General features: G+C 41.5%; 1 protein-coding gene across 1 annotated transcript; it reads right to left on the reverse strand.

The window, feature by feature from the left end:
* Nucleotides 1-1,721: 1,721 nt before the first annotated feature.
* On the reverse strand, nucleotides 1,722-224,795 carry cemip (cell migration inducing hyaluronidase 1). Its single transcript, XM_028576118.1, has 29 exons — nucleotides 224,667-224,795; nucleotides 118,778-118,965; nucleotides 103,309-103,446; nucleotides 101,954-102,092; nucleotides 100,031-100,267; nucleotides 95,211-95,390; nucleotides 90,291-90,361; nucleotides 90,007-90,102; nucleotides 89,115-89,236; nucleotides 83,712-83,859; nucleotides 76,625-76,816; nucleotides 66,787-66,956; nucleotides 63,010-63,219; nucleotides 60,227-60,432; nucleotides 47,166-47,235; nucleotides 42,000-42,128; nucleotides 34,346-34,431; nucleotides 33,218-33,349; nucleotides 31,097-31,132; nucleotides 25,220-25,375; nucleotides 21,441-21,621; nucleotides 20,641-20,856; nucleotides 18,283-18,494; nucleotides 12,649-12,834; nucleotides 10,967-11,162; nucleotides 8,707-8,793; nucleotides 4,489-4,646; nucleotides 3,674-3,774; nucleotides 1,722-2,841 (listed from the first exon to the last, which is right to left on the reverse strand). The coding sequence occupies exons 2-29, from the start codon at nucleotides 118,860-118,862 to the stop codon at nucleotides 2,714-2,716; spliced, it is 4,068 nt and encodes a 1,355-aa protein (XP_028431919.1). The 5' UTR covers nucleotides 118,863-118,965; nucleotides 224,667-224,795; the 3' UTR covers nucleotides 1,722-2,713.
* Nucleotides 224,796-284,630: the final 59,835 nt, after the last annotated feature.

Below are 284,630 nucleotides of genomic sequence, written 5' to 3' on the forward strand. Positions count from 1 at the left end.
ACAAGACAGACCATGTACAAAATATTGAAAGTTCAACGGTCTTTAGCCCTGGTTTCTCTGCCAAAGCTTTACTTGGTGTACCTTGAGCCAATTTGTATGCCATTATTGGCGTGTTATCAAGACGCATACTCGCTTTTTAGCGTGGCCTCCATTGACTTACATTACCTTGCGATTGCGTGTGAATTTACACTGTTGCGAGTAGTATAAAAGGGAGAAAATCCGCGTAGGGAGGTTGGTTCGGGTGGTGGATGGGTCAAACACAGGACTTTCACCCAGGAGACCGGGGATCGTGTCCCGCGTGTCACGTTTCCTAAACTCAACCGTCGCTTTCTTCTTTTACTCAAGCCAACCCCGTTCTTCTTTTCCTAAACCCAACCCTGTTCTTCTTTTCCTAAACCCAACCCTGTTCTTCTTTTCCTAAACCCAACTGGTTCTTCTTTTCCTAAACCCGACCCGCGTGTCATGTTTCCTAAACTCAACCGTTGCTTTCTTCTTTTACTAAATCCAACCCCGTTCTCCTTTTCCTAAACCCACTAAAAAGTGTTTATAATGTGCGCTGGTGTCTGCGTCGAGCGGGAATGTGTGTGTGTTGGTAGTGGGTGATAGAGCAAGGGAGAAAGTGAGAGAGTGACGGCGATTAGCGTCGGAGCAAGTAGTGTCTCTAGAGTCATAGTGATAGTAAATAAAGTGTCTTCCCTGTGCTTTCTGACCACGGTGGGAAATCTGTAGCAGGAAAAGTTAACCCTATCCTTGATTTCCTGTTGTTTATGGAGGAGAACCAGGAAATGAGTCGGAGGGGGGGGGGGGACTTCAACGCTATCAAGCCACGGCCAAGCGACGTGCGTCGCCACGACGTGTAGTTACATTTTTCGAGAGGTGCATTTCAGGCTACGGTGTAGGGTCCTGGCGTAGGTTTGTGTCTCCACGTACCTACTGTACGTACGTAGCAACGGCATCGATTTTTACGCAGAAGTATAAATCACGCTTAAAATGCAACTTTTGGAGAAATGCAACCTGACGTCACGCTGCGGCGGCCAATCACGTAACCGGCAATCAGACTTTGTCGAAAACAATAATGGTAAATATATAGTCTACTTGTAAAAAAAACAAAAAACAAAAGGGATGTCACAGAAATTGTCATTAAAGGGACAGTTCACCCCGAAATCAAAAATACACATTTAGGCTGGCAACATACTGGATGCGTGGCGTGTCAGCTGCGTGGCGTGTCCGTTTTTATTTCGGCTGCCATGTTAACAGGTTAGAGCTTACACACTTCCTGCGTAACACGCACATCTCAGGCGCGGCTCGAGCTGCGCCGAAAACGCGTGCATGCAAGAAATATAACCAACGCCTATTTTTCACGCGACACGCAAGCGTGTCGGAAGCGTTTCCAGGCAAAATAGAATAGGAATAGATGTTTATATGTCATTTTGACACAAATACATATTAATAAATGACATGTTGTTTGAAAGTCTCTAGGTTTTGACATAAATGCAGATACAAATGTAATAAAAAAAAACAATTTTCAAATATTGCACCTGTCAATACAGAACGAAATATTCTGTAGCCTATTTTGCCGTCAATACTGCTGACGTTGTCTTTGCTGTAATCAAATCAGTATATAACTATGTTTATCATGAATTATACTAATGCTTGAGTGCAGTAAATCAATGGGAAACATGCATGTTTACAGACAAGGCTAGCAGCAGCAGCAGCGCCGCGTCAGACACGTTTCTGCTGTGTCAAGAGAAAAATCCACGCAGCTGACACGCAACAGAAACGCCACGCTCACACCATGCATCCAGTCTGTCGCTGGCCTTATCCTTATACTTGTGCTATTTATCAGTCTAGAGCAGGGGTCTTCAATGTTTTTTAAGCCAAGGACCCCTTATCTGAGAGAGAGAGACGGAGCAGGGACCCCCTACTACATATGTTGTTTGTATAAAATTTAGTTTCATATTAAACTGGGCCTACAGTAATGTGTATGGCGGCCTAAAGCCTTTATACATGCTGTACCTTTTTAGTGTACAGAATACTAAGCTATTAAATAATTGTCACCATGATTTGATAAATCATGATTTAATGTTAAACATACATGTGGCACAGTGAATCCTTAGAATGAACTGTATCTGTGGATCTTAGTGACTACTTTACCTATAGGCTAGTAAGCCTATCATTAATGTTTTTTTTTTCACAAATTGGCTGATTTATATTTGCTAATAATATGTTGGACTTATGTTAAGACCCCTAGGGGTCCCAGCCTCCCTGTTGAAGACCTCTGATCTAGACTGATCAGTATCACTACGGGTAAGAGAAAAATATGTATTGAACTGAAGTGACACTCTCACACTGCTGCAGGGTAGCCCGACTACCTGATCTAATCTGAACGCAGCCTTAAACCCTCTACTGATGACCTACACAGAGAGAGTTCAATGTGGGCAGTGATGGCTCTCGGAGAGGGTCTTCCCTTTTTTCCAACACACCAAATCCATCATTCTTTTCCCCAGCCAAACCTAGAGAAAACTCCACTGATCCTGGACAATGGCTTGGAGCAGCTGACTCTGCAGTGCCGGCAGTGTGTACTGTATGTGTACGTGTGTGTCATTGCATTTTTTTGTCGGGGTGGGGTGGGGGGTGGGGTAATGTGTGTCAGTATCTCAGGGGTTACATAGTCTCTTGGCTGTCCTCCCCACTCTGCCTGCCTGCCTCTCTCTCATAGCTTCATCTTGTGGACCACAGGGACAGGCAGGACCTGGTGGATCTTGGCCCGGTCGGCGTCCACCTCCAGGTGGATCCAGTCAGGGTGGAAGGAGCCCTTGAAGCCCACAAATGCCATCTTATCTGCAGGGAGACCACATCGCATTAAAGTTATTGAAATAATCAGAGCACCAGGATGTTTTTCAGCCTCACATTCACTTCTGAACAGCTCCCAGGGGGCTGTGATTCATAATGCTTTTATGACACCAAGTAAAGTCATAAGGCTGGTTAATGTAAGAATGTTGCTAATTTTTCAATAGTTTTCCAATTTAAACTTTCATTAACATTTGTGACTCATGTCAACTCAAGTCAACTTTTTTTATACAACACATATTCAAATGCAAATGATCTAACATTTTGTGCTTTACATACAAAAGACATTTATAATAAAACAAATGCAAAAACAATCAGTGAAGAGTAATGCCAAGATATACAAGACACACAACGCGCGCGCGCGCGCGCACACACACACACACACACACACACACACACACACACACACACACACACACACACACACACACACACACACACACACACACACACACACACACACACACACACACACACACACACACACACACACACGTGCACACACACACACGCATATGCTGAAATTAGCCATAGACTGTAATTTTTCTTTTTGATCTTCCTATGTAGTTTATATTTACATATTACCCTAATGTCTAATCGTTGATCAGAGATATGTAGTTGCAACCTGATTGTTGTGTGTTGCCTATGTTGTTTTCCATTCTATCACTTTTGGTTGTGCCATTTTTGTTAGATGAGTAAATTTTTTTTAACAGCTCCATCCAGTGCATTTCTGTTGAAAATGCAGTGTGTTTTGTCCAATGCATTCCAAGAACAGTATACCCACTGTGAGTGCATTGATCTCAGCAGACCTAGAGTTAGTTACCTTTCAATTTAATGCTTTTGTCGGCTCCAAGTCTTTCCAGGACTTTAGTCCAGGATCCTCTGGTAATCAGACGGCCCTTAGACGTAATGAGGACGATGGAACTACAGACAGAGTGAGAGACAGTGCATCATTTTAGTATTCACATGTAGCTGAAAGTAGCTGCATGTGTCTCTTAAGCTGTGTGTTATACTGGAGCCTGAGACTATAGTCTGTCATTGGAATGATCATGAATGCATTTGGCTCAGTGTTTTAACACCTCGTGGCAATTCAATTTAGTTCTTTTGTAGGCCCACACTTCCAAAAACCAAAAAAAAGGAAAAAAGTTGTCACAACATGATGGTAAATCACAATGAAGTATCTTAAACAGATTGGTAGAGCAAACAGATTTTAAGTAGGGCTGTCAAAATGAGCACATAATATATTAATAGTTAACTCCATTCTGTGATTCGGGCCGCTCCATAGTTTGGCAAATCAGAAAGCGTTGCAGCTGTAACGTTGTGGATGGCTAGCAGAAACAAAGCTCCTTGACCAGAAATGGATAAAAAAAAGGGTCTCCTTTCAATGGCAGGTTAATTTCCGAAGCCCTTCCAGATGGCTCTCTTACACTTACAACACCTCTGAGTTGATTTGAATGCACTGTAAGTAGGCGAACATAAAGAACATTCAGAACAGATAAAAAAAAATCTGTGATTCATTTGCGAGTAACCGCAAGTTAACTATAGACAATCATGCGATTAATCACGATTAAATATTTTAAATATCAATTGACATCCCTAGTTTTTAGTGTAGTTGGACAGGAAATGAGCAGTGTTTACCCGTCTCTCAGTCCACTGACGTAGTTGTCGATCTGTGCAGGGATGCCCTGTAAGATGGAGTTCCTGAAGCCTTTGTTCTCCACCACCTTCCCATCCTGTCCGTCAATCACTGTCAGCTGCACCCCGTCTTCTGGTTGGTACAACTTCCTGCCGTTCACCTGTCACAACAGAGCCGGCCAATCACACTACAGTTCTGGGATCTATAAAATGCCGGCACTGAACACTGCAATACTGTCACTAATTCAGCAGCATTGAAATCAAATAACACAGGCCATATATAACATGTCAGAAAAAACTAGAATCACTTTATATAGCACTTTTAAGACAAAATGGGGTTCAATTTTCTTTATCAAAATAGAAGACTAAGGCAGTATTCCTCAAAGTCAATTCAAATCAATTGTATTCATAATGTCAAATCATAACCGTCTCAAAGAGTGGTCCACTGGTGGTCCGTGATTAGATTTGGTCATTTAAAAGTCTAAAATGTGTTTTCTCTGTGAATAATTCCAAAGCCCAAATCGTGAGTAGCATAGATGTGGTGTTTTCAATATTAAATAAACTGGTATGTAAATTCAAACTAATATTAAAATTTTTTGCAATCACTTTGCTACTAATTTCAGAACCTTGACGTCATTTTTCAAAACTCTAGACACAAAACTCAAAACGGTCATCACTTGTAACACAGGCTGTCCAATGTTCAAAACACTGCATTGTGCATTCATATCTTTAAATAAATCTTGCACTTGCACAATCATTGGTTCAAAAATCTAATTGATTGTGAAATACCATTGAAACGTTACTTTAGATCACCCACACACAAGCTACCCATAGTTTCACTGTGTCATTGTTCGTACAATTATTAAATATTGTAGTACAAAATAGGTGATACATGTTTCATTATGGTACATGTAAATACATTCCTGTAAAAGTACTGCAGCAGTAGAAAAAATACTACAGACACAGTGGAATCATTGAACAAAACCTGAAATGTATTGATGAAAAACAATGCAGTACGATCACAACATAGCTTTATTTGAATCAAAGCAAAATAATTAGCTACAAAATAGAAAAGAAAAGACAGTAGTGTAAAATGTCAAATGCAGTGTTCCTCAACTTACTTGTACTGTAAAAAGCAAAACAAAGAACTCTCTTAACTCTGTCTAGTGGATTTTGCCACAGGTCCTCATCTACATTGCAATTAGCCAAACATCTTGGAAAAAGCCTTCGGGCATGGCGAACAATTTGGTACGAGTATATATGTATGTACACTACTGGTCAAAAGTTTTAGAACACCCCAATCTTTCTAGTTTTTTATTGAAATTTTAGCAGTTCAAGTTCAATGAATAGCTTGAAATGGTACACAGGTTAAGTGGTGAACTGCATGAGGTTAAAAAAAAAGTAAGGTTACCCAAACCTGAAAAATAATGTACATTTCAGTATTTTACACAAAGGACTTTTTCAGAGAACAAGAAATGGGTAAACAACATAAAGATGTTCTGCAGCAATGGAGGTTGATCAAGCTTTGAAAGTTGGTGCTACCAATTCCCACAGGTGTTCCAACTTGTCTGGATTACTTACAACCCCCTCTGTTTGTATAAAAGTATTGTTGGAACACACTGTGGTACCGTACCCTCGTGAGCATTATTTGAACAATATTGTACTGCAGAAAGTAGTGTGTTGCTATAAAAATGGCGGGAAAAAGGCAATTAACAATAGAAGAGAGACAGACCATCATAACATTTAAGAATGTTGGTCTTTCCTACAGAGAAATCGCAAAGAAAGTCAAGGTGTCAGTGAGTACAGTATTCTTCACCATCAAAAGGCACTTAGAAACTGGGGGAAACTCTGACAGGAAGAGGTCTGGCAGACCCAAAGCCACAACTGAATCAAAAGACAAGTTTCTGAGAGGACAACAGCTTCAAGCACAGCTTAATAGTGGTCGTAATAAGCAAGTCTCAGTTTCAACAGTAAAGAGAAGACTTTGAGCTGCAGGTTTGATAGGTCGAGTTGCAGCAAGAAAGCCATTGCTAAGACGTCAGAATAAGAAAAAGAGGCTTGCCTGGGCCAAGAAACATCGTCAATGGACTACTGAAGACTGGAAAAAGGTGCTATGGACCGATGAATCAAAATTTGAAATCTTCGGTTCATCACGCAGGATTTTTGTACGCCCTTGAGTAGGCGAAAGGATGGTTCCTCAGTGTGTGACATCAACTGTCAAACATGGAGGAGGATGCGTGATGGTGTGGATCCAGGGTCAGTGATTTGTACAGAGTGAATCTGATGAATCTCGTTATCTTGAAACTTTCATGATCTAAATAAACATGGAATATTGTTTGTCTGTTTCCATACAACTATACATTATGAGTAATGCAACACTAACGTATCATTTTGAGCAGTTGTATCGATGAAATGAACAGACAATCATCTGAAATGTAATGTGTGAATTTTTTTTTTTTAAATAGTAGTACTTTGATGTTAAGTTGTTTCATATTGAACAGGTGGTCTTTGTTAAATGAACAAATGATCTTAGGTTTATGTGTATTGTATCCAAGCAATTGAAACAAGTGTTAGAGTTTTGAAAAAATGTGTATTTTGATCATTGGTTGTGAGTTTTCTGTCTAGAGTTTTGAAAAATGACGTCAAGGTTCTGAAATTAGTGCCAAAGTAATTGTAAAAATCTGTATTTGATTTGGCTGTTTTTTCCGCGTTGTCAGACATCAGCTATAAAGCCGACCGTTTTGCAACACTGCCTCCAGTTTATGTCACAAATGATCACCGTGACCTTTGGAGAAAATGCGGAGGAATAAAATTCACGGTCGCTGCATTCTCAGCATAAGCAGCAACATTCTTCCCAATGAGATACCAACAGAGACAATGAGGGAGTCAGCTATTTGTAAAAACTGTCATTTAGTTTGGCTGTAATTTGTAATACTCTATTAAAGTAGGAGGCCTGTTGTTTTTGGGGATATTTTGCAGTTAGGTGGTCTGTGAATTTTTTTTATTGGGTAAGTGGTCCTCGGTCTGGTCTGGTTTGTGCAGATGCTAAGCTGATCTCTGGAGATCCTTTCCACAGTCTTTATATAGTAGCATGAACCATGAGCACTGGTCAAACTCAGCCAACAGATGGGCTCCTCGTGTTTAGGAATTCTGTAATGGACATATCCCCTGCATCCCCTCCCAAAATCTATGCCTACGGTATCACGTGACTGCGGTGGTCCGTTACCGCCTCTCTAACTTAATCCTTGTCATGATTGATGTCAGACCTGCCCTGTTTGGTCATGCATCATGATGTAGCAGCTGTCTTAGCCCAAACAGGGGGCTGGAGTTGAGATATATGCACCTGCTGGACAAAGCCATGATCAGGGACGGAGCCACATGCTGTAAACATTCGGGGCTGAAAAACATCAATCAACATCACGTATTGTGTTTTTTTTTAAATTTTGTGGAAGCATTTTTCAGTCAAAGGTGAAACAACACAGATATGATGGGTTATAGTGGGATCTGCCATGCCTGCCCCATTAACTTCAATAGAACTGACACCAAAGTCTGGCACCAATAAAAGCCCTAATGACATATAGTCTATATCCACGACGTTCCGCTCCAGTGCCGCTAAAAATTCCACCAGATTTCCGTCTTTTCGGCCGGATGTCCGTCACCTTCCTCTTTTATTTTGTGTTGGCGTTCTAAATTCCGGTGGACTTATGAGGACTATGGTTAACTGCTCCTCAGATCTCCTGCTCAGCAGGGTAAATCCAGACAGCTAGCTAGAATATCTGTCTGTCAATATGAGTTTTCTGTTGCACGACTAAAACTACTTTTGAACGTACACATGTTCCACCAAAACAAGTTCCTTCCCGAGTCTATTTTGCAGAGGCACTGTGGCTCCGTCCGGAGCTTATCGCCACCCAAGACGATTGTGATTTCAAAGAAATGCCAATAAACCAGAGCACGTTTTACTCCCATCCCGGAATGCTGTGTGGACTAGCCAGACCTTCCTGTGGAGTAAGGTCTGGCAAAGTGAGACTAAATGACGTATAACTGTACAACTCATCTGTGTAGAATCGAAACGTGTATTGTGTCTCTGAATGATACTTTCTCAATACTGGATACTAATTTCTGTTCAGTAACCCACAACCAGTGGTCTAAGTCTAATCTGTTGAACCACAGTGACAATAAGTCTACACCTTGTATTCTACTGTGTGTATGCCACACAGATACCTCAGTGAAGGCAAAGTCCTCCTTAATGTGGAAGAACCGAGTGTTGTAGGACTCCAGTCTGACCTCCAGGAAGTGTTCTGCTGAGTGCTAAGAGGAAACAAGCAAATAAACACAGATGGAATGAATACACAATATTTGGCATTGCACAGAAGTAATTTAAAGTCAGTTTTCACTCACCGATTGTGGTGAGTGAAAACTGACTTTAAATTGCTGAGCTACAGAGCACAACAAATAACATTAAAGAATCGCAGCTGCAAAATGTCACTTTGACATAAGAAAGTTATTATATTTCTAATGACTGCTGTGGGTTAATTAATTTCAGCAGCAGTAAAAGTGAACAGGATAGAGCCAAGAAAGAGGCGGAAAGTCGACAAAGAGTGTGAATAAGGATAGAATAAATGGGGCATTCATTTGATGGAATATTTTTCTTAGAAATAACGTACATGCCTACAAAGTTTAAAACATGAGTGCATTTATGTATACAAGCTGAGTTAGAGATATTAAAAACACACCTTGTGAAAATATACAAACCTAGTAAATGTATTCAGTATGAACATATCTGAAAATTATCTTCAACTGATGCTTGCTTTTGGGGGGAATTATTGGATCTTTGTAAATTATGGTCTAGACGTACTCTTCTGTAAAGTGTCTTCAGGTAAGTCTTGATATGATTTCATATTATAAATAAAATTGAATTGAATTGAATTGACAGCCAATCAAAATCCATCGGAATTTAAAACATGGCATGACAGACAACACTGCATAGAGAAGGTGTATTTGTTCCACACATGTAGTCAATGGCATGTAGTTAAAGTAAGTAGTAAGTAAAGTAATTTGTTCAGGCAGCAATTACGACCTATATTTACATTTCTAGTGGCGGAGACCTCTAGTAGCCGTAGTATGAATGATGGGGGCAAAACAGGAAGTAAGGTGAGGAAGTAGAAGAGGGCCAAATTTCCATGTAAGTGGGAATTCACACCAAGAAAAGTGATCCGGCGATTTTCCGCAGGGTTGTGCAGCGGAGTGTCAAAGAAACGGCCCATTTGTGTAACGTCCTGTTGTGTTCTAAACCTCCCCGCCCCCCCCACAAAACTTTCTTGTGGCAGCGATAGAGGCAGTGATTTTTCCTGTATGGGACTCTCACACCGTCTCAAACCATAGCTTAAAACACACCAAGTCTGATCTCATCTCCGGTTACATGATTGGCCACCGCAGCGTGACGTGGGGTTGGATTTCTCCAAAAGTTGAGTCGGTCTCAAACTTAAAATTTTTTTAAGTGTCCCCCCTAAACGCACCACCCCCATTCAAAATTAACGGAAAAACCTGCGTTTTTGCTTCTGCGTTTTTACGGACCATCGGACAGCCGACTCAGGCAGTGTGAACGCAGCCTAAGAAGGCAGGTTGGGGGGGTGGATGGGTCAAACAAACACAGGACCTTCACCCAGGAGACCCAAGGGGGTAAGCAAGCCTCCACAAAGCATACCTCCTATGGAGACATTTTCATGCCATCAAGCCATCACCTGCTGTTAGCATCCCATTGACTTCCAGTCACTTTGACAGCGAATAACTTCACATCTGAAGCGTTTAAAGACTCTATTTGTCCATTGTTTATTTCTAAACGACAATGTATAAAAGGCTCCATTACCTTGTATCTCACGTTATGGCTCCGTAGCAGGCGTTTTTTTTAAAATAGGCTAACGACTGTGTCATTACCACGTGACTTTCTGTCGCATAGTAGACAAATTACCATACAGGCAGGTGAAGCTTGCAGGCAGTTTCGACTTATATTAGCTGTTTAAGTTTAATTACTGTTAACTGGCATTTTAGTTAGAAATAATGAGTCTGTGCCTATGTTATCTCCTAACATATACCTACGCTCTCCGTCTTTGCAAGATTGGGAATGACTGAGATTTCTCTTGGCACAGCTACCAGAAGACTTTTAGACAGGTTGCACACTTCACATCAAAGTCGTCAAGCTCAGTTGGAGGCTGCGCAGTAACGCTCAGCCTTCACCGGAAAAGTCCTTCTAATAGACTTCACCCGTCTCCGTGGAAATCTACAGCGTCGCCTTGTCCATTAATTTTACTGTCTATGAGGAGACCGGAACAAACGGAGCTTCGTCAAACTCTGCGTCACATGCATAACCCGGAAGTGACTATACTTACAGCGTGAACAGTGTCACTACAACAGCTATGAAGAGAATAATGCCCGGTTTGAACATTTTTAAAATACATTTAATGTCCTTCCCCACTGGCCTTACATTAGGTATCTTTCTGGGCATGGATACGTCCACCACAGGCATCTCGGAGTGCAGTGGGTAGGCTTGGGCCATGCAGTCGCTGGGGGGACTGCCTTTAGGGATGACGGCTGTGATCTTCACCCTCTCACAGCCCTTGGCAGAGCAGAAGGCAAACTCTTCCCTGTCGTTATGGGCCTTCACCTTCAGGAAGAGCAGCCTGCAACACACAGTACATGTTAGACACCATACACACATACACATTCAGTACTTTGCGCATATCATTCACCAAAGACAAAGAAAATGGAGGCCCTATCATATAATTATAACTTCTCTCAAAATTATGACTTGCTATGTAATTACAAGCAAATATCTCATAATTAGATGAAAACTATGTCATAATTATGAGATTGTTCCGTTATTCTGAGATGCTGATCTCCTGGGCCCAGTTCTGCTATGCCTTGCACTGCTACTACTATTATTATTTGTCATTTTATAATGTTTACTGTTACTGTAATTGCAACTGTTCATATCATTCCATGATTCATTTATGAGTCATATTTCTGCATTTATTGTAGTATTAGGTATTATTCTCTCTCTCTCTCTCTCTGGGAATTGTTGGGTCTCTGTAAATTATAGTGTGGTCTAGACTTACTCTAAATATGTAAAGAGTCCTGAGAAACTTCTTTTGTGATTTGACACTATAAATAAAATTGAATTGAAACTGAATTGAACTGACGACCAAAGGAAGTGCAGTGTCTGAAATATGAAATTGTTTGGATGAGTGGTTCTGGAGAAAGTTGTAAGTAGCAATACCACAGGCCAACAATCTGCTCGTTCCCAACAGGCATGTAAAACAGGCTCTACAGTAGTGTAACTTAAACAGCAATTATGTGCACGTTGTCATCAGAGAGTTTATGTATCACACACTAAGAGTGACAACACGATAGGCATATCAATAAGTATGTCAACATTGAGCAGACATTGTTTGGGCGAAAACACACTTTGATGGATGTAGCTGTCGCCGTGGTCCTGCTAAGCGCCCTGCTACGCCCTGCAGTGCCCTGTAGTGCCATGAACTACTACAACTACTATTTCTAGTCATAGTTCCATTATCTTTATTGTGACTATTATTGCTACTGTTTTTCCTCGCCACTGTCGCACTAAATGCTTGCTCTTGGGGGAATAACTGGAATTGTTGGATCTTTGTAAATTACAGAGTGTGGTCTAGACCTACTCTATCTGTAAAGTGTCTTGAGATATCTCGTTATGATTTGATACTATGAATAAAATTTGATTGAATTGAATTGATCATCTCAAAGTCAACTGGTCCCTTCAGGAGCAGATGAACCAGTACGGGATGCTTCATGGATACAAAGTCATGCATCTAAAATGCTAACAAGTTCTAATCTATTTAAATACTTTATAATAATTTAGTAACAGCTATCAAAATAAAAGCATTCACTAAAGTAACATTTGCAGTGGCAGTATAGCTGAAATTCTTATTGACAAAATACAATGGGTCACAGAATACGGTGTATTACCGGTTGTCGTAGTTGTTTTTCTGTGCTCCCTTCCGTTTTGATCTCTTCTTTGCTCTTTATATTTTATATTTTAGTGTGTGTGTGTTTGTGTGTGTGCGTGCGTGTGTGTGAGTGTCTGTGTGTGTATGTATGTGTGTGTGTGTGTGTGTGAGCGTGTCTGACCCGGTGTCTTCCTCCCAGTAGTAGTATCCTCTGGCCAGGTGTGAGTGCTGGATCTTGTCCCTCTGCGAGGTCCGGGTGAAGACACCGGTTTTGCGGGTCTGCTTGGTCAGGCGGTTGTGGATGTCGGAGATGACAGTGAAAGTGGTGCCTTGTGGGTAGCAGAGGCCCACGTTGATCCAGTCGTTTCTGAAAGACAACAAACAGAACAATGCCGATACCTTAATCTCACAGCCGACGCTGTTCTCACATCCACAGTAACAACACACAGGATTATTTTCCACCTTTATCTAATCAGGTGAAGTCATTGATTATCAAAATATGACGCCCAAAATTATGTTCCAAAATAAGGTGAATCAGGATCAAACAGAACCATTCAAAATGATGAAAATTCAAATCTAAACTGCCCTAGAGTCAACAATTCATTAACAAGACAGGGGATTTAAAAGACCATCATGTATTTAGCTCAACAGCTTTTTACTGCTACAAGCTCCTTCATCAAAGCTTCAAATGAGCAGCAGGAAGCTGCATTTTAATATATCATACTATAGGAGGCAGGGAATAATGGCCCAATTAAAACACATAGCAGCTGTTGTCTTAAATCATGTAATAAAAACAAGTTATATTTCAGCTCTTTCTGCAGAGAAACAGCCTCACTTGCAGTACTCCTCTGTGAACTGTAGATGGGGCTGTTGGTGTATTTTTATTTAACCTTTATTTATACAGGTAATGTCAAATACACACAGCGTCTCATTCTCAAGAGAGACCTGTTGGGAACAATACACAACATCAGTTACAGACAGACAAACAGATTACAATAGTATATGCAAGATTTACCAAATAGTAACAATATTTAAATGAAAGTGCCAAGTAGACTTAGCCCACTGAGGTCCTAGGGCACTCATGTTCTTGAATTCTCCTTTTTAGGGTTTTTGCATATAACCTGATCCCCATGTGTTTCATATGAAAATGTTCAGAACAAACTTAGCTTTTTGTATAGTGAAGCCCAAAATTGTTCCAGAGCAATGTATAAAGAGATAATTTGGCACTAAAGCAGAAATATTTCTCAAATCTCTTGTGAAAACACACTCCATTGTTTTGGTGCTTGAAATGAGTACAAAAGTAGCGTAATATATGAATAAAATAGGAAATGAACGTCTAAAATGAAATTTTGTAATGTCACTTTTTGAGTAGGAGTGTTTTCAAACATTGATTGGACTCGCCGGTGCGTCTTTTGTCCTCGGATGGTTAACCCTCCTGTTGTCCTTGAGTCAAATTTGACCCGTTTTCAAAAGTTTCTATTTCAGAATATCGGTTTCTTTGAACCAAATAGCATAACCCAAAATAACATGGATGGTTCCATACAACGCTCTTTGCAAGTAAAATGAATGATCACTACTTTCAATTTTGAGTGTTTTCTTCAAATTTATAGTATCTGTTGTCTTGACAACAAGTGCATGTTAAACGGGAAGACAAGGGTTGAACACTAAAATACTAAAAACAAGAACAAGATTTCAAAGATGTTTTTTCCAGTGCCCTTAAAATGAATTTAAAATCCCTAGTGGGAACAAGCTGGAAGCTTTACATTCTACTGCAGTTTATTCCAGGTTAAGGGGGCAGAAAAAGAAAAAACCTTTTTGCCAAGCTCTGAACTCTCCTCTCTGCTTCTCTTCATAGTCGTCAGATTCATCTACCAACCCTTATAAGCTGGCTCAGGTTTTCCTTGGAATAGCTCTGTTCTAGTTTTAGACTTCCTATGACACACTGAGCTCCTCTCTCATCTCTTTCCATCTGTGTGCACTCATGTCCCAGAAATGCTTATTACTAACTTAGCTCTGGGGAGCTTATTCCCCAGAATCCTTGTGTTTTCTCGCCTCGCAGTTTTCCTTGGATTAGTGTGGTAGGCTACAGCTGCAACCATGATTTAGGTGAATCATGGTTGCAGCTGTAGCCGTGGTCCTGCTCAGCGCCCTGCTACGCCCTGCTGACATGTAACTGGATAAATATGTTGGCAGCAACCCAAGGATGGATTTGTAGATGAAGTTATACCAGTGCAAAAGTCTATGTATGGATAATGATGACCAATTGAGCAGTGCAGTTGAGTTGAGAGTACAGAGTGCACAGTACACCATACAGTGTATGCACCATCGATGGAAACATCCTGTTTGGGCTCTAAACTGTCAGGGTGAACTCAGGCCATGGGGAAAAGCTTACATGCTTGAAGTGACAGCCAGATTTTATGCAGTTTAAATAGCTAAAGGCCACACTGTAACCACCGTCTGAAGGGAGCAGCGGTGGAAGAAGTAATCAGATCCTTTACTTAAGTAAAAGTACCAACACCACACTGTAAAAATACTCTATTACAAGTAAAAGTCCTGCATTGAAAATGTTACTTGAGTAAAAGTATGTAAGTATCATCAGGAAAGTGTACTTAAAGTATTAAAAGTGAACATATATATATATATATATATATATATATATATATATATATATATATATATATATATATATATAAAAAAAAAAATATATATATATATATTAAAAAAAAAAAATCCTTCATCCCCACTGCCATCACCACACTGAACAGCCATACATAGACAACATCCCAGCAGCTCCATTCAGGCATCTTTTTGACACTATTTGTGCATTTTGTACGTTTGTACGGTGAACGTTTTTACACTGTTTCTATATGTGTCTTTATGTTCTTATATGTATTTTATGTCATTTGAGCCTGCCCTGTCAAAGACAAATTTCTGTAACTCCTGACAGACAATACAGCTTTTCTTATCTTTCTTAAAAGTATTCAATGCAGAAAAATCCTCACATATTAGAAACTGTAAACGATCCAAACAGTTCTGTATTTAATGGTCTAATCATTTCAGCTGGACTCTGAGTAAATGTACTTAGTAACATTCCTCCACTGGAAGGGAAGAACACAAAGTGAGGCTCTCCCCATTTCTGTGGTGAATCTTGGTCAATAGCAGCAGTGAAGGAATGATCACTTTACTTCACTCACCATGATGTCATTTACAGAGTGTGGAGGGATCAGTGTGTTAACCCTGTCAGCCAACATCCAGTGTCATCATTCACAACATGTTTTGATGTTTAACCGTAACGTCACTGTGTCCGTGTTCGGACGCCGTTCGCAGCTATTGGCCATATCCGCACACCTCCGGTCTGACGCAGTTTGCGGTCTTTTCGCTGTGCTTTTCCTGAGCGATCGCCCCCCGGAGTGCAAATAGAATTAATCTACATGTCTAAGAATCTATGTGTGAATTTTACATGTCTAATTAGTGTGCAAAAGTGACTTTGATGAGAGAAAGCAGTAAGAACCCTTGGGACTTTACATTCAAAGTGGAAATTTGGGAGCTTTTACTGCATCATTTGGAGTTGGTGAAGCACATCTTCTAGTGTGAAGAACAGAAGTACGGTCCTGGATGTGTTGACAGCATTGATGTTCATTTCCGCGACCGAAATGAACACATTTTCAGCCCTGAAAAACCAGCAGCGCCCAGTGAGTGTTTACAGCGGGGAGATGGGGGGGGGTCCGAGTATGGCCAAGGGTAGCACACGGCTAATTCACCGGTGTTAGCTACCTGTTGCATTACTCTTGTAAAATCAACACTAAAGCAAATAGTTAAAACTATATACCGTGAGAAAGCTAAGAAGTTATATTTTAGTTTGACATCCTTAAATACCTCATATTACGCTCATTTTCAGGTTCATAATTGAATTTAGAGGTTGTACCAGAATAGTTTTACGTAGTTTAATTTTCCAAAAACACCATATTTTTGTCATATTGTACATTGCTCTTTTCACCCTGTGTGTTGAGCTCTCTGTTTTAGCTATCGAGTGAGGCATCTCACTTCTGTTCCATCTTTGTTGGGAGTCATATATGCGCAGTGCCTAGGTAAGGACTACTAGCCAGTCAAAAGCAGAGTAGGGCGGGGCCTGACAAGCAAGCTAGTGTGATCCAAAACAAACCAGCTTCAGCCAATAACCATGGCTAACATGCACAAACAAGATATATAACATGAAGGAAAGGGATAAAGTAAAATAGCATAATATGAGCATTTTCAATGAACTGAAAACATAACAAGATGTTTATATTCATATTTGAACAGATAATGTGATAGAAGGTTAGCCAAAAAGTGTGTGGACACAGTTCTGTTAATGTCGTCCCTCTGTCTAAAATTCTTTCTATAGCTGGATGCAGTGTTGTTTGTGTCTGTGAACGGAATGCTCTCTCAGTTTAACTTCGTTCAATAGGGTGCCAGATTTCTATAAAGCCTTCCAGGCGAAAACCCGGCTAAAACACACCGTAAACAGGCCTTAATATGTCGCGGAAAAAACACCCAATCTGGCAACACCAGCCACCAGTGTCGCACCGCCGCATGCGTCATCAAAACAAAAAGCAGCATGGAGGTGACGAAGCAGCAAGAAGGCGTCATATGATCATTTAAATAAGTTTTATGACAAGGTCGGTGAGGATTGGAAAAATCTTACATTTCTGTGCAAACTTTGCCCGCCGGCTTTCAAAAAGAAAATCTGCACTTCAGTCACATCCACAGCAAACTTGAAACGGCACATTGAACTGAAGCAACATATGGAAAAAAAGAACTATGAAGTAGTTCATTTTTGGAACTGTGAACTTTGTGAATTATGAACTATGAACTGAACTAGTTCATTTTAAAATTTGTGAACTGAACTTTGAACTAGTTCATGTAGAAAGTGAACTTTCCCAACACTGGCTGGATGGCGGTTCACACTTCCTGAAGGGTTAGGTCATCAGGATGGATACAACATTCTGGAACCAACCGTCTACATTGCGCAGTGATTGGCCAGGTGTGTGGAGGTGTGAGCGAAAGCATGGTCTGAACATTGCCCCACCTTCAGGTGTGGCCTTTCAGAACAGGTATAAAGACTTGTGTATTTAGAAGATGGTTGACACTGTACAAACCTGAGCATGTGAGCTGAGCAACTGGTGAGTGACAGAGTTAGTGTGTTAGTGTTAGAGTGTCGCCTTCTCTCCCCCACTCAAATGTCTCTCCGGTCAGGGTTGACATGTAACTAAGTACATTTACTCCAGTACTGTACTTAAGTACAAATGTTGACGTACTTTTCATGCCACTTTTTTACTTCTAATCTGCTGCATTTCAGAGAGAAATATTGTACTTTTTACTCCACTACATTCATCTGACCGCTTTAGTTATTAGTTATTTTACACATTAAACGTCCCATGGCATGAAAATTTCACTTTATGAGGTTTTTTTAACATTAATATGTGTTCCCCTAGCCTGCCTATGGTCCCCCTGTGGCTAGAAATGGCGATAGGTGTAAACCAAGCCCTGGGTATCTTGCTTTGCCTCTCGCCTCCTCAATAGCATTTAAAGCTACAAACACAGAAATGGCACGTCCTAAGGAAAGCTCATTGTGGGACTGGCTCGCAGTGGCTGTAATGCTGCACCAAGGCTGAATTTCGGGAGATCTGAATACTTCTTCCACCGCTGGCTCCTGTACTGGATGTTAATTTAGTCCATGAATGATTCTCACCTCTTTAAAACAACCCAGACCACAGTACTTGCAGTAAACATGAGTTGTGTGTGTAGGCTGTGTGCGGCTCATGTGTGCACTGACTTGTTGAAGTTGATGAGCCAGATGGTGACCTCGGCCGGCGCCGCCTGGTCCCAGTGGATGGTGTAGCCTTTGGCCAGTGTGATCACCGGCTGGAACTGTTGATAGTGCTTCTTCTTCCCCAGGGCGCCCTCCAGTGTCAGGGGCCGGTCCGGGTACTCGTCCTTCACTATGTGCATGTTCAGGTTGGCAGGGTTACGGGTCTGGATGTAGATCTGAAGAAAACCCACAACAGAGTTAGAAGGCTGATTCAAATATTTGGACAAAATAAAAAGTCTTATCCAATATCAATATCATTTTTTTTTAACCTGGACCACATTTTCCTATGTTTTTGTGTCTAAGTGACTGATGGTAACAACAGTCTTTGACATTGGTCCAGTATTAAACAAGACCGCTGCAGTCGGCAGTCAGCGAAACAAGCTACTTTGTACAATGGTACAAAGGCAATTGCGCAGCTGGTATTTACCTTCACAAAAGAGCTAATTTTGCCACTGACAGACTCAGATTAATATTCTAAGGGTCTGACAACATTGTGGAAAGGATTTCTAAGGAGGTCGACCTTTCTGTTAAAGAGTAAGATCCTTTTTTTAACAAAAACATATGTACTACCGGCAATACGTCATTCAAGGGAAGGACTCATCACCACACCCCTTTCTGGGGGAAAACAATGCTGCGTTCCCCATAGACGACAACAGCGTAAAACATAGAGGAAATGTAAATTGCTCCAAACTTTTACTTTAAACAAACCGTTTTAAATTAATAACTATGCCGAAAAGTTCCTGAATAGTTTGTTGCACCAACAATACATCCAAAAACCCTGGTCTTCGATTTGTCCTCTTGCCATGTCCTAAAATATAAAAGATCCTGATAGATGGGCTTTGGCTCCAGGCTATAGACCAGAATGGCATCGGCAAGGGTCTGTCAGAAACGCGCGTCACATCAGTAGAGAAACAGGAAAATGCTGAAAAAGCTGTTGTGTTAATCAAGACTTTCACACTGATATATGAGGCTCATAAGAAACGTGAATATTCTCAGTCGGTGTGGTAAATGATGCTGGTGACAGTTACTACTGATGGATAGCTAACGTTAACTTTAGTGGGAAGCTGCTAACAGTTTAGCAGCATCAGACTGTCGTCTCCAACTAAATCAGAGCTTATAGATTGAACAGTTGGTTATTAATAACAGGTTGATTAATTACAGACGACACTAACAATAGTGATTTAATCAGATATGTATTTCTACATAAGCAGTATGCAGCCACTGTTGGGTCATTGATCTACTGACACAGAGGGTGAGGGGACATGACGGCGATCGACCTTAGTTTATTAAGGTATTGTGAACGCTTAGGTTCAGGCAAAGTCACACAATAAACAGACATGTGTATAGAACAAACCATCTGTTTAACAAGAAAAAAATGTTTGACATTTGTCAAAATTATAATCCAAACACATGTCAAATTGCATTGACTTCTATGGGATTGTCTGTTTTCTATCCCCCTAAAGGGGGCGCGGCCTTGAGTTTTTGTGAAGTACCCGTATGTGCCGGTAGTACGTATCTGTGAAATAGTGTTCGCTAAAGCCACCAGACTCCATGTAAATAAACATTAATTTTAGTATCATTAAATACACTTCATTCAAAGTCGACAGAAACAAAATAAAACTATGAAAAGTTGTTTTGGGTTGTCTTTCTACTTTTACAACCATCACAACTCTAGTTTTGGTTGAAATAAACACATAGTTTACCGATTTACATATGAAAATATGTTGGATCTACATACATTAAAAGTACAGTTTTTTTAAATGGAGTCTGGTGGGTTAAGCGCTAGTGCTGTTTCTTGTTAAACAAAAATGTCTTAAAGAGGTTTTCAAAAACAGGCCTATATTCATATTGATCATTTCCATAATGTTGTCAGACACTTAATAATAATCTGTGCCTGTCAGCAGCAAAAACAGAACTTTTAGTGGACGAAAATTGATGATGCACATTTGCCCCATAGGGTTACATTGCAGCCCGGTCTGTGGCTACTGCTCACAACCTTTTTGCTGAATACTAGACCAATTTCAAAGATTGTTGTTCCCATCAGTCACTTACACACAAAAACATAGGAAAATAGGGTCCAGGTTGAAAAAAAAAAATGCAATTACCCTTTAAACGGTCCCTGGACTCAATTGGCATGGACCAAGCACCTAATGTTCAACATCCATGGTATAGGTGTTTCGACCAATTGATCAATTTAGCTGTTCAGACTTGGACATCATTCTCCCAACTTTTAACCCTTTTTCCTGATTGGTAATTTTACAGCAACGTTCGGAATTGTTACAGCTCTAGCTGAGTGTTTGTGATGATGGATGTGTGAACCACCTGTGCATAGCGGCCGCTGCAGATAGCAGCCTTCCAGTCGGGTACATCAATGCAGTCGGGGTGCCGGAGCAGCCAGTTGTCCTCTTTGACCAGGAAGGCTCCGGGATACTCGCTGACCGAGCCGTCAATGTCGTGGAAGATGGTCGTCTTGTCCCCGTCCATCTGCATCTTATTAAACCAGGGCCCCGGCTCCCCGAAGAACACCCGAGACGTGAGCTACAGTAGAGAGAGGGAGTCAGCTGTTCAGAGTGGCTATTTTACTCCATGATCATATCCAAAACTTTTACGTTGGTAAATTTAATGATTACTTTCATTGCATTTTGGGTGTTTTATTCAATTCTATAGCACTTGAAAAAAAAGGATAAAATGGTTTCAAAACAGTATCCTGACTAAACTTTGACACGTACCAAAAAAGTATTGAATTTGGTGCTGAAACATTAAACATCGTTAAAGCTCTCTGTTTTCAATTCAAATTTCCTCTAAACAATTGTCTTAATCTGATTTTAATTTATGCAGTTTACTGTAAATGGGACATCTGGTGGTGAGGACAGCTCACCAAATTGCTAAAACCAAATTTCAGTGATTTACATTCAAATTTAATGTTGATTATTTTCAGATTTGTTTTTCCAGTGTAGACTTTCTCCAGTCCACTTCCCCATACCCCCAAATTGCAAACAATTTGATTTAAATCCCTCCTGTAAATGTACACTGCTAAAATATTCAGTTTCACTGGGAAGTACAGAAGCTACAGACGCTTAAACTTCAGATGTTTTGTGAATTTCACACAGAAGCTGACTCACAGGTACGTGGTCAAAGATTATGTCAGTGACGTTGTTGTTGGGGCAGCTCTGCCACGAGTTGTTGAGCCTGAAACCAAAGGCACTGGTGTGGCGTCCATCCAACGCTGTGTATTTCCGGAATGTACAGTTCTGCATGTTGATGGGCCCATCATAGATCTGCATGCCCCGGATAGGAAAATCTCTGCAGGGAAACAGAGATACACACACACACACACACACACACACACACACACACACACACACACACACACACACACACACACCATCAGCAACTTGGATGTTGATGTTGATATGTGCAGTGTACAGTAAGTAGATGTTTCATGCTTTAACACCAGGGTTCAAGTCCCATCTTATACTATTATTATTTACCTGAACATTACACAGCCACACAGACAGAGATTCCATGCTTTATAGTTAGATACAATTATTAATTAGAACAACTTTAAAGGGTAATGAGAACAGGCAGCTGAGAACCGGGCTGCAATGTAAACATTGTCAATTTCCATCCACTAAAAGTGCTGTTTTATCCACAGACAGGCTCAGATTATTATTCTAAGTGTCTGACAACATTATGGAAAGGATCCCTATGGAGACAGACCTTTTTGTTAAAGAGTAAGATATTAAACAAGGATAAATGTTCTGCCCTCGTCTTAAAATAGTCATAAATCAAAACAATACTTCCTTGTTTACTGCTGCAATGAGACGCTTGGTTACATTGTAACCTTGGTTCTCTGAGTAAAGACTATCTTCCCAGATATTTCTCAATTTAAGTTTTTTTTTAAAATAGTGTTAAAATCTCGTCTCGTTCTCGTGAACCCAATCTCGTGTCTCATCTCGTTTCATGAGCTTGTGCCAATGGTGTGCCCAAGTTCAGCTGGTTGCATCAAAGAAGCATAGTTGAGATGAGTTGTCTTTTTTTCCCACACAGTAAAGGAATCTGTGATAATACTGTAGTTGAGACATTCCCTCTGTGCTTTGCCATCTGTGCCGGGGCTGGACTGATTTCTAGCATACCATGTCTGGCTCTCACACATACCAGTCTTTATTAAAGTGCTACTCCACCTCAAATCTATCTTTGGGGTATTAAACACTTTGGCTTGAAATGTGGGTGTCAACTGTACTCACTTGGCTCCTTGAGGATAAACAGCATCTGTGGTCAGTGTGAGTTCATGTCAGTTCTAAAGGATCGACAGTGGTAAGACGTTTTCATGACAGAGAAATGTCCTGTCCTACCATTCCATCTCCTCCGCTGTCCACCCATACAGTAGATGCTCAGTATGTTCCAATTCACAGTTTACATAGAGCACGACTAAGGCTGGGTACCCAATTCCATACTAGGCTGGTTTTGAGTCTTATGTACATGTACATGATTCTGTCACTAACCAGGTTTCTGACCATCTGCAGTAGGGCTAAACGATTTGGGAAAAAAATTGAATTGCAATTTTTCTGCCAGATATTGCGATTTCGATTCAATTTGCGATTATTAAAAAATAAATAAAAAGTATAGCTAAAGTTCAATATTTACTGTATAACAGATAAAACATGTCATGGAGCATTATAACATGAGACACCATGAAAACAGCTCTATATTCTTATGCAAGGACGAGAACATAGATATGAATTCCCAGCAATGAGTGTTTTTCTTTTAATAAGCATGGAACATTGAACAGACACAGAAAATGTATCACAAAAGCTAAAGTTATGATAAAAAAAATTCCAATAAGAAGTATCACTACTTTTCTGTAAACTGAAATTTCTGATACGCCTCTGCATATTGCACCTTCTACCATCATGTTAAAGAGCTCATATAATGCTCATTTTCAGGTTCATAAATGTATTTAGAAATTATACCAGAATAGGTTTACGTGGTTTAATTTTCCAAAAACACCATATTTTTGGTAAAATATTAATAAAAATAAATGAAAATTATTCTAGCATTTATCTTATAAAAACAGTAAATATAATAATAAAAAGAAGAATCAAAAATGTTAAACTAAATGTTACACCAAACATTCAACTAAATATTCACATTTGATTAATTTTGATGTGGGATTTGTTTTAGAACTCTATTAATATATTTGTTATTGCATTTTTCTTATTTACAGTTTTTTTTTCCGTTTGCTAAACAACAGTGGTCACAACTGAAGCAACATGTGCAAAACTCTAACTATAGTCTGCATTACCAACAGTCACCTGAGCTAAACAGTTCACATCACCTGCAAAACTCATTCCTAACAACTAGTGCTGTCAGTTAAACGTGTTATTAAAGCCATTAACGCAAACCCATTTTAACGGTGTACATTTTAGATTAACGTTCTTTTTGGCGAAGCAAACTTTGTAGTTTTTTTCACATGCTGTTGCAACAACTAGTAACGTTAGAAAAGCAACACCACACCGGATCTAGCTAGACCGGAAACAAAACAATAGGCACGCTGCACACACTTGTTTCGGCCAAAGAGTAGTACACACCTGCCAACTAGTCACTTTTCGCCTTTTTGAATGGGAAAATGTCATCCATGTGAATTGTGTAGATCCAAAGAGTTTTTATTTGGGGGGGAGGGGGAGGAGGGGGTCCGAGACCAGGTGCTAATACGGCACCGGTGCCTTAATGATAGGGCTGGGCGATATGGAGAAAATCAAATATCACGATATTTTTGACCAAATACCTCGATATCGATACCGCAACGATATTGTAGTATGTATGATATTGGTGCTTTCACAAAATATTTACACAATGAGATCTTATATATTCATCAGTAATGTGGATATAATGACTAAGTGGGTAAAGGCAAATATTAGAACAATTACAACAGTCTGGTAAGATCAGAAAATGACCTAACTTTACGGTAATGCAGACTTTAAAACCAGTAAAAGACACCACTTATGCCATATTATGATATTACGACATCCAAAATCTAAGACGATATCTAGTCTCATATCACGATATCGATAAAATATCGATATATTGCCCAGTTCTACTTAACGACCGTTTTCTACCAGACCAAATAGCAACGCAGATTTTGGTGTCACTGAAATCCCTAGGCTTCTCTCTGTCGCTCCAAAAACGGACGTTAGAGGGAACTGAAACATTGCCGCACTGGACGCTAGTTAACCCTACACTTAGCAGCAGGTAACGTTAGCCTACCGTTAGCTAGCAGCTGGAGTAAACACGGTTAAAATGCTGACAGCTAGCTAAACGGTGTACAGTGTGACTGTAATACCACTGGAGAGGATTCTAATACCAAACTGTAGCTGGCGTTGTCTGAAAAACACAGACTCTGCCTCGCCAGCCTCGTGGTGCATTCAAAGTTATTGTAAAATACCCTTTTCCCATCCAGTGGTTGTTTTTGTTGTTTTGTGCTCCTTTTTTTTTTTTTAGATCAACTTTTTATTTTTTTATATTTTTGAACATCCAGAACAGACAAGTGAACAAGGTGCTCCTTTTTTAAATATATATATATATATATATATATATATATATATATATATACATACACACATATAATTTGTCTGCCATTTGTAAAAAAGTGCTGTAAGTGGTTGTATATAAATGCAGTCCATTTACTATTTGTCTTCTCCATTGGATCACGGTTAATGAAAGACGAGAACAGCAATACAATGCATCCTTTGCATTACCAGCGTCAGTTCGTTTTTTTTCCATTTCAGTGTGTCGATGATCATTATATCATTTATCATATTATGGGCGGGGCTTTCATTTGATGAGAGCAGAGTCTGTGGGCTGTCAAACCAAAACAACATACTAAAACAGTGTCACTTACATGCCACGTGGCAGGGTCCTGCCAGTGAGGTCAGAACCCCCGGGGCCCCAGATCCTGTTGTCAGGGAGAGGCATCCCGCGATTGTCACTTTCACCAACAAACAGCGAGTTCTTCACCTGCTGACGCGAGCCGTCATCATCTGGAAACGTGCCTCCACTGCACATACACAGACAGGGAGAGAGTCAAGATTCAAGATTAACTTTATTGTCCCACAAGGTGTCCCTGTTCTGGCTGTTATCTGCAGCTAGAGAGTTAAGTGTGATTTATGGTTCTGCGGAGGCTCCGCGCAGAGCTTTCGCCGTAGCCTACGTAAGTGGCCTGAAGTTTATATTTGTGCGTTGGTGTGTGCGTCGATCTCTTCAAGAGAATAGCAGGGTCGGTGTGTCTGTGTGCGTGGGGAGTGTGTGGTAGAGCGAGTGAGAGAGTGACGGGGATTAGCTTCGGAGCGAGTACCGGCTCTAGAGTCATGGTGAGAGAAGCAAAATGTCCCCCCTGTGCTTTCTGACCACGGTGGGAAATCTGTAGCAGCAAAAGTTAACCCTCTCCTTGATTTCATGTTGTTTATGGAGAGGAAGAACCAGGAAATGCAACGTGCAAACTGATTTGGTTTTTCTTTCTTGAGTAAAAATAGCTCTAACATCTGAGGCCAAGTAAATATGAATCACCTAATATTAGGGCTGTCAATCGATTAAAAAAAATTAACTAATTAATTGCACAATTTGCTGTAATTAATCGCGATTAATCGCTTTTTTAAATTGAGACTGAAGCTTGTAATAATGGATATTTAAATGCTAAATCACTTAACTTTGCAAATATGAAGAAAAAAACAAACAAGGAAAGGTTCTGCTAAGTTCAGAATGTTTAATATCTTTCAGAACAACAGCAGCAACAATTTGGCTTATTTAGTCCTGCTGAAGGCTGCTCAAACGGCTAGAAACTGTCTGACTTGAGAGCAGATTTTTGTCACCGTCCCCGGCTGCTGTCGCCTGCTCTCGTCTACTTTACAGGCGAGGCGCAGTTCATCTCCAACGAGCCGAGAGTTCAGTTCATCTCCAACGAGCCTATGTTCAGTCGCCGGCAGGGCAGTCGGGACTCACCCGGAAATGGCAAGTGGAATGAGTGTGACTAGAGTCTCTCAAAATCGGACGAAAATCTTCTAAACTGACCTTTGTTGAGCTGAAATGAAGACAGATTCAGCAACTGCATGGCCTATTTCTCGCTTAAAATGTTTTCAGAAACATGTTTCAGTGAACTATTTTAGTACAATATGAGATCGTATTCTGAACGGCCGCCATGACAGTCTGGCTCTCAATATCCGGAGAAAACAAACCCATGTGACGCGTTCGTCCAATCAGCTGCCGGTTTTCATTTCTTGGGCCATAATACAGAGTAGCGCGCCGCCTGCTCTTATGTAGACGTATTACGTTTCTCAGCCACCACATGAAGTAAACAAACACAGCTGCGTTAATTTCGTTAATTTTTTTTAACGAGTTAAATATTAAAAAATTAACGCAAAAATTAACGCGTTAATTTTGACAGCCCTACTTAATATACAAAATACAGGTGGGTATATGTATGTATGCATGTATGTATGTATGCATGTATGTCTGTATGTATGTATGTACGTATGTATGTATGTATGTATGTATGTACATACTGTATGTACGTATTGTATGTATGTATGTGTGTAAATGTGTATGTGTGTCATCTCCATAATTCAGTGATGTGAATGATTAAACCACATGAGTAAAGACGACCTGCTTTTCTGTTTTCACAGTTCCAGATAGAGAGGTAAATATACTGAGAATAAAAAGCAGTGTTGATGAGTTAACAGAGGCTGAGGTGCTATAAAGCCACAAAAGCCATTCTAGTTATGACTGTGCTGTCAGACTTTATGGAGGCCAAAGATAAAAAATAAATACAGACATACTGCACATAAGGAAGACAAAGTCATCCATTCTGTCAGTGGATACGCAGCACATCAACACCTGTTTAATTCATTTCTGTATAGCATGTGTGTGTGTGTTTTGTGTTACTTTCATTCTAACATCACTTAAAGAGAGCATCAGTGGTCATGGTAACAGTATAGATGATGCACTGAATAAGCAAAAACAATAAAAAGCCTGTAATATGTCATTTTAAGAAGCACTTAGTACTTAGCACTTAGGAAATAGTCCATGGTCTATGACCAGAGCATCGTTCAAGCTTAGGAAATTATGTAAGATGGATTTTACAATTATTTTAACATTACTGTGAGAGGTTTTAGGCAAAACAAGGCCCAGAGTACTTTATTCATTTTAAAAGTTACAACCTTTCACCATGTAGCATCTTATGAGGTTTCAAACTCATTCTCAAAGATTAATTAAGATGTCACTGCTTCCTCGTTTCACTTCTGACTTAATACCCCTGTTTCTCAAACGCCATGTAAACACCTTACCCCAGCTAAAATCAGAGTTCCAATACCCCAGTTAACATACCTAGAGTAACCGTGGTATTCGTGTATGCATATGCATTAACCTGGGTAAGCTCAGGTTACGCGTCTGCACATGCTCCATAGGTTCTAACGGCCCCTCCCCACTCAGCTGCCATGGTTTCTGACCCGGAAATAGAAGAGATCAGTAGGAAACAACAGCGCCAAAAACAACAGAAACAACACGAGCTATGGCAAGTTCCAAATGTACAGTGCTGAAAAGTCTGCCATGTTTGCCGCGCTTTCCTCGTTGTTCTGATTTTGCAACACATTCTCACTTCCTTCGCATAAAATATGGACGCTTAGGCATGTGCCTTCGGCGTTGTTATCAAAGGGCTTATTGTTGCTAAAAGTCTTCTTTAGCGTCATATCTAAGCGCGCTTGGATGGGACTCTTGGCCTCACTTTTTGACACTCTGGGTCGGGACGTGCGTTTAACTGACATGCAGCCCAAGAATGGGACAGTTAGGTTTAGAAAAAGATGGTGGGTAGATTTATAAAATGTACGTTTCAGTGACAACGCGGGAAACGAACCCCGGTCCTGGGTGAAAGTCCTGTGTTACTCCCGTCTAGGGCTGGGTACCAAATTCAATACTTTTTAGGCAACGACTGTATTGCCTCTGAATTACAGAGTATCGAAAAATGCCTCGTCATTCAATACCCAATTTCAGTACCTAAGGAGTAAATCTGATCAGCGTCAGTGAGCCAATCAGCATGCAGCATTCTTTTACCAAGATCTAATAATGTTTGTGATTGGCTGTCGAACATTACACGTCGTGAACACGCTGGAATAACTCTACGTTACACAGAGACGGGATCTCGTAGTAAGAGCTGAAAAACAAAACGTTTTGTGCCGTAATGTTTTAATTTAGTTTTGTTTTATAAAATTTGTACCGAAAAAAATATAGTTTAGGAACCAGTATTGGTATTGGCCCCTGTATCGAACATTTTTGAACCATACCCAGCCCTACTCCCATCACATCCCGTTTCTACCTGCTCATGTTTACATGGAGAACTGGCATAACCCAGGGTAAGAACATACCCCGGTTACTGCTGTGCATGGAAACGCTGTTTAAACAGACTAAAGAGGGCAGTTCATAACCATGTGTGAAGTCCAGTACCTGCAGATGGACGTCAGGTCAGATACCTGTCACCTGTTCATGATCTCAGGCCAAAAGTCCCAGAGACAAGATGATTGACACTGCAAAAGATTATTATTGTAGGGGCAGAAAGTTCCACATTAGGATGTCCCTAAATTAAAAGTAGACTGATAAAACATATTTTTTGTGATAATCAAGTAGATGATAAATCACACGCTGTATATTGCTCCAGTGGTAGTTCTATATTCTTTCCTCAGCAGTTGCTGAATGTGAAAATGAGAAAGCTGAAAGCTGAAACCATTTTGAATAATGAGCATTACAGTATTTTGCAGTGTTCCTTTGTGTGTGTTGCAGTGTGGGGCGGAACAGTTAGTCCATCTACCAACCAGTTACACTGCATTTTAGCTGAAGCTTAAACTATTAAGCTATTAGTTAGATAGCTTCAGCTAGATGCCCTATATACATTAGATCTTCTCCCTATGTAACGTTTATCTGTATTGTGTTCAATAAATGTCTTTTAGAAGTTTGGCTGAACCAACACGTCAAATGCAAAGTGAGGAAGAACAGCAGCCTTGATCGCCCCCCTTGTGTCTGCATTGCCAGTTATTTACTGTATGTACTTTGTGTACTTACTACCGTATTTTCCGGACTATAAGTCGCACTTTTTTTCCTACTTTGGCTGGTCCTGCGACTTATAGTTAGGTGCGACTTATATATCAAAATATATATAATTTAACATGTTATTACATGTTAATTCATACTGAAAACATTACCGTCTACAGCCGCGAGAGGGCGCTCTAGGCTTGTGACAACTAGAATGCTCCTCCTAAAGACAACTGAGAAAGAAAAGAGATAACAAACTGCAGGTAGGAAAATATGCAGCCGAAAACGGTAATCGAGCAGCAGAAAGAGAGTCTGAAATGAGGGAGAAACTTATGAGGGAGACTGGCGAAAAGGTGACTCTTACTGCAATGAAGAAAACAAAGAAAGCTAATCGGCTAATCGTGGGCTGAAAGCAAGACGGCCAGAGCTGGAGGAACGAGTCGGGAGGGGCTCGTTCACGGTGCAGTTACGTCTCCACGCCTTTTAATACATCCATGCTCCACGCCCTGGTAGCTAATTGTTCTGTGTGCTATTGTATAGTTCAATAACTGTTAATGTGTTACGTTAACATACCGGACACCTACCGTATTCAGCGTATTGTTCTGTGTGCTATTGTGTAGTTTAATAACTCTTGTATTTATAATCTAAATAAATGCGACTTATAGTCCGGTGCGACTTATATATGTTTTTTTCCTCTTCATTACGCATTTTTTGACTGATACGACTTATACTCCGGAGCGACTTATAGTCCGAAAAATACGGTACTTAGTATTCCTTGCTGCTATTCATATCATGCTCAGCAATGCAAAAATAAACCTCAAACACTATTCAGTCAGTCCTCCCTCAAGCAGGAGGGTTTTCCAGTTCTCTTGTTTCTCCGTTATCTCAGATTCCAACAGTGGCTGGAAAAAGAGCAGCTGCAGGCTACCGCTAAGCTAACTTTACCCTGTGTCTTTAGCTGCAGGCAACCGCTAAGCTAATGTTATCCTGTATCTTTAGCTGCAGGCTACCAGCCAGTAAGATAATGTTACCCTGTTTCTTTAGCTGCATGCTACCAGCCAGTAAGCTAAGGTTACCCTGTGTCTTTAGCTGAATGCTACAAGCTGGTAAGCTAATGTTACCCCGTGTCTTTAGCTGCATGATACAAGCCGGTAAGCTAATGTTACCCTGTGTCTTTAGCTGCATGTTACCAGACTCTTATCTACGCTGTGTCTGTTTCTTTTTTTCTTTGACCATTTTCGATACAATTTCCGAAACACACTTATTACTGGCACGCAGCCCCCCGACCATCAGTGGCCTGCTTTACGCCATCATTTTGCCAAAGCTCTGTTCACCATGTACACACTGAAACACCAAGATTCATACACTTTGGAGAGAGAAACACTGTTTTGATGGAGGGTTTAAACGGAGAGACATATTTGGTGTGGACGTACTGTATGCACCCGTAGGCACCCTACTTTGTGAAGTCAGTAGGAAACTTCTCACCAATTCCCACCTCTGTGACCATCGCACCCCTAAATTACTTTTCACACGGCATCAAAGCGCTCCGTTTCCCAATGCGTCCTAAACAGACTCCTTATAAGGTGTTTTCCAATTACTCTTACAGACACAGAGAGAGAGAGAGAGAGGGAGAGAGGGACCTCCCATTATTTCTATTCATCCTATAAATATGAAAAGTGTGTGTGTGTGTGGGGGGGGGTCTTACCTCGCCAGAGTGAGGCCAATGCCATTATCAGCAAATCTAAACAAGAAAGAGAGAATATAAGAATATTATCACTGTGAGCACAGCAGAAGTCCGAGATCTCCAGGGAACACACGCACATGCGCACGCGCGCGCGCGCACACACACACACACACAGTTTTTTCCCCGATTGCTATCAAGCAATATTAAAACCACTTTTTCAAAACTCTTCATACAGTCTGCATTACCACCTTGCATCTTGGCCAAACAGTTAATCTCACCTCCAAAACTCAGAATAACTTTGCACTTTGACTGTAATAAAGTATATGGAATAAGAATGAATCCAAAATTTTGCTTCAATATCTTTTATGTTTTCCATATAGTCCAGATATGTGATTTACTTTACTACAAAAAAATAATTTCTGAAATCCCAGAGCTCCAATAATAATTACAAAAAAACATCACCAACATGTAGGCTGAAGTATATTGACTCGTGGGGCCCTATTTTAACAATCTAAGAACACGGCTTGAAGCGCCTGGCGCAGGTGTGTTAAGGGCACATAAGAGTCCACTTTTGCTAGTTTAACAGCGGAAAAAAGGGTCTGTGCGCCAGGCACATGGTTCAAAAGGGTTGTACCTAGTGTCTTAATTAATCAATTTTGGGTGTAACATGCAGTGAACAGATCAGAGTGTCATCTCCCATTCCCTTTAAAAGCCAGGCGCCTTTGTAGCTTGGCGCATTGCTATTATGATGGCTGATTTGCTAAGCAGAAAGGAGAGATTTTCAGGAGAAGAAACTGATCTGCTTGAGCGTGAAGTGAAAGCACGTGAGCAGATCATATCGTAACACTATTTCACGTTGTAATATTTTTAATCTTTTGCATGTTTGTGTGCTACTGCACATCCCTGTGTGTGTGTGTGTAACAAGCATAGTGTGCATGCGCTGTGCACGAGCCTAGGCACATTTTAGCAATGCGCTGTTAAAATAACAATGAAATTCTGCCTTTGACGTTTTTGTTGGTCACTTCCCGCTGCCTCAAGATAGCAATACGCCAAGAATGCACCTGAAGATAGATAGATAGAAAACAGATAGGGCCCTACTGTTCAGCACTGTGAAAAGTAGGGCCCATTAAATGAACATCACATCTCATGTCTTCTCTTTCAGCTGAAATAAGCTGTTTGGAATGATTATTACTTCATTTTATTGTAAAGATTCTGCTAGATTTGTTTTATGTTTTCAATATGGTTACTGCAGAAATGCCTAAAATCTTCCATCATTATGTTTCTAATGTATCTTTACAGTAACAAATGTGAAAAACAGTGTTAGCACTTGAACAATGTGCTGCAGATATATCGATATATGTGCTCGTTTATTGATTCTGGAAAATGTGGTCATTGAATGCATTTTGTGTGAGAGCAATGAATCCAAAAAATTATCCACAGTTTGGTCCACATAGACTTCTGTGTGAAGAGTGACTTCAGTTTGACCAATGCATGTTAGCAATCAAAACAAAAACTGTATTTGTATCCAATTTCAGAAATTGTTATTCCCATCAGTCACTTACACACAAAAACATAGGAAAAAAGGGTCCAGGTTGAAAAGTTACCCAACAAACAACAAAACAAAACTGTCGGCGGGTCCACATGATACAAGACCTACGCGATCGCGCCCCTCCTCCACACATTTAGTAGTAGCCAAGGAGGACACGGAGGATTAAAAAAACATGATGGACTCTTCAGAAGAGGTCATTATCTTCACTCGAGTTTCTACACGCGAAAGTCGCCGGACGCCACAATCTTCTGAACATAGCCATACTAAGAAATACAGAGAGAGTTGTGTGGAGCTTAATTAGCTTTCTAGCAACTCATTTGGCAATGGCTTGAATGTAACGGACGTTCATTAATATCAAAAATGGTGAGTGGTGGTGCAGTAAAAACAAAAGGAGAAAGACTAACTACCACAGTTCACACTTGGGTGTTTTTGGACTGGGTAAAGGAGTGTGTGTACAGCTGACTCGCTGCCATGGTTTCTGACCAGTGGCCTTCATCAAATGCTCAGCACTGCACAGCGTGAGAGCACTTGCCAATGGTGTGCCCAAGTGCCCAAAAAACTGTAATATCAATATCACTATATGGGGTACTCACTGGCAGTCGTCCAGCCAGACATCCCCTCCTCTCAGCCAGGCTCCGTGGTCCTGGTTCTTATAGGCCACGAAATGGTGGATCAGAGCGGGGACTCTGGGTTTGAAGGGGTCAGCATCCTCGTGGGGGCCATACCTAAACAATTCAACACCACAGACATGGAGAGTGGAGAAAGACAGGGTTTAGTTCATGATTTAGTGGTATTAAATGTATGTGCAGTATATGCAGGGCTGCAGCCTGTGGCGTACAGAAGAGTACAAAATCTCTTACTGTATTTCAACTTTTGTATATTTGTCTGTCTAGAGAGACATAGTTACAACCAAGCTAACTGGGCTGAGAGGACTCATCCAGTCACATTGTTATAGTTGATGACAGTCAACATCCCACACAGCAACACCCAGTATGTGATCCAATGTGTTATTTGAGTTGGAGCTTTTTTCTCCTTTTCTTTTCAGTATTTTAGTTTCTTTTTATTTTAAATGGATTATGCATTGAAGAGTGCCCAGATTAAGCCCCTCTGAGGGTTTTTTTGCATCTCTCCATCACATCTTTTATTGATTATGTGTATATTAATCTGTAGTATTTGTATATGTGTAAACCAATAAACTAAAGAGCTAAAACTAAGAGCTCTCCAAATTTCATTGTATGTGACCATGTACAATGACAATAAAGGCTATCTATCTATCTACAGTATCTATCTATCTATCTATCTATCTATCTGTTTACTCTGAGCAGGACAGAATAACAGAGCAGTCAGGATCTCTTTCCATTACCAGTCGCTCTGTGAGAAATTTTCCTTGCAGGGATTTTTCACACTTTGAAGAGCATCCCTGAACTGAATAGGGAGTGGTGTGTGTATGTAGGGTGTATTCATATTGAAGCGATGAGGTCAGGATGACACATTGGTCCGATCACACTCACCACATGGGACCAACTGTTACACAGAATTGCTGTTCAACATTTCTACGTCTTTTATACCAAACACCAACATTTGCTAGGTAAAGCACATCAACAGGAAACATGAGCATTACAGAGTGCACATCCATCATGCTGAAGTATACTGGGTGTGACGGGACTTCAGCTTGTCATGCAGGGTGTTTTGTGACTGGGTGGGGGGTGGGGGATCCTAACCTGGCTCCAATCAGAGACAGGAAGGGTCTCTTGTCCTTGTCATTTGCCTGGGTGGTCTTTACTCCGTTATCAAGGATCATTCCAGCCTGGAACAGAGAGAAGAGAAACTACGTGGTCAAACGGTAGAAGACACCGAACACTGCATGAAGTAATGTTGGAAGTAAGTTGTCTATGTGATAGACACACACAGGTTGATTAATTAAAGCTTTACTGCGTAACTTTATTTATATTAATGAACGTCTGTTACATTCAAGCCATTGACAAATGAGTTGCTACAAAGCTAATTAAGACAATCAGCTCCACACAACTTTCTCTTTATTTCTCAGTATGGCTATGTTCAGAAGATTGTGTCATCTGGTGATGTCTGTGGATTGCACAGTAATAGCATTACTGAAGCCTAGCTGTAGCCTCGCGCTGTCTCCTTGGAATTCAGTTGTAGCAAGAAAAGGTAAACAGTAGTGTGCAGATCGAAGTGTAGTGTGTGAAGAGCGGAGGTGTTCACAAGGGAAGAAGCTTGGAGTAACGTAACTATGGAGAATATAGCAGATATACAACACACGGAAGAGCCTTTTGAGTTTGATCGTCCATATTTATTCGAACCCGAGTATACAGACGAAGAACTAGCCTCACAAGAGTTGGAAAGAACGAGACAGACAGAGAGGGGTTACAGGCAGATGAAGCAGATGCTCTAAGCTCAAGCTAAAGCTAGCCTTCTGTAACGCTATTACTGTGCAAGCCACAGACTTCACTTATCCCGTTTCCATGTAGTTACATAGTCACTGATATGGTCAAAACCACTATAGTGCTCAACCTATTTTTGAGGGGGAAATAAACTAAACTTTTTCGCTGTGAAGGCATATCTGTCCTCTGGAGGACATCCACCAGACCACCGGGTGCTCGGGGGATTTTTGTCAGCTGCGGGAGGCGAGGAAGGCGGGGACGAAGGCTGCTTGCCCGGCTAAGGGAACTACCACACAGATCGACACTGACAAGCCTCCTACTCACCAACACTAAATCGATCACACACAAAATGGATGAGCTACATACACAAGGAACTGCTGCGTGATGATTTTCACCAAAGCCTGGCTGAACACAAAATAACAAAATATGGCTGGTGCAGCACAGATGTCTTCTTACTTAATAGTTTTATTTCTTAAGGTGCATAACAGTGACTAACGTTTCGATGTAGGGTTACATCTTCATCAGAGTCCTTGGAGAGAATGGGCAATGAAGCCCTTAATAAGAATCATCAACAGGTGTGATAGTGCGTTGGCTACCTGAAGATACACCCATCTTAACCAAGGTGTTACACTTATTAACCCGACAACTGCCGTTTTAGCTCAGTGGAGGCTTGTACACGTAGCTGCAGCAACTCCAGTTTACTAGGACCGATCCAGGTTGGGTTTTTTATAGAAAAAAAACCTAAAGTACCCACATAGCTATAGCGATCAAGATTAACGTAGAAATTGGCCGGAATTCTCCTTTAAGGACTTGCGGGAACGTTTAGACACAAGTCAGACTGTGTTGGTTCATGTCTTCTATTAGGCTGCAACAAAATATTTTCTCCATTTGAAATAATTATGAATGTAATATTCACTCTTCCAACTCCAGCTGCACTCTAGTTATTATCAGTTCTATTCAATGACTGACCTTTCAGATGAGCGCAAACAATTATTTTAGTGTAATTTCCTCCCTTCAGGCGAAGAGTAGTGAAGCATTTTATTTTAAGTTTATTGGCTTCTTCCCCCAATAAATCAGGTTCAGTAGCAAAGGACATGAACTTTTCTTCTGTGGTCCTTTCTAGACACATGTTGAACAGCCCTGCATCAGGCCTTAATTAGCAGTAGAGCAGCAAGATTAAATTAGCTGCAGCTGCTCTTATTTAGATCATCAGTCTTATCTGCTGCTAACTGCTGTGGTCCTGACAGTAGCTGTGTTTGAAATCGTTCCCTATCACGGACATAGTGCACTATATAGTGTGTTTGCCATTTTGTAGTGGTGTTCCAATTCTCCATGGTTAATTTTATTCACTATATAGTCCACTATAAAATACCCACAATGCACAGCTAATTTGAGCGTACATAAGATCAAAGATCCTCTATACTAAAGCATTTCAGGCAGTGCCAATGGTATGAACTGGTACACACTTCCTGTCTCCTAAAGGGGCGTGGCCTCGTTTGAAAGTGTACTGAACGTCTTGTGGATGGATGAAAAGTTACATTTGTATAATCTATTAATATTTTCTTTTGCCAACGTTAGATATATACAGAGCTAAAAGACATATTCAGCACACGGAGATTAGCTTATGTGTGTTGCCAAACAATGTTAATTTTCTCCTGATGTGTCCGTCTGAAAAATGCCATGTTAGTGTCAGAATGTTCTGGAGATACTATATGTGGCTTGTGAAGAATGGGTCCAATATTTACTTTGGTGACTATGTCATAATCTGTTTCTACATTCACTTCTCCCGTTGGAATCAACACACTCAGGACCTGCTGCCAGTCATTTTCAATGGAAGCTGGCTACAAGGAGCGGCAAATCTGTCGGCGTTGCGTTTTGGGCGTTTTGAGCATTTTATAAACAATAAAGTATGTCAACTCTATGGTAATGAGCTATGACGCGGTTCAGCCGCAAGCAGCGGAATATAGAGAGCCGAAGTCCCGCCCTTCTACTTCCGGTCCATGGGACCTTAATTCGGAAAAAATATGAACGAGAGTCAATGGAGAGATAATAATTATTTTTTGATCCCGTTTGAATTGAGCCATGGATTACAAATATGATGTTCGTCAATTTAAAACATTATTTTTTAACTGAAGAAAGTCTCAGTTTATTGTTAAACTGTTGAAGTATAATACTGTGAAAATACGTAATTAGAAAAACTACACACTTCATGGAAGACATTTCGCTGAAGCTACGATGTTTTTGTGTGTCGCACCGGGGATGTAACGTTACTCTAATGAGCAGAGGATTTCTCTTGTTCTTTTGCTTATCTGCTGAAAACACTTCACTGGATAAAAAGTTAAGATAACGTTACATGTGCTGTGGAACAGAGCTAAGCTAGCTAGCTAGCTAGCGAGCAAGCCGAGCATCAAGCTAGGTGAGGTAGGTTGTGTGAGATGGGAGATGTAGTCCACTGAGCAATTTCACAAAAAACTAAGTGGTCATATGACAAACCTACGGCTAACTGAGACTTTCTTCGGTTGAAAAATTATCTTTTAAATTGACGGGATCAAAAAATAATTTGCTTCTCCCCGTTCACTACCGTTCATATTTTTTCTGAGTTCAGGTCCCATGAGGTCCACCGGAAGGGGCGTGACTTCGGCTCTCTATAGACGTCCTTTGCGCTGGCTGATTCTGGAGAAACATACGATGTAAACTTTCGTTCCTACCAAAACATTAGTTCCGAGAAAATGGAGGAAAAGCTCATAATCGCCGTTGCTGGGTTCCCTATCATTTATGATATGACGTTGTTTGCGTATAGGGACCAGTTAACGTTACCTGCTGGTCACATCGTCTCTAAACAGTCCGCTCACAATGAAGTCCTGCACGGGTCAACAGCTGGCGGCTGCTCGTTCTGCCTGCATTCTGCTGCGGTTCAACGGCTAACGAGCGAGCTAACTGCTAACAGACACCGCTGCGACCATCAAACAATACAAATTCTGTCATTATATATGTCATTTATAAAAGGTTTCTAGTGTCAATTATTGGCCGTGCAGTGGGTGCTTGTGCTTTTTCTTCAATCGTGTGTTGAACATGATGGAAGAATGCTGTCAAAGCGTCAAAAAGCTTCCCCGTACTTTTTGACAAGCGTCCTTGACAGGGCGGCCAGAGCTTCTTTGCAGCTTAAGTCGGCGGCGGTGTGTACGTACAGTAAAGAGGCGTGGCAGCAGCAGAGCCCACGTGACACAGAGACAGGAAACTAATCAGAGTTGGGACGTCTCGGTTCTAAACCGTCTCTGATAGGATGTACCCTACATTTTACTCCCGTATTCCACAATGCAACGCTGTCGTGTTTTCTCGGAAGAGAAGAAGAAGCAGAAGCACCTGTTGAAGCTGAAAAGGAAAAATGGAGCAGGCTTTCGTTTCTAAACAGTGGAAATGTAACATTCAACATACATAATATACAACCTTTTACTCATATACTGACGCTGATGATGATGTTTAGAATTTCAGTGTAGTGTCCGAAATCTCGTTAGGTCATTCTCTATATAGTTCACTATTTAATAAACACCATGTAGGGAATAGTGAACGGTTTCCAGCACTGCAAGAGTCTGTAGTAGATTTAACATTTCTTTTTCTACTTTATGACATAATGTCAATACTTTTGTAAATTATTATGGTTTACTGACTTACAGAACCTTTTAGCTTAGGTTGTACTGATTTTAGGGATATGAAGCATTTGGAGATATTACAAGAAATGACATCACAATAAGCAAAACTACCAATCTAGGCATAGGCTGGCAGACCATTTCTATTAAAGAGTTAAAAGGGTTAATAGAAGGCAGGATGACACATCCCATTTTGAGGCAACTGGGATACATTACGGACTTTAAATCAAGGATATAATGCACCAAATCAATTTTGTCTCAAATCTCACTGGAAACATTCGATGCGACTTCCATCCAAGCACCAAAGCTAACAAACGGGCTAGCTCTAGTTGTTTCAGAGCTCTTAAAGCGCTATACTCTAACTTTTCCTGACGGAAATTACAAACTATTCTAAATGATAAAAAAAAAAGACCATCCTCAGCCAGTTTGCAAAAATGAAGAGAAACAGTGTGTTGCTGCTGTGAACGGCCAGCCTGCAGCCTGACACAACCTCTCCTCTCCCTGAACATCCTGGGGTGGCAGCCTGACATGAGTTATGCTCCCATTAGGATGATCCAAATTAAAAGTGAAAAAGGAAAAGAAAGAGTGAGATGGTAGGGGAAAGAACTCACTGTTGGGCGCGGAGAGAAAGCAGGGAAATAACAATAACACTTCCTCTCCAGCAGCGCCTCATAAATCTCTCTCTGCTCGAGTGTTGCTGTGCTGCGCTCCGTGCCTCGGGCGCCCTGTGCTCTCCTCTGGCTCGCTTTCTTCTCTTTCTCTTGTCTGTGCTCGATTTTGTTATTCTCACCCTTCGCCCATTGCTTGTCCTCTATTTGTTACTTAACATGTCACATCCCAAACTCTTTTTGTCTCTCCTTGGCTGCTAGTGATATTGTGCTTTTACAGTAGTAGAGCTGTCAAAATTACCCCGATAATAGTCTCGCATTGCCAGACCTTACTCCACAGCGCTGCAAAGGAAGGTCTGGCTAGTCCACACAGCATTCTGGGACGGGAGAAAATCTTGCTCTGGTTTATTGGCATTTCTTTAAACCAATCAAAACCGTCTTGGGCGGCGCTAAAACTCAGATTGGACAGGTAGTATAGCTAGCTGTCTGGATTTACCCTGCAGAGATCTGAGGAGCAGTTAACCACAGTCCTCATAAATCCACCGGAGTTTACAACGCCAACACAAAGAAAGAGGACGGTAACAGACATCCGGCCGAAATGAGGGACATCCGGAGGAATTTCTGGTGGCACTGGACCATCCCGGTAATGAAACGTTGTCGATATAGACCACTGCGATAACAACGCCTTAAAACGTTTTTTAATGCGTGATGAACGCACGCGTTCTGTGATTCGGGGCTTGGGGGTCTCTGTTGTTTGGGAAATCAGGAATTGATGCAGCAGTAACGTTGTGGATGGCTGGCAGAAACAAAGCTCCTTGAGCAGAAATGAATAAAGAAAAGGGTATTTTTAATGGCAAGTTGTGTTTCAAAACCCTTCCAGATGGTTCTCTCCACAAGACTAAAGTTATCTGCATGTACTGTCGATGTGAACTGAGTTACTGAGTTTAGGTTAGCAGCGACTGCTGGGGGCTAAGTTACAGCAGCTATCGTAAATGATCAAGTCTCCCTGGTGCAGAGCCTCGCCTCCAACACTGCAAATAAACTACAGTTATTATCATTATAGACATATATGTCTAAAGGAGGCAGGAACCATCACTGAGGGAGAAACCATTACTAACTGCTAAGCTAACCGAACTCTGAATAGCGTGTAAACAACTGTGGGATTAGCGATGAAGTCGCTGAAAGATGGAGATCGGTATGAGTGCTTGAGTGAGCTAGTGTAGGTTAAAATGCAAAGCAGATAATCAGCTGTTGCAATGAAGAATCCGACAAAATTAACTGTATCGAGCTACCGAAGCGAGACGCTATCAGCTTACTGCAGCACGTCAGCCAATCAGGAGGCAGGACAGCCAAGTCATTGTAGCCAGTTTCATTGATAATAGTGGAATCTGCTGATTTGAAAATATAAGCGACCGCCCAAGCCTAGCAGCCAAGCCCTCTCACCCAGGCCTATAAAGGACCAGAGCGAGGATTCTCACTACAGGCAACACTGTTTGGTATGGGAACACTAGTCTATATCCACTACGTTCCACTTCTGGGATTGCCGGGATTCCGGGAAATTCCACCGGATTTCACTCATTTAGGCCGGATATCCGTTCCGTTGGACTTCCTTTATGTTGCCGTTCTAAACTCCGGTGGATTTATGAGGACTATAGTAACTGCTCCTCAGATCTTTGCAGGGTAAATCCAGACAGCAAGCAAGACTGTCTGTCCAATCTGAGTTTTCTGTTGCACGACTAAAGAGAGACACATTATATAAAAAACTGAGCGTCAAACACTTAATTTCCTGTATTCTGGGGATTTTTTATGCAACAATTTGTCTAGCACAAGTAGACACAGTTCCTGTTTATAAATCTCGACATGTCTGAGCCTACTTGAGGTTTCGATGGTATGGTCCACTGTAGGGGTGTCTGAAATCATTATTATAGGCATATAAAAATATATTCACAGGTAAGAAGAATATATATATATTCATGTTTTGAGCCCCTTGAACAGTTATTTTTCCCTCTTTTGCGGTGTGAGTTCTTTCATATTTTTTGAGGAGGACAAATCTACAACTTCTAAATATTGGGGGGTAGGGGGGGGGCATATCCCCTGCATCCCCTCTGAAATCGTGCGTGGTTCAGTGTTCATAAAATGCAATTGTAGTTTGAACACTTTTATATTGGCACATCTGGCTAGTAGTAATACTGCGTTCCATTTGTACTCGGAAGTCGGATTTTCCGAGGTCAAAGTCGGAGACATGCCCCCTGACCTTGGATTTTCCAAGTTTGGAACTCAGACAACCCCCGAGTAACCTGAAATAAAAATCCAACATGGCTGCTCCGTGCATCAACAGTAATGAAAACTGTAGTAATATACGGTTGATTAGCAATTCTGTCTTATTTGTGTCTCACTAAATCACAGTCGTACACACAGTCCTGTCCAACTTCTATCTGTGGACATGTTGCTACACTGTTTGTATGTACACACACACTAAAAACAGCGTAATGTGTTGCTATAAACTCGCAATGCTAACGATGGCTAAACTTGCTAGAGCTAATGAAAACAATGAAAATCCGACTTGTAAATGGAACGCATTCAACTCGGGTGTGACGTCATTCCCAGCTTCGCCTTCCGAGTTCCGAGGTAAAAGGAACGCACTATAAAGGTGCAGGCTAGGTGCAGGCTAGTCCCAGACCCCCCCTCCTTCCCAGCACAGTCCGTCCTCCGACTCACCCTGTAGTTGGAATGGGCTCTGTTGTTGGTGAACTGGCCCATAGGTGTGTGTTCAGTGTGTCCGGGGGAGTACAGTCCCTCTGAGGGGCCCGTGGGCACATGGTGGAAGATGAACCAGAAACCTGTCTCCTGAGGGATCACACACAAACACACACAGGCTGTCAACACTTAAGTTACTATAAATGTAGAACAGCAAAGTTCTAGAGAGATTTTTGTACACTCCCACACACATATAGTATTGACTATATGACATGTAATAAGAAAGGAATATAACAATAGTCACTTGATTGATTAATTGATCTGCGATAGTTTTTTTGAATTTTGAGGAGGTGTTCGGTTAAAGGGTTGTATGGTTGTTTATTGAAAAACAATAGATTGAAAACACTTTGATAAGGGTATGGACATTTAAAAAAGCAGCCGGACCCGAAAAGCATTTTGCTCCTTCCGACTCCACACGTGTCAAACTCAAGGGCCGCAGATTTAGATCCGGCCCTCATATCAGTTTAGGTTCACAATAGATTTTGGCCCACCTAGTTGTGTGCCAACCCAAAAACACAGGAAAGTGTTTTTCAAACTGCAGTTACGTGACTCTCAAAGCAGAATTTGGCATATTTGCAGACTGTTAGTGTCATGGGGTTACCTCATGCCTTCATTTAAGCCAGTGGTAGCATTGGTCCTAGCATGCTAAGCTAACCCGAGCATGAGCTTTAGCATATGACTGGTAGCATTAGCATTACCATTAGCATGTGGGCTAGCATCAAAGGACACATGGCTTGTCAATTCATGTTATTTCCTTTCAATGTATTTAAGTACTAGTCGAAAGAGTAGAAAGCATGATTTGATAAATACGACACATACACAGTTCATTTCAAGGCATTTATTTTAGGTTAGTGGATTTACCCAAGGTCATCAAAATGTTTCATTCACCTGTTCTCAAGTTCAAGCAGGGTGCTGGGTCGAAGCAGCAAACAGGGAGTGACAGAGTCCGGAGTAATTTGTAGGGGGGAGGACCTGGAACAGTCCAAGTGTAAGCAAGTACAGAGGGGGGGGTACTGGAGTGTCTATGTTATCTGTTTTTGAGAAGCTTGTTCAGCATAACATTTAATTGCTGGTTTTATAGTTGGTATCTTGTGTGTTGATGTAGCCAGAAATGTTGTGGAATGTTGAGGTAACATGATGAGGTTGATTGATTTCCAATTAACTTTGGTTTGTCTTGTAGGAGGAGCTTCAGGTATAAAGGAAGGAGGCAGAGGCTCCTCGGGGGAGAACAGTTTTGGCCTGGAAGGGTGCAGGTCCAATAGTCCAATAGTCCAATAATCCAATAATCCAATAGTCCAATAGTCCAATAGTCCAATAGTCCAATAGTCCAATAGTCCAATAGTCCAATAGTCAGGGCCTGATTTAGGCTTTTGTTTTGTTTTGTTTAATATTTGTTTAGTATGATAATTTAAATAGTTTGTACTTAGTTTCTTTGTTGTTTGTTATTTTTGATATATTTTTGTAATAATTCATCCATGCACTACTGCACTTTCCCCATGAGTGGGGGAGAAATAAAACAAAGCACCCGGTGAAGAACTCCTGAGTCCATGTCTCCTCCTTCCACCATGGGGCTAAACCTTACAGTAAGACTCAGAAATTGCCCCCGAAAGCCGAGTTTTCATATTCCGGCGGTGAAACAGGTTGTTGTAAAAAATGTGATCATTATTTAGCTTGATTTGTTAAATTCTATAATGGCTAAGGAACTTTTTTGCGGACTTTTGTAGGGCTTTATGTTGACAAAAATGGCACAAAAAAGCGACATGCAGTAATACAGTCAAATATATTTTAATTTTCCTATGAAACAAAAGCATGTCAATAAACTATACATGTTTGTGGCACTTGATGTGACGTGAAATACATTGTGGGCATTTCCCAATATGTGTTCTTCTATTGACTTGTGTTCTTGTGTCCCTGTGAAACGTCATCTCGTGTTGCCAAAGTACTGTCCCAATACACAAGTTCCCATTTCGCCAAGAACAGATAAAATTCCCGGAAGTATTCTTTACACGCCCATTTACCGAGGATACATCAGTTGGTAACTACCCAACATTCATTTCAGCATTCAATGATTGTTCAATGATTTCCAGTACATACAAGCGTGGCCAAAAGTTTTGAGTGACACAAATATTAGTTTTCACAAAGTTTGCTGCTAAACTACTTTTAGATCTTTTTTTCAGTGGTTTCTGTGATGTACTGAAATATAATTACAAGCACTTTATACGTTTCAAAGGCTTTTATTGACAATTACATGACATTCATGCAAAGAGTCAGTATTTGCAGTGTTGGCCCTTCTTTTTCAGGACCTCTGCAATTCGACTGGGCATGCTCTCAATCAACTTCTGGGCCAAATCCTGACTGATAGCAACCCATTCTTTCATAATCACTTCTTGGAGTTTGTTGTTGGATTGTTGGAAGAAGTTGCTGTTGGAGGGTGTTTTGGTAAATGTAAATGGACTGTTCTTATACCATTCTTTATTCATGGCTGTGTTTTTGGGCAAAATTGTAAGAGAGCCCACTCCCTTGGATGAGAAGCAACCCCACACATGAATGGTCTCAGGATGCTTTACTGTTGGCATGACACAGGACTGATGGTAGTGCTCACCTTTTCTTCTCCGGACAAGCCTTTTTCCAGATGCCCCAAACAATCGGAAACAGGCTTCATCGGAGAATATGACTTTGCCCCAGTCCTCAGCAATCCATTCACCATACTTTCTGCAGAAGATCAATCTGTCCCTGATGTTTTTTTTGGAGAGAAGTGGCTTCTTTGCTGCCCTTCTTGACACAGGGCATCCTCCAAAAGTCTTCGCCTCACTGTGCGTACAGATGCGCTCACACCTGCCTGCTGCCATTCCTGAGCAAGCTCTTCACTGGTGGCACTCCGATCCCGCAGCTGAATCTTCTTTAGGAGACGATCCTGGCGCTTGCTGGACTTTCTTGGACGCCCTGAAGCCTTCTTAACAAGAATTGAACCTCTTTTCTTGAAGTTCTTGATAATCCTATAAATTGTTGATTTAGGTGCAATCTTAGTAGCCACAATATCCTTGCCTGTGAAGCCATTTTTATGCAACGCAATGATGGCTGCAAGTGTTTCTTTGCAGGTCACCATGGTTGACAATGGAAGAACAATGATTTCAAGCATCACCCTCCTTTTAACACGTCAAGTCTGCCATTCTAACCTAATCAGCCTGACATAATGATCTCCAGTCTTGTGCTCGTCAACATTCTCACCTGAGTCAACAAGACGATTACTGAAATGATCTCAGCAGGTCCTTTAATGACAGCAATGAAATGCATTGGAATTTTCATGGCAAAGAAGGACTATGCAATTCATCTGATCACTGTTCATAACATTCTGGAGTATATGCAAATTGCTATTATAAAAACTTAAGCAGCAACTTTTCCAATTTCCAATATTTATGTAATTCTCAAAACTTTTGGCCACGACTGTAGACAGCCCAAAAACAATTTTCGCCATCTTATTCATCACTAAATTCACTTCTGAGAGATTTTAGGGGAGAAATGAAAGGTTTCGATTTAGAACATAGGCAGTCTTGCGAAAATCTTTGCCGAATTGACAATTTGCTCCAAAGTTTTCTGAGTTTTCGGAGCTCCATAAATTGACGCGGCCGCCAGCTTGCGCCTGCCGGGACCACTAGCTCGGCGCTCGGAGAGTCACACTCTGAGACCCCGCTGTAGAACCCCAGAGGTCTTTTAGACCGGTTCCGTAAATAAGAGGCTTTTATTTCGCCGTTGACGGATCGTTTGTTTAAATATCACAACACATGTCCATAAGATTAACGGGAACCTGTGTTAACTGTCTTTTTGGAGTTAAACTCAACACACACATGCCAAACACACACACACCACACACCCACCACACAGCAAGCAGAGGAGAGATATACCATATATGTATATTATTAGTCTATGAGATATACCTGTTTCTTTTCGGGAGACTTGTTTAAATTATGCCATAGGCTATAGCCTACATTATATTTTGTATTTAGTTCATATTTTTGGTGTATTTGTTTTCTGATTTATTAGAAGTAGAGTTTGAACAGTTGTACATAAAGTGGTAACATGCTATGACATGTTATGTAGACTAAAGGGGAGACACCAACCTTTATAATTTGAATTTCTAATTTCCATCTCCCTGGGCATATACAGTGCACTACAATAATATAGAAATGATAATTCCACATAATACTAATAGGAACACATAGGACACACCAGTGCATATGCCTGTTTATTTTTTTAATTTAAACTGACTTAAACTTATACACTTATAATAGGGATCGCGTTCCACTCTTTTGAATAAGTAAAGGGTGTTTGAGCTAAACCATGAACAATAAAATTAAGGCTCAATTATTTTTATTTTTCAATATTATTGCAATAGTTGTAGCATTATGAGGTTTTCTTGTCCGGGGATTGTTTTAATACAAAGTGGTTATATTGTGGTTTTTATATCTAGCTGTTATTTTGGAGCTCTGCAGGTGGCCTCTGTATTGGGGGTGTTGAGCAATAACAGGAAGAACGCATCGTCTCAAACTGTTAACAGCGTTTTCTGTGCTTGTGAACTTGCGAGTTTATTCTTCCAAGAACAACCAGCAAGAACGTTCTCCCCAAGAACACAAGTCCGTACTTTGCATTCTTGGTATTGAGAAACGCCCTGTGTCTTGGATTTTAAGTTTTTTGTTTAGTTTTTTTTATGTTTTTCGAAATGAAACTTTTCATTCACACACACACACACACACACACACACACACACACACACACACACACACACACACACACACACACACACACACACACACAACTACATCCTCAGCTATGCCACTCTGCATGTCAGCCTGTCTGTTTTCAGTTGTTCTTCGCAGCTATGCAAATGAGAAAAGTTATTACATTGGCGAGGAAAAATGAGACTCCATATTCCGCCTGACGTATCCTTGTAAGATCCCAGAAGTACCATTATAATTGGCACTCTATCATAGGGAACGTGCGGCAGAGCCTGCGTTTGTTCTCAAGTTAATAGGAGTACACAGCCATTAATCTGACCTGGCAATGCGATAATGAGACAGACCTCCACCTGGAGAGACATGGGGGGAGGGGGAGGGGAAGTGAGAAACTCACCTCTGAGCCCGCAGCAGCACAGTTGATGAGGTTGTTATTGGGGTTGGCGATCCAGAAAGTTGAAGTGGCGCTGCGTAGATGGAGAGTGTTGGGGAAGGAAAAAGAGAAAAGGAGTTTGGTTATTGGATTTTACACAAATAATTTGAACCAGCAATGTAGTGGAAAATAAAGAAAAGGGTGAAGGCTGACCCTGAAAACACAGAAACTGAGGGAGGGAAAATAACTTGTAAGTTTTTCACTGACAACAGTGCTGTCTAGTACACAAATGGACCATGTATCATGTTATGTCATCTAGGGAGGATAGCTGTTCTTGATATCAAATCTAAACAGTTTTCATTTCATTGCTTTTCCTTATTACTGCTACCTCAGATCATTTACTTTTTGTATGAATTCAGTCCAGTAAAGTGCAATCAAGTAAATTAATGTATCTTTTTTTAAATATTATATATATATATATTATTTAGATACACTGATGTCACATGACAAATTAGTTGTTGATCAAAATCTAAAAGGAAAAGTAAATGAAATTATCATTTTTAAAGATGTTATGTCTTTTTCCAAACTCTAATATTTTTCAGTACACACACAAAAAATTACTGTCCTGTGTCTTTAACTTTGTAGCCCATATCAACACTTTATTGCACAGAAAAATTGAACTACTTCAATTTCTTTCCTTTTTTTATTTCAAATTTCTCTTCAGCTTGTGATTGGTCAAGAGAAAGCTTTTGAGTGTCCGTACAATACACAGTGGTTCCATGATAATAAATCCCTGTACGTATGCGGGATTACAGTCTGTAGTGACAGCTACTGTACAGCCCTAGGGCCAGCAAAAAGGAGATCTGGGCGCTGGTAAGATGGAGGGAAGTTTAACATAGTTCATTTACACATACTACCAACATTATTTTGATACAGAGTTGGTTGAAAAATGGCAAATTATCCCCTTATTAAGGATATATGGGCATCATTTTGATTTTAAACAATTCTGATTCCAATCCGATTCTTCCTTTTGATTGCGGTTCTTATTGATTCTGGATTCCGATTGTTTTAAGGGGTGGAGTTGAAAAGGGTCACATGCTTTCATCCACATTACTGCAAACACAACAAGCAGCAGGCCGCTACAGAAACCAACAATTTAAATGAAATGAAATTTGGATCTGATGATCGGATTCAAAACCAAACTTTCCAAACGATTCTAATAAAGAAACGATTCCATTGGAATTGTAATTATTGAAACGACTTCCAAGTTGGAACCACTTCTCAATGCCCAATCCTGGATGTACGCTCCTCTACCCATCAGCCCCTGCAGCAGCTCAGTTTGGAGGAGAAAGGAATTAGCTCTGGTGTAATCAAGGTCCGAGCCAGCCCTAAACAAAGTTCAGTCCCTCAGGCTGGGTATCATCTGTTCTCTGTCAGACAGGATGAGAGGGAGGACCGTCTAACACAGACAGAGGAGAGAGCGACACATTTGTCTCTTTTAGAGGAGCGATGTTTGTTTGATCGGTTGACAGTAATGATGTACAAATGATTGCTGCAATAGAAAAAGCCTGTTGTCAGACTGAAAGTGATGATTTTACCCATAGACTGTAAAAAATAGGACGAAAGCTTCTGGGTCTGAAAAGTGCCTTAATCCTGCAATCTATCTAACATCCAGCTCGGGGCGACTCCAGTGGCTCCAAAAAGAAGTCTGTTTCAATAGAAGCGTACAAGAAAATGAGCCTACTTCTCACTTCATTTATTACCTCAGTAAACATTTTCATAATGAGTTCATGGCCGCAATGTTACTTCCAAGTCTTCTTCAATACAGCATGGTGTTCATTTAGTAAATTATGGACCCTTGTATTTTGAGATATATATAAGATATGTATTTTTGAATAAAGCAGGGGATGCTTTAGGACCTGTCAATCAGGACAGAAGCTTAACAATGCTAACCATGCTAACACTGTGGATATTAAAATAGACCGTAACTTATTTTTAGGTGTTTTCGTCTTAAACTTTGACCCTCTCACTGTGTTTTCACTTCATCAAAGTTTATTGGAACATTTTAGTCGCCTAAAAATCTCTTGTTCAGTGTTCTGCCAACCAAGCTAGCGCTAGCGTTAACTGAAAACTTAAGGGAAAATCTGCTGTTATCTGTACTGCCGTATATAGAGATGAACAATTTAGCTTTTAGCTTAGAACAGCGCCATTGCAACCATAAACAACACTGGCTTGGCTTGTTGAAGTGTCGTTGGTCAAGACACTGAACCCTGAATTGCTCCCGATGCTGTGCCGTCGGTGTGTGAATCGAAGTCGCTTTGGATAAAAACGTCAGCTAAATAAAACATAGTGTAATCTAATATCCGAAAGCAGTATCCTTACTAGGGGTCGACGGATATTGTTTTTTCAGGGCCGATTAACATTTAAAAATGTTACAAACTCCAACACAAAAGTTTGTTTAAATGCGTTTAGCAATTATTTAATAAAACTGAAACTTTAAACATAATACACTCATTTTCATGAATTTATAAAACCCCCCTGGATGCCCCGGACAGTAGGTAATAAGTGGACATGTCCGGGCAAAAGAGGACGTTTGGTCACCCTAATTTTACCACAACGAAAATTAAGATTAGGCACCAAAACGATTAGTTAAGATTAGGAAAAAGATTGGGGTTTGGATTAAAACACTCATAAGGAACACGCATTTCCTGGGTGAAAGTCTTTAGTTTCCCTCGGGAAGTGAACTCTGCTCCCTGGCTTGAAAGTCCTGTGTTTTAACGCCCACCAAACCTCCACGACCACCTCCCTACACGGGCCAGCCTCGTTCTTACACAGCGGCCGTCAATGTGGTGCAAACAGCATAAAAAAACGTGGAATGCTTACGAATTACAGTGCTTAACTTTACGTAGCTTTTTGAACAAATGGTTCATGAGAACAGGCTAAACATTTTGAGAGGGGTATGCCTTGGTGGAGGTCTGCGCTCTCCAAGTCCCCTTCTAGTTGAGGACTGCTTTGATTTAATAAATTAAACAACATAATTGTTCTGATTTTCCTATGTTTTTGTGTCTAAGTGACAGATGGGAACAACAATCTTTGAAATTGGTCCGGTAATTAACAAGATCGCTGCAGTCGGCAGTGCCAAAGCAAGCTACAATATAAGTTAATAAGGCAATTGTCACACAGACGACGAGCGACGTGTGCTCAGAATAAGTTATGGATTTGAAAGTTATCTTCCGTTAAATCATGTAGATGTCCATAAATTGTGTGCAAGGTTGAATTAATATAAATTGCAGGCTTGTAAATACAAATACAGGAAGTGAACCAAAAACAAAGCATTTACTAGCCTGTAGTTATAACCTTTCACACAATTTAAGGACTTTTGTATGATTTAAGGGATGATAACTTTCTGATCCATAACTTATTGTGACCACACATCGCTGGTCGTCTGTGTGACATCATCAGTTTGTGTGACATAATCATCTTTCTCTCTTTCTCTCTCTCTCCCATTCACTCACTGTCTGTCAGCTAATCATATTGTTTGCTTTCTTCTAAAATATTAGAAACACTAAAGCAGAACCAGAAAACCCAAGACGTTATAAATGTTGTGTTGCTCCATTATTTCTGAGACCAGAAGTGTCGGCGAGTTTCAGATATTCTGTCCAATAAACAAGCAACCGTTTCGATCGTGTGACATTTGTTTGCAGTCTTTGGTTCCTTTGACAAAGTGCGGTGTGAAGGCCAACCCAACCAAATGAAAAATGCAACAATGTTGCAGCTTCACCCCCAAATCGCACCGAGTCCACCGAACTATAGGTGTGAAAGCGCCCTGACTCTAGTGCACTTGGAAGATAACCGAGACCCCTGCTTTCAAGCGGACCAGAGTTTGGTTGTTTGATCTGCACCAGAGTTCAAATGAGCTTTCACACCGCCCCAAACCAACCGGACTATCAGACCAAACGCTCCAGTGTTCGGTTAAAACAGAACCAAACTGCTCAGGAGTGAAAGCCACCTAAGTATGTCAGTTATTGTTGGATTTATTTTTGAACTTACATTCGTATAGGACCTTTTCTTCCAGCACAGACATTTCTCCTACATTTATATTTTTCATAAATGTGCAAATTCTTGTGTGTTTCTCAGAAAACCCACTTTCATACATGCATCAGGCAAAATAAGAAAATCATTATAGTTCCATTTTCAGGTATGTCAGAAAAAGCAGCTTAGGGTAATGAATATGAATAGAAATAGCAGACATGCAGTTTAGCTCCACAGCAGATTAGCACATGGCAGCACTACACCTTAAACCTCCCCCCCCCCGCTCTCTTTCTTTGCTTTTGTATAGGTCTTTGTTCTCCTCTGCCTTTCTCCTAAACCCTTCCAAACTGTTGTTGCAGGTTCACCCACTTGTAATAGCATGATGGTATATCCTTATATATATCCTATATTTTAACTTAACAGCCAGAATTTTACTGAATGTCACATAAAGATAGAAATTCTGTTTTTTTATGCAGAATCAAGTATAACCAACCCGGTCTCACGTCGCGTCAGTCGCGGGGAGAACTGAGCAGCCCCGCCCGCTGCAGAGACCCGACAGAATTGAAACTGGAGCTGCTTCAGCGACTTTAGAGTGAAAAAAACGTTCCAGCGTACATTGATGTTAAAATGTATACAGGTTGGCATGTATACGGTCTGAAATGTTTTGCTGTACGTTTTGTTGGTAACTTGTCCAAACCTCTTCTTTCGCGCGAAAGGGAAACACATACGGGCACCTGACGGGCATGAGGCTACATTGCACATGCGTTGAACCGTACGGCACACATACACTCCGAACCGAGACAAGCGGACCGACCGGTTCGGATGTTTTTTCATGAACCGTACCACCCCTATTAGATAGCATTAGCAAACAAATCCAAGCCATGCAAAACGAGCTGAAAATGGACTTGGAAAACAAAGACATCGCTACCCAAATGAAAAATGAGCTGACAGAATTCAAGGAGGACATTAACCAGAAACTGGCAAAAAATAAACGCAGACGTAGGGGAGCAAAATGATAAGATAGATGCCGTTCCGACTTGCACTGAAGAAGTCGAGCTGTGGAGCACTGATGCAAAATGTGCACTGCAGGACATAATAAAAGAACAGAAAATATTGATGGATAAACTAGAAGACCTCGAATGGAGATCCAGACGGAACAACATGCGAGTATACGGCATTCCAGAAGAAGCACAGTTGATAAGCAGCGTTTATGAACCAAAGGTTGCAAGACGAGCTTCAATGGAAACAGACCTCCAGATTCAACGCGCCCATAGAGCCCTGACACTGAAGCCAAAGACAGGACAGGACAATTATAATCAACTTTCTGTCCTTTTACATAAAAGAGAAGGTATGGAAAAGGGCATGGGAAAAGAAAACATTCAAACTCTGGGAAAGTAGGATTTATTTTGACCACGACTACTCTGAGAGGATGCTGAAAGAAGATCTTAAAGGGGGAAGGCATTCGCTTCCAGACGCCCCTCAGCAACATCCGTATCCACTGGGCTACTGGAATGAAGATTACAGCCGCACGGAGGAGGCAGCCAGCGATATGCGGAGAAGAGGATATGAAGTAGAAGACGCCCCCGATACCAGAGGCACTTTAGTCTATGACGGGACCCAGTCACCTGCTCTGGCCTGTCTAAGTATAAACGTGACGAACAGATATTTAAGTGTAACAGATATTTAAGTGTAACACGGGTCAAAAAGAAACTGTTAGGATTAAATATGATTTGACCTGAGGGGATACAGATAACTTAGACCTAGTATTGGCAGATCAACTCCTTATGGGTTACATCTTACTACTAGCTGGGGGCCCTTCTTTTGTGGAAGGCATTTCAACATATACAGGTTGGTGACCTCTCTTTTTGGAGGTTGCCTCTTCTGTTTATAGTTAAGTTAGGATGTTTTTTGTTGTTTAAAATGTGGTTAAGTGGTTATTACACTGTTAGCCTGAGTGGGAGACATTACAATGTGGACAGACCAAAAACCAAATACCAAACAAAAAGGTATTAAACTTATGTCACTAAATGTTAATGGCTTGGGAAACCCAGTCAAAAGAGCTAAAATTGTGTGTGTGTGTGTGTGTGTGTGTGTGTGTGTGTGTGTGTGTGTGTGTGTGTGTGTGTTTGACTGTGTGTGAAAGGAAACATGTCCACTGAGGGAATAAATGCTTAAAAACAACTTACTGCCGTGTCCTGTTGTTTTCTCTGAAGGAGATGACTTGGATGGATAATTTATTTTTCATTATTTTGTCAAATGCAAACACGCGCAGGCACGCAGTGACACACACACACACACACACACACACACACATGCGTTAAATAAGCAAAACGCTCAGGCCGAGCACATTCATCAGGCACAGATTAAATGACAGTTTCTTCCTCCTCATGCAGCCCACATGCTTCCTGTTCCTGCATATTTTCGACTAAAATGTATTGTTGTTTTAAATTCAACACATACACATCTCAACAATTAATGGGGGAAGAGACAGAAGGAGCCCGAGGGAGTGCACAAAGATGACTGGAAATTAATCATAAATCTTACAGGGGTCAGGGAGGGGGGGCACTGTTAGTGCAATCATGTTTGATTAAATTCGAATTTTTAAACCTCAGTAATACACTGGGATTTGGATAGCTTTACAGAATACAATGATCCAGACAAATTGGACAAAAAGTCTCATTAGGAGTACAGAGCATTGTGTTTTACCTGGCTGTTATAATTGGATAAATTAGGAGAGGACAGCGGAAAGAAGGAGGAAAAAAAGAAAGAAAAATGGAGGGTTAGAAACAGCATATCCTTCCAGCATGATGGAGAGCAGGTGGATGACTCCATATCAGTGGGAGCAAGCGCCATTATGCATCCCTAAACTTGGCTGTTATGCTCTGCTGCTGAAGGCAAAGGCAGTGTGGCGAGATAAAAAAAAAAAAAGTAATGTGAACTGGATTAAACCGCTTTATATTCTGAGCTGCATCTTCATGCTTCAAATATAATGGCTCTCTAACAGCGGGGGGGTGGGGTGGGCAGGGGGGAGATACAGGCTGCCTCTGCTGACAGACACATAGCTACAGTCCTTTTAGTACAAAATCCCCACTTCGGGCCCTATATTTGTGCTTTTGCAATGGCCAGCGCAAGCAGCGCTCCGACAGTTTTGTATTTTCCTGACGTTGAAATTCTGTGTGGTATTTTAATGCCCATGTGGGAGGAGAGGTGTGAACAGGTGAACAAGGTTCATTCAAGCCTCTGGCTGCAGAGTTCACGCCGTGCCGCTCTGCATCATCCAGATATGAAAAAAATTTGATTTCATGAGGAAGCGTCCTTCCATTTCTTATTATTAGTAATAACCTGTGATCGCAGCTGTTTCAACGTCATTCAGCCCCTTTGCATGCACTGCTGCACATACATGGCAGGTGGACTTGGAGTCCGTGCACCCATTTTTTGCACTTATTTCTCCACTGCAGTTCCACAAAGAAACACATATGACGCCTGTGTGACACCAGGCAAGTATTATCCTGCGTTTAGTCTACATCCACGACTTTCCGCTTCCCGGGATTGCTCCGTTGCCGCCAGAAATTCCGCCGTATGTCCTTCTTTTCGGCTGGATGCCTGTTACCTTCCTCTTTTTTTGTGTTGGCGTTCTAAACTCCATTGGATTTATGAGGACTATGGTTAACTGCGCCTCAGATCTCTGCAGGGTAAATCCAGACAGCTAGCTAGACTATCTGTCCAATCTGAGTTTTCTGTTGAACGACTAAAACAACTTTTGATGGTCCACCAAAACAAGTTCCTTCCCGAGGCTATTTTGCAGAGGTGCCGTTGCTCCGTCCGGTGCTTAGCACCAGGACGATTGTGATTGGTTTCAAGTAATGACAATAAACTTGAAACCAATCACAATTTTTTCTCAAAAATCTGATAAAAGATCAGTTCCTGTTTGCTCTGTAACCATGGATGATGTACAGATGAAAATCCCTAGATTACTTTACTTATTAGAACTCAAGACTGTCCGTACTGGTTCAGTTTACATGCGTTGTTGTGCAGGATGCACATTTACTGGTGTCTTAGTTGTTTTCCACAGCAACCTGATGTTTACATCCATATTAGCACCTTTTGAGTCACATATCTTTTTCAATTTAATATTTTATTGATATGTGTGATCACAAAGTATGTAACAAATCATTTGCTGACCTTTAAAATGTTGGCGGATAATTGAAAATGCCATTTATCATTTTGATGGATGAAAAATAATTCCAGGTGCTTGATACTAACTTCACAAAACTAGAAAGATTGTAACAACATGGAACTGTGAGTGTGTGTGTTTTTGTTTGTAGTTGTTTGCAGTATTAAAAGTAAAAGTACTCAATGCAGACAAATAATCAAATTTTAGAAACTGGAAAGGATCCAAACAGTTGCGTGTTTAATGGTCTATTCATTTCAGCTGGACTTGTAGGCCGTTATATCGTTGGCTAGTTTCATTTATAATAAAACATCAGATTTTATAAACTACATTTGTTTTTTGTGCAAAATCTTAATGTGTAAAGTAACTACACTGTAAAATATTACAGACCCATTTAGTGATGTCCACTTATTTCTTATTATTAACTGAACAAGCTTATACAAGTTGTGGATTTTGAACTCAACTTTATGAGTTTTTGAAAGTTAAACTTTCTTTTTGTAAATTTTTTGTCAGATATGTATGTGTTGATTGAACTTGGGTATGTAAGTTACGAACACAATAAATAAATAAATTAATTAATTATACACCGCAGATAAGTGATGTAGCCTATTCAAATTTCTACTAATATATAACACGTGTTGTGGCAAACAAGAAAGCACTCGTGCCACTGGCGGAGGGAGTACCTGTCAACGGCTTGTGAATTGTGAATTTGGAATTTCACTCTTGAAAAATTATTTTTTTAGCCCAACCCCGATCTGCATACTGCAGTCATGTGCAATTGGTTCATTGGCTGGTCAATTCCCATGATGCAAGGCGGTAAATAGAGTTGTGTGTAAAATTTGCTGAAAAGTTTGCAGTTTGTTCGAAATACAAAAGTAACTTTATGAATTCCGTTTATGAAACGTGTCTGCTTAGAATGTAGTGTTTTGTTGCCTGGTAATTATCATTGTTCAAAACAATATAACCTTTCTTTTCATGCTAGTCCCTACTTTTACTTCAATACATTTCAGAGGGAAATATTGTACTTTTTACTAGACTACCTTTATTTGATTTATCTACAAAACATGAAAATATACAATTGCAGCTGAAAAGATGATTTCATTAGTTCATTGACAGGAAAATGGCACTAAGAATAGCACTTTTTTGATCATGTGAGTCATTTTTCATGCGAAAACATTTCATGGTACCATGTTCATCTGACGTCGAGCCAAAACCAAAGGCTAACCCTAACCCTAACATTAACCCTAACCCTAAAACATTTCTTTTAAACTTAGGCCATCTCTGGTGGCAGTTATTCTCTCCTGAGCAAGCCATTACATGGCGAAATGTAGAGAGCTCTACTTTTAAGTTCTTTTACAGCCTTTTCATGGCATCTTTTTAATGTGGATTTTACCCCTTTTTTAAAGCAGTGATTGCTTTTAATCTCACAGGAGGATTTTAACCTGCAACAGGTCATTTTAATTAATGGAGGATTGTTTTAACAAGCCAGCCAGCCAGGAAACCTGAAGGGTGAGTCAGCTGAACTTATTGTGTGTGCAAACTGAAGACTACAAAACTCACCACCTATAGAGGATGGCTTTTTATCAACTTTTAGTGCATCTTTTTTATCCTCTTTTAATAATTGGAGACTGTGTGGACCCAGGGGGTACCCAAAGAGGGCAACGGCCTAAGCACCCACAAGGCCTCTGAAACTGTGAGTTTTACGTTATTTTAACCTCACTGTAACCTTTTACTCCACAGCTTTAAGGTGCCTACCTTCCTTTTACTTTTCTCTTAACTTTCTTAATCCTCCTCTCCTTTTATTCCTCTGTATTTTCCTTTACTGAAGGTTTATTGGGCCTACGTGAACAGGCTTTTCATTTTTATTTTACTTTTAACCGTTTTTATCTACAGATTGGTCTTTCTTCTTTCTTTCTTTTTCCCAGCATAGTTCCTTGGATTAGGATGGCACCAAGATCTCGGTTGCGGCTGTCGCCGTGGTCCTGCTTCACTACACCCTGCTACGCTCTGCGGGTCCTGCTGATCCCTGTTGGATCCTGCTACATCCGGCTATACCCTGCTGTGCCACGCTACATCTTGTAACGCCCTGCAGTGCCCTGCTATTACGTGAACTACTATGACTACCATTTGTTCCATTATCTTTAATGTGACTATTATTGCCACTGTTCATTACACCCCCAACCGGCACCGTCAGACACCGCCTACCAAGAGCCTGGGTCTGTCCGAGTTTTCTTCCTAAAAGGGAGTTTTTCCTCAACACTGTCGCACTGTTGCACTAAATGCTTGCTCTTGGGGGAATTACTGGAATTGTTGGGACTTTTTAAATTCTAGAGTGCGGTCTAGACCTACTCTATCTGTAAAGTGTCGAGATAACTCTTGTTATGATTTGATACTATAAATAAAATTGAATTGAAATTGAATTGAATTATCTGCGGGCCTGGTCGGCCATTTTACATGTTCTGTGGAGGTGTTTTTGTCATCTGGTCCTGCAGTTTTGTGGCAACTATGCTAATAGCATTACAAAACACTTTCACACCGCTGGCGTTGGACCCAGAGGGTTGGGCTGAGAGGGTGGCAAACCATCGATCCTCTTCTGCCCTTCCCCTGGGGGTCAACAGCAAGCCTCCAAACATTACAGTCCACCATAATTGCCTCCACACCAAAACATATTTCTAACTTCTACACTTCCACTCAGAAATCATGAATAAAACACTACACATAGGCACCTTCCCACAGGGAATGATGAGACAAATTAATAGGCTTGCATCTTTCATCAAACCCTCTTCACCTAACTATAATACATTAGAACTGGTTAAACTCAACACAGACAGATGGATGCACAATAACATGAGCATACTTAGGGATCATTGCCATGGTCATTGCCACACAACTGCAGGACCTTCCACCATTCACACAGGCATCTTTTAATAAAGCTATTCAGTGGGGGAGAGCGAGATACAGGAGGAAACTTTGATTGATTTGCATCAGACGAGCCATGACAAACAAACACCACATTTATTATTGCTTCACCATTCCATCAAATGGAAATATTCAAGAAGTTGTGTGCATCATTATCAAGTCCAGCCTGATTTATTTTGGATCTTTGGAAATTTTGGCCTCTCAACCTGGCAGATGCATGAAGTTCAGAGTTCTTTATTGTCCCTCAAGGAGAAATTTGATTAGCAGTTGGAGGTACGAAAAAAAAAGTGTCCCTGAGAAGACCTAAAGTGACACTACTAAAAACTGTGCATTCAAGAATTGTGCAAGTTACAGATTTAAAGGTCCCATGATATGGTGGTTTTTGGATGCTTTTATATAGACCTTAGTTGTCCCCTAATACTGTACTGAAGTCTCTTTCCCGAAATTCAGCCTTGGTGCAGAATTACAGCCACTAGAGCGAGTCCCACAATGAGCTTTCCTTAGTATGTGCCATTTCTGTGTCTGTAGCTATTGAGAAGGAGAGACAGAGGGGCAAGGTGGAGGGTGGGGATGTGGCCTTGACCAACTGCCACTTTTCTCATTTGAAAGCCATGATGTCTCTCTCTCATGGGTGGGCCAATTTTCTCTGGGCGGGCAAAGCAGAGAAAGGGGAGGTAACCTAAGATTCCAGATTGGCCCGTCTGAGCTTTCAATTTCTCAAAGGCAGAGCAGGATACACAGGGCTCGGTTTACACCTATCGCCATTTCTAGCCACTTGGGGACCATAGGCAGGCTGGGGGAACGCATATTAATGTTAAAAAATCTCATAAAGTGAAATTTTCATGCCATGGGACCTTTAAGTGAAATCAAAGGTAGATAGGCTGTTTAAAAGATTTGGTTGTACTCTTTATAACATTTAAATCGATTTATAACCGATTCATGATACATCGTTACATCCCTGCCCAGGAAATATAATAAAACTATCCAAAATGTCCTGGAACGCAGACATTTAACAGGCAGGACTGATTTTCATATCAGTAGAGTGAGTCTGTTCTGATACTGTGATGAAGCTGATGCTATGCTGCCAATTCAAGAGCTCTAATTAGCAGTGACGTTTCACTTAGAAGCACAATTAGGTATATTATTTATATTATGTCATAAATGTTGATGCCACTTCAGATTTAGTCTGATGGGAATTATTTCAGATTAAATGGCAGAGTCAGTCCTATCATAACATTAATGGGTATATGTCATATTGATTCAGCTGGAAATGTCAGGAGAGAACAGCATGGTGCCTTTGCTCTCTGATATCCTGCCTTATTCATATTGTAGCCTGACAAACAGTTTATTCCATCTTTGCCAGCAGAGGTAAATTAAAACCAGCATTACAACAAAATATTATTATAATATCGGAAGAATCTTAATTTGTGTTTTGTCTTATAATGATGACTCTATCCTCTTATGTCTCCTGTTCTTTGTTACCAAGTACTATGATGATGTAGTCAGATGTGTAGATGCTGAAGTGTGGAATTCAGCTTCAAAACAAGGTTGTAACTCATTTATTAAAGCAGGTTTACAGCTACAGTCAACAGCAGCCCCTGCTCTTTCAGTTCACTATCTGGTGATTTGTACTCGCACTGAAGTCGCCCATAAATAGACTCACACGGACTCACAAGGAACAAAATAAAATTTGTACCCGATTGTTGCTCTAGGGAGGCTATTCTCAGCCCAGAGGGCAGAGGAATGAATTCCTCCAAGAGCGGGTAGTCAGAGCTTGACAAGCTTGACCGTGCCTTCTGCAAAACTTGTCTGTCAAAGATCTTTGTCAGAGAGAGCTGCTGTATGCCTATTATCTTGCTAGGCCTCTGTATCAATTTTGGACGCACGTTTTGTATTGTAAGTTTCCCATAGAATGAAATCAAATTGAAGGCTCCTAAGTACAGTTTATGCGTGTGTGTCTTACCTGCAGTCCTGCCGTGGGTTGGCCACGTATCCTGGATAGGCTCCGTCAGTGATGTCACGGCACATTTTGCTGTCTCTGTCGGAAGGCAGCAGGGTCCCGGCTCGCACCATCAGGCCCAGACAGTGGTCGAACGTGTTCCTCTCTTCTGGACCATCCTCCGTGAAGTAACAGTGACCCAGCGTGTCATAGCCCACCACATCCTTTACCTGGGAGGGAATAGACACGTTGAATGTCACTGATAACAGTCTGACGGTACGTCACACTAGTGAAAAGCTTTCGTCATATATCTGACTGGAGAAATAATGAACAGCAAAGAGCGCCATTGGCTGTGAAACTATCAACTTTCCAAAGCCTAATTCCTCATCTTTGCGCCACTTTCTGTTAAATGCACCATTATTTAACATGTGGGGCAGAGGGTTCCTATTGGGTTTGCACAAACTGAGGAAATAGACTCCAAATGCGTAAATCCAAATGAGGCATAACGTATAAAATCACGTGAACAGTCTTTAGATTTGAATGTGTTATTAATTTTGGCCTTTTAAAATAGAAATAACACAGTAGGCTCTAACCAAATAATACAGTACAAAATAATAACTAGAACTGCAAGCAGTTATGACGGGGTTCAAGTCTCCTCGGCGCGAGTCGCCCCCGACGACCCAGGGAGCATGCGAAAGCGGAACCCAAAGTGGAACCCAAAGTGTAAAGGTGGGGAGGCAAATGTCAGTAAATATCGAGAGGTCTGAGCTGCAAGGTTTGTGGTACATTGCCATTGCAAATATCCCATTAACATTGATTGAGTAAAAGGGCCAAAACTCGTCTACGTTGACTATAGCCCCTCCTAATGACCTAATTCACCAAATTTGGTACAGAGCCTCAGAGCAGCATGCCAAACAAGCATTACAAATTTCATGTTGATAGCAGTTACTACGGCAGAGAAATTGCAAATGTTCCATTTACATGCATTGAGTTATTGGCCAAAACACATAAATGTTGTAATGGATATTTACATTGAACAACAAGCGCCTGGAAGTACGGGGGCGGTTACGGAAACCAAAACTTGCGCATGTTAAATTTGGAACTGATGATTTCATTGGATTCAAAACAAAATTTTCAAAACAATTCCATTGGAATTGTAGTTTTTGAAACGATTCCAAGTTGGAACCGGTTCTCGATGTCCAATCCTAGTTTTCTAAGGCTACATTTACATTGCTATGTTTTGGATTTCAAGCAGAGTTTTTAGCCAAAAGCAATCTCCGTGCACACAAGTGTTTTTAGCTCCAGTAGAAGACCTAATCTCTGTTGAAACTAACACGGCCAAACCAAAGTATCTCATCAACGTTCACGTCTACTGGGCATAAACTGAGGCAGCATGTATACTCCGCCCGCTGCTGGCAGTTGCCATGGTAATGCTAGTAGCTTAGTCTCAGAGAACGAGACATCATGACCAATAAGACCCAATCAGGAGGAGAAACGATGGCGTCAGTGTCGGTGTTGCCAAAGGTCTCCGTGTGCAGCCGTTGAGACTGCAATACAACCCCGCAGATTCCAAACCAAAAAACAGGTCAGAAGTGTTTCCAAATGTGGAGGCAATTCGAATCCGACCTGCTGTCTCTTGCTGCGTGTCATCCCCCATCTCACTCTATAATAAAGGGAAAAGCCCCAAAAAAATAATCTTGGCGTTTCCAAATGTCTCGGAAACGCCAGAGCAGGTGGAATGAGAGGGGGAAACGTAGCAAAAGATATTCCTTTTAAGCCAAAACGTAGCAATGTAAATGTAGATTAAGAGGCCCCCTGCAAACATTCTCTCCGAGAGCATTTGCTGAAAAACAAAATGATGCTTCAGAGTGTTTGGCTCCATAGAGTCCTTGCTTGGCTTGCATGAACCTCTCCCCTCTGGCAGGAGGCTGCGCTCCATCAGTCCATCAGGACCAAAACCTCACGCCACAAAAACAGTTTCTTCCCCTCTACATTCAGCCTCATTAACAAGGCCCCGGACGCCCACCCTTAGCAACTACACGTTCCATTAATGCACATCCTGCACTGTTATCCCTGACCACTGCACAACTATTACATAGTATATATCATCTGATCAATATTTAGGCACACCCTGCACAAAACCACTAAGCATTCTTTTCTTATTCTGAACTTACTGCTGATCTGAAATGATAGCAAACATGTTCTGCAAGGCTCCCAGTAATCCACCAATATACTTCAGTAGTATTTTTTAACATTTGATGTAATTTTTATTTATATATTTTCAGCTGAGTAGGCTTTGATGGAAAAGACTTTTTTGTAGATACTGGCTGTATCATCTCATCATACTTTATGTCAAATTGGATAATAAAAGAAAGTTATATGGCAGTCATTGTTTGTGTTTTTTGTTCACAAAGAGTTTAACCCAAGCCAGGCCGTACAACAAAATCATATCACATCCATATAGGGATAGTAATATACAGCAGTTAAAACATAATCAAATATATGACACACTGGTATCAGATTGGTACTCGGTATCAGCCGATATGCTAGTTCAGGTACCGGAGTCGTTATCAGGAAGCAAAAGTCACCGGACGAGACAATCTTCTGAACATAGCCATACTGAGAAATTTGTGGAGCTGATAGTCTTAATTAGCTTTGTAGCAACTCATTTGGCTATGGCTTGAAGGTAACAGACAATTATTATTATAAAAAAAAAGTTTTAACTACAGATCGGTCTTACAAATACATCAAGTAGAAACAGAATAAAAAAACAACTAAACTCTAGTAGGTATTGTACATAAACTGACCAGCAGTCCGTTGGAGCTGTGGATGGTTACGCAGCGGGAGAAGGAGTGGTGGATGGACAGGCCGCTGACAGCGGTGGGGGGGTCATAGCCTCCCCTCTCGTCCACGTCTCCGTTCATATGGAAGTGGACTGGGTAGTGTCCCATGGTCTGCTGGCCCATGTGCTGCAGCTCCAGCCCAGATATATGAACGGCCCTGAAGCCTCGCTCCACCTGAGAGAGACAGCAGAGACATTTCACACGCCATCACTCAAACATAACACGGATAGAACGGGAAGCATTGGCCCCAGCATAAACAAAAAGCAAATAATGGGATTGAAATGCAATGACATAATGGCTTTTTTAGGCGTTTGGGAATTTAGATTAGATATACTTTATTGATTCCAAATGAAAAAAATCAAAGTAAAAGAAGAGAAGGGAGGGATGAAGACAAAATGAGTAATACTAAAAAGGAAGGAGTGGCAAAAATAAGAAGCGAAAGAGCAAGGGTGAGAAAGAGAGAGAGCCGGGCGGAAAAAGTGACAGACATGCAAGTTTGAAGAGGGAGGGAGCAAGAGAAAGAAATATTTTGGGAGGAAGACTGAAAAGAAGAACAGAAGTACTGAAAAAACGAGTGATGACAAGGGGGAGGATGGTGGGGAGGGATAAAACAAAAGATGGGAAGGAGGGAGGATGGCAAAGATAGAATGAAGATGAAGAAAGGAAACAAGAAAAGAATGGAAAGATACAGTATGAGAATGGAGAGCGGAAGCGAGCATGAAGGGAAAGAGGTATTGAGGAGAAAGGAAAGAAGGAGAGTCGGAGGGAGGATGAAGGGAGGGAGGAAAAGAAAGGTGTAAGAGGGGAGGACTGCAAAAAGAAGACGAGGGAGGTTAGAGTCCACAGGTGGAGAAAGTCAGGAAGGAAGGATGGAACAATGTGACGCAGAGAGGAAGAAAGCAGGACAATAAAAAGTAAAAAAATACATTTTATTCAAGTAAAATGTTACTTAAATAAAAGGTTAAAAAAAAAGTTTAAAAAATCTACTCTGAGTAAACGTTACTGCGTTCAATTTTTGAAAAAAGGGGGTAGGGGTCTATGGGCTGGGCGGGGCCAGCGGGAAAACACTACTGGAAATATTCAGTGGGCCACGCAGATCAAGGAAGTAAACCCTGAAGCTTAGACAATTTTTTGGCAAATGGGCCAGGCGAGCAACTCTATTAAATCGAATAGGCGCCATTTTGTGATCCGGTATCCAGTTACAGTTTTTCTCCATCGCTTTGGCACAATTGTATGAATTGGATATATGTATTTTTTCTTATCTCATTATTATTGAATTGTTTTATCATTGTTTCATGACATTCATGCCAATAAAGCATTTTGAATTGAAATGAAAAACGATACAACAAAGATGAAGAAATGAAAAGATAGAATAGAGGAAAAAGGGATGAATTAGAGAAAGAAAGTATGTAGTAGGTAGTTAACATGACAAGGGAGTGGATCTGGAGAATGCTGTATAACAGACATTAGAGAGCAGAGTGACTCAGAGCAGAGCACACTGCTGCTGGTTCCACTGGGAACTGCAGCTGAAAGATTACAGCGCTTGAGAAAAAGCTACAACCCCCTGCTGTTTATGAAAGCATTCAAACAACAGAAGCAGAAACAAAGGGTGCTCCTTTCAGCTCGTGACCAGCTGATATCAGTGGAGATATGAGCTTTTAACGCAACAGTAATAGCACAACTGTCAAGAGGGGAGTATGCTCTGAGGCGCTCATTCTGAAGGGCTTCAATGTGTGTGTGTGTGTGTGTGTGTGTGTGTGTTGCTCCTACGTGCTGTACACACACCCATGCATGAGAAATATGTGACATGAGCCTGTGATGGAAATTTATAATAGGATATGATAGCTTGCCCTGGGGAAGGAGGGATCCCTCTCTCTCTCGCTCTCTCTCCCTCTCCCTTTCGCCCTCTCTCTTTCCCTCCCTCCCTCTCTCTCCCTCTCTCTCTCCCTCCCTCCCTTCTTCCCTCTCCCCCTCTCACCCTCCCTCCCTCTCCCCCTCTGTGTTCTTCTGTATTTTCCTGTGAAGTTTCCTCCTGTTGACAGCCCGTCAGGCTGGGATGTCCAGCATGGGTTTTGTTGACCATCTTTACCTACTCTGCTCTGATTTCACTTTTAATCGTACATCAAAGCATAATTGTCATCGGCCCAATGTGGAAATATGTGTGTGAATGTGAATGGCCAGGTGGGGCTTTGCACATCCAGGGCACGTACAATCCTTTCATCTTGTATACAACAAATATTTTAGTGTTGGCTTTGTTTTTTTCCCCATTATGCACTCTGATTATGGAGGGTTAAAGGGGTGATAGAATGATTATATAGGGTATTTCACACTGTTCCTTATGGTCTCCTAATGGGGTATGTAACATTGGTTGGGCTGAAAATGGCCTGGTTGATATTTTATTGGCCCTTATGCATCCCTGTGTTTTGGCCCTGTTTGTAACGAGAGCTTTTCTTCCAAATATGGTATGCTCATAAATATTTAGATGAACTGCGCTGAGCGAATCACACACATTAGAGACGCGCGCTGATTGGTTGAGCGAATCCCCATACACACATTACAGAAGCGACAGAATCTCATATTCCAAACACTGCAATGTTTCATTATTTCCCCAATCGTTTGTTTAAATAACTCAACACACATATCCATTATAAGATTACTGGAACCTGCGGTAAGAGATTGCAGGCGTAACAAGCTCGCTGACCGCGCTCTCAGTCACACACCGGCCATTTAGCAGGAAGAGAGAGGCGAGCTGTAGGCCTTGGAGCTCTGTCAGGGCAGCGGCGTTTGGTAGTCCAGTCACCCAGAAATGGGTGAGTTTGCGCGGGTATGGAGAACCGCGGGCTGCCGGCCGTGATGGAGCTCAATCAAGCTCACAGCTGGCCGGGGTCTGTGAAGTAGGACAGGCAGGGCGGCGATGTAGCAACCCGGGCCGCACCGGCCGCTGAACTCCGACACACAGTTGGACAAAATTTGTATTAGCCATCCATTTTCGTAAAACGGCCCATATTTGAGCTTTACGTAGTTGATTTCTCGCATAAAAAAAGTTTCAGAAGTGAATTTTGTAATGGAATAGCAGAGTTCTGCACAACCTAGATTCAGAAGACTACCTGATCTCAGGTCAGTTGTGTAGCCTATGTAAATGTTGGGACGTGACCGTTCTCTTAATACACCCATGGGCGTGACAAAGGTACAGGTCTTGGGATGCTAACGTAAGCTTCCAGATTTGTTGATATTCGCCCGCTTTCAGCAACAGTTTCAAAATATGAGATTGTGATTAAAAAAAAGCCGGGAAAGCTTCAAAAACATTGGAGAAAAGTTAAAAAAGTTGTAATTTTAAATTTTGACCCAGAAAAACTAAAAGTTGCATGGTTGACTGGAAGACAACACAAGAGTTAATGTTGTTAAAAGCACCACATCAGTGAATGTATTAACAATCTAACGTCTAATGCAGTGTTTCTCAAATGGGGGTACGTGTACCCCTAGGGGTACTTTTGAGGACTGCAGGGGGTACGTGAGATATTTAACAAAATGTTTAATGTCTGTTGTCCAGAACATTGCTCCTCTTTATGTAGAATTATTTTTTTCCTACCAAAAATGTGACATTTGTGTTGCCTTCTTTGGACCTAATCTTTCCTTCCTTCCTATACTGTCTTTCTACTTTTTACAAGTTTCTCGCTTTTTTCTTCTTATGTCACTGTTTTTGAAGTTTTTGTAAATGACAAGGTTAGGACACCAGTGTACCTTCAAATGTCCGCCGAAAGTGTCAAAGTCGAAGAATTTGCAGGCCTCGTTGCCATAGCAGCCGGGGTCCATCTCTCCACGGAGCAAGATGTTACGGCTCAGCAGGCCCACCTCCGCCCTCATGTCCACCCCGTCCACTTCCTCCCCCATGTGGGTGAACTGGGCCTTACCTGCACACACACACACACACACACACACACACACACACACACACACACACACACACACACACACACACACACACACTCAACATTTAAATATTACAACTAATTCCTCATAGAGTTTAAACTGCTGTGTGGATCTGCTGACAGAGCTGTTAGAAGCTTCACTCTTTCTACCAAACGGTCCATTCAACAGAGCTGAGCACAGTGTAAACAGATGTCCATTCTCACCAGAGACTGAGAAAAGTACTTTTTTTATTGTTTGTTTGCTGTGTGTGTATGTGTGTGGCTGAACAGATGTTTCAGATAATTGCAATAGAGGAAATTACAGTGAAACTCTTAGTTTGTAGCACCATTTTTTTTCTATTTTAAAGGAGAATGGGCAGGCAGCACTTATAATTATGGTGAACAGAAAGAGGTACTCATATACTCATTGATGCAACACGTGCACACACACACACACACACACACACACACACACACACACACACACACACACACACACACACACGCGCTGTAACTCCACTACTTTGTGTTGCTGACATTGTGTTTGTTTCAATGTTTTAGAATATCTTCATATTTTAGTACAATTTCAAACTTTGATTTATGTAGAGCAGTGTGTTTTTTGTGTGTGTGTGTTTAATAGAGCGAGAGAGAGAGGATTTCATCCTAAATTGACCAAAATTAGAAACCCAACAACTCCTTCCAGCCAACCCACAGCAGCCAACCTGCAGTACGATCCCACTAGTCTCGCTTTGCCAGACCTTCCTCCACGGCGCTGCAAAAGAGGGTCTGGCTAGTCCACACAGCATTCCGGGATGGGAGAAAAAGGTGCTCTGTTTTATTTCTTTAACCCTACCACAAAAATATTAAAATAAAATATTTCCTCCGGCACCGGAGTAGAACGCCAAGGATGTAGACTAAGATCCCACAAACCTGCACTGTAAAATGCTGCAGATACAGGCACCACCAAACAAGTCTAGTGGCTCACAAGAGCTGTGATGCTTCATTTGTGATCTGGTGTCACAAAAAGCACATTAACAAATAACTAAGTAATATTTAAGACCGCAAATCGAACCCATATTATGAATGCTGACAGACAGGTAGAGACAGGACCAAACCGAGGCGGGTTGTGCAGAAATACCACTGTGGGTTGGCAATGTCAAAAATGACACAGCAGTTTTGACAGCTTCTGATTGATTCATTCAGAACGTTTTTTTTGTTTAACCACAATTAATTGCTATCATTAGCTATGGTCCTAAGGCGTATGACTGGTAATTGTTGGTTTTGTTCAGATTTTCCAAATTGTAATTATATAAGTGATTATTGGTCGGACTATATAGTATGTTTGAAGTATTATTTCAATTGTTAGTTGTTGGCACAAAAATGACAAGGGAGGGATACAGTTAAAAAAAATATTTTCTTTTTTTTATTATAATAAATTATAACTTCTGCGTTTGTGTTATTACATTTTCTGGGTCACATGACAGTGATATATAACCAAAAGAAATGATTCAAAACTTTCATTTGTTTTAAAAAGTAATGCATAGATAAATATTTTTAAATTTGACCAAAAAGATATTGTTAATCGCAATTGCTTCTGAGACAAAAGGATCTAGCTAGTTTGAAGCATACTGAGAGATTTAGAAACATTTCAGTTCTCAATTTCCACAACTAACCCTCAGCATGGTTGAAAGCTAGTTTTTTTTTTTTGCATAGTGCAGCTCCTTAGAAGGCCAATTTACACCTCAAATGATAGAGTCTGAGGAGAACAAAGAGAGCCCATAATAAGCAGGGACGGACAGCAGAATCACACAGTAAGTGGAAGAACAGTGCAGAAACGATTACGACTCGGTTCCACGTGTCCTCCACTCCTACACATTCAGAATAGCGCTTATTATGAAAAAACAAAGTGATGCCAGGGGGAGAGAATAAAATCAAAGATGTGAAATCTGAGAGACAGGAGATCACACATCCCCACGTTTAATCTCTTTTTCTGCTCCCTACTCCCTCCACCAGCACAGTCGGGACTCAGAAAGTACAAATGAACACTATCATTCCAGCTCAGATTAAAAACATTGTGAGCCCAGGCTTAAAAGACAATTTTAGATCTCAATTTACTACCGTTTACTACTACAGTAGTGCCGATAAGTCCATCTGTTTCCCCCCAAGGCTGATATGTGCTTTTATGGGAATTAGTAACCAGCCTTGTTCATTCTTTTTACCACTCATGCAAAAATTCACTTTATTTTCAGAGTGATTGGTTGTTCATGTATGGATGAATAGTTCCAATATGCTGTTGGTACTGAATCCTCAAAGGGGGCAGTTCAAGGTTCATGTGAGTGGATATGATGCCAAATGTTCAGCTTCATGTCATGTAATGTTGACCTTACACCAAACAACTTTTCAAGTGATTCCACTGCGGCAGACTCATTTCCAAAATCAGAATGAAACCCTGAGAGTCTTGCTAGAGTTGGGGCGCTCCTGTCGTCTCAATCGTTTGGTGTAATGTGGTCATAAGTCAGTCTTTTTCCCTTCTTGATGTTCAGACATAATCAAATGTGTTTGAGGGAAAGTTGCAGGGCACTGAAGACATTCATCTGCATGTAGACAGAACAGAAAATCAGCAAAACTTACCTTAAGTTACCAGCCAACGCTAGCTAGCTAGCTTGTTTACATTTTTCAAAACCAATCTAGTTGTAGCCTTGCAACGTGTGACCCTGCAAAATCCCCTTTTTATTGTAAACATTATGACAGTCTTTAACGTTAGATGTGAGATGATTGTCTTTAGATGTGAGATTGTGTCAGACTTTAGTCTGTTCAAAGTATGTTCATAGTGGTCTAGTGTATAGTAGGCATATTATGTAATACAGTATTTTCACTTCTGATTGAGACTGAAATTCCCCGATGCAAAATGCTTTTATATCAAAGTATTGGTTTGGGCGCCTGGGTAGCTCAGTTGGTAGAGTGCACACCCATATATACTGTAGAGCACATGTGTCAAACTCAAGGCCCGCGGGCCAAATGCGGCCCCTCGCAGATTTTAATCCGGCCCGCATATCAATTTAGTTTCACAATAAATTTTGGCCCGCCTAGTTTTTGGAGCTTTTTCCTGAAGTTTTTGTCACTTTTGCAGACGCTTTTGGTGCCTTTTTCCAACGTTTTGGGGGCCTTTTCTGGCGTTTTTTCCAATGTTTTTGTTGCTTTTTTCAACATTTTTTGTCGCTTTTTTTCTTTGATGGCTAAGTTAATTTTTTGGGGCTTTATGTTGACCAAACTTTAAGTAAGAATATATGAGACATGCAATAATCCAGTAAAAGATCCTTGACTTTTTCGATGAAATAAAAGCATGTGAATAAACTAAACATGTCTGGCCCTTGATGTGATTCTTAGTTTCCAGTGTGGCCCTCTGGGAAATTGAGTTTGACACCTCTGCTGTAGAGGTTTACTCTTTGACGCAGCGGGCGCAGGTTTGACTCAGACCTGCACCCCTTTGCTGCATGTCGTTCCCCCTCTCTCTCCCCTTTCATGTCTTCAGCTGTCCTGTCAAAATAAAGGCCTAAAAATGCCCAAAAAATAATCGTGGTTTGAGCTGTGATTTGAGGCGTGATCGGTCCGCTTACAGTAAACTCAATGAGTCTGTCAGCTTATTTGACAGAACTCTATGCATCTTCCTGTTATTTCTGGCAATTTGATAAACAAAACTACTAACACCAACTTATTACCACCAGTTTTACTCTTATTTTTGGAATTCATGGTATATAAATAAATAATAAATAAATAAACCCTCATTTATACAATATTTATACCTAATCCTTGAGTTAAAAAGAGCAGAAATTATAAATTATTTAGACTAATATTAAAGGAAGGATAATCACAGAAGGGAATATGTCAACGTTCAGTGTGGATACTGTTTCAAAACATTTCAATTTTTTTTTCAAATGCAAATTTTTTTTTTTAATGAAACACTCAAAGTTCAATGAAAGTAGAGATCCGAGCTTTTGTTGTACTTGCGAAGTGCGTTGTATGGGATCATCCATGTTATTTTGGGGTAATTAAAATTAGGTAGCTCAAAAGAAACCCATATTACTGATGTAGACATTTTGAAAATGGGTCAAATTTGCTTCAGGTTTTGATATATGCCAACGGAGTTTGTGAGTTTTGAGAGCAATTTTGAGTTTTGAGAGCAATTTTGCATTTTGCATCATGTAAAAAAAATCCAGTTTCGATTGGTCTGTTATTTATTTTCTGGGGATGATCAGTTGACAGTGAATGTCTACCACACCTAAATCTCATGGTGAAAACCTGGAGAGATGCAGCCCGGCTCTGCCAAGCAAGGTAAATGTCAGGACAGAAATAGAAATACTGTTAAATCCTTCACCACTGCTATAGGCCACTGATCCACACCATGTATTTTCTAACCTTGTCATCATTTATGCCATTTAGAACTGTCAAAAGTTCAACATGTAAAACCCAGCACAAGCTATTGGGCTCAGAATGATAAGTAGCCGTGGGCTATCTGTCTCTGTGTCTTTCTCAGCCAGGTCTCAGCTGGCAACGACAACACCCCCCTCATCCCTCCCCTCCCCTCCCCTGTCTGTGCATAACCTTAGCTGGGGAATACACTTGATTAGCGCCGCTTGTTAAAAATAAGACGGAGCTGCAAAGTGGCACGCGGGAAGGAATTAATGAAACACATTACAGTTGGGAGGAGATTGACGTGAACTCTGAGGAGCAGCCTTGGGCTAAAAAACAAAATAGGATTTCCATTTTGGATGGCCAAATCCCCGGTGACGTGAGAGAGCCGAAGAAAAACAGAGAGGAAAAGGGGAAGGTGGTGTGTGTGTATGTGTGTGTGTGTGTGTGTGTGTGTGTGTGTGTGTGTGTGTGTGTGTGTGTGGAGGGGGGCGGGGGGTGGTTTAATGGACTGATCTTCTGATGCAGCCGGGCAGGAGCTCAGGCAGAGATTTGAAGATAAATCCTGGAGTCCTAAATCCGCTGCAGAAGAAACGCAAACTTGACTTTTTTGGTGTGTGAATCGGTGTGCAGGAGCGACAGCTATGAGAGGACACGTCATGTCACGTTAATGCTGACTTTTAGCCGCTGCTGCGCTCATGATTGTTTTTTTCAAGAGACAAAGACAAAGGCTATTTAAATCATACAGTAGAACAGCGAGGGCTGACAACGCTGACCCCAAGAAACTCTGCAGAAATGTGTGCGTGATGCATTAAGAAAGAAAGAAAGAAAGAAAGAAAGAAAGAAAGAAAGAAAACAAGTGTCTGCGTGTGTGTATATGTCCATGCTGGCATGCGTGTCAGCGTAAATGGGCTCAGTCAGGAACACACAGTGCTCCAGGATGCAGGCTGAGACTTTCCCTTGGCCCCGAGTCAGACCAAACACCTTCCACTGACTCCCACACACTGCTCTGGGCTGTCTAAACCTGGCCTCCATCTGACTGGCACACACACACACACACACACACACACACACACACACACACACAAGCATGCACACACGCACGCACGCACACACACCCCGCCTTAACTCTCACGGAAGGCATCCTAGCAATAAAGATGGTTTCAGTGTGTGATTTTAATCTGTTTGGGCAGATATAAATGTCATAGTTAAACAAGGTTTCCATTCCAAATCACGACAGGCAGCATCTAAAAGAGAAACACATTCACTCACTGTATTCAATAAATAAAAATCACCTCATCTCATCTCATGAAAAAAAAGATAGCAATAAAGCCAGGTATTATTAAAAAGCCAAGGTATAATCCATTAAATAAAGATTTCAATCCTTTCTGAATGGGTGACTGGTGGACGGGTTTAAAAAATAATATAGTTTATCCTGGTTTAGAAATAACGGTTTGGTGTGAGTTCCGTATAGCAGAAAAAAAACAAATGCATTAGGGTATGTATAGTCTTGCATTGCCAGACCTTCCTCCACACGTAGAACATTAATCTGAGTCGGCGGCAAAATGAGCACTTTTGTGAAGGTAAATACAAGGTGGACAATTGCCCTATTAACTTACATTGTAGCTTGTTTCCCTGCTGCAGACTGCAGCGATCTCGCTTAATACTGTTGTTTAATATTGTTGTTCCCATCAGTCACTTAGACACAAAAACATAGGAAAATAGGGTCCAGGTTGAAAGAAACGGTAGTTACCCTTTAACAAAAAGCATCATAAAATCAATCTGTGAATTTGTATTGTTTGTTAGGCTAATATGTAAAACTAGTGAAACTAACTTTCCGAGGTTTTCCTGCCTATGTTTGTGTGTACAGAAAGCAAAAATTCAAAGTTGAGTTCATGTAATGATCACCTGACACCCATTTTTACTCTGCCTTTATTATCAGAACTATTTAAATTGCTGCAAAACAGTCAGTGATTCAACAGAACTAGAATTAGAATAAGCAAACTCTATCCACAATGTTTGAGACATTTTTTGTGTTAACTGTAACACAAAAATGTCTCAAACATTGTGGATAGGGTCTGCTTATTCTGCATATTTTCACAAGGCTAATTTAAATGCTAATTTATTAAGGTGATGTAAATCTTCTCTTTTAACTTATATATAAAATAAATATTCTGAGCAATTTCTTCCACATGGTTTTTTCCCTACTGTACCAAACTCACAACAAACTGTGAGCCCATATAACAGGGTTCTGTGTTTTCTGTGCTCCGCTTGCATGATGATTGTGTGATTAGGTTTTTATTATTCCTACATCTAAACTGTCGCTGTTAAAGGTTACCAGCATGCATTGCCATTTTAAGAAATTGATGGCTGATGTATTTCTACTGCCTGATCTATTTCCATTCGTCGAGCTTGTTTCTTGTTATGTCACCTTGGGCTTTTAACCTTGTGGAACACTTTGTACCAAGGTAATATGTGTTTTAAACGCTTCAAAACGGTATTGGAGTAACATCAGCTTCAAGGTTTGATTACCCGATCTGGGGCAAAACAACAACCTTTATAATACTAGCTAGCAAAACTTGCTATAATAATAATGTTATGTCGCTGGGGCGCCTGGGTAGCTCACCTGCTAGAGCGTGTGCCCATAAAAAGAGGCTTAGTCTCGACGCAGCGGCTGCAGGTTTTGCTGCATGTCATTCCCCTTCTCAGTTTCTCCCCTGTGAAGTCTACGCTGTCCTGTCGGAAATAAAGGCCTAAAATGCCCAAATAAATAAATAAATACATAATTAATGTAATGTCACCAACAGGGGAGGCGCCAGAGTTGTAAACATTCGGGACTCAGCCCAAACCTAGGGCTGCAACTAACCATTATTTCCATCGTGGATTAATGAGTGGATTGTTTCCTGGATGAATGGATTAGTTGTTTGGTCTCTAAAATGTCAACAAATTGTGAAAAATGTGGATCAGTGTTTCCCAAATCTCAAGATGACGTCCTCAAATGTCTTCAAATATGACTGGCTTTCACGATTTATTGATTGTCAAAATATTTGGCGGTTAATTTAATAGTTGACAACTAATCAATTAATCTTTGCAGCTCTAGCCCAAACCTTGTTGGGGTCTGAGGGCATCCTCAATTTATGGCGGCTATAGGCACTATTTTTCAAGCCATTTCATAATTGAATGCCTAAAAAATCTGTACATCATTTGGGAAAAACATGATAGTTGCCGAGAAAAAGAATCCTGTAGAGCCGACATCCTGTTTTGTGTCTAATTGAGTTCTCTAAAGGTGCTGACACACCAAGGAGATTATCGGCCATTGGACAGTCTGGCAAGGTCAGTGACTCAAATCTGTTAAGTGTGTCCCGTGCCGTCGTCAGTCTGGGGGGCTGTCGGCGTTAATTTTTGCCGACCTGACATGTTCAGTCGGCAGCAGGGTAGTCGGAACTCACCCGGAAATGGGGAGCGGAATGAGTCTCTCAAAATCTGACGAAAATCTTTTAAACTGACCTTTGTTGAGCTGAAATGAAGACAGATTCAGCAACTGCATGGCCTAGTTCTCGCTTAAAATGTTCTCAGAAACATGTTTCAGTGAACTATTTTAGTACAATATGAGATCGTATTCTCAACAAGCCGCCATGACAGTCTGGCTTTGAATTTCCGGAGAAAACAAACCCATGTGCTGCATTCGTCCAATCAGCTGCTTTCATTTCTTGGGCAACAATACAGAGTAGCGCCGCCTACTGTTATGGAGGCGTATTACTTCTCGTCTCGTCTCTTTGGTGTGTTTTGTGGCACTTTTTTGGACCAACATGGGGAGACTGATCATCTCGACTGGCTTTTCTGTCAATGGTCGGCCGTCTGCTTGGTGTGTCAGCATCTTAAAGCCCAGTTCAGACCAAAGATTTGCAACGAGACGAGTTGAAACTTGTATCTACTTGCAACGCACCGGTCTGCAGGGTTCTAAAACCTGCCAGTTCACACCAATGAGACAAGACAAGATGGTATCATCTCCATAGCAAACTCTTTGTACTTCTGATTTAACTACCGACTTCCAGGCTTTTTGTAGCTAAATATGTCGTTTGTTGCATCTAAATATGAATGTTAGTGCTAGTGAGATGCTTGCTACAGTTACATTTCTAGTGATGAATCGACAAAGATACAGTTTATTTCTCTTCAGTCACTCTCTAGCTTGCTCCACCGTATATGCTTGCGGGTGGTCGTTGAGCGTCCGTTAACAGTTTGTAACAGAAACAAAATGGATTATGGATAATTTTATTGTAGCTGACTTTACCAGCTGACTTCTCTATTGGCTGTTGAAACAGGTGACGTCTCTTACGTTCTAAAACCAGCCTCTGGAGACTCGACCAGCTGAGTCGCAGAAACACCATCAGCTGGTTTGAGTCGAGCTGAGACGGGGTTTTTTTTCGTCGCAAATCTTTGGTCTAAACTGGGCTTAACTGTCATCATTCTGAAACCAGAAGACAGCTAATGTTGAGGATGACTCATTTTCACTCCAGACACCTAAAAATGGGCAAATATTTTCTGATGTTTAATGATATTTTTTTATAGTACATAACATAGGTAGGGTAGGAATTGGGCGTGAAGTAACTGATCTTGAAATCTATATTTAGAAGAGTTCTCAGAATGAATGTTGATATTTCCCCGGTAATAGAACTTTTTTCGCTCCATTGATTGATTACCGGTCCAGTAAGCGAGACTGAGGGCAAATGACACAAATTTTAAATTATGAGAAAACATTCGTGGCTGGAGCCATGTTTTCCGAGCAACATCACCTTTCATTCTCTGTGATAAGCAAAGGCAACTGGACTAGCTAGATAAGTCTTGAAGACGTTTCACCTCTCATCCAAAAGGCTTCTTCAGTTCTGGAAGTCAAAGAGAGGACGAAACCCCAACAATTACAGTAATTCCCTCAAGAGCAAGCATTCGCAATAGCCACTGCTAATGCTTGCTCTTGAGGGAATTACTGTAATTGTTGGGGTTTTGGAATTTATAGAGTGTGGTCTAGACCTACTCTATCTGTAAAGTGTCTCGAGATAACTTTTGTTATGATTTGATACTATAAATAAAATTGAATTGAAAATTGAATTGAATTGAATTGAAACATCTTCCAGACTTAACCTTTAATTACCTTTGCTTTTCACAGAGAACTACCATGACCTGGATGACTGAGAACCTTCACAGACATCTCCTTTCATTACAGCCCTGCATGGTACCATACTGTAAGTCACTGGTTCTCTCACCTTGGACCTTGACCTGGTTGGATGTGCAGGTAGGGCAGGGCAGCAGGGTAAACTCTTCGGCCTGGTGCATGGAGTAGTCGGTACTGGCCACCACTACCCGATCCCCGGGCCCCCAGCCCTCTGGTTGGTCGGCCAGCTCCAGGATGCTGCTGTTGGACAACATGTCGATGGAGATGGAGGCCTGCGGGCGAACTACAGGGGGACATGGTGAGCGTTAAACAGAATGCAGCAAAGCTGACACACATACAGTTACGCAGGCCTACACCCGTGGTGGAAGAAGTATTCAGATCCTTTACTTAACCAAAAGTACTAATACCACACTGTAAAAAAAATACTCTGTTACAAGTAAAAGTCATGCATTGAAAATGTTACTTAAGTAAAAGTATGTAAGTTTCATCAGGAAAATGTACTTTATTTAACAAGCTTGAGGTACTCAATTTAGGTACATCCAAAAAGGCTTTTTGGGCTGCTTAATCAGGATACAGTAGATATTTGTTTATTAGGGATACTCCAACTGAGTGTCAGTTGTCAGCTAATAGAATAGAATAGAATACACTTTATTGTCCCTAAGGGGAAATTTGTCTTGGACATACGTAGTGCTACAATCTGTTTCTTCACAACACAAACATGTAACAGAAAAAACATTCTAAAATCAACATAAAATAAAAAATCAACATATAAACATAAACATAAGATCAACGAAGCATCCTAGGACACAAAAGAAGGACACACATGACAACACAACATCCTAAGAAGTATCTGTAAAACACTAATAATTTGATGATCTTGACATTTGGAAAAGAAAATATTACAAAGGTGACCCAAACAAATAAATGCCAATTAAAGTTTTGGCATAGCTCATGATTGCCCAATCTCAACCACACAAAGAACTAATCAGTGTTGGAAGAATTATTCAGATCCTTTACTTAAGTAATAGTAATGATACCACACTGTAAAAAACACTCTGTTACAAGTAAAAGTCCGGCATTAAAAATGTTACTTCAGTAAAAGTATGTACATATCGTCAGGAAAATGTACTTAAAGTATTAAAAGTATTAAAGTATTCAATGCAGAAAATCCTCCCATTTTAGAAACTGGATCCAAACTGTTGTGTGTTTAATGGTCTAATCATTTCAGCAGGACTTGTAGGCCGTTATATTGTTGGGTAGTTTAATTTATAATAGGGATCATTTTTTATAAACTACGTGTCTTTTGCGTGCAAACATCTTAACTTGTAAAGTAACTAGTAACTAAAGCTGTCAGATGAATGTAGTGGAGTAAAAAGTACAATATTTCTCTCTGAAATGTAGCAGAGTAGAAGTAGAAAGTGGCATGAAAAGAAAAGACTCAAGTAAAGTACAAGTACCTCAACATTTTAACTTAAGTACAAGTGATGGTTCGGAGTATATTCACCCTAGGGTCCCTTGCACCATGACCTCGAGCCAAACACCCCCCCAGAAGCTTTTTTCACCTGGGTCGAACATTGGGAGAGTTAGCGTGATCAGCTGAATAGCTTAGCGCAGGGGCTAATGGATCCACGTTTGTATCTCGTAAATGACCCCACTAATAATGCCCGAAATGATACCAAACTTCTACACTAGTACAAATAGGTTATGCACTCATAAAACGATGGATTGGAAAGTTTGTAAGTACACCAGAAGTTTACGTAAATAACACTTGCTTGTTGGCTTCTGCTCTCTGCTGCTGCTGCTGCTACCGGGCAGTAAGAGTGCTTAGGGACGTCTACAAATTACAACACCAAAAAGAGATACAACAAAAATATTTATTAATTTAACTTTTTTTTTTTATTAAGTGCTGTAGTATAACTAGCAGGAGACAAGTTATAATTGAGGTAAGTTTGGAGACATTACCTTATTTAATCATTAAATTAATAAATATTGTTGTATCTCTTTTCGGTGTTGTAATTTGTAGACGTCCCTAAGCACTCGTCTTACTGCAGAAGCCAACAGGCAAGTGTTATTTACATAAAGTCAATGACATGGTCCATTTCTGTGACGTCCTGTTGTGTTCTTAAACTCCCCCAACAAACACAAGTAGACTTCATATTCCACAATTACTGTTTTTAATTAGAGAGAGACGCTGAAGCGTGCTGGAAAGATTGTGTGACTGACCCCTCCCACCCCAAGCACAAACTCTTTGAGCCATTCCCCTCTGGCAGGAGGCTGAGGTTCATCAGGACCAAAACCACACGCCACATGAACAGTATTTTCCCCTCCGCCACTAGCCTTACCAACAAGGCCCGGAACCCACCCTGACTATCTCCACAGTATACATACACTCCACCTCTGGCTCTACATGCCACTGTACATACTCTGCTGTAGCGTTCCTTTTTACTACTTTTTAACTTATTGTATTATTTTACATTTTATTTTTATCTTTATTAATACATACGTATATAAGTATATGTTTATACTTATATTGCTTATATTCTTTTTATCCTTCTTATATTTAGAGAATGTGTGACATGCACCAACAACACCAAGACAAATTCCTTGTATGTGTAAAAAACGTACTTGGCAATAAAGCCCTTTCTGATTCTTATTCTGAAAGAAAAGAGACGAGCGAGACATAGCGAGTGCTTTGTTGTTGCAGGAAACATTCAGCTTTACACAAACTCCTGGGCGGTTCAGTGCTTGTGTTTAATTTTTAACCCTCGCTGCTACTTTCTTGTAGCAGCGATAAAGGCAGTGATGTTTCATGTTTCCTGTCCGGGACTTTCACACCGCCTCAAAACACATCGACAAGTCGGGTCTCCGGTTACATGACCGGCCACCGCAGCGTGACATAGGGTTGCATTTCTCCAACAAGAGTTGGTCTCAACTTTTTGAGTTTTTTTTGCGTGTCCCCCCTGCGGCAAGCCCCGCCGCAGCTAAAACTAACTACCCCCATTCAAAATGCACGGAAGGACCTGCGTTTATGCCGGATCGTCGGACCGCCATTTCTCATATTCTCATTCTTATTTCAAGGTGTTCTGTCTGTTTTCTACTGTTGTATCTTCTAATGAAGAACTGAATGTCCACAACATCTAAATATGTTTGCAAGTTTAATACAAACGGACAGCATGACGTCTTTACAAGTTACGTCTCACGCTAGCAACAACTTCTTTGGTCTTTTTTAACTAGAGTTAACATCCGGTCAGCTGAACGTACTCTGATTCCGAACTCATTGTAATAGCGCCTCCTTCTGGAACATCCGTTATTAGCAGCTAACTTCCGAAAAAGTGTAAGGAAAATGAGCTATTATTCTTCATAGCTAAGTAACTGATATAGCTTACAGATAAGCATTCTTGTAACTTAATATTACAGTTAAGATATTACAGTTAGGATACCACATCTACAATAACAGCAATGTGCAAAGAAGAAATGTACGTTGGGATTTTCTTCCTTTTAAAATAAGAATGCATGTGTGTATGCCCTTTCATCAGTCACCCATCCATCTTCTACCAATTATGCGGGTGCGGGGATGCGGTGGCAACAGGTAAAGCAAGGCGGCCCAAATGTCTTTCTCCCCGACCCCATCCACATCCTCCAGCCCTTCCTGGGGATGAGTTTCCAAGTCAAATGGGATGTATATAATCCCTCTAATGTGTTCCACGTCTGTCCCCCGGGGTCTCCTTTCAATTGAAAGTGCTCAGAAAGCCTCTCAACAGAGGCCTCCAGAAGGCATCCTTATTTGATTCCTGATCCGTCACAACCGCCAGCAGTGGTATTGCTCTCAGCTCCGTCTGGATGCCAGAGCTCCTTACTCTGTTCTTTAGAGTGAGCCCAGACACCCTGCCAGGGAAACTCATTTCACTGCTTGTATACCCCATCTCATACTCTCAGTTATGGCCCAAAATTCGTGACCATAGATAACGTGACTTTGTGACTCTCCATATTTATTTATTTGCTTTGATTCATTTCAAAACCTTGTGGTTTCATTACTGTATCTACAAAGACCCTTATCATTTTGCAACGATTTATTTTCATTTTCCTCACACGTGTAAGGGCTTACACACTGTTTTGTATTTAAATCATATAAATAAATCTTAAAATTTAAAAATTGTGTTCAAACCTATTGTTTTGGTGATCCACTCACACTCTACTGCTCATCTATTACTGGCCATTTGGCCACCCAGAGGTTGTAATTTTTGGATGAATTTAATATATGTGTATTTTTGTCTATTTTTTTTTCTCCTCTGTCGTTATGTAGTGACTGTACTATATGTTGGGACCCCCACGAAAACAAGATGATACATCTCAAGGCGTTTGTCCTACTAAAGAAATTTGATACAAATTGATCTTCAGAGCCCTATTCACCAAAAGAGTTCATTATAACAAACTCAATACTGCTGACACAGCACTAATCTGCCTGTCAGTCATGCTCTATATCTTACCCTGACTTGCAGCCATTTCTGGAAGACAGACATGGCCGCCTCTCTGCCCCCGGCTGCATGCATATCATTCACAAACAGAATCAGTGATGAGACACAAACCTGGCAGAGCTCAACACGCTAAAGCTACACATGATCCGCGGTTAAACCGCTCTGCGCTGGCTGTGCCATTGTGTTTCTAAGGGGAGAGCGGTGGTGAAAACTCGGAGGAAGCGCTACGCTTGGCGTAGTGCACCGCTCTGAGTTGCTGCAGAGTGCTGCACTCAAAGTTCGAATTATTTCAACTTTGACCTCGTCGCCGTAAGTCTTGCTTGTCTACATTTGCAGACATACCATGGCATTACACACTCGAAAACATAACTAACGTTCGGCCAGTAAGCAAAAGAGCAGTGGCAATCTTATACCATACACTGATCAGCCATGAACCAACCAGCACAGATAGGTCAAGAACTGAGCGGGAGACAGAACTAGGGATGCCCCTCACTGAGGAATTCTGGGAATCATGTCTTGTGAACATTCTTAAGTGCTCAGTGAATGCAAGACATAATCTAATACAATTTAAAGTAATACACAGGTTGCATTACTCAAAAGTAAAAGTAAGCAAGATGTATCCCAGTGTTTCAGCATTATGTAATAAGTGTAAGAACCAAGAGGGCACCCTCACACACCAATTTTGGACGTGCCCTAACCGCCACTCATTTTGGTCTTCTGTATTTGATTCTACTCAAAAGCCTTTAACAAGCAGTGGAAACCGAACCCCCTTGTGGCCATTCTGAGGTCTACAAATGACACTGCTTTGAACTCTGGCAGGGACAAATGGCCAGTGTATTTGGGTATGGTACTGGCTAAAAAACCTATATTGCGATTATGGAAGTCCAATGCTGTGCCTTTGTTTGAGATGTGGTTAAGAGAACTCGGCGAAGTCCTCCACCTGGAGAAGCTCAGATTCACGAATGCAGGGAGGAAGAGCGTGTTTGATAAGGCATGGGGACCGGTTTTGAAACACTTAAGGGGTCTGAGGGAAGAAGCTGTGTGATGAGAGGTCACATATATTGATAATGTAATAGTAGTGGTTTCATAGGGAATTTTTCTTCTCTCTTTTGACTCCTGGTTTGCTTTTTGGTCTCTTAACTAAGTATTGATATTTGCTACGGTGCCTCACCATAATGTATTCAGAATCTGCCAAATAATTACAATTGTATGTTCTTGGTTGCTGCTTATTGATGTTATTGTATGAATAAGAAAATGGAAAAACTATGTTGCTTGTATGAACAAGTGCAGTTTGTACCCAATGTTGATCTGCAAACAACGTATTTTCAAAAAAAAGAAAATCATTCCAAGGGTTGATATCAAAGGGTGATAAAATACAGGTATAGAATGCAAATCATTCACTACTCCTGTGATTATATCAGACCAATGACTGAAAAAATGGTCATCAGTCGATTTAAAAAGAAATATGAAGTCATGCAACCCTTAGTTGTACCCAGTGTCAACAATGTCAAAAGTTCATGGTAACACGCCCTACCACGGTCCACGTAACACACAAGTACACACACAGACAAGCAGCGAGGCCAGACCGAGGTCTGTGATATCTCATGGTTGGGCTGAGCTGGCTGGGTGGGTGCCAGTGCTTTCCTCATGTGGGCTCCATGCATTCCAACCATAGCAGTTTACACACAACACAATCTCTGGACCACAGCCAGAGTGTTGGCATCTGTATATTTACAACAAATTATCAGCTTAAGCTAGGGCTGGGCCATATGGCCTAAAAATAAAATCCCAGATTTTTTCAAAAGAAATCCGATTTAAGATTTACATCGATTTTTTTCTCCCCCTACTTAAAATCAATCGGCAGATGACAAAGAAATTGTTCAAAACAAGTTTAAACTTTATTTTGTTTTGACTCATACACACATGCACACACACACATGGGGCTATATATTCCACAACAACAAAACGGATGCGTGAGATAAAGCTGTTTTCACACATACAGGTAATTCACTTCTTGTTCATCGCTAAAAGTTCAAATCATTTTAACGTTATTGCGCAACCTTGCCCCTATTTTCACCTGGTGCTGACTAACGTACATTAACATCCCATGGTCTCTTGAATGTAGCATACCTGTAGCAAGCTACTTCGTAGTAACTAGCAGTAAAAACAAACGTCGAGGAGGAGCTCTGTGCTACAGAGCGGCGATTGCTAGTTGTTTAAGCCGCTACAGACCTCCGTCACAGCTCGGTTGTATCAGCGGCATTTATTTTTTAGTCCCTGTCGCTGCCATGTTGTTTGTGTATCTCTATGGCAAACGAGGAGGGCTGAGGCTGCTCGGAGCTACAAGAACACAGAGGGGCGCATCGGCGGATGTTAAGGAGAAAATCGATTTTCATTTAAACAAATCAACGTTAACTACACATTCGAGTTAATTGATAAAATCGATTTATCGCCCAGCCGTAGCTTAAGCTCTTTATCTACGTTGAAGAGTATCAAGGTTTACTTTATACTATTTTTCAAAAAAAGCATAGAAAAAAATGTCATGCAGAAACTCATACACATACTGTACAGTAGTGCTTGCTCATGGGGGAATGTTGGGTCTCTGTAGATTATAGAGTGTGGTCTAGACCTGCTCTATAAATAAAATTGTACTCACAAACATACAACACGCACACAGACACTGAGAGGAAGTGATGAACGTACCCAGTTTTCCACAGAGGAAGCGGACCCTGTAGTTGCGACAGAGGCCATGAGCCTGGTCCTGGGTGCGGCAGACAAAGCCGTAGTCCTTGTCATTTTTGTGGATCACATCTCCGGTCTGGTTGGCTGCTATGCCATCATGGGTTTCAGCCTGGACAAGGGAAAGATGCATGTCAAAAATGGATGGAGGCTCAGGGGTACTATTTGCAAAAAACACAAAAACATTATTGTCAAATTTTCGGACACACCGATGGTATTATAGTATATATAGTGTTCAGTTTCCGCACAGTTTCTAGGATAATTGCCTTGTTGTCAAGACTTCCCCCATCTTCCACTCTCTGTGTGTTGCCGTTCTCAAACTCTGTTCTCTTCGGGAAACGACAACAAACTTCGAGCTAGGTAGCTACACGCTGAAAATGTTTTGAAGAATATTTGGATGGTGCAACAAGGCAGGCCTGCTTGGATCTTTCTGGGAATGATTGTAAAGATTTACAAAGAATATCTATAGCTATCCTGTTATGTGATTGGTTCCAAGGTGGTCAGGTGTTTTGTGGACTCCATGTTGGATACCACCATTCATCTGATTCCCACTGACATAGTGCAGGGAATAGTGGAAAAATTACATAAATTATTTAAAAAATTACATAAATCACTGAAAAAATGCCCAAATGTTCCCCGTTTGGCTGCAATGAAAGACCGGGAAGCGGCAAAAGATTTCCCCCGTGAACCAAAAAGGAAAAAAAAAACTGGAGGGCAAATGACTACTCATTATTGTGTGAGGTAAATGTCAATTTCTCTCTTCAACCTATGATAAGAAATTACATAGGACAAATAAGGTAATACCATCGTTAATGTGTACCATGCTGTCAAAAAAGTTCTAACACTGCTTTAGAAATGAATGAAGTTTGAAGTTAGCCATGCCTTATGCTAGCGTTAGCTTTTTTCGTTGGCACTCCATGTACCCAAATGCTTGTGATCTTGCCATAGTCATGACTTGAATTTAAGCTAGTCTGACTTCAATTTTCATCTGTAACTCAGGTGTAATATACTGTGACCACGCAGGCATGTCATTTATGTTGATTTAGATCACCAAATATTATTAATACATAACTGTGCCTCAGTTACTACTAAGTTACTATTGCTAGCGTGATAACGTTCAGGGCTGTAGTACTGGACGGTTTTTCTATGGTCTACTAGCGATCCATCAGAATCACATAACGTCTTAGGCTACAATATGGGAAGGGTTTATCAATATCTGCTAATAATAACAATAATAATAATGATAATAATAATAATAATAATAATAATAATAGCCTAACAATGCAGTACATTACAATGCAGCACTAGTTACAGTTAAAATTTTCGCCATCGAGTAAGTTTAACCTGTCCTCGGCGATGGATGAACTATGAAAGGTAATGTCAGGACTCTGGAGGCTGAAGAGTAAAAGAAAGGTAAACACTGCTCAGAGACTTATTAGGCGATCACTATAATGGGCATTTTTAAGAGGCCCATTTACGATTTACTGTAGATGGTAAATATACACTGGAATATTTCCGTAAGGGCCTTTTACATATTGACAAACATTGATAATAACATGTATATGCCTGTTTATGGTAAAAATAAGCGATTTATTTCAAGATAGCATATTCGCCCCATAGGGTTACACTGTAGAGTCATCTGACGTTGGTATCCAATATGGCGCCCATGATTTGAGTTGGCCAAACTATATATACGGCTTTGGGTAAGGGAGTTCAAGAGCGCACCGTCTGTGGAATTTTCGAAGTTTTCTCACATGTGCGATGCTACTTCACAAGCCATCCCAGGCGCATTTTCCCCTGCATTTTGAATGCTTTGAGTATTTATTGAGTATATTATTGAGTATATGCTTGAGTATTTATGCTCTTAAACTTTAAATAACGTTTCGTTTTGTGTGAGTTGTTATATTAAAGGCATTTCGATAGCTTTGTGAACATAGGCAATCATTTGGGTCCCTCTGACCTCTCCCCGGTCACGACCGGCTCTGGGTCGGCTTGGAACTAAGGTGGCTCGTGACTTCGGCCGCGAGCTTTACAGCACTCCCCGTCTGGACCTCACCGTTTCTTGGGGCCGTGGACTAACTGCTCGCTGCGCCCTCTCTCCCAGCTGTGTCTTTTGTCTTGCTGTTGGTATTTTTCAGTCTATTTTCTGCTGGACTTTGTGTTTGGCCACCAGTCACCCTGGTGTCCAAAAATGGTTATTTCTATTTATTTAGTTTTGAAGGATTCGAATTTATGTAAATCAGTGGTTCTCATTCTTTAAAATTTCAGTTGTCCTATAGATCCCTTTGGTAGACCAATGTTAATTTAACTTTGGGACCCTGGTCCCTACACTGAGAACCACTGAACCACTTTTTTTTGCTGTACGGTAACGATGCTGAATGAGCCCAAAAAATAAATGCTTTGTACGCTGTAACATTTTGGTTGGCCCCAGCAAATCTCACTCCAAGGTTTTTTGAAAAGTTGGCAGCCCTGTATTGTGGAGAGCCACCATTGCTGTGTCCGGAGCTTAACGCCGCCCAAGACGATTGTGATTGGTTTTCAATGCAAACAACCCATAGCGTTTTTTTCTCTCCTATCCTAGAACTTATGTGTGGTGTGTGGCCAGACCTTACTCCACAGCGCTGTTAAGGTTAAGTTAACTTTACTATCCCCGAGTGGGGCAATTGTTTCACAGACAGCAGAGAATAAAAGACATCAAGGTATTACAGTAATGAGACCAATGGTAGCAGGAACAAATGAGCTCTTAAATCTCTTGGTCTTACACCTTGGTACAAACCTGCGACCAGATGGCAGCAGCCTGTATTCATAAGACAAGGGGTGACTTGGATCAGCGAGGATATATTTGGCTTTCCTCATGGCTCTGGCTCTGCATAGAAGGGATAACTCTTCAAAATATATCCCTGCAATTTTGCCCCGCTGTGGCAATAGGTCTGGCAATATGAGACTCGAGAGAACATGGCAGTTCTTACTGAATGTTAGTGATAATGCAATGATTGCAGTTATATACTACATCGTAAAAGACATACAAAAAAAATAGGAAATTAAGATTAGAACATTTCTGGAGATTATTTTATGCCAACAATACATTTGGACTTATTTTTGATTGTATCAAACAGCTAAAAAGGACACTTCAGCAAAGAAAACAACAGAACATAAAAGGCCAGTTTGCAAGCGAGTTGAAAAGTAGAAACAATGGAGCAAATTATTATTATTGAGTTATACTGTTGCACAGCAGCCAAAAAGAGGAGCAGCTGGAGCCTACAGGAGCTATTTTGTGTGGTAATGGTGAGCTAGTTTGTATGGTAATGGTATGGGTGTTGGAGGCGGTGTGGGCAGCCCTGGCACTACTGCTTATCTTCATGGAAGGCTAACAGCTGCCGCTTGGTGTTGCCAAGCTGGATCCACATGCACTGGCTGTTGCCATGTCATGTCCCAGCAGCACAGTAATGGCAGGTTGGCTCCATGCTGCTGATCAGCAGACTGGATGGACATACCCACCCCAACAACCGTGGACACAGGGGCAGCTGGAACTGCCGTCCATGTGGCAGCTACTCTTTGGTACACCATTATTTCAACATTACAATTATACAGCTTGTTATTAAATCAAATCCAATTTTTTATGTTATGGTCATAATTTTCTTCTCGTAATACAGAGTCTGCCATTACCGTGTTACATTTAAATTGCCTTCACGTGCAACAAGGCAGCATGTAATCCAGAGTAATTTTATTTCATTGATAACCAGGGCTTTACATTAACTTTTTTGATCACCAGACAACAATGGCTAGTAGATTTTTAAAGTTACCAGTCAATCAGATTTTCCACTAGCCACGTTTTTTTCTCCTAACTAACGTTTAATTTCAGCTCCTCTGGTTTATTTGGCTCCATTCCGTTGGTCTTCACAATTTTTCAGCGTAGCTTGCAATCGATACACACATGTAGCACATAGCCAACAGTTGTACGACACGTCACGACATGGTGTTCATGGGAAATGTAGGATTATTATTACAATCAGTGTTGCTAGATAAAGATTACGTTTCCAAGCCAAATACGCACAAAACCTCCCAAATTTCTTGGCAGAAAAACCAACCTAGCAACAATGAGTCAAACTGACGTTATTTGCTTCATTCATCAGCAGCCAAATTGGCTAGTAACTCCTCACTGCCTCACTGTTTACCTTTCACTGTCTTTACACCATGTCAAAGCTGTGCTAAGTTTCTGCTAATGCCATTGGAACATGCTTCTGCTGCAGCCAGTTTAAAAGCATTGTACTAGCAAAACACAGGTGGGCTTTTGCTTTGAATAAGGTGAAGCAATCTTTTTTTTGAAACGGATCGTCAGGATTTTTGACAAGAGGGTGGAGCTGGGGAGCATGGTAGCAATGGTGCTGCGCTCACCGCACAACAAGTCGCATCAGATGGCTGCTGGTCTTGCATTTCCAGACTTTCCTCCACAACGCTGTGAAAGAGGGTCTTTCGAGTCCACACAGCATTCCAGGATGGGAGAAAAACGTGCTCTGGTTTATTGGCATTTCTTTAAACCAATCTCAATTGTCTTGGGCGTTGCTAAGTGCCGGAGAGAGCAGCGGTGCCTCTGCAAAAAAAAAATTGTACGTTCAAAAGTTGTTTAAGTTGTGCAACAGAAAACTCAGATTGGACAGACAGTCTAGATAGCTGTCTGGATTTATCCTGCAGAGATCTGAGGAGCAGTTCACCATAGTCCTCATAAATCCACCGGAGTTTAGAACACCAACACAAAGAAAGCTGAAGGTAACGGATATCCGGACGAAAATGAGAGACATCTGGCAGAAGTTCCCGCGGCATCAAAATTTCCCAGAAATTGCCATGCTTGTTGGTCTGACTCTGGACTTTATAGGCAAGACTTCAGATTTTTTATTTGACTTGCAGAACAATTACTTAGTTTATCCCTCTATCTTATGAGTGCCCTACCTTGCATCAAGAAATGTGCATTCTGAAAGCACAGTGATTGAATCTGAGTAAGGCAACAAACAAGCACATTTTCCCAAAGTGTTGGAGTGTTCCCTTTAAACGTGGGCTTGTGAACAGCGCTGGGACGCACTGTAGGCTTACGCACAGCTGTTGTTTACATTGACATCAGATCGCCACAGGCATGTGACTGAAAAAATATTACCTTGGCACAATATTAAAGTTTAAGAGTTTGTGCTGATAACCATCAATGGGGTTTCGCTGAGATGTGGTTTCTGAAGAATATGAGAATGACCCGGTTGCCAGCATCAGCAGCTATCCTCTCTGTGGCTTGAGTGTGTGTGTGTGTGTGTGTGTGTGTGTGTGTGTGTGTGTGTGTGTGTGTGTGTGTGTGTGTGTTTGATGAAGGAAGGAGATATTTACCTGGATGTCAAGTGGACTGCTGCACAGTCTGTCTGGGTAGGCCTCGTGCAGGTCAGACACTTTCTCCCAGTCTCCAGATCCCCTCTCATCATCCCTGTCAAACCATTCTGTCCACTCTGCCTCTGTGAGACATACACACACACACGCGCACACACACACACACACACACACACACACACACACACACACACACACACACACACACACACACACACACACACACACACACACACACACACACACACACACACATACCAGAAGCTCCCAGTTCAGTGGTCAGACAGCCAAGAGTTGGATATTAGACTAATCTACGTCAAGGCTTTGACTTGTAGACCATTTGGGCTGTCGGAGAGCATTTGTAGCAGAGTAATTGAAGGGCTCTGTCCTCCCATTATGTTCTCTGTCTGGCTGACACGTTGGGGAATGTGCATTTGACTGTGGGCTTGAATTTTAATCTGAAGCTCGACACACACGCACGCACACAGGCACACACACGCACGCACACAGGCACACACGCATGCGCGCACACACACTATGCTCGAACGTACGTCTCACAGCCTTTTCCGCCGTGTGTATATCTGCATGCTGGAGTCTGGCAATTTGATTTAAATAGCTGCTATCTGATAGGAGATGAGAAATATGTAATTGGAATCTGCTTTGACTGATGTTAAAGGAGGGGTCAATAACAGCAGCATACCAGACAGCTGGGTCTGAGGCAGACGTATTGATGAGAAAATGATTTGGTGATGATATCACCAAAGCTGATCAATTATGGCTCAGGGAGAATTTAAAGTGATATAAAAGTGAGATGACGGAACAAGAAGTTTGGTTTCTCTGTGTCTGCCTGTGTGTGTGTGTGTGTGTGTGTGTGTGTGTGTGAGAGAAGACTTACCTTGCACCCACTGGCTGCTGATGGTGATGGTGAAACGGTCCCCAAAACTCGACTGAAAAAGACGAGAGCTCCGGGCCTCTGAGGAGGCTTTGGTTCCTGACAACACACACACACACACACACACACACACACACACAGATCATTTAGAACACGTGTGTGCTTTTGCTACAGTATAGGGAAGACGATTAGGGCCACATGTGAAAACATATATTTAAATTCACATGTGGCCCTAATCCTCTTCCGTAGCCATAAGATCAGGTTGGTAGCAAAAAATAGATTTCTACCTTGGTAGACAGCGTGACCCTCCACAGCAGAAGAAGCATCTCCTTTTGCCACTATAAAGGTCCAGGGATGCCTGTAACAGATACAGAGGGGAGAGATAAAGCAGTGGGAAGAGAAAAGAGATGATGGATAGAGGAAAGGAGAGGTGAGGAAGGGCACAGAATGGAGAAAAAAGAAGGAAGAAGACAGAGAAGGAAAGGCAGAATAAGTAAATCAAGAACTTTGAAAAGAATACATACAGAAACAGCAGGTGAAATGTGAGGAACATCTACATTAGACTGCGCACACCCACCCAGACACACACACACACACACACACACACACACACACACACACACACACACACACACACACACACACACACAGACACACACACACATACTACATTTCTAATAACGAACATAAGGAGGGAGCAGCTGACATCCACAAGTAGGGAGTCTGGGTAATTAAATGAGGTATCCCAGCATGCATCACTCAGATAATGACATGCTGGCTGTGCATGTGTGTTACAGGTCTGACTAGTGAAGGGCAGATGGAGATGAGGATGTTGAGTAGTCAGTGCACTGTACATCTCTGCTGTCTGATCTAAAACACAACACTTATCACCAGGGCCACACTGACTCTGCAAATTTCAGCTGAAATTTCCGCTGAATTTTTCGCAGATTTTCAACAACTCAAAAAAAATAAACACATCACCACCTCAAGCAGAAAGAAATCTCCAAAAATATCCAAATTCTGGGTCACCCAGCCCAATCTGCCGGCGATTTGATTTCGCCCTGCAGCTCAGGCTGGAAACCTGTATGTTTATCTATCCTGCTTCTGTTTACAATTTTGCGGGGACCAATCACAAACTGGTTTATCCACTTGCCGCGCTATTGCCGGGTTTAACACAATGACGATAGAGAAGCTAGCAACCTGTTGATGCCGCTGTCGCTGCTACGTCACCCGGATCGTCGGTCATTGCGTACAGAGTCATTTAAACTATGCCCGTTGATCACACGTCTTGTGCAGTAGAAAATACAGAGCAGACTCCCCAGACTAATGTTCAATCTTAAATCTGTTCAATCTGGTCTGGTGATAGCCAGACTAGGTCACCGCTGAAAACAACTGCAGATTCCTTTTGGATCTGCTTATCACTGACCCCATTCAAAACGAATGAAGAGAAGCATTTTCACCAGACTGTCTGAGGACCAACTCAGTGTGTGTGTGTGAATGCGCGCTTAGGAGGGTATTTATAGGAATGCCGGAGGAGGCACGGATGAGGTGTGGCCCTGTTCCTGAAAATTCTGCTAGGTACCTTCAATTAATTTTTGCTGAGGTGCCGCAGTAAACATATGCAAATGACATAACTGAGAATGTATTGCAGTCTACACTGTCTCATAAATTCCAGCTTATTAAAATGTCTCTGGGTGCGCCACAAATTGCACAGCCTCTGTTGCCTAATCAAAAACGTGTTGGCCTGTTTGGCAACAGTGTGGAGAGAAGGCGACAAGAGTCGTTAGGCAGGAATCCCTCTGTCGCCTCACCATCGCTCCCATCCACTTACTACATCCATGCTACAGCATCCACAACCATGGAGCAAAGTGCAAATTGGGAAATGGAAAATTAACTTGAACTGTGTCCTCGTGTTGTTTATGTAACCCTCTCAGTGTTCCCTGCGGTCTCCTCAGCAGCATTAGGTTTCATAAGACCGCCAGGCTCGGAGGCTTACCACAGGGCCAACATTACCAAGATTCACCAGCATCTTTTCTCAGCCCACAACAAGGGCTTGGCACATTGTAGCTGATTAGCACTTTGCAAAACAAAACACATTCACACAAGCTTGTGGGTTTACTATGCAAAGTCTTCTATCCAACAGTTCTGCATTATTTTTTCTGAAAAACAGAAGAGCACAGTTGGGTCTTGTTTGAGGAATGTGGCAGTGTACTGTTTCTACTCCGATACTCCTTATGTCAGAAATGTTGAGACATCTCCAGGGGTTTAGTTAGCATGGCATGATTCTGTTTCCATTTCCCATGCATTCCTGACATCCAAACAGACAGACAGACACACACACACACACACACACACACACACACACACACACACACACACACACACACACACACACACACACACACACCCACATTATGTGTAAGTGGTGTAATTGCTTCCCTTTGTGTGTGTGTGTGTGTGTGTGTGTGTGTGTGTGTGTGTGTGTGTGTGTGTGTGTGTGTGTGTGTGCGTGCTTGCGTGCATGTATATTAAATGACATACTGTATATCCACCTTTGTGAGTGTATCAAGGCCTGGCTTAATTTTCTACATCTTGGTTGCTTGGTACGGCTGAGCTAAGTTTTTCCACTTTGTTTTTATTTCACATCAGCAGACCACAGACTGTAAAAACAATGGATGTAGCATCAGCCATTGTTTTGTAGACTGCCTTTGTAAAGGCCTCGGGTTTGGCAATTTGTCAGTTGCAATCTTGGTTTTTAGAAACTGGACTTGATGAATTTTGGACAAGAAGGTGGAGCCGGGGAGGATAACGCAGCCAAGCCAGTGTTTTGTATGGTTGAAATGGAGCCGCGCTAAGCTAAACGCTAAAGAGGGAAAGTTGCTAATTTTCAACCCTTCTGAAGCGAGTCATCCAGCGGAGATTTACCAGCAATGTAAACGCGGAGCTCTGGATACTGACGCCACTGATCTGCATGTACGGCAGAACACAGAAAATCAACAAACTTTTCCTTAGGTTACCAGCTAATGCTAGCGGTAGCTACCTAGCTTGGTTGGCTGAATGCTGAACAAGACATTTTTAGGCAACCAAAATGTTCCACTCAACTTCGATGAAGTGAAAACACATGAGAGTGCCAAAGTTTAAGATTAAGATTTAAGATTTTATGTTTACTGAGGTAATAAATCAAGTAAGGTCTGGCTAGTCCACACAGCATTCTGGGATGGGAGAAAAAGGTGCTCTGGTTTATTGGCATTTCTTTAAACCAATCATAATTGTCTTGGGCGGTGCTAAGCGCAGTACGGAGCAACGGTGCCTCTGCAAAATAGCCTCGGGAAGGAACTGGTTTTGGTGGAGGTTCAAAAGTTGTTTTAGTTGCGCAACATAAAACTCAGATTGGACAGATAGTCTAGCTAGCTGCCTGGATTTACCCTGCAGAGATCTGAGGAGCAGTTAACCATAGTCCTCATAAATCCACTGGAGTTTAGAACGCCAACACAAAGAAAGCTGAAGGTAATGGACATCCGTCCCAAATCATCCGGCGGAATTTCCAGTGGCACTGGAGCAATCCCGAAAGTGGAACGTTGTGTATATAGACTATTTTCTCATAGACATCTAAAGAAACAGACTTCTTTTTGGAGCCAGTGGAGTCTCCCCATGCTGGAAGAATACAGGTACTCTGCATTAGCGTCACTTTTCAGACCCGGAATCCCCGTCCATTATTTTTACAATATATGCAGCATACAGACATAGTTAGAGACTGGCATGTGAACAGAGCCAGACATTTTTGTCAGGGGTTGGTGGTGACCAAACCAGAGGGTTAGGTTTAGCAGCAAGTCCGCCTGCTGAGCAGCATAAAGGTAAAAGTACTTTATTGTCACATACACATACATATAGCAACATTCATTCTCTGCATTTAACCCATCCCTCAAGGGAGCAGTGGGCAGCCAATCACAGCACCCGGGGACCAACTCCAGATCTGAGCCATTGCCTTGATGAAGGGTACTGACTGGAGAACCTAGTACATGTTTTTGATGGTGGGGGAAACCAGAGCACCCAAAGGAAACCCACGCAAACATGGAGAGAACATGCAAACTCCACATAGAAAGGCCCCGTAACGACCTGGATTCAAACCCAGAACCTTCTTGCACTTGCTGGGAGGCCACAGTGCTAACCATGCTGCATGAGTAACAAGTGAATTTTAAATCCTTAATTACAATCCAGCCTCCCTGGCTTCCTGGCTGCTGAAAGGGGACGGCTAACAGGAGCCACATCAGGTTAGCAGCGACTACTGGGGGCTAAATTCCAGCAGCTAACGTAAATAATCGAGTCTCCCTGGTAATGAGCTTCGCCTCCAACACGGCAAATAAACTACAGTTATTATCATTGTACATGTACAAGTATCTCTAAAGGAGGTAGATGAATAGCTAAACATTTGACATGCCAAACAACAGAGAGCAGGAGAGGGAGAAACCATCATTAACTGCTAAGCTAAAGTAGCTAACACTTAATAGCATGTAAACAACTGTGGGATTAGCGAGAACGTCGTTATGTTGAATAAAGTGATAAAAAGATCCTAATATAGTATGTCGGAAAATTCATAGTATAGTATGTCGAAGACGCAATAATATAGTATATCAAAAAAGTGATAAAAAAGTCATAATATAATGTCGAAAAAAAAGTGATAAAAAGTCACAAATTAGTACGTCAATAAAAGTCACAATATATGTCGAAAAAAGTCATAATATGTCACAAAAGTCATAGTATACTATGTCGAAAAAAGTGATAAAAACTCTATAATATAGTATGTCAAAAAAGTGATACAAATGTGTTAAGTGTATTGTAAGTCTGTGCTACCAATATTGCCATCTTGAGTTCAGCTTGCTTCACGTTTTCTGCCTCTGTCTGTTCTTTCATGATGAAGGATGAAATCGCCTGTGTGCCCTTATGTGCCTCTTCTGTGCGATGGTGCCGCTATGTTTTAATGTGCTGGTTAACGTCATTTCCCCCGCCGTGCACTACATTCAAATCAATATGACACACCTTACAAAAAGCATGGAGGTTGTTGATATGACTAGGTAAGATGCATGTAAATTGTTGCGCCCAACATATTGAAATTTACAGCTATATTATATTATATTTTTGATCATTAGTTTTGTGTTTGTTTGCAGGTGATGTTATTTAATATCAAAAACAATATATCAGAAGCTCACCGAAATCCCAGACTGTTGATGTGACGGCTGCCCAGCCTGAAGAGGCTCTTCTTGGCAGAGTCCTCCAAGTTGTTGGAGCCCTCGTCATTGACCACCATGGCCAGTATGAGCCCCGCCTCCACTCCATCCACATACTTTGCAAGGCGGCGACTCTCATCCTTACTACGATATGTGTCAAACCTGTGGAGTGAAGGGAGGAACAGGGGAAAGAAACAAAATCAATATTGTGTCTTCCTTATATCCTAAAACAAAAACGGGCCAGAAAACGCATTTTGAAAACCACTCCGCTTGTAAACAGGGTATCAACCTCCAACATAAATAATGATTATTTTGTGTTGTAAGTGAAAAACCCAATTCCCATATTTAAGAACTTCATCATTTGGTACTTGCCAAGACCAGCAATCTGTGGGTCAGAAATCCTCTTTTCTATTTACATTAATTTGCATCCTGTATAGGTGTTAAAAGGTGTTACTGAAAGGGAGAATTATCAAAACACTGTTAAATGTGCCAGTATAGGCTGGCTAAGGTTTGCCTTGGACGAGCTCTTAGTTATGGTGCTATAGTTTGACTGCCGGCGGACTTCCTATGACACACTGAGCTCTCTCTCTCTCCATCTGTGTGCATTCATGTCCCAGTAATGGATTTTATTAAGTTAGCTTCTTCCCCGCAGTCCTTGTGCTTGGTTTCCTTGGATTGTGGTTGCACCTGCTGCCACGATCCTGCTTGACACCAACTGCTACCTTTATCATTATTATTTTTATTACTGCTATAACTACTAATACTGCTGTTATTATTATTATTATTATTATTATTGTCTCTGACTGTTGTTTGTGCATATGCACCAAACAGGAGTTCGGGGTATTCGGCCTTCTTGGAGACCTTGGGGGACTCCATTGTTCTGCTGGGGGACTTCAACGCACATGTGGGCAATGATGGAGACACCTGGAGAGGCGTGATTGGGAGGAACGGCCTCCCTGATCTAAACCAGAGTGGTTGTTTGTTGTTGGACTTCTGTGCTAGTCATGGATTGTCTATAACGAACACCATGTTCGAACATAGGGATGCTCATAAGTGTACCTGGTACCAGAGCACCCTAGGCCGTTTTGGACACTCGGGTGAAGAGAGGGGCAGAGCTGTCAACCGATCACCATCTGGTGGTGAGTTGGGTCAGAGGGTGGGGGAAGACTCTGGACAGACCTGGTAAGCCCAAACGGGTAGTGCGGGTAAATTGGGAACGTCTGGAGGAGGCCCCTGTCCAACAGACTTTCAACTCACACCTCCGGCGGAGCTTTTCGTGCATCCCTGTGGAGGCTGGGGGCATTGAACCCGAGTGGACAATGTTCAAAGTTTCCATTGCTGAAGCTGCGGCGAGGAGCTGTGGTCTTAGGGTCTTAGGTGCCTCAAGGGGCGGTAACCCACGAACACCGTGGTGGACACCGGTGGTCAGGGAAGCCGTCCGACTGAAGAAGGAGTCTTTCCGGGATATGTTATCCCGGAGGACACCGGAGGCAGTTGCAGGGTACCGAAGGGCCCAAAGGGCTGCAGCCTCTGCCGTGAAAGAGGCAAAGCAGCGGGTGTGGGAGAAGTTTGGAGAAGACATGGAGAAGGACTTTCGGTCGGCACCAAAGTGCTTCTGGAAAACTGTTCGCCACCTCAGGAGGGGGGGGGGAACCATCCAAGCTGTGTACAGTAAGGATGGGACACTGTTGACCTCAACTGAGGAGGTAATAGGGTGGTGGAAGGAGCACTTTGAGGAACTCCTGAATCCGACTAATACGCCCTCTAAGTTAGAGGCAGAGCTGGAAGATAATGGGGGATTGTCGTCGATTTCCCAGGCGGAAGTCACTGATGTAGTCAAACAACTACACAGTGGCAAAGCCCCGGGGATTGATGAGATCCGTCCAGAAATGCTCAAGGCTCTGGGTGTGGAGGGGCTGTCCTGGTTGACACGCCTCTTCAACATTGCGTGGAAGTCTGGGACGGTGCCAAAGGAGTGGCAGACTGGGGTGGTGGTTCCCCTTTTTAAAAAGGGGGACCAGAGGGTGTGTGCCAATTATAGGTGTATCACACTTCTCAGCCTCCCTGGTAAAGTCTACTCCAAGGTGCTGGAAAGGAGGGTTCGGCCGATAGTCGAACCTCGGGTTGAGGAGGAACAATGCGGATTCCGTCCTGGTCTTGGAACAACGGACCAGCTCTTCACTCTCGCAAGGATCCTGGAGGGAGCCTGGGAGTATGCCCAACCGGTCTACATGTGTTTTGTGGATTTGGAGAAGGCGTATGACCGGGTCCCCCGGGAGATACTGTGGGAGGTGCTGCGGGAGTATGGGGTGAGGGGGTCTCTACTCAGAGCCATCCAATCTCTGTATGACCAAAGTGAGAGCTGTGTCCGGGTTCTCGGTAGTAAGTCGGACTCGTTTCAAGTGAGGGTTGGCCTCCGCCAGGGCTGCACTTTGTCACCAATCCTGTTTGTAATATTTATGGACAGGATATCGAGGCGTAGTCGGGGTGGGGAGGGGTTGCAGTTTGGTGGGCTGGGGATCTCATCGCTGCTCTTTGCAGATGATGTGGTCCTGATGGCATCATCGGCCTGCGCCCTTCAGCACTCACTGGAGTGTGAAGCGGTTGGGATGAGGATCAGCACCTCTAAATCTGAGGCCATGGTTCTCAGAAGGAAACCGATGGAATGCCTTCTCCAGGTAGGGAATGAGTCCTTACCCCAAGTGAAGGAGTTCAAGTACCTTGGGGTTGTGTTCGCGAGTGAGGGGACAATGGAGCGGGAGATTGGTCGGAGAATCGGCGCAGCGGGTGCGGTATTGCATTCAATCTATCGCACCGTTGTGACGAAAAGAGAGCTTAGCCAGAAGGCAAAGCTCTCGATCTACCGGTCAGTTTTCGTTCCTACCCTCACCTATGGTCATGAAGGCTGGGTCATGACTGAAAGAACGAGATCCAGCGTACAAGCGGCTGAAATGGGTTTCCTCAGGAGGGTGGCTGGCGTCTCCCTTAGAGATAGGGTGAGAAGCTCAGTCATCCGTGAGGAGCTCGGAGTAGAGCCGCTGCTCCTTTGCGTCGAAAGGAGCCAGTTGAGGTGGTTGGGGCATCTGGTAAGGATGCCCCCTGGGCGCCTCCCTAGGGAGGTGTTCCAGGCACGTCCAGCTGGGAGGAGGCCTCGGGGAAGACCCAGGACTAGGTGGAGGGATTATATCTTCAACCTGGCCTGGGAAACTCGATCCCCAGTCGGAGCTGGTTAATGTTGCTTGGGAAAGGGAAGTTTGGGGTCCCCTGCTGGAGCTGCTCCCCCCGCGACCCGACACCGGATAAGCGGACGAAGATGGATGGATGGATGGATTATTGTCATTTGATTATATTCACTGTTACTGCTATAATATTATTAGTCACATTTCTATTATTATTATTATAGTTGTTAGGATTGTTATTGTTGTTGCTGTGCATCTCTCTCTTTCGCTCTCTCGCTCTCTTCCTCTCAATTTCTATGTATCATTTTGTCATATGGATTGTTTATACTGTAATTATGCTGGTCTGTTCTGTACACATAACTCTACATTAAGTCTGTCCGTCCTGGGAGAGGGAGTTGCTCTCCCTGATGTTTCCACCATTTTTTCCCGTTAAAGGTTTTTTTTGGGGAATATTTACTTGTCAGATGCGAGGGTCAAAGGACAGAGGCTTTTGTATGCTGTAATGATTGTAAAGCCCTCTGAGGCAAATGTGTGATTTGTGATATTGGGCTATAATAAAATGTAATTGAATAAATAAAGAATGTAGCTTCATGAAATATGAAATCTAAAATAACCTCTCATGAGCGCAAGAGCAAAACACCTTGGTGGCACCCATTAGTAAAACACTATCCCACTATAAAGCAATATTTGCTGTCTATAGATTTATAATTATTGTTTAATTGTTTTCTAATCTCTCACTGCGGTTAACTCTCTGCATATTAACTGCTGTTAACCATTTATTAAGTGCATTTTATGGCTGTCACCTTTAATAAGAAAACGTCTAATGACAATTAGAGGAGGATGGATGCAGTCCAATGCCTTGCTTCCTGCTTAAAAAATTACAATCATCTAATTACCACAATACATTCTGTATAACAAATAATCTGCCCTGCATTTGGCGTAAAAAATATGATGGTTAATTAAGCATGAACGGATATTAAGGATGATATCAATAGCTACATTTAATATCCCTGAATGAAACAATGTTAGAGCCTTTAGAGCACACGTGTTAAACTCAAGGCCCGCGGGCCAAATCCGGCCCCTCGCAAATTTTGATCCAATTTAGGCTCAGAATAAATTTTGGAGACTCTGATACTCAGGAATTCCCTAAGAAACAGAGAGTTTTCATATTCAGGCTATGAAACAGGTTGTTGTGAGTCGGCAGTGTGGTGGCCTACTTTTGAAAATGTAATCAGAATGCATTGTTTTGCTAAATTCTATGACAACTGAGGAACTTTTTTTGCTGACTTTTTAAAGGGCTTTATGCGGACCAAGTTGTACGTGAAAGTGCTATATGAGACATGCAATAATACAGTCAAAAATATTTTACTTTTTCCGATTAAATAAAATCATGCAAATAAACTGTATGTCTGGACGCTGATGTGATTCTCATTTTCCAGTTCCTTTGTGAAATTGAGTTTGACAGTCATATTTGTCTCCTTCATTACAACCCTGTGCTTAGACAGGTTATAAGATCTCAGCAAAGCATATCATTACTGCTTTAATTAAGAGTCTCATGATTGTTAATCATGAGACTCTTAATTAAAGCAGAGGACGCAGCCTCTACTGTGAAGAGACCCTGACCTGTCATTGTGCAGCACCTCTCCAGTCTTGGGGTCGATGGCGTGGATAATGATACCTCGGCTCCCCCAGCTTCTCTGGAACAGGTAGTTGTTCTGGTTGCTCTCTCCGGGCTGGAGGGTCTTGTTGAGGAATGTCCATGACAGCTTCTTCTTTCCGTGGATCTCTAGTGTCCCTCCTGTCCCCACGCCAATGTACTTCCTCCCAAAGTAGCTGTGTTCCTCATCACTGTCATCCAATCTGTGAACAGTGTGGGAGGATTTGAAACATTTTCATAATACAGTACAGGCCAAAAGTTTGGACACACCTTCTCATTCAATGTGTTTCTTTACTTTCATGACTATTTACATTTTAGATTCTCACTGAAGGCATCAAAACTATGAATGAACACATATGGAATTATGTACTTAACAAAAAAGTGTGAAATAACTGAAAACATGTCTTGTATTTTAGATTCTTCAAAGTACCCACCCTTTGCTTTTTTTGATAACTCTGCAAACCCTTGGTGTTCTCTTAATGAGCTTCATGAGGTAGTCACCTGAAATGGTTTTCACTTCACAGGTGTGCCTTGTCAGGGTTAATTAGTGGAATTTTTCCCCTTATTAATAAAAAAGCAAAGGGTGGCTACTTTGAAGAATCTAAAATATAATACATGTTTTCAGTTATTTCACACTTTTTTGTTAAGTACATAATTCCATATGTGTTCATTCACAGTTTTGATGCCTTCAGTAAGAATCTACAATGAAAATAGTCACGAAAATAAAAAGGAAACGCATTTGAATGAGGTGTGTCCAAACTTTTGGCCTGTACTGTATGTCTTTTCTGCTAGTAACACTTGAGGCAAGAAAGTATGCTTTAGTGTTTGTATTTATGACCCTAATGTAGACATCACATGTCACCATATTTAAAAGGGCTTTTTATCATTTAGAGCATTTTCCAAATAATGGCAAAAAGGCATCCCATGAAAAGACCATTTCATTACATTTTTTTCAAAGGCTGAGTCATTTTTTTAAAACAGCTTTCCACGTTAGTTTTTAGCAAATATTACTTACAGTATAAAGGAGGAAATACTGGGTTTGATGGGGACTATTTTTAGAGGCAGATGAATCCACATTTGGTGTTCCAGTAAATATTTCTGGCATTTCATAGACATCCAGCTTAATATAAATCTCTTTTACATATGATTTATCAAATATGTAATCCATCAAACTATATTGCATTGATCATATCAGAGAAGGACCACATTGACAAAACTGACTTTTAATGACAGGCCAATATAGGTTCCGACAGTGTCTGGAGTTAACTTTTTTTACTCACCAACCAAGTTGACGGATGGATGAAAAAATCCAAGCATAATTTTTACCGGACAAAATATAAAATTGCTGCGGTTTTTTTAACATTAAACTTTCTGGTTTGGGCTGCAAGTCCTGCTGGTTTTCATAATGCTTTGTTTTGGAAGGCTGGCTAACTCCTGCCAAAGATCACCACATAATGGCTAATTAACTAGCCTGAGGTAAATGCTAACTAGTAAACAGAAGTGACGTGGTGGCTGGCGTTCAGTTTTGTGCGTGTACGTTTGCGTCAGTGAATGTTTGTGTGTGTGAAGCTTCGATGTGCAGACAGAACGTAGCTGCAGCTTCACCAAAATGAAGACTGAAAAACGGAATTATTTTGGTACAAACATTTACCCGCCATGTGGCAGATAGCCGTCCAAGATTTGCTTGCCAAATCTACAAACATTTGGCGCTTGGCGAGTGTTAATTTTGGACCCTGGGTTCAGAATATCAGATAACACGTAATTGGTTGATTTAAGTAGTTAAACTGACTATAACCTGTGTTAATATGTTGATTAGCACCACTTTTTGAAAACACATCGCTGCAGTTGCCCATCACTGTGTTTTCATGCTAAACTTCATACAACTGTACCTTCCAAAAAGGGAGATGGTGAGGTTGCCTTTATAAGGACAGTCTGGGCTTCCAATGTGCAGCTCCCCTTTGTTCCCGATCAGAATGTGTTTTGTTCGAAGCAGTATGGCCCGGTTAGTATCAGCAATCACCAGCTTCCCTAAAGAGGAGAGAGAGAGAGAGAGAGAGAGAGAGAGAGAGAGAGAGAGAGAGGGAGGATGGGTGGTGGTGAAGCCTGCTGGCAGCTTCGTCATGCCCCACTGCCCTCACACTGATCTTCCTACCATTTAAGGCCCTGAGCACACACACACGCACACGCACAAAGCTGTGTTAGCAGGTCTGCAGGGCAATGATTCCAGTTCAGCAGTGAAGTGGTGAGTAGCTGTTGTAACTTCACACATCATCTCCGGAATGTACTGGTGTTTTCTGAATGTTCAGGCAGCCTGGCTCACTTGAATGACTATAGGTTTGAATGTTTCTAATGAGCTGCTAGCCAAACAGATGATGCATCAATGAGCCACTGATACCAGGCATTAATAAAACAGCTGACGATCAGCTGATGTGAGTGTGACTTCACTGGATGCTCCGTTGAACACTTAAAGGCAGGGTTGGTATTTTTAAAAAAGCTAGTAAGACAAGTTTTTTTTTTTTTTTTATAATTTTTAGGGGGGCTGAGATGAAATTTAGGGGTGATCCCCCTAAAATGGGTCTAAAATTGCCAATGGCTGACGCTTTTGTCCAAAGCGATTTCCAGTTAAGGAAGAGGGAGGGGAACATGTTTTTAGTGGTGGAAACCAGAGCACCCGGAGAAAACCCCATGCAGACATGTGTAGAACATGTACAGTCCACACAGGTCCGGGACAGCCTGGGTTCAAGCCCCTGTACCTTCTTGCTGTGAGGCCACAGTGCTAACCCTTGGACCACCATGCTGCACCCCTTCCCTTGCCCTCGGGGCTCCGCCTAGTTGTATCTACAGCCTTTTTAGTCACCGCTTTTTCAGCTTCAGTCTCTTTTCTTTGCCTTTTTAGCAGGGCGAGCGGTTGCAAGTAACCGCAGCAGTGGCAAATTTAGCTACGTTTTCTTTTACATTCTCCAGTAGACTTGCACTAACTCGGCAAGGTCTGAGCCTCTGTACATGGGGAGCACGGTCCACCAGGTGGGCTAACCAGGTGCCCCCAAGTAACGCCCACATTTAAGGAACCCAATCACATTTGAAGGATTTGATTTAAATCCATCTATAACTAGAGCCCACCAACATATTCTGTTTCACATATAGAAATACTGTATTGTCACATCACATAAGATAAAGAAACTTTACCTATTTCGCTTGTGACTTTTATAGAAAAACAAACATAAGATGGATGAGTCTAGTTTACCTCCATTAAGAATCTCAATGGAGTGGACCGTAGCTGAAGTTGTGAGGAGGACCTTCCTGCCGTAGCCGATCGTAACGCGGTGGTCTTCACTGTGTCCTGGCATCCATGGCTGCAGTCCTGGCTCCTTATCCGGGCACACTGCAGAGACACAAAATCAGATAAAATAATATAAGATAAATCTAATTTGTCTGTTCACACAGAACATTTTGTTGCATCATCTGCTCCAACGATCAACAGATAACATAAAAAAAAAAAAAAATCGGTATGGTCACCCAACAAACATCGGACACACCTTTCCAACACACACCCACACACACACACACACACCAAATCCAAACATGTAATAATTATGATTGTCATGATTGCAGTCCCCCAATGATACACAGAGATCACATGTTCGTGTGGGGAGGTGTGGAAGGGGGCAGTCCTGAGTATGGGGGATGTACATCATACCAAACATTTACCTTCTAAAGACACATACAACTCATCAGTGGTGGAAAGTAACTAAGTACATTTACTAAAAGCCTACAGTACTTAAGGGAGAAATCTGGCTGATTTTTACCGGAATCTTGATCACTAGATGTATCCGACTACTATCGGTAGGAAAAAGAAATTACCAAAATTGGTACTAGCAAACTGGAGTTGCTGCAGCTACTGGCCAGAGCTCCCAGTTAGTTAAAATGTCAGTTGTGGGGGCATGTTCTAAAGAGTGGCTTTGTGCCTCTTAACAGACACAAAATGCAATTAAAAAATAAACAGGGCCCTTACGTGACAACAAGATGCATTTTCAACTCAGACATTGTGAAGAAACCGTTTAAATTCAAACTTTGTACTGTCACCTACCTCTATTCCATCGGTCACTTCACCGAAAGCCAAGAAGAGTCGATCACGGGGGTAATGCCTTTGTTTCTTGCAACAACAGAATTCCCACGGGACTTCAGCATGAGACTAGAGCTATCCTTCAGTAATGCTATTACTGTGCAAGCCACAGGCATCATTTGGACTTCAAAACTTCAAGTTTTCGTCACGAAGGCAAGACCTTTCTTGCAAATGTGCGTCTATTTGCGTCTTTGCATTGTATGTAATTGTTTCGCCGAAATCACACAAAAACACCAATGAATTGTTGAAGAAGGATCTGCAACTCCTCGTCCCGAACCGTTAAATGGGTCGGGCACAGGGCGAACTATGGACAACAATCAGCTACTTTTAAAGAAAAGGAAAACGTGCTGTTGTCGCCTTGTCAATATTTTTTACAGCTGGAAAAATTGCTTTTTCACAGGAAAAATCTGAAATACAAAACACTTGGACATGTTTTTAAGGGGAAAACCAACTGTAAGTAGGGTAAAAAAATAGTGTACAATATCTGGTTTGTGCCAGTCCCTCGCAATCAAAAAACATACTTCTTCCTGAGGCTGTTGAAAGGCACTGTGCTGCTTTGAAATAAATGTAACCATATGTAAGCTACAACACATCACATATTGATAAGATCAGCAGCATTAGTAGCTCAGGTTTGTCAATGAGTTCTCTCATTCCTCGTCTACTCTGTACTCCCCTACTATCTAATTGGGCTTGAAATAGCACACAAGGTTATTGGATTGTTCACTCAAGAGTAAGAGGGACTAATGAACCCATTTAGTTTGTGTCTGTTATTGTCAGCATAGCACTGAGACACTGTGTGTAACTGTCCAGTGTGCCCAATAGAGCTCCAATCTATTGCTCTGTGTTGTGTGTGTGTGTGTCTGTTGTGTGTGTGTGTGTGTGTGTGTGTGTGTGTGTGTGTGGTGGTAACCTTATCTCCCTGCCACCCAATGGATCCGCCAATGACATTGACTGGCCAGGGACCTGGTTGTCAAGTAGATTTCCCAGAGGCCTAACACAGATTGATAGGTGGTGACGTGCAATCAGCCGGCTTCTGCTGTGTGAGTGACGGCTGTTTGGCTCTGGAGGACTCTAAGTGTCTGTGGAGGTGTTTGTCTGCCGCCATGCTCTGACTCTCAGACACTATTCTCTACCCTTCTCAAGTATATAAATAAACTATCCATCTTAGCATGTCGAGTCTGAGGAAACTAGCATTGTGTCCCAGTTGCATACTGTGAATGTCATGGTTCATTCTTGATCTTGGACTGTGCAATTTATTGAATTATGATTACGATTTCGATTCCGGTTCCTAATGATGACAAAACAGTGTTATTGAGAAAAACGATTCTTTTTGCACATTACATTTGCAAGTAAACTCTTATTGTGTCTGTTGCTCTGAAGGGGAATTTAAAAAGTTCAGGTTAACTGCCGTTTTTTTTCAATCTGGACCCTATTTTCATATGCTTTTGTGTCTAAGTGACTGATGGGAACAACAATCTTTGACATAGGTCCAGTATTAAGCAAGATCACTGCAGTCGGCAGCGGCGAAACAAGCTACAATGTAAGTTAATAGGGCAATTGCCCACCTTGTATTTACCTTCACAGAAGTGCTTGGTTTGCCACTGACAGGCTAAGATTAATATTCTAAGTGTCTGATAAGTGTCCCGATTTTGAGTTGCGTGTCCCGAGTCCCAACAAAAGCCTGTCGGGATGCTAAAATGTCCCGGTTTATACCAACCACTATGAAATTGTCCCGGTTGTCAGCGATTACATAGCCGACGTGGTCTAATTATAGCCCGATCATTAACTAAAACCCATGTAGAAAAACTAATAAAGCGTCCAGCATATGATTTTAACAATGTGTGTGTGTGTGTGTGTGTCAGTCAATCATAGCGGTCTGCGTCTGCATAATCTGTGCAGCCGGCGTTACAATGTACATTTGTAAACAATGCCTCTTCTTACGGCAAGTTAGCGGACAAGCGCTGGGTGGAAATGTTCGCGCATTTCAAAAGTAGGGAGATTCCGTTCAAAAATGTAGGTCTCCTTTGTCAGTTCGCCATGTGTCTACCAGGCACAAATGCTCCCGTTGAGGGGATCTTTTCGCTCATGAACAACACATGGACTGACGAGAGGAACCGCATGACCATTCCCACCTTAAAGGCACTACTCGTCACACGGGCCAATTTTGCTGACACAATTTCACAGTAGGTTTTCAGCCAACAAGTTGATTCTTGAGCAAATTCACTCTTCTAACAAATATAAGGAATGAACGTTTCCAATAGGGAAGCTATCTGCTCTATCAAATGAGAGTACATTTGTGTGTGTTGTTGGTTAGAATAACACTGCTAACACTTTACGGTAAGGGTACATTAATTATCATGAATTCATGCATGAATTAATTGATGTATGTATTATTATACATTATGTAATTAATGATTTATGTATTACTGCATTCCTTAATATCCCATGAATCATCAGGAATTGATGACATGCTCATAGTCTGTCATTCGTGACCTAATACATGAACAACACACCTAAAGCATTAGGTACGTGGGCACATCATTATGAATTATGATTTATTAAGCATAATCATGATTATTTATTTTTCTGCAAAAGACTGTGGTCATCATTGCGCAAATTCGGATTTGAACACAACTTGTGCATAATGATGTGAGGTGGGTCCCTTACCTAATGCTTTAGTTGATGTGTTGTTCATGCATGAGGTCATGAATGAGAGGCTATGAACTCATGTCAATTCCTGATGATTCATAAGATATAAAGGAATGAATGAAGGAATGCACAAATCATGAATTAATTCATGCATGAATTCATAATTCATGTACCCTTACCGTAAAGTGTTACCATAACTTTAGTTCAATTTTTCACGCGAGCGTGTTGGAAGCGTTTCCAGGCAAAATAGAATAGGAAAATATGTTTATATGTCAGTTAGACACAAATACATATTAACAAATAACATGTTAATGTTTGAAAGCCTCTAGGTTTTGATATAAATGCAGATAGGCCTATATGAATGTAATTTGTTTTAATCGATTTTCGAATATTGCACTTGTCAATACAGAAGGACATATTCTGTAGCCTATTTCAATCAAATAAGTATATATTTATGTTTAACATGATATTTCATTTTTTCAATGGGAAACATCCATGTGTCCAGACAAGGCTAGCAGCAGCAGCGCTGCGTCAGAGACGTTTCTGGTGTGTAAAGACAGACAAAATCCACGCAGCTGACACGCAACAGAAACACCACGCTCACGCCACGCCTGCAGTGTGTAACCAGCCTTAGAAATTAAATGATGTTTCCCATTGATAAAATGAAATACCATGTTAAACATATACTGATCTGATTACAGCAAAGACAACGTCGGCAAAATAGGCTCCAGAATATTTCCTTCTGTATTGACAGGTGCAATATTAGAAAGTCGATTTAAAAAAAATTACATTCATATAGGCCTATCTGCATTTATGTCAAAACCTCGAGGCTTTCAAACATCAACATTTCATTTATTAATATGTATTTGTGTCTAAATGACATATAAACATATTTTCCTATTGCATTTTGCCTGGAAACGCTTCCAACACGCTCACGTCTCACGTGAAAAATAGGCGTCGCGTCTCAGTGTTTAAGCTCTAACATGTTAACATGGGAGCCGAAATATAAACGGTCACGCCACGCGGCTGACACGCTCGCGTGACGCGTCCAGTGTGTAACCGGCCTAACGCTGCAGAAACCTCCGGGATTTCAGTGGAATGAAAGCTCACGAGGGCTCTTATCGTTAAGTGAGTAACATTAGCTTCTCTGTTTCACTGTTTGCTGTTTTCAACAGGTCAGTTTAACCTCGTCTGTTTGCTAGTGTTTGTGAAGGCTGCTCCCAACTGGTGGGCTTTACAGCAGCAGCGACAGTTTGCTAATCTACAACCTAACGTGCGCTAACATCGTCTCTGCCATATATCGTTTGGTCAGCGGAGACACTAACAGAAGGGGTTGCTATGGCAATGCACGTCCATGAATCTGGGGGGCAGTTGAGTTCAAATATCAACAATCTTCAGGCAGCATCGCTTACTGCACTTTTAAATTTACATTCAAGTTTCTGCCACTTAACTAGGCTTGCCTCGCCTTGTTTTTCCTTTTTGTCTGCCCTGTACTGCTTTTATTTGGGAATAAGTGGATTTACTCATAAAGACAGGCGAACCTAAAGTGGGACATTTTTTGCATTTCAGAATTCTGTGACATATTGCAATGTGAAGCCAACACTTAAATCCACATCCATTACCATTTTAAAACCCCCAGGATGTGCCCTAATCAAATCAAAAGAGAAATGCAGATAACACATTCACAAAAGAAATGACAGACATATTAGTTGTCTTAGCACAAGTTGTCTGACAAAATCTGCATCTTTCTAATGTGGGACAGTTGTGTCCCTAATCTGGGACACATGAAAAGTCTATGATAAAATCCCAAATCACATTGATTCATGTAAAAAAAATAAGTTTGTTAGTAATTCTCTAGGTTACGGATGGGTGAAACATGGATGATTAAACATCATCAGACATGGTGTTCACTTGAGTTATCTTGGTGAAAGTGGCCATTGCCATTCATCGTGCTCTGGAGAGTTGCTTTAGGGACGTTTTAGCCCCGGCCAACAGATTTCCCTGAGGGATGATCTGCCAATACTCCTCTATGGCTCCTTTCATCCTGTCCTACCTCCTCTGATTTAGTTTCTTTCTCTTATCCTTTCCCTCATTCATCCTCTCACTTTGCGTCGGCAATCTTTCCCTGTCTTTCTCCCCTTTGCCATTGTGATCTGAAATACATTTCATTGAATCAATCATTAGATGCATAAAATAACGTGGAATAGCTTTATTTACGTATACACACGCACACACACACACACACACACACACACACACACACACACAACCTCAAAAAGCCTTCAAACCACCATCCCCCAAAGACTTTCCCATGGCCTTAAACATCTGTAGTAATAGCATTATTATATAGCATAACATCTAGGGCTGTCAGTTTAACGCGTTATTAACGGCGTTAACGCAAACCCATTTTAACGCCGACAATTTTTTTATCGCGCGATTAACGCATAGACATATAAAGAAGCATTAATGTTCTTTCGGATCTAGCTAGGAAGCAAAGGACGCAAAGACCCGCCCTACAGGGGTGGTTAGGATAGACGATTGGTCAGGGGATAGGACCTGAACAAATAGGGTTACGTTACCTTGGACGCCTGGCCAATAGTAGTGATTGGAGGGCGGGTCTTGGCATGGCCAGAGCAGACCGGAAACAAAACAGACACACACTGCAGCTGCACACACTTGTTTGGGCTATAGCTTGCGAGCCGTGTAGCTAGCTAGTAGGCTCGTCACGGCGATTAGCTTCAGAGCGAGTAGTGACTCTACAGTCAGGGAGAGAAACAAAGTGTCTCCCCTGTTCTTTCTGACCACGGTGGGAAACCTGCAGCAGGGAAAGTTAACCCTCTCCTTGACTTTACGTTGGTTATGGAGAAGGAGAACCAGGGAATGAAAAAATATAATGGGATAAAAATAAATCAAGGGACATTTAGAATAGATAAAAATGTGTTTTTAAAATTTTTTTAAAAATGTGAGATTAATTGCGATTAATCATGAGTTAACTATGACATTAATGCGATTAATTGCGATTAAATATTTTAATCGTTTGACAGCACTAATAACAACACTAAAAACCTGTTAATAACCATTTTTTTACCCTTCTAACTGACTTTACCACTGTCCCATATTAGGCTTGTATTATCATACAGTTTTTGAAACAAAAGTGGAACACTAGGAATTTTTTATAAAAAATATTAAATATATAGTTTATACATACAAAGTTGTACTATTCTTTGATGGACAAACATTTCATAAGACATTAGGCCTAAAAATAGCAGGATTGTTTTCTTAAAAATCAATTTTTACAAAGGCTGAGTCCTTGTTGAAGTGGCCACAGGTTCAACTCTGACCTGCAGCCCTTTGCTGCATGTCATTCCCTCTCTCTGTGTTTATGGGGCACCTACAAACACTAGACCTTAAGTGTCCCACATTAGACAGTGTCCCATTTTAGGACAATTCACGCCATATTATATAAACCAAAGACAAAACTCTACAGCATGCAGTAAAAAGTTCCTCAGCAGCAGCTGTTCACACACACATTTCGGAGTGAGCGTCTGAAGTCAGCCCATGGAGATCTGAGGCTGCCACTTGCTTGAGTGTTTGACAGCCGTGAGTAAAACTGCTGAACCTGCTCGTTTGCGAGAAATTCTTTTCTTAATCCGACAACTCAAAGAACTGTGCCTGTCCTTCGTCAGAAAACCATCAACAGGCGAGTCAGGGAGAATTATACCACAAAAGAAATCAGGAGAGTAGAGTTTCTTTACAGCTCTAATTACAGGCAAGAAAAGGATAATAACTGACTGTAACATCGCAATGATTTATCCATCAAGAGAGCCGCCTTTGCTGCAGGTCTTCCCGTCTCTCTCTGCTTTTCTCTGTCACTATCTAAAAATAAAAAGCATAAAATGCCCCAAAAAAAAGAGAGAGCTGTATTATTGTCTTGAGCCACCACCTGGCGATACACTCAAAAGCAGACAGCCTACTGTGGCTTAATATTGTTGGTTTTTTACACCAGTGGAGCCGAAACAAACAATAAAAGACTTAAGAAAAGTAGAAATATTAGAAATCATCAAGAATGGCTCCAGTAAAAGTAATTTAATATTGTAACATAACAAAATACTCAACTCTAATGAGCTGATCTGGGTGCTAAATCCTTAAGAACGTAAATCATTAACAGGACAGCAAGTAATTAAAATATTTAAATGTATTGTTTCATCAGAGTGAATAAGAGGATTAGGAGACAGTTTAACCGGCCAGAAAGTGGCAAAACCATGCTTCCAAAAGATTTTCAGAGTTGAGAGGAAGATGGAATCGAAGGCAATCACGCAATTCCAATCACAGATGCTCACACAGTGCAGGCTGGAGATGTCAAAACACCACAGTAGTGGCTGGGTTGGCTCAGTGGCTAGAGCAGGCGCACATATACTTGGAGGTTTATGGAGGTCCAGGGTTCAAATCCATCCTGTGATGATTTCCTGCATTTCTTCCCCGTCTTTCTCTTTCCCCTTTCTCACCTACTGTAGCTGTCCTGTCAAAATAAAGGTGGAAAAGCCCAAAAATATATTCTATATCTCTATAATCTTCAAAAAAAAAACACCACTGTGCAGCTTTTTCTCTCAAAGGACTGGCCATGTATATATCAAACTGCTAGGGGTAACATTTTGGAATAAAAGATAAAAGGTAAAAACCGATTGCTTTCATTCCAATTCATACACTTAGGAATATAAGTTTTTTTATTAAATTTCTTATGACTTGAAAATGTCTTAAATGCTTAAATCTTAAATGCTCTTAAACTATTATGATACTTTTTGTGATTTTCTCTTATTTACATGCTGTTATGATGTTGGATGTTCATATTAAACAAAGTTCCAAAACTTGAGTTCAATGTATGTAAAAATGCTCCCTGCAAGACAAAAGCTCAGATTTTAGTCTGCTTTGAACGCTTCGTATGGAATGGGCTGTTTTTACTTTCCCGACTCATCATGGATGTCTAATAAGTGGATAGATAGATAGATAGATAGATAGATAGATAGATAGATAGATAGATAGATAGATAGATAGATAGATAGATAGATAGATAGATAGATAGATTTTCATTGATCCCAAAATGGGAAATGACAGTGCTCCAGCTGGAAAACATCAGACACACAGCACCCATACAGAATCTACATTAAATAATAAATAGGATAGAATAAAAGAAGAGATGGAGAATGTACAAACGTATATACAAGTTGGGAATAAAAATGTACAACTACTTGAATGTTATTAAAGTAAGTAAAACCTATGTTTGTGCAAGTTGCACTATAGTGCAGTATTGTGATGTATATGAGTCTTATCTAACACTTAGTGATGAAGTCTTAAAAAGTTGTATTGCCTGTGGTAGCACAACCCAGTCTCACGGCAGTTTGTGAAAAATGTATTGATTCGTGTACACGGACACATTTATCTCCTTTTTTTCGTGATGGTCAGCACGTTTTTTTCCCGTGATGGTCAGCACGTTTCCTCACAGAATTTCGTGAAATGAACACGGCCCCTTAAGTTAAGAAAAAGGTCGTGGGTGGGCTTATGTTTCCATGACACGTGGGACAACAATGGGACGGTTGGGTTTAGGAAAATAAGAACGGGACAGTTGGGTTTAGTAGAAGAAGAAAGTGACGTTTGGGTTTAGGAAACATGACACGCGGGACACGATCCCCGGTCTCCTGGGTGAAAGTCCTGTGTTGTTTGACCCATCCACCACCCCGACGAACCTCCTTATGCGGATTATCTGCCTTTCATACTACTCGCTACCGTAGCCACTCTTAATGAATCGTGCTGTGATCACGAAAGATGCGAGACTGTGAGACTGAGATGGGAAGGAATGATTTCTTGTAGCGGTCCTTGCGACATCGAAGCTGTCGGAGCCTCTTAGAGAAGGTGCTCCTCTATTGTACCAGTGTGGGGTGGAGAGGGTGGCATTTGAAGGGACAGCTTCAAATATCTCCTCTTTGAAGCCAGTAACAGAGCCAGCCATCCTGATCAGTTTGTTCAGTCTGTTTGCGTCACTGGCTCCGGTGCTGCCCCAGCAGATGGGTGGGGGGAACAGAGCGACAGGGCCACAACAGACTGGTAGAACATCTCCAACATTCTCCTGAACACGTTGAAGGATCTCAGCTTCCTCAGAAAATAGAGTCTGTTCGTCCCCTTCTTGTAGACAGCAGTGCTGTTAATTTTCCAGTTCAGCCTGCTGTCGTTGACACCAAGGTATCTGTAATCCTCAACCTCTGCTCTGGGCTGCAACTCCAGGTTTAGCATGATCCAGCACCATTTTAATTGACCTTCTTGAATCCTGGGTTGGCATCAATGGAACACATCTCTCGCCATTAAACATGCAGCGTATTTACAATCAAAGTCATGCATTCTTGGTCACCCATTCGAACTACTTCAACGCAAAAAGCAAAAATAAAAGAAAGAAAGAAAGAAAGAAAGAAAGAAAGAAAGAAAGAAAGAAAGAAAGAAAGAAAAGGAAGGCTTTGGAACATTAAGATTTGAAATTGGAAGTCTGAGCAGTGCTGTATTTGTGTTCACACAAAATGTGTTTTTCAAGTACGCTGTGGTGAAGCTTGAGTGAAATGGAGAGGAAATGAACTGATGGAACTGTCTCAACAAAATAAATCCATCTTAACAACACATTTGCTAATGTGCTGAAGCCTGCTTAGTGCTTATATTTTTCACACTATGCACATTTCCATTTACATATTTTTTTGCTTAATGTGTCTGACTATGAAGACTGTCTCTATACCCACTATCATCCTTATTTGCTTTTATGATTAGTCTTTGATGTATTCTTTTGCTGTTTCGCTTTGAATGTCCCAATTTGCAGATAACAGGCATTATTAAATTAAATTAATTCCAAAGCAAATCAGTATATGACCATTTCTGGAACTTTCTCAAACCAACCATCCATTCACAACATTCACATGTTGTGTGTAGCTGTTCAAAACAACTATAAACACTTTAGATTTCTTGCATGGTCAGACAAAAGTGTGGGCAAACTAATTGTGTTCGAGCATTGGTCCTGTTGGTCACTGCTGCTGTGTTTCTGCACTGCAACACGTTCTCATCCCAACTCGTCACATACTCAAGCTTTGCCATTGGCGTCACTTATCACTGCACTGGGTACACCTCAGGGATGTATAATAAAACCTGGATACAGTGTTCAAGCCGGCGCCCTGTGTATTCCTATGAGAGTTGCTCAGTGGTGCATGAGGTCAAAAAAGTTTAATTTCAATTTATAACATAACCTGGATGATCAGCACTGCTTCCCCACTACAGGGCCTATGGAGCAGGCGCACTAGAGACCGATACTTCCTGTTTAGCGCTCTGCTAACTTAAATGGGGATTAAATTATTTAATTGTGCAGCGTTTCTAAACCTTTCCATGTTATCGGACCAAATGGATCAAATTCTGATAGTGATAAAAGTAATTTTGCGGGGGTTGTGACGCCCGAAAAATGTATCCACTGATTTACAGAAGTTTCTTTCGCCATGTAAGTCCATGGGAAAAAGTCTTTTTGGGCCACAGGGCATCACATGGTGGGCACGGAAGTTGTAATTCCAACCCCTGGTACCCCTGCGCGTCAAACTGTGATGCTCTACTATATGGTCGCAAAAAGGGAAACACATGTTTAATTCAAACAAAACTATGTAAAACCACTTAGTTAGGTTTAGGAAAAGATTGTGATTAGGGTTAAAAGAAGTACATTTGTAACATAACTAAAATTATGCAAAAGACACAGTTGAAAGCCCGGTGCATCTCATACATAAGCTCAAGGGTGCCATGTGCATCAGTATCAAACTGCACTGCACATTCCAGAGATCACCTGTCAATCAAAGTCAGGCCAGTTTTGAATTTCTTAATTTGTCTGCATGATATCAGCTCAATAATGGTCCTATTCAACAGACATAGGGTGTCAGTGTGATTGTATCCTGTGGGGACAGCCCGTTCTTACTCCGAACTCGTATAATACCGAAGCTTGGTCAGTGGCTCTCAGCGTCAGATACCGATGCAAAAATCCCCCTTTAGCGTCTGCGCGAGACGCAACTGGCAGAGCAGCAGCTCAACGGCGGCGCTGTAAGATGACATAGTATTAAGAGGGACAACGGTAGCGAGTAGTATGAAAGACTGAAAATCTGCACAAAGAGGTAGGTTGGGCTGGTGGACGGGTCAAACAACACAGGACTTTCACCCAGGAGACTGGGGTTCACATCCCGTTCTTGTTCTCACTGAAACAGACATTTTGTAACCCCACCAACCATCTTTTTCTAAACCTAACTGTTCTGTTCTTGTGCCGCACGTCAGTTAAACGTACGTCCCGATCCAGAGCGTCAAAAGGTGACGCCAAGAGTCCCGATCAAGCGCGTCTAAATATGACGCTAAAGGAGACTTTTTGCGTCATTAACAAACGTCAAAGGCAACTGACCAAGCGTTGCCTTTTTGACGCCATGGGGATGATAATGTGTTGGTGTGGAGCATCATAGTGGAAGAAAACCAGTTTGGTGTCTTGAAGAGGCGACAATGGAAGAATTACCACATCAAAATGATTTTTTCCTTCTCTCGCAAGGTCTAACCATGATACATGGTTGTTGTGAAGGTGAACCAACCCTTTATTACCAGGTTATTTATAAATCCTTATCCGTTACCAATAGAATATCACAAACATGAGCATAGCTATGGATACTGTAGCTATAATAATCCATGTGAAGGCTGCAGGGCTTTGGCTTCAGCATCACGCCATGCTGCATTCAGTGTCTCAGGGACTAATCCATCATAGCTCTCGACAGCTGCTGTTGTTTACATATGGAGCAGATGCTACAGGGCTACACTTGGGTACACTTCACTGCAGATTTTTTATTGACATAATGTACAGTGATGAGTCACACACACAATGTAACCAGCGAGGGTAAAGTGATAAAGGCAACAGAGAGCTGACTGCAGAGCAGAGAGTAGTTCAGTGATCTGCTAAAGGTAGTGCTTATCTTATCACTGACTCAGTCACATGTATAACAGACTACACTTTAGAGCACTTTTTACACCACGTACCACTTAAAATTATTGAAAATATTAGGCTCTCTAAGTACCACCATTTTGGCACACGTTAAAATAGAGTAGCATAAGCCTAACTTTAGTCTCGCTTTGCCAGACCTTCCTCCACAGCGCTGCAAAGGAGGGTCTGGCGAGTCCCCACAGTAATCCAGGATGAGAGAAAAACGTGCTCTGGTTTATTGGCATTTCTTCAAACCAATCGCAATCATCATAGGCAGCACTAAGTGCTGCACGGAGCCCAAGTGCCTCTGGAGAAAACTTGTTTTGGTGGAACATGTGTACGTTCAAAGGTTGTTATAGTCTTGCAACAGAAAACTCAGATTGGACAGATAGTCTAGCTAGCTGTCTGGATTTACCCTGCAGAGACCTGAGGAGTAATTAACCATAGTCCTCATAAATCCACCAGAGTTAAAAACGGCAACACAAAGGAAGCGTTAGGTAACAGAAATCTGGCCGAAAATAAGGACATACGGCGGAATTTCAGGCGGCAACGGGGCAATCCTGGAAGTGGAAGATCGAGGATATAGACTAGCCTACCCTATTCAGCTATGGACAGATGACACAGGAGGCAGGTTTATTCCTAAAACAATATTTATTGTTGACAGCCACAGCCAGGCTGTACTTACTCTGTCCCACTCTAACTGAAGCCAAATTGGAGGTAACCAGTCATTTTACCTCTGCTTACTATCTTGCCTTCACGGTTCGTAACCAATTATGGATGTATGCACACTCCCTTAATGAACCATGTAGCTGATATCTAAACTTAAAAAAATTATTACATTTATTTTTAATTAGTTTAAACTGATCATAGTTTAACTATTACTAGTGTAGTGCCCGTTGAAAATGTGCCTGTTTGGAACGGGCTGATTACTTGGCCTTTGGTATTGCTGCTTGTAGAATTCATCAAAACCAAATTGTACCCCAAAATTACTTACAGAAGGACCCCAAACCACTTCATATGCTACTCCCCTGTATACCCTATTACTAACTTACTGATTTACCTGACAGAGAACGTTGCAGATTCAGAATGTAATCACAAAATATCACAATGACAATGTGGAGTAACCAGACGTTAGCCTCATGGACTCATGGCAGTGTGCTACCCACCAAACTAACAACAAACTTTGAGCCAGCAAGCTACACGCTGAAAATGGCAAGTTTTGCAGAAAATCTGGATGGTGCAACAACGACGCCGGAAATGGTTAGGGCATACCCTCCGCAAACCAGCTTTCAATATCACCAGACAGTCCCTTTCATGGAATCCCCAAGGGAAAAGGAAGAGAGGTCGACCCAGAAACAGCTGGTGGCGAGACCTGGACGCCGATGTCAACTGTATAGGCTTGCTCAGGACCGAGATGGCTGGAGAATCCTTGTAGGCAGCCTATGCCCCAGTAGGGCAAAATAGGCAGAAGAAGAAAAAGCAACAAGGCAGGCCTGCTTGGTTCTTTTAGGGAATGATTGTAAAGATTTACAAAGAATATGTTTACGGGATTTATTCTCTAAATGGGACGTTTTGGGACTGATTGGTGGGATTGCTGTGGACAAAGTACACACAGAGATACACTGATAGGAGCAAATGATGATTCAATCATCAATCCAGCTAATCTAAATAGCTCACGTTACTGTATTGTGTGAACAATTACAACCCAGTCTCGCAGTTCGTGTAAATGTCAACGTTATTCTTAATCTATTGATACGTGTTCACGGAGACTTTTTCTCGTTTTTGACGTGTAAATCTCACGTTATTTTTCTCGTGTTCACAGAGACGCTTTTTACATCTAAATGTCACGTTATTTTTCTCGTTTTTTACGTGCAAATGTCACGTTATTTTCTTGGGGAAAGGATGCCGAGAGGCGGCCGAAAAGGACGCTCCATAAGCCGGGAGGCGCCCGCGAGGCACCCGCAAGGCGGCCCGCGGGGGACGCGCTGAATGAGGCGGCCGGGAGGCGGCCGAAAAGGACGCTCCATAAGCCGGGAGGCAACCGGGAGGCACCCGCGAGGCGGCCCGCTGGGGAGGCGCAACAAAAACGGGATGGCGGAGGTTGGGTTTCGGAAAAACCTTACGGGGAAAGGGCGCCTTAAATGCCGGGAGACGCGCCACAGTAACACGCGGGACAAAATGCCAAACAAAGCACCACACACGGGACGCCATCCCCGCTCGCCCTGGTGAAAGTCTTGTGTTGTTTGACCCATCCACCACCCCGACCAACCTCCCTACGCGGATGTTCGGCTTTTTATATTACTCCCTACCATTTTCGTGCTGTGGTCACAAAATATGCTTCCCATTTAAATACATTACTTCACATTTTTGTGTTGTCCGCCACTAAAAACCGACAAAAACGTCTCCGTGAACACGTATCAATAGATTACAATAACGTCACATTTACACAAACTGCCATGAGAACGTGCTGACAATTAACTTAATTTAATATTGTATGTGGCATTTTCAAATGTTTTACCAAAACAAGTTCCTTCCTGAGACTACATTGTAGCGCCACCGTCGCTGCGTCCAAAACTTTGCGCCACCCAAGACGATGAAGTGATTGGTTTAAAGAAATGCAAACAACCCAGAGTGTTTATTTCTCCTATCCCAAAATGTATGTGTGGTGTAACCAGACCTTACTCCACAGCACGGTGGAGATAGAGCTGGCAATGCGAGACTACAGACAGACAGACAGACAGACATATAAACACCTGGCAAAGTACTCAAAACCTCTTCAATGGTAGTCCCCGCCAAAGTAGCTTTCTCCAGAACCACATTTTGCCATGCTAACACACACACACACACACACACACACACACACACACACACACACACACACACACACGGCTGGTAAAGATAAAAAGAAACATGTCCGTAACTGACCTGCTTGGATGCTGGGGAGCAGCAGAATTGCCAGAAACATGGTGGCACATGTCTTCATCTCTCTCAGCCCGCCGCGGACCGACATCACACCTGAGACCTTCAAAGGTTGCTTCAGACCTCCCGATGGGCGTCAGACGGGGTTCCACGGTGGGTGTGCCGAGATCACAGTGGGAGGCCACCAAAGGCACCTAGGAAATCACATTGAAATGCAGAAGGCTCAGCAAGACATGTACAAATAGGGGACTCCCTGGAGTACAGCATGGCAGGAGGGCTGTCACTTTACTAGAGTCTTTCAGTACACCAGCTTTAATTGTTAGTTTAGCTTTATCTTCAAAGTGATTATGACGGTAGACTGTTCTACTGTACGTAGGGAGACAGCAGAAACTTTGAGCTGTTTTTCTATGGACACAGTGCAGATGGTGAACAGTGCTGCCTTGAACCTAGGACTGCAACTAATGATTACTGTCATTGTCGATTAATCTGCTAATTATTTTCTTGATTAGTTGATTAATCGTTTGGTCTATAAAATGTCAGAAAAAATTTGAAAAATGTCCATCCCAGTTTCTTAAAAGTCCAAGGTGAGGTCTTTAAATGTCCGAAACCCAAAGATATTCAGCCTTTTTTACACCTTCGTAGCATTGCCAAAATTAGACACATCCTGTCTCAAAACGATGCTGAAAGACTAGTCCATGCATTCGTTACATATTGTAATTCCTTACTGTCAGGTTGCTAAAATAAGTCCCTTAAGACTCTCCAGCTGATCCAGAATGCTGCAGCACGTGTTCTGACAAGAACTACAAAAAGAGATCATATTTCTCCTACATTAGCATTGGCTTCCTGTAAAATCCAGGATTGAATTTAAAATCCTTCTCCTAACCTACAAAGCTCTAAATGGTCAAGCACCATCATATCTTGAAGAGCTCATAGTACCATATTGTCCCACTAGAGCATTGCGCTCCCAGAATGCAGAGTTACTTGTGCTTCCTTTATGAGCCAGGCACAACCTTACACAGTATCTTTCATTCAGTTTGTTTGCTCGACGTTATGCTGCTAATGCTGCCTGTCCCTCTACTCTATAAGTCTTGCCGACACACTTCCATCCCTGTCTAGATGTCTATTAATGTAAGTGTGTGCATATGATCTGCAGTTGATCTGGCTGTGTATGTGTATGTGTATGTGCACACTCACGTAAAATTCGACTGAATTTCAGGAATATGGACACAAAGTTTGTAGGTTGCATCTTATCGGATTTTCTCATAATCAGTAAATGGCTTATGTGATAAACACTGATGAAAACATTATTTGCCAAATAAATAATGAATTGTGAATACGTTTTAGGTCATTTTTTGGTTGCAACCAGCCATAAAACAAAAAAGAAGAAGTTTTAGGTCATTTCCACCACATATTTCCGCTTTCTTTGCAGACATGGCAGACTGATCTAATAAAGTGGCGTATGTATGACACGCCAATTTGTATGCCATTTTGGCATGTTATCAAGACGCATAATCGCTTTTTAGCGTGTTTATCAACGTTGTTCGGCCGCCATTGACCTACATTACGTGTGAATTTTTGCCGTAGTGAGTAGTATGAAAGGACGTACGTCTGCAGAGCAAGGTTGGTCATTTTTTTGTGTTACTAAATTCTTTCCCAATGTTCTTTTCCTAAACCCAACCTTTTTTTTTGTACAAAACGTGTGACATTGTTCTTGCGATAGCACGGCACGTTCTCGCGATAGCACGGCACTTTCGCGCGATAACACGACACGTGGCGATGCCGCGTGGTGTGTATGTTTACATCCGCTGTATACAGCGTAGACATACACGTGGATAGCTCAAAATGCGTACAGATAACACGCTAATTGGCTTTAGGAAAGTGGCGTGTATGTTTACGCAAAGTCATGATGCCATGTTGGACATGGCGGGTGTCAACAAAAACAGATATAAGTGGACAGACGAGGAGACAAGAGCCTTTTTAAAATTAATTTACGAGTGAAATCATCATAGCATATCATAATGTTTTTAGCAAACTTCAGTTAATTCGATTGGCAAGTGGATGGAAACATAGCTAGTGTGAGCAGCCGTTAGATAACAGGATGAAGACTACTGAATGGATCTGACTCAGACTCAACACGTAACACTAGGTGGAAAGTTGAAGCTTTTCCAAGGCTTCCCAAAACAACCACTACAAATTGTCAGACATGTCCTGTGCTAATTCGCACACACTTTTACACACTGCACTGTGTACATAGGAAACACTGTGATCTTCAGACATTTTTGGACAGATAAACAAACAGCACAAATGTACAGTATGTGCATCTGCAGTTTACCAAACGCAACACATATACTGTATGTCACATTGTTCTCCATTGTTTAAAAGGCTGAAGCCACCCTGAACTTGATCTCGGCACCCCTAAAAAATAATTGCTGAAAAAAAAAAAAAAAAAAAAAAGTCTGTCAATCTATTGTGAGCTTAGGAGTTCTGCTCTAGGAATATCACAGCATCATCATCAGTAAAATCATTCAGAAAAACATTCTGAGCCATTTTCATGAAAAAAGTGTTAAGTGTAAGTAAAAATGGCATAACTCAAATTTTTTAAAGTTATTGATACAGCATTTTGGAAATGTCTGTTTTTCCATAGATAAATATCCAATTTCATTTGTAATACCATCTCACATTTGTAGAAATTAGGGGTGGGAATCACCGGAGGCCCCACGATATGATATTATCACAATGTTATAGTGGTTTTATTTATATTGCGATATTCTTCGATATATTGCAAAGTTTTCCAACTTCAAATATATGTACCCAAAGGAAAACTTTGTCAACATCTGTTTTATCTAAAAATGTCTCTGTTCATCTTACCATCTAGTGGACTGAAAAAGCAAGTGATTTAATTATTCAGGACTAAAAAGTTCAATTGTCATGCGCAATTTCTATAATAAAAGATTGATTATTGGTGGCCATGTATCGATACAGTATTGCCACAGAAAATATTGCGATACTATGCTGTATCGATTCCCCCCCACCCACCCTGTAGTAATGTTTTCTCAGAATTGTCTTTCTAGTTACATAACTCAGTGTTTCCTCTATCATGATGCTCCAGTAGGTGTTAACATGCACAGAAGCAGAGTAGAATAACATTTTAAAGAATAAAAAAGGGTGCCAGGCACCACTAAAGCTCAGATCCTAGAATAACCCCTGCTCTAACCCTATCCTGCTCTGTGAATAGCTGCTTTTGGAAACACACTTACGAGTCTGGAAAGTCTCGCTGCCAAGTTAGCAGCTGTTCTTCCTGACTGCAGCTCCATAAAAAAAATAATCTGTAAAGCATGCCATGCCATTTACTAATTTTAATTACTCATTTAATGACTGAACAATGTTTACTGCAAATTAATTCAGTGAAAGGTAGCGGGAGAATCTGCCTTGTGAAGATTCTCCAACCATTGCATGACCTCCACAAAACAGGCCTAGTTTCTGTAAAGCATGCAGCATCCTGATGCTGGCTCTGATTATATTTAATTAGCTACAATGTGGAGAGCTCAGGAAGACGCTGTGGGCATAAAGGAAACGCTATAATAATTAATCATAATTCTTTATATTTTATCATGCAATTAGCTCACTGTTTGACTACTTCTGACACACTTAGTGGGAGTTTCTCTGTGCACTCAGCTGTACTATTCCTGCATGTAGACACACTGTTCACATTAGTGCTGTCTTAACGGCTCATTTAGTTGTTTTTTTTAACCTGGACCCTGCAAAATTGTTGGAATTGGTCCAGTATTGAATGATAATTCTTTAAACCGGCAGCTGCCAACCAGGCTGCAATGTAACCCTATAGGACTTGGTCTTCAACTATTTTCAGCCATTTTCAGGACTCCTTAGCTGAAAGAGAGGAACCCCCTACTACATGTACTGTATGAAATTAAGTTGCATTAAACTGGATGATGGATGAAAATGAATGGCGGTGAATCCTTAAGTTTAACTGTTAGGCTGCCATAGTTTCTACCTTACCTATTGTAAGCTTATCTTCAATGTGTAAATTAAATGTTGTTGTTTTTTTGCTAATAGGCCAATTCATCTTTGCTATTAAAATGTTAGATTCATTTAAATGTATCTTTTCAGACATATTTTCATTTTTGAAAAAAATGAACTTTCAACATTATTTTTTAAACTTTGGCAAACCCCTTGCACTAACTCTGAGGACCCCCTAAGGGTCACAGATCCCCTGTTGAATATTTCTGCTATAAGACAAATGTTCACCTTAAATTTCTGTCCACGTAAAGTTCTGTTTTTGCCACTGACAGGCTCAGATTATTATTCTGAGCCTGTCTGAGCCTTCTGAGTGTCTTACAACATTATGTAAAGGATCCCTACAGAGATAGACCTTTCTGTTAAAGAGTAAGATCATTTTTGTTTAACATGAAACAGCAATGAAATCACCATCACCAAACTCACCAGACTCCACATAAATAAACAATAATTTTAGTGTGTATGGAGCCAGCATATTTCCATATGTAAATGAGAAATATATAATAAAAACCAAACCAGAGTGGTGTTTGTTGGAACAGAGGAGAGACGAACCAAGAAGGTTTTTGATAGTTTTATTTTTTTTTCAGTCGACTTTGAATGAAGTGTATTTTACGATGATAAAATTACTGTTTATTTAAATGGAGTCGGGTGGGTTTGGCGATAGCAATTTTTCAGTTTCATTAAAAATTCAAGATTCAAAATCCTTTATTAATTCCACAATGGGAAAATTTACAATCTTGCAGTAGCAAGAAAAGTACAAAAAAGACACTCTAAAGAGAAACAATGAATAAACAAATGCACTGTAAGTATAGATAATAGATAGTAATCATGGTAAACAAAAATGATCTTACTCTTTAACAAAAAGGTCTATCTCTGTAGGGATCCTTTCCATAATGTTGTCAGACACTTAAAATATTAATCTGAGTGGCAAAAACAGAACTTTAAGTGGACAGAAATTGAGTGGTGCCAAATTGCCCAATAACTTACATTGTAGCTTGTTTCGCCGCTGCTGACTGCAGCACTCTTGCTTAAAGTGCTCATATTATCCTAATTTTCAGATTCATAATTGTATTTAGAGGTTGTACCAGGATCGGTTTATGTGGTTTAATTTTCAGAAAACACCATATATTTGTTGTACTGCACATTGCTGCAGCTCCTCTTTTCACCCTGTGTGTTGAGCTCTCTGTTTTAGCTACATAGTGAGACATCTTACTTCTGTACCATCTTTGTTGGGAGTCGCACATGCGCAGTAAGTACAGCTAGCTTGTCAGTTGCAGAGTATGAGGGAGTGCCATGCTAGCAGCTAGGCGAGCATTATAACGTGTGTTACCAAGTGACGCACGTTCGTCACGGAAGTAAATGCTGGACTACAACAGAGCTGTTTGGAGCAGTTTGCGAATAGTGTTTTCTCTGGAAGATGATAAGTCCCCTTGGGGTGGACTTTGGGCTTTTTCACTTTGTAAACCTACAACGTGCACAAAAAGATATATAACACAATAAAGGAAGGGGAAAAGCATATGAGCACTTTAATAATGGACCAATGTCAAAGATGGTTGTTCCCATCAGTCACTTAGACACAAAAACATAGGAAAATAGGGTTGAAAAAACAAAGTTACCCTTTAATGAGACAGACACAGCCTTACACAGTATCTTTCATTTAGTTTGTTTGCTCGACGTTATGCTGCTAATGCTGTCTGTCCCTCTACTCTATAAGTCTTGCTGACACACTTCCATCTCTGTCTAGATGTCTGTTATCTATTAAAGTGTGTGCATAATATGCTCCTGCAGCTGATCTGGCTGTGTGGGTATATATGTATGTGCGCAAACTCATGGGTCACAGATGTATAGTAATCACTGGTAAACATTTCTCCCAGGTAACCTCCTCTGCATATTAATATAAATCATATGATTATCTGGTCGAGCAGCAGATTAATCCCTGAGCTGCATCGCCAACAAAAGAAAATGAAAGATTCCATTTAATTCTTGCTGGCAAAGTGTCCGTTTCAGCAAATATGTGAATTGCGGTGGTTGCAGTTACTGCAGAGTCAATAAATGAAATTTCCATATGTAAATCACTGTGTTTATTTAATCTTTTTTCTAATCTTTGGTGGTGGAGAGCGGTTTGGTTCCTTCAGTAAGTCTCCAGGTCAATGAAGAGTAATTTCTCAATCATTTTGTTTATCATTAATCCCACTTAGAGATTGTAGAAAGATGTTTGCTGTCTGGTTTTCAGCTTGTTCTCATGAACCATTCGTACATAAAGCTATGAAAATTAAAGGACTTTAATTTGCATGTATTCCATATTTATTGCTGTATGCACCACATTGACTGCTGCTGTATAAGAATGCTGTGGACTGCCTAGGATGGAATTCTGGGGGGGATGGGTGGGTCATAAAATACAGAGCTTTCAAGCCAGGAAGCGAAATTTGCTTGCTGGGGAAAACGCAAGACTTCCACCCAGTAAAGGTGTGCGATCCCCATGAGGGTTTTAATCCAAACCACAATGTTATTCCTGAACTTAACTTAACTAGTCGTTTTGGTGCCTAAACTTAACTGTCGTCGCCCCATGATGCTCACTTTTTGACGGTAAAACTCAACTGCCACGGCCCCTAAAAGGCCCGTTACGTTGCGGTGCCCGGCTCACAGTCACCTATTGGCGGCTAAACTCAACTACCAACGGCCTGCGATACAACTCTGTAGCCGGTCACCTAATTTCGTAGACTATCATACGAATTGGTGTACGTACATTTTCGTTAGGGCTGGGTAATATGGAGAAAATCAGATATCACAATATTTTTGACCAAATACCTTGATAACAATATTGCGCCGATATTGTAGGGTTGACTATTGGTGCTTTCACAAAATATTTACACCAAAGAAATAAAATGGATGGAAAGGCCATTTAACTGTTTGCCGTGGTCATTTGATTGGTACACAACAAAATGGTGATTGTTGTTAGTTGTCATGGGGACAATACGAGTCAGTGGGGCCGTAAACTGTTGTAGGTTGGCGGGAGGAAAGCCGCCTGACGCAGCTCGGGAGACGTTCTTGGAGCTGCGGGGAGTGAGGAGAGACAGTTATACCCAGCGAAAGGTGAAACGGTGAAACCAGCAAGCCAGCTAGCCAGCTTGTGGCCGACTTGTTAGTTGGCTTACGTTAGCTTTCTAACTCCGCCTTACCCCCTCGCCACATCGTTCACAGAAAATGAGCCGAATAAAGCTGTCACTCACGTGGCGATAGCAATGTGCTTTATGTGGATGGAGCATTAAGGTAATTTGACTCATTTAATGCTCCCTGCCTCGTAACATTACTACTAGTTAGTGTAAAACTTCTCACCTCCGCGACTTTCCGGAAATCAGCTTATACGGAAGTTTGTATGTTACCATAGCAGTGTAAATGGCTGCCGCTCTGACCATTCTGCTACGTTGATTTTAATGGAAATGGCCTTTCTATCCATGTTATTTCTATGATTTACACAATGAGATTTGTGATAAATAATCATCAGAAATGTGGATATAATGACTAAGTGGGTAAAGGCAAATAACAGAATAGCTAGAACAGAACACTGGAAAGATGACAACACTTGTGTCATATCACAATATTACGACATCCAAAATCTAAGACAATATCTAGTCTCATATCATGATATTGATTTACTGTATATTGATATATTGCCCATCCCTAATTTTCCTACGATATTACGAACCCATCCATGATACGTTGAGGTTTTACACAGCACTGTAACTACCACATGGACAGCACAGACTGTAAGCACTAAATCATCTCTCACACAGTCCCTGAGACTGAATCCGATCAAATCAAACTGAGACGACTGTGGACCAGAGACTGTAAGTGGCAGCATTCTATAATTACTCTGCTCCACTTCGCTCCATAGAAAATATGGTGAATGCTGCCTTTCAGTTTCATTATGGGGTGTTAGCATGAGCATAATCCCTCATTGACTAGGAAAACTGTACAGCAATAACAGGGGAGTGGCTCTGTAAATTGTGATGGATGTTTACAACGGACAGTTTGGGTGATCATTTTATCGTCGACGTTCATTTTCTCTTCCAAATAAGTTTGCCTAACTGTGGGTTTGTTTCCCACCTGTGTGACTGTCTGACCACCCAAGTTGTAGTAAAACTGTAATACACTAGCTTACTGTTTATAATGTGAAAAAAACAAGATAGGAGACATTAAAACATTCATGTGCATTGTGCATCATTGTTTATTCTATTGAAAACATGGCTGCCAACTACAAAATCTAAACAGACAAGAACCACTCATTTTTTTCACTTTCCTAATGAATGAATGAATGAAATAGGATACAGTTGGGAAACTCATCAGCACTGTATGGCAACAAAACAGCAGCATCCTGAAAGGTGATGCTGAAAGAAAAAGAACAAACTTCAGCTATCCAATTTGTGTTGTGCCATCAAACATGATGCCAATTGTCAGATTGGGTTTACTGATGTATGTAACTGCAACATATAAATGTATGGGCTAATTGGATGGAAGTCAATGGATGAATGGATGGGTTGTCTCCTCCATTAATATTCCTATTTCCGAGCTACAGAGTCATATTAATATGTCCCTTGCTCACTACGTTACAGTATATTTGCAGTAATCAATCTCAAACCTTTACATAGTTGAGCATTTACATGGATGTATTCCTAAAGAAAGATGTGCCTCTCTGGAAATAGCCATTAGTACTGCACAAGTCTACAGAAGGAAAGCACTCTAGCAGCGAAACATCTTTAACATGCATCATCAAGCAGTTGGATTGCACGTGTTTGCGTCAAATGCAGTGGGAAAAATTAGATTAGAATAAGTTCATACGAGCAAATGAATACAGTTGTGCTTACTGCAGAGCAGAACTATTAATCAAAGTATGTTGTTGACATGGGCTCCACCTTACTCACATTACTGCCTTAATTACATTGTCACTGGATTACTGGTGTGCATTTTAACATAGCCATTGATGTTCCCTGCGTGACAGAAATGTGTTCCCTCACCAGGAGGGGATTCATGACAAGAATCAGCACATTCCCATTAAAGCAGGGTGAAAGGAAAGGAGCTGGGTAGCTTTGGGTGGTGGATGATCAGATGCATTTAACTTCAACACTAACAGGTTCCATTCCAGACTCACGCTAAGAGCTTTTCAGCTGGGAAGAATGTTTTTGATTTAAGCCAAAGTTTTCTTTTTGTATTTATCAATGACAAAAAGCCCTCTTCACCACACTGTTTGCATTGCCCATACCTGACCTTTTCATGAGGTGAGTCCATGTATGGTGGAGACGAGTGCAAATGACACTAAGGAATTTCCACATACTTATGTTCAAAAAGAATGTGAAGTGTTTCATCTGCCGATCAAATGCATTCTCGCAGATCACACAAACGTAAGCAAAGGCAGGAGCCACTTAAGGGAGGCATTCATGCATTATTGAGAAAAACTGGTTCTGCCTTGACTTTAAAGGCCCCATGAAGTGAAAAATGCCCAGGGTAAATCCTCTTTCCCTATGTTGTCATTCATTTATCTCTTGTTCTATGCTAAATATAAAGTATGTTTAAAATAATCATTGTCTGTTTTCTTCGTGTGAAATGGTTTCAAATGTTTGATGACTCATCCTGCACTCGTGGCCATTTACAAATTTTTTGTCCAATGAAAATGTTTTATCAAGTATTTATGTCTCTCGCCCATTACCATTAACCAAATGTACGCTGCAGGAATGGCTTGCTACCTTTCTCTGTTAGAAAGAGGGGTTCCTTAATGTACACTGTCAGACCGCGGCACTGTAAGATGACGTAGTATGAAGAGCAACAATGGTTGCGAGTAGTAAGAAAGACCTAAAATCCACGTAAGGAGGCAAGCAACATAGGACTTTCACCCAGGAGACTGGTGTTTGTTTCCTGTTCTTATCCTGTGTGTCACTAAAACCTGCATTTTGTAACCCCACCCACCATCTTTCCCTAACCCTAACTAAGTGGCGTTGCCCAGCACGTTGAAAAGTTACGCCAAATCGGTTTGGACCCAGAGTGTCAAAAAGTGAAGACAAGAGCAAGACCAAGCGCAAATTAGCTGAAAGCCGTACTGCCTCTGACTGAGACGCTACATGAGACTTTTTGTGTGAACAAAAAACACCAAAGACACTTGTGAGAATGTGTTGGTCTGTGCAACTGTTAGCGGCACAGAGCTATGAGCTACATCAATACTACAGATTGGTTGATTGGTGGTTATGACAGCGTTGACACACAGACTTTCTATTCCAGACACACGTTGTCGCAGCTGCTAACAATGTGGCTGAGATCTAATTCAATCGAGGGAAACTTTGCTGATGTTACTGGCTCTGTGCCAAAGCAGCATTGGCATGCTACACGCTACATGCAGATAAACGGATGAGTGGGTGAGCTGGTGGAATGGAGGGAGGCGCAGTAAATCTGCATGTAACGTTACTGCCGGCGCCACAGTGAGAGAGCCGGTTGAAAATCAGTGAAGTTTCCTTTCATCTTCATCCAACTCCTGATCTGACAGCAACAACAGGTGAGGAACGTTTGTGTGGATCCAACGGTCCTCAGCCCACACAGTGAGATTGTGGTGCCTTTGACTCAAATCAGTTTTTTTTTTTTAAAAAGATACTTAATAAATAAATAACTTCTATTTAGTATTTTTTTTTTTTTATCAGAAACTGCTTTACTGGCCAAGTAAGTGTAAACACAAGGAAATTTGAGTCCGGCTTTGTGTTGCTTTCAACACAGAAACAGACATAATTTTTTTTTTAACAGAAAACAAGATGAACAAGGTAACGTTTGACCACTATGTACGTTTGACTACTATAAGTTGTATATATAATAAATGCACATACGTACATAAAGTTACATGTAAACAGATCTATGAAGCTTATAAACAGTAACGCAATTAGTGCAAATGATCCAGTAGATGGTACCAATGTTCAATCAATGTTGAGTCACAATGCCTTCTTCCAACAGTGCTGGCCACATAAGCTGATGATGTACTACAGTTAATTTATCGTATTATTTTTATACTGTCAGTATTTTTAGAGCAACTTTTAACTACTTTTATAATGGCTAAAGGGCCTGGAATATGTATATGTTGAATAAATTGAAAGACATTTTAACCTATAGGCTATAACATAGACCTACTGTATATTGATTGACTTGAATTCACGTCAATATGTCTGGTGACAGGCAGTGAACTTATCAACTACGATGTACACTGGCGACGGTGTAGTCTATGCACACGTTAGAGTCACATGACAGTCTTCTTCAGTAGGTTATCCGTGGCACAATCCACTCGCCAAAATATGTACAACGTTAACGGGACAACGTAGCGGGACAACTTGGTGGGCGCTGCCTTCTCAGCGTGAGCGTGTGAACTGCTTGAAATGTGTGTGTCTCACGGTCAATGCGTAAGCTTGAGAACCCTGTAACTTTCTCTGTGGTCTGTATGCTAATATAGTGGATTACACAGTACATGTTCCAACATTGAATTATATGTATGTTAATACTGTCAGACGAATCGAGTGTAAGAGTATAAAGTCGATTTTGTCAAAGGACTCACTTCATCTGAACAGGAATTACGATTAGCTTTAGTTAGTTTATGGCATCTTTTAGCCTTAATCAAATATCTGTTTTATCCTCTGAAACCAGAAACAAATAAGTAATCATAGAGTCAGAGATAACAGAATAGAGGTTCTGTTATCTCTGGCCAAGTCTATCCATTAGAACACACTCCTGCTGTCAGTAGTAGGAAGAAGATATTTGACAATTTATTTCTAATTCTGGTGTTTCAGAGATTGATTCTCAGTGTTGGAAAATAGCAGGGATGAAATCCTGTTTCACATGCAGTCTGAAAGGCAATGGATAACAGCCTTTAATCAGGGCATTGGCAGTCCTGAGGTAGATGATATCTGCTTCTAGGTCTCCCAGCTCCAATCCACGGTAGGGACAGATGACCCCAGCCCAGTAGTCTGGATAATTACGGATGTTCCTCACCTTCTGCTCTCTGGGCCAGATGTACTAACGCTTTTGCGCCCAATTCAGGCGTATTTGTTTTGTAACGTGCGCTTAAAAGCATGGCGAGGTATGTACGAACAGGCTGCACTGAGGTAAAAGCGCAGACTGCCTGTCGCAGGAGCTGAAAATGGCAAATTGCGCTTTTCCGTGTCAAAGTGGGAGTTTCCCATAAAGAGATGGGAGGGGAAGCGTAAAGTGCGCCTAATTATGTATTCTGCGGTATGTAAAAAAAAAGTCCTGTGAAAGCGCGCCTCTATTTTGCGGGGAAAATTCTCCACCTCTTTAAAAGCAGGTGTAAACCAGCCGCAAGCGGGTTTCCTCGCGTATGCCTCCTGGTGAAATGGCAGCAGTAATCCGAGCAAGACGAAGACATGGGCCAAGGAGACGAGCTGAAAAGATTTTTGCCACACAAAATCATTAAGCATTGCAGATTAAGCAGCCTTGCAATATTACAGTTACCCTGTATATTTTAGAATACATTTCAAGATCTTATTGTTTGTTTTTAAGTCGCTAAATGGGTTGGGATCTCAGTACATTTCTGAGCTCCTGCACATTTATACCCCGTCAAGGTCATTGAGGTCTGGGGATCAGCTGCTGCTGAATGTGCCTAGGACCAGGTTGAAGACCAGAGGCGACCGCTCCTTTTCGTAAATTGTGGAATGATTTACCACCTCACATTAAAAGTGTGCCCACCCTCCACACATTTAAATCCCTCTTGAAAACTTATTTTTATTCCCTGGCCTTTGATTCACCATGAGAGCTGCTGTGGTCTTTGTTGTCACTGTCATTGTTGATGTTATTGTATTTATTTTGTTGTTTTTTTGTTTTATATTTTTATCTTTGTAAAGCATTTCTGGTAACCTTGTTGTTTGTTTAAATTGTGCTATATAAATAAAGTGGATTGGATTGGAAGAAATCAAAGATGACATTGAATCTCCAACTCAGCGTTCACATTCCATTCCAGCAGTTGTTAAACTCCTCGCTACATTATAAATATTGGCATCAGGATGATTTCAAACAGTCATAGAATCAGCAGTGGGAATATCACAGTCTGCACTCAGCCGTATCATAGCACAAATACTTAACGCTTTCCTACAGCGCACTAGTCAATCGTACATTTCCCCACCACCAATGCGAAATAACACGCATCAAGCAGGATTTCTTTGACGCTGCCAATTCAATTGCGCTTTTAAATGTGCGCAATTTACGGTAGAGTGGGCGGAGAAAGGTGCTGATTGCCCGATGAACCGCAGGTTTGGTAAATACGACGTAATCTGATGTATCACAGCGTGTGCTTTCTGCGGGTTGGCCACGGCGCTGATACCGCTACTTTCGCAAATGTACGTACATCTGGCCATCTGTGTGTTGCAGTTCTCGCTTCGGGAAACAACAACAAACTTCGAGCTAGCAGGCTACACGCTGAAAATGGCGACTTTTGAAGAAAATCATTAGGATTGTGCAGCGAGGCAGGCCTACTTGTTTTTTCAGGGAATGATTGTAAAGATTTACAAAGATATATGTTTACAGCATTTCCTCTGTAACTGGGACGTTTTGGGATTGCTGTGGACAAAGTACACACAGAGATAGACTGGTAAGAGCAAATTACATTTAATCATGCATCCAGCTAATTTAAATAGCTCACGTTACTGTACACACTAGGAAATTCATTGTAAATTGAGCTTTATGTGAGAGGTAGCACGCAGAGCTGAAGCCATACGGTAGCTTATGTGCTTCCAGGCCCTGCTGGTTATTATGAGCTCAGAGCGACTGTGTAATTTCAAATACAAGCTGGCACTGCTCTGACAACATTCACACACACTTCCTAAAACATTAACTTCTGAGACAAATTGCCACTTTCCCTGCTGAACTGCAGTGCCTGCCACACATACAGTGACACAGCACTACAAGCAGTTAACTGAGGGTGGAGGACACTTTCAAGGATGTCTTTATGACTTCCACAGCAACAAAAACGTACAATTAATCTCTTGCAAAAACACACATTAAGTCTGTGAATAGTACGTAAAAATATACCTCTGGAGAATTACAAAGTGTCGGGTGGAGCTCTGTCAGTTGTATTAGCAGCAGCTCTGTTTGAGGTCTTACTAAACTCTGGCCATATGGAGGTAAAGAAAATCTGCTGACTCTACACACACACACACACACACACACAAGTTTAACTTTTTCCCGGGTACATTTATGTCTGAATAAATGTTTTGTTCTGTCTCGGCTCCAGGAAGCCAATCCCACAGTCTCAAGAATATCATGCCACCGTTGTAGATTTTGATAAGCTTATACTGCATTCCATTTAAAGTGGGAAAGTCTCGTATCCCAGCTGATGGGATAATAATAATAATAATAATATTAATAAAAAATTGAAAAAATATAGCACTTTTCACAAACTCAAAGTCAATTAGGGATGTAGTTTCCATGGCCGTGTTATTTCGGGACTCCACTTCTTTCACCTATTTCCTCAGTAAACATTTTCATAATCAGTTTATGGTCTCAATCGCTAGTGTCAAGTCTTCATCAATACAGCATGATGTTCATTTAGTAAATTATGGTCTTATTTTTTATTTTTTTTTAAAGACGATGAAATGCTTTAGGGCGTGGCTACAAGCCGGCCTGTTAATTATGAAGGCTTAGCAATGCTAACCACGCTAACACTGTGGACATTAAAATAGCCGTGAACTTGTTTTTGGCTGTTGTCCATCTTTACGTGATAAACTTTGACCCTCTCACTGTGTGTTTTCGCCTAAAAATGTATTGTTCAGTGCTCGGTAAACCTTGCCAAACAAGCTCGCTAGCTCTAGCGTTAGCTGGTAACTGGTTAAAAAAAAAAAAAACAGCTCTGTGTGCTGTGCATGAAGATGACAGGTGCCAGTGCCCAGAAGTCTGCATTTACCCGTCGGTAAATCTCTGCCGGATGAATAGTGTTTATGCAATGACAATATCTATCTATCTATCTATAATAGGTCCTCTTTCACGTTCAGGTTTTGACTTCCTGTTTTGCGAGAGACGTTACTACGTCTGCTCTGGTCACCGAGACTTCGCTCTGCTCTGCCGGCGTCTGTCTCCAATTTTAGCAGCAGCTGGTTTGACCACAGAGATGCAAGTGACTGACGCCAAGCTTGATTGTAGTCTATTTCTGTAAGAGTAACACTGCAAGCTACTACAGTTTGCTGCTCTGCCACATCGTAGATTGCTAAACACACCTAACTACAGGAGACATTAGCTGAGACTTGCGGAGTATGTATAGTTGGTGCGTTTCGAGTACGTATCATGTTCTCACCACAAACGAACCGCTCCAGAGTTTGATTGAAAGCGTACCGAGGTCACCTCTTCAAGCAGGTCTCGGTACGCTTGTTTGGTCCGCTTTTGGTGCGCACCCGAGTATTGTTGGGCATCGAGAACCGGTTCCAACTAGGAACCGTTTAAAAAATAACGATGCCATTGGAATTGTTTAGAAAATTTGTTTTTGATTCCGATCATCGGTTCCAAACGCGCAACTTTTGGTTTCCATAGTGGCCACCATATTTCTGGAAGTGCTTGCCGCGGCCGCTTGTTCTGGTGCAGCCATGGAGCACGGTAAGAGGCGCTCAAAAGTGTGGCTTTATTTCACCTTAAAAAAGCCTGGGTCGGCACAATGCAACACATGTGACAAAAGACTGCATCCCTTCTCTGATGTAGAATCCCCGACGTTCAGGTAACTATTAACGTTAATTAAAGAGTTAAGAAATCTTGCTTCCGTTAACCAAAGTTAACGTTAGGTCCTAACGTTATGTGTTTTTATGTTCACAGGGATATGATCCGTTCTATCAACCCCAAGTACACCCTCCCTACCAGAGACTATTTGGCAAACCAGTTAATCCCAACTTGGTACAAGATAGAAAAATCTAATGTAATCTCTGAGCTTGCTGATGTCCACTCTGCTGCCCTCACTTGTGACTCTTGGACTAGCATTGCTCAAGACCACTACCTAACTGTCACAGCACACTATTTAGTGGAGGGCAAAATTAAGCAAAAAGTGCTGCAAACCAAACCTGTCTACACAGCCCAGACCTGACATTCCGTGGCAGAGGAGATTGGCGACATCCTGAAAGAATATGGCATTTTTGACAAAGTAATGGCTGCTACTGTGGATAATGCAGCAAATATGGACATAGTAACACACACTAGAGTTTGTGAACCTGGGCTGCTTTGCTCACACACTCAATCTTGCAGCACAGAGTCTCTACTCCCTGACTGCAGTGACTCAGTGGACTGCAAAGATCCATCATCGTGTGGATGAAGAGATCCTCGATGGCAAAGTTTGTTCTGCGAGAGAAGCAATATCTCATCAGTAGAATCACTGAATTTGTTTCATTTGACCACTGTGAATTAGCCTGACAAGCCAGATCCACATCAAGATGTTGGGTCTGGGAACTCACCACTGATTGAGCTCAATCCGAGGGGCGGGCTAAACGGTTGTCTTTCAAATTCCCTCTGCAATACATAGCGCTACAACCAGGCAGAGCTAGGAAGAAAGTAGCGAAGCTAGTTGATAGATTAAACTTTTGCCATGTCCGGTCGGCAAAATTCCTAACACATCTTCCTTTTTTAAGAATGACTTCAGTGCCATTCTTTGTTCTTTTCTCAAAGAAAAGCATAACTCCAAGTCTTCCAGAAGACCGCTGTTCCCAGCAGCAGCCATAAGCCCGCCCACCGACTCTATACACGATGTGATTGGCCTGACCAGAGTTTGGTTTTTCCAGCTCGCAAGTCAACGGAGAGTGCCTGGACCCCCCTGGCTGCAAATTAAATTAGGGATGCACTATAATCAAAATGCCTTTTTTAGTAACGTAAATTTTTGCATGCATTTAATTTTTTCAAATAGTACACAATAGCTAATGTCTGAATGTAACTAAATCACATACATGTTGTATAATGTTATATAATATCATTTGTTTCTCTGTATTTGTGATTTTATTGTTTGAGCTGCCGCAACACTCACTCAGATGTCATCACAGAGGAGGACCATGTCCATCCAGGACCATGCAGAGAAAGAGATGCAGATGTATAAGAAGACACCACCAACCTTTACGTCTGATGACCCTGCTGCCTGGTGGTGGAACCAGCGCCTGACTTATCCTTTAATGTCAAACATGGCCTTTTCGTATTTGTGTGTTCAGGCCTCCTCTACACCTAGTGAACGGGTGTTCTCAACTGCCAGCGACACAATCTGTGCTGAACGTTCACGGATACTGCCTGAGAAGGCAGACATGCTCATTTTTCTGAACAAGAACTGTTTTTAATGCATTGAGTTAGTTTATACATGTCCAGAGATTCCAGACCAGGGTGCAAGTTCTGCATATATAAATAAAGTTTTTTTTCTGGTCTGGTGCAGAGGCATTCCTAATTTTCTCCCACATGGGCTGCACTTCCCAAAACTAAAACTCATTATTGAATCAAAATAAAAATTTTCCTCTGTGAAATGAGCCTGTGACATGTTTTGACTCCACCCCTCAAAGAATCGGAATCGAGAATCAAAAAGAACCGAAATCGAAAGGAAGAATCGGAATCAGAATCGTTCAAATCAAAACGATGCCCAACCCTACACCCGAGTGTGAATGCCGCGTTCTCATCTGCCCTGACTAACCGCACCATCGGGACTAACAAAGTCTAGTGCGATTGATCCGAACTAAACGAGGCAGTTGTGAAAACACCCTCAAGCTCAGTTCAGACCAAAGATCCGTGACGAGTTGAAACTTGCAACTTCTTGCAACGAGCTGGTCTGCAGTAACCTGACTCCGCCAGATGGATTGCTTCGCATTTGCTCGGCATATCCATCTGGGAACTTTCCGTTGGAGAACTTTTGGGAAGGAGCGGAATACTGGTTATTTGATTGGATGAACCATTTGTCTGTCACCTATGTTGGTGATAGACGGGCCAAATAAACCAATCAGATCCACGAAGCGTATGAAAATACAACCACAAGCCCGCCCCTGCTGCTGCAGGCAAAGCATAGCTCGTAAGCTCAGCATGCAAGCAACATGTCGGTAAAGGATATTTGCCATTTGTGTAACGAGAATTTAGGAATAAAAGACACCATTTCAGGTTCCCGGACCATATTCCAAAAGAAGGATCCAAGAGAAAAAAAGCATTAGCGAGAGGCTAACAGAATTAGGGCTACCGCTGGCTGATAATACTGGTTAGCTGATTGGATAAACCATCGGTCTATCACCACCTAACCCACCTCAAAACCAACGCTGATTGGCCCGGTCGTTTGGCTAACGGCTCCAAATTTTCTCTGCCTCAAGATGCCAGACTGATCTGCGAGTGGAAAACTGGAGCTCGCGAGATCAGGACGGTCTCACGAGGCTAGGTCTGCAGTGTTCTAAAAGCTGGCAGTTCACACCAATGCAACGAGACGAGACGGTGTATCATCTCCATAGCAACGCCTCTCTGTACTTCTCTGCCATTTCAACCAGCTGTTTGTAACATAAAAATAAAATAGATTATAGATCATTTTATTTCTATAGTTTATAGCTGACTTTACCAGCTGACTTCTCTATTGCCTGTCTCTTAGTTCTAAAACCATCCTCTGGAGACTGGACAAGCTGAGTCGCAGCCACACCATCAGCTGAGTCGAGCTGAGACGGGCCGGTTCAGACTGTTGCAACTTTTCCCTGCGATGTTCTATAACGGTTTTGTCTCATCGCGAATCTACTGAACTCTGAACTGGGCTTATGAAAGGTAGCATTCCACTGGCAGAAGACGGCAGGGAAAAGGGATGTAAACAACAACAATGCAAGAATACAATTTTTTTTTTAATTGGCTTTGGATTTGATTGCACTGGCATTGTTCCTCCAGACTTCTGCCACTGTGTTCCTCTCCAAAGAGCAGTCAGCCTTTGCTAAAGCCTCATTGTGGCACGGTTTTGTGCTGGCTGGGATAAGAGAGTGACTCAACAAGTCATCTCTTACAGCCTTTTGTGTGGAAGGCACGAGCAGATCAACAGGAGCAAAGACACTGGAGAAACAGCTCAAAGGCCCTGGCTATAACCAGACTCAACTGAAAGCATACAACATGATACTTATTGCTGGAGTGAAAGCATTTAAACACACAATTGCTTACTGTAGTTTCTCTTTGGAAGGTTTAAAAAAACAGCAAAGGAGTTATAAAACTTAGAGCATTAACAAAAAAGAACCCAACCATGGTGAAGAACATGTTCCCCCTAAAGTGGGACCATCTCTACAAACAAATTGACCTCAACTGCCAGTACTGCCAGTTTAAAAATGTGAGATGCATCACTTACTCATATTTCATCAATGAGTGATCAGTGATGGGTCAACACATTCTCACTCCCATCGCGTAAAATACGGACGCTTGCTCAGGTGCTTTTGGCGTTGTTATTGACGCTAAAAGTTGTCACATCTAATTGCGCTTGGTCGCGACTATTGGCGCGACTATTGGTGAAAGCACTGCCCAAGTGTCCGCATTTTACGAGTTTGGAGTGAGAACAGGTTGGATGGGTCAGTATATCAAGTCTGACAGGGGCTGATCCATTATTCCTTTCAAGGGAATGAAACTGAGACTAAAGCATGCAGGACAAAAAGCAGACATCTTACCAAGGGTTTGACAAGTAGCAATTATCAACAACACAACAGTGCGTCATTGACTTCTCTATTTCCTTGTGCTGTGTTCAGCTTTATTACAGCAGAGCTAAATCTTTCCACTGCAACCTGGGTCAAATCCAGTGGTGGAATGCAACTGAGTACATTTACTCAAGTACTGTACTTACTGTACTGTAAGTACGAATTGGTGGTACTTGTACTTTACTTGAGTCTTTTCTTTCATGCCACTTTCTACTTCTACTCCGCTACATTTCAGAGAGAAATATTGTACTTTTTACTCCACTACATTCATCTGACAGCTTTAGTTACTAGTTACTTTACATATTAAAATTTTTGCACACAAAACACATGTAGTTTATAAAATCTGATGTTTTGTTAAGAACTAAACTACCCAACAAAATATACCTGAAATGATTAGACCATTAAACAGTTTGGATCGTTTTCCAGTTTCTAAAATGGGAGTATTTTTACTTTTAATACTATAAGTACATTTCCTTGTTGATAATTACATACTTTTACTTTTACTTACAGTCATTATTTAGGGGTAAAAAAAGCACGAACATGAACGCCGTGTTTGAGCTATGTTACTGGTTACTGGTTGCACGGTGTTTGTGGTTTGACTGGTCATGTCCAAGATGGTGCCTGCATGTAAACATGAACGCTACTGTCTTTATAATCTATCTTTTTAATAAACTGTCCGTACAGTTTACACGTACCGTTGAAGTGTGGTGCTATTTTGAGCCTTGTAAGTGGTGCAGAAATAGCGATTTACCCTCTGCCCCGAAGGCTAGCGTTAGAAGCTAATAACCGGTTTGCAGTAGCTTGTTTCAAGCTACAGACACATTCAATTTGCATGAAAACATGACACAGAGATCGGTTGACTCGGTACACATGTGTTATTAACCCCTAGGCGGAATTGTCCTTTAACTAGAGGTTGACTGATGGGGCTTATAACACATTATACTCAACTTAACAATCAAATGTAGTAAGGACTCATAATATGCTATTACAATCCATTCAGTGTCATACATTTCGGATTTGCAAACAAAAGTTTTTGATTTGCATTACTGTGATACATGTTTAATCACACATTTAATTTGTTTGCAATAAAACACTTTTTGATTGCAGTGTGGAAAACTTTACTCTCAAAGCTATTCTGTTTGATGCATGAAAAAGACCCAAAGTAACCTCATATCTTACAAATACACAGACAAATGCAATGCAGCTCTGCCCACATAGCTAAAAATATGTGTATCATTAGCAAGATCCTGAGGCCTGCAGTGACAATGTGTAATATGATTCACTGAGCAGCAGTCAGCCAGTTTTAATAACAGACCTGCCTCAACACACATGCTAACAGGCAGGAGGGTGTGTGTGTGTGTGTGTGTGTGTGTGTGTGTGTGTGTGTGTGTGTGTGTAAGTGAATGAGTGTTTTCCTGAAAAGCCGTCTGGATTTGATTCCAGGGAAATAACATGGTCACATTCTGAACATGCTGTCCTCAAGGTACACCTACAAGGTTAGCGTAAAGATGAAAACATGTGGCGAGACACAAATGAATGTACTGTCACACAAGAATGCACACACACACACACACACACACACGAACAGGGGCACCTCACTGGATGTGTGTGTAGTGGTGCATGCACACACATACACACACACACACACATACAAATACAAACACACAACACAGAACTGGTGGTGGCCAAAAGAAAACAATGCCATGATGTCGCAAGTCTGTATGTTTAAAATAATTTATTAGAATATTATGTCCTGCAAAGCTACCTAAATAATCCTTAACACAATAGAAATGCAAGATTCAGCAGGACTTACTGTATACATTATTGCATTTGAGGATGGAAAACACTGGTTTTAGAGGGTGGGAATGAACGACCTGTATCGTCGTATGGTTTGGAGGACTTCTTAATTTTGGGGGCATTTACTGAAAGTAGTGATGCTCTCGTTTTCCTAGTTGGGACAGTCTCTTGTTTCCTTTAATGCTTGTTGTGTGGATATCTGAAGGTTTCCTCTTGAAAATGATCTAATTGAGATTACTTGATTAAATAATGTGACCTGTTTTGACAAGACATCTTTTGTTATCTACTTTTTGACCAAATTCTAAGGTTGTATTTGCATTCTTTTTTATTTTTAAAGATTTTTTTTGGCCATTTTTGGCCATTTTTGGCCTTTATTTGATAGGACAGCTGAAGGCAGGAAATGGGAATGACATGCAGCAAAGGGCCGCGGGTCGGACTCAATCCCGGGCCGCTGCGCTAAGGCCTGAGCCTAGTATATGTGGCGCACACTCAACCTGATGTTCTTTTTTTCAAAAAAAAAAAAATTAAAAATAATATTAACGTGACCCGATATGATTAAAGACACACTTTTTGAATAGGTGATTTGTCTCTATCAAAAGAGACCGTTGCATTGGAATACATGGGAATAATCATTTTAGTGTGTGGAACACATCAAGGAGCTTCATTTTGACAGCCGATGGCAACAGTGGAGGAGCACAGGCAGCAAGGTGATGTGAATCTGACTGACGGGCCAACACGCTCTCGTTTTAGCTTCCTGTCTCCCTTTAATCCCTCTGTCACTGCGATGAAATGATGAAATCGCTCGGTTACATTAAAGTGGAGGAAGGCGAGAAATGCCCTCATTAAAGCTGGCGGAAGCATCACCAACAGCGCGGAGAGGCGTTCTGGGCGAGCCCTGCAGTCACACTGTGTGATCCCGGCACAGCCCACAGATTACAGCGGCTGCGAATGTAAGCGTGATGAAATTGAAACACTCACGCTGCAACTGATGAAACTTGACATTAACGGTGGGTGGGAGGTGTTTTTTTTTTTTTCTTTTACATTTTTTTTCTTTCTCTTGACTGTTTGAAAGTACCTTCACTTCACCGTGTCAGTGATGCTCTCAGGATTCCGAACGGGGAGAGGAATAATGCAAGAAGATCAAAAACAATACAGGGAATCAAAGGAAGTGTATGGGTGGGAAGGCAGACTGATCTCATAAAATGGCTTATGTATGACACGCCAATTCGTATGCCGTTTTGGCGTGTTATCAAGACGCATAATCACTTTTTAGCGTGTTTACCAACGTCATTCGGCCGCCATTGACCTACATTACGTGTGAATTTAGCGTAGCGAGTAGTGTGAAAGGACATAAGTCTGCAGAGGGAGGGTTGGTTGGGGTGGGCGAAGGGTAAAACACAGGACTTTCACCCAGGAGAGCAGGGATTGCGCCCCGCAATCGTTGTAGTGAAGTATTCAAAACTGGAGATATAACAAAATATATTAATGTGGTTAAAATTGGCACCGATCTACATTCTTCTTTTATCTATAAAAAGCCCACTTCCAAATATATTAAATTTCTGTCTATATGTGCTGTTTGCACTGGAATTTGAGCAATCTAATGCCGGAAATGCGAAGAAATCTCCACGGGGAAGCATGCCCACAGTATATAGTACAGGCCAAAAGTTTGGACACACTTTCTGATTCAATGCGTTTCCTTTTTATTTTCATGACTATTTACATTGTAGATTCTCACTGAAGGCATCAAAACCATGAATGAACACATATAGAATAATGTACTTAACAAAAAAGTGTGAAATAACTGAAAACATGTCTTCTATTTTAGATTCTTCAAAGTAGCCACCCTTTGCTTTTTTATTAATAAGGGAAATAATTACACTAATTAACCCTGACAAAGCACACCTGTGAAGTGAAAACCATTTCAGGTGACTACCTCATGAAGCTCATTGAGAGAACACCAAGGGTTTGCAGAGTTATCAAATAAAGCAAAGGTTGGCTACTTTGAAGAATCTAAAATATAAGACATGTTTTCAGTTATTTCACACTTTTTTGTTAAGTACATAATTCCATATGTGTTCATTCATAGTTTTGATGCCTTCAGTGATAATCTACAATGTAAATAGTCATGAAAATAAAGAAACACATTGAATGAGAAGGTGTGTCCAAACTTTTGGCCTGTACTGTAGGTTTGGGTTAACCCACAATGTTTACAACGTATGGCTACGCCCCTGATCACCTAATCTTAGCCGGAACCTGGTCTGTTCCTGTTTTTCCATAACCAGCACCTTCTTTTATTTCCCGCCTGATCTGTTAGAAATATGCACTGGCACACACAGTCTCGCATTGCCAGACCTTCCTAGTCCACACAGCATTCCTGAATGGGAGAAAAACGTGCTCTGGTTTATCTGCATTCTCAGTGACGCATGAAGCTATCATGGAGCCAAAAATGACCTGGATAATCGGCGCTGCTTCCTCACTCTGTGGCCCACAGAGCAGGAGCACTACAGACCTTCGCCGCCCGAGCCGGCTACTTCCTGTTTAGCGCTCCGCTAACTTGAATGGGGATTCAATTATTTCAAAATGTTATTGGACCGAATTCTGACAGTGAATTGAGTCGTTTCACGGGGGTTGTGATGTTCAAAAAAACGTATTCACTGATTTACAGACGTCTCTTTCGCCATGTAAGTCAATAGGGAAAAGTATTTGTGGGCCAGAGGGCATCACATAACAGCCAGTTGTAATTCCACTGGTTGGCCGCAACGTTCAATTTGCTTCAAAGCCCGGCGCACTTCCTGGGGGCCTGGTGATGCCTCAGAGATGTTCCCAGCCCAACACTTCTGTCTACGCGACAGAGCACACAGCCAGCAGCTCCCTACTGATGTGCAAAATAAATATATGACACTTGTTTTAATTACTTCTTCCAATTAAGAATTTCCTCCTGGTGAGGCACTGCATCCATGCTGAGAGCAGGAGAGGCGGCAGAGTGAGAGAGGGTCATAAAGTTGACGGTCTCGTCGGTTCAAAGAGAGAGACCTGCTGTGCCATGACAGACAGGCAGACAGATAGACGACCAGTGTGCTGCTTCACTGCTAACTAGGACAGAGTCCCCAAGCGTGTTCCCCAACAACAGGCGACAGACTCACTTTGAAGAGCTATGAACTATGACACATGCACACATCGAAACAAAGTCCTGAATTTAAAGGACGTCTGCTATTAGGTTGCATGTTCTTAACAAATAGCTATTCAATACGTTGCATTCTGCATTTCTGACAGAATAGGCAGTGCTTCTTTCTCCCAGTGGGCAATTCATGTGCCATTTCTGACAAAGCAGCGTATCATTAAAAAACACTCGCTACAGTAGGGTCGGTTGACTCTAGCTGCGCTAAAGGCTCTATTTCGCATACATATTCTGGTATTTGCTGTATTAGAGGATACAAAGAACTCAAAATTCAGGGGGAATGGGAGGAAGACTTAGGTCAAAATATTAATGAAGCAGAGTGGACCAATATTTGTGGAAGTGGCCAGGATTTTTCTCTCAACAGCAAAAAGTTTTGCAAACTACTCAAGGTTAGCAATTTATGGCTCACACCAACACTTGTCTTGCTATGCGTATTGCTTGCGGCACATCACCAATAGACAGAACTGATTTGCTTTTGATGCAAAAACAAAAAGACAGCTGTTGAAAATGGAGAACAGTGAAAGCAGTGAAGTGATGACAGGATGGAATGAGGACTGACAGATTTTGATGTAACTGCTGCCCTGCCCTCTGCCACAATGCCCCCTGTCCACTGGAATGACAAACTCCCATTCCACTGGCCCGGCAACACTTGGAAACTGCCAGAGCTGCTCGCACAGTTTAATCCTGATACACTGTCTGCCTGTCTGTCTGTCTGTCTGCCTGCCTGCGTCTGTATGTCTCTCTGCCTGCCTGCCTGCCTGTGTCTGTCTGTCTGCCTGCTTGCCTGCCTGCCTGTCTGTCACAGTGAGGGGACACTGACTGTACCCCCAGTCAGTGCTTACTACTGTATAAGCTCTAGTTTCTATAAGGAAGGAGGGAATGGGGTGTATAATCTCCAGATCTGTCAATTGATCGGTGAAAACATACGATCTATTGTACTAACCCATTAGGAGCGCGGGCCTGTAGCCTACGTAACAGGCCGATTGTTGGTTACCAGTATTTTTTTTATTACTTTATCCAACTATGAGCGCGGTTCAATCAGGCGCAGCTCGGCTGCAGCTCATCTACAGATATGGCGTGTCCCCTTTACCGTCCCACATCCAGGTAGCGATGCAGCCCGGGCGAGGGAAGGGGGGTAGCCCAGTTCAGCCTGCTGGGGAAGCCGCTACAGCGTGGAACACTTATAAATACCTGGCAGGTGAATGGAAGAATGACCATCTGTCTATCACGTCTGCCTTTGTTGTTTTGACAGAACTGTCGCCCAACGCACACCGCTAAACCCCGCCCCTGGCTGCCAGCAGCTCCTCACAGGACGCTGATTGGCCCAACAGCTGGTAATTTAGACACAAATGCGAAATGGATTTTTGTGAGAGACGTGAACGTGATTCTTACACAATCTCGTGATATAGCGAGAAAACGGCTGCCGTGCCCCTTGATGAAGCAAATCTTTTTACCTTGCCAGATATAATCAAGAAATGTGTACTGCTTACAGTTTTTCCTCAATCTCTTTGGCACAATGGTCGAATGACTATACAAATTTGAAAACTATTTTACTATTTATATGACTTTCGTCATTTATAATTGCTTTGGCCCAAAATTAAAGTTAACCTTGCAGATCAAAATAGTTTGCATTCATTTGCTATTGCATCATATTGAGAGAGCGAGAGATTGGATGACCCATGAGGTTGATACATTTGCAGCATATTTTCTTTTTTCTTCCACATATTGTACAGTGGTTTGTGATACTTTTTGCTGTTGTATATCTTTTCTTATGTACACACTTTTTTTTTGTATTTGTGGTTGGCTGGTGTGCCCATACAATGAGAAATAAATGTTTTGTTGAAAGTATAGTGTGTGCCATGGCTGACATTAATACTATTCAGCTGCCTCAATATATAATGTTAGTGGACAATATTACAGAGTGGGTAACTATCACCCTTTCAGAGTACGCTGTCATTTGACAAAATGTCTTTGCATTTTGACTGTCTTGGTCTAAGCAATAATAAAGGAACCTTTTGGTTTTGATGGCAATGATTTATTCATTGATGGATTTATTTACATTTACATCCATCCATCCATCCATCTTTGTCCGCTTATCCGGTGTCGGGTCGCGGGGGGAGCAGCTCCAGCAGGGGACCCCAAACTTCCCTTTCCCGAGCAACATTAACCAGCTCCGACTGGGGGATCCCGAGGCGTTCCCAGGCCAGGTTGGAGATATAATCCCTCCACCTAGTCCTGGGTCTTCCCCGAGGCCTCCTCCCAGCTGGACGTGCCTGGAACACCTCCCTAGGGAGGCGCCCAGGGGGCATCCTTACCAGATGCCCGAACCACCTCAACTGGCTCCTTTCGACGCAAAGGAGTAGCGGCTCTACTCCGAGCTCCTCACGGATGACTGAGCTTCTCACCCTATCTCTAAGGGAGACGCCAGCCACCCTCCTGAGGAAACCCATTTCAGCCGCTTGTACCCTGGATCTCGTTCTTTCGGTCATGACCCAGCCTTCATGACCATAGGTGAGGGTAGGAACGAAAACTGACCGGTAGATCGAGAGCTTTGCCTTCTGGCTAAGCTCTCTTTTCGTCACAACGTTGCGATAGATTGAATGCAATACCGCACCCGCTGCGCCGATTCTCCGACCAATCTCCCGCTCTATTGTCCCCTCACTCGCGAACAAAACCCCAAGGTACTTGAACTCCTTTACATTTACATTTGAAAGTTCATTCTTTGACCTTTTTCAGGTCACATTGAGGGATGTGCTGAATGTACCACGCGGTGTGAGGATTGTACTTAGAGTTTTGACAAATGTTTCAGGAAATGTACCAAATCGATTGAGAAAACCTGTAGAAGTAAAATACTTTTTTCCTTACTGTCAACAAATCCCGTGAAAAGACCAAAACCAACAATGTGTTAGTCTGTCTCTCAATACTTTCTGACTTCCCTAACCTGTAAGTGGCTCTCAGCTCCAATTCAATTGTTTTCTACTGAAGAAACCTTGAAAAACACCTAAAAAAATATAAAACATAAGGCCCAGTATTTTCCTAAAACAGCTGGACACTGTGTTAGTAATTAATAGGATCACCTCAGTTCAATGTGTTGCTAGGTGGGCCTTGCCAAATGGTTCAATATTTGAAAGTCAAAAAGTCAAAAACCACACAAAAAAACACACACATGCATACTCACTTAAACAGTCAGCAATACCAAAGCACACTATATTAGCAAGTCTAATGTGTGAAGGTGAGGTAGAGATGGTTGGTGCGTTGAGCTGGGCTGTCATGAGCAGGAGATAGAACGTTCTACTCTCTCCTAATAATCTGGCTAAATCCCCTGTGCTTGACAGGTTTGTTGATTTTTAAAGCTGTAATGTGGCTGCCCAGGATTCAGGTTATTCTGAGTCACTCACTAAACTGATCCGGGTTGTGCGAGTCACTTGAGTCAGTATTGCTGGCTTGCAATGTTTCGGACATGTCTGCTCGACGTATTTGCATTTAAACATACTACATTTATACACCAAAAACTACAGTCGGCTTAGCAAGGCTACATGCAGAACATTGTATGTTATTTCAGAAGTGAAAGAATGGCTTTTGTTGTGGATTTGCTTTACCCTGAGCTCGAGGGGAGAGCTTGCTCGTCTGCTACAGATCCACTCATAGCCGGCTGATTCGCGCAAGAGTTTGTGATTTGTCGACGACTCGTGAGTTCCCGACAATTCGTGGGTCGTCGACGGCTCATGAGTTCTCGAGTGAGTCCCATGGTCTGCGAGCTTGCAATGTTTCCGGCTCTGAGTCTGCGGGTCGGGAAGTTCCTATAACCTGTTTCGGACTGTCTCTGCTCACTCAGTCGCTTGAGTTGACTTGTGGAGTTGTCGCTGCCTACGAAATTGTAAGTTATGAAGCTTTTGGCAACTAAGATGGCTAGGACTAGTAGTAGCTAATGTTGCAAGAGGTTTGTGTGTGGTGCTGTTATCATTTTAGATTGAATTGTAGTAGGACTCAACTGATACAAGTTAATGATACTAGAGACTCGCGATTCATGAGTCAATTTGAAGACTCGGGTGAAATCACGACACAAACAGGTTTACTACCTACACAACCACAGCCGAGCTGCTACGGAGGCCATGAAGCCAAACACATATGCACATGCTGACATGAGTGAAATTTGCAGTGATGCAGTTATATATGAACTCCTTACAGGATAACTTTGGTATTTTTTAACCTGGACCCTATGGACTCTGTAGAATTAATATTAGTCCAGTATTGAGCAAGACATGATACGTGATAAAGGCTGCAATGTACCCACTCCGGACATTTGTGCAATGTCAATTTCCATCCACTGTTGTTTTACCACTGACAGGCTCAGATTATATTAGTGTCAGTAAGGATCCCTACAGGGACAGACATTATTATTAAAGAGTGAGATCCTTTAAGGTTAACATGAAACAGCTCCGAAATCACCATCGCCAAACTCACCAGACTCTATCTAAATAAACAATACTTTTAGCGTGTATAGAGCCATCATATTTCCACATGTAAATGGGTGAATTAAGGGTTTATTTCAACCAAACCAGAGTGGTGATTGTTGGAACAGTGGAGAGACGAACCAAGAGGGATTTTGATTTTGTTACTCTTGACTTTGAATGAAGTTTGTTTGACGATGATAAAATTACAGTTTATTTACATGGAGTCTGGTGAGTTTGGTTACTCTTTAGCAAAAAGGTCTATCTCTGTAGGGATCATTTCCATAATGTTGTCAGACATTTAGAATAATAATCTGAGCCTTTCAGCGGCAAAAACAGAACTTTTAGTGGATGCAAACTGGAGGTTGGTCAAGGTTGAAAAATACCGAAGTTACCCTTTTAGAATCCAGAATTGTTTTTCCCATATTTACCTTTCTTGTTCTGTTATAACCACATGTCTTGTTCTGTACATAACTATAACTTCTTGTTGTGTACATGACTGCCTTTTTTATTCAGGATTCTTCTAAGACTCTAGCTTTAATGCCTGTGTAGGGAGTGATCCTTGGAAGCGTAATAATTTAATCCCATTTGATCCTCAGTGGAGCAGTGTATTAGTGTGTAATGTCTTAAATTAGATGTCGTTCACTGGACTTAAACACAGGGTGACGCCGGGCTTTAATCTGATGAGCTTCAGTCGGTTGTTTAAAACAACTGAGCCCTGCTGGATGTCATTAAATAAAGCTAACCTGGTCTACAGCTTCACTGGGAATGCTGTTCTACAGCATTCCCACTAATAATGGGGATAGTTGGAGGAGGCCAAGGCCATGTTCAGTGTATCACTTGAAGGCACACATTTTAATACTGTCCTCCTGCCTGCCTCAAACTCTGTACTGCTTGGACCAGATCTTTCCAATTGTTAAAGCTCCCATAGTGAAGTAACTTCGGCATACTTTCACCTATTTAAACCATTCAACTTTTAAAATGTTCAGTTCTTTCAGCTAATGATGGGACTTCTTCAACTTTTTTTCTACTATTTATACTTTGTTGATGAGAGCAGGCTTCAACTCCTTAAAATCTTCTTCCGCTCCCAAAAGTTTCAGCTCCTTCATACTTTCACCTACAGACGCCAAACAAACTTTAAAATGTTCACAAAATATTGAGCTATCCAAACTTTTCAATTTGATATCTTTTACAGTTTTTGTGAAAAAGCTGTTTAAGTTTAGTGATTTTTTTCAGGATTTTTCTGTGTTTCTAGAGTGTGTACGGGGCAGCTTAGAGTGGATGATGTCACAGCTACAGCACAACGCTCTTCCTTTCCCTCTGCCTCTCTCTCTCCCTCTCTCTCCTCCTCTCTCTCTCTCTTTCCTTCTCTTTCTCTCTCTTTGTCTCTCCCTCTCTCCGATGCCTTAATACAAATCAAACTATTTTTTGTTCAACATCCTTGTCATGATTGCATTTCATTTTTCATTTTCAATGCAAAGTTTTTCAGCCCCCTTCTTTTCAGGCAATATATTTCACATCTCATCTCAGCTAGATTTATGCTTTTTCGTTCTATGCAGTGTATATCTGATAAAGTATTTCTTCTTTTAGCCTTTTCTAGTCAATTTATTTGAACTTCCACTTTTGGCAGTATTACTGTTTAGCTTCCAGCTTTTCTAGAAATGTATTTCAGTTCTTACCTTTTTAAGGTAATGCAGTTAAGCTTCTTTCTCTGACAATTTTCCAGATATTTCAGCAGTGCGGTGCAATGCATTTGGGCTTTAAGATTTTTCATACAATTTGTTTCATATTTCTGCATATGTGAGTCATTATCAGTTAGCATTTATACTCAGACCTCACAATATTCTACATATTTTGTCATTTTTCAACTTTTAAAGCCAACAGTTCAGTTTAGCGTCAACCTTTTAATGAAATTCATACTTATTAAAACGATTTCCACTTTATCTACTACTCTCACTACTTAAGCTATTAAGCTATTTATCCAGTTAGCTTTAGCAATTCAGCTATTCAGCATTCCCAAGCATTTTCTGCAGGAAATGCATTTTCTAGTTGAACCTATTATCTGGGTGGTCAGCCAATAGCACGGCCCATCAAACTGTCAACCATTATGAGGCAATTCACAGAAATGTCATGGCATAATGTCCAAACAGCACTAAATGCCAGGTGCTGGGCAGAGACAGATAGAGAAAGCAGTGACAGGTGTTATCACAATAATCAGAGATCCTTTCTAAGCATGGGTACTCGAACACTGAGGTAGGCAAAGTGTGGCTCTTTACGCCAGAAACACACCACACTCTGAAGCACTGCGAAAAGCTGCGAAGCGCTGAGAAGCAGAGCTATTTTAATTTCAGTGCCTATGTTTTCCAATCTATCCGGCCACATCGGCTGCGATCAGCGTTTCCTCTATTTCTTCTGCGAGCCGCGAGCAAATGTGTCAAGCCAGGCAGGTAATCGTATGCAGGAAAGCCATAGTGCAGCTGGATACTTTACAAAATAAAACAAATTTCAAAATAAAACACCCAGGTCTATGGTGAGGTGATTTTGGCTTCTCAGCTGGCCCACAGCAAGACATGCGATCAGGCACACGGGGAGAGAGATCACACACACACACACACACACACACACACACACACACACACACACGAGGGGAGAGAGACAGAGCCGTGAGATGAGAAGGATCACTTTGTGACCGGCATGGAGAAATGAACGTCTGGTATGAACTGCCAGACGCGCGATTAGTCACAAATCTATGCTTTACAGCTATTCGCGGTGCTTCCATGTGCGGTGTGTTTCTGCTGTTAGCCTCTCTAGTGGCTCCCTGTGGCCTGGAAAAAAAGTTATATGGAAATAAATAAAATAAAAAAGATTTTAATATTACAAATGCCATTTATTATTGTTGTAGGCCTTAAGTGATTCTTACATTCTCCATTTAGGCTACATAACATTTCAACGCTAATGTTCGCCATAGCCTACATACATCTACGGTCTCTAAATTTTGCCGAACTTCAATAGTGAGTCCTCATAAATCCACCGGAGTTTAAAATTAGAACACCAAGAAAGCGGAAGGTAACGGACATCCGGCCTAAAAGAGGGACATCCGGAGCAATCACAGAAGTAGATATAGACTACCCAATAAACAACCTAGCTGAATGGTATCTAACCTAGCGAACCTGTTACATCTATTTGCTTATCGAGTATTGCTGCTTCACCTCCTTTACCCCCACTGTCAGGCTCTGCATTTTAGCCAGATACACAACCGGCTGCAATTCATATTGCCTGCAAAATGATTTTATCCATATGGACAAGGTTCTGCATTTAGCTCATTCTTGGTGTCTCTCTAGTGGCTCCCTGTGGCCTGGAAAAAAAGTTATATGGAAATAAATAAAATAAAAAAGATTTTAATATTACAAATGCCATTTATTATTGTTGTAGGCCTTAAGTGATTCTTACATTCTCCATTTAGGCTACATAACATTTCAACGCTAATGTTCGCCATAGCCTACATACATCTACGGTCTCTAAATTTTGCCGAACTTCAATAGTGAGTCCTCATAAATCCACCGGAGTTTAAAATTAGAACACCAAGAAAGCGGAAGGTAACGGACATCCGGCCTAAAAGAGGGACATCCGGCAGAATTTGCGGCGGCACCGGAGCAATCACAGAAGTAGATATAGACTACCCAATAAACAACCTAGCTGAATGGTATCTAACCTAGCGAACCTGTTACATCTATTTGCTTATCGAGTATTGCTGCTTCACCTCCTTTACCCCCACTGTCAGGCTCTGCATTTTAGCCAGATACACAACCGGCTGCAATTCATATTGCCTGCAAAATGATTTTATCCATATGGACAAGGTTCTGCATTTAGCTCATTCTTGGTGTCTTACTTTGATAAAAAAAAAAAGGAATGACTCTCTCAAGTCTAATTTACCGATGCAGAACGCTCCGACTTGGTTTGGTATTTAACGCCTGCTGCATCATTCATAGGACCGGAGAGACGGAGAACTCAAACACAACAAGAGAGTTTTTCTATCACAAATTACTATTTGAGATGTCAGAGTGTGGGATGAATATAAATTCAGGCTGCCATGCAAGAAGAAATGAGAACATGACTCCAGTTTATTTTATGCTTATAGCTGTATCTGAAATATGTGCAGGGAGGGTTCCACTCTTATACTTCACTGTACCAGTCCCAAATGAAAGCTCTGTGAAGACCACCGTAGAGGCTGCACATTAGATAACAAAATTGTATATTGTATATCCTAAATCCTTTTTCTTCCATAGTAGCTTCCCCTACAAAAAAAGTTAACAGCACAAGCTACAATATGTTATGTGTTGTATAGGTTTAGATTAGAATAGTAGTAGGACGACCCAAGAAAACGTGGAACTCCTGTGCAGCCATATTATTAGTTTGGTGTAAGTAGCACTTTGCACAACACACACACATACCAGCCCCCTTCCTGTCTGTTAGCATGTGTGTTGAGGCAGGTCTGTTATCAAAACTGGCTGACTGCTGCTAAGGGAATTATGTTATCCATTGTCACTGCTGCAATCCCTGTCAGCATGTGTAAGTCCAGCTCATGGGAATGTCATTAGTTTTGCAGTTATATTTTCGTAAATAAAAGTATTGGAGAAATTGGAATTTTGACATGATGATACCGCTAGAGTCTAGCGGTATCATCATAGACGAAAAGTCAAAGGATCACCAAAGTGACTACAAGTCATTGTTAGGGGAACGTAGATGTATGTAGCAAAATTCATTGCAATCCATGCAATAGTTGTTCAGACATTTCACTCTAGAATCTAACATGTTTACCTCATGGTGGCACTGGAGAGCCATGTCTGAACAAATTGTTGCGCTAACCCATCACTAATCTATAACCTAATAACCTATCACTGAATCAGGAAAAACTTTGACCTGCTGGTGGCATCAGGAGAAAGGTTCAAGGATTTCTTCCTCTTGGCAACATGAATGTCTGTACCAAATTCCATTGCAATCCATGAAACAGTTGCAGAGACATCTCAGTCTGGAGCAACGTGGTGGACTGTCTGAGACTGCCATACTTAGAGCAATGCTGCAAACATGGCTATATTAAAAACATTAAAGTGAATTTCCCCTTGCAGGATTAATAAAGTATATTATTTGCATAATATATGTATAACGCATTCTCATGTATGGGTTTGTATGATATCGTACAAAAATGTATGCACAACAATTTGTATGATATCCGGAGACAGTGTGGTCACGTGAAAACCGGTCACATAACAGTTAAGTTTAGCGGTCTTTACAGTTAATGCTTTAGTGAGTAACTTTTTGATATTAATGAACGTCCGTTACATTCAAGCCATTGCCAAATGAGTTGCTACAAAGCTAATTAAGACTATCAGTTCCAACTATCTTTGTATTTCTCAATATGGCTATGTTCAGAAGATTGTGTCGTCTGGCGACTTTCCCGCACAGAAACTAGAGTGAAGAAAATTACCTCTTCTGAAGAGTCCATCGTGTTTTTTTTAATCCTCCGTGTCCTCCTTGGCTACTAGCAACTGTGTGAAGGAGGGATCGTAAGTTGTAAGTCTTCTGGTAGCTGTGCCAATAGAAATCTTTTTGTTCATGGATAAATGTTACTTCATATGAATTCACTTGCCGCATACCGAATTATTTTCAATCCATCAAAACGTGGCTGAAATATTTTGTTCCGATGCTTTCATAGACTCTCTATCCTTAACTGTATGACTCCACGGAGCCTTGTATACATTGTCGTGTTTCTTTAGAAATAAACAATGGAGTCTTTACACGCTTCAGATGTAAATTTATTCGCTGTCAAAGTGACGCCAAAATGAATAGGAAACAATGGAATGCTAGCGGAAGGTGATGGCTTGTTAGCCTCAGAATCTCCCCATAGGAGGTACGCTTTCCGCATGCTGGCTTACCACCCTGACCCAGACCCCTTCCAACATGGACCATAGCAGCAGCAGTCTATGTGGTGCATACAGTGATAAATACGTGCAATATTTACGAAATTACAGTGCATTACTTTTCTAGCTATATGTATGAATGGGACATGAGAACAGCCTGGATTATCATCAGGGGCAGGGCTAGAAGGGTGGCACGGGGAAATATGATTGCCCCCGACCCATCCATTGGGCTAGCGTGCTGTCCATCTGTCAATTGTGACTTCCATTGGTTCAGAGTACTGTCACTTGGCTGCCTGTTCTGCCAATCTTCCCAGGCCTTGTCACATGACCAATTAATGTTTCCATGATGACTATCCAAAATTCTGATATCATTGAACCAACACTGTAATTTAAAGAAAATTCTATAGACTGAGCCTATAGTACAGAAATTGTGTATTGTATTTGGATATACAATTTGTTTAAAATGAAAACAAGTGAAACTAATAATGAATGTATTGTTTTATTTAGAAGAATTAGGTATGACCATCACTACACCACTATCCAACAATTAAGTTTAACTTTTAACCCCTTAACGCCGACTGTCGCTAATTTGCATCAAACCCCTTCCATTCCGACTGCAGGCAAGATAGCGTGTGTATTCCCCCCAATGCCAGTCTGTTTACATGCGATACATACTTCGGAACCTTTTGCATGCACTGGTTTCTCGTAGGACCGGTCGGAGTGGGAGATATATCCGTTTCACGTAAGCAAAATTAACCCTAACCCTACCCCTACACCTAATCCTACCCCTAAACCTAACCCTACCCCTAACCCTAAAGAAACTACTGTCAATGTTAGGGAGTAGGAGAGTGTTTTCTTTCTTGCCGTTGTCAAGATCCATGTATTTGTCATTTACAGTTTAGAAGTTCTAACAACTTTGTGACATAAATGAAATCTACTGTGTTTTATTAATTTTACCATTTTGTAAAGAATTTTACCATAATGCCTGTTGTCGCTAATTTGCATCATACCTAAATTTATATCTATTCCATATGCTATAGACAAATTAACAATCTCAACTTAATTTAGCATCAACTTGGAGCCAGAAACACACATAATATTTTGTTTATATAATTGTGAATAAATTCAGGCGTCAAGGGGTTAAGTCAAGAACTTCCCTATAATAAATGTAAATAACCAATGACCCATGCTCATCCTTTTAGCTACCCCTCAACTCTCTCTGAGTGCTATATGGGAATGTGTTGCTAATGCATAGATTTACCTTCCACCATGACATATACAGTACATCAGTGTTGCCTTCCACTGTGTGGGTAGTAAACACATCCATTTCCCACATGCAGCAGAGGATATCTTAACTATCACATTAATTATATTTTCTTAGCGAGTCACAGAAATCTTAAATGAAACATATCTAAATAAAGCCATGCATCTTATGAAAATATACCTGCTTCGCGAAAACTCTTCCTGCAGTACTGTGCAGTACACACATTCCAATCTATTATCTGCCAGGCATGTCAATTTCACACACACACACACACACACACACACACACACACACACACACCAAGATGTAGATGTAAAAATTAAGCAAGGCCTTGATACGCTCACAAAGGTGAATATATGTAATTTAACATACATGTGTGCATGAGCGCACACACACACACACACACACACACACACACACACACACACACACACACAGCAAGGCCTTGATACGCTCACAAAGGTGAATATATATAATTTAACGTACATGTGTGCATGAGCGCACGCACACACACACACACACACACACACACACACACACACACACACACACACACACACACACACACACACACACACACATGGTCATTACAATATAATACAATAGAACATTTACTTTTAAGGTCTTTTCCTATAATATTACTGCAAATGTGCTTTTATTTTGTTTTTCTAAAGAAATTGCCAAGAGGATACAATTTCTACATATCAAAGAGGAGACAGCCATGTACTGCAGTGGAACTGTCTGTAACCATTCTTCCAAAGAAAAAGTGTTTGTTTATTTCTTTAAAAAATGTCCCAAAAAAAATGGTACAACTTTAATTTGATCCATATTCAAACATTACTCTGTTATACAAACAGACACACACACACACACACACACACACACACACACACACACACAGACCAAGTGTGGACTTCTTTTTCTGGTCATTACTGTAAAAACAATAATACAATAGAACATTTACTTTTAAGGTCTTTTCCTATAAAATTACTGCAAATGTGCTTTTATTTTATTTTTCTAAAGAAATTGCCAAGAGGATACAATTTCTACATATCAAAGAGGAGACAGCCATGTACTGCAGTGGAACTGTCTGTAACCATTCTCCCCCCCAAAAAATGTGTTTGTTAAAAGCAAAATGTTTCTTCTTCTTTCAAAATATGGTACATAATAACAAATAATGGTACAACTTTAATTTGATCCATATTGAAACATTTATACACATATACACGCGCGCGCACACACACACACACACACACACACACACACACACACACACACACACACACACACACACACACACACACACACACAGAAAAACCTTGAAAAAGTATGTATTTTTACTGGATCTGCTTAGTGACTTTGCTTAATGTATTTCTGAGACTGGAATGTGATCATGAAGGAACACGTGTCAAATGTAAAACCGCTGATCACATGAAAGGCACAAACTGGGGCTAGACTGCATGCACATGAAGGGCCCTATTTTAACGATCTGAAACGCAAGTATGAAACGCAAAACACAAGTAGCTTTGTGGGTGGATCTCCGGCGCTGTTGCTATTATACGGGATGAATGAGTCTTGCGCCCGACGCAAATCTAAAATGGGTTGGTCTGAAGTAGCTAGGTGTGGTTTGGGCGTAACCTGCAATAAATCAATAAGAGCGTCATCTCACATTCCCTTTAAGATCTGGCGCGCTTGTTCCATGGCGGATTGCGATTATGACGGCGGATTTGCCTGGCGCACACCAGCGGGAGCTGTCCGGGATGCGGCAAAGTAATAAATGCCCGTCTTGGCCGGGTGCCGATGTTGCTGCGGCCTCTCGGGCGAATCTCCTCAAGGCTGGAGAGGATTGCTGCAGCCATGGAGCGTGGGCCTCCAAACGCACCACCTGCTCCTGTTGTGCCCCTTCCTCTTCCCCCCCACTCCATCTCCGTCCACCCGCTCCATCAGGAGCACATTGCGCATTACTCCCGGACCAGATCCCGCCATAGTTCAACATCACGTCTCCTTAAGTCCTCTAATATTTCCTCATTTATGTCATCAACACATCCATGATTCATGGAAATGTTGTGTAAAACACAACAAGCCACAAAGAATGCTGCGACTTTTTGAGGACTGTACTGTAAAGTGCCTCCTGATCTATCCAAACACCTGAAGCACATTTTCAGTAATATTTTTCCTTGTAATTATGTATGGTTTGCAAAAATGGGAACTGCTGCGTCCGTTTAGATGAGAGAAGTGTATGCGCGTTGTGCCCACGCTACATTATGGCCAAGCATGCGCCCCTAAAATAGCATCTGAATAACGCAGCACTGACTTTAGACTAGCGCCAATGACTTAAGACCAGGTTTTTCCTGGTCAGTGGCGGAATTGTTTTCTGAAACTGCAAAATAGCACCAATAACGTTTGCGCCGGAACACGCCTCCTCTTTTCGCTGAACCGCCCCCGGGAGCGCAAATACATTCCCTAATTTACCGACGTGCGTCTGTGGAAAGAAAAGTCCGAATGATACATGCGTCGGCGTACAAAGGCAATTGCGCTGGGTGCAAGATAGGGCCCGATGTGTGTACCCATGTATGAGCTTCTGTGTGTGTGTGTGTGTGTGTGTGTGTGTGTGTGTGTGTGTGTGTGTGTGTGTGTGTGTGTGTGTGTGTGTGTTCTCGTTTAACTACATTCGTGGGGTACAGCTTTGTGGGGCCAAAATGCTGGACCCCACAACTTTAAAGGGCTGTTTGAGGGTTAAGACTTGGTTTTAGGGTGAGGGTAAGGGTTAATGTTAGGCATTTAGTTGTGATGGTTAAGGTTAAAGGGGCTAGGGAATGCATTATGTCAATGGCAGGTCCCCACAAAGATAGTGAAACGCTCTGTGTGTGTGTGTGTGTGTGTGTGTGTGTGTGTGTGTGTGTGTGTGTGTGTGTGTGTGTGTGTGAAGGAGAACAGAGCTGTGGTCCTTCAAAAGCAAGCAGATAGCAGCCGCAAGGCTGAGGCAGGTGGCAGGGCAAGGGGAATTTTTTAACAGAAAACACCACCCATAAAACCTGCACGCTATTATTACATTTACAGCCTTACATCTAATATAAGGACACGCAAAACCAAAAGATACTGTCAGTTCCTGTCTGTGTGCACACTGTGTGTGTCTGACACACTAGACCATATTTTCCAGTTTTTTGTGGCTAAGTGACTGATGGACAATCTTTAAAATTGGTACAGTGTCTTGAAGTCGCACTTTCATTTCCGTGTGTCTGACAACATTATGGAAAGGATCCCTACAGAGATAGACCTTTTGGTTAAAGATTATGATCATTTTTGTTTAACATGAAAACAGCTCTGAAATTGCCATCACCAAACTCACCAGACTCCATTTAAATAAACAGTAATTTTATAATCGTAAAACATGTTTTACATTCAAAATTGGCAGAAATTAAATAAAATTATCAAAAGCCATCTTTGTTTGTCTTTCCACTGTTCCAACAAACACCACTCTGGTTTGGTTGACATAAACCCTTTATTCACCCTTTTACATGTGGAAATATGCTGGCTCTATACATGCTGAAAGTATTGCTTATTTAAAGGGAGTCTGGTGAGTTTGTTTCTGGCTATTTAAAAAGGATCTTTCTCTTTAACAAAAAGGTATATCTCTGTAGGGATCCTTTCCATAATGTTGTCAGACACTTAGAATAATAATCTGAGCCAGTCAAAAACGACATTACCTTTTAAAGTGCAGATGTTAGGAGGCAGGAGAAGCTTCTTGTCTGTCAGAGGGACAGTATTTATGACCACAGAACGCATCAAGACATGAATGACATAACAAATTATCCTTTCAACATCGCACTTAATAACTGCAATCTCTCCTCGGCAGGGTGCAACAACCATCCTTCCAGTTAGCATTCCAGCTCTGAACCAGATGTTTAACTTAAACTCATAAAACATATTGAAACCTACAGCTGCTCGTCAGTTCACACTCTATACATCATTGCCACTGTTTCATAGTTACATATTAACCACACAGTGCAGAACTTTATGTATGACTTCCTGAGAAAAATTATTTGTTTTGCAACTCCTTTCTTTTACAAGAAAGACTACTTGCATGCAGTAAATATTGTGGATCTCTAAGTCCAACCAGTGCCAGCAGTTGAAATACAGAAAACATAATCACTTATGGATTTTAATAAACACAGAGCCTACAGCACACTCCAGAACAAGAATAAGAGCTGCTATGGTTTATTGTTGTTCTCTTTTTGAAAAATATATGTAAGCTCTTATTTCTGACATATGATCTGAAGGAAGACCTCTGCTGCAGGGCTTTCAGCTGATATTTTTTATATTTTCCTTGGGAAGTTCTGTTTTTTTTAAAAAGTGATGAAAAAACGGGCTAACTCAGCTGATGGTAATATGCCTCATGAAGGTGTTGACACAACACAAGTAGTCTCTGATCAGGACCAAGAAAAGCTGGAGGATGAAGATGAGGAAGAGGATGTGATTGCTGCTGAGGATGCTAGCATCGCTGTCAATCACTGGTTCTCAAACTGTGGTACAAGCACCACTGGTGGCACGCGGACTTCCTCTAGTGGTACGCGGATGGAATATATGATATATATATATATTTTTAAATGAAATAATTTAATTTAAAAACATAATACTATACAAAATACTACATTTCCAATAACATTTAAACTATGATCAGTTAAAATAAATTTGAAATAAGTGTTTGTTTTTTTATTGTTTCGAAAAAACACTGCAACTGTGGCTTCAAACAGGAACTATTAGGAAGAGAAGTGTGGATGAGGAGGAGAATATTTCGAGCAGCCCTGTTGAAACTATATATGGACGAGCACATAAGCACGGAACACACAAGCAGCAGCGGTGAAGTCTCCACAGCACCTGCTAGCAGCAAAACAGTAAGGAGATATGACCCGAGTGACCTCACATTTGGCTTCAGTTGGAGCAGGACGGAGGAATTTCAGCGGCTGTCAACAATAAATAATGCTTTTAGAAATAAACCCGCCTCATGCGGGAACTATCTGTAGCTGCTACTCTATTTTAACGTGGGCCATAATGGTTGTACTTATAGAGCCTTGCCCCTATTTTCCACCGGGCGCGTCTGCGCTGCATTCCGGAGGCGCTGCGGGCCCCGCGACCAATCGCTGCCATACAAGTCAATGCTTGATGTTCCACCAGCTGCGCTACATTGGTCCCAGAAGTGTGCGTGAAGCGGCTCTCCGCTCCGCTAAAGATACGCGCCAGGTCTATTTTCGTGCGAGCCGCGGGGCGTTTGGACAGCCGGGCAGGAAGTGAAACAGCGAGAGTATCCAGTCAATTTAGCAAAACACCCTAAATACCGTTTATGTCTCCTCTACAACACCACGGACGACGAGAGATTCATCTTGGAGGTGGAAAAACATAATTACACGTCACAGATCCTTTTTATCAGGACAACGCCAGAAAAGAGAAGGCATGGAGTTTAATTGCCGGAGGGCTTGGAGTGGAAGGTAGATACTAGATTAATAAACACGTGATTGTTCTGTAAAGTACTTAAAAACAATAAATAAAAAAAGTAAAGACAATATAATAATCTGCGAGTCGGGCAGGCTAGATGCTCCGCTTCTGAGACGCTCCTGGTGTGGTATACTTATATATATATATAAGTTTGAGAACAACTGCTGTAGATGATATTAGCATTGTTTTGTTATAAAGATGTCTGATGGTTTAGTGCGTGGTATTTTTCTCTCTTGCCGATTATAAATCTTATCTCCGAAGCTGAGGCTGATCGTGTGTCTGCTGCTTGCTGCTCGTGTGCTAGCCCTGTCCGTAGCATATTTCTGTGAAATGATAAATATTCAGAGGTGTGCTTATGTAGGCAGGCTTTCCCTACATCTGTATCTCTTGAACTGAATATCTTAATACACAATGACATTGTAACTGTTGTGGAGCAGGTACATTGTATGTGCTTGTGTGTCTATGTGTCAGGGGTGTCGCAGTAGAAATTAAACCTTGGCAACCAGCCCATTAATGGGAAACCCTACATTTCAGAAAACCCCCTCACGGGAAAAGAAGTCGAGCAACCCCACAGCACCATCAAAGGAAAATCTCTGGTGCCGCCATCTAAACATCACGATCACGAGGTAACATCTGAAGTTATAAGACTAACAACTGGTAAAATACTAACCCTTGGTCAGTGTCTCTCAGCATCAGATACGACGCAAAAATCTCCCTTCAGCATCTGTATGGGACGCACCGGGCAGAACAGCAGCTACGCGTCGCTTGAAGATGACATAATATGAAGAGAGACAAAGGTAGCGAGTAGTATGAAAGACCGAAAATCCGAATAAGGAGGCTGGTTGGAACAGGAGGCTGTTAGGAGGCTGGTTGGTCCTGTTCTCGTCTCGCGTGTCACTGATATGTACATTTTGTAACCCCACCCACGATCTTTTCCTAAACCTAATTGTCCCGTTCTTGTGCCGCATGTCAGTGAAACGTACAGTACAGGCCAAAAGTTTGGACCCACCTTCTCATTCAATGTGTTTCCTTTTTATTTTCATGACTATTTACATTGTAGATTCTCACTGAAGGCATCAAAACTATGAATGAACACATATGGAATGATGTACTTAACAAAAAAGTGTGAAATAACTGAAAACATGTCTTATATTTTAGATTCTTCAAAGTAGCCACCCTTTGCTTTTTTATTAATAAGGGAAATTATTCCACTAATTAACCCTGACAAAGCACACCTGTGAAGGTAAAACCATTTCAGGTGACTACCTCATGAAGCTCATTGAGAGAACAACAAGGGTTTACAGAGTTATCAAAAAAAGCAAAGGGTGGCTACTTTGAGGAATCTAAAATATAAGACATGTTTTCAGTTATTTCACACTTTTTTGTTAAGTACATAATTCCATATGTGTTCATTCATAGTTTTGATGCCTTCAGTGAGAATCTACAATGTAAATAGTCATGAAAATAAAGAAACACATTGAATGAGAAGGCGTGTCCAAACTTTTGGCCTGTACTGTATGTCCCGACCCAGAGCGTCAAAAAGAGACGTCAAGAGTCCTGACCAAGCACGTCTAATGCCGTGTTCTATTTACCTCGGAACTCGGAAGCCAGAACTGGGAATGACGTCATACCCGAGTTGAATGCGTTCTATTTAAAAGTTGGATTTTCATTGTTTTCATTAGCTCTAGCCCGGTTAGCTATTGTTAGCAACCAGTTGATAACAACGCATTACGCCGTTTTTTGTGCATGCAAACAGCGTAACAACATGTCCACAGATAGAAGTTGGACATGCCTGTGTGAACGACTGATTTAGTGACACAAATAAGACACAAGTGCTTATAACTTTATGTTACTGCAGCTTTCACAACTGTTGATACAGGGCATCCATGTTGGATTTTGAACTCGGGCTACTGAGAGGTTGTACGAGTTCCAAGCTCGTAAATCCGAGGTCAGGGGGCGTGTTTCCAACTTTGACCTCGTTAAAACCGAGTTCCGAGGTAAATAGAACGTGGCATAAATATGACGCCAAAGGAGACTTTCTGCATCAATAACAAACCAACAACCCAAAGGCACCTGACCAAGCGTCTCTTTCTGACGGGATGGGAGTGTGAATGTGTTGCATAATCTTTGTGTATCCTGACTTGACTGAATAAGCTGGGAGGAGGCCTCGAGGAAGACCCAGGACTAGGTGGAGGGATTATATCTCCAACCTGGCCTGGGAACGCCTCGGGATCCCCCAGTCGGAGCTGGTTAATGTTGCTCGGGAAAGGGAAGTTTGGGGTCCCCTGCTGGAGCTGCTCCCCCCGCGACCCGACACCGGATAAGCGGACGAAGATGGATGGATGGATGGACTTGACTGAATACAACTGAGAATAAACGGTGTGATTTGTGACACAAAATGTTTTTAAAGGGCTTACTTAGATTCACGTTTATGTTAGTAAATTGTAGCTTTAGCAAATTTGAGATTCTTTTAAAACGCATACTTCAAATAAACCAGATTTAAGTGTTATTAACCCTCTGAGGACGAAAGACGCACTGGCGCGTCCAAACGATGTTAAACAACACTCCTACTCAAAAAAGCAATATTACAAAATTTCATTTCAGATTTATTTACTATTTTAATCATATAACAATAAGACTGGTAAACTCATTTCAAGCACCGAAACAATTCGTACAACACATCATAATTTTCAGAAGTGATTTGAGGAATTTCAAAAAGCGAACATCAAAGTTTTAGCTTTAGCTCCAAATTATCTCCTTACACATTGCTCTAGAGAAAATGTGGGCGTCACTATACGGAAAGCGTGGGTTTGTTGTGAAGATTTTGATCTGAAACACATGGGGATCAGTTATACCTTTAAAAGGGAAATTTAAGTAGATATGTGAAAATGCCCTTAGACCTCAGAGGGTTAAGTATTATTTTAGGTGGGTTAGGGTTCCCATGACGGGAGACTTCAAGAAATTATCCAGAATTTTGCCAGACTTAGTGAGAAATCATTATCTTTTTTGTAATCGCTGTGAGTCCAGTACAGAGAGGGATGTGTTTATGTTAGCTGATAGTAGCATTCCAGACGCTCAACTCTGAACCTCTGGGATGTTGTTTTAACTCGGCCAACAGTCTATCATGCAGTACCAAACACTTAGAGGTCTTATATAAATCTTCACATGTACATCGATTTGTCATGGTTAATGCAGTCTGCAGTCACATGGAGCCCAGCGGTGGAAGAAGTATTCAGATCCTTTACTTAAGTAAAAGTACTAATACCACACTGTAAATAATACTCTGTTACAAGTAAAAGTCCTGCATTGAAAATGTAACTTAAGTAAAAGTATGCAAGTATCATCAGGAACATGAACTTAAAGTATAACAAGTAAAGAAAAATCCTCCTATTTTAGAAACTGGAAACGATCCGAACAGTCTGTTTAATGGTCTAATCCAGGGACCTTCAACAGGGGGTCCGGGACCCCTAGGGGGTCCTCATAGTCAATGCAGGGGGGCCTCCAAATTATTGTTAATTTTTGAAGTTTAAAAAAAAAAAAACATTAATCTAACATATTATTAGTGTTGGGATCTAAACAAAGATCTCAGAGCATGTGACCTCTGAGACAAAGGAAACCACATAGCCCACATGCGACCTGAGCGCCATTTTAAAACAAAGAGAATCTCCATGCAGAGAGCCTCCATGCAACTGTAAAAGCCTAAAAGTCACACCTCCATGAGAAAAGATGGCCGGAGGTCTAAGAAAACGACATAGTTGTAGTTCACACCTACATGTTACCTTCAAAAAACTCTGATTCCCTATTGGCCGGGGTCCCTGAACGCAGCAGGGGTCCGTGCCCAGGTGACCGGGGACATGAATACTCTGGTCACCCACTTCTCATTGTCACCCACTGCACGCAAAAGCTGCTAAAGGGTGCTCTCCTCGCTGTTTTCGATTGCAACCCCGTTGGTGAACGAAGGCACGTCTTCAAACGTCTGGACGAGAATAAATAGTATAATTTCGCTGGTCGAGTGAGCTGTTTCTGTATCCTTCGTGATACAAGGGATCCTGCCGAGCCACTGAAAGTCAGTGTCTCACCGAATCTGCAGAGAGGGTAATCAACCCCTTTTTGGAGGAAAAGGAAGGAGATTGCGCTTTTCTTTTCTTCAAAGTCGATTGAACTGTTCCACTCCGCTGCCCTGGAAGGAGCTTGTTTTGTTAATCTCTGGCGAGTAATTAACCCCGTTTTCTGTTCATCGCGGAGAATCCGCGGGACGAGCCAACGGACTGCAACACACAAACTAAGGGGCTTATAGTTCTGGGCAGAGCAGATGTAGAACAGTGTATTTTATTAATGAGTAAGTGCTGGGACTGCCATGTCCAATGTATTGCTGTGAAGGTATCTTTGATCACAATGCTTTTTGTGTTGAAACTGTAATTGCTACACTGTTACCTCCCACCGCAGAGGAGTTAGTTACTGTACAAGCGAGGTAATAAAACTTCCGTTCGTCACTCAAACCACGGCACCGCGATGTAACGAGATCGCTATATCATAGCCCTGTGTTAGACGAAAGGTTTGGTTATTATGGCCACAAGGAGTCAGCTGTTAGCTCACTAGAGGCAGAGAAATGAACATTCCCCTCGTTAGACAAATTCACAGACCCCGGCCTTTTCAATCGTTTTGCCCTCCTGTTTCTTTCTCTCCCAATACAAATCGAACACACACACACACACACATACACACACGCACACCACTTTGAACAGCTGGCCTTGCCAGTTGTCCTAGTCATGTGAGAGCGTAGCAGAGCTTCACAACCGCCATTTAGGAATCATAATATGTGTAATATAATAATAATGTGTTGGCTTTTGTCTGAAACACATGTTGAAATCTAGCAGTGTTCCCCGCCATTTCAGCGCTAGGAGTAGCCATTTTGTGCCTTTGTACTAAAACTACAAATAGCCTCAAATCACGCGGCCCCCCCGAACGCCATCTTGGATCTCGCGTGGTTAGCCCAACCACGTGACCCCTCTACTCCTACCTCTTTTCCCTCCTCCTGTCCTACAAACACACACACACACACACACACACACACACACACACACACACACACACACACACACACACACACACACACACACACAAACGCATTCTTGTGTTGTTATTTGTGTGCTCGATTTTCACCCTTCTTTGTTCCTTGTATAGATATGAGATAAATTAATCAAATTAATTAAGATCTATTATTTTAAAGAGAACACCACCTTTGAGACTGTTTTCACAGTTCAGTTATTGGCCCCTGAGTTCAGGGTGGTGCCCCATTTTGATTGTTTAGAAACTTGATAAAGTTATTCATAACTTTATTAATATTGATAAAACATCTTTGATAAATTGCTAATAACTGAATCTGTACCTCCCCAATTCCCAACATTAGCAAATATACATCCCCACTGATGATAGGCTTACTGGCCTATAGGTAAGGTAGTCACTAAGATAGCCATCTACAGAAATAAAATTAAAAGATTATTTATAAAATGATGCCAACAATTATTAGGCTATTTTAATAGCTTCATAATCTATGAAAAAGCAGTATATATATATAGGTTTTAGGCCGCCCTACATTATACCCTATATGCCCTACCATACGTTATTGTAGGACTAGTTTAATATGCAATTTCATTTTATACAACATATGTAGTAGGGGGTCCCTGCACCGTCTCACTCTCTCTCAGATAAGGGGTCCTTGGCTTAAAAAACGTTGAAGACCCCTGGTCTAATCATTTCAGCTGGACTTGTAGGCCGTTATATTGTTGGCTAGTTTAGTTTATAATAAAACATCAGATTTTATAAACTTCATGTGTTTACAAGTACCTCAGTTTTGTACTTAAGTACAGTATATGAGTAAATGTACTTAGTCACATTCCACCACTGATGGAGCCACAGCCAGGAGATCAGTTATCCCCCGGAGAAAAAGAACAAGAGACAGGATGAGGGGGTTTGTAATGTTTTCCATCCCGGCATGCCAATAATCTGCCTCCAGGACATTAGAGAGTGTCTCCTGTTCATTCTCGGGTTTCTTTGGTATTGTGTCATACTCTGAAGACACCAGACTCTAAAGTTATGTGATAAACAGCATAAGAGACTGACAACCCCCTGGGAGGACAGGAAAGGAAATGTGAGGCCACAGAAACGCCATGTTCTGAACCCAGATGAGCACACGTGCCAGAGTACACACACACACATGCTCAGTCAAAAACACAGGTAATAGGCATGACACAGGTTTGTGGAAAGATATTTCATTCTAAGAATATCTGAAATATTTAGAGTCTCTAAGGTCATTTCAGAAATGTACTGTGGTGGGCCTTCCCTAAAGCTATTATCTAGCACATTAAATAGGCAATAATGAGATCCCAAAAGGAAGAACAAAGTTGAAACCTGAACCCAATTTGAAATATCTGTAACAATTCATTCCTCTGCAATAGTGCAATTGATTTTTTTAATAGAAAGGCAGACATTAGGGAAAAAAGACGAATGAATGGTGATGAATGGAAACGCGTCTTCTTTAGAGCCTGAGTTATGTTTTTCTCTTGTTCTCTCACTCACTCTGTCACCCACCCACACAGACAAACACAAATTATTGCTAAAGTGGGCGCCCGGATGGTTCAGTTGGTGGAGCGCGCACCCATATGTAGGGGTTTATTCCTCGACGCAGCAGGCCCGGGTTCGGCTCCGACCTGTGGCCCTTTGCTGCATGTCATTCCTCCCTCTCTCCCCTTTCATGTCTTCAGCTGTCCTGTCAGAGATGAAGGCCGAAAATGCCCCAAAAAATAATCTTAAAAAAAAAAATATATATATATATATTGCTAAAGTGCTGGAGCATCCACTAAGAGAGGACTAGCAATGTAACAGCCTGATGTCTTAAAACAGTAAGAAGGTCAGCATGTGTGTCGCTGATCGCGCCACAATGGCCAGAATGGGAAATTCGGCCCATCAAAGGCTCTTTCCACTCAGACGAGGGCTCAGTTAAAGTGCCCTAAAAGTCTTAGCTGTGGGGGTGGAGGTGGAGAGGGTGGGCAGGTGGGGGCAGAGGGCGGTATTTTAACAGCAATTTACCTCCATAGCAGTGTCCAACAACTGACAGAAGAGCATGTTTGAGTAGCAATTTGTGTGTAATTTCTATCTGAAATGTCAGATTGATGTCTTTAGAGTGCTTCAGTTGGGATTTGGTCTGATGCTTCCATACATCAGACAGTTCACTTGGTTGGTCTAAAGTTCAAACGGTCCACCACTTTGGTCCAGACTGAAATGTCTTGACAACTATTGCATGGATTGGAACAAAGTTTGCTACAGATATTCATGATATATTCAGTGATCTCCTGACTTTTGTCTCATCCAGTGACATATCTTCATGTCTACTAGCAGCACCAAATTGGGTGGAAACATTCATGGTTCCTATGTTTCCCTCTGACACCATGGATTAGTTAACATTTATTTTTTAGAATGAAATGTTTCATCAGCTGTTGGATGCATTCCATACAGACATTTATCCAATACCTTGGTTTTAGGATCAATATACAGCATAACTAGTCTGGATCAACAGTACAGAAAGTACATTTCCAAAATAATTGCCTGACATCCCCTTGCCTTCTGTTCTCTGTGTGTTGCTGTTCTCAAACTCAACAACAAACTTCGAGCTAGGAAGCTACACGCTACAAATGACAAGTTTTTAAGAATATTTGGATAATGCAACATGGCAGGCCTGCTTGGTTCTTTCAGGGAATGGATGGAAAGATTTACAAAGAATATGTTTATGGCATTTCCTCTCACATTTTGGGACCGATTGGTGGGATTGCTGTGGACGAAGTACACACGGTGATACACTGGTAAGAGTAAATGAGGTTTAACTGTGTAGCAAGCTAATTTAATTAGCTCACGTTACTGTATTGTGTCAACAGTTAACTTAATTTAATATTGTATGTGGCAGCCTACTTAGCAGAGCCACTGTCGCTGCGTCCGCCCAAGACAATTGTGATTGGTTTAAAGGGTAACTACAGTTTTTTTCAACCTGGACCCTATTTCCCTATGTTTTTGTGTCTAAGTGACTGATGGGAACAACAATCTTTGAAATTGGTCCAATATAAATTAATAAAATAATAAGAAAAAAGGTCTTAAAGCGTTTTCAAAAAGTCCGTCTCTCAAAGGATCCTTTCCATAATGTTGTCAAACACTTAAAATAATTTGAGCCTGTCAATGGCTGGACAATTGCCCTATTAACTTACATTTTACCTTGTTTTGCCGCTGCTAACTGCAGCGGTCTTGCTTAATACTGGACCAATGTCAAAGATTGTTGTTCCCATCAGTCACTTAGACACAAAAACATAGAAAAATAGAGTCCAGGTTGAAAAAAACGGTAGTTAGCATTTAAAGAAAGGCAAACAACCCAATTTTTGTTTCTCTCCTATCCCAGAAGGTATCTGTGGTGTGCCACGCGGGGGGGTGTCAGGCTTTATCCTGGTCATGTACTTCCGTTGATTCAGACTAGGATTAAAGTGTCAAAAAAGGCAGGGATACTTGGGATCAATACTCACTACAGGTAAATCATTATCGCTGGTACCAGCAGTGAAATACTAATGTCAGTGAAAGCACACACCGCAGGGAAGAGGAGAGCTTTACAGAGAGTTTCCCGTGCATGGTAAAGGTGTCAGACTGACTGCTATCTGCTGCTCACCGGCTGCAATCTGTCAGACATTCTTCTCTGAGCCCTGGGAGAGAGGTGAGAGAGCGAGGCTGAGAGAAGATAGAAGATCCTTTGATGGCTTCATCACTCTCAAATGGTCTCTTAATCACAGACAATGAAGCCATCACAGTGGAATGGTCGAAGCACATAGACAGACAGGAGAGATTCTTCACTTCTCTCTTTTGAGGCATTAGTCATTCTCCTTCTGCATCTCCATCATCCTGTTAACCCTCATTAAGTGATTCAGTCAGTGTAATAAAAGAGAAAGAACCTGCAGCCAGTGGCCATGGTTAGAGCTGAATGAATGGCTAGTCATGGCCATGTAAATGCCACTTCTGAGTCTTCCTTCATGCATGTCTGCTAAGAGACAATAAGGGCCACTTGCTCAGAGTGTCCAGATTAAGGCAGCCTGTTACATGGAGATACTTTGAATCAGAAGAAGTCTCTTTTAGTGCTCTCTTCCAACCCTGAATACATATTTTGTCATTGATTTAGGTTTTATTTCATTCCCACAGGTCTTCATGGGTGCAAAATGTTGTACTCAACCCAAAACTGACCCATGGTAAATGTTGCCAAACCCTACTTGAATAAATACATTTAAAAAAAAAGAGAGACCTGATCTGAAGGGGTCCCGAGTACAGCCAGATAATGTTTGTTTGCTGCAAAAACTAATTTACAGAATCAAAGTCAACTCCTGCACAAACAACAAAACTATATTCTGTAGGCAACTTATTATATAAAGGTATCATATATGAATAATTTCCAAACCAATTTAAAATAATCAAATTCCAAAAGTAATTTAACAACATACATTTTTAAAATAGGTTACTGATTTCCTAGAATATTTTCTCTGAGCACAGCGGAGACTTTCTGCTGCAGGGCGGAAGTTGGTGCCAATTACGGGATGAACCCCCTTCACTAACGTCAGCAGTTAGCAGCAGAGATGCTCACAAGTCTCGGAGCTCGAGTCCAAGTCATGTCTCAAGACTCTCGTGGTCCTTAGGAGTGTTGTATCAGCTGCTCAGAACACTGCATAGCTACAGCGGGGAAAATAAGTATTGAACGTGTGAACATTTTTCTCACTAAAGATATTTCTGATGGGGCTATTGGCATGACATTTTCACCAGATGTCAGTAACAACCCAAGTAATCCAGCTTTAAGACGCCTCCTGTATGAAGAAACTAGTCGCACACATTGCTCAACTGTGATTTTTGCCCATTCTTCCACACAAACTGTCTTCAAATCTTGAAGGTTCTGGGGACATCTTCTATGAACTCTGATCTTCAGTTCTTTCCAGAGGTTTTCATTTGGATTCAAGTCGGGTGATTGACTGGGCCATTCAAACTTTCTTTCTCTCAAACCAATTGAGAGTTTCCTTGGCTGTGTGTTTGGGATCATTGTCTTGCTGAAATGTCCACCCTCGTTTCATCTTCAGCATCCTGATGGATGGCAGCAGCTTCTTATTAAGAATGACACAATACATTTCTCCATTCCTTCAATTATATGAAGTCTGCCAGTGCCAGATGCTGAAAAACAGCCCCATACCATGGAGCTCCCACCTCCAAACTTCACTGTTGGTATGGTGTTTTTAGGGTGATGTGCAGTGCCATTTCTCCTCCAAACATGGTGTATGCTATGACAGCCAAAGAGTTCAATTTTGGTCTCATCTGACCAGATTATATTCTCCCAGTATGTCATTGGCTTGTCCAGATGTTGTGCGGCATACTTTAAGCGAGCTTCCACATGCCTTTTCTTGAGCAGTGGTGTATTGCGTGGTGTGCGTGCATAGATGCGATCGCGTTTGACTGCATTACGAATTATTTTCTTTGAAACAACTGTAACTGCTTCATCCAGGTCTTTCTGAAGATCTCTGCAAGTGGTCCTTGGTTCTTCGACACCTCTTCTAAGTATTCTATGGACTCCTCTGTCAGAAATCTTGCGAGGAGCACCTGGTTGTGGCAGGTTAATGGTGAAATGATGTTCTTTCCACTGCCGGATAATGGCCCCAACAGTGCTCACTGGCACTTTAGATTAAAAAGTTTGAGAAGATTGAAAGTTTAGATATTTGTCTGTAACCAGTGCCATCTGTATGTTTTTCTACAATAAGCTTGCGAAGGTCTTGGGACAGCTCTTTGCTTTTACCCATCATGAAATGCTTTATGACTGACACCTTGGTAATGAGAAACCCTTTTATAGGCCATCAATTAGGACTAATCCAGGGGGCAGGATTGCTTCCTAAATACTGACAGATTTCAGCTGGTTTATTGGCTTCCCATGCCTTTTTACACCCCTATTTCTTCATGTATTCAATAATTATTCCCATTATCATTCCACTTTATTACATATAACTTTTGTCATGGACATACATGTTTTGATTTCTTTGTATGTGTGGATTACTCAGCCAGGTCTCATGGCAGGTCGTTATATAGTTACGTTATTTTAATCTATTAAGTCGTGGACAGGTTACGTAAAAGCCTTTTTTTTTGTGTGCCGATTACGAAATAGAAAGCAATGCATTTTAATGGGAAGCATATTTCGTGATCCCAGAACGCTGACGGTAGCGAGTAATATTGATAATGCGAAAGTCCGCGTAGGGAGGTTGGTCGGGGTGGTGGATGGGTCAGAAAACACAGGACTTTCACCCCGGAGACCGGGGATCGCATCCTGCGTGTTGCAGTACCTTTGTCCCGCGTGTTGCAGTTCCTTTGTTGGTGTGTCCCGCGTGTGACGGTTCCTTTCCCCATTCTTTTTTTTTCCTAACCACAACAGTCCAGTTATTGTGGCGTTTCATTTCCCCGTTGTGGCGTTTCATTTCCCCGTTGTTGTGCGCCCGTGGATCGTGTCATGCCAGTGGCAGCCCGTCCCATTGTTTTGGCCGGCGTGTGGCGCTTCATTTCTCCGTTGTCGCGTCCCCCAGAGCAGGTTCGAAAAGCGTCACCTGTACATGTTCAAAAGTCGCATATACACGAAAAAAACGTCAAAATAATTCGTTGCATATACACGAATAAAACGTCAAAATCGTAACCTGTACATAAATTTAAGAATCAAAATAATGTGACTATTACACGACCTGGCGTGAGACCGGGTTGGGATTACTTGGGTGCTCATCACGAACACTGTGTTACTGGTTACTGGTTCGTGGTTCGACTGCTCATGACTGTTTTCCAAGATGGCGCCCCAATGTAAACATGAAAGTTACTGTCTTTATATCTTTTTAATAAACTGTCTGTACACAAAGTTCTCAATGCTTCGGTTTGCATTATGCTATCGTTTAAGTGTGGTGCTATTTTGAGCCTTGTTAGTGATATAAAATAGTGATTTACCAAGTGCCCCGAAAGCTAGCGTCAGCAGATAACCACCGGTTTTGCGGTAGCTTGTTTAAAACTACAGACACATTCGATTAGCATGAAAACATGTCCCAGAGAATGTTCGACTTGGTACACATATGTTATTAACTTAAATGTAGGTTCATTTGGTGCCGGAATTGGCCTTTAATAACTTACAAATATAACTTTTCATCCATCCACAAGACGTTCACTACACTTTCAAACGAGGCCACGCCCCTTTAGGAGACAGGAAGTGTGGACCAGTTCATAAACCATTGGTGCAGCCTGAAATCTTTAGTATAGAGGATCTTTGATGAAAGAAAAATAAATACAACATTTGGGTATAATTTGTGATTTGAATCCTCTCTAAAATGTAAAGGCTTCTTACTTGGCTCATGCTACATCCTTCTACCAAGTTTCGTGAACATCTGGCCAGGAGTTTTTCCGTAATCCTGCTGCAAACAAACCAACAAACTAACAGACCGAGAAACATGACCTCCTTGGGGGGAATGAATGAAATTGTGTTTGGAATGCCATTGAGTAGCTGTGGTCTGTTAGGATCTTGGGTTTTATTAAATATAAGATCAGTCCTGACTGACTTATCTAAGCATTATTAGCAGCCAGTATCAGCCTTGTATATGGCTCTACATAGACAGCAGTGACCAGCGGGGATCCGCAGAGGCAGAACACAAGTTAACTAACAGCTCACATCTCCGAGGTCCCGATAATTGATTTCCCTGCTGTGACTTTCACACCTCCCTCAGATATGTCAAATAAATGGCTCCAATCAGCTGACAAGTCACACTTACAGAGCTAATGTAAGAGTCAAAAACAGAAAAAACTATTAGAAAATCACAGCAGAGGTTGTCACCAAACAATGGGATCATGTCGGTCCTTATGAAGCTACCAGAGCCCTTAGAGCACTACAGTTAGATACGTACGCAACTATCTTTTCATGAGTATCACTCAGTTTTACAATAGAGGACGAAAAACAATCCAGACAATCCAAAATCAGTCCAAGAATAGGAAATAAGCCCGGTCGAGTGTAAATATCACATAAACAAATGAAGTTTGTGTGCAGAATGTCAGGTTGGTTCAGTAAATGGAGAAAACAGAACCACTTTCCATCTCACACTGCATTTAGAGACACCCAGCAAACATCGAGATGAACACTTGATACAGTGACAAGATGAAAAGAAATACTTCCACTGACTGGAAGTAATAGAGTTAATATACATGATTTTTCTTTTTACGATCCGTCCCCGCCCCCTTTCCAACATGGCAGCCTGTCCTTTGTTCTGTTTAGTGTTTGTCTGTTTTAAAATGTTTTTTAATGGATTTTAACATCCTCTGTAACAAATTGTTTGCCTTCAACAAAGTTTGGTGTAAGCCATTTGAAAAATTGTGGTTTACTCCACAACTTATGAACTATTTTCACCTGATTTGGAGACCTACTCCATGTGCTGTGCCTAATCAGTCTGGCCCTTCTACTACAAACCATCTGCTGCTGTGGGGTTTGTCTTTAGCCTTGAACAATAGCACAGGCCTACTGTTTTTTTTGACTTGGAGTGTGGCGTTGGCCTGGATCTCTGTGTCCATCTACTTTCGGTGTAAACCTGCATCACTCTGCCTGCACCAGCTACAGCCTGGGTCTCCACCAACTACAGCCTGGCCTCCTGCTCCAGCTACAGCCTGGATCTCCACCAGCTACAACCTGGGTTCCATCTACTGCCTGGCCTCCACCCCACCAGCTACCAGCTACAGCCTGGGTCTCCACTAGCTACCAGCTAAAACCTTGGTCTCTACCAGCTACAGCCTGGGTTTCCACCAGCTACAGCCTGGGTTCCTCCACTCCACCATTAGCCATACTGCCACTCCAGCTACCCTGCTCTGTGGTGTGCAAATTCCATCATGGCGAGTATGATTCTTGCCTTTCTGTCTTTGCTCTGTCTCCTAAACAATGAAGTGCAAGAGTATGAAGTGCTCCAGGAGGTCCTAGTGAGTGACTATAACGTTTCCTTAGATGCACTTTACGTTACCACGATCAAAGGTTACTGGCTGTGCACAGGACTTGGTCACCAGTCAGGGGGGCTGGATATATGGCATGAGCCTGGTTTCAGAACATGCAAACTTGAAACATCTTTTAAGCCTGCTCCTCTCCTCTTTATTCCATCCAAAAACTCTTGGCCCAAAATCACAATGAGTGGTGACAAAAAAAAATTGCATAAAGCATAAAGTACTGTCTTAATACATGCATGTTGAAATGCATTATTACACTTAAGTTTCTGAGTTGCTGGATTATGATATTTTATACAGTATATGCAAATCAATCTTCTCTGAAAATGGACTCAGTATACCATGCAGCACTAAGATTTGTAACTAATTTGTGTTTTCTACTCATCCCTGTAGCTTGTATAAGAGTATTGGTTGGCCTTCTTTGCACAATCGCAGGTTGGAGCATTGATATATTTTTCTTTTTAAGGCCATACTGTGTAAACTGCCTCCTTACTTATGTTCTCTCCTGACTCCTAAAGTCACCACCAGGAAATGTAATCTTTGATCATATGGGCAAATCATGTATGACATCCCCCGAACGCGAACTGTCTTCGGTGAAAGTGCCTTTAATGTTTTTGCACCCTCATCATCATAAATTGCAGAATCATCTTAAATTAGACTACCTACCAACAATGACACAGTTTAGAATTAGGATAAAGGACTATTTGAGTACTAAATGCACGTGCTGTTACTAAGCGCTGCAGGTGATTATGTTGAGATGATGTTAAATTGCCAACTGTCTTTTTCTGTTTTATGTTGTTTGTTTTTCACTGTATATTTTAATATGGAACTATTATACTGCTGTAAAGGACTCCCTTGAAAAAGAGATTCTGAATATCAATGGGATGATTTCCTGGTAAAATAAAGGTTAATAATAATAGATTATAACACTGTGTGTGTAAAGGGTATAAAAGGTATGTTCACCCAAATTCCCAAAACTCTATCTTACTTGTCTTTAGTGGAATCTCACCATGAATCTCTGGTTTGGTTTGTCCAGGTTTGACAATATGTCTGAGATTCCTGCCTCAATCCCAATACAATGGAGACGAATATACTGTAATTTCATTTTTTCAATGCTGTGAGCATTTATAACACGTGTCAAACTCAAGGCCCGCGGGCCAAATCCGGCCCCTTGCAGATTTTTATCCGGCCCGCATATCAATTTAGGTTCACAATACATTTTGGCTCACCTAGTTTTTTTTTAGCCTTTTCAGTGTTTTGTCGCTTTTTCTGAAGTTTTTGTCACTTTTGCCGACGCTTTTGGTCCGTTTTATTTGGGGGGTCTTTATGTTGACCAAACTGTAAGTGAGAAGGCTATATGAGACATGCAATAATAACTCAAAGATCCTTGACTTTTTTGATGAAATAAAATGTGAATAAACTAAATGTCTGGCCCTTGATGTGATTCTTATTTTCCAGTGTGGCCCTTTGTGAAACTGAGTTTGACACCCCTGATTTACAACATTCAAAAATAAATCATCAGCAATATCTCAATTCAGACAGTCAGTCATCCTAGTCATTCTGGATAATCCACAAACCACAGGTTTTACTGGGACAATTTCTTTGCCAGAAAAACCTGTTGACAGCAAGTACAACCAAGCATCGCTAAAAAGCCATTTAAGGGAGATGAGGTATATATGCCTTCTTGTTATGTGGGATAAAATGACCTTTCAGTATAATATTTGTAGTAGTATTGCATTGCCAGACCTTCCTCCATAGCACTGCGGAGGAAGGTCTGGCTAGTCCACACAGCATTCTGGGATGAGAGAAAAACGTGTTCTGGTTTATTGGCATTTCTTTAAACCAATCACAAACGTCTTGGGCGCCGCTCAGCGCCTGACGGAGCCATGGTGCCGCTGCGAAATAGCTTCGGGAAGGACCTATTTTTCGTGGAACGTGTACGTTCAAAAGTTGTTTTAGTCGCGTAACAGAACACTCAGATTGGACAGATAGTCTAGCTTGCTGTCTGGATTTACCCTGCAGAGATCTGAGGAGCAGTCAACCATAGTCCTCATAAATCCACCAGAGTTTAGAATGCCAACACAAAGAAAGCTGAAGGTGACAGACATCCGGCCAAAAATGATTGACAATGGAAAACATTACAGAGCTGAATATTTGGCATTAAAAAAATGTTTTTCTGGCCTGTACAATTACAGGGGAAATACTGCATAATACTTGTAAGAAACTGTGTTACAGATTCAGGTTCTTTGTACTTTAACACTTTTATCCATTTTCCTCGCTGTGACTGTGTATCCACAGTCCAGACTTCTCTTTACATGATGGATGTCTTTTCTTTACACAGTACTCATGCTGACATTTTTGTCTCACAGCTCCATAAGGTATCTTACAAGAATGAAAAGAATGAAACAAGGCACGTGAGCAGACACAACATAAATCTCCAGTGGAGTGGCATTTGAAAGGAAAATGTGCCGAGATGTTTGGCTGTGCTTCAATAAGCCCCAGAGCGACTAACCAGTGTCTTTATGTTGTACAAGCTTCTCCGCTGTCCCTCTGCTGCTCTGTTTCCCTCTGTCAGCTGTCACAAACGCACACACACACACACACACACACACACACACACACACACACACACACACACACACACACACACACACAGCAGTAAGTGGAAGTGTTTATATTTGCATGAATGGTTGCTTGAGTGAAAACCTGACGCTTGTCTCAGTTCATTTCTTCAAAGATAAAATCCATGTCCTTCTTTCCTCATCCGTCTTCAGTCCAGACATCACACTTATGCTCTGTCTATGTTACAAACACACAGAGTTTGTGTGTGTGCAACCCTGTGTCTTATGCCGACCTTACACCAAACGACTTTTCAAGTGATTCCACTGTCACAGGTTATGTCATTTCCAATATCGGAATGAAATCCTGCTCCCATCGTCTCCATCGTTTGGTGTAAGGTGGTCATAACTCAGTCCCAGTCAGTCTTTTTCCCCTCTTGATGTTTTCGACAAAATCAAACGTGTTTGATATTATCGTAAGTTTTAAATCTTGGTAGCGTAGTTAAATCATGTGAACATTTTCAACAACCAATGGGTTGCAGGAAGCTGCAACAGTGTTGACAGTGTTGTTTATGGTTGCTATGGCGCCGCGCTAAGCTAAACGCTAAAGTTGCAGATTTTCAACCCTTCTGAAGCACGTCATCCAACGGGAGTTTTACCGACAGATAAACGCAGACCTCCAGGTACTGGAGACATTCATCTGCATGTACGGCAGAACAGAAAATCAGCAAACTTTCCCTCAAGTTACCAGCTAATTCTAGCGGTAGCTAGCTAGCTTGGCAGCATTTTTCAAAACAAATCTAGTTGTAGTCTTGCAATGTGTGACCCTGCAAGATCCCCAGTCTTTACATATTATGAGTCTTTAACATTAGATGTGAGATGATTGTCTTTAGATGTGAGATGGTGTCAGACTTTAGAACATTCAAAGTCTGTTTAAAGTCTTCTAGTGTCTGGTAGGCATAAGATAACGGTTTTCTTACAAAGCAACTGCATTCTCAGTTACATTTTCGAGGTGAACGTATTTTCCAGAGACTGCCGCACGTTGTGAAACAGTCGCTGTTTTTAACACTTTAAATGTTAACATTGTGTATTGTGTAATTTTTTTTTTTACACAATTTAAGTAAAATTACCAAGTTAAGTACGTTATATAAACAAATTAACGTTGACTTTTGGTTTCACACAGGATAGGAACAGCGGTCTCCTGGGTGAAAGTCCTGTGTTTGTTTGACTCATCAACCACCCCAACCTGCTCCGTATGCAGACTTCTGTGGAAATGGACAAAGACAGACGTGATCTGAAACTAAATATGTTTCCCTCAAAGCTGTCAAAATGAACGCGTTAATAACGAGTTAATGCAAATTCCTTTTAACACAATTTTTTTTTTAACGCGCCATTAACGCACGCACATTCTGTGATTTGGGCAGCGGGCCGTAGTTTGGGAATTTAGATAGCGATGCAGCAGTACAGCCTGTGCTCAGGAACCATTCACCACATTGACGGCCGATATATAAGAACACGGCTGGCCACATAGAGAAGATGTACGCAACATGTACGGCTGCACCCTGTACGGCTTCAGATTGTGATCCTGAATCACAAATTAAAGCCTCTTTTAAGAGACACACACTTCATCTAAAGAGAGACTTCCTGTTTTGAGTAACAGGCTGTATTACTTTCATTTTTAACTAAATCAATGATTGTTAAAAAGAAGCTCAAGACCCCCAAAATAAACAAAGAAATAAAGCTCCTGAAGAAATGAATAAAGAAAAGGGTCTTTTGAATGGCAAGTTGAGTTCCAAAGCCCTTCCTTATCTTATAATCGCTACACACTTAGCTAATGGTGCATTCTTTTTGTCTTGTAATCGCGACTAGTAGCTTGAGTGTGACGTCACATCAGTGTCGAAAAACGAATAACCGCGGGTAGCCTACTGCTCTGCTTTCTGCTCAAGACTCGGCCATTGTTGTCATATAGCAACTGAGCGTCTCTAGCCAATTTCAGCTGCACAAGCTACAAAATGCTTAAAATTGTAGAAAACCACAACGTTTACTATGTGTGATGCACTATGTAGCCATCTTTGAAAGTGAACTCGGGGTCCTCTGAGTTCAGACGACTTGACAAGTCGTATATACAACCTCGGGGGCGTTCTTTTTGCAACTTCCAGTTTGTAACTCCGGAAAACAACTTGTAGATCGACTTCGGTGGACAAAAAGAACGCACCATAACGGTTGTGTGACATGTCACGACAAAGTGTTCATGGGAAATGTAGGATTAGTACTACAAGCGGTGTTGCCAGATAAAGATTACATTTCCAAGCCAGAGACACAAAAAAACTCCCAAATTTCTTGCCGCAAAACAGACCAATCTGGTAACATTTCTGCAGCCTGCCAATTCAAACAGACCCTACGCTTCTCTTCATTCATCCCCGGCCAAATTGGTAAGTAACTTTAACATGTTACCTGCCAAAGTTAATTTTTACCTGGATTTGGCGGGTGTCAATTTAAAGCTCTGGTACTAGCGACTGGACATAACAACATATTCACCTATTTGATGCTCTTCTTTATGTCATGAATGCATTGTCAAATTGGGGAATTTGATTCACATTTTCTTTTGTTTGTGTGTTATTTGTAGTGATTTTTTTTTTTATTTATTTTTTTTATCAAAAGCTGTGTATGTTTTGTCAAAGTAGTGATGATATTTGATTCATTTGCTCAAGTTTCCTTAAGTGTGTTGAGCTCTTACTGAATGTGCAAACAAACCAACCTAATATGCACAATGAACAATAAAACCTCTAGTAAAAGTCAATGATAAAAAATACAGCAATACATACAAAAGCAGGTATGTGAATTTCGTGTTTGTATTAGACTATAGTGCTGGTAAAAAGGAAAACTGCTCAGTGTCATGTTGTTTGCAGCAAGCCTCTCAATCCTGCATGCTTGGCTTGATGTACATCCACCTACATTATCCATCTGGTATGATAAATTATTATCAATCCTTCCTCATGAGAGGCTTTCTAATGTACTGCAAGGAACCTTAGATGTAAAAGAGTGGTCCCAACTCAGTCTGTAATTTGGAAGTGAATGGTGAACAATAAGCTGCATTGGAGCTAACTTATTATAATATGCTTGTTAATCTTTATTTGTTTATAGCTGCGAATTTCTCCACCTTGTGTGTCTTTGTTACTTGCCGTGATTGTTTTGTTCTGATTGTTTGTATGTTTTTGTGTTTTTTATATGTGTGCATACCGGGACAAGAAGAAAATGTTTTGACAGTAGATGCTGCTCTCCTGGCATGATTTGCTGTGTTTATAATCAATAAAAAAGACAGTTGTGGAATAAAATCGTCAAGCGTTGTTTTGTTGCCATATGTTAAACTGAGCTTCACTCAAATCCTGGCTTGCACATTCCTATATTATCTTATCCTGAGAGTAATATTACATGTGGAGTAATATTGATATTAGATATCAGTGAGAGAAAGATTAAGATTTCTGCAGTTTGGGAAATACTAATCGGTGCCTTCCAGGCAAGCCCTGCCTGGAAGGCACCGTTGGGAGGCACTGGTTATGGTTAGGGTTAGGGTTAGGGTTAAGGTTAAAGTTAAGGTTAGGGTTAGGTGCCTTGAAGGCAGTGGTCGCAGCGCTGCCTGGAAGGAGCAGTTGAAGGCAAAAAACACCATTGAGCTCTATATTGACAACAATTCAATAACGGGGATTGCTCCGGTGCTGCCCGGAAATCCCGCCAAATGTCCCTCATTTTGGCCAGATGTCCGTTACCTTCCTCTTTCTTTGTGTTGTAATTCTAAACACCGGTGGATTTATGAGGACTATGGTTAACTGCTCCTCAGATCTCTGCAGGATAAATCCAGACAGCTAGCTAGACCATCTGTCCAATCTGAGTTTTCTATTGCACGACTAAAACAACTTTTGAACGTACACATGTTCCATCAAAACAAGTTCCTTCCCGAGGCTATTCTGCAGCAGCACCGTTATTGCGTCCGCTGCCGAAGACAATTATGATTCGTTTAAAAAATGCCAATAAACCAGAGCACGTTTTTCGCTGTGGAGGAAGGTCTGGCAATGCAAGACTATGTAAGAGAGAGATTCATATTTTTGCAGTTATTTCTGACAAACAGAGAGCAAAGACGGAGAGGACAGAGGAGAAAAGCCAAACGGGAAATCCAATAAAGTGCAAAGAAATCCAATGAAAGACAATGTGGTGGAGAGAAACAAGAGTAAGTGGAGGGTTTATGAGATAATTCAGCCAGTAAATGTCACATAAATACCAAAACGTCAGAATCCAGCTAACTTTGATTGCACCGTGCTTTCGGAGCAGGCATTGTGCTCACAAACGTTACATATACAGCACTGGTGTGAAATATCAGTGGTGTGAGGGCAATCAGACCTCATTAAGCTTATCTGGCCTAATCTTTCTTCCTTTGTTCCCTTCTCTCTGAGAAAGACGAAGAATCAGTTCAGACCCAGAGAACGAGAGTGGGGAAAAGAGGACAAGAGCTAATGATAAGGTGTTAAATTAAATGTCTGCTGTAGGATCACACAAAACCACTGTTTCCTATAGATTACTGCTTGCATTAATTGTGACTGTATGCACCCCGTTGATTGTGTTAAGTGTTAAAAGCGCGAAGATCGGCGTACGGAGGAGATCAAGGTGGATTTCAAGGGCTTTCAAGCCGGGGGGGAGAACGGAGTTGGTGTCCTGGAAGAGGAAAATACACAAGACCCAGGAAACGAGTGTTTGTGTCCCAGGAGTACTTCGTAAGGGGGACCAGTGTTTTAATCCAAACCACAATATTTTTTCTAATCATAACTAGTTTTTTTGGTGTCTAAACTTAACAGTCATTGCTGCAAGACAGACACCTTTTGTTGGCAAAACCCTCACGTCCCTGTACCCGGCTCACGTTTACTATGCAACAGCCATAGTTTTTGTATGAACTAAGGATAAGGAGATTTTGTAAATAGTATTTTGACCAGGAATGTGCTGGAGGGAGTAAACATGACATCTGCCCTGGGTAGAACTCAGGATCTCCCAGGAGGAGTGGGAGGACATCTGTGCTACCTCGCTTGATCTGCTGCCTCCTCGTATCAGACCACATATCATTTGCTGATAAAAGATGGATGGATAGATGGATGGATGGATGGATGGAAAATGCGATCGTATGGCTTTAAAATATTGACTAAAAGAGTGTTTAACCATACTTCTTCATATGGACTTAAGAATTGAGACTAGCAGCAGTTTCCTGTGATTACTGTCAGATTCTACAGCAATGGCACCAACACACACACACACACACACACACACACACATTTCACACTTCATGAGGCTCTATTTATTTCACTGGCAAATATGATAAGCCCTCCTCTGAGGCCGGTCACAGCCTTACCTGAATAAGTCCATAAGCTATTTTACCAGGCATCACAGAGTGCATTCTTACCAGCAGATAGTGAACAGAGGTGTCAGGTTCATCCAAGTGTGTCTCACTGACCCACATTGAATGCTAGAAAAGGAAAACCTGACTTCAACACGCTCCTTCATTAGGCGAGGGCTCAATACCTCGCTGTGATTTATGTGCGCTGTCGATGCCAGGGACAGCTACAGCACACTAACTCGCACACACGCTCACTCACACACACACACACACACACACACACACACACACACACGTAATGACATGCAAGTATACATGTTTCCACCCAGCCGGTGTTGAATAAAACCCTCTTTGTCCGCTGTTTACCTTGCTGCCACTTTATAATTGGATGATTGGATGTCCATGGTCTTCAGTTAGAGTTTATGTAAAATGCTCCAGACAGCTGCAAGGAACCACAGCACCAACACTCTCCAGCTAGGTCAGTCTGATTTCCCTCTAAACCAACATTCTGAGCAGGGGTGTAGTGCAATTTGTTTAAGTACCTGAGCGCATCAATGACGCATGCGCACAGGTAAGTTGTGGCTTGTTTCGAGATTAGTCACCGACTACTGACCACGCGATCAAATGTTACACGGACCATGGATGAAGTAGGTTGTAATTAAGCTATAAAGGCGAATGAACACAAGTAGTTTGTGTTTTGAATGATTTCATTTACGTACTTATGCAAATAAAGCAAATAAAGCCACATTGGAAACATCCATGGACTGAGAAAAATGAATTTAACTTACTGTCACTCAACGGCTTCTGGGCAGCCCATGGGTGGAGTTGGCCTTCAGGGCTTTCTGCCAGAAAGGTCTATTTGAACCCAAACCACAATCTTTTTCTAAATCGAACTAAGTAGTTCTGTTTCCTAAACCTAAGGAGATTTCTGGCAGAAAGGCCAGGCTAACTTCTCCCAGCTACTGGCAGCTACCGGAAACTTTTAAGGTGGAATGTTTGACGGCATGAATCAATCAACATACCTTAAATGTCAATGTCAATATGCCAACTTTGGCCATTCCATTTGTTTTTATTGCTCTGTTGCATGACATATACGCTTTAGTGATAATTGTATCTTCAGGTGCTTAAAATAAATGTATATGAATTTCAATATATATTCTCAAATACTCTAAACTAGGGTTGGGCAGTATGGAGAAAATCAGATAACACCATATTCTTGACCTAATACCTCGATATTGATATTGCGACGATATTGTACGGTTGACAACTGGTGCTTTCAACAAAATATTTTCACAATTAGATTTTAGATAAGTAATTATTAAAAGTGTGACTATAATGACTAAGTGGTTAAAGACAAATTACAGAACAGCTAGAACAGCCTGGTAAGTTCATAAAATGACATTGCTTTACTGTAATGCAGCCTTTAAAAGACAACACTTGCCACATACCGATATTACGATCAACCAAAATCTAAGGCCAGATCTAGTCTCATATCACGATAGCGATATAATATCAATATATTGCCCAGCCCTAGTCTAAACAAAACAGAATGTGGTGTTTTCACATGCACACTGACAAGTTTCTAACCACAAAGAAGAACTTGACTGGTTACCTAGCCCAAAAGTTCCCGCAGGAATGCACACAATACAAAATTGCATGAATGATGATGTTTACTGCTTTTGTGAGGAACCTTCAGGTCATGTCTGCTCCAACACTTTAATATTGTCTGCCTTCAAAAGAAAATAGTTCTTAATATAACAAAAACAGTGGCAGTGTGTTCTGTGAAATATCCTGTAACTGCAACATTCTTTCTGGAAAGAGCTGTTTGCGTTAAATTTTCAAATCACCTTGTTAAATCCAATGAGCATTTTGTATTTGGGTGGCAGCATTAGTCTCAACACAGAATGTCTAAAACAATCAGCAAATAAACTCATCAGTTTCAGCTAGATACCACCGTTACCGTAAATATTAATGCTGTGTTAGCAATCGTTATTCATGGCTTGTCAGTTAACTTCTTGGGTGTGAATCTCATTTTAGCAATATTTCCTCCTGCATTTTACCAATAGAGAAAGTTCAGGCAGATTTCATGGAGTTGATAAATATTACACCAGTGTATTCTTGGAGCTCACATCTGTTCATTCAGCTGGCTCTGTGCCCCCAACTGGGCTCAGCTTTCCAGCCAGCCAGCAAACCTCAGGTGCTCAAAACTAGAAAACTAGGCTGGGCTACACACACACACACACACACACGCCTCGATGTTCGGCTGTTAAAGTTAAGTCAATCAGTAATTGCAAGTGTGTGTGTGTGTGTGTGTTTGAGTGTGCTTGAGAGTTAGAGAGAGTAACATACTGTTATTGTGTACTGTAAATATTTGGACAAATTGTATTTTGAGGCTTTTGAAGCCTAGTATACTGTATTTGCATTTTATTTCTGTGTTTTATTATTTGCTTAATGTTTAAAGGGTAAGTTTTTTTTTTTTCAACCTGGACCCTATTTTCCTATCTTTTTGTGTCTGAGTGACTGATGGGAACAACAATCTTTGACATCGGTCCAGTAAGCAGTTTCTGTATCTTGAGGGGGGTACAGTCATTTGACAGGCTGTGGGGACAGGAGCTATGGGGGGAGGAGCATTATGTTACAGTAACGTTAATACAGCGTGTCGGAGGAATACAGCGTCTCCTGCAGCGGGGAGGCAGGGGGACCGCAGCGTTCGCTAACGTTAGCTTCTTGTCTCATCCGGGCAGGCGCGGATTAATGCACAGGCTTTTGAGGCTGCAGCCTAGGGGCCCCACGTGTGCAGGGGCCCCGGATTAGCCAGACAATTAATTATCATTTTGAATTTACGAAAAAAAAGAACCTAATTGGCCCATTGTTTTTTCACTTGACTCTGGGCTGGCCAAAAACACTTTAGTCAAAAATATCACATAGACTATTTTTTTCCATACACCCCCTACTTTCAAATTGAAATGGACTAGTCCATAACGGTGTGCGGCGCGGAAGATAAACACAGTGACAGGAGAGCTTGGAAGTACACAAACAGAGACGAAGCAAGATGAGTCTAAAAAAAGAAAAAAAGACGCCGATAAGTATTTGGCAACGCTGCCAAAGATGGCAAACTTTTTTTACAACTACTGTTGGGGATACAGACATGAAGAACAACAGTCCAAAGCGATGAATATGCCGCTACAGCAGCAGCTAGCTGTGAAGTGGCGCTAGGTGAGGATAACGTTAACCAAGACAATGAAGAGGACAGCATATCTTTAAACAGCACCCTCTTTGGGATTTCTGCCTGCATGCAGTTTCGGGTGTGCATCTGCCAGGCTAGAACAGTGATAGAGATCATGGAGAAGAAACGCAAAGGAGGTGCTGAGAAGCTGCGTGAGAAAAAAAACGCTGCCAAATGTGTCAAATGGACATGTTTTGGCCAGTAGCAGGACCTTCATCAGCTCCCGTGGCCGATGATAGCGGTGCTGGTGTCGGCTACAGTGACATGCACAGTGAGGAGGAGACTCAGGAGGAGAGGGACAGAGATGAGGGAGTAAGCTACAACCGGCTGCGGTAAACACAACTCCCCTTAAAACACTTAACCCCTTGATAAAACTGAGTGGTGGACAAACTGTTGATGATAACACTACAACAATAAAAGAAATAGGCATGCTATACTGTATCATTGCATTAGTTTGGCTACGTGCGCGTCTGAGTCTTGACTGATCATTTTCTCACCGTTTTATTATTAATAGGCTATATTAGACTGCCTTTCATTCAACAAAGTAGCCTACATCTTAATAATAAGCAAAACACCACCATAAGGTTCATCAAACCTTAAGCTTGTGCTTGTGCATTTGTGTCCTTAAAGTAGCCTAGATAAACGTTGCGCATCATGTAAGCTTTCTTAATGAGAATTGTAGCTTTTCTATCTGCATTGGCAGACAAAAACTCATGCTAGACCGGTCGCCGGTCATGGCCGATCACGTGAAAATCGGCCAATTCCGGTCACCAGCTGGTCAATCGGTGCACCTCTAGTTTTGAGGCCTGTTCTCTACATATATTCAATAAGATAAAGGTGTGAAATATTGATTACTTTTTATTTTACTTTTCTTGCCTGCAAATTAGGATTTGAAACTCTTCATTTAATGAAATCTTAAAATGTATTATAGTAATGTGCTTATAGGTTATGTTATGCTATGACCATCAGTTTTAATTATTGCAAATAAATTAAGGAACCCATTTGCAGGGTGCGTTTTTAACATCTGGCCAGGGAACAACGGATAAAACGTCGCCTGTCTGTCTCATTTAAAGGTTTTTTCTCTTCTCTCAGTTGACATAGCAGATGGCTTTAAATACCACAATACCCATGACCCTCACTCGCTCTTGCTATGGAGAAGAAGCCAGACAGAGGTGTGAATCAGAGCCTATTCAAGACACTCTGTTGTTGCAGTTGGAACCAAAACACCAGTTAGTCCAAAGTTGACTCAGAATCCGAAACAAAATTAATTAAACTAACATCTAGTTTCATCAGATTTCAAAAAGAAAAAGCACTAGCTTTAGATCCAACTCTAGCTGTGCACACGACTGATTTTTAGGCCCCGTGATTGGTTGTTTCTTACACCATTACATTTATATTACACCTAACGATGAAGACGACAGGAGCGTCCCGACTCTAGCAAGACTCTCAGGATTTCATTCTTATATTGGAAATTAGTCTGCGACAATGGAATCGCTTGAAAAGTCGTTTGGTGTAAGGTCTGCATAAACTGTAGGTTTGTAACCCGATCAAAGAATGAGCCTTTTTTTTGACACAGTTGTTCATCTTTCAATGATTTAACCAGGGCAGTTTCATGTCCATTCAAGTCTCTGAACTGCTCCATATAGTGTATGCAGAAAATGAACAGCGCTTTTACAGAAATATCCCCACTGTGCTATAACATAACCTGTAACACATTCCTGTAATACAATAGAAAGGTTCTAAGGAGAAAGCATAAATACCTGCTTCATGCAGCTCTGTAAAGTTGTCCACCACACACCTGCTGCCCTCCATATATGGACCAGCATCCAGATGTTCCCTAATAACCATTTTTCCTGCTAGTAATTATGCTCCTGCAGCTTTGCACTCCCTGCCACGAGGATACAGTCAGGCTCCGAATACCTTCCACCGCATTTCACAAGTCTAATCCCCATTTCACCAACCTGTCGACACTCGCGCTGCCGTGCAGACAAATACACACAAACACGAGTTTCAACATGATCATAATAACATTATTCAGAGCTTAATCTCAGTCTATACAAGCTGGGACATGCTGAAAAATATAGAGTAAAAAAAAAAAGAGCTGAACAAACAGTACTTGGCCTGGAAATAATTGTTTGTGTGTGTGTGTGTGTGTGTGTGTGTGTGTGTGTGTGTGTGTGTGTGTGTGCGTGTTTTGTAGGGCTGTGTCAGCACTAAAGAATGGAACAATCATGGCTCTAACATCCAGTGCTGTATTTAATTACAGTGCAAAGAAAACAACATGGTGTTACCTTTGATACACTCTGACCTACACTGGTCTGACAGACGAGACAAATTGTTTGCCACAGTGAAACACCAGGAGAGTCTATTTCTTTGTCTGTGACATGACGCGGTAGCCAGAGATAAGACCCACAGATAAGTCAGACGGAAGGGTGAAGGGGAACTGGAGTTTATCTTATACTAGACCAACAGGATAGGACAAACGATGCACTCCTTCTCCTGCCCTTCAAATAACCGCCCAGAAATTAATGCAGCGTCCTTTTTGATTAATGAACAATGCATGGTGAACATCGATCTGCCGTTCTCGATCAGGAGCAAAGAATAAAAGGTGACACCGGATTGATTTAGTGCTCCAAACTGTGACTGACTCTAAATGTTTGAGAGAGACTATCAGTCTCTCTTTTATTATCCTAGCTCAGTCTGACAGCAGCTGCCTTTATTGAAACCCATCATGTCCATTAGACTTTCATGAAGATCAATCAGGCCAAGTTTCAATTATTTCAGTTTGCATTTGTACCCACCCTTCACTTTTTTGGACATCATTTACCATTCCATTCTCTTTTTTCTTTACCTTGATGTCTATCGATAGGAGAGATTAATCGCTTTGCATTGACTGCATCAACATCAGGCGCAGAGATGGGACGTGAGGGTATCTGGGTAGCTCACCCGGTAGAGCATGCAGTGCAAATGGCAGTTGTTACAACTGAAGGTCCATCTGCCGAACTGTAGTCTCCTAGTGGTGGGGAGTGAAGCTGAAGACATGGAAGTGGGAGAGAGAGGGACTGAGTAAGGACTGAGCCTCGGTACATGGGGTGCACGCTCTAACAGATGAGCTACCCAGGCGCCCCCATCTAGCTAAATCTTGTTTCATTTGTGGTCTGACAAACAGTAGTCTATATCGATTAGGTTTTATTTCCAGGATTATTCAGGTGCCAACAGAAATTCGGCTGGATGTCTCTCATTTTTCGGCCAGATGTCTTTTACCTTCCTCTTTCTTTGTGTTGGAATATGGTTAAGTGGTCCTCAGATCTCTGCAGGGTAAAAACAACTTTTGAACGTACACGTTCCACCAAAACAAGTTCCTTCCCGAGGCACTGTTGCTCCGTCTGGGGCTAAGCACCGCCCAAGAAGATTGAGATTGGTTTAAAGAAATGCCAGTAAACCAGAGCACGTTTTTCTCCCATCCCGGAATGCTATGTGGACTAGCCAGACCCTCTTCTGCAGAGCTGTGGAGGAAGGTCTGGCAATGCAAGACTAGACAAACAGCAAGGCACCAAGCATACAAAACTCAGATCAAACTGTCAAACTAGGCGGTGCAGATCAAATGTGAATCAATATTCTGTTACTGTATTGCCTATTTCCCATCTCAAATGTTTTCAGAAACACATTTTAGTGTACTGTTAGCAGTAATTTGAGAAGGTTTGTGACCCGGACGCCATTTGTTTGCTTTTTGGATGCTTTTATATAGGCCTTAGTGGTCCCCGAATACTGTATCTGAAGTCTCGTTCCCAAAATTCAGCCTACAATGAGGACGTGCCATTTCTGTGTCTGTAGATTTAAATGCTATTGAGGAAAAGAGAGGGGGGGCAAGGTGGAGGGTGGGGGTGTGGACTTGACCAACTGCAACTTTGCTTGTTTGCAAGCCATGATGTCTCTCTCTCATGGGCGGGCCAAATTCTCTGGGCGGGCAAAGCAGAGAAAGGGGAGGTAACCTTTCTCCTTATGACCTCATAAGGAGCAAGATTCCAGATCGGCCCATCTGAGCTTTCATTTTCTCAAAGGCAGAGCAGGATACCCAGGGTTCAGTTTACACCTATCGTCATTTCTAGCCACTGGGAGAACATAGGCAGGCTGGGGGAACTCTTATTAATGTTAAAAAAACTCATAAAGTGACATTTTCATGCCATGGGACCTTTAAGGGCTATAAGATGCAGCTGTACGTTTGGAGCAGGTTGTGTTTTTGGCGAAGATGGGAAACTGAGACGGGAATACCTTGTTGGGCTGCTGTATCTCTGACTGCACAAAGCTCTGACACAAAAAGCCTTTTACCAGGCTTGTTTGATGTGTCTGAGGAGGTGTGTGTGTGTGTGTGTGTGTGTGTGTGTGTGTGTGTGTGTGTGTGTCTGTCTGTCTGTGTGTGTTACATTTAAACACAGCAGAATGCTGAATGCTGTTGGCCCCAAAAACTGAGAAAAAGAACTGTGTCAATTATGACAGTATTGCTACTAAGAAATCACAGTAACAGCAACACACACACACATCACATTCATGGTAATGAAAGACCGGTTTGTCATCTTCTGTATTTCCTTCATCACAGAGAAACTGACATTTCGTGGATTCACGGTTTTCGCTGCCAGCAGCAACAAGCTCAGCATCCTCTGGGACGTATTCTGGGGTCCAGCCACCATTCACAGGGTGCTCACTGCCAACAGCAAACAATAGGCAGTGGATGAATGTGTGACTGCATAACAGGTACACATTGCTCTTCACAGCAAGAACAAAACCCAGGGGGCTGCTATCCAAGCCTGTGTAAAGCTGACACACCTGGGCACTCCGACGCTCGACCCATATTCCTACAAATACTAACCTCCCTCATACTACGACTAACCAGCCAGAGCAGCCGGACCAAGCTCTACCGAAGGCAGACTAACCCAGTAGGAGAAAAAAAGAGAGCTAGGCTGGCCCAGCTTGGACCTAGGGCTGTTCCACTACCCAGCCTGCTCCTGGCTGATGTCCGGCCGCAGGACAGTGGAATGGATGAAATAGGACTCAGGCTGGCCCAGCAACCGGAGATCATTGACTGTTGTGCCCAAACCTTCAGAGACCTGGCTGCGTTGTGGCATTCCGGATTGGTGTGTTCTGCGCAGACAGATTCCGGTGGGACGAGGGGAGATGGACTCTGTTGGCATAAGACCCCCACTGCCCCCACTCCCCCCAAAAACAGCCAAATAAGTAATTTTTTCAAGCAGCAATTTAGACTCAAATTTACTTCTAGTGGCCATAGTAGTTATGACCGAGGTAAGGTGAGGAAGTATAAGAGCGTGTAAGGGGGCAGACTTTCATTCAGGAGACATGGGTTTGAGTCTGTTTGTGGCAAAATATTTTAAATTTTACAGAATAAACGGAGTTACATCAAGTTCTGCATCATGTATGAAGTCGTAGGTGAAGTAGAGTCTGATTTTAACCCAAACCACAATCCTTTTCTAAACTTATGTAAGTAGTTTTTTTTTTTTGCCTAAACCTAACCAAACATTTCACAACATTAACCACATGTGTAAAACCCGTGACTGTTACGTTCTCTGGTTTACCAGTAGAGGCTCATTTACGAAACGCTCCCATGGGTCGTATTAGGTTGTAGGGCTGACACGATTCTTTGAGTAAGCTTTGTTTAAATCAATGTAACTAACGTTGTACTGCTCACTATGTTTCCGCATGGATGATTATTACTAGCGCACAACTGCTGAGGCCACTGACGCTTCTGTGGATCATTTGTTGCAAAAAAATTAAAACTGTACAGTGTGTCTATTGTAAAATCAAACTAGCTTACCACAATAGCAGGGTGTCAGTGCTACATCATCTAAGTAGAAAACATCCAGTCTGCTCATCCATTCCACGGAGCGAACCCGACACAAGGTAACATTAACGTCTGCTGCTCTCGACCACCGTTTTACACAACTACAGCATGCTACTCTGCTAATAGCCATGTTTTATAAACAAACTAAAATTAAAGCTGTCGGTTTGTAGTCTGTTTATTAGTTTGCAACGATTCTTGAAATTTGGACAAATTCTTAGCTGCTACCGGAAACATACCAGCCCTTCTCACCATGCCGGTGATGTCTGCATTCTTCATTCTTTCACCTCACTCAGTATTAGCCTTCTGAAAATGTGTCCCCAAGACCAGTGTAGTTGTATAGCACTGCTGTAAGTTTTGTCCAGTCACATTTACCTGGGCTTAGTGAACAGCTCTTTTGCATATCCAGTGTAAAGAGCCAGAAGCATGAAGGGGAAGGGGCCAAAAAGATTTACATTTGGGCCAGCAAAAATTTACTTTTGCCAACAGAATAATGGGCTTGGTGGCCAAGCTGTTTACTAAAGCAAAAAGCAAAAGTATTTCTTATCCAATAACTCAATTAATCAATGGAATAATCGGTAGACTACTCGATTACTAAAATAATCGATAGCTGCAGCCCTATTAGGGGGTAGGAATAACAACTGATATGGTATGGTTTGGAGGACTATTCGGTTTGCATTGCTGATGCTCAAAACGAAGTCAAAGTTGATAGACAATGTTTTTTTGTGTAGCATAAAGGACTACAACTGCATTTCGTTGTGCAATGAAAAATTGACTCAATCTACAAACTAAAATAAATTAAGTTTAAAATATATATGTGCTTTAAAATTAGGATCAGTGGGTTTTACTTCTATTCGGTAATTTATTACTCAACTGTGATACTAAACCTTAACATCATTAATTCAGGGTTAGCTTAATTGGTTTTTGAAAATTCATGGGAGCTGTAGTTGTTTTGTACGCTAATAAACTAATAGCAATTTAACTTATATTCTAATAAGAAATGCTGTGTGTACTGGATTTGCACTATGTATGTAAAGCAATTTTTTCTGAGTTGAACTGTCTACACGTTTATGTATGTTCGTGTGAGTATGCGTGTTTAGTTGTTAGGACTGTATTATGTCACCGTATTTGTTTAAAAAGCCAATAAACAAGTTAAAATAATAATAATAATAATAATAATAATAATAAAAAGGTGTAGTAGCCTGGAAAACCCCAGGAACAAAACTGCTTCCGATGGCCAGGCCAGCGCTTTGCATGGTAGCTTGGAGCTCTGTTTGGCCAGGCTGCCAGAGGAAAACAACCTTGGTGGGCTTTTCAGTCTGAGCCTTGTTTTTCCAGAGTTCCTCTTGTCTTTTGCCTCTACTGGCTTCCAAGTTCCAAGTGTAACAGTATGTTTTGTGGTGGAATTTCCAGAAACTACATGTTGTGGTAAGATGAAACAAGGGGAAGACTTAGGGAACATCAGGTCACTCCTGGGTCATAGGCCAGGGGAAGAGAAGATCTATTTTGCCAGACTCCATCCCTAAACCTGTTCAAGTATGAATGTGTCTCTAGAGATGGAGGGAGTCTAGGCTGCTTCACGATAAGAGAACGCTGTGTTCTGGGATGGTCTCCATTTGAATGTCGGTGGAAACAGCCTAGAGGGGCCTCACACCTTATCCTATTCCCCAGAGGGATACGCTGAGCAAAAAAACAAGATTTGGGTGAGCTTCTGTTTTTGCGGTGCCTATGTTATTGCACCATCACCATCTTTGGATAACCCAAACTTGGCAGCTTCAGCAGGAGATATATACCTCTTGGAAAGACACAGACACTCAGAATTGGGATGGCACTACATGACACAACACTGTGGTTAAACTGAAATGCTCGATCGACAGTTCAGTTCAGTCATCAAAGTCTCCCGAACCTTCTTCACCTATCCAGAGTCGAGCTGAGTTTTTCCATAACACGTCTGTGTAAAGAAATTAACCTTTTATTATGCAAATACTTACATATCTACCTTAGACACAAGGGGTATTTTCGAGTTTTAGATGTTTAGCATATGGCTAATCTGTCTTAATTTAATCGTTATGCTAATCTGTCTTAATTTAATCGTTATTGTTCCGTGGTGGATGTAATTTATTTTGTACCCTTGAATTCCTGGAATCACATGTGGGGTTCAAACAGGAGCCACTAAAGTGAAATGAATGTAAATGAAGTCAAGTGAGAGACAGACGATGGATACAGAAGTGTGGCAGAGAAGGAGAGGCAGGGAGAAGACACTTATTTTCTCTTGAGCTAAAACTATTGCTCTTGCACTGCGAGAAAATTGTTGTGTTGTACTGTATTTCAAGGGTTCAGTGCAAAAATGTAGGAGAAGGAAATGGAAATGTCACATCACTGACTAACTGGTGTTTTAGAGGTTGCTGTATGTGTGATTGAAGGTCTGATGGTGCCTTCAGGCCGAGGCGTTTTCAGCGGCCTATTACATACAAAGTCAATGCAATGCAATGCGAATAGACAATCGCGCTAGAACCATTATAAGAACCTTTTACCAGAGAAGTCTCATTCTGAAGTCTCACAAATGATGACTTGACCCATTTACATCAGCTAAAGATTCAGCCATGACATTGAAAATCTTTTAGGTCACACTTATAATACATATGCTTTCTGTACTGCTGTCTACCTCTCGCAATAGTCCAGAACAAGACTTCTCCATGAATAAGACCTGGTTAGACACAATAACAAACAGACCGGATCAAGCCAAATGTAAAGAAAGACGTTTTAGTTCTGTGTAGGATCCTTTCCATAATGTTGTCAGATACTTATATTAATAATCTAAGCCTTCCAGTGGCAAACACAGCACTTTTAGTGGACGTCCATTTTCTCTCCCTTTGTAGAATTTCTTTTTTTACTTCAAAGATAAATATATATATATATATATATATATATATATATATATATATATATATATATATATATATATATATATAATATATGATATATGATATAATAATTATAAGGTAAAATAAATTCCTGTATTGAATTTGTGATTATTTGGCTAAAGATTTCTATTTCTTTCTACTTGCTGACACAACCACTAAGTTTTATGCAAATGATCCATAATGATGTCACAAATATGCAAATGAGCGTATGACATCATCTGGCTACTTTTAACGACTTTTGGAGCTGGTGCTAGCTACTTTCATTGGAAAAGAGTTGGCAACACTGCCGACAGCAGGGCTCTCTCTCAATACTGGACCAATGTCAGAGATTGTTGTTTCTGTTAGTCACTTAGGCCCAAAAACATGAAAAAACAGGGTCCATGGGGAAATATACATAAGTTTCCCTTTAGGTGAGAGACAGATTATATAGAGATAGAAACGTGTCAGGGAAGAGAGGGAGAAGCAGGAGGAAGACACCAGATGTGAAGGGACAGCTCAGACAGTCTTCTTATCCTGGGCTGACGTCAAAGTGCCACGATTTAAGGTATTCACTTTCAATCACAGCCATAAAGGCTGTGAGTCAGCAACTCCCTGGAGCAGCCCTGGCATCCCACGCCAAATCCATCAGGTCTGACGGAGAGAAAGATGGATTTCCTGCTGTAAAACAATCTTGTACTTGGCAAATAAAAGGAATCTGTCATTTGGAATAAAGATCAAACTGGCCTGGCTTTTACGATAACATCAGAAAATAAAATGGAGGCGACAGAAGAGATAGATAATTATAAGGAAAACAAGTGGGTTCATGGGTGCGCAGCTCACTGGTCCGCTGGCTAAGAATGCTGTTCAGTTTCTACACAGATACAGTAAAGCTGACAGCAAGGTTCTTTTGAGATTTGTATTCTGAGGGACATTCTGAGGGACAATGAAGACCTATACTTATCATCTTATGTTTCCATCCATGAGTCAGAGTCTAAAGGTACATACATAAATATACTCAATGAGGCAGTAATCTATACATGAAATAAGCCACACAGTCATTAAATGTTAAATAGGAAGCTAGGATTCAGGTACTGTACATCTTCTGTACAACAGAGTTACTCCTATTCCACTCCATTTTGCTACTACATTGTAGTTTTTAACTCTATTACATTTATTAAGTAATAGTTACCTAATTAATATTTTAAAGACCTATAATCACCACCTAAAATACAATGCATTGTTAAAAAATATAGCAGTAAATTCCCCCTGCCTCCTGTGGTTATATTATGCTGTTAAAAGAGTGAATGTTTATTTCCCAAAGTATTGAACCGTTCCTTTAAGTAATATTTTGACTATATAAGTTTTACATTTTTAAATTGTACTTACTGAGTAAATGATCTGAATAGTTCTTTTACCACAGTAATACGGGCTAAACAAGCCACTTAGTTGGGATCTTTGACTCCGATTGTCCCTTAAATCATCCTGTCCTTTCTGTTTGGATCACAGCCTGAAGCCAGTTCTTTTTAATTTGGCAACAACACAGTGTAACCACGCTGAACCCTAACACAGTCTGGGAGGAGAGGCTCACTCCAACATTCCTGAAGAAAGTGAACCAAATTCTCCCTGGCTGAGGGAGACGAGAACAGTTAGAGTGGGGTCACCTCCGGGTGTACTATGTGTCTCAAACGGAATAAAGACGGAAACGTCATAGACAGATAAAAGAGCATTTAAAAGCAGAGCTGCCTCCTTACACCTACAGACTCTTCTTATTTCAAGAGTGAAGCTTGATTAGGGTGCAAGCCCGAGGGGGCTGGGAACCCACAATATGCAAGGCAATGCAGTTTCCAGTACCAGGGGAGCAAAGATAATTTTTTTTATTTTTCCTAGAGGTAAAAGTGGTTCTGCAGCCTAAACCGTACAAGTCAGGCAAGTGAAAACTTTCAGGGATTGGTAGAGAGTGTGACGCGTACCTTGGAAAGGAAAGATTACACATATCCACCAGCAGGGGGCACTATAAAAACAAGATTATATAACGAGTAGCGCCGAACAGACAATCTGATTGGTCAACTAGACATTTAGAACATACTCAAATCAGCATGACGGCACACCCAGAGCCATTTGAGCAACTAGAGGTTAAGTGTCTTGCTCAGGGACACCACACAAAATACCACTCCGCCATTTCTCTGTCAACATTACGGAGTTGAATTAAAAAAGTGTTTAGAAACATTTGTATTCATGTAAGAATGCAGGAACCACAGTGAAACACACAAAAGCTCTCCAACTGCTAAATACAATGATTCATCGGATTAAACAACTTATTTGTTACAACGCTCTGAAGTTAACTTTCACTGGATATGTTTGGATCAGCTGTGCCGGTGACGGCGCTAGCTATAAAATAGCTGCTAAATGTGATTTTCGCGAACGCACAGGAGCTAAATCTGCCGGTGGAAAAATGTATTTTTTTCAGCAGATATCTTAGTTACAACAAGATTGAGCTAGCAAAGCAGTTTTGTGTTAATATGTGTGGTAGTTATTCAGTTTGGGAAGTCCCACGATCTCTACAAAGCTAACATTAGCTTAAGTTAGCTGCTGACTAATATTTTACAGGAACAGGAAATCTCTGTGTCTCTGTTGTTTGAAGTTCGCGGACGTTTAGTGTTTGATTATGACTTTTATTTCGTTTGTAACCGTTCAGTGATGCTTACGAACCTCAGCGCTTACGTTAAATTTAACACTCTTGTGTAATATTGCTTAAATGGGTTTGCCCCATAACTCCTATAGCATACAGCGTACATTCAAAAACTTTATATCCACGCGTTCCCTGAATTCAGCTGAATCACAGGATATAGTTCACGCCTATTTGCGCCTAGAAGGTTATCACAGTAAAATCGCGATTTATAGTAAACATACTTTTTGAACTCCTCCTAGACCGTGCGATTGATTTGAACAAAACTTGGCCCATAGCATATCCTGACCGACCTGAACAAAAGATAACAAAACAATTTTGCTACATTAAAATATGCACAAATTACGAACAAACTTTTTTTTTTCAAATTTTGTAGCTAGCTACCAAACACAAACTTTAGCATATTTCGGCCAAAGTAAATGCTATCAACGTGAAATTTGAGATTATTGTTCGACATGCCACTCTGAAGCTCTGTATCAAATTGGGTGAAGATCGGCCCTTAGAGGGCGCTATGATCAGACGTGTTTTGGCCTGTAATTCAATAAATGTAAATAAGACAATTACAATTTACTACAGACCTTGCAGCTCGCGTGTTGCGATATTTCTTGTCTTTTGTCTCGCCGCCTTCACGCTTTGGGTACCGCGGGTCATTGGGGGCGACTCACGCTGGGGAGGCTTGGACCCTGTCATAAATGCTTGCAGTTCTAGTTGTTTTTGAAGTAACTTAAAAGATACAGTTGTCAAACAGACACGTTGATGCTCTCTATTTCTATTCGTTTTTGAAAGTTTTTCTTATCAGTAGTTTTTTTTTAACATTCTTTTTTCCTTTCCTCATCACTTTAACACTTGATTGCACTTTTCATATTTTTCTGCACATGCACTTAACACTGACAGTCGCCCTGACAGATATGCAGCCATTCCACCCATCCATCCTTTCAGTCCTAGCAGACGAGCTGGGGATTCTAAGGAATCTTCCCAAAGAGCAATGAACTGCACACTTCACAGAAGCCCCCACACTCTTCACTCCTATTCCTCTCCCCTCTGCAGGAGCTGAAAACTTCAGCCACCATTTATAGCATTTCCTCTGAACTCCCATCTGCCAGTTCTCTCTCTAACAGTAAATGCCTTCAGATAGAAAATTAGCATTGGAAGTCAATCTTATTGATCATGTCCTTAAAGTCCTTTCAGTTTGACCAAAAATGCACTCATACTAAATTTTGGTAATTAAATTACTAGTAAAGACATTAGCATGATGCAGTGACATTATCAGAAGTAGAATTCATAAACATACGCTAATGGTCAACATTTTTAGAACACCCCAATTTTTTAATTTTTTTTATTGAGATTTTAGCTGTTCAAGTCCAATGAATAGCTTGAAATGGTAAAAGGTAAGTGGTGAACTGCCTGAGGTTAAAAAAAAGTAAGGTGACCCAAAACTGAAAAATAATGTACATTTCAGTATTTTACAAAAAGGCCTTTTTCAGGGAACAAGAAATGGGTAAACGACGTAAAGCTGTTCTGCAGCAATGGAGGTTGATCAAGCTTTGAAAGTTGGTGCTACCAATTCCGACAGGTGTTCCAACTTGTCTGGATTACTTACAACCCCCTCTGTTTGTATAAAAGTATTGTTGGAACACACTGTGGTACCGTACCCTCGTGAGCATTATTTGAACAATATTGTACTGCAGAAAGTAGTGTGTTGCTATATAAATGGCGGGAAAAAGGCAATTGCACAATGGAAGAGAGACAGACCATCATAACACTTAAGAATGTTGGTCTTTCCTACAGAGAAGTTGCGAAGAAAGTCAAGGTGTCAGTGAGTACAGTATTCTTCACCATCAAAAGGCACTTAGAAACTGGGGGAAACTCTGACAGGAAGAGGTCTGGCAGACCCAAAGCCACAACAGAAGACAAGTTTCTGAGAGTCAACAGCTTGCGTGATAGGCAGCTCACAGGACAACATTTTCAAGCACAGCTTAATAATGGTCGTAATAAGCAAGTCTCAGTTTCAACTGTAAAGAGAAGACTTTGAGCTGCAGGTCTGATAGGTCAAGTTGCAGTAAAAAAGCCATTGCTAAGACGTCAGAATAAGAAAAAGAGGCTTGCCCTGGGCCAAGAAACATCGCCAATGGACTACTGAAGACTGGAAGAAGGTGTTATGGACTGATGAATCAAAATTTGAAATCTTCGGTTCATCACGCAGGATTTTTGTACGCCGTCGATTAGGCGAAAGGATGGTTCCTCAGTGTGTGACATCAACTGTCAAACATGGAGGAGGAAGCGTGATGGTCTGTGACTGTTTTGCTGGATCCAGGGTCGGTGATTTGTACAGAGTGAAAGGCACCCTGAACCAAAACGGCTACCACAGCATTTTGCAGCGCCATGCAGTACCCTCTGGTATGCGCCTAGTTGGTCAGGGGTTCATCCTACAGCAAGATAATGACCCAAAACATAAGTCCAAGCTATGCCAGAACTACCTTAGGAAAAAATAACAAGATAGTAAGCTTAAAAACATGGAGTGGCCAGCACAGTGACCAGACTTAAACCCCATTGAGGTGGTTTGGGATGAACTGGACAGAAAAGTGAAAGCAAAGCAACCTACAAGTGCCACACATTTAAGGGAACTTCTGCAACAGAGTTGGGAAGAACTTTCTGAAGAATATTTGATTTCCATTGTAGAAAGAATGCCACAAGTGTGTTCAGCTGTTATATCTGCCAAAGGGGGCTACTTTGATGAGTCAAAAATGTAGAATACGTTTTGGTTTATAAATTGATTCCATGATTTCTTTTTTAACTTGAATTGTTCATTTGTTCTATTCTTTCATTTCAGAGTACAATAAGACATTGAACTTCATGAATTTCAATAAAAACCTGGAAAAATTGTGGTGTTCTAAAACTTTTGACCAGTGGTGTATAATGGATTTGTTATTTGTTAGCAATGATTAAGTATTGCAAGATGTTAAGTAAGGAGGTGAGATCCAACATGGAGACGCCCGGTCACTGACAGAAACAACAGGTCAACGACTTTTAAACTTCTTTGGACACTAAATAAACACATTAATCAATATCTCAGTCCTAAACGATGGAGCCATCACACGCCTTGCCCCCACTATTGTCAATGACACCAATCACCCTTTATATCCACACTTCATACTGCTGCCATCTGGCCGCAGATACAGGACTCTGAGGTATAGAAGGGCTCTGTAAGGTTTAGCCCCATGGTGGAAGGAGGAGACATGGACTCAGGAGTTCTTCACCTGGTGCTTTGATTTATTTCTTCCCCATTCACGTGGAAAGGGCAGTTGTGCAAGGATGAATTATTACAAAAATATATCAAAAATAACAAAAACAATAAGGAAACTATGTACAAACTATTCAAAGTATCATACTAAACAAATAAACAATACAAAAGCCTAAATCATAGTGATGTTACCCGTGAACCCCCTGCTTCGAGGCATAAATTTGGAATGAATCTTTGTATCGGCGCTTGATTCGTTTGGAGATAGTCATGTGACCAATGACGTCCGAAGCTTCAAAGTGACTGCTTCGAAGTTGAATTCAAAGCTTTAAAAATAGTGCGACACAGGGCGCGTATTTGTGGGTTATTGCAGTAGGAGAGTCAGGACAGTAAGTGAATATAGAGAGATTATTATAGCGAATAGCCTAGAGAGTTCATAGAAAGTTTATAGTGAGTAGAGAGTTTATTGCAGGTAAGAAAAGAAATAGGCTCAGCCCTGGAACAGTGGAAAAGATTCTGCTTCTGAATAAAAATGACATTTAATGTCTATTCCCACAAACATTTGTCACCAAGCACAATAATATCCCCCTGACCTGTCCACGAGCACTGTTATTGTCCATAAGCACCATCACTGTCCCAAAGTATGTCCTTGTCACTGTCAAAGCACTGCCCCAATCAATTGACTCAAACTATTTCTATAAACACCACACTGGCAGTATACTACACATCAGACTGTTAGATTGCTCATATAGCGTACGCCTTCTGCACTGCCTATCTCACCTATTTGGCTGAGGAAAAAATGATGCTCTAGCCTACGTACTCAATATAATCACAGAAACGTGTGTACAATGTGCAATGTGTTCTACATTAATTTCCCTCCAAAATTGATGTATTTGTTTACAAATGCAAGAAACGTTCACAACCAAAATCTAACTTTATAGTTTTATTTTGTGGAGAAGGCAGTGACATTTTCATTGATGCAAGGTCACAAATAGGCTTAGTTATTTATGTCATTATTTATTTATCCATGAATTCATATACAAAATGTACTCATCTTCGACTCAAAGACATTCATGCCTAATATCTGTGAAACTTTTATTTTTGTCATGATCTAATATTTCTATTTATACAATTAACAAACAATACACTGGGACATAACGCGTCCCAGGAGCATCTGTGAAACAGTTTGTGACACAATGCTATTCTTCCTTTCACCCCTAGATGTCCTCATAGAGTACTGAAGCTTCGAGTATTGAACCATTTTTCAATACAATTGGATTGAAAGTTTCACTGGTTCAGAAAGCTTCAGTTCGCCAACACTACTAAATCAGGCCCTGACCATTGGGCTCTAGCACCTGCACCCTTCCAGGTCAAAACTGTTCTGCCCCGAGGAACCTCTGCCTCCTTCCTTTATACCAGAAGCCCCTCCTACAAGACAAACCAAAGTTAATTGGAAATCAGTCAAACCCCATCATGTTACCTCAAACTTCCAAAACATTTCTGGCTACATTAATACACAAGATACCAACTATAAAACCAGAAATTTTGTCGCTTCTGTCATAGCACTGCTGAACAAACTATCTCGCTGCCTTTGTGTAGATCTGGTGTCATTGTCGTGGTTGTTTCTATGTGTCAACGTACCTATCTTCATGTTACCTGTTGATGTATCTGTTCATGTATATTACCATGTGCATGAAACAGACTGTGAAAACAAATCTCCCTCACTCATGAGACAATATCTATCTATCTATCTATCTATCTATCTATCTATCTATCTATCTGTCTGTCTCTCTGTCTGTCTGTCTGTCTGTCTGTCTGTCTATGCATCAATCACCACTTCAGCCAGTGCTAAATGAATATGACTCCTGATACACCCCAGCCAAATAAACAGAAATGAAATTCTTCCACAAACACAAGCGATTTCCATTCCATCAACAATAAACTTGATTTACTGGACACACTTCTTGAAATAAAAATTAACTCCACTCCTTGAATTGGCCGCCCAATCCTAAAACAACAATGAAAATGCAACGAAACGACTGCTCTACCACAACTTGAAACCACTTCATGTTAAGTCTTACAATCAGTGAGTGCTAAAAAGTCTTGGGGGGAAACTTGTTTTGGTGGAACAATTGCACGTAGGAAGGCAAGCTCTGGAATGGCTCGCAAAAAATAACACCACATACAATATTAAATGAAGTGTTCACACAATACAATAACGTGAGCCATTTAAATTAGCTGGATACATAGTGCACACATAATTTGCTCTAACCAGTGTATCGACGTATGTACTACTTCCACAGAAATCCCACCAATCGGTCTCTAAACGTGGGCAAGATGTCCCTCAATGTATCGTTGCCAACGAATATTTCTGATAATCTGTATACAATGGATTTGTATTTTACTTGCAAAACGATGAGGTGGCTGAATGCAACAGGTTGTGGATCTGATTGAGGAATGCTTGCAATGCATCATCAAAGACAGCAAGACCAAAACATTTTTAACAGACTATTGCAGTACTAGGTTTTAGGATGGTAATTATCTATTGCCTGGAGTTTAAGTTATTATCAGTTAACTATTAATATACTTTACAAAGCCTGTGGAGGCAGTGTTTTATACATGGTCGAAGAGAAGAGCTTATCAAAGTGCAGAGCTGACGGCGTGTGTGTGTGTGTGTGTGTGTGTGTGTTTCATTCAAACACAGCAGAATACTGAATGCTGTTGGCCCTAAAAACAGAAAAGTAGCTGTATAATTTATGACAGCATTGTTACTCAGAAATCTTACACACACACACACACATCATATACACAGTAATGAAAGAACAGTTTTGTCATCTTCTGTTTTTCCTTGTGTTTGCCTTACAGCCATATCTCTGTTGATTGGATGGGAACCATGACTTCACACATATGCACTGTAGTGCAATGTATAAGGTCCTTCTACCACTATCTTTACGCATGATAAAGGCAGCAACTAGCCGCTGACTCAGGCAGTCTAAACCTTGCAATCTCTTAACTGTTTTTTCTGTTTCAAACAGTCTTCAAACTTGCTGAGGTTGTTTGTCTCATGCCCTCAATCAACTGTTATTATGCAAATGGTGCATTGGTTTTAAGTGTAAAAGGGAAGTGTACACATGTTTGAGTTTTATCACCCAGATATTAAAATGTTTTAAATAGAAATAGTTGTATTCACTATGGTGGCATTGAAATATACATAAAATTTAAATGTATTGCCAAAGCATCACTAATGCCTCAACTGGCAATTACTGCTAGCCATTTCTTTAGTGTGCTAATGATACTATTCGCAAATTAGCTCTTCAATTAAGCAGGTCAATTGTCTTTGCGTTTGGATTTTAAGGGAATGGTATTTATGGCTGGGTGAAATGGGCAAAATCTTCATTTCCGATACCGATATATAACATGTTTTCTGTCGATTTAATAAATAAATAGTCTATACGAAACATGGCAGTGCCTGTTTCATAAACCTGTGTGAATTAAACACTTGACATATAAAAAGTACTGAGTATTTTCTCTTTTTATTAACAACTTTAGTAAAAAAAATGTAAACAAACTTCAAGCAGTCCTTGATTAACTCTTGAAGTACTCCCCTCCTTCCACTTTACACATACTGTAAAACAGTCAGATTTCCTATTGGTATAAAAAACAAGGATTTTCAGTTTTCCCTACATGAAGTATTTCTTTCTTCTCCAAATATCACCCTTAAAAATAAAACTGATCCTGGCACATTGTTTTGAAGGATTTGGGGGTGCTAATCAGAATGTAGCTTTTAGGTTCACTCAGGGAAATAATTAAAAGCTAAAAATAATTGTATTTAATTAGGCTCTATTATTTTGCAGATATACAAAGTTTTTAGTGGACTAAATCCACAGTCCACGTTCAGTGTAAAAATATATTCCAACTAATTAATATGAAGCTTCAGTCTGATGTATGCCGACCTTTCACCAAACGTTTTAAGTGATTCCACTAATGCAGACAAATTGCCAAACTGGGAATGAAATCCTGAGAGTCTTGCTATAGTTGGGGTGCTCCCGTCGTCTCCATCGTTTGTGGTCATAAAATTCATTCCCAGTCAGTGTTTTTCCCATCTTGATGTTCTGACAAAATCAAACGTGTTTGATATTATCGTAAGTTTTACGTCTTGGTAGTGAAGTTAAATCATGTGAACATTGTCAACAATCAGCTCCCTCCAGCAACTAGAGCCAATGGTGTTTATGGTTGCCATGGCACCGCGCTAAGCTAAATGCTAAAGAGCAAAAGTTGCAATTTTCAACCCTTCAGAAGCGCGTCATCCAACGGGAGTTTTACTGGCAGATAAACACAGACCTCCGGGTACTGGAGACATTCATCTGCATGTACGATTTTCAACCCTTCTGAAGCGATGTTTGCCGTGGAAATAATATAATGGAAATTCATCGCTACAGCGGCTGTGCTATTGGTTTCCTATGGTGAGAGCTTAGACAGTATATAAGAATGGATCAACAGATCCCGTTGCTCTGGACGGAGACCAGTGAAGGCTATTAGAAGCACTTTTCCGGTGATTGCTAGCTTTACTGTGCAGCCTCCAACTGAGAGAGACAACGTAAATGTGACGTGAGCAACGTGTCTGAAAGTTGGAAGTCTTCTGGTAGCTGTGCCAAGAGAAATCTCAATCATTCCCAATCTTGCAGAGACGGAGAGCGTAGGTATATGTAAGGAGATAACATGGGCACAGGCTAGTTATTGCTAACTAACATACTAGTTAACAGTAGTAATTAATCTTAAACAGCTCATGTAAGTCGAAACTGCCTGCAAGCTTCTCCTGTACTATACGGTAATTCTTCTACTATGTGACACAATCGTTAGCCTATTTTTACAAAAACGTCTGCTACGGAGCCATAACGTGAGGTACAAGGTAATGGAGCCTTTTATACATTGCTGTGTTTCTTTAGAAATAAACAATGGACAATTAGAGTCTTTAAACACTTCAGATGTAAAGTTATTCACTGTCTAGTGACGTCAAAATGAATGCTAGTCAGTGGAATGCTAACGGGAGGTGATCGCTTTGTAGCATTAAAATGGCACCATAGGAGGTTCGAGTTCTGAAGCGAAGCTTACTCCCTTGAGGGAGAGTGGCGGAGATAACTAGGAGGAAGCACTACCCTTGTCGTGGAGTCCCGCTCCAAATTGCCACAGAACGCTCAAATTTCAAATTCTTTCAACTTTGACGTCGTTGCCACTGACCATTCAAAGCGCAACCAATGAGAGAAGGCGGTAGCCAGATGCGATGATGTGTGCTTTGCCTTTAAGGTGTCTGCACGATGCTGTGCGATCTGTCTAGCGGTTTTAAATCTGATCGTGTGTAGGCGGCTTAAGGGTGCATCCGTAAATAGTCATTAACAGTAGGGGCCAAGGTAATTTGAGTTAAGAGACCCCTGCATCAGACAGACAAACCGACTGACAGACAAGCGGACAGCTGAAGTCTGTTTATCATCAGATATGAGCCATAGCCAGTCTATCTCTGTGAAACCAGCCATTTAATCACAGCATGAGACATTTTAATCAGATTACGGACACCAAGCATGCTTATGCTTCATTATGTTACTGTTACTACTAATTTAACATTCATTTTAACAACTACAACATCTCACCTCAGCATGCTGCTGAATGCTCATATTATCGCATGCTGGTACTTTACCAGCATGTGATAATATGCTGTGTATATGTACTCACATACGCATTCTTATCTGAAAGACTATTTACCTCTGAGAGCAAATACATGTGTAGCACACAACCATTTTCAAAGTGGAGAGAGTTTTTAATTAGCCTTCCTCTGTTGTAGTCACCTGTTGTACACTTTGTTCTCAGAGACAACACTCAAGCATTTGTATGCTGACCCTGAATCTTTCGTTTTACAGGGACTGCTTGTAGCTCCAGTGTTTGTTCTCTGCCTTTCTATTATTCCCAGAAGGCCTTCAGACACCCTGAGTTTCCACTGCTGTGAGCTGAATGCAGAGATCAGGTTGACACATTGTATTATTTTATCCTGTTTTGCACATTAAAACAAGGAAGTGTGAGGGTGTGAGCTGATTTAATTAGTGTTTCAGTACAAATTTCTTGCCAGTCAATATCTTTAATGTGATTCTTCCTTTGATAATGTTTTTGTCTATTTGTCCATGATAATATGCATATTACTCTACTTTGCCTCATTTATTCAGTGCATTTCTGTTGACCTATTTTTTTTTTATATAGTTTCAGATCATTTAAATTAGAAGTGCTTTGTGCTTTCCCACTTCTTTAGATTGCTTTTTCGTCTGCAGTATGTTGTGTTAATGCCATGACGTGCTGCAGAGTGTGTCTTTTTATACATCTATTTAAAAAGTGGAATGGCATTGTGTCAACATATAAACACATAGCGTAGATACATTTATTAATACCAGAGGGTGTCTGAAAAAGTTATGATGAGCTAAACTACAGAGTTGAGATTGGCTGGCAGCTTCTACAGTTCTGCCTCAGGGATCCGACAAATCATCTGGATTAACAATATCAAAATGTTTTTTTTATTTAAAAAAAATGAGCTGTACTTGTTTTGGGACAGTCTCTATGTGATGTTTATTACATATTTGCCAGTGTCGTCCAAAGGAGTACAGTGCCAATAAGTGAATCCCTTGGATTTCTCTGCATTGTTGCATAATTTAGTTGAAAATTGTGGTCTGATATTCCTCAAATTCCTAATTAAGGACAAGCTTATCTGCCTGATAAGATTAACTTAAAAACAATTGCATGTTTTGTTGTATTTATTGAGTTATTTGCTTGAACAAGTCAAAGTCAGGTTGGAATGATGGTTTTAGTAACTAGTTAAACCTTGTTTTACAGCATGACCACATCTCCACATTGGCCAGGAGAACTTTTTCGACCATTTCTTCATACAAAACAGTTTGATTATATTGATATTTCAGGGACGTCTTACATGAAAAATACGTCTTGCATGAATGTATGGCAGATTGTCCAGATTTTACACAATATAAGATTGGATGTTCTCAACAGCTAGATGCTAACTGAAAGAGACGGCCTACAACAAACAGGTACCACCATGGAGTAATGGCCGCAGACGTCATGGTTCAAGGCAATGTAAACAAGGTGGCAACTTTGTGAGGCTATGCGGCCGATTCCTAGCATAGTGCTGGCCAACGTCCAGTCCCGCGAAACAAAGCAGGACCAACCTCATTGCAGAATCCACTCTCAAAAGACATGAAGACTTGGCTGGGCCCAGTATACCTTATTGGGCTACACACTGCATGGACCGGTTCAAGACAATTACTGGCATGGTAAGGAGAGGTGGTGTATAAACTGACGAGCGAGATTCAATTACATTCAAACAACTTCATTTATTTATGATGGTTTGTTACACAGAAGCCGTCATTGGAAACTGTTTGTAAAAAGAGCAGGCACTTTCAAGAAATACCTGGCAGGTCATTGGATGAACCATCTGTCTATCATGTCCACCATTGTTGTTTGAACGAACAGTCGAGGCGCTGTTCGGACACAGACACATTACTTGAAGCCTGACAAGACACACTTCTATGTTAACAACTAGTAGTGCACTGACATGGAAATTATCTTGCTAGTGTTGGAACAACTAACAATAAAGTGTAGACATTTCTATCTCCCATGGGAGATCCCCTGTGTGTTTCTAACAGCTGTCTATTGCAGCGGCACTGAATGAACTGTATGGAGCCATTAGCAGACAGAAGAACTTGCACTCTGAGGCCATTTTAATTGTTAACTTGAAAACTGTACTGCCAAAATACTACCAACACGTCAGTTGTCCAACCAGAGGCAACCACTGTTACTCCACGATGAAGGGAGCTTACAGGTTTATTCCACGTGAAGTGAAGAGTGCACAACTCACTGAGGACAATGCTGGACGGTCAGTGTAATGCTTATCAGTTCAATTTTTTAAGCACAAACGGACATTTGGAAAAACTGAAAAATGGGTTCAAATATCAAATTCTTCATTTTTTTCTACCTTGACAAATTAAAAAAATTGGATCTTTAAACTGTTTTTCCAATTTTCTGTTTTTTATTGAGGATCAGAAATTGAGAAAATTACAAAATTGCATCTGAGCTCCAATTATTCAATACTGCAATGGTATTCTCTTCCTCTACTTTGCGGAATATGCAGGTCATTAACTGCATATGGACCAAAAAAAAAAAAAAAACTGACTTTGGGGTCAGAGGGGCTTGCAACTGATGGTTTTGAGTGGGGGGGGCGGGGCGTAGCTAGGCAGAACGAGGGAGAGAATACCACTGGAGTATTGAATAATTGGAGCTCAAATGCAATTTTGTAATTTTCTAAATTTCTGATCCTCTGAATAAAAACAGAAAATTGGAAAAACATTTTGAAGATCCAATTTTTTAATTTGTCGAGGCGAAAAAATAATTTTAAAATTGGATATTGGAACCCATTTTTCTGTTTTTCCAAATGTCCGTTTGTGCTTAGAAAATTTAACTGATAAGCGTTACACTGACCCTGGACTAGTTAAGATGTATCCAAATTTCAGGGATGTTGTGAATCTACAGACAGTTCAGTCTTTATGGATTCAGCCTCGAGTTTGGGTGCATATGCTGTATCTGACTACATTTCAATCAGGAGAGACTTCTTTGCAGATATGCAAGATTTATTTGTAAGTTACATATGCAAAATATGAATTGTACATAGTCTTTGGAGATTAGACTCCATCGTATAAAATGTAGATATATTTTAAAGGGTTTAGGAAAACACGAACATATCCCCGATGGAGTCTAGACACTGGTGGTGGTGGTGAAAGGGACATGAAGACCAGAACTAAGGAGTCGAAGGGTGCGGACAGCCGGAAGAAAACCGAGAGTGCCGGGGAAGATGCCTGGAAGTGGAAGGGGAGGAGGAGGGTCGCACACTTGCCTAAAATGACAACTGACAGCCGCAGAGGAGAAAACAGATTTAAAACATGGATCTCATGCTGTGATTGGCTTGTGAAATACGAGGCCAAATCTGAAAAAGGACTCTCTCGAAAACAGCTGATCAGTTTAGGAGAAAAGTGCTAAAGTTATCGAAGTCTCCCTGAGAGAATTTACGCTGAGCTACATTAGATTCTGTTTGGAGAGCTGTACAGACTACTTGCTCCTATCCCAAACAAAAAGCCCTGGATTAACAGCAACATCCACCTGAGGTTGAAGAAGGGCACCACTGCTTTTAAAATCAGGAGCTGAGGAATGTTACAACAAATCCAGATATGACTTACAGAGAGCCATCAAAGTCGCTAAAAGGAATAAGAGACAAACTGGAGAATGACTGCAGTGGCTGTGACTCGTGGGACGTGTGGAGCGGGCTGCAGGTGATTGGCTACAAATCTAAGCCCAACAACTCTGCCTCCCTCTCAAATGAGCTTTGTGCCCGCATTGAAGCTCACAACTTGGACCCAGTGGCACAGTGTCCACCTGATGAAGTCGATCTACAGAAACTACGCACTATAGCTTTAATACTGGACCAATTTCAAAGATTGTTGTTTCCATCAGTCACTTAGACACAAAAACATGGGAAAATAGGGTCGCCAAAAACCAATTTTACCCTTTAACATAGGCTACTGTTGTTACAGATGGATCTTTTTTGGGTGTAGTAAAGGAACCCTTGACTGCAGCTGACAGTAATTTATGTAGTTTTATTGGTGTAGTTGCTCATTAATCAGGGATTCTGCAGGGAGTTTTAGTGTCCTATAATGCTCTATAAATTTCGTTTCAGAGGGGTTTTACCCACCTGACCAGACTTTGAAGAACACACTGAATCTGTTTTATTTTGGCTTTAAAATGTTCACTATTAGAATGAAAAAAGTGTGGAAATCAGCAGAAAATCTCTATCAGGCCAAATTAGCAAAACTGTCCTGTGCACATGATGTCATCTAAGTATTAAAAATATTGAGAGACATCCATGGTTTCTGTATTCACCTGTGGTCTGAGTTTTGATCAATGCACCTAACATAAAGTAACATTCCTTAAGCAGTTATCATTTCTCTGAGGACAAAGCCTCACCAGGTCTCCTTGTGTTAAGTAGTTTTATTGAAACTGCAACAAAAGACGATCTTTTCAAGCTGACAGTGAGGAAGAAGGCACAGAAACCCTGTTTGAGCTTCTCATCCAATCACAGTCGTCTTTTACTGTAAGGTATTACACATCATGTTTATAATCAGGCCTGGCCTCCCACTCCACTCATCTCTCTCCTTTTTTCAGTCATTGTGTGAAAAACAATATGTTAATATGGAACACAGAGAGAATGAATGAGACTTGTTTTTTGTTGGACAATGAAAAGTATTCAAATGCACCAATGTTTGTCCATAGGTAAGTGCTAAGAGTCTGGGGGCCTGCAGCAAACACTCCGCTAAAGCTCCTTTTCTTCATTGAAAGTCCCCTGCGGGGCAAAAGCTTGCTTTCTTCCTCCAGGTTTTAAAAATGATTGTCCATTAGTAGAACTATAAATCCACCTCCTCTTCTGAGTGAGTTGAGGAAGCAGAAAAACCAGAGACCGGGAACGCAGAGATTCATTGTGATCTCTAACCTGTGGTGTTGCCTGACAGACCATTTAGGAACAAGTGGCCAACAGTAAAGGCTTGGAAGTGCTCAGCAGGCTCACCCTGACACGTGTATGATATAACTGCTTTCTTGTAGGAAATATTCAAGCCGAATACACAGCATTTTACAATACCTTCTGTATTGATCATTATGCCTGAATGTTGACTGTTAACTAATTGAATACATATGAAATCCAGAGATATCCCAATGATGTCTTAGGTCGCTTTCACATCTGTAGTTTGGTTCAGACAATGGGAAAAAAAAGCATACATTGTTACCTTTTAGTTCTGGTCTGCTTTATATTCCCACTGACTTACTGCAAACACGTTGATTTTGGTCTTTACATAGTCTCGCATTGCCAGACTTTGCTCCACAGCGCTGCGGAGAAGGATCTGGCTAGTCCACACAGCATTCTAGGATGGAAGAAAAATGTGCTCTGGTTTATTTGCATTTCTTTAAACCAATCACAATCATCTTGGGCAGCGCTAAGCACAGAGCGGAGCAAAACTGCCTCTGCAAAATAGCCTCGGGAAGGAATTTGTTTTGGTGGAACATATACGTTCAAAAGTTGTTTTAGTCGTGCAACAGAACACTCAGATTGGACAGATAGTCTAGCTAGCTGTCTGGATTTACCCTGCAGAGATCTGAGAAGCAGTTAACCATAGTCCTCATAAATCCACCAGTTTAAAATGCCAACACAAAGTAAGCCAAGGCAATGGATAGCCTAAATGAGTGAAATCCCAGAAGTGTAACCTTGTGGATATAGACTAGTCTTTACATAATATTTGTTGACAATTAGAAAAATAGAAGATAAAGACAGTGCTAAGTCTGATATTTAATAGTACCCTTCTCTATGCAGAGCCTACACCGTAGCCTACACAAGTGGCCAGCACCGAATAGTGTGTGTGTGTGTGTGCGTGGGGAATGTGTGGTAGAGCAAATGAGAGAGTGACAGGGATTAGCTTCGGAGAGAGTACCGCCTCTTGGAGTGGAGACGGAGAAAATAAATTTCTCCCCTGTGCTTTCTGACCACGGTCGGAAAGTTGCAGCAGGAAAAATTAACCTCTCTTTTTGATTCCAAGTTGTTCACGGAGAAGGAGAACCCGCAAATGAGTAGGGGGAATTCACGGTGAGGGAAATGCAATGCTACCAAGCCACGGCCAAGTGGACCAATCCCAGTTGTTGCGATCTACGTTACCACGACGTGTAGTTACATTTCTGGGGAGGTGCAAGTCAGGCTATGGCGCAGGGTACTGCGTAAGCTCTGTATCTACACGTATACCTATGCACGTACCTATGGCGCAGATTCAACACGGAACCATAAATCAGGCTTTATCATTTGGCTCCATAATTGCTGTCTATCTGCTTTACTGTCCAGTGGCAACGACTTTATCGCAGGCAGGATGAACTGTTGGTCAATTTACTTCAGCTATTTGAACATATAATGCATCACGTAGTACATTTAGAAGTAAACAGTGTTCTGCCCAGCATTGGCTCGCTTAATATGTGATAGCTCTGAAAATAAATGCTGTTTTTAATGGAGCCATTTAGCCAGGGTCAATTGTATTTGGCATAATAGTAAACTATGACAAGAATTTTTCTGATTTGATCAGGGAACTCACACACAGTTTGTATGCATGCAATTACTTCCAGCTGCCAACCATCAAGTCTAATACCAACACATTGATCCCACTCACACAGCATACGGTTTGATAGCTGCCAGTGACTTTTTCAACTCAAGACATATGGGAGGAATTACTAAAATATCTCAGCTGTTTTTCCTCACTGCATTGGCATATATTCCTCTCTCTGGCACGCACCAGTCAGTGTGTGTGTGTGTGTGTGTGTGTGTGTGTGTGTGTGTGTGTGTGTGTGTGTGTGTAATGTAGCTAAAGAAGCAGCCTCTGATGGGTCCCTGCAGTCCTAGCCCTACAACATGATTGATGACTTCATCTACTGTTAATCTGTAATTACAGAGGCTTTACAGAGTTTTTAAGTAGGCCCTTTAGACAGCTTGGACTGTAAATTCTGTTTTTGAAATGTGTCAGCTCTATGTGTGTGTGTGTTTGGTGTTTAAAAATACCTTGTGAAAAAGCATCATGATATACTTCTGGCCCTATTACACGCTCGTGGAGGGAAATGCAGACCTACAACAGAGTTGAGAGCTATGAGTACCGGTATGTCTAGGATCTGTCAGACGGATGTCTTTTGCAAAGCTATCTATTTCCAGCTTATCTTCAATAGGACTAATTTCCTGTGTCTTCTGGGGAAATTAAGACAACAACACTCCTCTGATTGTGCTTCAAACTGCACAGCTAAGTCCACTTTAGAAAGAATCCTGGGGCATCTGGAAGAATTTAACAATTACAAGAAAGTTTCACTGGAAAGTTCAGTTAGGATTAAACAGGACATTTTACAAAACACAACAGCAAAAGTAAAAAAAATAAATAAATAACTGCATTTGTTGAAGTTTTTCTTCCTCGCTGATTGGATATCTATCTATTGCAATGCAAAGTGGGAAAAGTGTGAATAAAAAACAAATATAAATATCATATATATATATATATATATATATATATATATATATATATATATGTTGCAGTTTGGAGTGTACATCATAAAATCCCTTTATTTTTGTGTGTGTCATAGGCTACTGATACATTAGTACAGATTACATTAGATTATTTAACAAGCAGTTAAATAGGCGCCAGTCAGTCAGTCAGTTGGTGGCAGAATCATCGTCCAATCCATACCTACCTTTTCCGGTTTGAGTCTCACCAAATGCCTTTGTGATTTTTTATTTTACTTTTGCTGTTGTGTTTTGTGAAATGAAACATTGTTTGGAAGAAGTGGTGAATTTCCATTGACAACTAATTAAAATGGGAGTAGAGAAGACAACAGAGAGATGCCATAATAAAAGATGTGTAGTATTGAGGTATTAGGGATAAAGTCATGTATTTAATATAAGACAAAGGCTGAGTTCTTTTTGCAGTGGAGATAAATAAAGGCCCTCGCCACCATTTTACAACTTACAGCAAACTGCAAGCTAAATACTCACACATACACACTAATATTCTACTATTATTCCGAATATGACGATATTCTAAATTTGATACAAGTCATATTCGGAATAAGGCCTTTTCCGAATATACAGTAGCGTTTTCCGATTAAGACATGTGGGATATGCTGGTATTATTCGGATTTTAAAAGCAATCTTTGAAAATGTATGAAGCGCATTCAGAATCTGTGTCACAATAAGGGTTTTTACCGCAGTTTGTGAGAATTTATGACTATGAGTTTACAGACCTCTTGCCTGTTTGCGGCTTACGGTCAGCTTTGTGCGTTGCTATGGACACAAACCAAGCAGCCAACACTTTGCAGGGCTGCGGTAGAGATGTATGCCCAAAAGAAAAGAAGGAGAACCACAGCCACTTTTAAATTTTATGAAAGACTTGGATAACAACAGGTTTTTGGATTTGTTTTCAAGAAGGTGGTTTAAGGACTGAAAGAGGGATGCTGTGTTCCAACAAGTCCGCCACCGGTGGAAATTTCTTTTAAACATACTATTTTACACGGCTGCATGTAAACGGGAATATTAGTGGAGTATTCCCTTTCATTATCCATGTAAGCAGCTTAAGGGCAAAAAACGGAACATTATGTGCATGTGAACGTAGTCTATTTTTCTGCAAATGTAGAGCATAGTAAAAACTCCAGATTTAGGTGTTGGCAGATGTGCGCATGCACAGAAGTTCTACCACATACAAGGATTGGAGAATGGAAGCTATTGACATAATCACTTTGTCACTTTGTGCCTCTCACCCTTTTTGAGTCCTGGGATATGAGCACCTGGAGTAGCAACTCCAACATCTAAGTAGCTGACTTGTTTGCTAAAACATAGGTACACTGTTCTCACACACACACACACACACACACACACACACACACACACACACACACACACAACAGGATTATAACCAACTTCTACATTACATAAATAAATAATACACAGATGCACATAAATCCCTGCATGTCAGCCTGCATACACATCATTAAAGCCATTGATTTGACATCAGAATGAATTATGAGCCAGGGGAGTAGAGGCCTCCATTTGACTGTGTTAGTTTATTGACAAAACTCTTTAAGAGAGGAGAGGTGGCAGAAGCTCGACACTGAGATGGCCATTATGCTATGGCTGTCTATTGGCTTTTGAATGGGCAAATGTCTGCATCAGACAAATAGAAGGTAATTGGAATCTATGACAGAGACGTGAGAAGAAATCGTATGCTCTTCTGCCGAAATGGATCATTGTCAAATGTCGGAGCCACCGTCTTCTCTGCTATCGACAAATGGTAATGCCCCACTAAAAGTCTGCCGTCTTTAGCCGCACAAACATTTCGGCAATAAACGCTCAGTAAAATGTTTGTATCTGTCGACGTGTGTTTCAGGGCGACACTTCAAAGCGATGCCTCGACAATAATCCTACTCTACAGATTGCCTGAGTGAAGCACAACACAATTCCCAGTTCCCAAGGGGAAACTAACTTTACAGCAAACAGTGTGCTCTTCACATGGCCCGTCTATATTCATACACATACTGCTGGACCTTTTTATACTACAGTTTGATCTCTCCCCATCTTCTCCTTCACCCTAGGTGGGTAATCACACACTCGCATACTGTGTTTAAAGCTACACTGTGTAAGAATTTCTCCCATCTAGTGGTGAAATTGTATATGATAACCAACTGAATATTACCCTTCCCATTGCGAGCGTATTTCAACTCCTATGGTGGCCGAACCCGAAATTAGCTCTTAGTATCTCCATTGTTTACACACAGCTGTTCTAGCCACTCCAATTGGTCTTGTTGCTTTGCTTGTCGCGTTGTCGTTTTAATTCTCTCTTTTGCTTCCCTGGCGATCAATCTCCCCCTGGCATTTGTCACGGTGCCACTGAGTTTAAAAGCGCGAAAGGCCGAGATATGTCCCTCTTTGGCTGATGTATTTTAAAGATGGAGGCGCTACGTGGATGCCGTCATTCGAGTGACTCGCTAGCATGTATTCTGAATGATTCTAAATGGCAGATTCTACACTTACGAGAATACTTTGATTAGTTGGTGGAAGTAATTACACATGAATGAGCACATATTTGTGAAGAACAAAGGGGTTTTTGCTAAGAATCAACTCAAAAAATTACACAATGTAGGTTTAAGGCCTGTAGGTAGAGAGGAACATGGACCATTTAGCCAGTTAGCTGTGGAAAGCCAACTAGCTCCAAGCATAGTAGTATCTCGCCATACTGGCTTTGATTGTATCTGTCCAGGATTTGAAATATCTGTCTCTGAGATTTCTGCTTCAACCCTAATACAGTCAAGGAGACTGGAATGTGCCTAACTAATTTGCAAATTGAGATTTGATCAATGTGATGGCATATTAGAGATAACAAATTACTTTCTGGGTATGTGAAACCTAGTCTGGATCAACGACATTTCCAGGATAATCGCCGGATGTTCCAACGATGTGTGTTGCAGTTGTCTAACTCCGTTCTCAACAACAAACTTCAAACTAGCAAGGTACAAGCTGAAAATGCAAGTTTAAAAAAAATTTTGATTGTGCAACAAGGCAGGCCTGCTTGGTTTTTATCAGGTAATAATATGGCTTTAAAAGCCCATCTCCAAGGTATATCAAAGTATAAGGTTGCTAGCCAGAAAAGCCACCTTTATGGACAGACTAATTCCTCACACATTAGCTGGAGCTCTAGTCCAACAATCTCATTTTGATAGTGCTGCCATCTCCTGGTATACCGGATTATCATAAACACTTCAAAAGCCAACTTCAAAAGGCTCAAAATACATTTTATTATATTATATTAAAAGTTTACCCACATACACATCTCGATCCTATTCATTTCAGAAATCTTAACTGGTTGACGTGGAATAAAGAGAATCACTTATATGAAGATGCTGCTCACAAAATTGTGACAAACATGGTACCAAAGTAGTTAAATGTTCATCACGACTAAAAGAAAATCATAGCTTTACAAAAGCTTGATAGATTTTATTCCTTTTGGATTCCATAGTCTAATGGGCAAAAACACATTCATCTACTGTTTCACTGAGCATGTTTAAAGTGGCCTTACAGAAATGATTACAAAATTTCAAATTACAAATTTTCTATTTCAATTCAAATGTTTTACTTTTTATGACGAAAGCAAAACCCCGCCGTCTGACACCTGCTATTACATGTTGATTGTATTGTCGGCACTTGTCTTAATGTTGTGCCTGATTTGTCTAGTGGCGTGATAAGTCAATGTCAATGTCAATATTATTTGTATAGCACCTTTCGTTACACATCAACAATGATAATCGTTTAACCAAATGGAATTAAGCTTTATTGTTTTGTTATCCTCTGTGATTTTTAATGTCGCTCTATGTAATTACTGTGCAGTGTTATGTTTTGTTTTTCCAAATCAAATCAAATTATTTTTGTTAACCTGAGCAGTGTTCCCTGCTGTAATGTGTGTGCTGCAAATCATATCACATCATTGAAATCATGCAAAACACACACACACACACACATACACCCTAGAGTACATGGATAATGAGACATGCCTGTCCAAACACATATCTTGGCTCATATGAGGAAAGCCTTGATAAACAAGTAGCACTTCCAAGTAACTAGTGTGTGTGTGTGTGTGTGTGTGTGTGTGTGTGTGTGTGTGTGTGTGTGTGTGTGTGTGTTTGTGTGTGTGTGTGTGTGTGTGTGCGCGTGTGTCTGTTAGGTCATTATTATTGGGGTCATTGCAGAGGTATCATGTTGAGATCTGCTGTTTCCTGAGCACAGGCATGCTCTTTTATCACTGTCGACAGCTCCATGTCTGCTCTGATTCTGCTTAAAAACTGCTAATCGCCGCTGAGGTATTCTTTGCCTGTTGCATAAAGGCCCTGCAGCAGCTTCACGCACGCTTCAAGCAACAAAACAACTCCGGCAGTGTTCGCAGTTGCTCTGCACCGAGTCTGCTCTGCGTGAATAAGGAGAATTCACAGAGAAGACATCCAGCTGCAAACAGGCTCCATGTGTCTCAGGAATGCTCTGACTGGAAACTGAATTCAGAGCATATAATAATGGCAGCCAGTGCTCCTACTGAAAGGAAGGGGAAGCCATGACCTCCAGACAGATTTTCAATTTAATTTGTTCGCATGCAGAGAAAAGCCCATTAGATCAAATAACCAATCATGAACCGTACATCACAAAGCAAAATTAAATATCTGACATAGAAAACCTGCCAATCTTGTTGATGTTGCCTATAAATAAAACGTGGTGAACAGGTGCCAGTTTGTGGCAAGGAAATATGTTCCTTTCTTGTGTTCTACAACATAATCTGCGTGTCATCTTTTCCCTTTATAGCAATGTGCTGATTTAAAAACATTCACCGTTTATATCTTGTGGGTCTTTTCTTAGCCTGCAAAAGGTGGTAAACTGAAAAAGTGGATAAGGAAGAATGCCATGGGTGTGTGCTACACTACACCCTTCTTCTCAGTGCTTTGATCTAAATTGGACTCTTGAGATCCAAACAAAACACAAGACGTGGCTGCTTCGTGGGATTTTAATGTCAGCGTTAACGCAGCTGCTGCAGCAGCACATGGACATGCAGGTAGGGCTGGATATCTGTCTGGATCACATCAATCCACAAAAGCAACAGACACACCAAGTATGAGCAGCTGTCTGTTGTATTGCCAGGGCAGTGCCTGGAATCAATTTACACCCAGTTATCCATGCGAGCCACTCATTGCCATTTCATTGAATTAATTAAGAACATGGACTGGTTGGAGGAAGGGGGTTAGGTCGCGCAACTTCTGTTGCAGGGTTGCAAGTACAGGCAGGAGAACTACTGTTCTAAACAATTTCACAGTCCATTACAGAGTTGATGGATGGGTAAATAAAAAGGTACTAAATTCCATCTGGGCAACCTCATATACGAATATGGAGCCCTTATTCTCCAAAGCAGAGCAGAGAAGAAAGCAGCCTGCACCAGGCAGGCCTGGCCAGAGGGGAGACACATTTTACTCTTACAATTGAGGCTTGAGGCTAGAGAGCTGATGGTTTCCTCAAGTAAACTGTGGCCTTTGGCTGCCGGCCCAATCATCCACGGTGGCAGCTCTCTACAGTTCTTCCCCCTGACTGTATGTGTGGAAACTCCAGCCTACACTGGAAAGGTCTTTTTCCGCCAAGAGTTGTGGTCCTCACATTTGAAAAGGATTGCTTTAAATAGACATAATACAATAACTGCCAAACGGTTTAGACTGTGTGTGTGTGTGTGTGTGTGTGTGTGTGTGTGTGTGTGTGTGTGTGTGTGTGTGTGTGTGTGTGTGTGTGTGTGTGTGTGTTTGTATGTATTTTAAGATATGTAAAGGTCCCTCAGTAGCTTTTCCATGCTTAGATTTTTTTGAAGTAATCCAAGAGCATATGCCACTATCTTCATTTGATTTATAACTAACTGAACAAAAGTATCAACTTAAAGTGGGCTCAAACAGGAATATTATATAGCATGCATATGTTAACAGTGGTATGTTTTTCTTTCTTTGGAAGTTTAAAGTAGCAATACTTGATTTGTTGGCCACTTGGGGGGCGGTGTGACAAGCTTATAACACAACATTTTTCACCATTTTAAATTACGCTGAATGAGTTAGCAAACAGTTGCCTAATTCGCATTTAGAAGACATTAGAATTCATCTGGAGTCATGTTTGTGTCCACGTGATGAAGCCCAATATACACTCTTTTAGGTCCGGTCTCCACCAACTCCTGAGAGAAATATCTGGCTCTTAAGATGCTAAATGCTCTGCTATGTTCACCAGCCACTCTATTGTGTTTGTCTGCAGTTTGTTCCTGCGCAGGCGGTGTACAGTGTGTTTATCAGAGCTTTTCCACTGAAAACAACTGCATACTGCTGATGGAAAAGAAGCAGCAACTTCCGGGTCTGAAAAGTGAAGCCAATGCTGAAGTGCCTTAAACCTGCATTCTTTCTAATTTCCGGGTTGGGAGCGACTCCACTGGCTCCAAAAATAAGTTTCTTCCATTTCTATCAAAGTCTATGAGAAAATGAGCCTACTTCTCACTTGAGTTGTTACCCCAATAAACACTTTCATGAGTCTATGGTCTCAATGTTAGTTTTAAGTCTTCTTCAATGCAGCATGATGTCCATTTTGTAAATGATGGTCCCATGTATTTTAAATAAGACGATAAAGCAGGGGATGCTTTAGGACCTGTCAATCAGGACAGAGGCTTAACAATGCTAACACTGTAGACATTAAAATAGACCTCAACTTTTGGGTGGTGTCCGTGTTTTCGTCTTAAACTTTGACTCTCTCACTGTGTGTTTATTTCTTTAAAGTTAATTGGAACATTTTGGTGACCTAGAAACCAAAGTTTGCCTAGAAATGTCTTGTTCAGCATTCTGCTAACCTAGCTAGCTAGCTAGCTAGCTTGGTCACTTAAGGGAAAGTCTGCCGATTTTCCACCAGCTCTGCGTCATGCCGTACATGCTGATGAACGGCGTACCCAACAAGTACCCGGAGGTCTTTGTTTACCCCCCAGAAAAGGGTTGAAAATCTGCAACTTTCCCTTTTTAGCGTTTAGCTTAGTGCAGCACCATTAAAACCATACAAAACACTGGATTAGATGCGTCATCCTCCCCAGCTCCAGATTTTTGTCCAAATATGGTCACTTCTGGATCCAACACGCCAAGAACGTCACCGATGCTACGTCCATTATTTTTACATTCCATAACTGAGACTGAACCAAAACAGTGAGCTCTGTGGGTTCGTCCTTAGAAGCACCACCTTAACATTACGCAGTAATTTGATCTATTGTTTAGTGCAGCTTTTAGTTTTTGTAGGTGATGCTGTTCTATCTGTCAATTAAGCCCCTGTCTCCATCATCACTGCTGATGCTAACTACACAGCTCTTATTCTAAACAAACAAGAAGAAAGAATCCTCTCCTGTGCAGCAGGCAGTCAGGGGGATTAGCAGCAGAATGTGACAACATTTTACAGGCTGCTCTCTCATGCCATACTCTAGTTTGAGCCGGCAGAAGTATTTTACGGCTATTTTCTCGCCAATAGCCTTCCTTCCTGAGAGAAGGAAGACAAGTGTGTAATTTCCGTTGCTGGTTTCTTCAGCCAATACTTCAGGTTCCGCAGCAGAGAACTTCCACATTCTCTTCTGTCCTCCATTGCTGTCAGACATACTGAAAATGCAGCTTTAACAGCCTAATATCAGGCGACAGTGCATTCAAATTTACTCAACCGCAGCTTTGCTCATTTAAATTATCAGTCATACTAAATACCCCGCCAAATGAAAAACATTCAGAGACACAAAATGCTGTGGCCTCGACATTAATTTGTGGTAGGTTTGGGAGTAGTCCTATGTCAAAGCTTTTATTTTATGACCTGGATTACATTGGATCACCAGTCAGTTCTATCAATCAGTAGGGCTGTAACGATAACCGCATCACCACAATACCGGTGGTGACATGACATCACCGCCATCACTGCATTCTTTTTCTTTTCACTTTTTGCTGCCGAAACGCCATTCACTGTACCACCAGTATTGACTGTGTCTCAAGAAGCTCAAGCTTGTTGTTTCATTGTTTATTTTTTTACTTACTTTACATCATCTTTGCTATCAAACCCTATTCCTCTCGAGCTTCCTCACAGAGGCACTCATACGCTACTCTCCGTTACCGCTCGCTGTCGTTGCACGACCACACAGCCGCTGACGTCATGCACTTAAGGCACCCTGCCATTCTCACTCTAACATATGCTACTCTCGTAAGGGAGTAGAGGTTAACCGCCATATCGCTGTGATACGTGGCTTCGTAACCGCGGTAAGACAAAAAAGCTATACCGTCACAGCCCTATCAATCAGTAATCCAGAGGAGCAAAACAGACATTTATACAAAAATCTCCCACTTTACTATGTGAATATTTTCTTCACTCAGTAAACTGAATATCTTTGAGTTGTGGACAAAACAAGACATTTGAGGAAGTCATCTTGGGCTTTGGGAAACACTGACTGACATTTCTCACCATTTTCTGACATTTTACAGACCAAACCGGGAAAATAATCGACAGATTCATCGACAATCAAAGTGATTATACTCTTACTGCAGAGTTTCTGCAGGTTTCACCAAGAAAAATATAAGACTTATAAGACATTTTTAAGACCATTGTAAATAATAATTAAGAGCTTTATCACAACATAAACTAAGCCATAAATTTATTTTTCTCAAGCCAAATATCACTAAACTTGCACTTCCCCATAGCTAAAGAATAAAATCTGTTTCATGTCTGTGGTACAATTAGAAAGAGACTCGCGCCAATAACACGAAAGCTGATTGGCTAAACAGCAAAATTATACTGGGACTAGCGAAAGAAAGAACTACAACACCACGGGATAAATAAATTAAAAAAGCATTAGAGGTAGCGTTGCATGGACGTAGAAAAATTAAGATCTGTTTAAAATGATTCAAGACGTAGAACGCAATACTTTTAAGACTTTTTAAGGCCTAAAGTTTTGATTTTTAAATGTGAGACTTTTTAAGACCCTGCAGTAACCCTGTACAGACACTGACACAACAGCATGTACATTTGAAAGTCAGCTGTAGATGAAAGGCAATGCCACTAAACCTCAGCTTGCATAATCCTAGGTTCACAGCCTGGGATCTCTCTCTCTCTCTCTGTCTTTATCTCTCTCTTTCTCTCCCTCTGCAGGTCACTCAGACACAAATTGTATACCACAGGACCATCCTCCTCCTCCTCATCATCATAACTGCCTCTCGTTCCCAGCCTGCTCCTCTCCTGTTGCTTGTTACAGGGCTAGTCTGCTCCTCATCATCATGCCGTCCTCTCTGGAGGAGGCTGATGGTGATAAGGGAACACATGAAGACTGCAGTCAGCCACAGACAGCTCGGAGGCAGCGCTGATCATTCCATCAGCACAAGAAGATTCCGCTTCAGCCCCACATTCTGCAGTCACAAACACACAGTCCCTGTCAGCTGCCTCCACCAGGGATGAGTTGCATTGCAAATGAAGACAAAATGAGTCCTGTTTACCAAGAATGTTAGGCACTATAGGCAGGAGAGCTGCCATGTAACTGTAACAATTATAATCACAACGCTAAAGAGAGACATCAAGACAGTTTCATACTGTGCTGTGCAACTGTGGAGTTAATGATATGGTAAACAGAAATCGTTTTCTGATGTTAGGAAGAAAATTGCATGTACTTGTAAAATGCTCTATAGCATGGAAGGAAGAATTACTAAATACAAATGTATTTTTGTGTATGAGTTATCATATTATAGTTCCACACGTATTGAGCTTTTAAGCCTGATATTGATATATTTCAAAGTTGAAAGTTGAAATTTGAAAAACAATTTAACTGTGTAAGTGTAAAAACATATATGTCAGTATTTCTCCAGTTATATTCCTGGCTAAGGCTTTGACACATCATTTACACAATTATGTAAGAAATGTATAGCCTATAGAAAACGTGCAGAAAGAAAGGTTAAGGTATGGGTTGCACTGGGGGACTTTGGTCTCTTTATCTCTGCATGTTACTTCTGCCCTGATGAACAAACATCTGCACAGACAGCACAGTTGATAAACATCTGCACAAACAACACAGTTGATAAACATCTTCTACGCGGATATTAAGGAGAAAATGTCCACTAACCTGTTAGGAGGAGACCGGAGAGCACAGTGCACTTGCTTCCTCTAGAGACGAACAGTAGCGCGGAACTACCGCGGAACTACCGCGGAGCATTACAGAGCGGAGGAGAACGGAAACCGGCACACGGCTGCTGTAAACTTGCGGCGAACAGTATCTGAACATGCTCCATTCAAAGAAAAGAAGTTAGTTATCTTCCTTTGTTTCAGATCACAACATATTCTACTTAGTTTTAAAAGAAGGTGGTCATGGCGTATCTCCTTGCCCGCAAATGAAAGCTATTCTGGCAGCATCAATAGAACACCAGCGCTTCCCGCAATGTATCCTGGTGGAGACTGCGCTCCTCAGAAATACCCAGAACCTGTACTTAGTTTTAGGGTACAGTATTATTATTATTATTTATTTTTGCTTTTTAGTTCCAGCTGCAAACACGGTGCGAGCACGGCGAGATTAACTGTTTGTTTTTTAAAGCCAGCCGGGGGATTCAAGGACGGTTTGCTGGAAACAGAGCGGTTCTATCAGCGCGCACTGCCCGGGAGTGGACTTACCTTTGCCCCCAAAGTCGTGGCAAGACAGACGGCGTACGGTCAACAGTTCAGCCCGCTCCCGCACTCTGACCAGATGTGCGGACGGCGACCCTCTTCAGTCCGCGGTGTGACAGCACACACACACTCAGAATGAAGTGTGCTCCCGTCCCCAGTAGCACGCGCTACCCGCGCAGTAACCGCATTCAGCGACACGGATGTCTTCCAGCACACCTGTGGCTCACAGCGGCCACATTACGACCCCGAATACCCACTCTGTATGCATCACAAGATCACCACACATAACATAGTCATGCCACTGAAAAATATGTTTAAAGAGTCTATGGAGACCTACCGAACTAGCGTGTAATCCGTGTCTAGTCCCCGGTGTGGAGGCTGAGAGACGCGCAGCTCGGAGCAGTGCAGTGATGGAGCGAAGCGCTGTCAGTGAGTCGGCCGGTGTCGGAGCGCAGAGACACGGCCATTCCTGGTCAAGACGCACGGTGCAGCGCCGCCTCCAGTTGCTCCAGCTGGAGGGAAGACACGCCCACTGTGTGTGTGTGTGTGTGTGTGTGTGTGTGTGTGTGTGTGTGTGTGTGTGTGTGTGTGTGTGTGTGTGTATTCCTATTTCATTGATTCCTTGGAAACCTTGCAGGGGCGTAGCAAAATAAAGATGATAAGTAATTAAAATATGTCTCTACAACGTTTTTTAAAGATTTTTTTATTTGGATTTGTCTTATATACCATTTATTCAGTCAGCTGTTCGGTTACTGTTGGTACATCTTGTTTCCTTAAGTTTTCAAAGCCTTCTTCACACTGACATAAATAATTCAGGTGGAGAAATAGTGAATATTTATTGTGTTGGCCTAAAATAGTCAAGTTGTTCTTAGATCATCTTCTGCAACCAGTCAATAGCTAAAATATACTGTAGTCACCAAAGAAGTCCTCCAAATGAAAGGACAAAATGTAGGCTATTGTTTGAAACTGCGCTTCAGACGACACAAAGGCAAAGTTTTTTACATTTTATAAACAGAGGCAGCTCATAGTGCTATACATAATGAAGAATAAAAAGACAGGTAAGAGACACAAAACTGCATAGAAACTCCATAAACAACATAACTTGTGTAAATTAGGCTATAGGATATGGACCAACAGTTTGTCAAATCATTGATGTAAATTATTAAAACCATTTTTGAAGAAATTAATAAAATAGTTTTTATAGCTAAGCGGGCTCCAAAGAAAATACTTGGTGATAGGTTTATTATTGTTAACTTTACAATGCAGTAGGTTAAAGTTAAAACTTTGGGCTCCCTCTGGGTTTAGAATGCTTTTCCAGCATGAAATGCTTACTGTAAATAGCTACATATTTGATACTTTCCTCCCCCAAAAAATGCTCCTAGAGATCGTTTGTTTAAGCAGCAATTACGATTCATATTTAGGTTTATAGTGGCGGCGCCCTCTAGTGCCGTGGTAGGCAGGAAGTAAGGTGAGGAAGTATAAGAGGGCCAAATTTCCACTTAAGGAGGCAGGTTGGGGTGGTGGATGTGTCAACTCGGGTTTGACGTCATTCCCAGCTCCGGTTACCGAGTTCCGAGGTAATTAGGCTTCACACATGGCGTCTTTTTTTTAAGTAAACCGTGTTTTCAGAAAAGTCCAGAGCGCTTTTTAAAAAAAGTTCAACTATTCGGAAAAAAAACGCACTACATCAAGTGCTTTTTGACAGCCAACCACTGACAAGAAGAGTAACCTGATCTGTCGTTTCTATAACAACAACAAAATGGAGTCTGAGCTTTTATCACTTTGCTTTATGTAACGTTAGCAGCATCTCTCTCTCTCTCTCTGTTCTTTCTCTAGCTCGATCCACCGTTTTGTTTTATCCAACATTAGCACTGCTCCACATAGCGCTCTAGCTAGGATACTGTAGCAGTAGCTGTTGTTATAGCAACAAAAGACTCTCTCGGCTGCTTTATGGAATAAAAAACGCTGCCAGCTTCTTTTTTTTCCACCACAAAAGTGCCCTAATCAACGTTTTCTTGTCCAAAAAGACGTCAAGTGTGCACATAGCCTTATACTCTCATGTTTTTCTTTCTTCCTAATTGATTGATTATGCCTGTCTACCTCTGCTGTCATTTCAGACCCTGCCACACCCATCTACCTGCCCTTCCATCCCTAGATTCACTTCACCTGCTCATCCTCCCAACAGCTGTTCACAATTCACTCATTAGCTCTCTGGAATATTAACAAGTCATTTCCACTAGCCCTCGGCCAGACTGTCTTAGTGCTTTTTGCCCTAGCTTTTCAGCGTTAAGTTTATTGATCAGTACCTTGACCCAGTTTTTGACCCGGTTTGTGTTTTTCAGATTTTGCCTCAGCCTTAACCTTTGTACTGTTGCCTGCCTGCATTATAGCTAAGTGAAGACTCTTTGCTTCTACCTTTTGCCTTGTGAGTTGTGCTCTTGGGTTCCTTTGTCTGACCCTACGTTTAGACGGGGCTGGCTATTTTCATAAACGGACATTTCAACCTCACCGTTTTCAAAAATAACATTGTGCACAGCTGTCAGTTTTCAGAAAAGTGTTCGTTTACACGTACTCGTGTATATATGCCGTCAAGAGCATGCCAAACCTGTAGGTGGCAGTGTAACGAGAAGCTCAAGCCCACGCTATCCAATCAGAATCCCGAAAATAGCAACAACCGCAACAAATCACTTCCTCTCTCTTCTCTTCCTCAATCCCTCGGCTGCCTAAACCTCCGTTTGTCTCAGTTTACATGCACACGTGCAAACGAAGTTTTCCAAAATCTCCACTCTGGTCAGAGCTTTTAGAAAGACTCATTTTCAGAGGCGAATTCTCCGTTTGCGTGTAAACGAAGGGCACAAACGAAGGGAAATGTCTCGTGTAAACAGGGTATCAGATATATGACCAATTCAGGGGCAGCATCAGACTACCATCAGACAGTGAACAACCTGGTCACAACTTTACAGGAAATTTCCCTGGAGCTCAACATCTACAAGAGGAGGAGCGCTGCTGTCGAAACAGGGAAACACCGAGCTCACAGAAAATGTTTCAACCCCTCAGAATCAAAGGTCAGCCGTTTGAACAGGTCGAAGTTTTTAAATACCTTCCTTCTCACAGCACGCTGACTTTGTGTACAAGAAAGCCCAGCAGTGCCTCCACCTGCTGAGGAAATCTTAACCAGATAATGAGTCAGGCCATCCCAAACTGCCCTAACAGAACCCTACACCCGGTCAGTTCTCAGGAAAGCCACTAGAATCACACAGGATCCCACCCACCCCCTCGACCAATCCTTTCAGTTACTGCCAGCAGGTCAACGTTACAAATCCCCACTGCTGGCCCGTCACCACACTGAACAGTCCCACGTAGTCAACATATCCCACTCCATTCAGTTTGTATTGTCTGTCTTTATATGTATTTTATGTCATTTGAGCCTTCCCTGTCAAAGACGAATTTCTGTAACTCGTAACGTTTTTCTTCACTTATGAACACCCACACAGGTGTTTGTAGTTATTCTGGCTGATCAGACCTCTCCCAGGACTGTGTGGGTGTATAGACTGATTGATTGACATCTTCCTGACCCCATTCCGGTTTTGTTCTGTCCTCCGCCTCGTACCATACCACGCCAGGAGCGTCTCAGAACCGGAGCATCTTGCTGCCACTGGACCAACAGATCCCATTGCTCTGGACGGAGACCAGTGAAGGATATTAGAAGCACTTTTCTGGTGAGCTATTGCACCTGAAAGGGCAGGACAAATGACGCCTTTATCATTGTTATTGGCTATGCTGACCAGACACCCAGGATATAGCTTTCATTAGTTTGTGCTATTCATTAGGGTTATTATCAACTGGCCCAGTTTAACAACCTTTGTTTGTTTGTTTTTGTTGTTCCATGCATTTTTACTAGGTGTGTACACATATTTGTGTGTGTGTGTGTGTGTGTGTGTTTGTGTGCTTTAAAAAATGTAGTGTCAGTGTGCCTGCAATTGTCTGTGACTCATTTTTATATAATACACTTGCCTGTTTCTTATTCTACCCAGATTGCACCAGCTGATTCTGTTGTTACAGTCTCCAAAAGGTTGTTTGAGAAACTCAACAAATCACCCTTGGCCACACTAGCCAAATCCACACTCGCAAGGAAATCAGGCATTCAAACGAGAAAGGACCAGTTGGACCCTCTCATCTTAGCTATGTGTGGATCTAATACATGATCGCTGTTTTTGCTGTCTCTACATATCAAGGGTGTTAAAATAATAATAAAACGTCTTACTGTTAAAAAAGAAATGTAGAACAAATATTGGTATTCATGTAGCTTATCATTGGCTTGATACTGTTAAACGTGTTCACAAATTGGTTGATGTGGTACTGGAATTGGCAGGGGTACTTCAAGACTGCTGTAACTTAAAAACATAGGTTTCTACCTACAAATGGTTAACTTTCGAAGGGACACCTGATGGGTATTCCATCATCGTAGCTAATGAAAGCTGCGCTTAGTTGAAAAAGCCCGGTTTGAATTAACGTCGACTTTCACTTCAGGCTCAAGCCGTTCCACTAACACAAATCAGACGTGCCAACTAGGGTGTGATTTTCCAGGGGGGGATGTGTGGGATTTCCCCCTTTCTGGTCTACATATCCCTGCCTCTGCTGAATTCTTTTTATCCCAGTGGGGATAAAATCCCTCCCCCTTAAAGTGATCAATGCTACTTCACCAATAGACTATATATTATATACCTAAAATAGAAGTATTTTAAACTCAGTAAAGTGCTGTAACGTGAACACATAGTGCCATAGAATGATAAAATCCGAGCGGCAGTTGCTGGTTGTATTTAGCCGCTCCATAGCTCCAGGACGCCGGCTTCCAGGGTACTTGTTCACCTGCCACTAAGTGACTGCGAGCCGGGTAAAGGCACCGCCGGAGGACAGTCCTTTCAGGGTCCCATGGAAGTGGAGTTAATCCAGAACATGCGGTGCTGACAGTTAAAGTTATGCACCAAAACGACTCGATCAGATTTGGATTGAAACACTCCTGAGGAACGAATGAGCCGGGTTTCCTGGTTGAAAGTATTTTGTCTTCGTCGCATATAGTGAACTCCACTCCGCGGCTTGAACACGCTGTTATATGTTGACACCATGTTGTGCTGTTTCATTTTGAAATTTGTTTTCCCCATTGGATATTGAAGTGCATAAGTGTTGCATCCGCCCCTCTGCTTTTTTCACAAATCGCATCCTGACACCAACTCTAACCAGACTTGTATAAGCAGTATTGTGCTCTTGCAATGAGTACATAAGCAGCCCAGAAGACGTGACGGTCAAAAAGACGATACTGTGTTGCAAAATACGTGTTGCAAGAAACGAGAGTTGTGATCTTGTCAGCAGTGGAACAAACCCAGCGGATGGATGGACAGTGAATATAAATGGAGTTATCGCCAAATAGGGCAATACTGCAGCAATCAACAAAGTGAAGGAGATGGCTTGACAAAAACATTGCAGCCGGACTAAATGTGCAAGTTGGACATGCTTAGATGCACTGGTTGTTCAGCAGGTAGAGCGCACACCATCAGTCCTTATCCCAGCGGCCCCGGTTCAAATCCGGCACGGGCCCTTTGCTGAATGTCATCCTCCCTGCCCTGTCTCTCTCTTTCGCTGTTGAATAAAGCTGAAATTCCAAAGCCTAGCCTACTTACTGTTTCATATTTGTATTTATTAATAAGTGAACATTCAGATAATCTGATACATTAAGGCTGTGGTTATATTATTAATAGGCTAGATAGCATCAGATTTATGTTTAAAATAATTATGTTTTTGGGAGTCTGTTTCAGCCCGTCGGACATTCTTTGATACAGCTAAATTAAGCCTAAGGTTGCGTCCGAAATCGCATACTCTGCACTACATCCTCAACATGTATACTATCGTTGTGTAAATAAACAGTAGTGTGTTACTTTTTTCGGACGCACTAAGCTGCTTGTCTGCAACTTTGAAACAAAATGAAAATACACTCACCTAAAGGATTATTAGGTACACCTTTAAGATTTCTCGATAATGAAATTATCTAATCAACCAATCACATTGCAGCTGCTTCAATGCATTTAGGCGTGTCGTCCAGGTCTAGACAATCTCCTGAACTCCAAACTGAATGTCAGAATGAGAAAGAAAGGTGATCTAAGCAACTTTGAGCATGGCGTGGTTGTTGGTGCCACAAGGGCTGGTTTGAGTATTTCACAATCTGCTCAGTTACCCAGATTTTCACGCACAACCATTTCTAGGGTTAACAAAGAATGATCTGAAAAAGGAAAAACACCCAGTATGCGGCAGTCCTGGGGGGCGAAAATGCCTTGCTGATGCTAGAGGTCAGAGGAGAATGGGCCTACTGATTCCAGCTGATAGAAGATCAACTTTGACTCAAATAACCACTCGTTACAACCGAGGTATGCAGCAAGGCATTTGTGAAGCCACAACACGCACAACCTTGAGGCGGATGGGCTGCACCAGCAGAAAACCCCACTGGGTACCACTAATCACTCATAGGAAAAAGGGGCTACAATTTGCACGAGCTCACCAAAACTGGACAGTTGAAGACTGTAAAAATGTTGCCTGGTCTGATGACTCTTGATTTCTATTGAGACATTCAGATGGTAGAATCAGAATTTGGCGTAAACAGAATGAGAACATGGATCCGTCATGCCTTGTTACCACTGGGCAGGCTGGTGGTGGTGGTGGTGTAATGGTGTGGGGAAGGTTTTCTTGGCACACTTTAGGCCCCTTAGTACCAATTGGGCATCGTTTAAATGCAACAGCCTACCTGAGCATTTTTTCTGACCATGACCACCATATACTCATCCTCTGATGGCTACTTCCAGCAGGACTGTACTAAAATGGCCCCCACAGTCACCAGATTTCAACCCAATAGAACATCTTTGGGATGTGGTGGAACAGGAGCTTCGTGGCCTGGATGTCCCACAAATCTCCATCAACCGCAAGATTCTATCTTATCAATATGTGCCAACATTTCTAAAGAATGCTTCCAGCACCTTGTTGAATCAATGCCACGAAGAATTAAGGCAGTTCTGAAGGCGAAAGGGGGTCAAACACGGCATTAGTATGGTGTTCCTAATAATCCTTTAGGTGATTGTATGTTTCTCTTGTAGACTGCACATTAAATAAGAGTAAGTCAGTAAGATTTCATTGGTTAATTTAGCATTTATATTTAAAAAAAAAAAAGTCCCTTTGTCACTTCCACAGACACAGCGATAAAGCAGTTTCCAAATATGTCTGGAGTGCGAGGTCTCATTTGCCAAAAATGCCACAATTAATCCTTCTCAAAGAAAACCAACCCTCCACTGGAAGGATGGAGACGAGGAAATTTAAGTTTTAGTTTCAGTGTTTGGTTCTTCCATCTTCTTGTTTTGAATTAATGATGGTATATTCATAGTTTACATTTCAGTTATAGAGGTAAAAATAAAAGTGTGCTAAGTAGTTTGGCAAAACTTTGGTCAGACTTTGATATTGTGCTGTACGTGTTATGTGCACAGGAAAACCATTTTTGGCTGTAATGTACACAACAAAATTCACATTAAAGTTTTCTAGTGATGTGATTTCTTGTGGCCATAAGTCAGTGGAATACTCTCCCAGCACAGCTACTTATGTGTATACATTTTCAAACCTTTTCATGCTTGACAAAATGCTGGATATTGTTACAACAAACTTGTACACATTTACAAATGTGTGAGTGTGTGTGTGTGTGTGTGTGTGTGTGTGTGTGTGTGTGTGTGTGTGTGTGTGTGTGTGTGTGCGTGTGTGCGTGCGTGCATGCGTGTGTGTAATGGTAGGGGTGGGGTTAGGGTTTGGATTGCACAGCTTTGTTCCTATCAAGTTTTATTACACTAACTTCATACTTTGCACATATTTGTGAATGGGAAGGGGTGTGGGGGACTTGTTTTAGGATTTGGGAATGACTGATCCCATGAAAATTGTATTTCTGCAACTTTGCACATATTTGCTAATTATCAAGATTAGGTCTGAATGTGAACGATAATGTTTGTAAAAAATCTGGTGTTTTGTATTCCATTTGCATTTAATTCTGTTATTCATGTATTGTCATGTCTACCTGCCCAAGGACTACAGACAGAAAATAGCAATTGTGCTAAAACCTGGTACAATGCTTGTTTTATACAAAGGTAATGTTTAATTGTGCACTGTCCCTATCTAAATAAAATAGCATTGCATGACTACCGTTACCACTCACAGCTGTCAAGTTAGCATGTTAAAGGGAATGCAGTTTTTTTTAGCTTAATTTACCTTAGCTTCAGAGTCACTGGAATGGTTATATGACTTTTTTTGGGTTGAATGGTGGTCGTCTCACTTCCCCCTAGCGCCTGTGAGCGGAAAAACCACCTTTACAACTTTTGGCCAGCCTCAGCATCAGAAAGTATCGCGTGATATCAGGTCTCGCAATGTAACAAATTACTTTAGGCATTGCACACATACACGCCCCCATCCAGGAACCGGCTAGCAAGAACAAGGTAGCGATGGAGTTTTTCACACTATCGTCATGGCTGAGCCGGCAAAAAGGAAGCTGAAAGCTAGGAAAGCATTCTCGGAGGAACAGAGAAAGAGGAAACGGCAGACTGACCCTGCAAGTTTTTACAGTGTTGCCAAATATCTATTCCGAAGCTTTAGGGGGAGCTATATAGAGAAACCTGCGAGCAAAAAGCGAATTTGAGAAATTGCCAAAACTGCATAGCGTCCCTTTAATATCCTCAACAGAGACTCAGATATGTCTAGAAGGCTGATAGCTGAATCTCTATTGAGGCTAGCATGTTAGCATAATGCCAGCGGACTGGTAATAGATATCAGAGGAAAAGCTAAAAAATATTTATATATATATATATATATTTGACCAATGTTGGGGGTAACGCGCTACTAAGTAATGCGTCACTGTAATCAGATTACATCTGTCTGTAATGCAGTAATGTAACACATTACTGTTGATAACTCAGTAATCACATAACAGTTACTTATCAAATAATGATTGCGTTACTTGCATTACTGGTTTTTTCGACTATCTGCATAAGGCGAGGAGAGAATAAAAAATGTAATGTCCGTTTTCTTGCGTGTTTGTGCCTCGTCCAAGTAGACGAAACAAATGTGTCAGAGCCACCACTTAAGACATCTTTTTAGGGGTGGAGGTATGCCCATTACTTCAAATTAGTTGTGCGAAAGGACAAAAACTTGATTGTAAAGGTTAAATTGTACCCACAAACACCTCTCCACCGCCACAAACACAACATCCAATTTAAGCTAGTTGCTAAAGAGCCCCGGACCCTAAAGCTGCTTACACACATAGCCGACGGCCGACCGTTGACAGAAAAGCCAGTCGAAATGATCAGTCTCCCCGTGTTTGTCCAAAAAGTGCCACAGAACACACGAGACGAGACGAGACGTAATACATCTCTATAACAGCAGGCGGTGCTAATCTGTATAGTTGCCCAGGAAATGAAAACCGGCAGCTGATTGGACGAACGCATCACATGGGTTTGTTTTCTCCGGAAATTCAAAGCCAGACTGTCATGGCGGCCGTTCAGAATACGATCTCACATTGTACTAAAATAGTTCACTGAAACATGTTTCTGAGAACATTTTAAGCGAGAAATAGGCCATGCAGTTGCTGAATCTGTCTTCATTTTAGCTCACCAAAGGTCAGTTTAAAAGATTTTCGTCAGATTTTGAGAGACTATAGTCACCTCATTCTGCTCCCCATTATCGGGTGAGTCCCGACTGTCCTGCCGGCGACTGAACATGTCAGGTCGGTGAAAATGAACGCCGACAGCCCCCCAGACTGACGACGGCACGGGACACACCGAACAGATTCGCGTCACTGACCTCGCCAGACTGTCTAACGGCCGATAATTGGCTAAGTGTGTCCCGCCTATTAGACGCGGATGAAAAGAGCATGTTGCCGACACCTGACAAGCAGCCAAGACTTGATTTTCAACAGTTGGTAAACAACGCAGAGATAAATAAGCTTGTGGCAGCATACATAGTGGAGGAACTGTTGCCTATTTCGACAGTGGAATCACCGTCCTCCGAAATATACTGGGCAAAATACATATAATGAAGAGCCTGACGTCTTGACAAATATTTGTCAGCTTTGTGGTATTGAAGAGCATGAAGGAGATATCCTGTGTATATCCTCATTATAATAAGGGTTTGTGTTGATTTGGGCATGCTGTACATGAGGTTTAACTTTATTTTGTTATTTGGCATCTCAGGTGATGTTACAGAATAATCCAAAAGTAATGTAACTAGTAGTGTAACTAATTACTTTCTTTTTACTTTTTTTTTAAAGTAACTAGTAATGTGTAATCTATACTTCTTTTGAGTAACCACCCCAACACTGTATTTGACACACTGACAAACGTGAATTTTGTTTAGTACACTTGTATGTCGTTCATTGTTCTGCTAGTCAGAGCTCCCACGGCAAAAGCTTTTTCCGCTCTGACCCTAACTACATTCCGGAGCCAAGCACGTCGTCGGGTCAGAGGGGACAGGCCCGAGGTCGAGCGAGGGCAGGCAGCTAGGGGCCGAGGATGTAGAGCTAGCTAGGGGCCGAGGAAGTAGAGGCAGAAGACGGGGAGCAAGAGGCACTGGAGAAGCAGGAAGAAGCAGTGGACAGGGAGCAGCAGCAATAAACCTGGGAGAAGAGGACTTACTGTGAGTGGAGAATCTGCAAGCTCTAAGGACTGCAGATGAGCATGGATCTGAAACATCAACTTTATCAGTAACTTTGTATAATGACCTGTCACTTACCGTGAACACACAATACCTACTTTTGATCATTTATTGCTTTACAGGCCAGGATTCAAAGTCAAAATCTAGTCTCAATATATCAGGAGGGGCACCTGCGCCTTGCCAGAAGAATCTGGAATGATGTCCGGGCGTTGGATTATCTTCCAGACCCAGACCCAGCAACAAACAATTTCGCCACGTAGCATTCCGGCAATTTGTTGTGTGGCAGTATCAGAGGTGAAAAATTACTCAAGTAAAAGTAATAAGTAGTTCATTTAAAATGTACTTCAAGTAAAAGTTGCTTAGTTACATAAAAAAAAACTAATTGGCAATTTGCTATTAGTTATGAAAACTTTGTTTGAAGTACCAGTGCACAAATACTTACCAAAACATGCTTCCGCAGATTAGATGTGGAGTTATTGAATGCTGCCAATTCAGTCACCTTTGGCAGGCACATCTGGCATTGCATGATGATACTATTGGCCCTCTTGAATTTAAATGTGGACAAGGATTTTTGTCGTTTTGGGCTGCAGAATTCGATGTTTCAGCTAGCATTTCTGCTGAAACAGTCTCTGAACCGTTGTCGCTCACCTGATCCACCTTCATCTCGTTCTCAATCTCCTACAGAAAGACTAGATGCTGATCATTCGTCACTGTAGTGGTTCCGGGCGCGATTCTTTTTCTTCCTTTCGGTTTTCGAAATTATTTTTTTTTTTTTTACTTAGTAACGGATGGGATTTGTAATGTAGCGAAATACAATACTTCACTCAAAACGTAATCAAGTACATTTTAAATTACGATTTTAAAAACCACTTGAAAATTACACAACAAAACTACTCAATACAGTAACAAGCCCCCACTATCTTACACAAATTAGCGTTGTGTTAGGTAGGAATATGTAAACATATGTTGTTGCTTACTAGCCTAAATTGACAGGGAAGCTAACGTTAGCAATGAGGCTAGGCTAAATAACAGAAACACCTACAGCATATACCCTTGTCAATCGTTTAATAACTTTATATAACCTACATTGAAAATGTTTAAATCTTTCCCTTCCTTGTTCTGTGTATTCAAAGGCAAAGAGCAAGACATGGGCTGAGCCCATCAGGCAAAAGAAAATGTCTTTCGTCCGAGATAGCACTTAAAGGTGCTGTAGGTAAGCCTTAAAAAACTAACTTTCTGTCATATTTGCTGAAACTGACCCTATGTTCCAGTAGAACTACATTGAAGCAGGTAATTAAAAAAAGAAATCTGGCTCCTCTGGCACCACCTACAGCCTGTAGTGGGATTTGCAAAAATCCACCGCTCCCTGTTCAGATGCACCAATCAGGGCCAGGGCGGGGTGTCTAACTGCTTGTCAATCACTGCTCATGCACACACATTCATTCTCCCTTGTGGGGGGAGGGGCTTTAGCGGAAAGGGGGGAGGGACTGAGAAGTTGTTGATGTTCAAATATTTTGGCTAAGTCCTAGAACCTACGGCACCTTTAAGTCATGGTGTGTGTGTGTGTGTGTGTGTGTGTGTGTGTGTCTGAGTTTCTGTTGTCCGGTAATTACCTGTTACCTGTTTGAATTGTGTTAAAATACTACAAGGATTTTAATATATTTTGTTCTATTAAAAAAAAATTCATTTAGAAATAACTGTAGACTGTAGCGTATGCGATAAAGGAAAAACGTCATGTCGCGTTCTGGCTCTGAATGAAGACTAGCGTAGATTTACAACAAACGGCAACAAGCAAGCGGAAAAGTTAAAGCCCAAGCTTTGTTGTGAATAAATAAATATTGTGAATTACTTTATAACAGCAAGCAGCTGTGTTGGCTGTTGACTTTCTCAATAGCCTGCAAAGTTTTTATTGGTATTCCGGTGAAATCTATCCGGAGTGGGTCAACCCGTCTCCAGTGTGCCCCAGAGAGAGGCTTCTCCCTGCAGATCCGCATCAAAACAGCGCAGCGGCGTCAGGTCGAGGCTTATGCGCATTGTGAGTTGCAGAAAGACATTTGTTTACAATTTTTTTGTTATAAGTCACCATTTCCTCAGCCTAGCTAATGGAAAATAGGCCTATTTTAATTCAGAATGGCATTGAGAAGCAAATGTGTGATTGTTTATGTTCATAGACTGTCTTAATAGCTGTGTTATCTGCTTTGCTTTTTCCCTTAATTCACATAGGACATTATTTTCCATGGGGCAAGACCCAAAATGTGACATATCGGTAACATATGGATGAAATGAAATTTTAGTTGTGATTTTTGGAATTGCTATACATCCCTAGATTATATTTTGATATGATAGACCTGGCTGACACATTTACATGCTAGATAAAGGGTGTTTTGTTACCATATATGTTTAATTGGAGGCGTTTCTCAATGCACATGTCCTAATTGTCTTGCGCACGTTTGATAAATACAGATTTTTTTTGTACTTAAGCACATACTGAATTTCATTTGTAAGACAGAATTTACAACATGTTCTACGCACTTTGATAGATGAGGCCCCATGGAGTGGGCCGAGTGCCTTGTTCACAGATTCCAGGACCTCCAGCTCCTGCCATGAGGGCAGTTGCTGTCGCACTTTGCGGTCTGTAGAGAGAGCCTTGGACAAAGCACTTTGTTGTTCCAGGATCCTTGCAATCATTTTCTGTTAAGGAACCCCATTGTGTTGGGCGGTCTGTCACCATGGCCTGCTCTGGAAGGTTGAGTTCTCTCTGTGCCTCCCTCAAGGCGACTCTTTCCTTCCAGCTGTGAGAGAAGTGGCCCACAATCTTCCTGCATATCCCGGTAGCCCTGTTAATGGGCTGGGCATCAGCTTTTAGACCATTCTCTGTGAATAACAACAGGGTGAATAAGAAGAGAATGAAAAATTATGAAATATATACATGCTGTTTTCTTGATGTGCGGTATTTTGTTTTTGGTGAATTTCTATTTACAGGTTGGAACAAACATGCAAGAGTACTTGAAGCTAGCTGATAAGTTTAAAAAATGAAAGATTTGTTTTATTAAAGAGTTTGTCAGTTTGAACAATTATATTAATTATATAAGTAGTAATAGGAGTATAAGCTGTTGCTTTTTGTAAGAAAAAATACAAATAAAAAAGAGATAAAAAAAACCAAAAGCCTACTGAGGCAAGGTCCAGCATAATAAACAGTATATATACTGTATATATATATATATATATATATATATATATATATATATATATATATATATATATATAATATTTTTAACAGGTGTATCAATTATAACATAATAAAATAGATCAAGTCAATTCAACTTACCAATGGCAAGCTGAAGCCTGTGTCTAAAACAATGGACCCTTACCCAGCCATTCAGCTCCACCGCTTTAACAATGTTACTGCCGTTGTCTCTTGTGATAGCAACTTGAAGCTCCTCATATAGGTCCCATGCAGTCAATGCCTCTGTCAAGCCCAAAGCTGTACAAGGTTTGCAAGCAGCAGCTTTTCATTGACAAAGTGAGCAGTTAGGCTGATGTATGGTTCAGTCGTCCTGCTTGACCACAGGCCCGTCCGTAGTGGTTGAATAATACCTCACATTAGCCATTTTCACCTGAACCAGTCCACAGTATTTGTTGTAAAGCTTGGGGATAGCAACTTGAGAGAAATAGTTCTGCGAGAGTAGCTGGTGCCTCCTGTCTAAGGTGGGGACCATTTTCTGAAATCCTTGTGTATACGATGTATATGGGCGACGTGTCTCTTGGCAAGTAGTGTGTTATGGAGTCAGTGATTTCGTTGTTTCTCCATGAGCCCTTGCCGTATGGGGTAACATTCTTAAACACATCTGTAATTGTGTTTTGTTTTGTTTGGCTTTCAACACGACTTTCAGTTGTGTCTTTAACGTTGCTATATAGTTGTGGCGGATACAAATTTGTCGTGTTGCCACTTTGCATGTTTTACACAGTACCTCTTTGTGCTCAATGTCGCTGAGCCTGAATCCAAAATATCGCCATATAACAGAGGTTACTTTTTTTTGGGACACAATTCCATCACCGTGCTCGCAAGCTTCCATTTTCCACGTTGCCTCCTGCGTGCACCTGAGCGAGCGGTGAACTGTGTTGGAGTGATTGTGTATGAATGCGGTTGAAAAGCGAGAGGAAAAAGAGATAGCAAAGATTATGTAAAGTGAACAATAAAAACACCAAGATTCTTAAAGTGCTCATATTATGCTCATTTTCAGATTAATAACTGTATTTAGAGGTTGTAACAGAATAGGTTTATGTGGTTTAATTTTCAGAAAAAATCATATTTTTGTTGTACTGCATATTGCTGCAGCTCCTCTTTTCAGACTGTGTGTTGAGCTCTCTGTTTTAGCTACAAAGTGAGACATCTCACTTCTGTACCATCTTTGTTGGGAGTCACAGATGCGCAGTAAGTACTGCTAGTCAGTTGCAGAGCATGAGGGAGTGCCATGCTAGCAGCTAGGCGAGCATTATAACGTGTGTTACAAAGTGACGCACTTTTGTCACGGAAGTAAAGGCAGGACTACAATTGAGCTGTTTGGAACAGTTTGTGTAGAGTGTTTTCTACGGTAAGTCCCTTTGGGGTGGACTTTGGGCTTTTTTCACTTTGTAAACCTATAATGTGCACAAAAAGCTATATAACACAATAAAGGAAAGGGGAAAAGCCAAAAAGCACAATATGAGCACTTTAATACACATTGGCTTTATCTGTTGTTAATACTGTCAGTAAAGTGAAGGGTGTAACAACGTGGAAACTGCAGTGCACACAGTGTCAGGCACACAGCATACCTTTTTTGTTTAATTAAATTGCACATATTTTGCAGTTACGTAATCACAAAGTTTGTAAAGATGTAAAGTGTGACTGTATTTTACTGTGTTATGGCCCTCGCCGTATTCTGTATTGTACCGCTGATTTGTGTGTGCCTGAATAATTAGTCCATGGGTCAAGAAAAATCGGTAACATATGGATGGGCAAATTGTAGTTGTGACTTTTTGAATTGCTATACATCCCTTGATTATATTTTGATACGATAGACCTTGCTGACTGGCAGCTTATTAGTGGTTATCACTTCTTATAGTAATGAACTGCTGCCCTTCCAAACCATGAAAATGCTTTCCCAGGAAATCATCTTTCTCTTAATATATCCTCTCCATTGGGTGTCTCCAGACTACTGATCAACTATAGATAATACTACTAATAAAAGTAATAGTGTTAAAGTAATTATTATCTAATACAAAAGGATATTTAAGCCAGTGGTTCTCAATCTGTGGTTCGGACTCCCAATGAGGTAGCAAGGTAATTTAGGGGGGTCACCAGATGGTTGTGGAGAAAAAATAAATAAATAATAGATATATTAAATATGTTTTTTATATATATATATATATATATATATATATATATATATATATATATATATAAAAACATTACTGTATGAGTTTGGTACCTTTTATTTATTATACTCGCTTATTATAGTGTGTAATTTATATATCGATCCTGGAACACAGAAAGGGGTCTGAAAGCAGGTCAGGGGGAGAGAAAAACTCACAAAGCTAATCAAAAATCCAAAGTGCCTGGAGCACATTGGACAATGGCTAGATGCTAGCTGGTAAAACAAACAAAAAACAATCATTACTAAAAACTCATTAAATTACATAATAATCACTTGATTTCACTCATATTCAATTTTACTAAATAATCATATATCTTACCATCCACGACTAGCTCAACAACAATATTCACATCTGAGTCTGTCAGCTGTGAAGCAGGCTCTTCCTCATAGCATTGGTTTGCAAAGGTTTGTAGTTTACACAGCTTTGTGCACTTTAGGCCATTGTTTAGACACTAGTTTGCACGACATCACTTCCTGAGAGCGGTTCCTCCAAATGGTTCTTCCTGATTTTGAAGCAGACTTCTTCACAGGTAACTTACAGTGTTTTGTCTTGTAGTTTCTCTCCTTTGCTTGGGTCCTTTCCATCCCTCAACCAAGAACTAGTGTGTGGCAGTAGCTCAGTCCGTGGGGAACCGGAGGGTCGCTGGTTCAAGTCCCAGTACGGACCAAAGTACAGTGTGGATTGGTAGCTGGAGAGATGCCAGTTCACCTCCTGGGCACTGCCAGGTGCTCTTGAGCAAAGCACCGTACCCCCCCAACCGCTCAGGGCACTGGTCCAGCACTGGCAGCCCACTCACTCTGACATCTCTCCATTTGTGCATGAATAGGTCCTGAGCATGTCTGTGTGTATTTCAGGCCTGTGTGTAGTGATTTCTAACAAACAGAGTGTAAATTGTAATTTCCCCACTGGGGATCAATAAACAGTATAATTTAATTAACTTGATCAGATTGGCTTTATTGGCTAGCCTGGTCCTACCAGACTCTCGTACATTTCATTTGTACAGAGAGTCTGGCCACTCTCCATTGACAAGTGTTAACTTCTGTTTGCATTTGAAACTATTGGATCTGCCCAGTGAATGTACCCGAATCAAACTTTAGTTTAAAAGCATAATTAGGACGGAAACGCCACTTTTAAAATTTACCGTAGAGTATTTATACTCCTATGGAGTCCGTTCATTCGCATTCGGAGATCGACTATTTTTAACTGAGAAAATGGCGGATAGTGTAAACAAGAACTGCTGACGTGAGTTGCTCAAAACCTTTCTTTTTAGTAAATTCTGTGTACACAAACAATGTTCTCAATGCTCGAGTTCATGTGTAGAGACCCTGGTGATACTTCGAGCAAAGTTTCATGTTGTGTTGAGCCTTCTTAGTGTTTTAAAAATAGTGATTTTGATGCCATCATAAAAGTGCCCCTAGCTCTCCCATTCAAAAGGCCATTTGACCGAAAAACTGACGTTTTGACTCGGGTACATTCACAAAAATACCCTAGGTTGCATTTTGGCGAGAGTTACGGTTTAATTTCTGGATATTCAGCAGCGTTGCCACAATGGACCAACTTCATCGTTCTCAGCCACTCCCTCTGTTCGCTGATTGGACCGGTAAAGATTTGGCCAGAGAAAAAATATACCGCAAACCTAGACGATGTACTGAAGGAAAATGAAAATTGAGCGTAGGAGGGCGGAGCCAGGCTATTTGTTGGCAGCACTGCAGAGCAGTTTCCTCCTTTTATTGATGTGGCCGGAAACAATATTGTTGAAATGGATCCCCAAACTTACCGACTTACTGACCTGTCCATGTAAACATCAAAGACAACATCAATGTGTTCACTCCTACCTTGGAACTTGGCTAGGGTCGAGCCTTGTCTTGTCATTCACTTTCATCTTTTGTACCAAGCTGATTTAATCAATGATGGTTGATGATGGTTCTGCGATGACTCTTGCTGGGGCAACACTCTTCTCCAACTTTGTGGCGAGAGCTGCCATGTTTGTCTTCATGTTTTCTGTTTCTATTTCCCCATCATCTACGACTCCAACATTGACCATGGTGTCTGGAACAGTTAAGCTGCAGGCTACTGTTAAGCTAGAGTTAGCCTGTGTCTTAAGCTGCATGCTACCAGCCAGTGTTTTTTTCTTTGGACGTGCGCATGTGGGAGGGTGTGGAGAGACTGGGGGAAACACTGATCCAGCTTCTGGTCAATGGTCAATGGTCAACATTGAAAGCGAATTTCAATCAATTTTTGATTTAAAATCAAAATCGTGACACCCCTGACTAGGGCCCATGGTAGAAGTCAATATATCACTCATGCCTAGTTTTTGGCTTTGGGCCACCAGAACCATGTGGCCAAACAGATTAGCTTTCAAACTACTTCCTTGCCTGGCCCTTTGCTGCACATTTTCTTTTGGATTTCTAGGAATGTTATTAACTTCTTTTTCATCTTGTTATGGCTTGTGTAGTTGGCGGAGTTGTCTCAAGACATTCATGCTTTAAGGCTTGATATGCTTGCTTTTCTATCTCCCAGGCATCAAGCAGGCTATTAGCCACACCTGGCGGGACAACCATTGCAGTTGACAATCTGACAAACTCATATTGGTCTGCAGTAGATTTACCCAGCAGTTTTCCATGATCAACAATGGACTCTATGTCAGCCTCATCTCTTCTGATCCTGGGCAGCAGTAAGTCTGGGTGATTGAACTGAGTAATGCCTTGATGCACCATCAGCTGCGTCAGGTAGGCACTTTGGGACTCCAATGTCAAGTAGTACTTGAAAACAGCCACAGGCCTGAGGCCAAAGCCTTTTATTCTTCCAGGTGTGTCCTTGTTGACAGTTTCCTCGATTGCCTGACCGGCAGGAATTCACCCAAATTTCTACTGCCAATTGGGACTGAGAAGCCTTCTTGCTATAAGTGGGCATGTACTTCAGGGTGATCGACAGGTAGTTGTTACATCGTGGTATAGCAGTACGACAGGAAGTGGGCTTGGTTGAGCTTGTCGTAAGTAAAACACTAAGGGATCATCTCTCGGATGCATGCAAGGTGCAACATTCAGTTGCCTTGTACAAGCACAAATCAGGCCCAACATGATATCTGTCATATCAAGTATGACATCCAGAAAGCTGAAAGACCATGGTAGACCAGGTAGACTTGAAACAGATATTTGGTGAGGGTGAATGAGGCATTTTCAAGAAGATCTGTGATTGACGTCTGACTGACATCATCATGGAAGCTGGCAGTGCTCCTCAGGGCTTCTTCTAGGTTGAAAGCTTATGTTGGATGTTTGTCCTTTAGCCATAGAAGGAAGCTGTTTCAGGCAAGCCTCATGGATGTTTCATAGGCATGCTTATCCAGCCTCATTTGCTCTGTTGTACTTTCTGTGATTCATCACACCAGTTACCTAACCTTTAGTGATACTACCAGACTCCACACAGAGGTCCTTCAAACCTGCATCTTGGAATAATTTCCCAAGAATGGAAAGTAGATTGCAAATAGTGTGAAACACACCTATCCTGATGACAATCTGGTTCACTATTGTTGATGTGGTTTGCCACGCCACAAAAAAATGATGTCATAGTCACAGACCCTATATTTTATTATCTCATACTTGCTTATGATGAGCTCAGTGTGGATTTTTAATAAAAGAAGTATATACATGTAAACGCTTTTGGGCGATTTTGCATACATAACTTTCAGACTAGTGGAAAAAACAATTTAAAGTTTTTTTTTACTGCACTTTGTCTTTTTGTGTCCGTAGATTAACCAAAAGTTAGCATAACTTGAATATTTAAACAATATCAGAAAACTTTCAATACAAAACAATAATTGTCTTTATGTAAGTAATCAACTGGGGAAGTGTCATGCATTTTAAAATATACATCTTTTAAGGCTGTCTTCTCAAAATGAGTATTTATTAGACTGAGCCAGAAATCTCCACTTCAGTAGCACGTACATACACTAAACTTTCCACTTTCATTCCTCTCTATATTCTGAAGCTTTTTACAGGGCTTTGTCAGCGTGGCCGCTCCCACCGCGCACATTACGCGCTGTGTGTAGGGCACCAAGTGGGTTCACTATCTCAGTGGTCTGTTGAATTGCGCCCGACAAAGTTTGACAGTAAGCTAAGTCAACCTTTTTGGAAATGGCCTCAAAAAGACAGCAGGAGTCAGGAGCAGAGAAAAAGAAAGAAGAAGAAACTGTGAGATGATGTCCGTGCATCACTTGCAGGTAAGTCCTTGTTTAATCATTCTTAAATATGGGAAATGTGCTGCTAATGTAATGGTTAGCCTATGCATACAACTTAAAGTAGCCGACGTTATTGCTAATGTTAGCAAACTCCAACATGTTATAATTTAGGTGCAAGCTAAATTGAGATTTTGCTGTTAAACACCATGCATTTTACAAATAACTGACGCCAGCTAGCTGTTACTTTACTTTAGATATTGAGCAGAAGTTTATGGTTTATTTTGACATGACGGTGGTCAATATGTTCTCAGTAACAATTAGCAGTCAGTGCACAAGGTAGGCTAACAATTCCTCTTGCTTCAGACCATTTATTACCGTGTAGTCTTTAGCCAGGCATTTAGCAAAGTTTACCTAGCATAGTGTTATTTGAGAACATATTTTGGTGTTTGCAATGCATAATAAACCCACAACCATATTTAGGATTGTCATTCAGTAGAATTCAGCAGAATGTAGGATACAGTCTCTCACACAAATTAAGTGAGGTGTCGGATGTGCAGTGGGACAGAAAATGGCTCTTGATAATGTGACCTGTTAATGTAAAGTGTTACTGCTACAGCTAGCTTAGCTACATCTGAATGTGACAGAAGCTACGTGACAAAATGAACTGGCGTTTTGATTGCATTTATGTCAGGATGCAAAGGCTTTGACGACATCTAGAAAAACGTTTTGTAGTAGACAGAATGCTCTCGGAACTGTATTTAAGTTTTATTCAATTAAATAGTAAAATAATGTTTAAGATTCAGAAATGTAGTCTTGTGTAAGGTGTATAATTTTTATTTAATTCCTGTAGGTAAGATATAAATATAAAATGTCATTATGAATGATATAAAGCAAACATTATTGTTGAATTGTGTGCAATATTGCAACTCATTTTATTATGCTTTTATATTAGATTAGATTAGATTTATCAAATAGTTGATAAGTAATAAAGGGGGAGAGCGCCTTGGCTGCAAGCTTTCAGTTTTAAATGTTTATAATATTTTTCAATATAAGATTCTTTGTCTGAATATTTTGTCCCTTTCTATACTGATCCTTATATCATAAAGGAATTATGCTTAGGGCACCAAAATGGCTAGCAGCAGCAGTGGGCTTTGTTCACATATCATTCACAGCCTAAATTATACAACATTGCAAAACTTAAAACATGATGAAAATGTTTTTTTTTTTTTTTGGCGGTAACAGTTTATATTGATTTCTTGAGTGATAAAAAGAGATATTCTAAATTCCCTCTGTGAAAACGTTTGACTCTAATATGTCATATGTGAATTTTGAACCTGGCTTCATGTTCATGTTCAATTTCTTTTCTTGACATTTATGCAAATGAGCACATATTTAACAAGTTAATGCCTCATTTGCATATTCAAACATAATATTTCTGAAAACTTGTAATTAAAAAATTAAAAAAGTTATTGTAAGTAATCAACTGGGGAAGTTTCATGATCATATCTATCAGTTAAAATATGTTGTCCATTCACCTGTAGTGACCTACTTTATCGGAATTCAAGTAGGTCTACTTTAACAGCATTTCTTCATTTAAAAACAACAAAACATACATACAGATTAAAAAACATTGCTTTTATAACAACGAACAACCTTTATAAGGGTTTTAGTTGCCTTAGGTTTAAGATTGCATCACTTTTAAAATGATATGATGATGGCAGTTTGTGTGGTTTTTGGAAATTATGCAAATTAAGGGAAAATAACAAAATGTCCAAAAAATATAAAAAAGCTGCTCCTGTGGAAAGTCTATCATATGTTAATTTACTGTACTTAGATTGAGCCTATAAACAATTCAGTTTCTGTAAAGTTTTGCCCGCTCAGATGGTACCGGTATCTGGTCTGGCCCATGGAGAGTGAGAGCTCCCTTTTCCTTTAAGATCTTTGTTCCCAACAGACACACCTGTTGCAGATTGGCTGATTCGGAGGCTGGCTATATAACGTCCTGTTTCCAGCGGCCCTGCTGAGGCTTGATGTTGGCAGCAGTGTGTTCTTCCTTGGCCTACAAACTATTGTTAACTTGTGCTTTGTGGTTACTGTGTTGTGTTACATTAAATTAAATTACATTTTATTTATAATATCAAATCATAAGAGTTATCTCAAGACACTTTACAGATAGAGTAGGTCTAGACCACACTCTATAATAGTACTGGATAAACTCTTACAGGTGGAAAAACTGGAGGTTCTTGGTCTGCGACCCCTACTTCTGCTTGGAAAATGATTAAAAAAAAGAGAGGGGCGTGGACTTCCCTGACCAGGCCAAGGCAACTGTCCAAAAAACAGAAACGCTATATAATGCACTGTTGGAAGGTATGTTTTTATCAGTTGGTTGTCCAACATTTATTTGTCTGCACATCCTACCTTTACATAAATTTAGGCTCTTATATTCATATAAATAGTTTGTATTATATTTATATCAATATGATAGGATGGACTATACCTGGAAAGTATAGTAGGCAAGAAAAGGAGAAAGAGAATAACAGGGAAAAATATTTACTTTTTGTAAAAATAAATGTACTGTATTGTCTTGCCTGTTCCTAGTGATTGGTTTGCCCGTGTTTCATAGTTTCTGGTTTGCTTTTGGATTTGCCTCAGTTCTCTGCCTGTTTTTGGACTTGAGCTGTAAGTCTATTTTCTTAATTAAATTGACTCATCAAACTCCAAAGGAAATGTCCATGCTCCATAGTTTACATGGAGTCAAAACTCTCAGCCCAAATCACCAGAATGGATGCAGTTGAGAGAGGTGGATGTGCTTTAGGAAAAAATGGAAGATTTTGAAAATCGATCCCGACGCAATAATGTCCGTTTTGTGGGCATTCCCGAGGGTAAAAGAGGTGGAGGTGCAGATTTCTGAGATCATCGGCCAGGGAACGGGTGTTGCGAGAGGCAAGGGCAAACTAACCTGGCAGAATAACAGCATAATGCTATTTCGAGACTTCTCCAGAGCAACACGGATGAAGCGTGACAAATTCAAGGAATGTAAGGAAAAGCTTCATGAGAGAGGTGAGATTCAGAATCCTGTATCCTGCCAAACTTAAAATAGACACCAAGGATGGAGTTAAAACATTTTAATACGCCCCAGAAGGCAATGACATTTGTAGAAAATAGGGATTTTTCGGCGAGGGAATTATAATGATTGGCAGCCCCGTGTCAACGTGGGATTTGCTATTATGTGCTGATGGCCCTAGGGCCCGATGGCTTCACAACTGAATTTTGTAACTGAACTGGCTCCACTTCTGTCAGAGTACCTAGCCGTTCAGAACCTGCAGAAGAACCTACCAGCTGTGCTTGCTGCATTAGCAGACGAGGCAGACATGAGAAAGTGTCCAGTGGCCAAAGGGCTGTACACATTTTATGCCACCTACAAATTTGTTGCTGCTTTTTATCTACAGGCTAATGTTTTGGCCCACCTTGCACAGCTGTCCAAGTTTTTCTAAATGCAGACATCAATTTTCTGCACATCAAAGAACAGGTATTTTGCAGTTTAATTTGGGTTTACAGTAATTCTGTCAGATAGTTGCCATGTGATCCCCATATAGCTGTTGACCCGGCTGGAATTGGGACCTTCAGAATTATCCATGAGGAAAAGAGGGGCAGGAGAGGGTCAAGAAGCACAGCAGAGGCCCCGGGAGGAACTCTGGACCAGATTCCTCTACACATTTTCACCATAACTTTTAAGATTTTTGTTCCGTATTTCTACTTTAAACTTTATTTTGTCCCCAGAGTGCAATCTGCTTTACAAGGCCTACAATACATGAAATCAAGAGAATAGCGAGAGGATGGCAGCTTAATTTGTTAGCTTCCGACGCTGTCTTAAAAATAAACCCCTAAATTACTCTTTTTGCTAATACCTGGGAATTTTTGTCAAGATGGAAAAGGGGGTTTCTACCAGAAGTAGAAAAACCGCAAATTTGGTTGAGGACGAGACCACTTCGAGCCATAGTGACCGAGGCAACTCCCCGGAGATAAGCCCTCAGGGCGGCGACACACCTGAGCCCAAATTAGAAAAGATAATAACGTGCAGCTGGCGGACATTAAACAAAAAATACAAGGCGTGAATGACTAGACGAAGCGGAGGGTAGAATAGAGGAAACGGAGACGGTGCTACAAGCGGCATCAATGCTAATTAAGAGGCTAACCCAACGCCAAGCTCAGTTGGAAGATAGGCTGATAAAACAGGAGCGTCGTGCACGTAGGGAGAATCTGCGGATTTACGGTATACCCGAAAATAAGGAAGGGGCCGACATGGTTCATTTTCTGGATAATTTGTTTAAAAAAGCGCTATGCCTTTCGGAAGACTGAGATTTGGGAATTGAACGAGCACATCGAGCACTGACTCAAAAGCCAAAAAAAATACTGAAAAATGAACGTATCAGGTTTCAGACCCCATATCCTGCGAAGATGCGGGTGTTTTATGAGGATGGTACCCGTCTCTACCAGGACGCAGCAGAAGCGACAAGAGATATGGCAGCTCGCGGATTCCATGTCGCCTTAATGTGAAGGGCATTTCAAAACCAGTAAAGAGAAGTAAAATTTTATCAAAAATGAAACGGGAAAATGCATAGATTGTCCTCTTACAGGAGACTCATCTCTCTGTAACAGAACATGAAAAAATGAGAAGATTGGGATACACAAGGGCTTATTATTCTTCCTATAAATCTGGTCAAAGAAGAGGGGTAATAATATTAATCTCACAAAAAATACCTTTTGAGTACATATCAGAGATATCCGATAAGGAGGGAGATATATAATAGTTACTGAAAAGATAAATAATGCAATAATCACAATATGTAATGTTTATGTTCCTCCTTGAAGCAGTTTTGGTCTGTATAGGAACATGTTCGATTTAATGGTGAAAGCAACAGGACTGGTAATCTGCGGGGGTGACTGGAACCTTCGATTTAACCCTGAATTGGATGCATCCAAAAAGGTACCTACTACATCACTACATAAGAAAGTTAATCTCATGGTGGAATTGGGCATACTAGACCTTTGGCGAGACTTCTATCCACTAAGACGTGACTACGCTTTTTATTCATTCCCTCATAACACATATTCTAGAATAGATTATTTTTTTGTGTTTAAGAGAGATCGCTCCAAAATAAGTTTTTGTGATATTGGCTCTACGGACCTGTCAAATATTGTGGAGATTGAACACAAGTGCTTTAAACAATCCATCATTTGTGGCTCAGATGAGAAAGGAAATAAAACGGTTTCTGGAGGAAAAGGATAAGGGAGAGGTTGATGCGGTAATAGTGTGGGATGCCATAAAAGCAGTTATTCGCGGGAAAATTATATCTTGGTGTGCTTACAATAGGAAAAATAAACAATTAAGACTTACTGATCTTAACAAAGAATAAAAAACCTTGAAGTGCAACACAAAAGGGCACCAACCTCTAATTTGCTGACCAAAATTAAGAAAATCTGAAATGAAATTGACTTATTATATACCCAAGAAATAGAAAAAAAAGATGATTTTTGCTAAACAAAAATACTATGAATCTGGACCTAGATCAGCTAAAATTCTTGCAAGGAGGTTACAAAAACAAAGAGCAGATAATACCATATACAAGATAAAGCATCCAGCTTCCAATATTTTACAGTATAAACAAGAAGAGCTACAAAATTCATTTGAGAATTACTACAAAATTCTGTACTCACAACTGCCGTTAGAGAATGAACAACAAATTGAAGCCTTTCTTAAATCTCTTAATTTACCAACTGTCTCGGAAGAACATAATACAATTTGGACTGCTGCAATAACTGAAATCGAATTAAATGGTGCTATCTCCAGGTTGAAGGCAAATAAGTCACCTGGCCCAGATGGCTTCCAGATTGGTACAGTATAAAGCATTTTGAACTGAGCTGTTACCCAGCCTTACGGTTCTTAAAGATTCAAAGATGCCATCCACCTGGAGGGAAGCAGTCATCTCTATTATTCCCAAAGAGGGAAAGGATCTTTCAGACTGTGGATCATACAGACCTATTTCGGTGTTAAATGTTGATTATAAGTTATTTACGGCTATTTTTGCTAAAAGATTAGAAAAAATACTACCCCAGCTCATACATACTGATCAAGCCGGTTTCATCTTACAAAGACAGACGCGTGATAATATTAAACGCTCATTGCATATTATGGATCATACAGAACAGAATAAATTAACAGCCCTTTTGGTAAGCCTCGAAGCAGAAAAAGCCTTTGACTCAGTCAGTTGGGCTTTCTTACACAAAGTTCTTGAACGATTTGGCTTTCATTCAAATTTTTCTAATGTCATACGGAGACTGTATGACAAACCATCAGCTCAAATAAAAATTAATGGCATATTTCAAACACTATTACACCGAGACTCGCGACCAGGGTGCCCCATCTCCCCTTTACTCTTCGCTCTCTATATCGAACCCCACGCACAATGGCTGAGACAGACAGGAAGTATCAGGGGAGTTGAAGTGAAAGTTCTGAGTAATTTCACCCTAGGGTCCTTTGCACCATGACCTCGATCCAAACACGATATCAAGAGATGGAACTCTATTTCCTTTCTTAGTCTGAGTCATAGAATTGATTGTGTGAAAATTAATATCCTTCCACGATATATTTTTTTATTTCAAGCCCTTCCTATAGATATCTCCTTAAAAGAATTCTCAGAAATAGATAAAATCATTTCTCGGTTTATTTGACAAGGGAAGAAACCTAGGGTTAAATTTAAAACATTGCAGCTCTTGAGGGGGGAGGGGGGAATGGGGTTACCTTATTTTAAAGGATATTACTACGCAGCCCAAATTGGACCCTTTATTAACCTATGTTCTCCAAATTTTCAAGCCAGATGGAAAGATATTGAACTCTCAATCATGAAGGACCCTCCGATTCACGCATTACTGGCCTGTATGAACCTAGACAAGCTTATAAAGGATACTCAAAATCCGTGGATCAAAACCCAATTAAAAATTTGGAATAAAGTAAAAGGAGAGTATCAGTTAAATGATAAAATACAGATAATCCAATGGTGTGCTTTTGACCCTGTTTCAGGCCAAATTTGACGGATAATCGTTTTAAATCATGGATTTCCAAAAGGTATAAAGACTTTCTATTCACTCACAGAAAATGGAAAATGAAGGGATTTTTGAATTTTGAGGGTCTGAAAAAGGAATACCATCTTGAAAACTTTTTTTCAATACCTGCAAGTACGCAATTATTTTGAACATAATATTAAACCTAAAACAGACCTTAATGACCCAATACTAAAAACGATTTTGGTTGCATACAAAAATGCTTCTGTTAAGGGGGTTATATCTAAGTTTTACAAAGGTATCCTGGTGAAAAATACCCACTCCACAGACTACATAAAAGAAAAATGGGAAAAGGAAAGCAGCGTGTCAATATCTACAGATGTGGTTAAATATATTTGAGTTTCAATGGAACTGTACAAACACTCATATATGGCGCGAGTTTAATTGGAAATGTCTTATTCGTTTTTTTATAACACCGAAGCAAAAAGCACACTTTGACCCGGGTGGTGCTAAATGCTGGAGGCTGTGTGGCGCTCGGGAGGCTGATCACTGGCATGTGTTTTGGGAATGTCCAAAGATCAAACCATTTTGGGCAGAATTTCACAAGATCTTAAATACTATACTCAACAATAAAGTACCTTTACAGTTTTCCTCTCTCTTTTTGGGGAATTGTGAGTTCCTGGCCAGAACTGCTGATAAGTATTTATATGCCATTCTTACATCTGCCTGCAAAAAAGCATTTACAAGACGTTGGCTGCTTCCCGACCCTCCCACAGTCTCAGAATGGATACATATCGTAAATGGGATATATGTAATGGAAGCAATTACCTTTTCCATTCGTCTAAAGAAAAGTAAATTTGTTAGTCTGTGGTCCAAATGGGTCAAATATGTAAAGCCCTTTAAGATCGGACTTTGTAGAGGTGCTGAATTAATGATCCTGTGCTTTTTATTTATTTTTTATTTTTTTCTCGTCTATTTTATGTCCCAAACAATGTAGTTATTTGTACATTTTGTAATGCACAAGTTTTTTCTCTCCTTACTTGTTCAAAGTATGTATATGTTCTGTTAAAAAAAAAAAAACAGCAAATGGACAGATACTATTACTACTTGTATACTGTAATTCTATTTTGCTGATTGAAAATAAAGAATTTGAAAAGAAAAAAAAGAAAAAAAGAAATCAACATACAGTAGACATAAAATACAGGAGGAGATGGAGGGGTGACCTGAATACCAGTGGGCTGAAAGACCAACAATAGCCCTGTGTACAAAGCACAGCATCAATAACATCTTTTAAAAAATCTGTCACCTGTCTCATCAGCAATGAAAATAAATTTAAAGGGGTGATAGAATGATTAGCTATATAGGGTATTTTACACTGTTCCTTAAGGTCTCCTAATAGGGTATGTAACATTTTGATGCTTTTCCAAAGCATCAAGAATCCCTCCTAATCCCTGGAAACGTACAGCTTTGACAGAGTCTATTTTTGCTTCCCACCTGGTATCACTCAGTGGCTTCAGTGTAATGTCCACAAATTCTTTCAGAATATCCCACCTCTTCACCGAAGCTGGAAATATGATGTACAGTCTTTGGAGAGTGCCAAAAAAGGTTAGACACACTCTGTTTGATGATGCAGCATCACATAACAAGAGGTTCAGACTGTGGCTACAGCAGGGGATAAATAGTGCCTCTGGACACTTCTGCTGCACCAATGCTTGCACACCGTTGTGTATAACCCTCATATTTGTGCCATTGTCATAGCTCTGCCTCCTACAGTTAGCCAACTCCAACCCCAGGTTATCCAGCACCCCAGTCAGTGTTTCTGTGAGGCCTTTACTAGTTGTGTCCCTCACGACTGTGAAGCCAACAAAAGACTCATTGATGGTGACATTCTTGTTGTCGTCTGTATGAACATAAAGGATTATTACTGAGGCCTGCTCCTGCTTAGAAATGTCAGGTGATTAATCCAACTCTATTGCAAAGTACTTGGAGGCTTTGACCTGGGCACAAATTTGACCAAGAACACATTCTGAAATTGAATCTAAAAATTAATTTTGAGTGCACCAGGAAAGATATCCTGTGGTTTCTTTAGAGGCTACCTTTCCAAGATGCTCTGCTAGTGTGACATCATATCGTGCTATGAGCTCAAGGACACCCAGGAAATTTCCATTTTTAGGATCTCCTAACTTAGCATTCTTCCATCTCAGTGGCAAGTTCCTTTCTGCAAGGAAGAGCATGCAGTCGATCACTCTCGTTAACACACTTCTCCAGTGTGCCTTTTCAGCATCTATGGCTCTTTGCAATGTGCTGTCAATAGTTTTACCAAGGCGTAAGCGGGATGCTAATTCTTTCCACAACAGATAAGCATTTATGTGATCACCACTGGTTTCATGGTGCTGCAGTGTTTTTAAAAGACACTGCCAGTTGTTGTACCCCACCACAAAGCGTGTGTCAACAACTCTAGCTCCACCAAAAAGCTTACATGCAAAACAATACACTTTATTCGTACTTTTGGAGTACAGTAACCAATCCCGCTGCACTTTTTCTCCATTAGACATTGAACGGAAACAGAAGGCTTTGGAAAAACACCTACTCATGTCTGATCTTGGATACGGCCAATCAGGACATTTCTTTGAGCCAATCTGGTGTGGTGGTGGCCAGTCAGATGGATCTTCTGAGTGAGGCCTTGTCTCAGCCCTCTGCTCTTCACCTCTCTGTTCCACATTCTCTTCCACCTCATCTTCACCCCTATGTTCCACATACGTTCCCACCTCATCTTCACCTCACTGTTCCACATTCTCTTCCACCTCATCTTCACCTCTCATTTCCACATTCTCCTTCAATTCCTCCTCAATGGTGAGTAGCTTTCCATCTCTGTCTGCACTATTTTTTACCCAAAAATGACACAGTGAATAGGTTGGTCAACAGAACTTCAAACCATACTGGACATTTAGTTAGTGTGGTCTAACTAATAGAACTCCTACCTGATGTCATCACTGGTCTCATCTCTACTTGATGCCATCGCCAACCTCATGTCTGTCTCTCTTAAGGCCGAGACACATCAGGCCGATTATCGGCCGTGGGACAGTCTGGCGAGGTCAGTGACTCAAATCGGTTTGGTGTGTCCTGTGTCGTCGTACGTCTGGGGAGCTGTCGGCGTTCATTTTGGCCGACCTGACATGTTCGGTCGGCGGAAGGGCCGTCGGGACTCACGCTGAAATGACGAGCGGAATGAGCGTGACTACAGTCTCTCAAAATCTGATGAAAATCTTTTAAACTGACCTTTGTTGAGCTGAAATGAAGACAGATTCAGCAACTGCATGTCCTATTTCTCGCTTAAAATGTTTTCAGAAACACGTTTCAGTGAACTATCTTAGTACAATATGAGATCGTATTCTGAACAGCCGCCATGACAGTCCAGGTCTGAATATCCGGAGAAAACAAACCCATGTGACGCGTTCGTCCAATCAGCTGCCGGTTTTTTCATTTACTGGGCGACATTACAGATTAGCGCCGCCTGCTGTTATGGAGGCGTATTACATCTCGTCTCCTCTCGTCTTTTTGATGTGTCCCGAGGCAGTTTTTTGGACCTCGGGGACGTGACTGATCATATCGGTCAACGGTCGGCCGTCGGCTATATGTGTCTACACCATTACTCCTTGCCTTTGTTCTTCTCCACTAAGACATATTGTCAAACAAACATTATGTAATAGATTTTCCATATTACTTTTTCCATATTAATAATATTAAGAAATGAGTCTGTTGGTATCAAGTGGCTCCCCCTACACTTCCACCTAATGTTAGAACTACCTGTTGCCTTCCCCTGTCTTTCCTGATCCACCATCCTCACACCTGAATGAAATTAACTCACTGTTAAATATAGCAGCCTAAATTCAATTATTAAATCAGCCTAGGGATGGAATCAGATAATTCAATTCAATTTTATTTATAGTATCAAATCATAACACGAGTTATCTCGACACTTTACAGATAGAGTAGGTCTAGACCACACTCTATAATTTACAAAGCCCCAACAATTCCAACAATTACAGTAATTCCCTCAAGAGCAAGCAGTGCGACAGTGGCGAGGAAAAACTCCCTCTTGGGAAGAAACCTCGGACAGACCCAGGCTCTTGGTAGGCGGTGTCTGACAGGCTGGTTGGGGATGTGATGAAAAGTGGCAATAATAGTCACATTAATAATGGAAAAGTGACTTCAAATGGTAGTCGTAGTAGTTCATGTCATATCAGTGGGCTGCAGGGCGTTACAGGATGTAGCGCGGCCCAGCAGAGCATGGATGGACGTAGCAGGAAGCTGCAGGGTTCAGCAGGACGCAGCATGACATTGCAGGGCACCGCAGAGCTTAGCAGGGAGTGCAGCAGGACCACGGCGACAGCTGCAACCAAGATCTTGGTGCCAACGTTCTCCAAGGAAATACGCTGGGTGAAAAAACATAAGGACTCCGGGGAGTAAACTCCCCAGAAGCTAGGATTAGTAACAAGCATTTCTGGGACGGGATGCACACAAATGGTAATAGAAAGGGAGAGGAGAGAGCAGCTCAGTGTGTCAAAGGAAGGAAGTCCCCACGGCAGTCTAGAACTATAACGTAGCATAACTAAGAGAGACAGGTTATAAGGAGAGGTAGCCTGTTCGGGCTTTGAACTCTCCCCTGCCGGATCGGGCTATGCTGGCCTGCCTCCCTCTACTTTTGTTATATTATTAATCTAACGACTATGAAGAGAAGCATGTGGGCCTGGTTAGGCGGACGCTGCAACTCCTCACTCCCGAACTATAAGCTTTATCAAATAGGAGAGTTTTAAGTTCATTCTTGAATGCGGTTTCTGATAAGACAACTATTATGCAGTAAGGTTGTGCTGCTGTTGATATTACATTCACATTTTGGATTTTTAAAAGAACAAAGACCTTTAAAGAGAGAGAGAGAGAGAGGTGATCCTGTAATTACAGCTTCCATATCACCCAACAGATGTAACTATAGCCTGTATATGTCTGACAGCCAGTGGTTAAATTGGGCCGGGGCTCTCTGGGGCTCAGCCCCGGCACATAAGCCTGCTCGTTGTCCGGATGTGCCTGCTTGCAGTCTAAATATGTCACATACAATTTTATGAAAGTGATGCTTTTGAAAACATGATATTTCTGACAATAAATGAAAGACGAAATGGCATGCCTATTTTGTCTCGGCGGAGCGGAGATGAGAACAATCAGAACACAGCAACAAACCACGCAGCACTGCAATTCACCACTGCGGGTCAACAACATAACGCCGAAGACTCTATACGTCAGTAGGATTAGCAGATAAAATGCTTTCTCCAAAGCTAAAAACCCCACTTTGCTGCGGTGGAAGCCCGGTGCTCGGAAGCTCCACCGGCCGCTACGAGTTCATGTCGATGACCAAGCCATTGAATCGGTTCTCGCTGTCGCATCTCCTCCAGCGGCAGGGCTCTGAGCCAGCCATGGCTCGCCTCCGGTCATCGGAGAGCCCCAATCGGTGCCGTGTGTGCGTGTGTGTGTTGTAGTAAAGAGAGAGAATGGGGGGCATACCCCCGGACCTCCCTAGGGAGAGCCCCCCCACATAACATATCCCAATTTAACCCCTGCTGACAGCACAGCTAAGATGAACAGCTAATGGTAAAACAAACTCTATTAATGATTCCGTGGTAAACCAGAGTTATTGCATAAGTTATGTTTTCCAGCTTCTAGTCATTTATTGTGCATGCTACATTATATTTACCAGTTATTTTACCTTAATAAAATTGAGATATGTCTGGGATTGGTACCATATGGTTTAAACCAAAATCTAAATGTAGCTATCACCAACATTGGTTTGCATTAAGTTAGCAAACACTAGCCAGTCTGTTAACATTAATATTTTGGTAGCAAATGATTCCATGGTAAACCAGAGATATTACATTAGTTGTTTTCCAGATTCTTGTCTTTATTGTAGATGCTACTTTATATTACCTTATTATTGACTTGGTAGAGATGCCACAGAGAGGTGAAAATAGGGACAGAATCATTCTCCAAAGGCAGGCATATTGGATACGCTTCCTTAACATCCACATTCCTGTGGACCCAAAGACGGCCACCTCTGCCCCACTGGTCCTGGTATTGATGGAGGCCCTCTCAGAATGAGGCCCTCTACATGCCTTTTTTAAATTCCTTGTCTTCATCTTTTTAAATGTTTGCAATTCTTAATTTCATTCATGCTTATTTATTTCATTTGTTTATTTATTTATTTCATTTTCTCATGTTTTTCTTGTTTTTCTGACTGTGTCTCAATAGGTCGTGAGTCCCTATGTTGGGATGTATTTTAAATGCTGGTTTATTTATTTATTTTTATCTTACCTTTATTTATTCAGGGAAGGTTCACTGAGAGGAAGCCTCTCTTTTGCAGGAACACCCTGATCACATTTACACAGTTACACATTCATACATCAAAGCTGCCCAGTACAACCACAGTCTGATCTGCTGGCCACTGAGTAGCTGCACTGGAGCGGTTTGTGAGTAGCTACTAGTTAACTTACCTGACTCCGCCAGATGGATTGCTTCGCATTTGCTCGGCATATCCATCTGGGAACTTTCCGTTGGAGAATTTTTGGGAAGGGGTGAAAATACTGGTTAGCTGATTGGATGAACCATCTGTCTATCACCTATGTTGGTGATAGACAGATGGTTCAGGGCCAAATCAACCAATCAGATCCACGAAGCGTATGAAAATACAACCACAAGCCCGCCCCTGCTGCTGCAGGCAAAGCATAGCTCGTTAGCTCAGCATGCAAGCAACATGTCGGTAAAGGATATTTGCCGTTTGTGTAACGAAAATTTAGGAATAAAAGGCACCATTTCAGGTTCCCGGTCCATATTCCAAAAGAAGGATCCAAGAGAAAAAAAGCATTAGCGAGCGGCTAACAGAATTAGGGCTACCGCTGTCTGAAAATACTGGTTAGCTGATTGGATAAACCATCTGTCTATCACCACCTAACCCACCTCAAAATCAACGCTGATTGGCCCGGTCGTTTGGCTAACGGCTCCAAATTTTCTCTATCTCAAGATGCCAGACTGATCTGCGAGTGGAAAACTGGAGCTCGCGAGATCAGGAAGGTCTCACAAGGCTACTAGTTAACCCCACCTGCCTGAGAAAAACGCTGAAGAAGGGCGTCTTTCCCGAAACATCCATGTGATAAGATTTCTTTATCTAATGACCTTACACCAAACAACTTTTCAAGTGATTCCACTGTTGCAGACTATTTTCCAATATCAGAATGAAACCCTGAGAGTCTTGCTAGAGTTGGGGTGATCCCGTTGTCTCAATCGTTTTGGAGTAAGGTGGTCATAAATCTCAGTCTGAGTCAGTCTTTTCCTGTCTTGAGGTTCAGACATAATCAAACGTGTTTGATATTATTGTAAGTTTTAAGTCTTGGTAGTGAAGTTAAATTATGTGAACATTGTCATCAACCAATCGGTGCGCTCCCTCCAGCAACAAACAGGAAACAGCAAACGGCTAGAGCCATTGTTGTTTATGGTTGCTATGGCGCCGTGCTAAGCTAAACACTAAAGAGGGAAAGGTGCCGATTTTCAACCCTTCCGAAGCACATCATCCAAAGAGAGTTTTACCAGCAGATAAACATGTCTTCCGGGTACTGAAGACATTCATCTGCATGTACGGCAGAACAGAAAATCAGCAAACTTTCCCTGAAGTTACCAGCTAACGCTAGCAGTAGCTAGCTAGCTTGGTTAAATTTTTCACAACTAATTTAGCTGTAGTCTTGCAATTTGTGACCATAAGTCCTGACATTCGAGCCAGGGGGGGCAAAAATAATAAAAAATAAACTCATTGTAGCAGCTGAGACCTGGGGAACACACATATGGACAAAACAGACATGCTAAATAAACATATAGGTTTATTTTTTAAAGCAGATTTTAAATTACATTGTTACAATTTAACAATTCGCCCTTATGAAGAAACCAAGCGCAGTCACACCATAAAATGTTAAGACATGTTGAGAAAAAAGATCAGTATTTTGCCGTAATCCAATGACATGAAAAAAAGTAATCCACAGCCATCAGAAGATCCACTTTGCCGTTTAAACAAAGTGGAATAAAACGTACAAAAGTCCAAATCTACACAAAACGCGCAATCAATTAGTAAGCTGACAGTAAATTTATATGACATTTAGGCAACCTTTATTGCAACGTTGTCACGGTAAGATGTCCAGACTAGTGCAACAGTAATTATCGTTTTTTTGCTGTCCTGCATATGCGTCGACAATGGTCTCAGGTGATAGCCAGATCCCTGAAAAAATATTATTTTTACTAAAGCAGTATATGAAATCAGATGTATTACCTATCACCATTTAGTTGTTTTGTGTTATTTAAAGTATTTATAAAATATCTGGTTATGCCAGAAATAATTATTCCACTCATTTTTGAAACAATGCAATTACCCGTTTCAGCTACCGAGGGGGGGTGCTCCCCTTGCATTTAAACCACTCTGGTTATACTCAAGCACTTTCTCTTTGTCACAGCCCAGGCTGTGACCTCTGGACTTCCCCTGTGTTTCCTGTTTTTCCCTGTCTTTCCCTGTGTCTCCTCCCCTGCTCTTTAATGTTTAATTTCTTATACTGCACTGCAACTTTTATTCTTGTATTTTAATTGTTTTTATGTAAAGCATTTTGAATTGCCCTGTTGCTGAAATGTGCTATACAAATAAAGCTGCCTTGCCTTGCCAGGCATTAGCTTCGCAGGGAATGTCGGTTGGACAACATGAAAAGGTGCTCCATGATGTTATGGATAATTTAACAACCCTTGGCGCAAGCGTCGCACAGCTGGGCATTCAGCTGAACCGTGTTACCGCCAGCCTGACTTCACCAGCTGCTAATCCACCACCAATGCACCCGGCTCAACCTGCCCCTGCTCCTCTCCCACGGGAACCCCACATTCCCACTCCAGAACGCTACAGCGGTGAATTGGCCGCCTGCTCACGCTTCCTCTTGCAATGCTCTCTAGTTTTTTCACAACAACCAGCTACCTAGCAATCTGATGAAGCCAAAATTGCATATTTGGTTAGTCTTCTCTCCGGCAGAGCAGCTCAGTGGACAACTAAAAAGGTACTTGATCAGCCTGTTAAAGGGAAATTTTCAGTCACCGGTTATCTCTCTTTAGAATAGAATCCTGGCAGCTGAAAGTGGTTGGGACTAGGTCTCACTTCAGGGCATTTTTATGCATGGCCTCTCTGAAATCATGACAGATGAGCTGGCAGTGAGGGATGAGACCCAGTCCCTCAAGGCTCTGATTTCCCTGGCCACTAGATTAGATAATCGTATGACAGAGCGACGCAGAGAAAAGTCCCACCGTCCATTGTCTCAAAGTCCTTCCCCTCAGTCCCAACCTCCCTTCAAGATTACTTTAGGTATCCCCTCCAGTACACATTCTCCCCCCAAGAATCCACCCATTGTCACCGGAGAGGAGCCTATACAGCTTGGACGCACTCGACTCACCCCCTCTGAAAGGTAACGGAGGCTCAGGGAGGTCTCTGTAACTACTGCGGACTAACTCCTCCACTCATATTCCCGAAAAACACTCCCAGCTCAAAGCAGTGCTTATGTGGGAACAATCTTCCTTGACCCTCAAAGCACTCAAAGACTCTGGAGCTGATGATAATTTCATTGATCCCACCTTTGCTGCCCAAAGCGGTTTGTGCATCCATTACCCTCATCCTCTCTGGCAACCATTGCGAGTGCATTCAGTTGTTTCTGATTCCTGCACCCCGCTGGTCCTAGGTCAGCCCTGGCTTCGCCTACATAACCCACACATATACTGGTGCTCCAGCACCATTTAAAAGCTGGAGCGTTCACTTCCATGCTGTCTTCAATTAGCTCTTTCATCTCCCAAGCTCTCCATCCCTTCACCTCCAGAACCCCCTAATCTTTCATTGGTCCCTAGTGTTTATCATGACCTAGCTGAAATGTTCAGCAAAGGCAGAGCCCTTACCCTGCCTCCACACTGACCCTACGACTGGCCTAATGACTTGCTGTCAGGAGCCAGTCTGCCCACCAGTCACCTCTATAACCTTGCTCGCCCTGAGAGAGCGGCTATGGAGTCTCTGGCAGCCAGTCTCATTCACCTCTCCTCATCTCCAGTTGGAGCTGTTTTTTCTTCAGTGGGAAGAAAGATGGTTCTCTTCATCCCTGCATCAACTTTACTGGACTGAACAACATCACAGTAAAAAATAAGTACCCTCTCCCCCTCATCGACTCTGCCATCGGTCCTCTTCACCAGGCCACAGTATTCTCAAAACTGGATCTGAGGAACGCCTACCATCTTGTTCATATTAAAGATGGTGATGAGTGGAATATGGCCATTAACACCCCCTTAGGCCACTTCAAATATTTGATCATGCCCTTCGGACTTACCAACGCCCCAGCAGTGTTCCAGGCTCTGGTCAACAACGTTCTCAGAGAGATGCTTGACCGCTATGTTTTTGTCTACCTCAATGACATCCTGATTTTCTCCAAGACCACACAAGAACACCAGCAACATGTGAGGTTAGTGCTTCAAAAGCTGTTAGAAAATAAGTTATTTGTCAAAGCAGAGAAGTGTGATTTTCACTCTGAGTCTGTAAGCTTCCTAGGATTTATTGTGGAGAAGGGCCAGCTGAGACCGGATCCAGCCAAGCAAAAAGCGGTGGTGGAATGGCCACAGCCGGAGGGCAGAAAACTGCTCCAGCTGTTTCTTGGGTTTGCCAACTTTTACAGGAGATTCATCAAAGATTACAGTAAGGTGGCAGCCCCTCTCACTTTTCTCACGTCCCTTGCTAAACCATTCTCTTGGCCCCCTGAGGCAGAACAAGCTTTCAATTCAATTCACTTTTATTTATAGTATCAAATCATAACAAGAGTTATCTCGAGACACTTTACAGATAGAGTAGGTCTAGACCACACTCCCCAACAATTCTAATAATTGCCCCAAGAGCAAGCAGTGCGACAGTGGCGAGGATAAACTCCCTATTAGGAAGAAACCTCGGACAGACCGAGGCTCTTGGTAGGCGGTGTCTGACGGTGCCAGTTGGGGATGTCTTTCACCAGGTTAAAGACACTGTTCGCTAGTGCTCCCATTTTGACACATCCTGATCCATCTTTGCAGTTTCTGGTTGAGGTGGATGCATCAGACTCAGGAGTTGGAGCAGTGATCTCTCAGCAATTTCCCTAAAGATCACAAACTGCACCCCTGTGCATCTTTTTCTTGTCGTTTGTCTCCAGCAGAGCAAAATTATGATGTTGGAAATTGGGAACCCGCGGTGGTGCTGGCATTGGAAGAATGGCATCCCGACATCCATTCCTGGTATGGACAGACCACAAAAACCTTGCCTACCTCTAGTCCGCCAAGAGGCTGAACTCTCGCCAAGCAGTTTCTAGGGAGGTTAAACTTCACCTTAACCTACCGACCAGGATCCCGCAACCAAAAACCAGACACTCTGTCCCATCAGAGTGACAAGGCCATACCTAGCACCGCACCGGAGCCCATTCTTCCTGCATCTTGCATCGTTGCTGTTGTGGTCTGGGACATTGAGAGTCTGGTAAAAGAAGCGCAGCCTACACTGCCAGTCCCAGGTAATGTTCCTGCTAACTGCCTGTTTGTGCCTGACTCTATGAAACACTCCTCCAAACTTATCTGTCATCCGGGAATCCAGCGTACTCTGTCCTTCATCTTTTTGGTGGCCCACCATCACCAAGGACCATCACTCTGGACTTTGTAGACCCTTTCTCTAAGGCTGTTCATTTTGTCTCCCTTCCTAAATTATCTTCAGCAATGGAAACTGCAAATCTACTGGTCCAGTATGTTTTCCGCCTTCACGGCATTCCCAGCGACATTGTTTCTGACCGAGGATCTGAGGAGCGGTCTTGGATTCCACGGAGGTTCATTCTGGATGCTGCCCTCCTCAGCACCTTCTACGGGGAGCATCCGGACAAGCCTGGGGCGACCCAGAGGCCCGTTGAGGGGAGAGTACTGTCACAGCCTGGTCTGTGACCTCTGGACTTACCCTGTCTTTCCGTGTGTGTGTGTGTGTGTGTGTGTGTGTGTGGGCTCTACAATCATTACCAGGCACAGCTGACTTCCATTAACCATCAACTGAGTATACGAAACCCAGCTCTCCACTCACTCATCGTCAGATTGTTCTGCTTTGAACGTGGTAACTCTCCTGGCTTTTAACTCCAGTGAAGAAAGTGATCTTGACCTGTTGTTGTGACCCTGCTAAATCTAACCTCACCTGTGTCTCCTCTCTACCAGCACCTGCCTAAGCTGAGCCTGCACCTGCTGATCTTCTGCCATTGCCTGCCACAGACACCATGTGCTTCCTCCATGAAAGCTAACTCTGGTTACTGGGAGCTCTATACTGCGAACGTGAAGTTGGCAGCTCCAGCGGTCGTGTGCGTCCCTGGGACCAGAGCGGGCAATGTGGAATCCTATCTAAAGATGCTGGCTAAAGATAACTGTAAATACATTAAGATCATACTTAATGTAGGTGGTAATGATACCCGATTACGCAAATCGGAGATCAGTAAAATTAATGCTGTCACTTTGTGCATGTGCAAAGACAATGTCGGACTCAGTAGTTTTCTCTGTACCCCCTTCTCTCCATTAGCCTCGTGAGACCGTCCTGATCTTGCGAGCTCCAGTTTTCCACTTGCTGATCAGTCTGGAGTCTTGAGATAGAGAAAATTTGGAGCTGTTAGCCAAACGACCGGGCCAATCAGCGTTGGTTTTGAGGCGGGTTAGGTGGTGATAGACAGATGGTTTATCCAATCAGCTAACCAGTATTTTCAGACAGCGGTCCGGGAACCTGAAATGGTGTCTTTTATTCCTTAATTCTCGTTACGCAAACGGCAAATATCCTTTACCGACATGTTGCTTGCTTGTTGAGCTAACGAGCTATGCTTTGACTGCAGCAGCACGAGGGCTTGTGGTTGTATTTTCATACGCTTCATGGATCTGATTGGTTGATTTGGCCCGTCTATCACCAACATAGGTGATAGACAGATGGTTCATCCAATCAGCTAACCAGTATTTCCACCCCTTCCCAAAAGTTCTCCAACGGAAAGTTCCCAGATGGATATGCCGAGCAAATGCGAAGCGATCCATCTGGCGGAGTCAGGTTATCTCTCCATTGGCTTCCTGTAAAACAGACACCATCACCACATTTAAGAGTAAAATTAAAACTCTCCTCTTTGATAAAGCTTATAGTTCAGGAGTGAGGAGTTGCAGCTTTCGCCTAGACCGGCGGGGGAAGAGTGTGGTGCCACAGTCACGGTGCACCCCCCTCCCTATCTCTGCTTCTCTTAGGGGAGGGTGTGTAGCCACAGTCACGGCGCGTCCCCTCCCTATCTCTGCAGCTCTTAGCTATGCTCTTATAGTTTTTGACTGTCAGAGGACTTCTTTTGACACACTGAGCTCTTCTCTCCTCTCTCTTTTCATCTGTGGGCAAATGCTTGTTACTAACCTAGCTCTGGGGAGCTTGTTCCACGGAGCCCTTATGTTTTCTCGCCCCACAGTTTTCCCTGGATTAGGGTGGCACCTAAATCATGGTTGCAGCCGTCACCATGGTCCTGTTAGGTGCCCTGCTATACCCTGCTACACTGTGCTATGCCCTGCAGTGACCTGCTATGTCCTACAATGCCCTGCTACGCCTTGTAGTGCCCTGCTGCGCCCTGCTACGTGCAGCTACACCCTGCAGTGCCCTGCTATGCCATGAACTACTACAACAACTATTTCTAGTCATAGTTCCATTATCTTTATTGTGACTATAATTGCCATTGTTCATCATACCCCGAACCGGCACCAACAGACAAATGCCCACCAAGAGCCTGGGTCTGTCCGAGGTTTCTCCCTAAAAGGAAGTTTTCCTCACCACTCAAGGTTTCTGCCTAAAAGGGAGTTTTTCCTCACCACTGTCGCACTAAATGCTTGCTCTTGTGGGAATTACTGGAATTGTTGGGTCTTTGTAAATTATAGAGTGTGGTCTACTCTATCTGTAAAGTGTCTCGACATAACTCTTGTTATGATTTGATACTATAAATAAAATTGAATTGGTTTTATAGTCTTTTAGATTTCTAAATGCATTTCCAGCAGCCATTGCTTTTCATTCATTTCACACCCGTAAGCCATCACATCACAACCAAGCTGTCAAAGGTTTTCACTGGAACTAATGTCTACTGAAGAAATAGTTCCTATAAAAACAGTTGACTGTGCAGTGTGCCATTCAACAGTGTAACAGGGACATTGTTTCTGCAGAGAGAGGTTTTTATTACTTATGTGTTTATTTGCTTATTTATTAATTGAGTAAGCACCACAAACCAAAGTCCTCTCCTCTACATTGTATTTGGGTGAAGATAAAAATCTCAGTGACAGATATCTTAACTTGTACAAAACTATGTGTATGGCTTAGACACCATGGCTTTTTTTTGGTAATTTGAGAAAAGGGACCCCTAAACTGGTTGATTTAAATTTTCTAGAAAAATTGATGAACACCAATGGCTGCCAGTAAGGCAAGGACATACAGCACGGTCTCAGGGCAGTTTGTGAAATGGTCACGTTATTTTTAATCTATTGATTTGTGTACACGGACACGTCGTTTTTTTTCGTGGTGGTCAGCACGTAATGGGAAGCATCTATATGGAGGTTGGGTTTAGGAAAAGAACGGGGAAAGGACATGTCACATGCCGGGACACGATCTCTGGGAGGATGCGCGACAAGAATGGGATGGTTGGGTTTAGGAAAAGAACAACATGGTAGCGAACGACAACGTACACTCAAGTTACAACAACTTCTTTGTTCATCGCTAAACACTCAAAATGGCTGCCACGCCACGCCCACACCGTCTGATGAAAAGTTTTTCTTTCAACAACTTTTCATCGTTAAGGTGTTGGGATGGTACAGACCAAGTTTGAAGTCCATCGGATGAAATCTCTAGGACGAGTTCGTTACAGTACGACATGTGGAAATGGCCAAAATCGCACTGATTTCGAACAATATAAATTAAAAATGGCGGACTTCCTGTTGGGTTTAGGGTATGGCCCTAATGAAGTTTTTTCGTACATCTTGACATGTTACATATGTGTACCAAATTTCGTGAGTCTACGTTAAACGCACTGCAGGGGCTCAATTTTCTTAACTTTCAAGGGGCGCTAGCGAGCCACTTTTGTGCGCCTATTCCCGAAACCCTTAAAATACGTAAATTTTCACCAGACTTGATGCGGCCGCCAAATTTGGTGAGTTTTAGAATATATTAAGCCCCTCAAAAAGCTAATCCATTTGACGGGAAAATAATAATAATTCCTTCAGTTTCAATAGGGCCTTCGCCACTGTCGGCGCTCGGGCCCTAATAACGTGCTGACCACCACAAAAAAAACATAAACGTGTCTGTGTACACAAATCAATAGATTAAATAACGTGACCATTTCACAAACTGCTGTGAGACTGGGTTGGGACATATGTCAAATGAAAACGTTAACGAGTTAACGCAAATTCCTATTAACACCACACATTTTCTTGAAGCGCAATAACACACGCACATTTTGTGCTTCGGGCCTCAACCCTCCAGGGCTTTTCCTTACTCAGAATGGGCCTTTGATGGGGGGGGGTGACTACGCACAACAGTAAGCATGATTGGTTTGCGTACAGTAAAGGCAATGAGTCTGCGTTACCTTATTTGACAGAAATCTATATGCATTTGCCTGTCATTTCTGACAGTTTGATAAACAAAAATGTCTTATGCTTGAGTAAATGAAGCCCCAATGAACAAAACTTATACTTAAAAATTATATGAATATTAAAATACCACCGTTAAGATTTCCAGGAGAGTCCAGTACAGCCTAGTCTCGCTTTGCCAGACCATCCACACGCTGCGGAGCAGAGGAGGGTTTGGCTACTCTACATAGCATTCCGGGATGGGAGAAAAACGTGCTCTGGTTCATTGGCATTTCTTTAAACCAATCAAAACTGTCCTGGGTGGCACTAATTTCTGCACAGAGCCACTGTTAAATAGTCATGCGAGGGAAAATTGGACCGATAGTCTAGCTGTCTGGATTTACCCTGCAGAGATCTGACGAGCAGTCAACAATAGTCCTCATAAAACCACCGGAGTTTAAAATTCCAACAGAAAGAAAGCGAAAGGAAACTGACATACATGCATCCGGTGGAATTTCCTGCGGCACCGGAGCAATCCCGGAAGTGGAACGTCAAGGATAAAGACTAAGTACAGCCAGACTTTGGACGTTAAAACTGAGGTAAGTGCTGCTATTCAAATTTGTGTTCTGCTTGTCCAACTGTTGTTTGGTAAATTGCCATTAAACATAGTTGGAGAGGATTTCTCTAAATTCTTATCATTTTCTGGTGATTTTCCTTTGAGGCTGGCTAAAACCTCTTTGGTGGCGCCAAAAGTTCCTCTATGCAGGAAAAACCCAGGCCTCTCTGTAGTTCGGGAAATCAGGATGCAACTGCAGCAGTAACATTAGCAGAAACATTAACAACATTAAAGTGCTCCGTGATAACATCCAGGGGATCACCAAACCCATCATCCACTGTCTGGCTCGCCGCGGAAAAGTGAAGCGCATGATCCTCAAGGAGGTCCGCGGTGTGCTGAAGGTGTTCCTGGAGAACATGACCCTTGACGCCATCACCAGACACCGAGCACGCCAAGAGGAAGACGGTGAGCGCCATAAATGTGGTGTACGTTCTGGAGAGACACAGCGGCACCCTGTACGGCTTCGGAGGCTAAACCTGATTCTGAATCACAAATAAAAGAGCCACACACTTCATCTAAAGAGACACTTCCCGTTCTCAGTAACAGTCTTTATTACTTACAGTTTAACTAAATCAATTATCATTAAAAAGCAGCTCAAGACGCAAAAAAAGAAACCTTGAACATAAATGGATTAAAAAAGGGGTCTTTTGAATTGCAAGTTGAGTTTCAACGCCTAGTGGTGTGCAATACTGCAATATTTGGTATTGATCCGATACCAAGTGAATACAAGGCCAATATTGCCGATACTGATATGATACTGATACTTTTTAATAATTAAGGAGGAGGAATTTTCATGACCTTTAGCCTAAGTGTTTTTGTGATTTTACATTTGGATTATAAATAAGTTAAAATCCAGGACAGAATTTTCATATGTTGTAAAAATTGTTGTTACCACTGCATCTTACAGTCTTTTTACAAATGATATAGCTTGCCGTTGTTTCATTTTTGGTCTGAAAATATAGCCACACAGCGCTCCTCTTCCTCTCTGCCATTCTTCTGCCGTCTCTGTACTGCTTGTGTGTGTGTGTGCTGCTGGCCGCTGCCGAGCCTGGCTGCTTGCTTGCTTGTTTGCCCGGCGCCGCTGAGTCACAATGACGGTACAACATTAAATCACAAGAGGGGGGAGGAGGAGCAAAGTGTGCCTGCTCCTTAAAGATGATTTTTTTTGGGGCATTTTCTGCCTTTATTTTGATTGGACAGCTGAAGACAAGAAAGGGGAGAGAGAGTGGGGAATGACATGCAGCAAAAGTTCAGAGTCAAACCCGGGCCAGCTGCATTGAGGTGTAAACCTCTATATATTGTTTGCTCTCTACCAACTGAGCCATCCGTGTGCCCAGGACTTGACCACTTTAAAGGGGCACTATACAGTTTTGGCAATTTCTTCGCTTTTTGCTCGCAGGTTTCTTAATAGAGCTCCACCTACAGCTTTGGAATAGATATTTGGTACCCTTCTTACCCGGGTCCGTAACATAATTATTTTTTTCTTCAATGGCCTTAGAACACTGTCGGAGCAGAAGCAACTAACGTTTGCCAACATCAAGCTGACAAGAAACTCTGTGGCAGATAAAGTTTCTGATCAAAAATACTTACAAGTGCAACAGCACGGGTCAGCATCAGATTTGCAGGCTTCCGTTTGTCTCAGTTCTCGCCATTCTGAAAACGCAGGTCCAATGTTTACTCGTGTCTGACTCCTCGCTCGGTCAGTCTGCCGTTTCCTCTTTTTCTGTTCCTCCGACAATGTTTTCCTAGCTTTCTGCTTCTTTTTTGCCGGCTCAGTCATGACGTTAGTGTGAAAAACCTTTGCCGGTTCCTGAATGGGGGCGTGTAGCTTCGTGTATGTGTGCAGTGCCGTGAAGCAATTCATTACATCGCGAGATCTGATATTGCGATACTTCCTGATGCTTGCAAGGGTGGTTTTTCCGCTCACAGGCGCTAGGGGGGAGCGAGACGACCACCATTCAACCCGAAAAAAAGTCATATAACCATTCCAATGACTCTGAAACTCTTCAGTTAAGATAAATTAAGCTAAAAAAAAAAAAATGGCATAGTTCTTTAAACCAGCAGCGCACCCACAGACAGCCAGGTCGCCTCTTTGATGAAACTGCAGCAGTGCACACTGGAGAGGAACTGAAACGAAAGTATCAATCTTATTACAGTGGTATTGATCAATATCCATACCAACGTTGGTATCAATATTATCGATATTTGGATCAATCCGCCCACCACTATCCAAGCCCCAATGTCAACAGCTGTGTGACAGGAAACCCTGTCATCTTCCATCTCCATAATCAGACACTCCCCTCTCAAAACCCAACTCACTCTCCAAAAATATAGAGAGTAAATTGCAAAGTTGAAAAATGGTGTGTTGCTATAACCACCTCCTGTATAAGCATAATAAGATAAAAGCCAAGTTAGCCATACGCTGCAATAAAAGCAGCTTTAGATAAATAGCAGCTCAGCACTTAGCAGCTTATGATCACAATGGAGCAAGGATCACTGGCTGTTTTTGTCCACAGCAGTCACACACACACACCAATAACACTGTTCCTTCGTCATCAGAGTGCATTAGATCAACAGCAGAGGAAGAGACAAATATGCTTGACTCACTGTGCCAGGGAGACAAGCAGCTCAACCTCTGCTCGGTATCAAGACACTGACAATGAGAGGAGGATGTTTATAAAGCTCTTGTTTATTTAATGAGAGTTTTTTTCAGCAGTCAGTCTATAGTGAAGGACTCAGCCGTCAAAAAGGTTCCTACGTCAAAGAGTGCAACACCCAACAAAGAAAGGTCAACCATGTCAACCAGCCGTTTTACTGTGTGTGTGTGTGTGTGTGTGTGTGTGTGTGTGTTACTCTTCACCAAGCCACAGGTCGGCTGTCGTTTTTTTTTTTTTCCATCCTTCTTACCACCTTCGGCACAAACCACAGCCAAGACAGACGATCCACAAACGACACCATTTATTTTACGACTGTTCACACACTTCTTGCTCAGATTTTTTAACCCAGTTCAAATAAACAATATCTCAACTTCCTTCTGTCTGTGCTGTGTGGCTGCATATGAAGGGACAATTAGACAACAAGTGCCGGCTGTGTCAATTAACTCACCTGGCACTGCTCTCACGATCTATCCCCACACCTTCCCCCCCCCCCCACCCCCCCACCCTCCCTGCAGCTGAATGCAAACCATGATGAGGCCTGCTGAGCACACTCTGCAGCTCAGTGTGCCCGCCCGTTTCATTTAAAAAACATAGATGTTGTCTACACTGTGAAACAACCAGAAAATAAAGTTTTATTTCTCTTATTCACAGTGCCGCCGCAATCTCTCTCTCACTTGCTGGAGACACACGTCTGCAGCCTGCAGTTCATGCAAATCTCTCTCTTTCTCTTGCAATTGGATTTATAACGAAACACTCAAATCACCATATTATCATATGCATCTGGACTTTTTTGGGGCTGTTTTGGGTAGCTTGCTAGTATATTCTATAATAGCTCGCTAGCCTCGAATTGCCAGACCAATCTAAAATGCGCTGCGGAGGAGGGTCTGGCTAGTCCACACAGCATTACTGGATGGGAGAAAAATGTGTTCTGGTTTATTGGCATTTCTTTAAACCAATCACAATCATCTTGATGGAGCAACGGTGCTTTTGCAAAATAGCCTTGGGAAGGAGCTTTTGGTGGAACGTGTACGTTCAAAGGTTGATTTAGTCGTGCAACATAAAAATCTTACCTCTTACTTAACCATAGTCCTCATAAATCCACCGGAGTTCAGAATGCCAACCAGTGGCGTAACGAGTCAACACCGGGCCCCTATGCAGGATTATCAAGGCGGGCCCCCCTACTACAGCAAGTGATGATGGTGCAATTTCCACGAGTAGGCTACCATGAAAAGGACAGGATAGGATCATAGAGACACAGCATATAAGAGATGAGATGACTGACAAAATCAGGAGTAGCCTACGTACACCACAACAACAACAACAAAAAAACACGCACCATAACACATGAAAAAACGCAAAATGGCAGTCCTTCCAGAATTTCGCGCTCTTTTTTTGAGATTTTTGCGGCCCAAAATGCCTGATTTCGCAGGAGTGTTTGTAAAAAATTGCAATAAAAGTTGCGGTGTCTTTTGTATGTTTGTTGCAATGAAGTTGCAGAAGACAGTGAAAGTTTCAAAAAAAAATGTTTTGTATAGTTCTTTAAAAATAAAAAGCAAATTTGTTTTTGGGGAGAGAAAAATTATTATTACTATTAATTAATTACTGTGGGCTGAGATTTCCTAGGAACCTTACCAAAAAGGCTCAGGATGCTGCAAATGTTGGGATTATATGAAAATGGCTGGTGGATTTAAGAAAAAAAATTATTTATTGAATGAATCAAATATGAACATACAGTATATGTCACGGTCAGTGGCTTGTTGATCTTTACATTGTTAGTTAATTTTCTATCCTGGCCACACACACACACATTCATACTGATTGATAAAAGTACTTATTGGACTTATCATTGCACTTACAATAACGAGCGTAGCTGTCCTCAATTTAGGTCATCATGTCATTTCATCTTTTTTCCTGCATCCACCGTGTGTGATTGATTGATTGTGTGTGTGTGTGTGTGTGTGTGTGTGTGTGTGTGTGTGTGTGTGTGTGTGTGTGTGTGTGTGTGTGTGCGCGCGCGTGCGTGCCAGTCACTGGGGAAATGGAGCAGCAGCCCCGCCCTCTGCAGAGAGCAGACAGTGACTACGTTTACAAGCTGTCAATTTTCGGGTTATGGTCGGGTTAAGGTCACTATTCGGGTTTCTGAAACATTCGGAATAACCCGTTGTATTTCGTATAGGCTTCGCCCTCTAAGGCTACGCTAATGGGTTTATCCCTTCGCGCATGCGCAGTCGTGAAGATTTTCTTTCCCGCCCTTGCGTACAGTACGGGCTTCAACTACGTCCGCAGATACTGTATATGTACAGAGCGGACCCGTTGTTCATCTCCCACTTTTTCTTCAAGCTAGCAGTATGAAGACAAACTCGACTTCCAGCGGTGTTCGCCTCTGCTCCAACTGCCGGACCGGCTACATCCTGCTGCCAGACCTCCATCCCCGCTGCGAGACCTGCCTCGGTGCCGCTCACGCGGGCCCGGTTCTCGCCCCCGACACCTCCTGCCAGTTCTGCGCCCGCCTGCCATCTAAAGAGCTTGACATAAAATGCTACTAAAAAGGCATCAGGGTCCTGTTTTATCTGGACGGTCTGCTCATTCTGGCCCCCTCCCGGGAAAAGGCAGCGCTGCAAACTATGAAAGTTTGCGACATCTGCAAACACTGGCTTCGCCACGAACTGGCAAAAAAAGCTCACTGCTCCCCGCACAATTGATAGTTTATCTGGGCGTGGACATAAACTCGATTGTCATAAGGGCAAGGCTGTCAACGCCAAGACGAGACGCACTGATCTCTCTGTTGTCGCGCACCACGCCACTGTCAGCGTTGTCTGTGATGCTTTTTCTGGGCATGATGTCTGCGGATCGCGTAGTAGCCCCCCTGGGTGTCCTCCACATGAGGATAATCCAGAGGTGGTCTCACCGCCAGCGCCTCGAGCCTATACGCCATAAGTGGCGAATGCTGACCATTCCTCCCTCTCTTCAGTCAGACCTGGCATATTGAGGAAACCCCCGAACCCTCTCAACCGGGGTTCCCCTGGGCAAAGTGACATCACACATGACGCGTCCCTTACTGGCTGGGGAGGAATGTGCGAGTCGCAAGTGGTGGGAGGAGAATGGCCACCCCCCCCCCCCCACCCCACATAAACTGCCTTGAGCTATCCACGGTGCTGAAGGTCTTAAACACTTCACCCAGTGGTAGCGGGGAGACATGTCGTACGGACAGACAACATTACAGCAGCAGCGTTCATAAACCGCCAGGGCGGCGTGCGTTCGGCCCGGCTATTGGAAATGGCCAGGAGCCTCCTGCTGTGGGCCCGTAGTCATCTGTGGTCCCTCAAAGCTGTTTACATCCCCGGGGTTTTGAACCGGGCGGCAGACCTAATGTCGAAGGGAGGGCCCTCTCACAACGAGAAACGAGGAAATTGAATCCCCCTATTGTTCAGGAGCTGCGGAGCAGGTTCGGGAAAGCGGAGTGGATCTGTTCGCCTCACGAGAGAACACACAGTGCGCACTGTGGTTTTCCTTGAACCATGGGGTCTTCCCCCAGAACCCTCCTATACGCTTTCCTCCGGTCCCTCTTATCCCTCGCCTCCTGGAACGCATCCAGGAGGAGAATCTGTCATCTTAGTGACACCGGAGCGCACCAGCGCATCCTCCCGACTCTGGTTCAGATGCTGGCGGGTCCCCCCTGGCAACTGCCGTGGCGCGAGGGACACTCTGTCACAGCTGGACGGCGATTTCACCTCCGGTGGTAACCCAGCGGCTGCGGGGCTGGCTGCTGAGCGGGAACGCTTGCAGAAATTAGGCTTGCCTCCTGCTCTGGTGCGCACTATCCAGAACGCAAGAGCCCCTTCCACTGCAGCGTGTCACGCGGGACGTTGGTCTGCTTACCAACGCTGGTGCACGGAGAAGGAAGCGGACCCCATATCGTGTCTCCTGCCTCTCGTGTCGGCTTATCTCCAAACATTAGTGGTTAACGATTTGGCTCCATCTACAGTCAGAGCCTACGCAGCGACCATCTCATCCTGCCATTAAAGCTATGGAGAGAGGATGGTTTTTGCGCACCCCCTGGTAAAGCGTTTTCTTGAAGTGGGTCAGACGACAGAAACCCGCCGTGCACCCTCTCACACCCCAATGAGACATAGCCTAGCACTGGAGTTACAATAACGTAACTATCGTTTGCATGCGTGAGCAGAGAGAGTTACTCCTGTATACATGGAATTTGTAATCAATTGGCAATATCCCGATGTAAACAGCGACGCCAGTTAGCGTCTGGACGTACGGACAACATTAAGACGCAATAACTTTTCGGTCACCTTCTTATAAATCTCACTATCTCTGTACTTTCTGCCGTCAACAAAAGACATAATATTCATGGTTTTCACCACACTAATAAAGAAATTGGTTTCCTCCTCGCTCCAAAAGTGTGGTGCTGTGCTGCGTCTCGCCATGTTTACCTCTACTTCTTGTTTACTTCCGGTATACTGTGCGCAGGTTTTCTGCATTGACATGTAACTATATTATTATAGTATATAATTATTATTATAACTATGTTTCCTGGCGCGTACAAGAAGTTCCTCTACTCAAAAGACCAAGATCCCTTGCGAATAGAACATGCGCAGAACACAAATCAATGTTCCTTTTGATGGGGATATGCCGATACCCGTTTACATGACCAAAATTTCGGGTTAGAAAAGGGGTAACCCAGGTAGCATATTCAGGTTTTTAAAAACCGGAATATGAGCATATTCGGGTTTTTGCCGGTGTTTACATGGCTGTGCGCGACCGGGTTATTGCTAATATTTCGGTTTTGAACGGGTTATTGGCTGCATGTAAACGTAGTGAGTATTTACACAGCAGCCACTTCAGTGACTTTATAGTGAAAAATCGTTACAGCGTGCAGTGATGTTAAAATGTATACAGGTTGGCAGGACGGTCTGAAATGTTTTGCACGGTCATTCGCTGTACGTTTTGTTGGTAAATGTGAGATGTTCGAGTCACACACACGTCTCGTTTTCATATCAGAAACAAGGAAATTAATTTGACCTGTCACTCCCGCTTGGTCAGTGGCTGCATCTGAGACTGCTGGGATTGTCGCGAGTAATGAAAATGCGATAGGGGGCCCCGGCTGTCAATCAATATCTTCCAGTGATGCGGCTCCCGATTGGTCCGGGCCCGTAAGCACCGCTTACCCTGCTTACCGATTTCTGATGCCAACACAAAGAAAGAGAAAGGTGAGGGGCATCCGGCGAAATTTCTGGCGGCATCTGAACCATCCCGGAAATGAAACATCGTTGATATAGACTAATAGCTTGCAGGCGTTGGGAAGGGTTCTTTTTAACATGTAAATAGCTATGTGTTCGCTGGTGCCTTCATTACTGTAAGGCTTTTTCTTTCCACTGCTGACTCTTTACAGCCATCTGAAGGCATCGGGTATCTGATCCATCTGCATCTCTAACTCAAGACTGTCATTCAGATCATATGGTTCAAAGTGTAAATCAAGTGTTCCTCTAAAATTATTGTTTCATCAAAACATTCCTTTTGTCAGCTTTGTCAACTTTCTGCATTGCATTGCTGTCAGGCGGGTTAGGTGGGGCTTACCTAGTCACAAGGCCATTGATAGTAATTAAGAGGAAGATTGGGAGCAGCTGCGAGTTTGGGAGAGTTTGAGGATGTTAGCTGCAGCAGAGGACGGTCGAATCCCTTTTTCCCCATTAAGTTGTGTTAATGTTATTGTCCACGTCTGTTAAATGTCAATGGAGCACCAACTAACCAGTGTCGGAGCACGGAGAGCGAGCTGAGCTGGGCAACGAGGCGACAGGTAGAGCTTTTTCACCTTTTGCTGGCTAAACTCAACTGTAACAGCCCTTAAAAGGACCGTCAACTCTCAGTGCCCTGTACCTGGCTCACAGTCACCTTTTGTTGGCTAAACTTAACTGCAACAGCCTCTGAGATGACCAGCACCTCACAGTGAACGGTACCCAGCTAACAGTAACCTTTTCTCGGCTAAATTTAACTGTAAAAACAGCTCAACTTAACTGTCATGTGACCGGTTGTCATGTGACCGGCCAGGGGTCGCCTTATTTCGTAGGATATCATACAAATTGGCTTCCGTCCGTGGCAGTTTAAGGTGACCTAAACTCTGAACTGAAAACTGTGGCACTACTTTATTCCTCACAGCACCTGGTCTCCAGAGGCCATGTGGTCAAACAGATACACTCAGCTTTCATATCCAGTCCCATATGCACACTGTGAACATGGAGCGCTGTCCAGACATGATGGGAATATGAAAGGAGGATGGAGATTGGTGAAAAATAATAAAGTTGTGTTAAGTGTGTACCTGCAGCTAAACAGACAGCAGCTTGATGGGCACAGTGGGTTGTTTTTCTCTCTCTGTGGTTTGAATGCTGTTGTCACTGTGTTTGGAGGAGATTCACAGCAGCATGATTTAAGATAGACCTGTCAGCATGGAGACACACTGACTGCAGACAAGCATGCAGCTATGCTCCGCCAACCACAATGCGCACACACACACATACACTCGCTGCATAACATCTCAGCGGCTTATGCAAATTGAACACTATCTCTCACACACACACACACTCCGACACACACAGCACAGCAGAGCGTCTCGCTGATGGTTTTGAGGACTGAGGCGAGGCGCTGCAAAGAGACCAGATGCCATTCGAACGCTATTTACAACATTTGAATTGGGTCTTTTTCAAATAAACACCATCGCGGGAGTTATCAGTTAATGACAATCAGGCAGGAGATGTGGAGTGGAGCCAGACGACGGCAGTATGTTGATGCAGAATGAAGACATCCTGAGAATGAAATGTTCCTCTCTCCCCTACCTGCCAGTCCATCACAAATGCTGCAGAGCTTAGAAAATGTCAGAGGGGAATTTAAGAGGCTAATCGGAGTGCATGTCATGTCAGGAAGGAATGTGGGAAACTATTTCTTTTCAAATCACCCACCAGTTTGTTCAAGAACCTGAGACTGAAGAAAGGTGTGGAAGTGCCAAGAAGGAGAGATGCCAAGAGCTGCCAGTTTGTGTTTATGAGAAAAACAGATCTGAGCTTTGGCATTCCACACGTACTGACAGGCTTTAGAAAAGTTTTTATGGCTTATGTGGAACTGATATGGGGTGGGGCGATAAAATGCTACAGAACATTTAAAGTATGAGTGGTTTCTTGAACATCACGGATGCTGTTCAGGTGAAAACCAAAGTTAATAACTAACATCCAGTACCTGTTCAGACTAGGTTTTGATCTTTTGTCATCTTCTCTGTATGTTCTGTTTGTCTTCCAGAGCAAGTTGTTCATGTGTTCTACAATGTCCATGCACAGTATACAGTATAGGCTAGATTACTGTGGGGGTCAGAGGGTCCCTTTTTGCTTTGTTGTCAGTTTGCCCTGTGGTCTCTGCCCTGTGTGGAAGTACATGGAGAGTTTGTGTCAAGCACCATTGAGGACTCAGAAGCAGACAACACAAAAGTCTCTTTAGTGAGTTTTAAACAACAAAAAGGCAAGCAAAACAATGTACAACAAAGAAGCAGGGGCAGGCTGAGGTAAATAAAAAAAATCTAAAAAGTCAGGCAGTGAGGCAGAGGAACAGACAAGGGCTAGGCTAAATCCTCATGATCTGGAAAACAGGGCCAAAGTCAATAACAGGTCACAAAAATAAGGCTTGAACAAGTGGCTTGAGAGCTTGGCATGAACACACAATTTGGCAAAGGCTTGGGGAAGAATGAAGCTAAAACAGGAATCCTAACCGGCTTGATTGCACAGGTGATTGTTTGCAGGTGCATGTTTGCAGCTCCTGAATACACACAAACACAACAGTGCACAACATGCTTGCAGGGTGAATGCGTTGCATGGTTAGGAGCATGGAAAGCCTTACAGTGGAGGCATTGATGAGCTTGGATGTGGGAAAAAAGGGCAGACAAACCTGGGTGGCAACTAAAGGGAAAGGCCCCTTAGGGGCAGATTTCTGGTGGAATGCCAGACCCTTTGTTCAATGCAGTAGCATGGAGCTGCAGACCATTGGCTCCCAAGAAGATTGGGTGGTAAAGTCAACTGAAGGGGTTTTTCTTCCAAATCGGTTGTCTAAAATGGGAAATGGGCAGTCTGTGGATTGTGAATGTCTAAGTGGATTGGTAGATCGGGAGAATATTTCACCTTTTGGAGCATTGTTTGAGGAAGTGCATATAGTCCGGGTTTGTATTGTTTTTTCCGCACTCCACTGCAGTTCCTTTCAGATGTTCCTTAAAGGTCCTATGACATGCTGCTTTTTGGATATTTTTATATAGGCCTTAGTGGTCCCCTAATACTGTATTTAAAGTCTCTTTCCCGAAATTCAGTCTTGGTGCAGAATTACAGCCACTAGAGCCAGTCCCACAATGAGCTTTCCTTAAGATGTGCCATTTCTGTGTCTGTAGCTTTAAATGCTATTGTGGAGGAGAGAGGTGGGGCAAGGTGGAGGGTGGGGGTGTGGCCTTGACCAACCGCCATGCTTCAATCGTTTGCAAGCCATGATGTCTCTCTCTTTCTCATGGGCGGGCCAAATTCTCTGGGCAGACAAAGCAGAGAAAGGGGAGGTAACCTTTCCCCTTATGACAACATGTAGGGAAGCTTCCAGATTGGCCCATCTGAGCTTTCATTTTCTCAAAGGCGGAGCGGGATACCCAGGGCTTGGTTTACACCTATCACCATTTCTAGCCACTGGGGGACCATAGGCCGGATATGGGAACTCATATTAATGTCAAAAAACCTCATAAAGTGAAATTTTAATGCCATGGGACTTTTAAAGGAATGTCCTGTCAAGGCTTTTGTGTTTTGGAGGTGAAATACACTGGAGACTGTTAAAAGTCTCCAGGTTAAAGACATGAGTGATTTAGAGCTGGAAAGATGAATCGATTAGTTGTCAACTATTAAATTAATTGCCAATTATTTTGATAATCTATTAATCGGTTTGAGTTATTTTTTATTTATATTTTTTATTCTCTGATTCCAGCTTGTTATATGTGAATGTCTAGTTTTTTCACTCCTCTGACAATAAAGTGAAAATCTTTGAGTTGTGGACAAAATGAGGACGTCATCTTGGGCTTTTGGGAAACACTGATGTACATTTTTCACAATTTTCTGACATTTTATAGACCAGACAACCAAGTGTTTAATCAAGTAAATAATAGACAGATTAATCAACAGTGAAAATAATCATTAGTTGCAGCCCTACAATGATTACTAGTTCTGCTGTTTTCCTTGGCTGTGGGCAAATTAATTAATGGGACAAAGTGAACTGCCTTAGAGAATCTGTTGATAAGGATGCAGATGTTACCTTTAGAAACTGGCCGTCCCGTGACAAAGTCATGGGCAATGTGCGACCAGGCTCGGCATGGAACAGGAAGAGGTCTCTGGAGGCTAGCCGGGGGTCGGTTTCTGTTCTTGTTCTGAACACACGTTTCACAGAGAAAAAAACTCCACCTCCTCCTTCATGGGGTCACCAATAGCGCCGAAACATTAACGCCTACATCTGGGCCATGCCTGGGTGGCAAGCCAATTTAGAGCCATGTGCCAAGGTCAACACATCTGGACGAACAGATGCGGAACAAACAAGCAGTTAGGGGGGTGCATTACATGACTATATCAAAACTGCCCCTATCAAAAGTAACCACATAAAGTTCCTGAAAGACCTCTTGTAACACAGGCCAAATATATCTATCGACGACACCATCTCCCTTGCCCTCCACACTGCCCTCTGCCACCTGGACATGAGGAACAATATGTGAGAATGCTGTTCATAGACTAGAGTTCAGCATTTAACACCATTGTGCCTTCCAAGCTCAGAGACCTGGGACTCAACACTGTTCTCTGTGATTGGATCCTGAGCTTCCTGACGGGCAGACCCAGGCTGTGTGGATAGGCATCACCACATTCTCTGCCCTGACCCTTAACAGCTTGATGGTGTTTTAAGCCCCCAACGTCTCCTTCCAGGCAGCGCTGCGACCGTTGACTTCAAGGCACCTAACCTTAACCGTAACCCTAACCCTAACCCTAACCTTAACCATAACCTTAACCATGACCATTGCCTAATCAACTTCAAGGCAGTGCTGCGACCATTGACTTCAAGGCACCTAATCCTAACCTTAATCCTAACCCTAGCCATAACCATTGCTTAAACCTAGTGCCTTCCAGGCAGCGTTGCCTGGAAGGAGACAGTGGGGGCTTAAAACACAGATAAACCCCTTAACATCGGCGCCCCCCAGGGCTGCGTGCTTAGCCCTCTCTTGTACTCCCTGTTTATGCACGACTGCGTGGCCACACACAGCTCCATCATAAAGTTTGCTGACCACACGACCGCCATTGGCCTGATCACAGACGGACTACAGAGAGGAGGTCAGAGCCCTGACATCTTGGTGCCAAGACAACAATCTTCATCTCAAACTCAGCAAAATGAAGGAGTTGGTTGTGGATTACAAGAACTGACAGGGTCCTGAGATAACTTTATTTATTAAATGTATAGGGATTTATTGCCAAGTAACACTTACAAGGAATTTGCCTTGGTTGTTTGTGTATATATATATATATATATATATATATATATATATATATATATATATATATATATATATATATATATATATATATATCATATTTATTACTCTGTGTCACCTCCAACTATGCAATATGTCATCTCTATTCATTCGCACCTTACTCATCTGTATATCTGTGTTTATATACTGTCTGTTTATATAAAGGTTGTTTATTGTGTAAATACAGTTGTTGTTTTATTACTATTATTATTATAAATAATTATATTCTATTTTTCCATTTCCTATAGTTTATGTATATTTTTTCTCCTATGTCTAATTCATGTGTATTTGTGTTATTGTGATGTGGGTACATTTTTATTTTGAGCTGCTGTAGCACAAGAAATTCCCCAGTGTGGGATTAATAAAGTATATCTTATCTTATTAAACATGAATATGAAATAAACAAACAATAAATACAGAAACAAATATGTACATATAACTGTTTAACATTAAGAAAGAAAAAAGCGTACCTGAGCTTTCTAGAGAGCTCCTAAGAAGCTTTGTGCTGGGGAGAGACGTGTATGAAGGGCTCATGGTGTTGTCATTTATACATATGTTTATTTGGTTTGTAGTGTGTCTATTTTGATCTTATTTCTTTGTATGGTCTTGAATATTGTAGTTCCTTTGTCATCTTTTCTTGATTTTTGTCTGGGTGGGTGGTGATGATGACGAGGGGGATGGGGGATGTTCATGTTGCAAATTGTATGTTTTGTGTGTTGTGTTAAAAATAAACTGTATGAGAGGCTGTATGGAATAGTGCAGGATGTGCAAAAATGCTGAGGGATATGCTAAAGTTCAGGATATATAGAATGTGCAGAGGACAGGTATAGTCCACGGTGAAGGAGTTAAGGGGGCTTTCACACCTATCTTGTTTGGTCCGGACTTTCGTACTTTTCAGTTTGATCCAAACCAAAATTACAGGTGTGAAACAACAAACGGTCAACATTTACCATTGAGAGTATCCTAACCCGCTGCATCGCTGCCAGGTGACAGAGCCCTTGCAGTTGCTGCTCCATAACTGGGAAACCAGCTGCCGTTAGATATCAAGAAGTGCTCCCTCCATTTCCGTTTTTAAATCTAGGCTAAAGACACATTTTACTCACTGAGTAAATCTGTTATCATGTTTATAATTCTGTATTCTATAAAAATAAACTACTAGCCAAGTTCTACTGTAAACACTAAACTACAACAAAAATCTGATTTAAAAAATAAATAAATAATTAATAATAATCTATAAAATAAAAGGGTCTAATTCACAAACAAAATAACAAGTATTTTCTAAGGGTTTACCTACTGTATTTACAAACTCACCCAAGGTTATCTATGTATTTATTTTCTACTCTTGCTAGTGTGAATAATTCACACAATACCTCTGTTGTAAAGTTGCTAAAACCTACTATGAGTTGTATGAATGGTAGCAACTCTCCATTGATTGGATGACATGAATATGGGTCTTCTGTAGATGGATATATAGGTTGTTTTGTTTTCAAGTTTAGATGTAATGCTCGCAATGCTGAATATCATTTTATGGTTAGGACCTCAGAAAAGGTGGGTAGAACAGAAAAATGAAGGGTACAGATAAAAAACACAAGTTAACAAGACAGAATTAAATGTGTTACTTCTTTTTTTTGTGTAAAACACATGCTAGGTAATTAATTACAGTCACATATGGCTCTTGTAGCCATACTTTAAAAATCAGTTAATTGTAAGGTTAACGGCTCTTGTATAGCCTACGTGGAGAAAAAAAATAAATTCTCTAAATGTTTTCCTCAAAGGACATAGCTTTATTTTTGGGGTAGATTTCTCAAAATATTTATACAGAATGTACCTACATGCCCGTGGTCTTTTGCTAGGGGTTTGTTTTTTCTATTGCAGTTTACAACAACCTTCTAACTAAGTGTTTAGAGAGAATATTGTGTGTCTTTCCAGTTTTCAGGTTATACCTGATATTGTTCTATGTCTTTGTCCTTAATGTCTATTAATGCCAGGGGTCTTAAAAATAGTGTGAAACTAAAGGCTCTGTTTCTGTTTGCAAAGAAAAATAAGACTAAAATAAGAAATAATTTTTGCTTTTTTCAAAAATGTCACTCAACAGCCAATGATTGTAATTTTTGGAGGTCACAGTGGGGAGAAGACATCTGGTTAGCCCACGGATCATAACACCTAGGAATCTTTAGGTACAGTTTTAATGGAAATATTCAAAAAACCGACTTAGACTCTTCAGGGCATTTCCTCATAATGGTAATTACCAAAAATAGTCATACAATAGTCATTATAAACATATATGGATACAACTCCTCTGTGGAGAATAACATGCTTCTTGATACCATAGAGGATAAAATATCACACTGGTTGAACAAATACCCATACGCCTCTTTAATTGTGGGAGGAGATTTTAATATATGATGTGATGAATAATATGTTAGACAGATGGCCACCAAGGAGTTCAGGGTCTCCTAATTCTGTGTTAAATTCTCACATGGATAAATCTGACCTGGTTGATGTTTGGAGGGAACAGTTTCCAAATGATAGACAGTATACCTGGTCCAATAAGGACTGCTCAAGACAATCCAGAATTGACTACTGGTTTGTTTCCAGATGTTTAACAAGGAACGACATTTCAGTCAATATCAGTAACACTACATTGACCGATCACAAAGCAATTTACCTCTAAATAACTCTGCCTTCGGATCAGTCCTCCGGCCCAAAAGCCTCATTTTGGAAACTTAATAGTTCCCTCCTTGAACATGATCAGGTCAAACGAAAAGTCAAAGAATTGATTGAAAACTTTTGGATTAAAGCAAACTCTCAGAAAGCTTATGGGACAAATTGGGAGCTTCTAAAATATGAGTTGGGGGAAGTTTCTCAGGAGGTTTGGTGGTGATTTGGCCAAGAACAGACGAGCAGTTGAAGACAAGGTTATTGAGAATCTAGCGTTTGTTTCTCAAAAAGAGTCTATCTAATGAGGAAAGATGTGAATATACGAAATTACAAAATAAATTAGATGACATTTATAAATCAAAAGCTAAGGGAGCCTATATAAGGTCAAACAATGGATGGAAGAGGGTGTGTTATGAAACGACACAGGAGGATGGACCCAAAAGCGGACGGGCAACACAAAAAGTAAAGGTAAATGTTTTAATGCGTGAAATATATACAATAAATGTGCGGCTGGCAAAAGAGGGGAAGTTGTGTCGAGGGAATCCAGTGGTGAGTGGTGGGTGCTATGTGCTCTCCAGAGCGTGCCCCGTGACGTGGTGGGGGTGACCATGTGGTAGGCCTCCTCCAGAGTCCAAACAATTGAGTCCAATCCACAGAGAGAGAAGGGCAGGTGCGAGGAGCAAGCAGGCAGGCAGGAAAACGAACGA

The sequence above is a fragment of the Perca flavescens genome, chromosome 1 (assembly GCF_004354835.1).
Source record: "Perca flavescens isolate YP-PL-M2 chromosome 1, PFLA_1.0, whole genome shotgun sequence".
NCBI lineage: Eukaryota > Metazoa > Chordata > Actinopteri > Perciformes > Percidae > Perca > Perca flavescens.

Coding starts and splice junctions, on each gene's coding strand:
- cemip (XM_028576118.1), bottom strand. CDS start 118,862: ATGTCGGTCCGCGGCGGGCTGAGAGAGATGAAGACATGTGCCACCATG. Junction 100,268..101,953: donor ACCATCTCCCTTTTTGGAAG/GTACAGTTGTAT, acceptor CACTGTTCACAG/ATTGGATGACAGTGATGAGG. Junction 20,857..21,440: donor TAATCTTTGACCACGTACCT/GTGAGTCAGCTT, acceptor TCTCTACTGTAG/CTCACGTCTCGGGTGTTCTT.